Source organism: Phyllobates terribilis, unplaced genomic scaffold, assembly GCF_046119375.1.
Source record: "Phyllobates terribilis strain yellow unplaced genomic scaffold, ASM4611937v1 Scaffold_1__5_contigs__length_1240528914, whole genome shotgun sequence".
In the NCBI taxonomy this organism is placed as follows: Eukaryota; Metazoa; Chordata; class Amphibia; order Anura; family Dendrobatidae; genus Phyllobates; species Phyllobates terribilis.
In genome coordinates this window covers 268,716,412-269,004,769 of record NW_027362761.1, presented here as the reverse complement: position 1 = coordinate 269,004,769, position 288,358 = coordinate 268,716,412, and the positions used below count along the sequence as shown (strand labels likewise).

The window sequence follows — 288,358 nt, the reverse complement described above, 5'->3', positions numbered from 1 at the left end:
AAAAAAAAAACATGCGGTATAGGCCAATTTACATCATTGAGGAAAAATTCACTTCCCGACTCCAATCTGGCAGTCAGATTAAATTCCTGGATTAATTAACTATCACTAAGCATAAAATGTAATTTTATTGTTCTCAAGAAAGGCGTCCAGGCCTCTCTTGAACTCATTAAGTGAGTTGGACATCACTAGTGTTGAGCGAGCACTAAAATGCTCGGGTGCTCGAAGCTCGGGCCGAGCTCGCCGTGATACTCGGGTGCTCGACTCGAGCAACGAGCCCAATATTAGTCTATGGGAGACTCGAGCATTTTTGCGGTGGCACCCCCGGCAGTCTTTTAAAAGCCTAACAAGTGTCCAAAACGATAGTGACAGTGCTCAAATGACATGGGGACAGCATGGGGATCGCCCCAGGAAGCATTTCTGACCCCCAGGTCACTGCTGTCAACAACGTGGTCAGAAGTATTAAGCCACTTTTACAGGCTCACAATAAAAAGTTCAAAAACGAAAGTGAAACTTTTTTCCTGTGAAATATGTTAAGGAACATCCTTTCCAGGGTAAAGACTTGTGTATAAGTTAAAATAAATGACCAAAAACAAAAATACTCCTCCACACCTTCGGCTATGTTCACAAGTAGCATTTTTTATGCGTTTTTGCACTTTTGTATTGCTTTCAACTATGACAAATGCATTCACCGTGAAATGTCATTTTAACATTTTACAACCTTATCTGGCCATGTGCTGTGTGACACATGCATAAAGTGCTGAAAAGACAAGGGAACAGCATGGGGAAGAACCCTGGAAGCATCTCTGACTCCCAGGTCACTGTCTAAAAGTGTGCCCATCATAAGTGATCCTTACTGCATCAGAAGATGCAGACTTGCAACTATTGTACCTCCCCCATTCCTTGCAATACAAGCTCAAGTATGCAGCCTGCCACCCACCCACCCCCAGGCTGCAATACCATACTGCTTGCTTGCTTGCACTTTAAATTGGGCCTTTTAGGCATGTGGAGGCGGAATCTGGCCACCACGCCATGGCTGTGTCGGCGGCCTGGTATCCATACTCAATCCCCAGCCGCCTGGTGGCCGGGTGTCCCCGCTTGCTCACCAGCCTCCAGGGGGTGGCCGGGTGTCCATACTCGGTCCCCAGCGACCCCTATTTGTCCCGGTAACCTTTCCCACACTTTTCTTAGCCTGGCCTGCTTTAGGGCAGCATTGGCCGAGCCCACCGGACTATCAGACTCCTCCGGTGGGCCCTGGCTTCTCCATCAGGGGAGTTGAGAGTGCCAAGGTGAGGAGCATGATGAGGATGATAGAAGTTAGCATCTGCTTTGTTTTGTTGTAATGCAAGCGCATGTATGTAGTAGCGGCTAGGCCTGAGGTGGTCAGCGTTTTGGCGCATATCCTACCTCCTCCGAGGATTGCTGGATGTTTTCCTGCTACTATCCAAGTTCTATGACTCCAGTTAAAACAAAGCTTCAGGTGATAAATGATGGATGAGGTAGTGGCAAAGGAGAAAGAGCAGGAGGAACAGGGACCATTCACATCAATATCAGGCCAGTCAACCAGATATGTCTTGTAGGATATGTTTCTGTAACAAAAGGAGCGGTTCGGCTACACAGTTATAGGGCATACAGTGAGTGCAATGCCTACCAAAAATTTCGAGCCACTCCAATGCCCCTTGGAAATGACATGGAGGTCAGAGGGCGTTAACTAAACCTTTTTTTCCATTTATAGCAACTGGGTCTCCCGTGCACTGTTGGCCTAAGCAGTGAATGGAAGGCTTTCCAAAAATTATGAGGAACTGCAATGCCCCTTACAAGAGCCATGTGTGGCACCCCAGGGGTCTGGTCACCACAGTAATAGAGATATTACGTCGGAGAGCAAGTGGGAGGTTTCCTGGTCAGGGTCCCTTAAACATGCAACATCCTCCTGCCCCAATCCTGGGAGGGGAGAATTCTGCCCTTATAAACTGGATCTGGGGCAGGGTTGAGTGAGTCAGAGAACAGTCAGAGTCAGAGTGAGAGCAAGGAGCTCTGTAGGAGCTAGGAGCTAAAGACCAGGGGCTGGAAGCTGAGCAGAGCTCGCCCTGGCAGAAGACAATAGGAACCGGACACAGGAGTCCGAAGCTGTGAGGACTTATATATCCAGCAGCAGAAACCAGCCGGCAGGGGATTTCAGGTCCTCTGGCCATAGAAGCCCGGAGGCTCAGTCACAAGCAAGGGACCAGCACCGCCGTCGTGGAGCGGAGGCTAACAGAAGGCCCCTAGTCACCAGCCATAAGGGTGAGCAGTACACGGTACACTCAGGGACGTGGGCTACTTATACCCGCTTACAGCAAGGTAGCCAGGAAGAGTGCAGACAGACGGGGAGGCCTACAACTCCACCTGGCCAGGGGAATGTCTGCTTGCTCACAGACTGACCAGGCCTCTTATGCTAGCCAGTACTCCCGGGAGGGTCTACCTTATAATCATCAGTAAAGACCCTGAACTGCACTGCAAAGACTCTGAGTCATTCCTGCTGCGCTCGTGCACCATCACCCCCATCATCCACACTCACTGCCCTGAGGCTATACTCCTCCCGAGGGGAGTTATCCCATTCTATGCTGCGCACACAACACCAGCCTCAGCGGTCTGCCTCGCAGCGGTGGTACTCCCTGACCGCAATCCATGGGTGGCGCAGTCGGACAATTAACCTCAAAACCTAAGAAAGACTGCCACTGGTTTGACCAGCCTGAGCCACGGGACCGGATCACCGCCACGGAGACTACAGACCCCAGAGACCCGGCACCGGGTATCCCACACACGTGTACACACGGCCCAGGGGGCGCGTCACATGCAGTACAGCATATTACAAACATAAGTCCCATTATTGGGGAGCGGGTGTCCCATGGTATTTGCTTATGCTTTCCAAGCAAATGCTGCCAAAAATTAGGACGGAGCAACTTGCAATGCCCCTTACAAGAGCCATGCAGTACAGCATATTACAAACATAAGTCCCATTAATGGGGAGTGGGTGTCCCATGGTATTTTCTTATGCTTTCCCAGCAAAAGCTGCCAAAAATTAGGACGGAGCAACTTGCAATGCCCCTTACAAGAGCCATGCAGTACAGCATATTACAAACATAAGTCCCATTATTGGGGAGTGGGTGTCCCATAGTATTTGCTTATGCTTTCCCAGCAAAAGCTGCAAAAAATTGGGACGGAGCAACTTGCAATGCCCCTTACAAGAGCCATGCAGTACAGCATATTACAAACATAAGTCCCATTATTGGGGAGTGGGTGTCCTATAGTATTTGCTTATGCTTTCCCAGCAAAAGCTGCCAAAAATTAGGACGGAGCAACTTGCAATGCCCCTTACAAGAGCCATGCAGTACAGCATAGTACAAACATAAGTCCCATTATTGGGGAGAGGGTGTCCCATAGTATTTGCTTATGCTTTCCAAGCAAAAGCAGCCAAAAATTATGACGGAGCAACTTGCAATGCCCCTTACAAGAGCCATGCAGTACAGCATATTACAAACATAAGTCCCATTATTGGGGAGTGGGTGTCCCATAGTATTTGCTTATGCTTTCCCAGCAAAAGCTGCCAAAAATTAGGACGGAGCAACTTGCAATGCCCCTTACAAGAGCCATGCAGTACAGCATATTACAAACATAAGTCCCATTATTGGGGAGTGGGTGTCCCATAGTATTTGCTTATGCTTTCCCAGCAAAAACTGCCAAAAATTAGGACGGAGCAAATTGCAATGCCCCTTACAAGAGCCATGCAGTACAGCATATTACAAACATAAGTCCCATTATTGGGGAGTGGGTGTCCTATAGTATTTGCTTATGCTTTCCCAGCAAAAGCTGCCAAAAATTAGGACGGAGCAACTTACAATGCCCCTTACAAGAGCCATGCAGTACAGCATATTACAAACATAAGTCCCATTATTGGGGAGTGGGTGTCCCATAGTATTTGCTTATGTTTTCCAAGCAAAAGCTGCCAAAAATTAGGACGGAGCAACTTGCAATGCCCCTTACAAGAGCCATGCAGTACAGCATATTACAAACATAAGTCCCATTATTGGGGAGTGGGTGTCCCATAGTTTTTGCTTATGCTTTCCCAGCAAAAGCTGCCAAAAATTAGGACGGAGCAACTTGCAATGCCCCTTACAAGAGCCATGCAGTACAGCATATTACAAACATAAGTCCCATTATTGGGGCGTGGGTGTCCCATGGTATTTGCTTATGCTTTCCCAGCAAAAGCTGCCAAAAATTAGGACGGAGCAACTTGCAATGCCCCTTACAAGAGCCATGCAGTACAGCATATTACAAACATAAGTCCCATTATTGGGGAGTGGGTGTCCCATAGTATTTGGTTATGCTTTCCCAGCAAAAGCTGCCAAAAATTAGGATGGTGCAACTTGCAATGACCCCTTACAAGAGCCATGCAGTACAGCATATTACAAACATAAGTCCCATTATTGGGGAGTGGGTGTCCCATAGTATTTGCTTATGCTTTCCCAGCAAAAGCTGCCAAAAATTAGGACGGAGCAACTTGCAATGCCCCTTACAAGAGCCATGCAGTACAGCATATTACAAACATAAGTCCCATTATTGGGGAGTGGGTGTCCCATAGTATTTGCTTATGCTTTCCCAGCAAAAGCTGCCAAAAATTAGGACGGAGCAACTTGCAATGCCCCTTACAAGAGCCATGCAGTACAGCATATTACAAACATAAGTCCCATTATTGGGGAGTGGGTGTCCTATAGTATTTGCTTATGCTTTCCCAGCAAAAGCTGCCAAAAATTAGGACGGAGCAACTTGCAATGCCCCTTACAAAAGCCATGTAGTACAGCATATTACAAACATAAGTCCCATTATTGGGGAGTGGGTGTCCCATAGTAATTGCTTATGCTTTCCCAGCAAAAGCTGCCAAAAATTAGGACGGAGCAACTTGCAATGCCCCTTACAAGAGCCATGCAGTACAGCATATTACAAACATAAGTCCCATTATTGGGGAGTTGGTGTCCCATAGTATTTGCTTATGCTTTCCCAGCAAAAGCTGCCAAAAATTAGGACGGAGCAACTTGCAATGCCCCTTACAAGAGCCATGCAGTACAGCATATTACAAACATAAGTCCCATTATTGGGGAGTGGGTGTCCCATAGTATTTGCTTATGCCTTGCAAGCAAAATCTGCCAAAAATAAGGACGGAGGAACTTGCAATGCCGGCACCCTGGTTGTATAGTGGTGGTGGAGGCTGAGGATAAGGAGAAGAAGATTAAACAGCTGAAACGAGGAAGCGTATACCCTTGTGTGGGTGTGAAGCGGTGCATGTGAATACACCTCCCGAAATAACACAGTGGATTTGACTTTATGTTACTCTGCTGTCATTTGGTGGTTATGAGAAGTCTGGCCCAATCCAGCCCTTGTTCATTTTGATAAGGGTCAGCTTGTCAGCATTGTCAGTTGACAGGCGAGTGCGCTTATCAGTTATATTTCCCCCAGCGGCACTAAAAACACGCTCCGATAACACGCTAGCGGCAGGGCAGGCCATGACCTCCAAGGCGTACAGAGCGAGTTCATTCCAAGTGTCCAGCTTGGATACCCAATAATTAAAAGGCACAGAGGAATCACGGAGGACGCTGGTACGATCGGCAAGGTACTCTTTTGAAACTTTCCACTCCTTGTGAGAGTACCCCACGCCTCAGGGCCTGTAAGCTGGGCGGGTGTCAGAAAACTGTACCACAATGTTGACAGTGTTCCCCTGCCTCTGCTGGATTGGAGTTGCATCTCTCTCGCCAGTACGCCTTGGTTGGGCAACGAACTGTGACCTCTGCCGCTAGCGTGTTCAGATGGGAATTTTTTTAAGAGTTCTGCAGCAAGGGCCTTCTGGTATTGCCCCATTTTTGTAGACCTCTCCACCTCAGGAATAAGAGAGTGAAAGTTCTCCTTGTAGCGGGGGTCTACAAGTGTCACCAATCAGTAATGACTGTCACCCAACATTTTGACAACGCGAGGGTCACGGTTAAGGCAGCGTAACATAAAGTCAGCCATGCGTGCCAGACTGGTAACGGGCAAGATTTCCGTGTCCTCACCAAGATGACGACTGACCATGCTCTCCTCCTCCTCCTCCTCTTCCTCCTCCCCCCTGTCCTCAGGCCACCCACGCTGAACCGACGGTATGACACTTGTACAGGTACTACCGTCTACAACGCATGATAGCAGCTCCTGTTCTTCCTTCTCCTCCTCCTCCTCCTCCTCTCCCTCATTGTCCCCCAATGCACGTTGGGATGAGATGAGGCTGGGCTGTGTGTAATCGCCCGCTACGGCTTCTTGATCCATCTCATCAAACTCTGTCTGCAATGCCTCCTCTTTAATTCTCTGCAGAGAGCGTTGCAAAAGATAGATAAGTGGGATGCTGACACTAATGATGGAGTCATCGCCACTCACCATCTTGGTGGCCTCCTCAAAGTTTGTCAGGATGGTACATATGTCAGACATCCAGGTCCACTCGTGAGGTCTTATGTGTGGAGTCTGACCTGAATATCGACGGCCTTGTTGCAGCTGGTACTCCACAACTGCTCTCTTCTGCTCACAAATCCTTTGCAACATGTGGAGGGTAGAGTTCCAACGTGTGGGGACATCACACACCAGTCGGTGTGCCGGAAGCTGCAAATGCTGCTGCAACACAGCAAGGGCGGCGGAAGCTGTAGCCGACTTGCGAAAATGAGCTGACAGGCGGCGTACTTTCACGAGCAGATCTGGCAACTCGGGGTATGATTTAAGAAACCGCTGAACCACGAGGTTAAGCACATGAGCCAGGCATGGTACGTGTGTGATCTCACCTCGCCTCAGAGCCGCCACCAGGTTACGGCCATTGTCACACACGACCATGCCGGGATGTAGGTTCAGCGGTCTCAGCCACAGATCTGCCTGCTCTTTCACAGCTGTCCACAACTCACAAGCAGTGTGAGGTTTATCACCTAAGCTTATGAGTTTCAGCACAGCCTGTTGCCGCTTGGCGGAGGCAGTACTGCAATGCTTCCAGCTTGTAACTGATGTGGTGATATCTGAGATGGAGGCTGAACATGAGGAGGAGGAGGAGGAGGAGGAGGATGCGCAGGAGCTGTACTCTGTGGGGGCAACTCTGACTGACATAGGGCCCGCAATCCTCGGTGTGGGGAGGATGTGTTCCGTCCCAAGGTCCGACTGGGTCCCGGCTTCCACTATGTTTACCCAGTGTGCCGTCAGAGAGATGTACCGTCCCTGGCCACAAGCACTTGTCCACGTGTCCGTTGTCAGGTGGACTCTCCCAGTAACTGCGTTGTTGAGGGCATGGCAGATGCTTTGGGACACGTGCTTGTGTAGTGCGGGGATGGCACACCGAGCAAAATAGTGTCGGCTGGGGACCGAGTACCGAGGGATGGCCACCGCCATAAGATTGCGGAAGGATTCCGTCTCCACCAGCCTAAAAGGCAGCATTTCCAATGCAAGCAGTCGTGAAATGTGCGAATTTAGGACTGTGGCCTGTGGGGCGTTAGCTGCGAATTTCCGCTTTCGTTCAAAGGTCTGGGATATGGACAATTGAACGCTGCGGTGGGACGTGGACGTGGATGCTGTTTCTTGAGAAACTGCCATAACAAGTGAAGACTGAGAGAAGGGGGCATCTTTACATGCAGTATGGACAGGGGATTGCCTTGCACACACAACAGGGGGTTCTATTGCACGCACAACAGTGGAAGAAGCAGTGGTGACACCCGCTGACACTGGTCGTGGACCCTGCGTTTCGCCCCACAATGCCGGGTGCTTTGCTGCCATGTGCCTGATCATGCTGGTGGTGGTCAGGCTGGTAGTTTTGTCACCCCTGCTGATGCTGGCATGGTAGGTGGAATATATGGCCTTTTTGGGGTTATCAGCAGAGTCTTTAAAAAAATTCCAGACTCTGGAAGACCTACCGCTTGTACTGGCAACGTCCCTCGTGTTGGTGTTACGGGGAACGGTTGCCTGCCTTCTGTCTGCGGCCACCACACTGCTTCTTCCTGCCTGTTTGGGGTACTCTGCCTCCCTCCCCCTGTGTGCTGCTGGCTAGAGATGAGCGTTGTTCTACTTGAACTGTTCGCCAATCTCAAATTCGAGCTGTTTTGGGCGGTGTTCGAGCCGTTCGGCGAACACGAACAATTTGAGAAAAATTCGGCTGTTCAAGGTTATGTTCGATAACTGTTCGTGTACCAAAATCATAACTGGATTTTTTCTCAGTAATGATGAAAATTAATGTTAATACGCAGTTTGAGTGTACAGCGGGGTGGGGGGAGGGGCAGGGGATGGATCTCTGCAGGAACAATGAAGATCTCCATTTTTCTTTCTCTTTCCCGCATTTGCAGTGGGGAGGTGCAATCTGTCAGCCTATCAGCAGCGCACACACGGAGCGAAGTGCTTTTTTTCACACAAGCAAGGGCATGTGTCATTGGCAGTGTATGTCACATGTCCTTGCCCTATAAGACCAAGCCATTTTCCCCGTCGCCACCATTTTCTCACTGCTCCAGCTGCGTGTTAGACGGCACCGCTGTTGCTGTGTGCGCTATACCTTGTTAATTTCAAGCCAATTTTCGCACAAATCTACAGATAGCTTGGGAGTAGGGAATAGTTGTGATTGCAGTCCTTTTAAGGACTAGGTTACAGCATTTCCTACGACTTTTATCAGGCAGGTCTGTGCTCTTAAATAGATAGATTGTGGGAGTAAAGACTAATTGTAATTGGAGTCCTTTTCAGGACTAGGTTACATCAGTTCCTATCAGTTTTTGCCAGGCAGGTCTGTGCCAGTGCTGTGCAAGTTTTTTTCACAGCATTTGGCTGAATCTAGCAAAGCTAATCCTTTTTGGCCTATTGCAGAGTGTGTTAGTCAGTGGAGTAGCCTATCTGTGTTGCAAGATATACCACCTGTGTATAGAATACCAATTTTTTTTACTGCACCTAGTGAAGTAAAATCTTTTGGGCATAGCATCATTCTATTAGTCCATCTATACTGACCTCCATCAGGTTGCAAATTGAATATAATTTTTTTCTGCATCTAGCTCTGAAAAAATATTGGGCTTCTAGCTGTGTGTGGGACTTGTTGTATTAGTCCATCTATACTGACCTCCATCAGGTTGCAAACTGAATATATTTTTTTCTGCATCTACCTCTGAAAAAATATTGGGCTTCTAGCTGTGTGTGGGACTTGTTCTATTAGTCCATCTATACTGACCTCCATAAGGTTGCAAACTGAATATATTTTTTTTCTGCATCTACCTCTGAAAAAATATTTGGGCTTCTAGCTGTGTGTGGGACTTGTTCTATTAGTCCATCTATACTGACCTCCATAAGGTTGCAAACTGAATATAATTTTTTTCTGCATCTACCTCTGAAAAAATATTTGGGCTTCTAGCTGTGTGTGGGACTTGTTCTATTAGTCCATCTATACTGACCTACATAAGGTTGCAAACTGAATATAATATTTTTCTGCATCTACCTCTGAAAAAATATTTGGCCTTCTAGCTGTGTGTGGGACTTGTTCTATTAGTCATCTATACTGACCTCCATCAGGTTGCAAATTCAAAATAATTTTGTGTCTGCATCTACCTCTGAAAAAATATTTGGCCTTCTAGCTGTGTGTGGGACTTGTTCTATTAGTCCATCTATACTGACCTTCATAAGGTTGCAAACTGAATATAATTTTTTTCTGCATCTACCTCTGAAAAAATATTTGGGCTTCTAGCTGTGTGTGGGACTTGTTCTATTAGTCCATCTATACTGACCTCCATAAGGTTGCAAACTGAATATAATTTTTTTCTGCATCTACCTCTGAAAAAATATTTGGCCTTCTAGCTGTGTGTGGGACTTGTTCTATTAGTCCATCTATACTGACCTCCATAAGGTTGCAAACTGAATATAATTTTTTTCTGCATCTACCTCTGAAAAAATATTTGGCCTTCTAGCAGTGTGTGGGTCTCATTGTATTAGGCCATCTATACCAAGCTCCACCAGCTTTTCAATTAATAATAATTTTTCGCTGCATCTAGCCCTGAAAATAATTTTTCTTCCCAATAGTGGTAGCAATAGAAATATGGGGCGCGCTCCTGGCTTACAAAAATATACGCTTCATAACAAAAAACACCAGCTTAGCGCACTGCATTAATAAGATGGCATCATCGTCTCTCCCAGTGCTAGGCCTACTACCCAGGCTAGCATTCCTGTGCCTAAAACACAATGTATGGGTCCGCGATAGACACTATGCTGAGGGGTCTAAAGCTGCTGCTAACGCTTTATAACAATTCAATTGGCAGATTTCACAGAGCTCTTCCACAATGCCCACCCATCGGGACAACAGTTGCCCACCTTCCCTATGGGATCTAGTGGCGAATAGTTGATGCCATTAATCAGAGCGTCAGTTGCCCCGTCGACGTGGCAAGCATACGGTAAGGCATGGGAAGAGTGGACACGACTAGTAGCAGGCAGACGGGTTGACCAATGTGAACAAGCCAGATCACAAGTCACCATAGAATTTCTCCACCAGCTAATGATGAGGGGCATATCAGGGGCGTCAGCGCAGCGGTGTCTGACCGGAGTAGCATTTCACTTCCAACTACTGAATTGGGGAGATGTGACAAAGATTCATCATCAGACAATCCATAAAAGGGTGGAAAAGGGGTCAGCCAAGTCAGGAGTGTAGACGTCCCGTCCCGTGTCACTAAAACTGATTTCTCACATCATATCCCTAACACCATTAACATGACACTCACAATTTGAAGCAACACTACTGTCTACTGCATTTGTGATCGCCTTCTTCGGGGCGCTATGCATAAGCGAATTAGTCCCTCAATCCAAAATTAGCACCAGTGGAGGCTTATTACACCAGGACGTAGTCATAGCCAATAATGCAATACGTGTACGCATACACAAATCGAAAATGGTTCCAGCGGGCAGGGGCACTTGGGTACTTCTACAACCCACAAACGGTACACTGAGTCGGGTAACAATAGTAAAACCATATCTAACCATCAGATCACAAAGTAATTTGTTCCTATCACACATTGATGGGACGCCATTAGCAAGATACCAGTTCCAAGCTATATTTAATAAATGCATAACATCGGCAGGGAACCACCCCAAAGATTACGGGACACACTCATTCCGCATAGGCGCGGCCACAGAAGCAGCAAGAGCAGGACTGTCAGAAACGGAAGTTCAGAGGATAGAGAGATGGTGATCCACGTGTTTGGCAAGATACATAAGACCGGACTTGTTATCCTAACGTGGTTTGTTTCTTTTACAGGTGACGCTAAGCCAACAGTGTGGGTGATAGGCCACTCGTATATATATTGGGCAGATTAAAGGGCGAAAGTCCGCCCAGGCGGGAGGAAATTAGAGTTTCATAACACATATTTCAACTGGAGAGGTATTAGAGGCCTGCTATGGCCACAGGTACTAATGGAGGTAATCAAGGTAGGGAGAGAGGCAAGAAGTCTGGTCATCTTAGTTATACAGGCCGGGGGAAACAACCTAGGTCATCACAAGAGCGCATAACTAATGGCAATAATGAAACTAGACACTGAGCGCTTCAGAGAATTTTTCACAAAACTAGCTATAGTATGGTCAGAGATTGTGCCGATAGCGGTATGGCAAGGTGCGCGAGACATCACGGCCATCGAACGGACAAGGCGGGTAATAAATATTCGGATGGTAAAATTTAGAAGAGACAGAGGCGGTGTAGTGGTACGACACCGACAACTGGAAGGAGATAAAGCAGGCCTCATACGGCCCGACGGTGTTCACTTAATGGATATTGGACTGGACATATTCCTGTCAGGACTCCAGGACGGAGTGGAACAAGCGTTAAGAGTGATGGGTGGGGGTCAGAGTCCTGCATACGAGTATGCAGGATCCTCCGTGGCCTGGAAATAGAAAGGACATGTTGGAGAGTTACACTTGTTGGCCAAGTTGCCGGAGTGGAGACCCAGGGCATGCTGCAACAAGCTGAATTATTTTAGAAATAAAATGTCTTTCTAATGGAATGAGTATAAAGAGTTAATAAAGCTGTGACCGATCCTCACCCATCCAGTTGTAAGAGTTACATTATTGTATTGTCAAGGAAAGGGGGGCGGTAGGGGGGCTGAGCGTCTGGGTTTGGTTGGGGGTCCCCACAGTCTGCCTAGGCTAGATGCATTTAAAAATTCTTATTAGATACACAGGCGGTGCAGCTTGCTTCGCAGCTGGGCTACTACGCCCAAAGTATTGCCTAGGCTAGATGCAGTTAAAAATTCTACGCTGACTAGCAGACACTGAAGATTTGGAGCAGACCTCTGAGTAAACAGCTCTTCAGACTCAATCATCTGTGTTACCCCAAGCCATAGTGTATGTAGTTTCTTACAGTTAAAAGGGGGGGGGGAGCGACCCAACCCACCTGGAATTGACGATGCCAACGTCACGTAAGACACAGCAAGGGGACTCCAAAAAGAGTTTCCATTTTTTCCCAAAATTGTGGCACAGACACCACTTAACCCTAGAACGCATACCTGGGGCCTTGCAGTCCCGCCCTGTTAATTGTTTTCTATTTTCTGCAAGATTACTTTAGTTAGAATTTAGAAACTCTAGGTATTCTTCATGTATATAGTTGTTTGTCATTTGAGTTTGAGTTATTCAATGTTATTTGCACACGGGCCTAAAAGGCCCCAGGTATATGAAAGTGTAGATTTTTATGGTCATGCGTTCTAGGGTTAAGTGGCATCAATTGCCCCACAGTTGCTTAAAACGGTTGGTGAGGTGATATTACCAAATCCTCAAGCTTTTAGCCTCCCAAGGATAACACAGGATTAGAAAAGTCCTTGCGAATCCATGATTTGTTCATCTTTATGAACGTGAGTCTGTCTACATTCTCAGTGGACAGCCGCGTGCGCTTATCTGTCAGCACACCATCAGCAGCGCTGAACACACGTTCAGAGAGAACACTGGCTGCAGGGCATGACAAGATCTCCAAGGCGTGAGTGGCGAGCTCCGGCCATTTTTCCAGATTGGAATAAAAAAATGAGCAAGGGTCCAGTGACACAGTCATGGCTTCGATGTTCACTTGGAGATACTCCTGCACCATCCTCTCTAGGCATTGACTATGTGTCAGACTTCTTGTCTCCTGTGGCCTTGCAAAGGATGGTCTAAAAAAGTGGTGAAACGATTTCACAAAATTGCTGTTACCAGCAGATACTGTGTTACTGTTACGGTTTGAGTGATGAAGACTCGACAGTCCCGCGGTTGGCAAGTTAGAACTGTGAGATTCACTTCGTGCACCACTGGTGTTTTGTGGAAAAGCACATGTAAGATTCTGCAACAGCGTCTGCAGATACTCCTGCATGCGTCAATCCCTTTTTATGGCAGGAATTATTTCGGCAAATTTACTTTTGTACCGGGGATCTAAGAGTGTGGCAACCCAGTAGTCGAGATTACTTCGAATTCTGCAATCTGAGGGTCATGTTGCAGGTAGTGCAGCAAGAAGGCACTCATGTGTCTTGCGCATCCAGGAGGACCAAGTCCTTGTTGTGTTGGTAGCGAGGTAAGAATCATGCTTCTTTCCTCTGCCCTCTCCCCCCAACCTCGCACAACAGAAATGTGATCAAGGTCTCCCTCATCTGATGAGTCTTCCATGCCCATCGCCAGTTCATCCTCCACTTCTTCCTCGGCTCCTGCACCTTCCTCAACAGTTTGGCTGCTACCATGCGCCCTGTTTAATCCCTCTCCCCCACCCTCCCATGCCTGCCTCCTTGGTGCTGCCAACCGTCTGGACCTTGGAGATGTTATCCCTTCCGCATACGACTCCTCCTCTACTTCCTCCACCTCCTCTTGTCCGACCACCTGACTCTGAATTCTGTTTAATGTGTGCTCCAGCATGTAAATCACCGGAATAGTTATGCTGATAATGGCATCATCGCAGGCACTAAACATCTTCGTCGCCATTTCAAAACTGTGCAGAAAGGTGTGTGGCGCCCCTGAGGGTGCAGTCACCACAGAGTTACTGCATCTCACCCAGAGGTGTGGTATCTCACCCTCAGGTAAGGAAGGCGTATGGCTCGGGACCCTAACACCTGCATCCAACACATACCCGCAGTGGGGTTAGGGCGAGATTGCTCCTAAGGGAGAGCACAGTCCCAGGTCCCTAGCTGGTGGGAGGATCCTATGTAGTGGGTGCTTAGGGGAGCAGCTTAGGGGAGCACATGACAGGGAGAGTATAAATAGGAAGCCATCTTAGAAAGAGCAAGCCAGTCAGAGGAGGAAAAGTGACAGGAGCAGAGGCTCGGCATGAGCTCTGCTCCGGAGGCGGGCCTAGCCTGGGAGGCCCAGGACTGAAGGAGAGAAGAGAGGAGTGGGAGCAGGAAGGCTCCAGGAACCGAAGGGACCCTAGGGCTACGGGCCATGCAGAAGGCCACCTGTACTCCCGCTGCTACCAGGAGGTAGAGGGGTCAGGCCAGATAAGGGGAACCGGTCCCTCAACTAGAGGAGAAACAGCAAGGCTCAACTAGAAACCGGAGGCTGCAGCATTTCATGTACTGCAGGCAAAAGTCCACACCAGTCTCACTAAGAAGGTAGCCACATAGGACCCAGGGGACGGAACACAAGTCGCCCGCCAAGGCCCGAGGATACCGGATAGAAGTGATATGAGATAGGGAAAGGGGAGAGTTGGAAAAGTGTGGATATAAGAAAATTAAATTAAAATACATAAACTTTATTGATTAGTTAAAATCCTATAAATGTGAAATTACTCATGCATCTATAGATGCATATAAGGTAACCACTTACTAGTTGAAAAAGTGGTACCCACTAATAGATCTGGCTGGATGTAGTGTAGGGCAAATTATGGGACACCTCAGTCAAGTCCCTCTAATGTAGGACCGAGGTTATATATATATGTTAACCCCATATATTGGAATAGCCTAAATATGAATGTCAGGTGGAACAACTAAAGACACATATAGTTGCTATAATAGCAAAATGTACATGTATCAATCTGCCTAGGGCATTACTATTCACCACCTGACAGACATATATATGTATATATGTATAGGCTCGCTTAAATCCAGTTGTTTTAAATATTAAGAATGGGAGATGTCAGAAATCAGCACTCGCCTTCTGTTCAATCACACAATTGCACAGTACGTGTATTTAGGCTGCTATTAATGAGCCGGCACTGTTCAAAATCATTAGCAGGAGTGAATAGTAATGCCCTAGGCAGATTGATACATGTACATTTTGCTATTATAGCAACTATATGTGTCTTTAGTTGTTCCACCTGACATTCATATTTAGGCTATTCCAATATATGGGGTTAACATATATATATAACCTCGGTCCTACATTAGAGGGACTTGACTGAGGTGTCCCATAATTTGCCCTACACTACATCCAGCCAGATCTATTAGTGGGTACCACTTTTTCAACTAGTAAGTGGTTACCTTATATGCATCTATAGATGCATGAGTAATTTCACATTTATAGGATTTTAACTAATCAATAAAGTTTATGTATTTTAATTTAATTTTCTTATATCCACACTTTTCCAACTCTCCCCTTTCCCTATCTCATATGACTACTTTGGTGGTGTACACCTGTGGATATAGATCTGATGAGAATAGACTATTCTTTTGATTACCGGATAGAAGTGTCACTGGGTGTGAGGTGCAGGGAGAAGGCCAGAGAAAGGACACACAGAAGGGGGTCCTGCTAAGTACTCCGGAGCTATCTGGGGGTGGACTGAGCCCCTCACTGAGTACGCACAGCACGACGGGTGAGATAGCTCTGGTACCTGTAATCTGGACTGCAACAACTGTGAGTAAAGATCTTGGGACTGCATCACACGGACTCTGTGTTCATTACTGACTCCCTGCACTACAACCACCATCATCCACCCACACTGCCCTGAAGCTACACTCTTCCTGTAGTGAGTAATAATACCATTGCAGCAAAACCACCAGCTTCAGAGGACTGTTCCGCAGCGGCGGCCCCTTTGGCCGCACTCCACAGGTGGCGTAGTCGGACATTACAAAATCCATATATACAAATTACCGTTGGATTGACCGCCCTGGGTCACGGACCGGGTCACCGCCACAGTGACTACAACCCCCAGTGTCTACCGGCCCGGCTCCGGGTACCCCACGGCCCAGGGGGCGCGTCAACTTCATAGGTCCCTGATCTGAGACCACTCCTGCTGTGTGATTTGCCCCACCTCTGGATCTCGTTGGCCCAGGCTATACGTCAGAAACTATTGCACCAGGGCTTGTCGGTGCTGCCACAGTCGCTGCAACATGTGCAGAGTTGAATTCCACCGTGTCGGCACATCGCATTTCAGCCGGTGAACTGGCAGGCCCAACGACTTCTGTAGAGATGTAAGTCGTTGAGCTGCGGGATGCGAACGGCGGAAGTGAGCACACAGCGACCGTGCCCTCTGCAGAAGGCCATCTAGTCCGGGATAGTGGGCTAAAAATTTATGGACAACCAGGTTCAACACGTGAGCCATACAAGGCACGTGTGTAACATTGCCCCGGCGAAGGGCCGCACCCAGGTTTGCAGCATTGTCGCACACGGCCTTCCCTGGTTGCAGGTCCAGTGGAGACAACCATTCATGAAACTGGGTCTCCAGAGCTGACCACAAGTCCTCAGCTGTGTGACTCACATTTCCCAGACATTTCAAAGTAAACACTGATGCCGTTGAGCCCTGCTGCCAGCATAGTAAGGAGGTGCGCAGTTAGAAAGCAGGTGGCATTACCAGACAGGCTTTGGGTGCAGGTGGAGGACCGAGAGGAGGTTGAGGAGGCAGAAGCAGTGGAGGAACTTCTAGATAAAGAGGATTGACGTACAACTCGCGGGGACGGCAAGACTTGGACAGCAGCCCCTTGTCCTGCTGTCACCATAGTTACCCAGTGCCCTGTCAGCGACATGTAACGCCCCTGTCCATGCCTACTCGTCCAAGTGTCTGTGGTGAAATGCACCCTGTCACACACAGAGTTTCTCAAAGAAGCGGTGATGTTGTGTGCGACATGCTGGTGGAGCGCAGGCACACCTTTCTTTGAGAAGTAGTGCCGACTGGGCATCTGGTACTGGGGCACTGCGACGGACATAAGGTCTCAAAAATCCACTGTGTCCTCCAGGCGGAAAGGCAGCATTTCTGTAGCCAACAGCTTGCAGATGGTGAAATTCAACCTCTTAGCTTTCTCATGGCTAGGAGGAAATGGTCTTTTACTTGTCCACATCTGAGGGACCGAGGGCTGGCTGTTGTGGTTTGACGGGGTTGAGTAGGGTGTCCCTGGCAAACTGCCGGTCTGTGAGGAAGATGCAGGCGGACATGTTAGGTTGCCTTGATCCAAAGGTGGTGCTCTCGATGTCAGAGAGCTCTCAACACCAGCAGGTGTTTCCACTTCCCAATGAACTGACGACCTGCCAATCACACTGGCTGTTGCAGGTAAAGAGGTGGCAGGTCTGCGTCCAAAAACATGTGTGACTGCTGTCCCCCCAGTCACAGAGGATGAAGAGGCCGCGGATGCACAAGATGGGGCAGACGGTGGTTGGCCCAGCCTGCTAGGCCGCATTGTAGCACAGTGAGCTTCCCACTGCAACTTATGCTTCATATCCATGTGACGGTACATGCATGAAGTACTCAAACTATGGATTTTTTGGACTCTACTTAGCTTTTGGTGACAAATATTACAGATAACACGAGTTGGGTCATCCTTATCGATATGAATAAATGCCCAGGCTATGCAAGGCTTAGAGCCCATGCGACCTGAAGAGCCACTACGACTTGTGGTCAGAGGCGGAGTTGTGGTTGAGGATGCAGTTGTTGACGTGCTTCCAGTACTCCGTCTCTGTCCAGGAAGGCGCAACCTAACCTCGTCGTCAATAGCATCTGTGACGCCCCGCTGCGCTTGGTATCACAGATCCTAGAAGAGTGTATTGATGGAATCCTCCACAAGAGGCCCCCAAAAACATTCACACATCTCCACCTTCCACCTCAGACCAGCAGAGGGAGCCCGTTAGGGATATAAATAGGGAAGATGGAGCTAGGCAGTTCAGTTCCTCTGAAGAGTTCATGCAGTAGAGAAGCCTAAGAGAGGTCAGTCTGTGTAACATACCTGGCGGCGTCCTTGCATGGTGGTCCATCTCCCACTGTGCAAGAGCGCGCACTTGATCTCCAGTCCAGAATGTCTCTCTGGCTTCCCTCCATGCTGTCTGTTTGTGTCTGTTTCTGCTGCTTAAGGGCGGCGCCCGATCACTTCCTGCTTTTTGTACCTGCTGTGGGTCACACCCCTTGTGCGTCCTCAGCCTATTGCTGTCTGTCACCTGGTATATAGCTCAGCTGCTCCCATCTATCCCTGCCTGAGCATAGTGTTTCATTCAGTGTGTGCGTGCACTCTGAAGGTGCCAGGTCCTGTTCTTTGTCTCCTGTCTTGCGGTATCTGTTCCCGTGTCTGAACTGAGTCCTGTCTATGTCTCCTGCCTTGCGGTATCAGTTCCCGTGTCTGAACTGAGTCCTGTCTATGTCTCCTGCCTTGCGGTATCAGTTCCCGTGTCTGAGCTGAGTCCTGTCTTTGTCTCCTGCCTTGCGGTATCAGTTCCCGTGTCTGAACTGAGTCCTGTCTGTGTACTCTTGCCTGCTGCCTTTCCTGGAGGCTGTATTTCCAGGCCTGTCTGAACACGCTCCTAGCCTGTTCCTCCCGCCTTCTAGGGGTCGATTACCTAGATCCGTTCCTGTATCTTGTCTGTCCTGTCTGAACACGCTCCTTGCCTGTTTGTCCTGCCTCTCTGGGGGCCGATTACCCAGACCTGCTCCTGTATCTTGTCTGTCCTGTCTGAACACGCTCCTTGCCTGTTCGTCCCGCCTCTCTGGGGGCCGTATTCCCAGACCCGCTCCTGTGTCGGTCTCCTCCGTACACTCAGTTCCAGTCCGTACTCTCTCCTATCTTTCATCTGTCTTTTCTCTATGTCCGTTCCTTTCCTTTTTCTGCAGAGTCTGAACTCGTACCTAACTCCTGCCTGTTGTCTCTGTACTCCCGTTTGTGAGTTTGTGGTCCACTCGCTACTTCACTGCAAGTACCCTGTGGGTGTCTGGCTCTGCCTTTCCCTTCCTGTCTGTTTCGTGTGAACAGAGCCCTGTCCCCCCTACTCAGCCTTGCCTGCTCTGACTCCTTTGCTCACTGCTCCGGCGGTTCTAGCCTGCTCTGACTCCTTTGCTCACCGCTCCGGCGGTTCTAGCCTGCTCTGACTCCTTTGCTCACCGCTCCGGTGGTTCTAGTCTGCTCTGACTCCTTTGCTTACCGCTCCGGCGGTTCTAACCTGCTCTGACTCCTTTGCTTGCTGCTCCGGCAGCCTTGCTCCGCTCTGACCCTTTTGCTCGCTGCTCTGGCAGTCTCGCTCCACTCTTGCTCACCGCTCCAGGCGGCCTCGTCCTGCTTTACTCTTGCTCACTGCTCCAGCAGTCTCGCTCAGCTCTGATCCTTTGTTCACCGCTCCTGGCGGCCTTGTCCTGCTCTACTCTTGCTCACCGCTCCAGGTGGCCTTGTCCTGCCCTGTTCTCGCTCACCTCTCTGGGCGGCCTCACTCTGCTGTGTTTGTCCGCCACATCTGTGGTTCTGTTCCTGAGTCCCAGTGTGTACTGGTTCCTATCCCGCCAGTGTCCCTACCTGCTAGTGCCTCCCTGTCTGCACTCTAGCTGTGCTTGCCTGTACCCCTCTGCCTGTATTGTTCCTGAGTCCCAGTGTGTACTGGGTCCTATCCCGCCTGTGTTCCTACCTGCTAGTGCCTCCCTGTCTGCACTCTAGCTGTGCTTGCCTGTACCCCCCTGCCTGCATACCCACCTGCCTGCATACCAGTCGTGCCTGCCTATACCCACCAGTCTGTGTGCCAGCCTACCAGTCTGTTCCTGTATTCCCCTGTGTGGGTCAACAGCCGTGTCCGGGGTCTGTCCTGGAGTAGCACCTGGTCCCTCTGCTCGGTTCCTCCTTGGTGCACTGGCGTCGTATGCCGTCGTGCGACCCTGGTCGGATCGGGTGAATACCTAGTTAAGCCCCTCCAGGCATTCACTCTCCGGCACGGTCCAGTGGAATCACTACAATCACACGCCGCTCAGCCCGGGCGTGTGCATAACAGTCTGCAGTGGAGCTCAGTCTAGTCTAGAGAACTCAGTTAATAGTTCAGCAGTGGAGCACGAGGCTCCTGCTAGCTAGATTCAGGGAGCCCAGATAGAGCTTAAGGTGTGCAAGCGTCATAAGATCGGTGAAGCGCGGCAAGCTGCCGTTAGTGTGTATAGCCTATTGAGGGCCCGAGTAGGCCGAAGGCGAGTGGCGAGTTAGTACATAAGGGGCAGAGGAGCTTAACCAGCTCACCCCGAAGCATTTACCGGACACCGGATCCGAGCTTACCGGGATCTCTATGACCCAGTAAGGCATAACCGGAATCCCTGGAGAACTACAAGTCCCAGGATCGCTAAGGTGCTGATACGTAACAGAGCCAGGAGACGCTTAGGCCCCGCATACTGGGAGCGTGAACTTCAAGAGAAGGCCCTACCACAAGGTCAGCCAGCGCAGGACAGAGACAAAGTTAGGCCTAGCTCCAGGCAGGTCAGAAACTTACTGCGCAGAGGCAAGAAACAGGAGGCCCTACACCCGCTCATTGGGGAGGATCCTGATATGCACCCTTCACCCTACAGTGCTCCAGGATGTGCCTGAATTTCCTCCAGTAAAAGGTACTGAAGTGACTACCGTGTCCGTTTCCGTTCTTGCTCTGACCCAGCTGGGTCTCGCCTGTCCTGCATTCCCCCTGCATACGCTGCCCTGAGACCTAGCTCCACCTGTGGGGAGCTATACCATCGAGCTGCCTTATCACGGGCCTCAGTGGACTGCTGCAGCGCTGGTGCTTCTCACCAGATACCACAGGTGGTATCACAAACTCTTATAAAATTAACAATTATCCACCCTTTTAAACAGGGAGCCGACCACCGCGACATCCCAAAGGCCAGGCAAAGGCCCGGGTGACCTCATCGACTGGCTGACTGTGGGTTGACAGTAAGTGGGATCTCCAACCTTGTCATCATCACCCTGTGTGTTATCACACCCGTCGTCCTCAAAGCCAACCTCTTCCTGCCCTGACCGAAAAGTCAAGTTGTCGCTCCAATCAGGTATTTCAGTCTCATCATCGTCTTCATCATTGTCTCCACCAACAGGAGTTACAGTTTGGGAACGAGGGTCTACATTATGCTCAGAACCTTCTTCATCTGGTCCTGGATCCGACTTATAAAGATTCTGGGCATCAGTGCAGATCATTTCCTCGTCTGGATTAACAGAAGCTCTGGAGCAGACCTCCGTTTCCCAGGCTATAGTATGAGTAAACAGCTGTGCAGACTCAACCATCTGTGTTACCCCATACTCAGACGGGCAGCTGGAGACTTGGGAGCTGTGAGGAAGCAAGTGCGATTGGGGTGACACCTCTGAGGACTGGAGTATTTGTGATGTTGAAGTTGAGGTGGAGGAGAGCCCACTTGAAGGAGCACTTGATATCCGCTGAAGCACCTGCTGTTTTTGTGCCTCATCTGGAATTTGTAGTGATGGGCGTGTCCGTAACAAAGGGATCGTATCACATTGTCCACGAAAAGAAGTCGACATGTTAGTTTGGCTGGAAGATGGTCTTTCTTCTGCAGATGTTACCCCCCCCCCACCGCGGGGGGCTCGACCCACCAGCGGACAGGCACCAGTATTAGGAGAGGGGGGCTGGCCGTCAGGGTCCACCGCGGCTCTGGCACAAACCCGGCGACACGGAGGTGGCACGGGCAGGAACGGACTGGCCGTGTTGGCTTCTCACTTTTTGGATTTTAGAAGGGCATGACATGCCTATATCTGTGTCTCCCCCTCCTTTTACTCCTCCACCTCTTTTCTTTTCGCATGACTATATGTACTTGTCACTTTTCCATGTGTTAGTTATGTCTTCTGAGCAGTTTGTCAGCTTTTGGACACCTTTGAAGGTGTTTTCTATGTGTTTCTATGTGTTTTTGTTTGCCTGCCATTGGTTTTAACGGTGTTCGAAGGTGTTCGACGAACAGTTCGACGAACAGTTCGGCGAACACACGGGTGTTCGACGAACCGAACCGAACTCGAACACTACGGGGGTGGCTCAACACTACTGCTGGCCTCACTCTGCATGTCCTCCTTCCACGTTGGGTCAGTTACTAGATCATCCACCACCTCCTCCTCTTCCACTTGCGCACCACGATCCTCCTCCTCACTTCCTGGCAATTGTGTCTTGTCATCGTCCACCTCTTGTGACAGATTGCCAGCGTCGACTTCCTGTGGCCGTGGCTGTTCAAATATTTGGGCATCGCAACATGGGATCTCCTCTTCCACCACTTCAAGCGTATCAGGCGAGGGGCCCAAATATGGAAATGGACCAGTGAACAGCTCTTCAGAGTGTTCAAGTGTGGGATCACTTGCTGTCTGACGACACTCGGCATGGTGGGAGGAAGGAGCATCAGGGTGAGGAGGAGTATGCGGTCGAGACTCACGGCTACTAAGAGTTGACTGTGTGGAAGACAGACCGGAGGCGGTGGTGCCCAGGTAACTGGAAGTATTATCTGCTATCCAATTAATAACCTGTTCACACTGATCAGTTCTCAATACTGGTGTTGTTTGTGTGCTTCCCTAGTAATTCGGTCAAGAAGTGGGAGCAAGAAGATGTGGCTGTTGGTTGTGGCACATTTTCACCTTGGCCACGGCCCCGTCCTTTGCACGAACCATCACCAGAACGTCCACTTCCACGTCCCTTGCCACCCGCCTTGCTCATTGTAAATGAAGTAAAATAGCTTACACTTGCACTATCAATGGAAAAAGGGTAATAAAGAGTAGATTAGAACCGTGGAAGAGGAAAACCACAGTTATTGTTTACTGGGGTATACCACACTTTTTTAAATAGAGATATTTGCGGCTGAACAGTGAGCGACACACTCAAACTGCTTTTTTTTTAGATACCAAAGAACCAAAACTGGATAGTACAGCGATTTGACCCGTGGAACTGCGAAACCACACTGGGATGTCGGGCCTACACAAGACTATTTTCTACAGATATATTTTTGTGTCACAACAGTCAGGAGACACTACTGTTTTTCTTTACGGAAAAAACTACCAAAAGCTGAATAATAGAGATTTTTTACCGTGGGATGGCAAAACCACAGTTATTGTTTACTGGGGTATACCACACTTTTTTAAATAGAGATATTTGCAGCTGAACAGTGAGCGACACACTCAAACTGCTTTTTTTTTAGATACCAAAGGCCCAAAACTGGATAGTACAGCGATTTGACCCGTGGAACTGCGAAACCACACTGGGATGTCGGGCCTACACAAGACTATTTTCAACAGATATATTTTTGTGTCACAACAGTCAGGAGACACTACTGTTTTTCTTTACGGAAAAAACTACCAAAAGCTGAATAATAGAGATTTTTTACCGTGGGATGGCAAAACCACAGTTATTGTTTACTGGGGTATACCACACTTTTTTAAATAGAGATATTTGCGGCTGAACAGTGAGCGACACACTCAAACTGCTTTTTTGTTAGATACCAAAGGCCCAAAACTGGATAGTACAGCGATTTGACCCGTGGAACTGCGAAACCACACTGGGATGTCGGGCCTACACAAGACTATTTTCAACAGATATATTTTTGTGTCACAACAGTCAGGAGACACTACTGTTTTTCTTTACGGAAAAACCTACCAAAAGCTGAATAATAGAGATTTTTTACCGTGGGATGGCAAAACCACAGTTATTGTTTACTGGGGTATACCACACTTTTTTAAATAGAGATATTTGCGGCTGAACAGTGAGCGACACACTCAAACTGCTTTTTTTTTAGATACCAAAGGCCCAAAACTGGATAGTACAGCGATTTGACCCGTGGAACTGCGAAACCACACTGGGTTGTCGGGCCTACACAAGACTATTTTCAACAGATATATTTTTGTGTCACAACAGTCAGGAGACACTACTGTTTTTCTTTACGGAAAAAACTACCAAAAGCTGAATAATAGAGATTTTTTACCGTGGGATGGCAAAACCACAGTTATTGTTTACTGGGGTATACCACACTTTTTTAAATAGAGATATTTGCGGCTGAACAGTGAGCGACACACTCAAACTGCTTTTTTTTTAGAAACCAAAGGCCCAAAACTGGATAGTACAGCGATTTGACCCGTGGAACTGCGAAACCACACTGGGATGTCGGGCCTACACAAGACTATTTTCAACAGATATATTTTTGTGTCACAACAGTCAGGAGACACTACTGTTTTTCTTTACGGAAAAAACTACCAAAAGCTGAATAATAGAGATTTTTTACCGTGGGATGGCAAAACCACAGTTATTGTTTACTGGGGTATACCACACTTTTTTAAATAGAGATATTTGCGGCTGAACAGTGAGCGACACACTTAAACTGCTTTTTTTTTAGATACCAAAGGCCCAAAACTGGATAGTACAGCGATTTGACCCGTGGAACTGCGAAACCACACTGGGATGTCGGGCCTACACAAGACTATTTTCAACAGATATATTTTTGTGTCACAACAGTCAGGAGACACTACTGTTTTTCTTTACGGAAAAAACTACCAAAAGCTGAATAATAGAGATTTTTTACCGTGGGATGGCAAAACCACAGTTATTGTTTACTGGGGTATACCACACTTTTTTAAATAGAGATATTTGCGGCTGAACAGTGAGCGACACACTCAAACTGCTTTTTTTTTAGATACCAAAGGCCCAAAACTGGATAGTACAGCGATTTGACCCGTGGAACTCCAAAACCACACTGGGATGTCGGGCCTACACAAGACTATTTTCAACAGATATATTTTTGTGTTACAACAGTCAGGAGACGCTACTGTTTTTCTTTACGGAAAAAACTACCAAAAGCTGAATAATAGAGATTTTTTACCGTGGGATGGCAAAGCCACAGTTACTGTTTACTGGGGTATACCACACTTTTTTAAATAGAGATATTTGCGGCTGAACAGTGAGCGACACACTCAAGCTGCTTTTTTTTTAGATACCAAAGGCCCAAAACTGGATAGTACAGCGATTTGACCCGTGGAACTGCGAAACCACACTGGGATGTCGGGCCTACACAAGACTATTTTCAACAGTATATTTTTGTGTCACAACAGTCAGGAGACACTACTGTTTTTCTTTACGGAAAAAACTACCAAAACCTGAATAATAGAGATTTTTTACCGTGGGATGGCAAAACCACAGTTATTGTTTACTGGGGTATACCACACTTTTTTAAATAGAGATATTTGCGGCTGAACAGTGAGCGACACACTCAAACTGCTTTTTTTTTAGATACCAAAGGCCCAAAACTGGATAGTACAGCGATTTGACCCGTGGAACTGCGAAACCACACTGGGTTGTCGGGCCTACACAAGACTATTTTCAACAGATATATTTTTGTGTCACAACAGTCAGGAGACACTACTGTTTTTCTTTACGGAAAAAACTACCAAAAGCTGAATAATAGAGATTTTTTACCGTGGGATGGCAAAACCACAGTTATTGTTTACTGGGGTATACCACACTTTTTTAAATAGAGATATTTGCGGCTGAACAGTGAGCGACACACTCAAACTGCTTTTTTTTAGATACCAAAGGCCCAAAACTGGATAGTACAGCGATTTGACCCGTGGAACTGCGAAACCACACTGGGATGTCGGGCCTACACAAGACTATTTTCAACAGATATATTTTTGTGTCACAACAGTCAGGAGACACTACTGTTTTTCTTTACGGAAAAAACTACCAAAAGCTGAATAATAGAGATTTTTTACCGTGGGATGGCAAAACCACAGTTATTGTTTACTGGGGTATACCACACTTTTTTAAATAGAGATATTTGCGGCTGAACAGTGAGCGACACACTCAAACTGCTTTTTTTTTAGATACCAAAGGCCCAAAACTGGATAGTACAGCGATTTGACCCGTGGAACTGCGAAACCACACTGGGATGTCGGGCCTACACAAGACTATTTTCAACAGATATATTTTTGTGTCACAACAGTCAGGAGACACTACTGTTTTTCTTTACGGAAAAAACTACCAAAACCTGAATAATAGAGATTTTTTACCGTGGGATGGCAAAACCACAGTTATTGTTTACTGGGGTATACCACACTTTTTTAAATAGAGATATTTGCGGCTGAACAGTGAGCGACACACTCAAACTGTTTTTTTTTTAGGTACTAAAGGCCCAAAATGGATAATACAGAGGTTTGAACCGTGGAAGTGCAAAACAACACTTCTGTTTCTCCAGCCTACACCAGACTATTTTCAACAGTTATATTTGTGTCTGAAAAATCAGAGACATGCTTTTTTTTGGGGGGGGGGGACACACCAAAAGGTTAATAAGATGGGTATTTGTACAGTGTGAAGGAGGAAAAGAAAAGGAGGATTTAGATGAAAAAAAAAGGATTTTTCCTGGCCCCCGACACCTGGTGCTAAGTCCAGCAATTTCGGCAACAGGAGCACACAGGACTGTAATGCAGCGTTTGCTGGTATAACCACTGTGTCTCCTATACAGCCTGCCTGCCTGGTATCGGGGATGGATATTAGTCCTGAAAAGGACTGTTTGTTTGTTCTGGCAGCCTTTATCTCTCCCTAAATCAGCAGCGCTGTCCCTACACTGTCTAATCCGGAGCGACTGTGTCCAAGATGGCGGCGCCCCGTTTTAAATACTCGAGGTGACGCTGTGCGGCCTGCCAATCACTGTAATGCCCACAACCAACATGGCTGCAGCATTACAGTGACTGGCTGGCAATCCCTGCATGTTCATTGGCTCTGTAAAGAGCGCCAAACATGCAGGGTGGAGACCCGAGCTCCCGCCCGAGTAACCCGGAAATGCTCAGTGCTCGCCGAACATCCCGAGTAGCGTGATGCTCGGGCGAGTACCGAGCAGTGTCGAGCATGTTCGCTCAACACTAGACATCACCACTTCCTCTCCCAGAGAGTTCCAGAGTCTCACGGCTCTGACCGTAAAGAATCCCCTTCTATGCTGGTGCAGGAACCTCCTTTCCTCCAGACGCATAGTGTGCCCCCTCGTCTTTGTCACCATCCTTGGTATAAACAGGTCATGGGAGAGATCTCTATACTGCCCTCTGATGTATTTATACATGTTTATGAGGTCTCCCCTAAGCCTTCTCTTTTCCAACGTAAATAGGCCTAATTTTGACAACCTCTCTGGGTATTCTAGTTCCTCCATTCCCTTTATTACCTTAATCGCCCTCCTTTGTACCCTCTCTAGCTCCAATATGTCTTTCCTGAGCACTGGAGCCCAGAACTGTGCACAATATTCTAAGTGCGGCCTTACCAGCACTTTATACAGAGGAAGAACAATGTTCTCATCATATGCCCCTATTCCTCTTCTGATGCATGCCATCTTCTGATGTCCACTGACTAGTCATGTCTATGTACTGTAGTAATGCCCTTCTAACATCTAGATTGTGGAATCTAACCTCCCCGGGGTTTTTTGTGTTACTGCAGAATGAGGAAAACACAATCTCTTGATTATAGTGGAATCTGGAAACTACGTTCGGAAGGTATGCCGGATCTGTACGTAGGACGACCCGGTCATCATGAATTTGGGTGTATGGTCACTCACCCTACGGGCCGACGTTAGGGCCACTAGAAGAATGGTTTTGAGGGTGAGGAACTTTGGAGAGATAACCTGCAGGGGTTCAAATGGGTCGCCAGAGAGTGCGTTTAAAAGCAAATTCAGGTCCCAGGGAGGAACTCTGAGAGCCTGAACTGGTTTAGCTCTGGAACAGGATTTAATGAATCTAGAGACCCACCTATTCCCCGCCAGGTTGCAATTATAGAGCGCCCCTAGGGCGGACACCTGAACTTTAAGTGTTCCCGTAGCTAACCCCAGGTCACGTCCCTTCTGTAAAAATTCTAGGACATCTTTAATTGGAGGTTTATCCGACAATCGAGAGTCTATAAAATCCAGGAATTTTCCCCAGATTCTGGAATAAATCTTAGTTATTATGGGCTTCCTACTACCCAATAGGATGGAAACTAGGCCTGGTGAAAACCCCCTATTGCTCAGTAACAATCTCTCAAATTCCAAGCCGCCAGATGGAAACCTTTGGCTTGTGCATGGAACATCGGCCGCTGGATGAGAAGGTCCGGCCTGTCCGGCAGGACCCAGGGATCCGAGATCGACATTATGCGAAGCAGGGAGAACCAGGGTCTTTTTGGCCAAAAGGGGGCTATCAGAATTATCCTCGCCCCCTCCTCCCGAATTTTCCTCACAACTTCCGGGATCATTACTATTGGTGGAAACGCGTAGGCCTTCCTGAACTTCCAGGGTATCTGGAGAGCGTCCACAGCATAGGGATTGTCTGTTGGATTTAGTGAACAGAATCTCTCCACCTTCCTGTTCGCCCTGGTGGCGAACAAATCTATGTCTGGTGACCCCAATAGCTGGATAATCTGTTGGAAGACTATCGGGTTTAGAGCCCACTCTCCTTGTCAGTGTGGCGACTGAGGAAATCTGCCCTTGAATTTTCAACTCCCCGGATGTAAAGAGCACTGAGGGATGGGAGATGCTGTTCTGCTAGTTGCAGCATTCTGTTTGCCACTACCATAAGGGAGCGTGATCTTGCTCCTCCCTGGTGATTTATATAAGCTACTGTCGTCCGACTGTCGGACCTGATCTGGACATGGTGACCCTGTATGTGGGGAAGGAAGCCTATCAGGGATTTCTCCACTGCCAAAAGCGCTTTTAGGTTCGATGATGTCTCTATTTCGTGACGTAGCCAGAGCCCCTGAACCGAGAGATCTGCTAGATGACCCCCCCAGCCGGAGCCACTTTCATCTGTTGTAATTGTATGGTCGACTGGTCTGGACCACTGCAAGGCTGAGGTCAGATTCTCCCTGTTTGTCCACCAGGAGAGGGAGTTTACTGTCTCCAAAGAAAGAGATAGTCTTTTTTCTAAATGTCCGTTGAAGGATTTTTTCGCTGACAGGACCTCCCACTGAAGAAGCCTCATATGACTTTGGGCCCATTTGACTGCCGAGAGACAGGAAGTCATGGAGCCTAGTAGGGACATTGCTCCTCTCAGGGACATCACTGGAGACTTTATGGCCCTTGAGACCAGGCTGATTATTTTGCAAACCTTGTCTTCCGGGAGGAAGCAGGATTGGAGTTGGGAATTTAGGGTCAAGCCCAGAAAGAAGTCCTTGAGGGAGATAGTTTTGATTTTTGAATATTTATCAACCATCCTAGCTGATGTAAGGCTGTCCTGATCTCTAACAGTTGAGAGAAACAGTGGTACTCCGATTTCCCTATTATTAGAAAGTCATCCAAGTAGGGAACAATCACCACGTTTTTGATTTGGAGAAAAGGTGTCACCTCCGCTATAACCTTTGTAAACACTCTCGGTGCTATCGAGAGTCCAAAAGGTAGGGCAGTAAATTGGAAATGTCTCAATTCCCCTTGGATGAATAGGGCTACCCTTAGGTACTTCTGGTAGTCTGGATGGATTGGGACAGGATAGTAGGCATCTTTTAGGTCGATAACTGCTATGAAACAATTGTGGTGTAGGAGTTTTATTGCCGAGTTCACTGATTCCATCTTGAAAGTCTGGTTCTCTATCAGCTGATTTAGACTTTTGAGGTTGATAATGGTCCTTAAGGACCCATTTGTTTTTTTTATCATGAATAGGGGGGAATAAAATCCCCGTCCCCATTGTGAATTTGGAACTTCTTGAAGGACCTGCTTGTTGACTAAGTCTAGCACTTCCGACTCTAGGGCTATCTGCTCCTCCCTGGCCTTCCTCCTGGAGATGATCATGAAGGTTCGGTGAGGGACTTGACTGAAGCGTACCTTTAGACCATTCTTTATGATACTCAACACCCAGGGATTTGAAGTAATGGCTTCCCAAGCTGGGATAAAATGGGAAAGCCTTCCCCCGACCTCTAGCCTCGCGTCATTGGGGAGATTTTTTGGTACTGGAGGATGGCCCCCCAAACATGTAACCAGAGTCCTTTTTAGATCTGGGCTCCCATCTTTTCCTTTCTCCCGGATGGCGACCCCAGTTAAATCTTTTCCTCCGAAAGTAGGACCTTTTTGTGTCCCCTGTGAACCCTCTCATCCTGTCGCCAGCCTTCTCCAAAAGCTCGTCCAGTTTTTGGCCAAACAAGAGTTTACCATCACAAGGAAGGGAACATAGTTTATGTTTAGATTGTAGGTCTCCTGGGCAACCCTTGAGCCACAGGGCTCGTCTGGCAGCATTAGATAAGTTAGCAGACCTGGCAGCGAGTTTAACCGAATCCGCTGAGGAGTCGGCAAGGAAAGCGGACGCTGCTTGTAGCAAAAGTAGATTGGAGAGGATTTTATCTCTGGATATCTTTTTATCCTTGAGCTGGTCTCCTAATTGTTGAAGCCACACCATGAGTGACCTAGCGACACAAGTGCCTGCTACCGCTGGCTTCAGGCCCCCTGCCGCCGCTTCCCAGGTGTGACGCAGGAAGGAATCTGCCTTCTTATCAAGAGAATCCTTTAGACTTCCTTAATCTTCCAGGGGTAGGGACGATTTTTTGGATGATCAGGCGACAGACCCGTCAACTTTAGGAATTTTATCCCAGGACCCAGAGACACTATCCTCGAAGGGGTACCTTCTTTTAGAAGATGAGGGCAACACTCCCGATTTCTCAGGCTTCCTCCATTCCCAGTCTATAAGGGTCTGAATTTTAGGATTCACTGGAAAGGAGCGTCTCTTTTTCCTCCAGGTCTGCGAATATAATGTCTTCCAGGGACCTGGCTGCCTTTTCCTCCCTCAACCCCATGGTAGATCTGACCGCTCTGACCAACTTGTCAGCACCCTCAATAGGGAAACAGGGCCTACCACTGTCTGATGAAGAGGAGGATGCTGAATCACTGAGGCATAGATCCTCTGACTGGGAGGATGAATAATAGTCGGAGGAGATATCCTTATGGGATCTCTTTTTCCCCTTAAGTAAGCCTTTCAGGGAATCCTGCACCTCTGTACAGATTACGGACCTCAAATTAGAAGCAAAATCCCGGGTGCTCTCCGCTATGGTTTGGTTAATACAGCTAGCACAAAGCTGTTTCTGCCAATCTATGGAAAGGGGGACTTGGCATAAGGCGCAAACCTTGTGCTTCTGATTGGCGCTACTCTTCTTATGTTCTGTAGCATCGGCGTCTCTGCCCCCTGCCAGGCAGAGACGCAGCCCCTCTCACCTCCCCGCGCGTTGTCCTCCTGCGCTCCTCTTCCTGCTGCTGCCGGCGCGCGCAGCTTCCCGGGCACTGTGCTTAGGGCGTGCGCACACGCGCTCCCTCTCTCTTAAAGGGGTCGCGCACGCCGTCCTAAGGAGTCCCCGGCCAATAGCCGGAGGACCTCCCATATATAAGGCACCTCCTCCAAAATAGAGGTGCCCGAGCAAAAGTTGTTGCACAGTATACTTACCTCTGCTTCAGCCCTCAGGTCCAGTTACCAGCCTGACTACTGTTCCAGTCCGCCAGTCTGACTACTCTCCAGCCCGACAGTCTGTCTTCCGTTCAACCCGCCAGTCTGTCTGTGGGCAAGTCCGCCTGCTTACCAGGAAGCACCTGCCAGTTACCTGCCTGCTACCTGCCGTGCCTGCTAGCTCGCTCACCTGGGAGCACTCGCCTGTTACCTGCCTGTTACCTGCTAGCCTACCTGGAGGCTCTGCTGTCACTTGCCGTGACCACCCGCCTGCTAACCTAGAGACTTCAGCCTGCTTGGCCGTCACTTGCCGTGACCACCTGATAGCCTACCTGGAGGCTACTGCTGTCACTTGCCGTGACCACCCGCCTGCTAACCTAGAGACTTCAGCCTGCTTGGCCGTCACTTGCCGTGACCACCTGATAGCCTACCTGGAGGCCCCTGCTGTCACTTGCCGTGACCACCCGTCTGCTAACCTAGAGACTTCAGCCTGCTCTGCCGTCACGTGCCGTGACCACCCGTCTACTAACCCAGAGACTTCTGCCTGCTTGTTGTGCCCGTCCGCTATACCGGTCAGTCCCAGTCTGCTGACCCGTGGGAGCCACCTGCTCTCTTACAAGGTCGTCCCCAGAGTAGCACCTGGTCCCTCTGCTCGGTCCCTCCCTGGTCACGGAGTCGTTAGCCGCCGTACGATCAGGGTCGGTCTGAGTTGATACTTAGTCACGCCCCTCTGGGTCCCTCCTTGCACCGCGGCACAGAGGTTCCACCACCCTGACCCGTAACATGTTCCTAAGGAATGAAGCACATAATAACTTTCCATTACTATTAGGCTGTGTGCCCACTATGCGTTTTCCAAGCGTTTATGCTGCGGAATTTCCGCAGCATAAACGCTTGGGAAACGCTTGGTAATCCGCTCCCCATGGTCCCCAATGACAAGCCACAATGTCAATGCCCATGCAGCATGTCCATTAATTTTGCGGACACGCAGCGTAATCGCCGCCATTGACTTGCATTGAAACGCATAATATCCGTGTCAGCACATTTGTACACACAGATATTATGCATTTCTATGTGCGGATGGTACCCAAGTCTGGAGGAGAGGAGACTCTGATCCAGACCTGGGTACCATAGAAACTGTAAAAAAAAAGAATTTAAAATAAAAAATAAAGTTTATACTCACCTTCCGATGTCCTCCCGGTGTTTTGTCTGCTCAGTCCGGTGTCTTGCACTGCTCGCGCTGTTGTGAAGGACCTGCCATGACGTCACTGAGTCATGTGACCCATCACATGGCTCAATGACGTCACCGCAGGTCCTTCACAACAGCGTGAACAGTGCAAGACACCAGACGGAGCAGACAAAACACCGGGAGGACATCGGAAGGTGAGTATAAACTTTATTTTTATATTTTTTACCATTCTTATTCTTTTTTTTTAACTAACTTGGTCACACTACTATAAATCCATGCCGGTTGCATGGATTTATATAGTGTGAACAAGTTGTCAAGCACTTTTCCATGTGATGCTAAAGTTGCTTGGAAAAGCGCTTGATAACCCGCATGCAGAAATGCATGCAAAGACGCTCGACAAACGCTTCCTGCGTTTTTCCTGCCAGGGAGAAGCGTAAAAAATATGCAGCATTTCTGCATCGTGAGCACATAGCCTTAAGTGAGATTCACGAAGATCACTCACCCCTGAAGTCACAAAAGGGTACCGGATTTGGAGGCTGTGGCAGGACATAAGATGAATCCCTTCTGGATGGCCCTGAAGCGTCCGACACCTTACTTCTCCTGCTGCCGCTACGGTTGCTGGAGCGGCCGTCCATGTGAGAGGCGTCCGACTGCTTCTTCCGCTGGCGTTGTTGAGATGGAGGGGTCAGCTGCTGCTGCTCCTGGTCTGCCATAGCTGCTATACCACAAGCATGAGTATAGGCAGCGTTTGACCAGGACAACCCCTCCAACTTAAATAGGGCACATCCAGAACCCCTTCCGGTTCTTGTGTCCTCCCCCCTCCTGACACCCGCCGGCCGAGGTTTGAAAAGCCGACCGGCAAGCGCTTACAGGGCGCCGCCATGTTGGATCCGGGTGCCGCCCTCCAACGTCATCGGGCACGCCTCTCCCAGCGTCAGGCACGTCACACGCAGAAGACGCTGCTCCCGGCGTGCGGCAGGGAGAGGACAGCGCAGCGGTCTGCGGGGAGCCGGAGCCCTCCTCACCGCCTGCGCACGCTCAGACACGGCTCCAGGGAACCACGGACGGCGCACCTGGAACCCGGTGCACAGGCTTGTGCCCGCTCTTCCACACCGGAACAGGCCCAGGTAAGTATGGACATCATCTTCACACAGGTTCCCATCAAGGACAGGAAACCAACTGAAGCGAGGGAGAGGTACCGCCCTTTTATTTCAGGTGGTTTCCTGTCCTTGGTGGGGCGGATCCCTCTCTCAAGGTGTGCGGTCATGGGTGAGGGGAAAAACAGGCTTGGGGGAGGTGGGGGGGGTGTGTGTGAAGGGGTTAATATTGAGCAGAATTAAAAGGAATCTGACAGCAGGTTTTTGCTATGCAATCTGAGAGCTGCATAATGTAGTTGCAGAGAACCTGATTCCAGCAATGTATCAATTACTGGGCTGCTTGGTGCTGTTTGGATAGAATTCCTATTTTCTCTGCTATAGATATAGCAGTGGTCAGAATGCAGAGCTGTGTATTACCCAACCCACACCCCCGATTGGCAGCTTCCTGTGTACACTGTACACTGTACATGGTCAGCAAGCTGATCAGTGGAAGGTGCGAGGTTGCACAGATTAGCCTGACTGGCCTGTTCATAACACCTAGTCCAGCAATGATAATATCCTGATTGTACTGAAATTACAGCAAGCTGCTGAGTAAGTGACATCCCTCCCTGCCCCTACATTATGCCGCTCTCTGATTAAATAGCAGACACCTGCTGACAGGTTCTCATTAAAGAATGACTGTTCAAACCAAGTACAGGCGCTCGGTGCATCATGGCGGGGCCAATCATTTAACTACACCTCTTCTACTTGTTTTCCATTATCGCTGCCATTCTCTGCCTCTAGGCAGCCAGAGCTGTCAATCAAATAAGGAGGAGAGAGCGGGGGGGGGGGGGGTGAGGATGGTGATCACGGGACAACAAGCTGGTGGGAAGGTGTATATACATTACTGGCCTCGCCGTGAAGCATCGAGACTTAGTTTGAACAGTCATTCCGTGCCGAGTCCCTTTAAGCATGTTGACTAGCTGCTACTTCTGCTAATATGTTACAATAAGAATAAATGTTCTAAATCCTGTAGCTGCTAATCAAAACTATATAATTTATGCTTTATTATAAAATAGTGTATATCATACTACTCCTGTTATTCATCCTTGGTACCTAGATCAGCTGCTTCCTGGTGCCTACAATGTTATATTGAAAGAACAGATATTCATACAGAATCCCTCTTAAAAAAAAAAAACTAAATTAAAAAAGTAAAAAATTGTGGCATCTTGTTCCTCTAGACGCCAAATACGTATGATCCCTGACTATACGTCTCCTACTCATCATACTAGAAGTTGTACAGGTGGCTTTATCGTGTTGATGAGCATTAACCTGAACTTGCAAAAACTACTTTGATGACAATAGCAGTGAGGGTAAGGCCAGACAGGGAAGCCAAGTCTGAGCTCAAAACTGGCAGCAACAAACAACTGCTGCTGGTTTTGTGATTGCTTGTTAAAAGGACGCCATCATCAGAAAATTACCTATTGTCGAAATCATTTTTGAGTCTTTAATTGTCAGATTTAAAAAAAAAAAAATAATTATATATATACAGGGTGGTCCAAAAGTAGGTGGACAGAAAGTGTAATAAGTTTATGAAGGGGGAGATTTAACAAACATGGTGTAAAGTGAAACTGGCTCATTTGCCCTTAGCAACCAGTCAGATTCCACTTTTCATTCCTCACAGACTTTTTGCTAAAGGCAACTGAGCCAGTTTCACAGATCTAGTTTTCAAAGATAGATCTCCCCCAAATCTGTTTTATTTTCAGATAACACATAATGGCAAATAATTTAAATACAGATCAAAGAAAATGGATTTTAACAGAGTATTGGAAATCTCAAAATGCTGAAACCGTTAGAGCAAATTGGGTTGAAACATTTGATACTCAAGCCCCAAAGAGACAAACCTTTTACCGCATTCGTGACAAATTCAATGCCACTGGCTCAATCCTTAATGCTCCAAAAACTGTTCGACCCAAAACAGTCTGTACAGAAGATAACAAACAACTTGTTGCTGAAACATTTGTTCAGAGTCCAAAAGAGTCCACCAGAAGAGTCTCTTTGGAATTGGGAATTTCACGAGCTTCTATCATGCGAATCCTGAAATCTATTGGGTGGAAAGCTTATCGTCCACGTCTAATTCATGGTTTATTGGAGGATGATCCAGACAGGCGGCTGCAATTTAGTGTTTGATAAATCTCCCCCTTCATAACCTTATTACACTTTCTGTCCACCTACTTTTGGACCACCCTGTATATTATATATATATATAGTACAGACCAAAAGTTTGGACACACCTTCTCATTTAAAGATTTTTCTGTATTTTCATGACTTTGAAAATTGTACATTCACACTGAAGGCATCAAAACTATGAATTAACACATGTCGAATTATATACTTAACAAAAAAGTGTGAAACAACGGAAAATATGTCTTATATTCTAGGTTCTTCAAAGTAGCCACCTTTTTTTCCTTTGATGATTGCTTTGCACACTCTTGGCATTTTCTTGATGAGCTTCAAGAGGTAGTCACCAGAAATGGTCTTCCAACAATCTTGAAGGAGTTCCCAGAGATGCTTAGCACTTGTTGGCCCTTTTGCCGTCACTCTGCGGTCCAGCTCACCCCAAACCATCTCGATTGGGTTCAGGTCTGGTGACTGTGGAGGCCAGGTCATCTGGCGTAGCACCCCATCACTCTCCTTCTTTGTCAAATAGCCCTTACACAGCCTGGAGGTGTGTTTGGGGTCATTCTCCTGTTGAAAAATAAATGATGGTCCAGCTAAACGAAACCGGATGGAATAACAATGGAACAATGGAAAGGACACCATTGTAGGCATTTACTACAGGCCACCTGGGCAAGCTGAAGATATGGATGAACTCTTTATGTATCAAATAACCAAGTTCTCCAAAAAATATGACGTAGTGGTCATGGGAGATTTCAACTATCCAGACATTTGTTGGGAATCTCTCTCAAGTAAAACTAACAGGTCAAGCAAATTCTTATCCTCTCTTGCTGACAACTTTATCTTCCAAAAGGTAGGGGAGAAAACAAGGGGATCTGCTACTTTGGATCTAATCCTTATAAACAGGGAGGAAATGGTTGAGGAGGTAAAGGTGGCTGGGACCCTAGGAGGCAGCGATCATGCTATTATAGAATTTTGGATAACTAGAGGAGGAAGACATGTGAAGGCTCAGACTTCAAGGTTAGATTTTAGAAAGGCAGATTTTAAGAGACTCAGAAAGAGAATAGGAGGGATCCAATGGCTGGATGTCCTTAAGGACAAAAATGTCCAGGAAGGATGGGAAATTTTTAAAAATGAGATTCTCAAAGCACAATCGTTAACAATCCCGAAAAGTAGGAAGAATGGGAAGCATTTAAGGAAACCAGGATGGATGAACACAGAACTTAAACACATGCTAAAAAGAAAGAAAGAAATGTTTATTAAATGGAAAGAGGGAGGCATATCTAAAGAAGATTATAATGCAGTCTGCAGATCCTGCAGGGCACGTATCAGATTAGCTAAATCTGACAATGAATTAAGGCTTGCAAGAGATGTCAAAAGCAATAAAAAAGGATTTTGGGGGTATGTCAAAAGTAAAAGAAAAGTCAAAGATGCTATAGGATTTTTACAGGATGAAAATGGAGAAATGGTAAGAGAGGATGTTGAGAAGGCCGAACTTTTTAATTCCTATTTTGCATCTGTTTTCTCTCAGAAAGAAAATGTAACATCAACTGATCTTCACTGTCCTTTTAAAGGAATAGAGGAATCCAAGTTATCTGTAAACAGAAAGATTGTGAGGGAATATTTAGCTAACATAAATGAGTTCAAGTCTCCAGGTCCAGATGAATTACACCCCAGAGTACTGAAGGAGATCGTAGAAGAAATTTTAGAACCACTCTCCATAATCTTTGAAAATTCTTGGAGAACAGGAGAAGTCCCAGAAGACTGGAGAAGAGCAAATGTTGTTCCTATCTTCAAAAAGGGGAAGAAGGTGGACCCAGGGAACTATAGGCCGGTGAGTCTGACTTCTATACCAGGAAAGATCTTTGAACAAATTATTAAACAACATGTATGTAAGTACATGAATAAGAATGAAGTGATTAACCAGAGTCAGCATGGGTTTGTAACTAACAAGTCATGTCAGACTAACTTAATTTCCTTCTATGACAGAATCACTGACTGGGTGGATCAGGGAAATGCTGTAGATATAGTATATCTTGACTTCAGCAAAGCATTTGACAAAGTATCTCACACCATCCTTATTGAAAAAATGACCAAGTATGCAATGGACCAGGCAACTGTTAGGTGGATTCATAACTGGCTTAGTGATCGGACTCAAAGGGTGGTTGTAAATGGCTTCACATCCAGCTGGATGAATGTCTCAAGTGGGGTAGCACAGGGCTCCGTCCTGGGACCTGTATTGTTCAACATCTTTATCAATGATTTAGATGAAGGAATTGAGGGTAAACTGATTAAATTTGCTGATGACACAAAGCTAGGAGGGATAGCTAATACTAGAGAAGAGAGAGAGAGGATTCAAAAAGACCTAAATAAACTGGAGCAGTGGGCAGCAACCAACAGAATGGTTTTTAACAGGGAAAAATGCAAAGTACTACATCTGGGCAATAAAAATGAAAAAAGCATATACAGAATGGGAGGAATAGAGCTAAGCAACAGTACATGTGAAAAAGACTTAGGTATACTAATAGATCATAGACTGAACATGAGTCAACAGTGTGATGCAGCAGCAAAAAAGGCAAATACAATTCTGGGATGTATTAACAGAAGCATACAGTCTAGATCACGTGAAGTCATTATCGGTCTTTACTCCTCTTTGGTCAGACCTCATCTGGAATACTGTGTACAGTTTTGGGCACCACATTTTAAAAAAGACATAGACAAACTGGAGCAAGTTCAGAGAAGAGCGACCAGAATGGTGACTGGTCTGCAAACCATGTCCTATGAGGAACGGTTGCAGGATTTGGGAATGTTTAGCTTGCAAAAAAGAAGACTGAGAGGAGACTTAATAGCTGTCTACAAATATGTCAAGGGCTGTCACATTGTAGAAGGATCATCTTTATTCTCATTTGCACAAAGAAAGACTAGAAGCAATGGGATGAAACTAAATGGGAGGAGACACAGATTAGATATTAGAAAAAACTTTTTGACAGTTAGGGTGATTAATGAGTGGAACAGGCTGCCACGAGAGGTGGTGAGTTCCCCTTCAATGGACGTCTTCAAACAGAGGCTGGACAGACATCTGTCTGAGATGATCTAGTGAATCCTGCTTTGAGCAGGGGGTTGGACCAGATGACCCAGGAGGTCCCTTCCAACTCTACCATTCTATGATTCTATGATTCTATGAACATGCCGCTTCAAGATGCTGTGGTAGCCATGCTGGTTCAAAATGCCTTCAATTTTGAATAAATCCCCAACAGTTTGACCAGCAAAGCACCCCCACACCATCACACCTTCTCCTCCATGCTTCACGGTGGGAACCAGGCATGTAGAGTCCATCCGTTCACCTTTTCTGCGTCGCGCAAAGACACGGTGGTTGGAACCAAAGATCTCAAATTTGGACTCATCAGACCAAAGCACAGATTTCCCCTGGTCTAATGTCCATTCCTTATGTTCTTTAGCCCAAACAAGCCTCTTCTGCTTGTTGCCTGTCCTTAGCAGTGGTTTACTAGCAGCTATTTTACCATGAAGGCCTGCTGCACAAAGTATCCTCTTAACAGTTGTTGAAGAGATGTGTTTGCTTCTAGAACTCTGTGTGGCATTGACCTGGTCTCTAATCTGAGCTGCTGTTAACATGGGATTTCTGAGGCTGGTGACTCGGATAAACTTATCCTCAGAAGCAAAGGTGACTCTTGGTCTTCCTTTCCTGGGGCGGTCCTCATGTGAGCCAGTTTCTTTGTAGCGCTTGGTGGTTTTTGCAACTGCACTTGGGGACACTTTCAAAGTTTTCCCAATTTTTCGGACTGACTGACCTTCATTTCTTAAAGCAATGATGGCCACTCGTTTTTCTTTACTTAGCTGCTTTTTTCTTGCAATAATACAAATTCTAACACTCTATTCAGTAGGACTATCAGCTGTGTATCCACCTGACTTCTGCACAACACAACTGATGGTCCCAACCCCATTTATAAGGCAAGAAATCCCACTTATTAAACCTGACAGGGCACACCTGTGAAGTGAAAACCATTTCCGGTGACTACCTCTTGAAGCTCATCAAGAGAATGCCAAGAGTGTGCAAAGCAGTCATCAAAGCAAAAGGTGGCTACTTTGAAGAACCTAGAATATAAGACATATTTTCAGTTGTTTCACACTTTTTTGTTAAGTATATAATTCCACATGTGTTAATTCATAGTTTTGATGCCTTCAGTGTGAACGTACTCATGAAAATACAGAAAAATCTTTAAATGAGAAGGTGTGTCCAAACTTTTGGTCTGTACTGTATATATATATATATATATATATATATATATATATATATATACATATACACATTATGCATCACCATATGAATTGGAGATGGAACTTTAGCAATTTCCACACTTTTTTTTTTTTAGACTTCCTATTGTTTCAGGGAACACCATGTGTACATTAGCCCACTGGCAGAGACAGAAGAGTGCAAGAACAATATATGGGCCCTTTGCAGCCTAATAGCTCCACAACTGTACCTGTTTTGAAAATTGGCCCCTTACTTCTTGGGCAGAAATTATATGTCCACCCCTGCTTAGCCACAATGGTCCAATCCCAAACCTATCCTTTGGTTTGCAGTGTCTAATGAACATATTCAAACCTAATTATGAAGGGAGGAGGAGCAGGTCAGCTGTGACATCACCTGTTATGATTAGTTGATCCTGTGTTATCAGCTGTGTATAAAGGTGTTATCTGGCATTGTAATCCTGCCTCTGATGATAAAGAGTCTTGCTGTAAACTCATCCTGCAAGAACAGGAATTATGAGTCTAGAAAGGCCCCAGTGTGAAAATTGAAAGATTTGTAATTAACCCCCCCCAACCACCATATTGGCACTCTTCATACATACAACAAAAAAAACAGATTTAAACAATAGGCAATTCTCTGATGATTATGGAAGCAGTCCGCTAATTTATGTATGTCTGTGCATTGAATCACCCATCAAGAAGCAGCAGAAAAGGTTCCCAGAATTCCAAGGGACCAGATCCAAATCCAGCATGTTAAAAATAGGAATTATTCCTACCGTTAATTACGTTTCCATTAGTCCATCATAACGGCACGACAGGAGTTAAGTTCTCTGTTCCTCCAGGGACAGGAAACACATGAGAGGTTAAAAGCCCCCCCCCCCCCCATCACACCCCCATCACACCCTCAGTGTTAGTACTAATCACCAAACCAGGATGGATGCAACTCTATTTTATTATATACATATAGCAATGTTACATTCACATTTGTGTCAAGAGCAGGGGCGGGAAATATGGTGCCGTTATGATGGACTTCTGGAAACGTAATTAACGGTAGGAATAATCCCTATTTTACCAGTATGTCCATCATAACGGCACGACAGGAGACATACCAAAATCAAAATTGGAACGTTTAGGGCAGGACTACTGCCTGAAGGACTTTACGGCCATAGGCTAATTGTTGACTGAACAATATATCTAACTTATAATGTTTACTAAATGTGGATATATTAGACCAGGTTGCTGCCTGGCAGATTTGGCCTACTGATGCTCCCGCTTTCTCTGCCCAAGAAGCGGAGATTGCTCGAGTGGAATGAGCTTTAAGGGAAATTGGTGGATCCTTCCCCTCTGATTCATATGCGAGGGCGATAGTCCTTGTTAACCACCTTGCTAGAGTCGGCTTAGAAGCTTTCTTGCCTTTATTCACACCCGAGAATTGCAGAAATAGGCTTGAGTCTCTCCTCCAGGGGGCTGTGACTTCTATATACCGAATAACTGCCTTCCTGACATCCAAGGTATGGAAGGATTTTTCCTTTTCATTTTTGGGAGACTGGCAGAAAGATGGCAGTATTATTTCTTGATTCAGGTTAGTACTGGACACCACCTTAGGATGAAAGGAGGGATCCAGTTTAAGAACCAATCTGTCCTCCAGGATCTTAAGGTATGGGTCTAGAACTGAGAGAGCCTGGATCTCACCTACCCCCTTCGCTGTAGTAACTACCACAAGAAAGGCTGATTTCATAGAGAGTAGGTCTACTGATGTTTCTTCCAGGGGTTCAAAGGGAGACTTACATAAAGCTCTCAACACAAGGTTCAGATCCCACGGCGGTACCAGACTCCTTATCGTAGGTCTTAAAAGAGAAGTTGCTTTTATGAACCTTGATATCCATGGGTGGTCTATCAAGGAGTAGTCCAAGAAAGTACTTAGGGCCGAGATATGAACCTTTAACGTATTTGGTCTCAAAACCCTGTTGGAGGAAATCCAGTATCTTTGGAATATTGGGGCAAGAAGAATTTCCCACAGACTCACCTGCAAAGCTACAGAACTGTCTCCAGATTCTAGAATAGATGGCTGACGTTACTGGTTTCCTACAGGATTGGAGAGTTGTAATCACTCGATGAGAAAGGCCCTTAGAGGCTAGGATCCGCCTCTCAGGTTCCATGCTGTCAGCTGGAGGAATTGGATGTTCGGATGTAATAAGGGACCCTGCGATAGAAGATCTTTCCTGGCTGGGAGTCTGAATGGGAGATCCACCGACATCCGGTGTAGCAGAGGAAACCAGCTCTTTTTGGGCCAGTAAGGCGCTATCAGGATAAGAGCTCCCCTCACCTGTTGGATTTTCCTTAGTACTCTTGAGATGAGAGGGACTGGAGGAAAGGCGTACACCAGTTTGGTTCCCCATGATTGAGAAAGGGCATCTATTCCTTCTGGGCTGTCAGCTGGGTCCAAAGAGAAAAAGCGCTGCAGCTTCCTGCTTTTTTCTGGTCGCAAACAGGTCTATGGACGGTGTGCCCCATCGTTGAATGATTTGATGAAAAACATCTGGATTTAGTTCCCAATCTGAGGGACCAACTCTTGCTCTGCTGAGAAAATCTGCTACCACGTTTTCGGACCCCCTTAGATGAATAGCCGATATTGAAAGAATATTTCTCTCCGCCCAGTGGAAAATTCTTGCCGCCAAGGATTGTAACCATTTTCCTCTTGGACCTCCTTGTCGACGAATAAAAGAGATGGTGGTGCCGTTGTCTGAGAAAATTTTTACGTGATTTCCTCTGAGCAAATGTTGACATCTTTGAAGAGTTTCCCAGACTGCCATTAGCTCCCTGAAATTTGACGACCTGTGTCGTATCTCTTTGGGCCATATCCCTTGTAGATATCTGTTTCTTATGCTTGCTCCCCAGCCCTTTTGGCTGGCATCCATATGGATTTGGATTGAAGGAAGAAGGATCCAGTCTACTGAATTTTCTAAGTTCGAAGGGTCTGTCCACCAAAAAAAGGAGATTTTTGTGTACTCACCGTAAAATCTCTTTCTCTTAGCCTCTAATTGGGGGACACAGGACCTTGGGTTATGCTGCTGTCCACTAGGAGGCGACACTATGCTTATCTGAAAAAAAAGATAAAGCGTGGCTCCTCCCCTGCAGTATACACCCCCGGGCGGCATTAGCCTGCTCCAGTTTTGTGCAAAAGCAGTAGGAGAAATGTAACAAATATAACATAACCATGCCTATAAAAAAAGGCAACTATGTTGGAACTCATAGGAAAACCAATATGGGAATTCAACTTAAACGGCCCTGAAGGGCAACAGGGTGAGTGCTGTGTCCCCCAATTAGAGGCTAAGAGAAAGAGATTTTACGGTGAGTACACAAAAATCTCCTTTACTCTGTCACCTCATTGGGGGACACAGGACCTTGGGACGTCCTAAAGCAGTCCCTGGGTGGGAAGCAATGGACGAATCTTATGTAGACGGTTCCCTAGGATTGGGATACCGCCGCCTGTAAGACACATCTGCCCAGGCTCGCATCTGCTGAGGACTGGGTATGAATGCTGTAGTGCTTAGTAAACGTGTGTAGGTTGGTCCAGGTGGCTGCCTTACATACTTGTTGTGCCGAGGCCTGGTGGCGAATGGCCCAGGAGGCCCCCACCGCACGTGTAGAATGTGCCTTAATACCTGCTGGTAGAGGAGAATTTTTGAGGCGGTAAGCCTCTTATATGGTGGATTTAATCCACCTGGCAAGGGTGGCCTTAGAGGCTGGCAGACCCTTGCGACCACCTTCCGGAAGGAGGAAAAGAGAATCAGATTTTCTGAAGGGCGCAGTCCTAGACACATAGATACGCAGTGCCCTGACAAGGTCAAGCATATGCAAAGCCTTTTCCACTCTATGAACCGGAGTCGGACAGAGGGACGGTAAGGAAATCTCTTCATTGAGATGGAAGTTTGACACTACCTTCGGGAGAAAGGATGGAATCGTATGGAGAACTACCTTATCTTGGAAAAAATTCAGGAATGGCTGTCTACAGGAGAGTGCCGTGAGTTCAGACACTCTACGTAGTGAGGTGATTGCCACGAGGAAAACTACCTTCTGGGATAGAAGACGGAGTGGAACCTCCTTAAGGGGTTCAAAGGGTGCTTCCTGTAGTACTGTGAGCACCAGGTTAAGGTCCCACGTTTCTAGTGGTCGTTTATAGGGGGGAACCAATCATGAAACCCCCTGGAGAAAAGTTCTGACTTGCGGTCTGTGAGCAATGGTTTTTTGGAAAAGTATAGACAGAGCTGATACCTGGCTTTTAAGGGAGGCCAGAGATAGTCTGGCTTCCAGGCCCGATTGAAGAAAACCGAGTACCCTAGGTAAGGAGTAGGGTAGTGGGGCTTGTTTACAAGAATCACACCAGGTAAAGAAGGCTTTCCAGGTACGGTAGTAGATCTTGGCAGAAGTTGGTTTTCGTGTTCTGATCATGGTTGCAATGACATCTGGCGGAAGACCTGCCTGTGTTAGCACCCAGGTTTCAATGGCCACGCCGTCAAACTGAGGGCCTCTAAGTTCTGGTGGTAGAACGGGCCTTGTGACAGAAGATCCGGGCGGTCGGGAAGACGCCAGGGAACGTTTGCAATGAGTCGTACGATATCGGCGTACCATGTACGCCTGGGCCAGTCCGGAGCGACCAGGATGGTTGGGACTCCCTCCTGTTTGATCTTTCTCACCACTCTGGGAATCAGGGGGAGAGGCGGAAAAATATATAGGAGCTGGAACTGGGTCCAATCCTGAACCAGGGCATCTGCCGCCAGCGCTCGCGGATCGCGTGACTTGGCTATGAAGTTGGAGACTTTGGCATTGAGGTGAGACGCCATTAGGTTCATGTCTGGAGTGCCCCAACGATGGCAGATCTGTTGAAAGACTTCGGGATGGAGAGCCCATTCTCCCGAGTCTATTCCTTGCCGGCTGAGGAAGTCTGCTTCCCAGTTGTCTACACCCGGAATGTGGACTGCGGAGATAATAGAGTCCACTTTCTCTGCCCAGTGGAGAATGTGTGTCACTTCTCGCATCGCTCGGGCACTGCGAGTCCCCCCTTGGTGATTGACATATGCTACGGCCGTGGCATTGTCCGACTGGACTCTGATGTGGTAGGCTGCCAGTAAGTGCTGGAATGCTCTCAATGCCAGGAGAATGTCACGAATTTCCAGGATGTTGATGGGCAAGGTTGCTTCCGCTGGAGACCACTTGCCTTGTGCCCTGTGGTGGAGATGTACTGCACCCCAACCCGTCAGGCTTGCGTCGGTGGTCAGGATCTTCCATTGACCTGGGAGAAAGGACTTTCCTTTTGTCAGAGAGGACCGGTTGAGCCACCAGTGAAGGGACTTCCTGGCTGACAACGTCAGTTGGAATTTCCTGTCGAAGGAAGAAGGGTTCCTGTCCCATGACCTGAGAATGTCTAGTTGGAGAGGTCTGAGGTGAAGCTGAGCAAATGGAATCGCTTCTCTTGCCGCCACCATCCTGCCAAGAACTCTCATTGCAAATCGGAGAGATAGGGAGGATCTGTTGAGAAGGGTGCGGACTCCTGAGCGCAGAGGTCGTGCCTTGTCTCTGGGAAGAAGTATCAGACCCTTGGAGGTATTGAATAGCATTCCCAGAAATGTCAAGGCCTGGGTTGGGGTTGGTGACGACTTTTGTAAGTTGACTAACCAACCTAGGCGACTCAGGGTGTCGATCGTGATTGAGACACTGATCTCGCAGTCCTTGAAGGTGGGAGCCTTGACGAGGAGATCGTCTAGGTATGGAATTACCACTATGCCTCTGGAGTGTAGGACGTGCATGGTGGTTGCCATGACTTTGCTAAACACTCTGGGAGCTGTGGCGAGTCCGAATGGGAGAGCCACGAACTGGTAGTGGTCCTGATTGATTGTGAACCTGAGAAATCTCTGATGAGCAGGCGCAATCGGTATGTGCAAGTATGCATCTTGTATATCTATGGAGGCGAGGTATTCTCCTTCTTCCATGAATGCTATGATGGAGTGGAGAGATTCCATTCGAAAGTGAAGTACTCTTACATACTTGTTGAGATGTTTGAGATCTAGTACGGGCCTTGCTCCGCCTCCTTTCTTGGGGACTACAAATAGATTGGAGTAGAACCCCTGAAAGCGCTCGGCTGTTGGGACAGGAATTATGACTCGTGCTTGAAGGAGCGAGGAGACAGCCAGGTGAAAAGCTCGCGCCTTTTCTGGCGGCTTTGGGGGAACAGATACAAGGAATCTGTTTGGTGGGATGGAGGTGAACTCTATTTTGTATCCTGAAGATATTAGCTCCCTGACCCACCTGTCTTTTGTAATAGGAAGCCAGGCTTGGTGAAAGAATGAAGGTCGGCTGCCTACGGGTGGAGTTGGTGAGTCAAGATGAGGAGAAATTCTTTGATTTTCCTCTGTGAGACTTTGATTGGCCTGTCTTTGGTTGCCAGGGCTTGTCCGACTTTTGGGTCGATCTTGAGTCTTCCTTGCGTGAGAAGCGCCTGTTAGTTTGTGCTGGCCGAGAGACGGACCAGCCTGAAGAGTTCCGAAAGGACCGGAATCTCGTTTGGTTACGTTTATTAAAGTTGAATTTGGGCTTTAGTTGGGGGAGAGAGGTACTCTTGCCCCCGGTGGCGTTGGATATCATTGTGTCCAACTTTTCGCCAAACAGTCGACCTTTGAAATATGGAAGCTGTGTGAGAGACTTCTTTGAGGTTGCGTCTGCCTTCCATTCACGTAACCAGAGAATACGTCGAATAGTGACAGCATGTGATAATGCTACCGCTGGGCATCTTGCGGAATCAAGTGCCGCATGAATTAAGTAATCCGCCACAACTGCTATTTGAACTGCTTGTTGAGACAGTTCAGGGGCAGAGGGTTGAAGACTAGTTTGTAAATTTCTAGCCCAAGCTATTATGGCTTTAAATGCCCAAACAGAAGCAAACTTGGGAGCTAGGGAGGCTCCTATGATTTCGTAAGTTGAACGTGTCAAACTTTCTACCTGCTGGTCTGCTGCATCTCTGAGGGTTGAGCTATCTGGCAGTGAAAGAAGTGTCTGTGCTGCCAGCCTGGATTCTGGTGGGTCCACTGCTGGAGGATCTGTCCACTCTTTGAAGGTTTCCTGAGAAAAAGGGTATCTGGTTTCCACAAGCTTGCGAGTGGCAAGTTTTTTGTTAGGCTGTAAAAATTGCTTTGCAAGAATAGATTTGAATTCTGAGTGATCTAAGAAGAACTTAGCCGGTTTTGGTGGTCCTTCAAATGAAATTTTATCTTGAGGTACATCTGGGGTCGGATCAGAAATGTTCAGTACCCGATGTATGGAGGAGATTATGTCCTCAACTAGTGCTGCATTGCGGAGAGCACCGGACCCCCCCGATTGTGAAGCCAGGATGGCGGTGGGGAACTGATGAAAAGGGGGGCTCTGAAGAGGGTCCCCTTTGGGCGCTGTAGGATAAGGCTGCCGCAGGTGCAGAGCCTGTGAGGGCCTGCACCTCCTATGCCATGGCTTTCTGCACCTTCCCCGGCTTGTACAGGAGTCCTCAGTGGAAACTGTGGCTCCTGTATGTGCTGCTGGTCGTCGGCTGCTGTGTGCTGTCGGAAGAGGTTGCAGCTGCTGCCATCCGATCTCTACCTGACGGTGTCTCAACCTAATACCCTCCAGGGGGGGATTAGGGAGGGTGCCGCTGTCACCTTCAGGGGGCTTTATCCTCTCCTCAACTTCGGACCAAGACGTAAAAAATTGGGGAAGGAGGGGGGTTCTCAACTTCGGACCTGACCCAAGGGCCGGCGAAGGAGCAGCATGGTGGCAGCGCCATCTCGACTTCAACCGTGCACCGCAGACGGGGGCAAAGGAAGGAGCCATGCCAGGGGTCTCTTAAGACAGGCCCTCTTTTCTTCATCTGTAATCCCGTGGTGGAGCGAGGGACGAGTGAAGGTCTAAAGGTGTGCCTCCTGCTGACACTAAGCAAAAACTGGAGCAGGCTAATGCAGCCCGGGGGTGTATACTGCAGAGGAGGAGGAGCCACGCTTTATCTTTTTTTCAGATAAGCATAGTGTCGCCTCCTAGTGGACAGCAACATAACCCAAGGTCCTGTGTCCCCCAATGAGGCGACAGAGTAAGGGAGTTTTTTAGCTCCCTTGACAGTCTAATTTTTTTGTCTAATCCCGACGGTCGTCTGTTCCAAACTGACAGGATCGATTTCTGCAACGGTCTTAAATGGGCCTGTGCCCATTTCACGCTGAGAATGCATGAAGTCATTAATCCTAAGATCTGCATGGCGTATCTGATTGAGGTGGTCTTTCGCTTCTCGAAGTTGTAAATCTCCGGTTTTATTTTTTTCCCGTTTCTCCTGAGGCAAGGAGGACTTCTGAAGACTGGAATCTAAAAGTACCCCTAAAAATACCTTTGTGGTATTTGGTTGGAGGCTTGACTTTTCCCAATTGATGTTCCAACCCAAATATTCCAGGGTTTTGATCGTGTGATCTTGTTGACTGAGAAGAAGACTCTGACTCGGCCACCAACAGTATATAGTCCAAATAAGGGATGATTACAATCCCCTGTGTTCTTAAGAAGGCCGATACTTCTGTCATAACCTTTGTAAATACTCGGGGGGCCGAGGACAGACCGAAGGGTAGGCAAGTGAATTGAAAGTGGTGTACTGTGTCCTCTTGCTCTAGAGCGAACCTTAGGTATTGCTGGTGACTTATCAATGGAATGCTGGTTTTAATAGTCTCCATTTTGAACCTTTTGTATTCCACCTACTGGTTTAGGGGCTTGAGGTTTATAACCGTATGGTGTTTGCCTGGGGGTTTTAACACTGAGAAGAGGGAGGAATAATGGCCTAAACCCTGCTCTGAAGGGGGAACCTGTTTTACCACGTGTAGGGATTGAAGGACTAATATATCCTGCCATAAACTTCTGAGATCTACGGGGGAGCGAGGATGAGTGATTTGGAAACGACAAGGGGGAGTATGGGAAAAGTCTATTTTGTAACCTTCCCCTAAGGAACGCAGGATCCATTTCTTTTTTGTAATGGACGCCCACTTGTCCCGAAAGAAACGAAGCCTGCCCCCCACTCCAATGGCGTCATGGTCTAGCTGGGGCCCCAGAGGAGACCTGATCTGCTCTGTCCTTTCCTCCCTTCCTCGAAGACCATCTCCCTGTCTTACCTTTACCACAGTAATCACGTTTAGGGAAGCGCCGGGTTCCTCGCAAGGGCCGGTATCTCTTAACCCTATCCTCGGGAAATCCTTTTTTCTTGTCGGACGCTCTCTCTAGGATCTCGTCCAACACTGGACCAAACACCCGGGTACCCGAAAAAGGAATTGAGCACAGCTTATTTTTTGAGTGGCTATCACCCGACCATGTTTTTAGCCATATTGCCAGTCTAGCGGTATTAGATAGTACACTACATCTAGCCGTGAATCTGACCGATTCGGCCGAGGCATCAGCCATGAATTGCGTCGCCAGCTTTAACATAGGAAGAGAGTCTGATAGCATTTCTACAGGGGAGTCAGACCTAATTTGATCTGACAGCTCGTCCAACCAAAGGCACATGGATCTTGCCACTGACGTGGCAGCGATATTAGATTTAATTATGGCTGCTGAGGCTTCCCAACTCCTCTTGAGCATGCTCTCCGCCTTCCTATCCATTGCGTCTTTGAGGCAAGACGAATCTTCAAAGGGGATGGACGTTCTCTTAGCCACTTTCTCTATTGGGACATCTACCTTAGGGATTTCCTCCCAAAGTTTGATGTCCTCCGGATTGAAAGGAAGACGGGATTTAAAGTCTCTTGGCACAATGAGTCTTTTCTCCACTTCTTTCCATTCCTCCATAATCATTGCTTTCAAATGCTCATTTACTGGGAACACTATTTCTCTGAGTCCTCAGACCTGCAAACATTTCATCTTGTCTGGAGTGGGAGACTTGAATGTCCTCCAAGTTCATAGTATGCCTAACGGATTTCAATAGCTCATGCGTATGTTCTGCAGAGAATATATATTTTTATCTCTCTTGTGAGGGTAACAGAGAAGCGATCCTCATCCTCTTCCAGACTGTGCTCTGATGCAGTCTAAATATTCCTCAGACAACTATTCCATCTCCCACCTGGGTCTTTTCTGGCAAGGAGAGGGTTGAACTATTTGGGGTGACGGCTGTGTATGGGAAGGTATAAGGCTCGAGACTGTGTTCTGGACCTCCTCACAGATCAGAGAGCTCATATCCATCAAAAAGGAAGCTTTTTCTTCCTTTAAAACCTCAGCTATACATTCTTTACACAGCAGCTTTTTAGATGAGTCCTGAAGCTTAGTGTTACAGGATATACATCATCTTGATTTTTTTGGAGGACGATCTGGACCTCTGGGCTCCCCTATCCTAATCCAGAAAAAAGGACACAGGAGATTTGCTAATAAAAGACCTGTCCTGGATTATAGGGTTCAATTATCCAGGCAAGGGCCTAAGACTGTACTCACACTGCCCAGGGACTCTGAAGGGGCTTCTGACCGTGTAGGATTGGATTCCATAGTGTCAGTGTGTGTGCACCTGAGGTGTACCCTTTCATAGGGTCTTACCTGATCCAGGTGAGTAGGCCACGCCCCCAACAACAACCGCTGCTTCTGCAGTGATGCGTCCTAAAATCCTGTCGTCATTCAGAACGTGCCCTGAAGGCTCACCACCGCCTCCAGGCACCTGTGCGGCCTTGCCGCCAGAAGTCTTGCCTCCCGGCGTCATCGCTCCGGAAGGACAGGCCCACGGGGCGTGCGTTCCACCCTGGAACGCACACCGACCCAAAGCGGATGTCCGCTTACCTTACTCCGCCCCAAGTATACAGCGCTCCTCCCTGGAGCGCACGCAGCTTCCGGTCCTCCAAGACAACGCCGGTGGGCAGCGCAACGCTCAGAGTCCCCTGTCCGGGGTATACAGCGGCATGATGGCGGTTTCTGGCTGAGGGACCCCCGATCAGTGGGGTATCAGCATGAAGCCTCTGGACCGGAGGAAGGGGAGAGTTCAGACCCTCCCGATCCTCCAGGCTCTCAGGTATCATTAAACTTCAGAGAGCACCTCCCCTAGTGTCCTGTCCTGCTAGAGACAGGATAAACACGGAGGGTGTGATTTGGGGGGGCCTTTAACTTCTCATGTGTTTCCTGTCCCTAGAGGAACAGAGGACTTAACTCCTGTCGTGTCGTTATGATGGACGTACTGGTAAACTTATGTTTTTAGATGGACTACAATAAAGACATCAAGTCAAGCCATTCAATGTATGTATCTGACAGGTACAACAAGTCCCAGGAAGGCATCAGATAAGGATGACACATTTTGAACCTATGCGGTTCTTACTCATAACCCAAGTATGAATCAAATCGCTCAAGCTTTAAAGCCCCTGAATAAAACCCTACCACCATCACATGACAGCCATTAATGTGAGCGTAATCATAATGGGAGATAATATGTATGTATACCATCAATAGTACAATATTGGATCTGTTCCATGATTTAGACCTTGTGTTAAAGAAGCATTCAGATCACAAAAACTCATGCACCAATAGCGCCCTATACAAGACGTATTTGTGTGCAATCCTAATACTAAGCAACCCCCCCCACCCCCATGAACTGGCAGGTTGTGAGTGGCTGTCTCCACCTCTATTTGGGGGTGGGGGCTTGCTGCACCCTATTGGTGCATGAAGTTTTGAGATCTGTACTCTTCTTTTGCACAAGGTCTAAACTAGTGTTTCCCAAACCCCATCCTCACAGCCCCCCACAGGTCATGTTTTCAGGATTTCCATAGTATTGCACAGGTGAGAGAATTCCTGATGCCTTGATACTTCAATCACCTGTGTAATACTAAGGAGATCCTGAAAACATGACCTGTGGGGGGCCGTGAGGCTAGGGTTTGGGAAACACTGGTCTAAACCATAGAACAGATCCAATATTGTACTATTGATGGTACAGAATACATATGTATTATCTCGCATATTAGGATTACGCTCACATTACTCCATTTGTCATGTGATGGGGGTAGGGTTTCATTCAGGGGCTTTACAGTTTGTGCCATTTGATCCAAACCTAAGTTATGGCTAAGAAGCAAATATGTTCAAAATGCGACAATGTTATCTGATGCCTTCCTGGGACTTGTTGTACCTGTCAGATTTATGCATTGAATGGCTTGACTTGTATATGTTTTAATATGGACCACAATAAAGAAAAGTTTTAAAAGTGCTGGATTTTGGATCTGGTCCCTTGAAATTCTGTGAATCTGTTCTGCTGCTATTTTCTGATTGTTTAAAGGGAAGCCATTACATGATTTTCCAGGGGGAAAAATGGTGAGGAACAGTCTCAACAGCAAAACGGCTTGGTCATTACAATTGGATACACGGCTTTACAGGTGAAACAGCCATTCACTCATAAAACTCAAGTGCCTGTTTAATGAGCAGTTTGAAGACTGCAGCAGCCATTGGCTGCTTTCGTTTCTTGCTGTGACCAGGTCAAATGATCTGGCCTTTCCCTAGGAGACTGGATGGACAAGATCTGCTCTCAATGTATTAAAATTATTGGCACTATTAACCTGCCTGGAGCCTGCACTTACCCAAATGTTGCAGGGTGAAAAGTAACTTGATTCCCCATGTCGGGTTTCAGTCTCGGGGGTGGCGCCAGCGTGAGATCAGTCACTGCTATGAGTATAGAGAGTGGCGGCTATAACCATGCCTCCGACACTGACAGCTGGCCCCAATGCAAAGCCAGTGTCAATCAAGGCTGGGGAAGCAGTTACAGACGCCACTCTATACTCAGAGCAGTGACTGAACTCGCACTGGCGCCACCCAGTGACAGAAACCCACACGCTGCCGGGGGAAATAAAGTTAATTTTTTTCTCCTCAGCATTCGGGTAAGTGCAGCTGCTGGGCAGGATAGTAACGCTATTAACTGCAGATTAACGGTTTTTTTCTGGTGACAGGTTCCCTTTACAGGGAGACTGTCAGCACAGAATGACTTCACATGTACAGGCACTCGGTGCACCCTTGGAATGGCCAAAAATTGAAGTGCACCTTCCCATCTACCTCCACCCTTCTCTGGCTCTATAAAAGGTAGAGCTGACAGAGTAAGGGGGGGAGGTAGTTAGATAGGAAGGTGCACTTAAAAGATTGGCCATGCCATGATGCACTTGAGTGCCTGTATTTTGTACAGTCAATCTGTGCTGACAGTTCCTTTAAAAGGACTGACAGCACAGAATGACCGTTCAAACCAAGTCCTGCCGCTCAGTGCTTCATAGTGTGGTCAATTATTTAAATACCCTTCCCCTCTATTTAATTGACAGCTCTTACTTCATAGAGCCAGCGAAATGTGGAGATATAGGGAAGACAAGCAGATGGGAAGTTGTATATAAATGATTGGGCCCTCAGTGATGCACCCAGCGCCTATACTTTGTTTGAACAGTCACTCTATGCTGACAGAGTCACTTTAAAAAGTTTTCCAAAAGTGTTCACTTGTCCACGTTATAGGTGATAATTGTTAGATCAATGTGGCTCCAAATCCTTGATGCCCCATCAAAACTTTTCCCCATCCTGGTCACAGCCAGGAGTTAAGGAGCTCAATCCTAGCAGAAGTCTTGTGATCGGTAGAGGTCCCAGCAGTGGGAACCACATCGATCTGACTGGTATCACCTACTCTCAACTATAGCCTGTATGGCTCATTATGTAAAAATTCATACAGGCTCTGTGCCATTGTGCATGAGGCATTGCACTCATTTCTACCTCAAAATACCATGGTGTAAGGGTTAAGCCTTCTATAATTTTATACTTCCATGACAAGCAATAAATCCATGAGCAGTTTGAGTTTGCCATCACTGCTAGTAAAGACACAGCTCTTGCTGTTCTTGTCTTATGAAAGCCCTTAAACCCACATTAGTGGTATGCTGAGGCAGTTCATAGCTTTGCAGGATAACATTTTTATGCATCATACATGTAGAGCAAAACAAAAAATATATTTTTCATGGCTATATTATAAAACATTTTAGCATTTATTCCGGTTTTTGTTTTTATACATGGTTGTGCATGTTGCATATATGGATAAATCATCAGCCGTATCACATTTTGAACCATGTAAAGAAAGAAAATGACAGTAGAAGTCACATACATTGCATTCTGTTCTTCAATCTGTGAGGTAGCAACAATGGTATCCATCATTATAAATCGCCATGTTCTTCTATAATTCTGGATAACATGTATACAAGGACCCGCTTTATTTAAAATAAAAATACAATATAAAATATATTTAGTGCTTCACATAGTAGCTAAACAATGGTGAAGCAGTTAAATACTGTCACAATAGAACTAAAAATACCACTCTGTCATAAAGATTGCGTCTTTCTAAAAAAAAAAAAAAAAAAAAGAAGGTCATGCTTTTCCCTTTTAAGTAACAATAAAAACCCCTAAAAAAATATCCTGAGACAATAAATCAGCCATAAAGGGTTAAGGTGTCCATCTAGTTTGTAACTTATTCCATGAATCTGTCAGGAGTTCTGTAGTTTGATGATGCCAAATTCCGTTAAGAGTGCGATAACCAGAAAGAACACGTAGAGGAAGATTAGTGCGATCCCATAGCCTCGCTGTAGGTGAAAGCACTGTATAGGCACGGCTATTAGGGAGAAAACCAGACTCACTCCAAGACCTCCGGCCAGGATCCACACCAACAGCCCTTGTGCTTCAAGCTACAGAAGAAACAAAATATTAGGCAGAAGAATAACAAACTCCTTCCTGCGTCCAATCACAACATTCATCAGCACAGTATAGAGGGTAGAACATTACCCATTAACTACTGTATACGCCACCCAATAAAAGCAATGTAAACCACAGGTTAACAACGTGACACGGAGATACTACTTCTCAGATACTTGTAACTACACCAGAATCTGGTCTGACCTGTAACACTGTCGTGGATGGACCCATCTGTATAAGACAACCAAGACCAACTCCGATCAGCACATCTAACATTAGGTCAGGATAAATTACTGGGTTTGAAGGAAATGACTGCCAGACTAAAGTCTTTAAGCCCTTCCACTGATGGCAAGTAAAAATTAAAACGACAGTTAAACTTAATTTCATAAATCAATAGTACACATGAAAATTAGCAACTTTGTAATAAATCTTATCAGAGAAATCTGTTGCTTTGCCCTTCAGGAATGCTCATTGATTCTCAAGTCATGGTTAAAACCTGTATGACAAAGGAGGAGGAGGAGCTCGACCTCTAGAATCACTCAGGTCAACACCAGTTCAGTGATTTAAAGATCTGTCTTTACTAAATACAGATTTTACCCAGGAATGAGAATGAATGATCAATCCAGGATGAGAAAGAAGCAGATTTCTCTGATAAGATATGACAAAATTTTCTTATTTTCATGCATATTATTGATTTATGAAGAGAAAATGTACACAATGGTTACTCTTTAAAAAACACTGCCATATTACTTCAATATAGTGGCTTCAGCCACCTTTTCTACTTCTGCATGCCTTCAAACTTATATTTATTTCTGAGTAGTCTCGAAAGCTTGCAATTTGTTACCTTTTAATGGCTAACTGAAAAGATGGTATCAACTACTGAGGACTCTCAAATCTAAAAACTTATATTTAGGTATTCATACAGAATCCAAAAGAAAATCTAAAAATATAAAATATATGCGGCACATTCAGACAGAGTAGGAGCCATACACATGGCTCTGCCATGTACAGTGGGGAAAAAAAGTATTTAGTCAGCCACCAATTGTGCAAGTTCTCCCACTTAAAAAAAGATGAGAGAGGCCTGTAATTGACATCATAGGTAGACCTCAACTATGAGAGACAAAATGAGAAAACAAATCCTGAAAATCACATTGTCTGATTTGGAAAGAAAGTTTTTTTCAAATTTTGGTGGAAAATAAGTATTTTGTCAATTACAAAAGTTCATCTCAATACTTTGTTATATATCCTTTGTTGGCAATGATAGAGGTCAAACGTTTTCTGTAATTCTTCACAAGGTTGGCACACACTGTTTGCTGGTATGTTGGTCCATTCCTCCATGCAGTTCTCCTCTAGAGCAGTGATGTTTTGGGGCTGTCGCTGGGCAACACGGACTTTCAACTCCCTCCAAAGGTTTTCTATAGGGTTTAGATCTGGAGACTGGCTAGGCCACTAAAGGACCTTGAAATGCTTTTTATGAAGCCACCCCTTCGTTGCCCTGGCAGTGTGCTTGGGATCATTGTCATGCTGAAAGACCCAGCCACGTTTCATCTTCAATGCCCTTGCTGATGGAAGGAGGTTTGCACTCAAAATCTCACAATACATGGCCCCATTCATTCTTTCATGTACATGGATCATAGAGATATTTTATATATCTCAGGAGAAATCAACTCCTTAGTCTTCAAAAATATTAAAATTTGCGAGTCCTCAGGGGTTGATACCTTTTTCTCACTGGATCCATTAAAAATTGATAATGGAAGCAGCATTAACGGATCCATTGCCATTGTCTCCAATGTTTAAAAAAATATGGATCCGGCAGAGATCAGTTAGTGAATAACAAACTAAAAAGTTGTGTCAGCACAACTTATTTCCTATTGGATCTGTTCCAACAGATCATTACTGGACATGTGAACACAGCCTTACCTGTGAATTGAGAATTTTGAAAATGATCAGTCCTGTCAGAGAAAGAAGATTTCTCTGAAGATAAATTACAACTTTTTTTTTTTTTTATTTCCATGTTTTATTGATTTCTGATGTTAATAAGGTCTGTTAAAGCAAACCTGTCCTCAAGAAAATGCAATGCGATCTGCGGGTACCATATTATATAGAGAAGGAGGTGAGCAGAATGATGTGATTTTGGGAGAAAAGATTCAGCATAACCTGTGATTTATTCATTTATACTCCTTCAGGGATTTCTGGTCCAGTGGGCGGTCCCATCAGTGACTGACAGTTATTTCTGTATGCACACTTCTATAAAGATAGCTGTCAGTTATTGATAGCGCCGCCCCCTGGACATTTTTTTGTCAGAAAGAGCAGAGTATTAAATGATGAAAATATAGGGTATACATAGTCTTTTCTCACAAGACTATACATCAATCTCCTCAGCTCCCCCTGATTTATAACATGCTGCCTGCAGATTATACTGCATTTAACTCCAAGTTGTTTGGCCAGAAAGTCAAAAAAGGATACTGAAGATGATTCCTCCGAAACAGGCAGAAAATGCCATGCGTGGATAGCCTTGACGAGCCAGTGTGAGGTCAGATACAAAGTCTGTAGGAACATTTTTGGTAATTAGATATTAGAGGGGAAAAAAAAGGGTTAGACACAAAACATACATGTAAGAGATTAGGCAATGTCCATACGTCTGTTCCATTATGAGGAATAAATGCAGTTAAATGTCCAAACCCAATTGGCTGTATAAATGATACAAACATAACGAAGCCCAGAAGGTGCCATAATAGCAATTGTGGTCCCTCCGCTTCTGGGTCTGTTAGAACTGAAGAAAAAAGAAACATGCAGAATGAATCCTGCACATCGTGTAAGAAGATTTGTAAGTGACTAATTAGAGAAATAAAATGTGTTGATATTGTCCTGGAGGAGATGACAAGCTGTTCTGTCAGTGAAGCTTTAATAGGTCTTTTTTTTTTTTCATGGGATGAGTTTTTTTTTTATGTTACCATTTGAGGGTATAAAACTTAAAGGGAACCTGTCACTAGTTTTGGCATATACAAACTATAAGCTGTAAATGTATGAGCATTTATGGAGTGCAGCACAGGGGCTGAATAAGGTCATAGTTCATATATGACAATACTGGCATGTTTTTTTCCTCATCGTGCAGTGAATTTTTCAAACTATTAACCAAATCTGGACCAATAGAGATTTCAACTCTAAACGCTGAGCGAGTAAAGCTCTAAAGAATAACAGGCTGCAAAACTTTTTTTTTTTACGGATGCCAAGTCATAAAGTATTAATGTATTTACCTCATGTAAAATTTTACACACTCACCCCCAATACTATTCCCCCAGGCAAGTAAAGTTAGACCTAACACAGTGTTACTCAAGCGAAAGATTACTCCAAAGGTGCGCAAAAGGTTAACGACTTCAGTTGCAGCAGCACTTATCCAAAGTGCACTCGTAATAAATCCCACAAAGGAGAAGACCTGTGAAAAAGAGGGTTACATAATCTGTATTCCTAAAGAATAAACATTGCAGGTTTTTTTTTGCATACAAGTCGTATATAAAATTCTTACCCAGTGATATTTTGGGGGTTCTTCATTTTTGGTGCAAAAGAAAATAATAACTGACAAAGGGAATCCAATCAGCAACAATATGGCCCACACTGGAAGGGCTCCCTGAACATAGAAAGCATCTAAGTGAACAGGAAAAAAACAAATCTACCATTAAATCTGGTATTGTATGTAGTCCGACACTTTCAGACATTAAGAAAAAAGGAGGCATCTTCTGTCACCAGTTAGGATGAACTGCAAAGAGAATAATATTCCGGTACTCACAAATTCCTGAATTCAGACAGAATAAACAGAGAAGTGGACTGGTGATCACATGAAGACAGTTCAGAGGTCTCTGCCAGTTGCGATCTTCTTTATCTGGGTCCACAACTGGTACACAGAGTAACAGCAGAACCTCCACAGGAATCTAAAGGAAAATATATGCCTCATGAGACTGCATTCATTGATCAGAAATGACTTATTCTTTCCCAAAGTCAATGATAAGGTGTACTTGGTATGTATCTGCCATGTGCTAGATTTATTTCTTTTTCTAAAGAAAGAAAAATATATATATGTTTCACAAAATGTTTTGTTGTATATTTAGGGTGGTCTTCCCATTATTGTTTTCCACTTTGTAGCCATCAGGCTATAGTTGCCCGATAGCCAGGTTGTTCCATTTCCAGACACATCATGGACTTCAGCGTGGAGATTGTGAGGTTACCTTTTTCCTTACTGCAATCTGTAGAAGTCCTCAAGATCAGATCCTGAACAATCATCCAGACTATTGCACGACTGATTATGTACTGAAAAGTTGTAGTCAAACTAAGCAATAAGCTGCCACTGACACTAGTCCAAGTACTTTCCATCAGGAGCTTCATGACATGGTTTTTTATGGTCAAGAGGCTGCACATATGAGACTTCAGACTTAAAAGAGAACAGGTCACTAAATTTTTCATGTTGAGCCGATACAGTTAAAAGCAAAAGTGGAACAGGGAGCAGTCCGCTCCCTCCTCAATCATTCGCCCTTTGTGTATGAGCTCAGATATAGAAACCAGAGAAATTGTATCAATTAGTAAATTGTGGGGGCCATTATACTATATGGAAGGCCATCTACAGCCCATTATACTATATTTGAAGGGCCATTATACTGTTAAGAGGACTATGTGTGGGCCATTTTACTGTTTGCAGAGCTATGTGGTGGGCCATAATATTTTATGTGAGCAATTATAGTGTGGAGGGTTGTGTTGGAGCAATTACACTGTATGTAGGGCTATGTGGGGGCCGTCATATGGAGGGAGACAGTTGGGGCATCATACGGTGCATATGTAGGAACTCACTGAGTATCATATGGTGTTTGGGGGCATTTGTTGGCATCATACTTTAGATATGCAATGAAGGGGAATCTAGGGCTTCAATAGGAGGAAAATTACTGTGTAAGGGCTGCAAAGCAAAGCTGTGAGTTATGCTCGTGAACCCGCAAAAATGCATTTTTAATGTGGAGTCCCCCTATTAGAACTTCTGCTATGGGGCCCCATAATTTCTAAGTATGCCCCTGAAATAAAGTAAAAAAAAACTAAAAAAATAAAATAATTTGCGAATATCTCTAACAGAGAGGCAAAGTATTTGGCACCCAATGAGTTAAGTGGTGTCATTATACACCTTTAACTGGAGGAGTGTACCTCTCCCTGTACAAACTATCTGATAACACCCACTTGGACTTCAAGCACCACTCCAGCATGTTTTTTTCATTGCGTGGCTGGAGTGGTGTTACTAATCAAAGTTCCCTGCCCCCAGTATTAGACTTACCAGCTGCTGTTTTCATGAGATATTGACGCTGCCCCAGTTGGTCTCCTGCAGGTTGTGACCTCCTGGATCACTCCAGGGTTTCCTGGGCTACTTGGAAGTCACAACTTAATGCAAGTCTATAGGAACCATAACAAGACTCAGACCTCCTTTGAGAGCTTGTGACAGACATTGCGGTCACAAGATGGTAGCGCAGGACCGGAGTGGCTCCGGGAAAAGCTCAAGATGGCAGCTGGTGAGTATAATATTAGGGCCAGGAAACTTGCATCAGTAGCACCACTCCAGTTTTTTTATTTTCATTCAACGCTGGAGTGGTGCTTTAACAAAAGTTAACCTATGAAGTGCCAAATACTTTGATTGCCAATATCTCCGCAATGGAGGGGTGATAAAAAAAACAAAAAAAAAACAAACCAAACCTACATTTTATTATTTTACACTCTGCAGCCAGTATTACATTGTGTGTCCAGTTCAACTGTGAAAAACTTTGTTATAAAAGGTCCTCATTAAAGGATAAAGGGTCTTGTTTTGATATCCATTAGTATTAACTAAAATGTGTGTAATTACGGATAGTGTAGGTTTATTGTACACAAGACTACCATGGCCAGCTCTTTAGGTGCACGCCTGCTTGAACAAATTTTACACTAGGTAAACTTACCTTAAAAACCTTTAAAATTTTCCAATGCCAACGTTTCTGTCTCCACTTCCTTGAGTCCACTGGATTGAGCCCATCCCACATTATCTCCCATGTAGTGCTTTGCAGCGGCAATAATGGCTGATACTCATCTCCTAGGTAAGCAGGGCAAAAGAAACATACGACTGACTCATCATGTACACAGTTTTATTATGTGCCTCAGGTTGTTTATTTCTCTTATTTAGGAATATTATATAACATACATTAATGGGAAAATATAATGTGTAACTAGTATGAGTGGAGCTAGAAATACAGAAAGTGACCTAGACTCACTAAAGTCAGACATTATGGGTCCATAAACTTTTTTTCACTTCATATGATTTTTTTTTGTTCAATATTAAAAAATAAAAATAAATCTCCTTTAGGCCATGTGTCATGTCATCTTTTGCACATCGGCGCAGCCACAGTTTTCCCAGGCAAAGCCACGAGGAGGTTGCCAGCACTAGTGTTGCTGAAGTGGCTTGGATGGCAGCATCACTGTCGTCCTTGCAGCGGCTCCACCATTGGCATCTTTTACTCTATAATGTGGAGACTAAAGAGTGGGCAGCTTCACAGAAGCCACTTAAAAAAAAAATAAATAAAGTCCTGTGCAGAAAGCAGCAGAGTTTTCCTGCCACAAAGTCTTGCCTCTGGCACTAGCTATATTCTTCCTAAAGTGGGTAGCCCAATGTACAGAGGAAGCAGTTATATAGAGTCTACTCTACAGACCTATTACAGCTCAGAACCAGTCTCCTGACGAGAATTTACACTACATTTATTCTAAACTGTCTAAAATTACTGCAAACTACACATCCATCTTCACAGAAGATCCTCAGGCAACATGTTACCTCAGATAGGGCATCAGGATTATTCGGCTTTGCATGAGTAACTGAAGTAAACCAAGGTCCCACAGACGTGGAAACTGTCCTCCCTCATCTTGTGGGTTAATAATCCATTTTTGCTGGGCAAAAAAATGCAGCTAAAAGATTTATGAAATGCCTCAAAATTCCATCTTTAAAATTGCTACCTACAAACGAATAAAAGGCCCATAAAATGTACACAAATATGGAAACTGGTTAATGTCTGACTTTACAGGCCCAAAGCCTAAGGCTGCATTCACACATCTGTGACAAATGTTTAAGTGTTCCAATTGTTTTTCTGCTTTTTAAACCACATCGTATTTGGACCCAAAGTAGAACTGATGTATTCACACATCCTTTAAAATCAAAGATCTCAAAGCGTGATCCGTGTGACTCAGAGCAGGTCCTAATCGCAGTCCTGTGGAATGTCACACACACACACACACACACACACACACACACGAGTGTGAATGCAGTCTAAAGGCCCCGTCACACTAAGCGATGCAGCAGCGATCCCGACAACGATACGACCTGTCAGGGATCGTTGCTGCATCGCTAATACATCGCTGGTGAGCTGTCAAACAGGCAGGCTCACCAGCGATCAGGGGAGCAGCGTTATCGTGGAACGAATCGTTCCACGATGTCCTGCTCCCGTTACCAGCCTGCTGCTTAAGCAGGAGCAGGCTGGTAACTATGGTAAACATCGGGTTACTAAGTGCGCGCGTGCCCCTAGTAACCCGCTGTTTACCATGGATACCACTCTGCTACGGTGCACGGAGGCTACCGTTCACCTTAGCAGAGTCGTATCCATGGTAAACAGCGGGTTACTAAGTGCGCGCGTGCCCCTAGTAACCCGAAGTTTACCATGGATACCAGCCTGATCGCTGCTCTCGCTGGTCACACACAGCGATGTGTGCTGGCCAGCGGGAGGCCAACGACCAAAAAATGGTCCAGGACACTTTGCAGCGATCTCACAGCAGGGGCCTGATCGTTGCAAAGTGTCACACATAGCGACATTGCTGGTGAGTCACCAAAACCGTGACACAGCAGCGATCTCGCTAGCGAGATCGCTATGTGAGACGGGGGCTTTAGGCTGAACTAACTCCAGGTTCTTATGACGACTCTTTCTGATCTTCTAGTTGGATGTAGGTTTGTTACGAAGACCCTGTTTGGATCCTAACTACTAAATACAACAATTTCTACAGTATACTCCAATTCCCAAAGTGACGAATATTTTCATTTCATCCGGGTCGGTTTGGCAGTGTGTGTATTAAAAAAACAAACAAAAAAACAAAAAAAACACACCACAGACCCTCAATTGTGGTTACGACAGCCAAAGGCTGCTCAAATGATGCTGCCTACTCCTTCATGTATGTAAGACTTTACTCAGGGGAGGCAAGTTTGAGAGTGTAGATTCCAATCAAGAATATACCCCTTATGGCTGGTGATCTCACAATGGCCAGTTTGTGAACCAAGTATAGTTTACATAGCAGTAATGCAGATCAGTCTAAAACTAGCAAACATTTTTTTTTTAAGATCATACCATACTCTGAGCCATGAGGTGTGGGGAATGCATCATCTTCTGCATCTACCAACAGCTCTGAAAAAAACAAAGTTTTACAACTTTGTGAGAAAATTATTAACTAAACCCATATTAAAATTGTTTTCCTGATCATGGCACATCATTTTAAATGCTAGAGCAGTTTAGGCACAATAAATAATATCAATAAGTTGTCACATCTGTACATGAACACCATCATTTCTGGGGGAGGCTCGCAGCTATGATGTCTCCCATTCACTGTAAACATGGGATCTTGCATCTTCATTTGTAGCATGGTGGATATTATGCCCTAGTGGCAAGCAGTGCATCTGAATGCAGATAATGCTTTGTAGTAGCGTTATCACCATCTCTATTGTCTCTCCTCACCTAGCCCCTTCTCCATAGACTGCTACAGGCACCAGCTGTAATCTGACCCCTCAGGGTATTAAAGTCCTGTCGTTACTGAAGACTAATTAGAACAGGGAAATCGAGTAAATTATTAGATTAAGGGCAGGTGCAGACAAGAGTATACTCCATTATCTGAAAGAATCACGTCGATTATGGTGATCAGAGTCTCTCGGATAATAAATAATTTCTCCATTCTGTCACTGTGAACTCCGACGTTTTCCACAGACTCCGACTTGAATAGTCAAGTGCGATCCGAATATAAGATCAAACTGACATGCAGCGATTTTTTTTCGGACAATTGGACAGGTGCACAGCCCCATAGACCAACATTGGTCCAAGTGCAATCTGATGTTTTATTGCATCACACTCAGGCCGAAAATACAGTCATTTGCACGAGCCCCAAGAGGCAATGAGGTGGAGGCTAGGGGGTCTGAGAAGCAGGTAAATAAGACATCTTTCTTGAATAGTACATGTTACTAAGTTTTTTTTTTTTTTTTATAATGCAAATGAAGGAACCAAAAAAAATTAAAAATAAAAATTAAAAAACGACAGTTACTTTAAGTAAAAACAAAAGAGTCAGGATATACATAGACCATCAAGAAAGACCACCAGGAAGTTAACTTGCATAACAAAGCCCATCATAGACTGGTTAGATTTTACTGATGTCATTGCAGCTTTGTTGGATTTTAAATACACCCTGTACTTCGCTCTCGCTGCCGATAGCGTAGATATGCCATGTAAGGGAGGCTCTGGGAACAATGTAGTTGGCAGAAACAGCCATGTGTGCTTTTGGCTTAACAATCTTTCATCCATTTCTGCTTTGTTTATAAAGGGCACCAGCTCTAGGCGGCTTCTGTATTCACTTTCATACTCCAAACCAAATACGCTGGATAGAAGATACAGCGTTCTAGGATTTAAACATGGCTAATCCTATGTTTGTGGGTTTAAGATGCTTTTATTACCAATATAAATTTTCTAGGGGTTACTGGTTCTCATCAAGACGATCCAGCTATTATGGAGTCCCAACATTGCTCCATGACAAGAGTACGGAAATTTATTTTCCTTCTGCCTTAAAGGCATCTCATCTAGCCAATGACTACTCAACTCTGCACTGATGGGTAAAAGTACAAACGTCAAAAAACTGATTTCTGCTTTGGCTAATATATCGTAAGGCTCATTAAAAGAGTTGGACATGGACTAGGGCAGCTACACCCAATAGGTGGCAATAATGAGACAGTTTTCCTCCCGTTGGAGGAGAGAATTTGCATTCACCCCACTCAAAACACATGCGTATTTGACCAAGCCAAGCATGTGAATAGAAGCACTGAACAAGAGCTATTGGCCAGAGAACCTTTCAAATGTCAACTATTGCATTTGTAAAGGGCAGTCTTACAAGACAGATCATTGCTCAAGTAATGAAGTTAATGCAGAAAACAATACATAATCCAGAAGTTCCAAGCACAAATTGAGACAAAATTCAGAGTGAAGTACCTGAGTAGGCCCATACCTGGTTGCTCTAAGCTGGGGGCTGCCGATAGCTGACGACGCATTCTCTGATAGACCCAAGTGGAGAGGACAACCACAAGGACATAAGCCAAGTAGAGCAATAAGTACACTAAAGAATGATTGAAATTATTAATAATGCATAAGAAATATAGTGTAATAAAATGAAAGACGAAAGACTTTGATATTTCTAAAAACTGAATAACACTAGTACAATGGCTTAAGTAGTGATAAATAGACAAAATAAAATGTCTTCAGTTACTAAACGATGCAGCAACATGCACACTAGACTTGTCGGCCGCACCTGCCAAAAACGGCAGGGTCAACCAACACTAAAGTGTATGGGAGAGCCAGCAAACTGATAGTCAAGGTGGTGAGTGGGGGGAGAAGAGGAGAAGATGTCAATCTAGCATGGCTGATTTAGCAAGATAACTCTCCCTAAACACACGCTAAAGTTTATATAAGAGGCAGAAGAAACAAAACAAACAAAGGGAAACCACATACCGAAGACTTCTGGCAAGCTCACGTAACCTCGATAGAGCACATAAAATGTGAGGAAAATGGCAGACATATAAAACACAATGTCTCTCAGAAAGGGACGAGAAGCAGCTGTAAATGGTTTCACCAACGCAATGCTTCCAGCCACCACCGTGGTGACAAACACACCGGCACCTGGAACAGATAGGGCATCTCAATGATTACTGATTAGACTATACATAGCAATTATACTATGCTGAAAAAAAAAAAAAAAAAAAAAAAAAAAAAAAAAAAAACCCCTTTACATATAATTTGGAGTCAAGCGAAATTCCAGTTCTACAAAAATGTGTCCACAACATTTACTCTAAAGGATTTTGTAGTTCTATAAAAACCATACCAAAAAGTGCACCTATGGCTAGCCCAGCGGTTCTGGAGTCGGAGAAAGCAGCAACAGCACTGAAAACATCAGGAGCACCGTTCCCAAAGGCCAGAAATGTGACACCATGGAGATCAACCGTTAAGGAAAAGAAGTTTTCCAATTGTGAGATCTGGGTTTATCTAATTGAAATATAGGTATAGAGATCAAGATGGAGCTGCTGTAGAGGAAAACCTAGTGGAAAATTAAAAATAAATCTATTTGTCAGTATAGAAGAGCCACTCTCACCATGTATAGAACCATTTCGTTCTCCATGCCAACACCAAGATATGCTGTTAGATCTGTACATCCTTAAGCCTGCAGATTGACCTATTCTGCCAAATTTTAACTTTGACAATATCCAAGTAGGGGTTATATTAATCCCTGGCAGAACTAGGTGGCTTCCAAATCATTTTTGAAGACCTAGTATGTCAATTTTGCTGTGAATCTGACAAAATCCGCAATGAATCTAAAGCAAACATCTGTATGCAGATTTGCCAAGTTTTCTTGAAGATTTTGTCCTATATATTGCAATGTGAGATTTGCTGCCAATATCAATTTCTCCACTTATTTTTTGTAATCTTAAAACACACACCTCAACACTGAAATTGCAACACCAAGAAAGGAAAGTCATGGAGTCATGAAAGTCACAGGACGGATAGACATGTAAAAGATTTAAAAATGGTTTCCATTTTCTTAATTTGCATAACCTGCAGTAACCCTCGCTCCACCAACTGTACCCCCACCTACTGTATCCTCACCCATCCATCCATTGTAGACTGAGCCCTCGCGGGCAGGGTCCTCGCTCCTCCTGTACCAGTCGCTGACTTGTATTGTTCAAGATTATTGCAATTGTTTTTGCTATGTATATCCCTTTTCACATGTAAAGCGCCATGGAATAAATGGTGCTATAATAAAATATATACAGTGGGGGAAATTATTTGATCCCTTGCTGTTTTTGTAAGTTTGCCCACTGAAAAAGACATGAACAGTCTATAATTTTAAAGGGTAGGTTAATTTTAACATTGAGAGAGAATATCCAACAAAAAAAAAAAAAAAAACCCAAGAAAATCACATTGTATAAATTAGATACTTATTTCTCACTGCAAAAAAATATTATTTTATCCCCTACAAACCATTATGAGTTCTGGCTCCTACAGACCAGTTAGATGCTCCTAATCAACTCGTTACCTGCATTAAAGACAGCTGTCTTACATAGTCACCTGTATGAAAGACTCCTGTCCACAGACTCAATTAATCAGACTCTAACCTCTACAACATGGGCAAGACCAAAGAGCTTTCTAAGGATGTCAGGGACAAGATCATAGACCTGCACAAAGCTACAATGGGCTACAAACCATAAGTATGATGCTGGATGAGAAGGAGACAACCGTTGGTGCATTAGTAAGAAAATGGAAGAAATACTAAACTACTGTCAATCGACATTGATCTGGGGCACCATGCAAAATCTCACCTCGTGGGGTATCCTTGATCATGAGGAAGGTGAGAGATCAGCCTAAAACTACATGACGACTTGTTAATGATCTCCAGGTAGCTGGGACCACAGTCACCAAGAAAACCTTTGGTAACACATTACGCCTTAAAGGTTTAAAATCCTGCAGTGCCCGTAAGGTCCCCCCTGCTCAAAAAGGCACATGTGCAGGCCCATCTGAAGTTTGCCAATGAACATCTGGATGATTCTGTGAGTTATAAGGAGAAGGTGCTGTGGTCAGATGAGACAAAAATTTGAGCTCTTTGGCATTAACTCCACTCGCCGTGTTTGGAGTTAGAAGAAGGATGAGTACAACTCTAAGAACATCGTCCCAACCGTGAAGCATGGTGGGGGAAACATATTTTGGGGTGCTTTTCTGCAAAGGGGACATAAGGACTGCACCGTACTGAAGGGAAGATGGATGGGGTCATGTATCGCAAGATTTTGGCCAACAACCTCCTTCCCTCAGTAAGAGCATTGAAGATAGGTTGCGGCTGGGTCTTCCAGCAAGACAATGACCCAAAACATACAGCAAAAGCAACAAAGGTGTGGCTCAAAAAGAAGCACAGTAAGGTCATGGAGAGGCCTAGCCAGTCTCCAGACCTTAATCCCATAGAAAACTTATGGAGGGAGTTGAAGCTCCGAGTTGCCAGCCTCAAAATCTGAACGATTTAGAGATGATCTGCAAAGAGAAGTGAACCAAAATTCCTCCTGACATGTGCGTAACCCTCATCAACTACAAAAAACGTCTGACTGCTGTGCTTGCCAACAAGGATTTTGCCACCAAGTATTAAGTGTTTGCCAGAGGGATCAAATACTTAGTTCTCCCTGCAAAATGAAAAAAAAATTATCTAATTTATACAATGTGATTTTCTTGAATTTTTTTGGGATATTCTGTCTCTCAATGTTAAAATTAACCTACCCTTAAAATTATAGATTGTTCATGTCTTAGTCAGTGGGCAAACTTTCAAAAACAGCAAGGGATCAAATAATTATTTCCCCCCACTATATATATTTTTTTTTAACCTTTAAAAAGGCACCAGTCCGGCATCAAAACACATTGCTGTAATAAAAACATTTCATACCATAGACAATTTTTCGTTCTGGCATGCGCAGCCAAGGTACCGTGATCTGTCCACAAAAGTGAATTGCTATCTGGAAGAATATTTCTTCCAGCCACGGGGCTACAGCTGTGGATTCTAAGGCTCTTATAGGTGGTGTCCATACAAAACCACCCCTGGTGAGCACAACAATCACCCTCACCCACCATTTCTCTTGCAGTATTGCCTTATTGTGTGCTACTGTCTCAACCAGACCTCAAGGATTTGAAAACGGTTTCCAATTTCTTAATTTGCATAACATCGATTTAGTCAGTATTCACACACAGAATTACATGCACTTGCATACCTTGACTGCCATCACTGATGTTATTAATGGTGGTCTGAGAAATGTTCTGCCACGCCGATTGCACTTGTGCACAAAAATGGCCATTCACTAATGGTTGAATAAGTGTCCTGGGATCAACCTTTTCGAACATGACAACACCAGGTGGCATGTTGCTTGTGCATTTGTGATCCATGGGAGACATCACTAATCAGCAATTCCTGAGTGAGCTGCCAGCAGCGGATTTTGATGATTTGCATGCCCAAGTGCATTCAGAGTGGCAGAACATTCCTGACAGTCTAAGCTCATGACGTCTGACTTTCATATTGACAAAACTTTACCTTCGTTGTGTTACAATTTCAATGTCGAAAGAGTGTGTATGATAAAAATGTATATAAAACACACAAACCTACACTTTTTATTTTCCTGTACTTTAATATCTAGGAGATTATGTAGTGTTGGGATATATTATACTTGCATACACATTATCTGCCACACTTGCTTAATCCTCAGGGATGGCAGGAAGAGGCAGCAGCAGCTGTGTGGTTGTGCCCAAACTGCTGATTTCTAGAGTGTGAGGCTATACCCCCACGATCAGGAATCAGCAGCTCTTTGGCGTGTTTTCGCTACATCCAAAGTGCTGCGTTCTAATGCCGCATTTGTTTTGTTAGTACATATGGATCCACTGCATGTACTGACATTCAATTGGTCAAAATCTGAAGCGGAGACTCAGGAATTGACATGTTACGTCTCGTAGACCCGCACTGCGGGTGAGTTTATGCAGTGTTAGAAAAACAAGCACAGTGGGCATGGGATTTTTATAAATCCCATCCACTGTGCTTGTACTGTAGAATGCAGCATTTTGGACGCAGCTCACCAGCAACGCTAGTTTATGAGCCGCGGAACGTCAATTTCTGAAGTGGAGATGCAGAGTGGATCTGCATGTACTGACAAAACAAGTGCGGCATTAGAACGCAGAGAAAATACGCTGTGTACAAAGTGCTGCTGGTTCCTGATTGTGGAGACATAGCCTGAAAGGTACATTCAAACCAAAAGAATGCATTTTGATTTTTACACAAAAGGATACAGCTACATTATGCGACAGCCTAAGTGTTTGAGAGATTGCAGACAAATTCGGACAGAAGCTGGAAAAAAAAAAAAAAAAATTAATGATTGCATAATATATATATATATATATATATATAACAACTAAGTATCATTTTAACCAGTACATATTTATAATGCAATACAGGTCATTAAAAAAATAATATAATCGAATAGAATAGTAACATGGCAACAGCCGACTAGGACTAAATATCAAATACCAATTACCCACTGGGCAAATAGAGGAATTGGGGTATATCAGCAAAAAAAAACAAAAAACCACACCCCTTAACCCCTTACTGACATGGGGAGTATTACTACGTATCTGTGCCCTGGGCCTTTTGGGACAGATACGTAATACGCCCTGGCGATTGCGCCCGCACACAGGCTGTGAGGGCGCGACCGCCGCCGGGTGTCAGCTGATAGTCACAGCTGACACCCAGTGCTATGTGCCAGGAGCGGTCTCGCACCGCTCCCAGAACATTAACCCCCGAAATGATGCGATCGAAGCATTCCGGGAGCAAGGGGAGGTAAGCACTGTTACTTACCTCCTCTTCGGCGTCCCGCGCTGTCATGGTGACTCGATGCTGTCACCAAACAGCAGGAAGTCACTTTGATCATGCGCAATGCGCGATCAAAGTAACTTCTGCCTGTGCAGCGCTGTCAGGCTGTATAGCACAGGGATGCTGCTGCATCTCTATGCTATATAAGTGATCAGCCTGCAAAAAGTGAAAGTCCCATAGTGGGACAGTGTAAAAATTAAAGTGTCAGAAAGTTAAAAAAAAAAAAAAAAAAAAAAAAAAAAAAAAATCAGAACATTAGGGCACATTAGGGTTAGCCTGCATCTGGTTCACACTCCTAGTACCTGCCATTCCAATGCATATTTTAATGGGTTGTGTCCATTTGGTATACTAACTAGAAATTTTTTGGTTTTTGACTAGGACTAAATATCATGAACCTGGAGCTTTTGCCAAAATAAATAATCCAGAATTTATTCAGATTTAAAGAAAACCAGTCACCAGGTTTGTCCGATATGAGGTAAGGCAAATACCTTTCAGCCCTGAAATACAGCATTCTAATATGCTGTATATATGCCCTCAATTCAGCCTCCAAGACAAGAAAAAGATTTTAGAATTCTCACCTACAGGGCGGTCTGGTCCGATACCTCCTCTCTTGTTGCGATTGCCATTCCCCTTTCCTGATTCGTGTGGATGACATCCTACGTCATCCACACAGTGTCCCCAGCATCGCGCTCCTGCGCAGGCGTACTTCTCTACCCTGACCAGGGGAAGAGTAAAGTACTGCAATGCGCATGCGCCGGGGCTCTTTGACCTTTCTCGATCTCTCTGGTGACAACATAGAATCCTGACAGAGTTCGGTGTGCACGCTGTAAGGATTGCCAAGTCTGCAGTCAAACTGGACAACCTCTAACCTTCTCAGAAGTGAATCTTTAGTTTCAAAAGTCATTTGTCCTACATCCATCTCATTACAGCATTTTACAGTCAGATTCACACAGTACCATTTTTGCCAGCCAAACCAGGAATACCTAAGGAAAGCATATAATTCTCTCCTTGCGAGACTCTCCTGCTCTCAGCACAATGACAGCTAATACACCGTAGCACAATCATGTATGAAGACATTGTCTTGAAGCAAGTGTAGTATGTAATTTTCTGCAGTTGCTGTCACAACCGTGGGGGGACACTAAAGCAGGTGAATAAGAAAATGGGGGAAAAAAAAACAACAAAAACCTAGTGGGGTTCTCAAAATATGCCAATCCCAATATTCAAAAGGCAAATTTGGCTGGTTTAGATTCTAAGTTCTTATGGGCAGAATCAGCTTCCCTTTTGTTTCATCGTGAAATATTAACCTCAAAGATGACAAAGAAAGAATGTGTTCTGCTTTTACATATTGTAAAGTGCTGTGAAATCTGTTAGCAATATCAGTAAAAGTTATTGTATACTTACAATTTCTCTGCAGTCACTGCAAGAATTATGAAGAGGTAGAGGAGCCAGAGGGCCTGTTGATTAATACATGGAACAATATTTATTTTTTTAAGACGTCTAATACACAAGAAAAACTTTAGTCCAATCATGAAAAATGACTAAACCGCACTTTTTCTTGTCTTACCTGCAACAAATCTGGCGTGTGCAAAGCTACCATGAGGTTATTATATTATAGATACATACCACTACATAGAGTGTGCATTCATTATTATATCCTGCAGTAATATGATACAGTACTTTTAGGTTAAGTTCCCACAATGCGTTTGATGCAGTATATTTTTTATTGCACAAAACATGCAGCATCTTTCAGTCCCAGCAAAGGAAATGGGATTCATAGAAATCGCTAGCCCACTTTCTAAAACCTACTGCGTAAACTGACCAGCAGTGCGCATTTTTTCAAATCTGAAAAAGTGTAATGTCTCTTGTGAATACACTGAATTTTAAGTGAAAATTTTCCCCATAAAAAAATTAAAATAATTATCTCTGTGCGTTTGATGTGGAAACGCTCTAAAGACGCTTGCGATCCAAATATGACCATCATTTGCCAAAGCCAAAAACCAGGAAGTCTCAAAAAACCAAAAACAGCTATATTTAAAACATGGCAAACCAAAAAGAAAAAAAACGCAGCATCAAAAACACAAGAAAAATGCATATGAAAGAAAACTTAGGCAACTTATCAGATAGGTGCAAAAATACCAAGACGACTCAAATACTCATCTTGGGAATGTAGCCTTAGGCCACGGCCCCACTATCAGTATTTGGTCAGTATTTTTTCTCAGGAGCGGGAGTCAAAACCAGGTGAGGAACAATCAGAGAAAAGGTATAATAGAAACAAGTCACCAATTCTGCATTTATCACCCACTCCTGGGTTTATCTACCACTCCTGAGGAAAAAAAAAAGAAGAAAAGACTGACCGAAACTGATAGTGGGGCCATGGCCGTAGAGGAAAAAAACTCAAACTGTGAATCTGAACCAAGAATATGGTTTTATTTTCCAGTGTTACAAGCACCCCCCCGGTGGCCTTAGACTTAATCTGTATGTAATCTTGGGCAGCCTATCACATTTAGAGCTAAAGCAGAATTTACATTTTTTTTTTTTTTACTTTTTGAGCACGTTTGAGTAAGAAAACCATCTCCAAGCAAGTGTTGTAATGTTACGTTATCAGATAGTACGCTAAAACTTTATGTAACATTTTTCACAATGCTCTAGGGAACTACTGCAAAAAAGGCACCGTGAGACGTTCAGGTTGCACAGAGTTAACGTGTCGCTTGACAAAATAGACAGGATTTTTTTTTTTTTTTTTTGCCTCTGATGCTTATAGTAGATAGAGGCAGTATATAACTGCTGTTCTCCGGCCCATTTTTCTCTAAGGGTCTCCGAGAGTCAGGGGTCCTATATGAAACTACTATGGAGAAGCAGGGACAGAAGAATAAGCCAGTGCCACAACAACCCTTCAGCTACTTGAACCATGTAAACATTTGCCATGCCCACATACTCACATATAGGAAGATGGCCAAGGGAAACAGCTGAGGAGGAAAGCTGCAGAACGCCACATCCAAGTAGCTAATGTAGCCATCATTGTCACCGCAATCTGAGGTGTTCCTGATAAATTCACAGCGAAGGGAAGCATTTAGTGTCCCCACCGCCTGGCACTGCATAGAAGAGATCATATAGTCATATTTCTCATTTGACATTTTAAATACGGAAAAAGCGCAACAAAATGTTGTCAAATCATAATTTACAGCACTCAAAAAAAAGAAGAAAGAAAAAAGGATCATGTGGTCATGGACAGGGTAAAGGGTTTATGTATATTTGATCTACAACAGGGAACAAAGATGTGATTGTTTTATGACACGAGTTACATGTACAAGAGGGTTTACATCAGGAAGCACCCCCTGGCCCACATACAAATGGCGGCAGGTCGATCCCACTTTAATTGCCATTCATCTTTGGAAATCTTGAGCAAAGAGGAATAAGGTAAGGAAGCACTACTGCTTTATACAAAATATGAACTCTCTGGACCAAAAACTGTAGGCATACAGAAAATCCATATAATTGTAAATATGGTTTAACAATTTATTTCTGGTGCTAAAGTAACATTAGAAAAAAATAAAATAAAGAACCTTTAATTGGTCTTGAAAAACCATCAGTGCATTAGAATATTTATCAGATATTAAAGGTTCAGTTCTGTCATCAGAAGGAACTAGAAAACCAGTGTTCTTCTAGAGGTGAGATTTGTACTCACATCGGCTTCCTCTGCGGTGTAGTTCCCACGTCGGTCAGGAGTTGGAAGGTTCCAGTGCAGCGGGAAGTTGACGACTTCTCGACTCGATGTCATGAGCCATTGTGAGATAGTCAGGGGCATGCTAGGCGATCAGAAGAACAAAACGTAACAAAGAAGTAGGAAAGTTTTAGATCAAAAGAAATCCTTTTACATTCTGGCTGCACATTGCAGTCCTCCGCTGTCACAGAACACCACTCTTCCTGTACTCGGCAGAACATAAATATATCGCTTTCCTGAAGCAGAGTCATGTGATGCAGAGGAGGAAGTAAAAGTCACATTATGAAGGAATTCACATCTCATTCAGTGTGTCACTGCCAAATACTGTCAAGAAACCACAAGACCGTGCCCCATCATGTGCCCGTTATTTATGTCTCCTAACTGCCAAGGCAACAAATACAGAAACCACTATAGATGGAGCCACTTCTTGTGACAATTGTTACATTAATTGGGCTGAGGAAACTAATATAGTGGCTATGTAAATGGAAGTGTCGTCTTTAGTTAAGGCACCTTGACCGACAATTTAACGTTAAAAAAAGTACTGCTCGTGGCACAAATCACCCCCAAATTTACCAATATATTTTCTTTGCATCATTCTACCCCTATCAAAGCTTGGTTTCTGCAGAGTAAATATGCAAATTGTCTCTTCAATGAGGAAGAGGACTAGAATTCTAGCACCATCTACTGGAAGCAGCGATCCTAAATGTCATTATAAACTCTTTAACGAGTCGTGCAATATGACTTGGGATAAAAGCCAAACCAGAATCTCAATTTTCAGACACTGTTTCGGGGTGTTTCCCCTCATCAGTGCAAAGTATGAGATCTGATTTGGTTAGGCGAGAGGCTCTGGGCTGCGGCCTAAGGGGTAACGTTCCTCCTTGTGGAGAGTGACAAGGCAAGCCTGGCATGTCAAAATGAGCAGACGTATAAGCCATGCATGCTCCTTTGGGAAATTAAATATGCAAATTGCCTCTTCAGAGAGGAAGAGGACTAGAACTGGAGTGCCACCTATTGGAAACAGCAATCTCATTCTTTGCACTGATTAGGAGTAACACCCCAAAACAGTGTCTCCAAATTGGGATAAAAAACAAACTAGAATCTCAAGTCATATTGCAGGGCTCGTTAAAGAGTCGATAATGACTTTCAGGATAGCCGATTCCAATAGGTAGCGTTAGAGTTCTAGTTCTCTTCCTCTCTAAAGGGACAATTTGCATATTTCATTTCCAAGAGGAGCATGCAAGGCTTCCAAGTCTCCTCACTCTGATATGCCAGGCTTGGCTTGTCACTCTCCACAAGGAGAAACTTTACCCCTTAGACCCCTTTCTGCAGAGAGGTGATTCTCCAGCCTAATGATCGTGTTAATGTGCCTGAAGTCAACCCACTTTATCAGAAGGTTGTTCTTATTCTATACATTAGTGACATATCTACTGGATAATACCAAAAAGACCTAATGGGAGAGGACCGGGCCCATATGTTCATGGAATGCTAACCAAAGACATGGAATTTTAGAAGGAAACTCCTGTAAACAAGGTTCGTTGCTCTTCCTAAGTTTATTATATAGCAAACAAAAGCCTAGACAAAAAAAAATATATATAGTTAAAAAAATAAATGAAACAAGCGTCAATAAAATACCATGTGCATAATCATCCCGGTGAATGGCCAAAAAAATAAAACCACACCCAAACATGTCCTTTAACAAATAGGGTTCTCATTCCTACATGATGCAACAATGCACCTGGGTGACTATGTATACGGCACTTTATAAAAAAATGAGTAAGCTGTGACACCAATATTTTATTCCATACTGCATCATCTATATGGAGCATTTCACCTTTTCGTGTTATTTAATACCATTTGACATTACTTTGGAAGCAGTCTGTTTATATCAATTTCTTGGTTACAATGATGCACATATGATTGTATCCCAGGACAGAGATTGGCCTGGGGAACCAGGTTCCGGCGCAATGTGTGCATTTTCTAGGCTGGCTATATATTAAAGATGTACATTGTTAAAAAGTAGAAGTGCAACAGATTTTTTTGTACCTGTCTTTTATTATTTTCAGTTACATATCCACTGGATAAGCCATAAATGTCTCAAAAGGTTCAGGTCCCCCAATCTTTATCCTGCTGCCACATCCAGGTATGGGGATGAATGGAGACTGGGCCAGACATGTGCACACTGACACTGCTGTAACACCGCTCCCATAGAAATGTTTAACGGGAGCCTTCTACATTCAGCCCCTGCCTGGGTGCAGCAACCATTGGCCACCTCAACAGTAAGGATCAAGATTAGACCGCCACAGCTCTAGTGTCATGACTAAACCTTTAAATAAACTGGGATAATTGAACAGAGTAATTATAGCAATAATGGCGTAAAGCAGCTATTACATTGTCAAACAATCTGTTACTGTGATAACATATACTATGCAAAAATGTAAGAACTAAATCTAAAAATTCAAGCTAGCGGGAGTTGTCCTGTCCCACCCCAACTTGTTGCTCTGTTGGGGAGTCAGCCATCTAGTGTGAACCACATCATCACAAGTATTTCTTATCAATATGGTTTCACCATCACATTTACTAGTGAGTAAGAAATGTGAATAAAACTCCACAAAAAAAAACAAAACAGTATTTTGGGGGAAAACTTTATACAGTGCACTTTCAATTGGGAGACAGGAGTCTGGGTCTTTTTTGTATACACCTCCTTTTTAAACTACAGCTTTAGGACAGTAAATATATATGCTGGAGCTACACAGTGACGTTGGCACCTGCCGTGTGGCTGCTAAATCACAGTGCAATTCAAGTGAATGTTGGGATAGGTCTCATTACAACACGACGGTACTGCAAACAGCAAGTCTCAAGTAGAGTGACCATATTAGGTTTTTGTGACTTGGTGTGGCAGTCCTGTGGTGGAGGGCTTGTATTTCACTGCGATGTAGCAGCAGCACCTAGCAAATTTGTCTGACCACAGGTGTTGTGGCCATTGTCGCTGTGCAGCCTTAGTTATATAAAAGCAGAAAGAATAGAAAAAAAAAAAAAAAAACGGGTTAGTTGCCAATTGCCGTTTGAGCCCAACCACCCCGAGGGATAATTTTATGCTTCCTACACAGATTTTTATGGCAATTTGGAGCTAAATCCTAAAGACAAATGGTGCATTGAATGTAGTGGATGCTCTACACTAATAACCATAGCAAAGGCGATTCAGAATAGCAAGAAATACAAGTCTCAAAGTAAACATAATGAAAGCAACAAGTATTTATCAATTAGGCTGGTACACAGCAATTAAGTATCATTTTACTGTCTGCGTTCCTTCTCATTTTGAGATTTTAGATGCACCATTACCAACTTGTTCCCTGTTGTATTATTTAGGCTATGTGCCCACGATGCAGAAATGCTGCACATTTTTTCCGCTTCTCCCTGGCAGGAAAAACACATGCGGTTTTTACATGCGTTTTTCCTGCCAGGTAGAAGAGTTTGTCAAGCGTTTTTGCATGCATTTCTGCATGCGGGTTATCAAGAGCTTTTCCAAGCGATTTTAGCATCACTTGGAAAAGTGCTCGACAACCTGGTCACACTATATAAATCCATGCAACCGGCATAGATTTATATAGTGTGACCAAGTTAGTTAAAGAAAAAAAAAAGAATCGTAAAAAATAAAAAAATAAAAGATTATACTTACCTTCCGATGTCCTCCTGGTGTTTTCTCTGCGGTGTCGTGTCTTGCACTGCTCGCGGTGGTGTGAAGGACCTGCGGTGACGTCATGGCAGGTCCTTCACAACACCGCGACCCATGCAGCAGACCAGACGAAGGGGAGAAAACACTGGGAGGACATCAGAAAGTAAGTATAATTTTTTTTGATTTTAAATTCTTTTTTTTACAGGTTCTATGGTACCCAGGTCTGGATGAGAGTCTCCTCTCCTCCAGACCTGGGTACCATCCGCACATTGAACCGTGTGATATCCGCTTGTGCACATGTAGTGATGCGGATGTCACGCGGTCCAATGCAAGTCAATGGCGGCGATTACGCTGCGTGTCCGCAAAATTAATGGACATGCTGCGGATTTTTGACTGCAGCATAAATGCTGCGGAAAAATCCGTAGCATGGGCATTGACATTGCGGCTTGTCAATGGGGACGGATTACCAAGCGTTTCCCAAGAGTTTACGCTGCGTAAATTCCGCAGCATAAACGCTTGGAAAATGCTTCGTGGGCACACAGCCTTACAAATCGCACATCCCTAGGGCTTTAATATACTACCAGAGCTGTGACTGAGTTACTAACCATACAGCATGCCGATATAGCCAGCTATTCTTCACACTACTGTAAAACCTTTATGCAGGAAAATAATTAAATTCAGTGTTCTGAGCAAGCATAAGGCTTTAGAGGTCAAGGTTGTAATTAGTGATGACCAAGCATGCTCGTTACTCAAGATTTACGAGCATGTTCAGGTGTTTCCCCGAGTATCTTTAGCGTGCTCGGGTGTTGTTTTAGTCACTCTGTGCGCATGATTTGCGACCATTTGACAGCTTTAATACATGTGAGGAATGCATGTTTCTTAGGCATTCCTCACATGTATAAAAGCTGTCAAACAGTCGGAAATCATGCGCACGGAGTGACTAAAACATAACACCCGAGTACGCTGAAGATCCTCGGCGAGAACCCGAGCATGCTCACTGAAAGGGTTAACAGAACATAATCGATCATCACTAGTTGTAAAATCAGATTCGCTTACTAACTGATGCACTATATCACACACTGATGCTCTTGGACAATAAAAAAAGTCCTCAGTGTCAGCATTATTGGTGGACAATATTTAAAAGGAGTTGACCAGGATTTGTTAAAATTGACTGATAGCAGGTAAATATAATTACTTATGTGGTTAATGACCGCTGCCACCACTCATGGTCTTGCAGGAAATCCGCACTGGCGACCCGTGTGGGAGTCCTCATAAGACATTATATGGACAGGGATTGGTATGGGCTGCTGGTCAGTGAGCTCAGAGGTCTGATCGTGAAGGACACAAGTGTTTAGTTAGGGTCAGACAGACCAAATGTTATTTTGAGCTGTGATGTACTTTGTTGATAATGGCAGTTCCCACATAACGTACTTAGACCTCCCGCATTTACACTGAATATCACTGCTAAAAAAAAGGTGTGTGTAAAAAGCACATTTCACCCTTTGCACGGCAGATAGTGTTTAACTTGCACCTACATCCGCAGCATAAATGGATATGGGTGGGGGGAATCCCAGACCTGCAGCTCCTGCCAATTTATGCTGCAGATATATTTCACAACATGTTCATGAGATTTCTTAAAACCTCATGCACATTGCTGGCACTGTAAAAGTCAGCAGATTTTCTACAGGTGAACTTTTGCACCATGGAAACTTAATTTAAGACTGGTTGCAACCAACTTTAGGCTAAATCACTGTTGGAGTGGAAGGGCTTTTTTTTTTTATCGTATGCCAATTCAGAGAATGAATTGCTCTTTAAGTGGTCTATGCAAATTGCCTCTTCAGAGAGGAAGAGGACTAGAACCCTATTGCGCCATCTGTTGGAAGCAGCAATCCTACAAGTCACAATCAACCCTTTAACAAGCCGTGCAATATGACTTCTGATTTGGCTTTTATCCAAAGTCATATTGCAAGGTTCATTAAAAGGGTCGATTGTGACTTGTAGGATTGCTGCTTCCAACAGGTGGCGCAATAGGGTTCTAGTCCTCTTCCTCTCTGAAGAGGCAATTTGCATATTTAATTTCCCAGAGAAGCATTGCATGGCAAATAAGCCCCCTTACATTGGCATGCCAAGGCTGGTATGTCACTCTCCACGAGGAGAAACGTTACCCCTTGGACCTTCAAGTTGTCACAACACAGAATTTGTTTCTATACTCTACCTGTAGGAAATGGATGTCTGTGCACATGGCTCGTTATTTGGTGCAGCTCTCAATAATCAGGTCAGTAACGAGTGCTGGTTGGAATGGCTGCTTCTTGAAGAGCTACCTCACAAGTATAAGTGTATAATGGACATTCCAGGCATAGCAAGATCCATAGACCAATGCTTAACAGGTCTAACTTACGTCATTGCCTGTTAAGTCCTGGAAAGGACACACTGCCACGTTTGTGGTTTCAATAACAATGCTTAACATGGGGTTAATGAAAAAAAAATCCCAATACACATTGGTGTCTTGAGTAAATTGGGTGTAAAGAGAGTACAGCAGGCTAAGCCATAGAAAGCACAGCCAAGTCACCCGTCCTCCAGCATTTCCAGACGCTGCACTAAGGTATGTAATACAGGTTACATTATGCATCTTTGGTCGGAGACATTGCATTTCTTAAAGCAAAAAGCTGCCATTAAATTAGAAATGCAATTTCTGGGTTTGGGGGTTTCAGAACAAGCTAAGGAGGTTTATTATTATACAAAGCCAGTGTCTGACTGTGGAGTCTATGTATTGTTTTGCAAGGATGACAGCCATGCAGGGAATTTTTTTTTTTTCATTAGACAAAGTAATTAACAGCCATGACAAGTCAGTAGACATGTCACAACACCGCACGGGTTCAGGCGCTGAGGTGCCCACTTATGCACTTAGAATTTCTACAGAGAGGTAAATAGCTTCTGTGTAAACATACAAACACTCTAAAATGTATAAACTTTAATCCAATATTTTAAAAAACAGCAAAGTCCCATATGTTCAGACTAGAAGAATTGTCACCCAATAGTGACCTACTTAGAAACCAGTGCCCCTATGGGACTATTTTAGCACATATATAAAGGTAGTAAGGATGCAATTAATATAATACGTAAAATAAAAGCCTTATCTCACCCTATTTGTAGCCTATACTGATACTACCTGCCATGGCGGTTGGCACCCTAGATAACTGTGAGGAGCTGCCCACTTACTTTTCCCAGCAACGGACCACCATTTTTGCCAATATTATTGTGATTTATTAGTGATTTACTTGTTATGTTTTATATAGTGCTGCTAACGTGTCAGTGTGTGCACTAGATTCACTTGTAAAATGTCCAGCATTCTACTAATCTATATCTCAGGAGTATCTAACCATTGTTCCAACAGCCAATAATCTCATTATGTGTGCGTAGATTGTAGACACAGTGGAGCCATCACCACAGGGGGTCTTACATGCAGTCTCAGATGAAGGCTTCTAGAATATTCTTCATTGTTTTTAGCCAACAGTAAATGCTTAAGGGGGAGGGTGATCACTTCTGACCTGGGAAGGGACTGATCCCAGTGAAAGAGAGGAGAGTCATGTTTTAGGAAGAGTTGTGTGGAAGGATTGAAGGAAGAGGATGGAAGCCATGGACTTGGAAGGATGGGTGGATAAACATGTTACCATAATGGATTATGTCGTTTGAATTTAAACTTTCTTAAAAGGGCTGCTACTACTGGATACCTGTGCTTTCTTTGTTTTATCTGCCATCTAGAGCAGGGTTCCCCAACTCCAGTCCTCAAGGCCCACCAACAGGTCATGTTTTCAGGATTTCCTTAGTATTACACAGGTGATAATTGCATCACCTGCACAGGCAATAATTCCATCACCTGTGCAATACTAAGGAAATCCTGAAAACATGACCTGTTGGTGGGCCTTGAGGACTGGAGTTGGGGAACCCTGATCTAGAGGATCATGGACTGTGGCTACAGATTATACTGGCTGGAGATACGAAATCTGTGGGCCAACCAAAAGTTGGGAGACAGCGAGTATGGCCTTATACAAAGCCAGTGGAACTACTGAACCCAGATTGGGAATTTGAGGACTGAGAGAACTGTATTTTGGCCATTTACCTGGAATTGCTTTATTACCATGGCTGTGATCAATAAAATATTGTTGCATCATTAACCTGCCTAGGTGATTACTTACAACGAATTTGGCCTTGAGGCAATACGAGATAAGTTACAATATCAGGTTTTGCTTATATTTATCTATATGTATCTTAGTTTAGTGCTGTTCCATGTATTAGAGGAAGCAGTCACCTCTTTTGCTGTGTATAGCTCACCCAATAGGGCAGAACAGGGAAAGAGGGACAGCCGCCGAGGAACAGGGGCACCAAATTCTCTATCTAGGGTGCCAACCCCCATGGCAGGTAGTATCAGTATAGGCTACAAACAGGGTGAGATAAGGCTTTTATTATACGTATTATATAAAGGTAGTAAGGATGCAATTAATAATATATGTGCTAAAATAGTCCCATAGTGGCACTGGTTTCTAAGTAGGTCACTATTGGGTCACAATTCTTCTAGTCCAAACATATGGGACTTCGGTGTTTTCTAAAATATTGGATTAAAGTTTATACATTTTAGAGGTTTTTTTGTATGTTTGCACTTAGAAACATTGCGTCCTGCCACACCTAGCACCCCCATAAGGATTTTGCTGCCGAAAGGTTTTCAAGCCATATGTCTCCTATCAGTGTCTCACTATTAGACACGGAAGAAGTACTCAGAAAATAAATGTTAGCAGTTTCTACAGGTCAACAGCAAATATGCCAAAAAGTTTTGAGTAGTCAGTAGAGCGTTCAATGGCGTTTACCCGACTGAAGGGCCCTTAAATCAAAGAGAAAGATCTGGGACGTTTCAACGAGAAGATATTTTATGCTGATCGATTATACAGAATATATATTCACCCGAGTCACCGCATTACAACTCGATCAGGTTTGATCTCAGCGCAGAGACTTACGACTGTAAGGTGCTTGGGTCTTCTGAGTGATGAATGGAGAACACTAGGAAGGGAATGAAAACATGATTATTAGTGCAAATGTCTGGAAATGGGCATCCTGTAAGCAGCTTCCTCCGGTGCATAATAATATTTGGCTCTACATAGGAACACATACCTGGTGCTGTGTTGGTCAAGTGGTGCCAGTCTCAGAATACCCTTTAAACAATGTGCTTATGTGGTGGCCATTTCACAGACAGGGAATCAGGGCTCCAAAAAGCAGCATTAGCACTGACTCCCAACATACCAGTCTAGGATATATAGTACAGAAGCATAGGTAATAGGGCCGCCGCAACCGCATAATAAAAATGGGCACAACATAGTGGCGAAATAAATCCTCCCACACTCTGTACTGTGTTCCCCGCCCATCCCTTTTAATGGATATTATACAGCACTTTACAAATCCCGCTCCCATTGGGGCTCACTATCTGAACTATCCATCAGCATATCTGGATGTAAGCTGCAGTCCCACAGTCTACAAGGTATACTCACATCCTGGTGTATAGATCCCATCACACAAGAGTGCAGTCAGTATTACAAAACCTGGCGATATTAACGCCACAGTATTTCCCAACTGGGCTAAATGGTTCCAGCAGAATCAGTTGTTTGTATATCTATTACCTGCTTCCAATAAGTGCTTAGCTCAGTCTATCAGGAAACGTAGAGGAATTTAGAGGAAATGGGTCACAACACTGGTAACACCAGATCTATACAGGAAATCTCCACAGACATGTACAGCAGTGTTCACACAGCCCTGCAGCCGTTAGCGGTGCACCACTCACACATCGCTAGAACAGAGCAGGGTTTGGGTAAGTGATTGTTCTGGCAAGTGGCGCTTTTTGGCCCAATGACAAAAGGGGCAAATTGCAAGTGAGTGGGGTAGTCCAGATTAATTTCACCCCCCGTGATATGGACACGACACTATTCGGATGAGCCTCGCCACACAATGGGTGTACAAGAGAAAAGAATCATCATACAGATGACTATTTTCTATCTGCTTGTCTGAACCCAACCAGTTGGACAGGAAGATCAGCTGCTGCTGGGCTTAGGAGCAGAGGACAAGGCTCTTAGAGGGATTCACAATGTATTTTAGTTACATACCCAGCATGCTGCAAGAGGAACATTTTATTATAGAGCACACCGGCATATGCTTCTTCTGCTGCTCCTCTTCCTTGGTCATTCATCAGCCTCATTCTTCGGTTTAGCCTCAGGCACGTGACTGCTGCAGCCAATCACTGACTGTTACTACCAGTGATTGGCCGCAGTGGTCACATGTCCACACACCAGCTGGTACTTGCTGTACAGAGCCAGGCTCTCTCTATCAGCAAGTGAGCGACCATTGTCCATGAGGGAAACCAAGACAGGAGGGACGTTCCCGACCTTTATTATTAGCGGTGTGTACGTGTCCAAAGCGCCCTGCACAACTACGGGGGAATGGCGGCTATGTCACTATGCACACTGCCTGTCAGGGCTCTGGGAAAGCTGGGTGACCAGACCTTACCAAGCAGTGAACCAGGAGCCGACCCCCGGCTGTGCTGCACCCTCAGGCGGGCACATTACCTGCACTATGGCGCCTCAGACCCCTGCGCACATGTCTCAGCGGCAGCAGTAGATGGTCCCCGCGCACAGCAAGCAGCTCTGCCTGATCAGCTGACCCACAGACTCTTGAGCCAACACGCCCCGCCCACAGCACGTGTCTCGTGGAAGGGGCGTGGTCTATTTAAAGCCCCGGTACGGTAATAGAAGAAGCCAGCACTCTCAGGACCCGCAGCTATGTACATGTAAGAGGTTAACCCGAGGCTCCTCCCCGCAGGTGTCAGCTGACTGCCTACTTCACGTGACTTTGGACCCCAGAGCACAGAGATGGCCGCTTGGGTTTCGCTGCTGCTGCTTGTAGTCCTGTCCCCCTCTGTGGGGCGGGCGCAGAGCTCGGAGGTGTCCGTCATCCTGGACGCGGCCACCGGGAAGCTCAGCACTGTGCCCGAGAGGAGGACGGACGCGGTGGCATGGGCTGTGCTCAAAGACACCATCGGGGAGAACGGGTGAGTGAGTGAGTGAGGGGGATGGGCAGAGTTCTCACCCTAGTGCCATCAGGCTCAGGAAAGGGGGCACTAGGCTTGTGCCCTGACCTACAGGCAGGTGGGCACAGGACACTAACCGGAGATCTGGAAAATAACTATTAGTGCCAGGCAAATGTGCACTCGCCTGTGCTACCTGTAACTCCCTACAGGCCGCCCTCGCGTGTGGGGTGGGGCCGCCCTCGCGTGTGGGGTGGGGCCGTCATTCACTGCTTTGTTTTGCTGTTTCAATACAATCAGTGTTTTATCAGCAGGAGATTATCGCTACAGGACAAGTTGGCACGTGCAGGGTAGTCCAGCCACCCCCAGCATCTCTGTCACTATACACTACAGGAAGCTGTGATGTAGGTGGAGTTACACAGGGCTGAACATTCTGAGCTCCGCTAGATTTGCAGCAGAGAAAACTGTTATTCTTTCACAACTTCTGCACCCAATAAACTGATACATTGCAAGAATCAGGGTCTGTCTCCCTACAATAGCAAAAACCTGCTGACCGATTCCCTTTAAAGGGCTTGTCCAATATTTAGAACATCAGTACAAAGGGGAATGAGACAATTAAAAAACCCGCTAGATGCAATATCTTATCTATTAGAATCCCATCTACATGTATCTCCATGCATTAGGGGTTTTCTCGCCAGCAACTTACTGAAAAATGGATGATCATTGAGGTGGGACATCGTGAGGATGAGGGTCCCATGTTCCCTGTGTGACTGGAGCAGTAGTGAGCATGTGTCCACTGCTCTATTGACTTTTTATGGAAGCAGTGGTCAGATGTGAATGGGGCGATGGTCAGTCATGTGCACGACCGCTCTGTGAATGGGACTCATTCCTGGGATCAGTGGGGTCCCAGCAGTCAGACCCCCTCCGATCTTACTGTGGACTGGTGATAATGTTATTTAAAGGATAATCCCATTAATAACTGATACAATTATACATAATCATTTCCTCCCCCTCCCCGTGTATGTGTAGTGGTTAACTCCCTGGATAAAGATGCCATGAGTTGGGCACTTGAAGTGGAGCTGTGCTCCCATCACATGACTGGAATTTGGTCTCTGCCGTCTTTTCAGATCGTCTTTCCCAGTACTGTGTACCCCTGACTTGTGTCTCCTGAAGGAAGAGCGGGCACGTTGCCCCCACACACAAAAACAGATTTATTTCCATCAGATGTCTCGCCTTGCAGCTGCTTTTTACAGAAATTACTTCTGCCTCAATGAAATTACTAAAATGAGACTTATTTGGTGCAGTTCCCGATCCACTAACTGCCCTGTGCCCCCTCTATAAGCTGTGCAGTGCAGGGGGCTCCCGAGCGGTCACTGTGCCCACCCGCATCTGATGCTCAGTGCTTCGCCTTGTGACGTTACTCTATCATTATATAATGTTTATTAATAAAATAGGAATTGGAGCGTGGGAGGGCAGGGGAGGGGGGCTGTAAAAGCATTTTAAGGAAGCCACAGCAGCAGAAGTAGATCACATTTGCCTCAAACATGGATATTTAAGGAAGTGAGAATTTATTTTTGTTCTTAAACGGAAGTATAACTTGGGAACTAAACAGGACCCGGATGTACGGCCTCCATGTGGTTATGCTGTTCTTTTCTCTCCCCAGGTGGGCAATTCTCGAGTTACAGAGCAATGACAAGTATAATGATAGCATCCAGGCCTATGCGGCGGGGGTGGCGGAAGCAGCGGTTACACAGCGGGTAGGTGTCATGGATGTGCTCTTCTGGAGTATAACCAGATCTGCTATTATACTTCTATCATTATATGCTATCATTCAGCCGGCAGCTATCTCTGCCGCCTCCCACTCGGCTCCGCCGAACCTTCCTGTGTCCTCCGAGAAAGCCGCTCATGTCCGACTCCTCTGACTGTGGGTTATCTCTTCGCTGAACAGAAGAATCAGCCATTGACGTTCCAAAGGCCAGACCCTTCTCTCCCCTGACACCATCTGGTGGGGGGAGTCGGGAGGCCCCCTTATGCATTAGCTGGTCGGCCTTTCATCTGTGGGGACCTTAAAGGTAACCTATCAGCATGATTTAGCAATGTAAAGATGGCGGCGCAGGCACAGAAAGAGATCTCGGCTCAATGACATCCTGTAGAAATGTAATTGAGCAGAGATCTAAATCTGTGCATGCTCCACCACCAGTGCCATTTGTTTGATCTCTCGGTGGTCTTCAATCTGTGCATGCGCCTCCCACAGCAAGGATGGTGTCATTGCAAAGTTTTAAGCAGTTAAGTCATTGACAAAGCAGTGACCTGTCATACAGACACCAGAGGGGCCATGACAGGAGCCGAAGACCCTTCCCACCATCCCGTCCCTAAGCACCTAAAAGTGAATTACCCAAAAAGTTCAAATGTGGATAAAAGAACAACCACAAAGCAGATTTCTTCACTAAAGGTATAAAGTTAATCTGTATAACAGCACCATTATGGTCATGCTTTCATTTATATTGCTAAATCATGCTGATGGGTTTCTTTAAAGCTCCAAGTCAGACCAGCTGTTCAGACGTTGATAATGCTTTGATAATTGTAAAATATGTATTTCCACTTTTTGCACATGACAATGTCAATGGGTTTTTATTTTGAAGCCTTAGGGCTCCCATCCACATTAGATCAAAGTCAGCTGAACCCTGGTATCAGCATGATTGGCCACCAGTCAAATGTGTGTGGTCCTCTCGACTGATGGGGTCAGAGGGGTCAAGGATCCAGGATGGCTGATTTCAGATTGCTGATCCTTGTGTTCTCCCAAAGATAAACCGACGTCAGAGGAATATGGCAGAAGGTCTGTCAGAGAACACCGAATTGTTCAGCAAAGCCGAGCTCTTGTTAGTGAGGGATTTGGGAGAGAGAACTTCCGTATAGCCATCATTCTTCTCCCAGCTACCTTGTGTGTGGGGGGATTTAGACACTGTCTTGCTATGTTGTGCTCTATGCAGCACCTTATTCCATGGAAGCAATGGCATAAGGAAGGTTACCTCAGTAACGATGGTATGCAGTTGAATCTTCCACAGAAAATGTGTTATGTGAATTCTGACATGTAAGGGTATCCTCCCCTGCAGGGCAGTCACCGAGGGAACTGCCTGACCATCAGGTACCGTACGTGCATCCCATTCTAGATGATAGGACCAAAGCTTGATAAAGGCTGTCAGATGGACGGTTGCCATGGTGACTGTCCTACCAGTGTCTCTCCGCACCCCATGTCAGGTCAGTGAAAGTCAGAGGCGCATATGTAGGGGCATATATGTGACTCCATGTAGCACCGGCTAGTACTGGTAGTGCAGATGCTCCACAGAAGTGATTGGAGCTGAGCTCCTGTACCACCCACAACCTGTGGATGGATGTGGCACGGTCTGTCTGCCAGAGAACGTCCGATTTTCTAATTCTAGACAAACTTTACCTTTTTTTCTCTGAACAATGTCCTATCAAAAACATAACAATAGAAATGAATAGAAAGCTGCTCCATCATATCACATGATAGATGGCCGATATGTTTGTTACATGTACTTGACTACGGTCTATAAATATTCAGCACTCGTGCTCCATACGGAGGAGCATACACCCTCCTACCTCTAATGGGGAGGAACGGGGAACTTACTGTGAGGAAACATGACATTTGTGACATAATGTGTCTGCAGTATTGGTCCACAGATTACGCCCCACTGACCTTTCCAGGATAGCTCCAGCTGCCTCATATGTTGCACAATACGAGTAGTATTAAAGGGATTTTTAAGTTTCAACCCAAATCCATGTACCTTGTTAGGGCACATGGACACCATAGTAGCTGGCACATATAGTTGAAACCAGAAGTTTACATACACTATATAAAAAGACACACATGCATGTTTTTCTCAATATTTGACATGAAATCAGAATAAACCTTTCCCGTTTTAGGTCAGTTAGGATTACCATAATTTTTAATATTTGCCAAATAGCAGAATAATGAGAGAGAATGTTTTAAGGCATTTTTATTACTTACAGCAAAGTCAAAGGTTTACGTACACTAAGATTACTATGCTTTAAACAATTCTGGACTGCCCATATGATGTCATGTGTTTGGAAGCTTCTGGCAATATCTGAGTTCATTAGAAACACACATATGGATTTATTTTAATGCACACCTGAAACACACTGCTTCTTTGTGTAGCATCATGGGAAAGTCTAAAGAAATCAGCCAATATATCAGGAAGAGAATTGTGGACTTGCACAAGTCTGGCTCATCCTTGGGTACAATTTGGGTACAATTTCAAGATACCTGAAGGTGCCTCGTTCATCTGTACAAACAATTATATGCAAGTACAAACAAGATGGGAATATCCAGCCATCATACTGATTAGGAAGGAGACTGGTTCTGTGTCCCAGAGATGAACATGCTTTGGTCCAACATTTGCTTTTGTCCTTGGGTTGATATGCACAAGGCCTTGTGAAGATGATGGCGGAAGCTGGTAAGATTGTGTCAATATCCACAGTGAAACGAGTACTGTATCAACATGGGCTGAAAGGCCACCCTGCCAGGAAGAAGCCATTACTCCAAAAGAAACATAAAAAAGCCAGATTAATGTTTGCAAATGCACACAGGAACAAAGACCTTAATTTTTGGAGACATGTCCTGTGGTCTGATGAAACAAAAATTGAACTTTTGGGCATAATGACCGTCGTTACTTTTTTAGGAAAAAGGGAGAAGCTTGGAAGCCTAAGAACCCCATCCCAACTGTGAAACACGGGGGTAGCAGCATCATGTTGTGGGGTTGTTTTGCTGCAGGAGGGACTGGTGCACTTCACAAAATAGATGGCGTCATGAAAAAAGAAGAATATGTGGCAATACTGATGCAACATCTCAAGACATCAGCCAGGAAGTTAAAGCTTGGGCGGAAATGGGTCTCCAAATGGACAATGACCCGAAGCATACTGCCAAAATGGTAACAAAGTGGCTTAAGGATAGTAAAGTCAATGTTTTGGAGTGGCCATCACAAAGCCCAGATCTCAATCCTATTGAAAATTTATGGGCAAAGCTGAAAAGGCAGGTGCGAGCAAGGTGACCTACAAACCTGGATCAGTTACACTAGTTTTGTCAGGAGGAATGGGCCCAAATTCTGACCAACTATTGTGAGAAGCATGTGGAAGGATATCCCAAATGTTTGACCCAAGTCATTCAGTTTAAGGGCAATGGTACCAAATACTAACGAAATGTATGTAAACTTTTGACTTTGCAGTAAGTAATAAAAATGCCTTAAAACATATATTCTGTCTGTCGGTCTGTCTGTCTCTCTCATTATTCTGGCATTTGGCAAATATTAAAAATTATAGTAATCTTAATTGACCTAAAACGGGAAAGGTTTATTCAGATTTCATATCAGATATTGAGAAAAACATGCATATGTCTTTTTTTTTTAAATTTTTTTTATATAGTGTACATAAACTTCTGTCACGGGTGTGTCAGAGCTGACAGTTGCCCTGCAGTTGCTTGCAGGAGGTCTCTACATTTGGCATTACAGACATCATCTTAGAGGCTGGCTGTCTCTAGGACCCAGCGGCTATCTCCCTATGGCTAATTAGCTCCCTGGCCTGGGTGTATAAATACCTGGTGTGTCTGAGAGGGCGGTGCCGGCGATATTCATTACTACTTGTGAGGCTTTAGCAAGAGCAGTACTTCATCCTCTCTGGAGCTTGAGGCTGTGTGCGCATTTGGCTGGCGTCATCTAAAGCTAAGCAATCCCCACCCCTGTTTGTCTACCCTTGTTGTCTATAGAGTTTAGTGGAGATAAACTAGTGCTCATCTCCTCCCTTCCCCTTCCCTAGCCTTAGCCTTACGCCAGGGAAAGTCAGGGCGACGCACGCGTGCAGCGATTAGTGAAGAGCCAATATAGGGACGGTAGTTGAGACAGGTTGACACTAGACCAGACCCCTTTCCCTAGTGTCTGGGCTCCCTTTCCCTCTTCCCTTTGTGTTGCACTAGTCTTTCCCACACCCTGCAATATCAAGACTAATGGTGTAGGTCTGTTGCATTACAGAAGGGCGAGCAGAGAAATTCGAGAGGCAAGTATCAAAGACCAGGAGCCTGAAGAAAGACATTTGCTTATTTGTTGTAAATGTCTGCATATCTGTTTGCAGCTTATCTACATGCATTGGATGAACACAATGGTTGGTTACTGTGGTCCATATAAGTACCAAACTCCATACTGTGAAAGGCTGAGGAACTACCTAGAGGCCAATTTAGCCTGGATGCAGGAACAGATGGAGAAGGAGCAAGATCAGGAGTACTGGCACCAGGTAAGATAAAGATGGCAACATCAGGCTATAAACCATAAGGGAGAAGTGTAAACTATACAGCACTATGGAATATGTTGCTGCTATGTAATCAGTGAGAAATAAATAACTAAATATATCAGGGGTCTCAAACTTGGCTGGGCATATGGGCCACACATAGAAAAAATGTGAAGGCCACATTCTCTGCAGGGCGAGATTACATTTTTAGTAATGCTATATTTTTTTTTGTATACACCTTTTTGATCTTTTTATTTTTTTTTTTAAAAACATTTTGGCTTTATTTTATGCTTTTGAAAGGCAGTTTAATAGCTTTGGTCATTATGGGTGCGGTGATAATAAATGTGCACTTTTTTGTTTTACTTCAGTTTATACATAAAACCTCATTTTTAGTGTAAAAAAAAATCATACTTTATTTTGATTATTTTTTTACAATTTATTTCCTTTTTGGGTCCCCTAATTTGCCACATACAGTAATATTGTCTTACAATTAGCACCATATGGCAATTCTGACCAACATCTTGTAGTAATGTGCCCATCCTGGTCCTCCTCTTGTAGTAATGTCCCCATCTTGTAGTAGTGTCCCCCATCCTGGTCCCCATCTTGTAGTAGTGTCCCCCTTCCTGGTCCTCCTCTTGTAGTAATGTCCCCATTCTGGTCAGCATCTTTCCCCAATTCTGCCACACTTCTCATACACGTTAAGAAAAAAAAAAAAAAATCCTTCTCGCCTGACCTCCGCTCCCTTGTCTTCTCCTCCGCAGCCTCGGCGGTGCATGGCAGTGACATCACACGCTGCCTACGCCGGCCTGCCGACATAAACTGCTGGGCTCTGATTGGCTGGTGGGTCATATTGGTATTGTGACGCAGAGATATTTTGTCTGCGCCGCGATACATTTAATTTGAATGCATCCAAGGATTGCTGATGTCGGCGGGCCCCAGGACCGGGCCGCAATTATCACGGGAGCACCAGTGCCTGCGAGCCACATGAAGCAGTCTCGGGGGCTACATGTGGCCCGCAGGCAGCGTGTTTGAGACTCCTGATATAGTTGGTCTTTACTCTAAAGATGCTGGAGAGAAGTAGCCAGGCAATCCCTGACGTGCCAGTAACTGTTTAGCTTTATTACAAAGTAGCCTTATAGCCCACCCAGAATGACAAAGGTAATACAGTAGGAAATGTGTGAATTTTAAAGTGGTCTTCCCCTTTCAGAAAACTTTCCTGCTGGCTCAGTTCATTGTAATAACACAAGCCACACTTTGCTTCCCCTCCCCCAGTTCAGTGCTTCCTCTCTGGCAATTATATATCTGCTGCAGCGGTGATGTCACTTCAGAGGCTTGGCTGATATCAGTGGCTCATGCCATCATCCTCAGTGATTGTCTGCAGCTCTGTTGATGTGATGTCAACACTGCAACCAAACAGAGGCCAGGGCAGTGTCAGAGACACAGTGCTGGACCTGGGGAAGGTGAGTAAAGTCCAGCTTCCCCGCCCCCAGTGAACTGAACTAGCAGAAAAAAGTTCTGAAAGGGACACTCCCTTAGTGCTGTGTTTCTCCTGCAATCGGCCTAGTATTCAAGCCATGGGGGGTTCTAAATCCAATTAGCTATAGTGTATGACTTGGTTACTCTGGTAAATTACACCAAACTGAACATGTCCTGAAAGTGTCCCTGTCCCAGTGGCAATGAGTTCACACTGATAGAACAGGTAGAACAGGCTTTTACCGTAATCTTGTCATAATATAATTGTTCATAAAAGGACGCAGGACAGTCGCCCGTCTGCAGTTCTCCTCAGTTCTGCCTCTTTGACAGCATGCAGCGCAGTGAGCAGGGCCTAATATCTTTTAATACAAACTGTTTTTGTTTAATAAAAAGTGAATTTGCATTTGCAGGTCCGTCTGGCGCTGCTGCAACTGAAAGGTCTGGAGGACAGCTATGGCGGCCTCATCTCCTTTCCCCAGAAAGAGTTCACCCTTAGTCCCTTCGGGTTCCTGTAAGTTTTCAAGCTTAAGAATATATAATGGTTGGACTTTGCACCTTTGCACTGTACAACAGTCCGCCAGAGCATACTAGACACAGCCAGTGCCCTGATAAAAAGCATTCATGTAATGAAGTCATATGTTGCTCCTCAAGATGTACCTGTCATTTCACAAAAAATTATCAAAGATCGTGTGTGTATATAACACACACACACACACACACACACACACACACACTGTTCAAAAAAATAAAGGGTACACTCAAATAGCACATCCTAGATTTGAATGAATGCAAAGCAGTCATCAAAGCAAAAGGTGGCTACTTTGAAGAACCTAGAATATAAGACCTATTTTCAGTTGTTTCACACTTTTTTGTTAAGTATATAATTCCACTTGTGTTAATTCATAGTTTTGATGCCTTCAGTGTAAATGTACAATTTTCATAGTCATGAAAATACAGAAAAATCTTTAAATGAGAAGGTGTGTCCAAACTTTTGGTCTGTACTAATAGATTCACACAAAAACAGGATTTTGGACGAGACAGTAAATACAGAATTTAATAAACTAGAGGAATGTTTAAACAATGTTAATATTTTGACACCTACTGTTCTCTCGTCCTGACCAGGGACTGCAATTTTGTCCCTAACCAGGACTTCAACCTTTTTCAAACAATACTTTACATACAGTGCCTACAAGTAGTATTCAACCCCCTGCAGATTTAGCTGGTTGACACATGCGGAATTAACTTGGCATTGTGACATTTGTACCGTAGATCAGCTTGGAAGTGGGAAATGCACTGCAGCAAATTTTTTTTTTTTTTTTTTTTTAAAACGTAAAAAGTTAATTCAGAGTGTCATTTATTATTCAACCCCTCAAACCACAAGAATTCTGTTTGGTCCCCCTAAAGTATTAAGAAGTAGTTCAGGCACCAAGAATAATGAGCTTCACATGTGTGGATTAAAGATCTCTTTTGCCAGCCTTTTCTGACTATTTAAGACCATCCCCAAACTTGTGAACAGCACTCAGACATGGTCAACATGGGAAAGACAAAGGAGCATTCCAAGGCCATCAGAGACAAGATCGTGAAGGGTCACAAGGCTGGCAAGGGTTACAAAACCCTTTCCACGGAGTTGGGCCTACCTGTCTCCACTGTTGGGAGCATCATCCGTAAGTGGAAGGCTTATGGAACTACTGTTAGCCTTCCACGGCCTGGACAGCCTTTGAAAGTGTCCTCCCGTGCCGAGGCCAGGCTTGTCCGAAGAGTCAAGGCTAACCCAAGGACAACAAGGAAGGAGCTCCGGGAAGATCTCATGGCAGTGGGGACATTGGTTTCAGTCAATACCATAAGTAACGTACTCCACCGCAATGGTCTCCGTTCCAGACGAGCCTGTATGGTACCTTTACTTTCAAAGCATCATGTCAAGGCTCGTCTACAGTTTGCTCATGATCACTTGGAGGACTCTGAGACAGACTGGTTCAAGGTTCTATGGTCTGATGAGACCAAGATCGAGATCTTTGGTGCCAACCACACACGTGACTTTTGGAGACTGGATGGCACTGCATACGACCCCAAGAATACCATCCCTACAGTTAAGCATGGTGGTGGCAGCATCATGCTGTGGGGCTGTTTCTCAGCCAAGGGGCCTGGCCATCTGGTCCGCATCCATGGGAAGATGGATAGCACGGCCTACCTGGAGATTTTGGCCAAGAACCTCCGCTCCTCCATCAAGGATCTTAAGATGGGTCGTAATTTCATCTTCCAACAAGACAACGACCCAAAGCACACAGCCAAGAAAACCAAGGCCTGGTTCAAGAGGGAAAAAGTCAAGGTGTTGGAGTGGCCTAGTCAGTCTCCTGACCTTAACCCAATTGAAAACTTGTGGAAGGAGCTCAAGAATAAAGTCCACATGAGACACCCAAAGAACCTAGATAACTTGGAGAAGATCTGCATGGAGGAGTGGGCCAAGATAACTCCACAGACCTGTGCCGGCCTGATCAGGTCTTATAAAAGACGATTATTAGCTGTAATTGCAAACAAGGGTTATTCCACAAAATATTAAACATAGGGGTTGTATAATAATTGACCCACACTTTTATGTTTAAAATTTAATAAAATTCAACTGAGCAACATAACTTTTTGGTTTGTAAGATTTATGCTTCTGTTCATAAAACCTACTCTCGTTTGCAGTTTGAAGGCTCTAACTTATTTGCATCTTATCAAACCAGCTAAATCTGCAGGGGGTTGAATACTACTTGTAGGCACTGTAGATCATTTTGTATGAGCTCTGACTGTGAAAAAACATTTATTTTCCAGTGATACTGATGTTTTGATTAATGATTGTGAATTTAACAATTTATTGTTTCAGCAACAAAATGCTTTAGTTGCGCCTAATAATTTAGAAAAGGAAAGCTATAACAATATTATGGTAGATATTGAATCGATACAGTTTAAAACTGCAAATCCTACATATTGCCCATTAAAATCTCAGGATCTTGCATTAGACACTTCTCAAACTGCGGTTGAGAGAGCTCATGCATGAAAAATCTAGAAATAAATGGCAAAGAAGTCTATCCCGTTCATATATCACTGCCATTCAGTCACTTAAAAACAATAAAAATGTTATTAAAAAATCTGACAAAACCACGTGAACAGGGGTCACGGATAGTAATATTTACTGTGCACAGGTTTATAACATCTTGGATAATAATACAACTTATAAACATGTTAATAATCCCATGCTTGATTGCACTATAGTGTTAAATTACTTGAGATGGGAGAAAACTTGGGGGTTTTAACACCCAAAAATTGAAGAATTATTACTACAACATCCAATTGTGCCAATCTTTCATGTACTTCCCAAGAGCCAAAAAGAGATTTCACCCCCATCCCCCCCCCCCCCCCACACACACACACACACACACACACACACACACACACACACACACACACACACACACACACACACACACACACACACTTACGGCCATTGGAATAGGGTCCCTCAATGAACATCTGAGTTGCTGGGTGGATGATACCAGGTTTTTTAAAAGAAACACTAAAGCCGTTGTAAATGATAGGGTACCATTTCATGTCAGCTATAACTATAGTTTTCTTGCGATGTGGTAAATCTTTATCAAATATGCCGCATACTTTAGCCCTAAATGGATTAGAACATCATCTCCACAAATATGGCAAATACGGAAATGATATTAAAAATTCATCATATCTGCTACAAAGTATTTATTATCACACACTTTTATTCTCATTTAGTGGAGTTTTTTGTACAGTTGGAAGGAGCGCCAATGGGATCATGTTTTTCACCTTCTTTGGCTATCTTGCATGTGGCATGGTGGGAGGAATTTTTTACTTATTCTAATGATCCTTTTTTTTTTTTTTTATCGGCCGTTGTTTGGTATGGCCACTATGTCGATGACCTCCTCATTATATGGAATGGCGACTGTCAGGATGACGCCGGCGAGATCATACAATATCCCACTGCTGACACCAATTTGTCAGGGATTATGCACACGCATGATCCCGATTACTCACTACGTAGCTATCGGCAATCGAGCAGTGAGCATATGGCGTACACACCTCCGAATTCCAGCGCATGGAATATGTTTATATGCCCCCGTACGATCACTGGAAGCTTCACGATAACCCAGTTATGATTTGCTGCCACCACCAATCAGTTTTATTATTTTAAAAGATATAAAATCCACTACAGGCCTGATTGGACACCTGCTTTCTGGTATCGTATATGGCTTCGGGGGAGGAACGATTACAGAACAGAAGAAACAGGACTGTTAAATTTTGTATTTAATCCAAAGGGAGGCAGTGTTTATGAAAAATATGTAAAAGATTTTACAAAGGGGGACAAAACAATACAGCATATACAGTTACACGAAATAAAAAGGGATTAACAGAAGAAACTTACTAGACTGATCGCAGAGACGATGTAGTTTAGGTGGAGGGAAGCGCTCCGATGAACCGTTATGGAATGGGACCCCTGCTTACACAAATATGTATCTCCCGGTATGAGTATAGATCCATATTCAGTTGAATATTTTATGCTGAAGGGGGGCACTTCCCACACACTACCCTGTGATGACCTTACGTGGGCTGGTTTCCGCCCTTTATGGTTTTATTGAATCTCTAATTTCTGCGATAATTTCTCGCTGGTTGATCGCAGAAGTTAGCAAGTGATGCTGTATTTTTTATTGCGATTTCACAGTTCTTTAGAGACCACACATGACATAACTGCTGTTGGTTATGTTTGCCCTCTTGCGTTACAGCTCACCGGCGGGGCGTACAGATACAGAAAAATATGCATACCGTTCCTTAGCTAGCCCCGCTGCTAAAAATGTGTCCCATTACAATTGGAATTAAAGAACTTCCGATATTGCGTATTTCATGTCGGTGCCTGATTATTGGTGTGCAAATGAGAATGACCCGGCTATTGTACGGAGTGTGATAGCTTCCCTTTGAAGTCTTGGCAAGATGTTTCCTGTTCCTTTCAATCTCTGGCCCATATGTTCAAAGGTGTCTGTTCATCACCCATGTCTCCATTTGGTATGGTAACTAGCCTGGATAATGGAGTTTGCCACTTCTTGTGTGTACTGCCATTTGCATAGACAGCTCCTTAGATTGCTAGCTGTTGTCCATTGCAAATGGTATAGGGGAGGGGGAAGAGTGAGAGGGATTTCAGTGGGAGAGAGAGATTTGTAATATTTTCCATGACATATCCACCTATTTGAGGTAGTATAGGGGCCGATTTACAGATTGCCCCTTAAGCCTACCTTGTGGGCCACTCTTCCTGGATTCCATAACGCCCTCTCTTTCAGGGGTTCGGAGATGGACTCCTCTGGGAGTCTACTCGGCGTCACCAGACAGGGTTTGTACTCCTGGCTAGAGGTAGCCAGAATCGATGCTAAGGCCCAAACATCACAGAAACTCTCCGGGCCCGGTCTTGGGCTAGTCACTGGCCCTGTTATCCTGCTGCATGATGAGGGTCCAGAAGGCAGGGCGCGACCTGCGTTCTCGGCTCCCGGGCCACAGGTGACAACGGCTAGATAGGCTGTCTTCCCGGGGGATAACCACCTTTTCCTAGTAGTCCGCCGAGCTGTGGACCCAACTCGCCCACGACCCTGACCGACTGGCGATCCAGCTTTCCGATCACCCTGAACGGTTCGGGGTACATTTCTCCCACTTCCCTGACTGGCTATGTGCACCTTCTTCCCATACTCCTGACAGACCGTGGGACACACATGTCCCATACCTTGCCCAGTTGTGGGATCTACCTTTCCTGCCCTCATTGTTACCGTGGGAGCCGTGCCCATTATGGGGCAGCTACTACCGGCCATGTCACCACCTGGCGTGACACTGGTCAGCCTCACGGGACGACGTTCCTTATTATCCCCGTGTTTCTCCCCATCCTTTCCTGTTACCTCTGGAGCCATGCTAGTCATGGGACCGCTACCAGCGACTATGTCACCGTCCATCATGACACTGGTCAGCTGCACGGGACGACCTGCTTCCTGGTCTCCGTGCCTGCTCCCATCATCTGTAGCACTTATACTGGCTCGTTTTTAGGGGATCTTCAGCAGCATTACCCTGCGGTGTGAGGTGGATGAGTTCCCCTTTACCACAACACACATTCTTATTATGCATCACATTGATGTTATTGGCAGTTGCATCATATGACATATCGGGCAACCAACCGTCCCAGATCAGTTCCCAATAGCACATTAGTGGGTAGATTTTCCAACACCCCCAAACCTGGTGATAGTCAGGGCCTTCCCAGGAGTGAGTTCTTCTGGTAACAGGAACTCGGGGTGGATGAGGGTCCGTTCTGCTACCCGACAGTAATGGTGTTGCCCACCTTAACCTGTTGTAAGTTCTCCCGGGCCCTGCCAACCGCCCCACCCACAAAAAAGAATGGCTGCAGTAGGCCCTGGGGCCTCAGAAGATGAACCCCCACACCTGCCTCTCCGGGCAGACAAGGCTGATGTGACCCGGTCACACCTACGGGAGTCTCATGCAGGCCGGCTGCTGGAAGATGGGGCAGGACCCTCTGAGGGTGGGCTGGCTGGAACACTGGGGGTGGTTGTCGGCTTATCCCCTTTCCATCTGGCAACGGCTGACTTCCGCCCCTCCGGTGTGTGGTTGGCCTCATAGGCATCTGCGAGCTGGGCTACTTTGGCGGCTTCCTTTTGGCTCCCGGTCCAGCACAAACTGTCGCACTTCCACAGGGCAATGATGAAGAAACTGGTCCTTCACCATCAGATCCTTCAGGTCCTCGAAGGTGGTGTCTGACAGTCTCTGGACCCACTGCTCAATGGTGGTCCTGAGGCCATCCACCACATCACTGTAGCTGTCATGTGATCCACGCTGGAGGGCTCTGAAATTTTTTCGGTAAATCTCTGGAGTCAGCTGGTACTTTTTTTTTAATCAGGGCCTGCTTGATGGCCTCGTAGTCTCCATCTTGGGCTCAAGGGAGAGAAGCGAACACCTCCTGAGCGGAAAGTGGTCAGGATGGGGTTTAAAGCTGTTGGCACTGTTGGACTCATGGGTCTGTGTGGGAGATGGCTCCTTCTGAATCCGGGCTAGCTCCAGCTGGTACAGACTCTTGGGGCCTGTTGCTCAGCAGCCTCTCAGAATTTCAGCTTCACTATCGTGCTCCAAGGCCATCTGCAGGAGGGGTTCCATACTACTTAGCTGCGGCTATGGTTGGCAATCACAGGTGGGACCTCTGCAGCATCGCCATCCGGGCCTTGGCTGGCTGCCCCATCATCAGGGCTCTGCTGTCGGACTGTTTCTGCAGCACCTTGCAACAGTTCAGCAATCATTTGGGGCCTGGTTTTGCCTGCGGCGTCAATCTGTCTCCGCTCACAGAGGGCAGTAAGAGCGTCCTTGGACTGCTGGCTATTTCGGGACTCTCCACGCGTAGCCATTATTGCCAAACAAAAGATAGGACGGAAAAACAGGAGAAGGGGGAGGGGATGCAACTGCTACACGCACAGTAATGTCCCAGATAAAAATATATATATATTAAAACACGGAGTGTGATTCCTTAAAACTTTGCACAAAATTCTCACAAGAACCGTGCAAGTTTTCAGTGACCGGAATGATTTCTCAATCCAGCCACTGATGGTCTGTAATATCCTACAGCTGCCACCAATTTGTTGGGGATTATGCACACGCATGATCCAGATTACTCACTACGTAGCTATCTGCAAACCACCAGTGAGCGTATTACGTACACACATCTGAATTCCAGTGCATGGAATATGTTTATATGCCCCCGTACGATCACTGGAAGCTTCACGATAACCCAGTTATGATTTGCTGCCACCACCAATCAGTTTTATTATTTTAAAAGATATAAAATCCACTACAGGCCTGATTGGACACCTGCTTTCTGGTATCGTATATGGCTTCGGGGGAGGAACGATTACAGAACAGAAGAAACAGGACTGTTAAATTTTGTATTTAATCCAAAGGGAGGCAGTGTTTATGAAAAATATGTAAAAGATTTTACAAAGGGGGGCCAAATAAAAAGGGATTAACAGAAGAAACTTACTAGACCGATCGCAGAGACTATTCAGTTTAGCTGGAGGGAAGCACTACGCTGAACCATTATGGAACGGGACCCCTGCTTACACAAATATGTATCTCCCGGCATGAGTATAGATCCGTATTCAGCTGGATCTTTTATGCCAAAGGGGGGCCTGCCTACACACTCCCCGGTGTTTGCCCTCTTGCGATACAGCTCACCGGCAGGGCGTACAGGTACGGAAAAATATTCATATTGTTCCTTAGCTAGCCCCGCCGCTAAAAATGTGTCCCATCACAATTGGAATTATAGAACTTCCGATATTGTGTATTTCATGTCTGTGCCTGCAAGTCTGCCTGATGTTTGGTGATTAAAGTAGTGTGCAAATGAGAATGACCCGGCTATTGTACGGAGTGTGATAGCTTCCTTTTGAAGTCTTGGCAAGATGTTTCCAGTCCCTTTCAATCTCTGGCCCATATGTTCAAAGGTGTCTATTCGTCACCCATGTCTCTTCATTTGGTATAGTAACTATGATGGACTTCTTCCCTCTGTCTTCATGGGGGCGGAGCATTGGTGTTACGTGCACCGATGGGCAATCAGAGAGGTCCAGTGCATATATAAGGTGTCACTCTTTTACTATAGCTACGCCTCCTGACAAAGCCATTTCCGGCGAAACGTGCGTCGGGGCTTTCCAGTTCATCCCCTGTACCTCGGTGTGTCCTCCTCAACTTCACCATGTCTCAAGGTAATGGACATTTATTAGTGATGTAAACCGTCATTCCTTTTTTTGATGTCCGTATGTGATCAGGTCTTATATTGAGTGACTGATTACCGGATATACTGCTACCAATGCTTGGTTCAACTATGCAAGTAAGATGCTTTTTGATGGAGCGTTCCTCACAATCACTCAATTTATACACTGAGTGATGGAAGTAGTTGGACCGAACCTTTGATACACTATGTAATAGGTCCTTTCTGATTAAGTATCCCTTATAGATGTGATAGAGGGTAAACCATCAGTACCTTATGTACATATTTGCACATTCTTCCCAGGAGTGTGGTATTTTGCTTGGGGCTATGATTAGTCTCTATGCATGATGTCCTGATAGGGATGGCCGTGGATAGACATCCTCTCTTGTCCATTACATGTTGCCATCTACGATATTTCTTGTGAAGTTGTGATTGCAATTACTTTGCCCTTTATTATTCTAATATGATTAATTATCTGTAGATCTATTTACTATTTAGTGAATCTATTGTGAATCTCACTGTGGGCCTGATATAGGGGATACCTCTTTACAGGTATTTAACCACTGTATCCTGTGCTGTTTTAGCTGTATTTCTACCTTCACTCATCAACCCATTATGATATTGCGCTTTGACTTTTGTTGTATATATTTTCTCAATAAAGTGTTACTATCCCTCTTTCTGGCATTTTGAAGTTAGTCTGTGATTATTATCTAATCCTATTTAGGATGCACAGGAAGCTTAGACAATTGCTAGTTTCATCATCTTTTTCTTTGGTGTATGGTATGGTAACTACCCTGGATAATTGAGTTTGCCACTTCTTGTGTGTACTGCCATTTGCATAGAGACAGCTTCTTAGATTGCTAGCTCTTGTCCATTGCAAATGGTATAAGGAAGGGGAAAGAGTGAGAGGGATTTCAGAGGGAGAGAGAGATTTATAATATTTTCCATGACAGCGACCATACTGAATTTCTAAATAATAATGATTTAAATCTGAAATTTACATTTTCCTCAGTCAAACAAGAAAATGTGATTTTTAGATATTCAATTGGAAGGCAATATCCTTTAGAATGCTGTTCACACAATAAGTTATCGGAAACCCATTAGTGGGAATACCACTTTATTATCCAACAGCTGTCTCCCGGAACATACAATTGGGCCACGTGCACACGTTGAGTATTTGAATTTTTTACCTCAGTTATTTGGTGAGCTTTCTTGCGTCGTGCATGTATAAATTTATTGTAAGGAATCGCTCTAAGGCCACGTTCACACGTTCAGTATTTGCTCAGTATTTGTAAGCAAAGACCACAAGTGGAACAATCAGAGGAAAAGTATAATAGAAACACGTCAGCACTTCTGCATTTTTCACCTATTCCTGGTTTTGGCTTATAAATACTGATGTAAAATACTGACCAAATACTGAACGTGTGAATATGGCCTAAGGGCGTTTGTTATGCCAGAAACGCGTCAGAGGTGCAATTTGGAACCATGCCTGAAACTTTTTAACGAATAAACAAATAAAGGAAACTGAATTTTTAATGTTCTTGGAAGTGCCAGCTTTTTTTTTTTTTTCTTTTTTTCCTTCATCCTTTCCTACAGTAGCATGATATATTGTATAATTTGAGCTCAAGTCATGAAATTATTGAATTCTCAGTTTAATTGTAATAAATTTACGTGGGAATTAAAGCAGGAATTCAGGCTTCTTACAGAATTTATCTAGCCATATTCGAAATGTTGAAAGCTTGAATTTCATGGCGCTAGGTCTTTTTTTTACAACCTATAACTAAGGGTTCTGACGTAATTATTGCAGTTGTATTGGAAATGACCTCTGTGTATGTGTGTGTGTGTGTGTGTTTGTGTGTGTGTGTGTATATATATATATATATATATGTATGTATGTATGTATGTATGTATGTATGTATGTGTGTGTGTGTGTGTGTGTGTGTGTGTGTGTGTGTGTGTGTATATATATAACTTAATTATTACACAGTTGTGCTCAAAAGTTTACGTACCCTGGCAAAATTTTGCCTTGTTTCAAAGAATATGAATGATATAAAAAAAAAAACAAACTTTTTCTCCACTCATGGTTATTGGTTGGGTGAAGCCATTTATCGTCAAACTACTGTCTTTTCTTTTTTTAAATCTTAATGACATCCAAATGACCCTGATCAATGTCACAGACTCTTTCAGCTCGGTGGTGACTTAGAAGATCTAGAAGCGGCGCTGAATAAGACCGATGCGTCCAAAGAGTTGGGCTCGGGGTCCTGCTCTGCTCTCATCAAGCTTCTTCCTGGCCATAAAGATCTCCTGGTGTCTCATGTAACCTGGAACACGTACCAATCCATGTTACGCATCACCAAGAAGTACACCCTTCCCTTTCGCGCTAACCCCAATGGTGAGCAACATCCATTCTCTAATGACCATGAAGAAATCTGATTTTATGTAAAATAAAGAGGTTCCAAGGGAAACTTATTGTATGAGGAATAGATTTTAGTTTGCCGGTAAGTGGGTTGAACTGTAATTTTGTTTTTAAAAGGGTTTTCCAGGAATGATTTTTTTTACTTCATAGGCTCCCACTATATGAATATAACAAACAGCACTTTACTTGCGCACCCCTGCCCCAGCTCTCCACCGCTACCCTTAGTCCTTAGTTGACCAGCTGCAGTGGTGACCTTACATCAACAGCCCTACGGTCAAGCTACCTGTAAATAACACAAAATTCCTGGAAAACCTCTTAAGTCCATTAACAGTTTTATGTAAGAAAAAATTTATAACTGTAGAATTTAAGCAGCTTTTTAATATCCTTATTATACTTAATTTTTCTTTTGAACTATTTTCAATATTTCTGTTTGATTGTTTTGTAAAGCCATGGATTTGACAGCAGTTGATCAGTTTCCATTTCTTTGTCAGCAACAGATCTTAAAGGGAATCTGTCACCAGGTTTTTGCTATGTAATCTGAAAGCAGCATAATGTAGGGGCAGAGACCCCCATTCCAGCGATGTGTCACTGAGCTGCTTGGTGCAGTTTTGATAAAATCACTGTTTTATCTACAGCAGATCTACAACTTTTTACTGCTGAGCTCTGTATAACCCCATTCCCACCACTGATTGACTGTGTTTTTGTGTGCACTGTGCATAGGCGGAAAGCTTCCGTGGTGGGGGTGGGATTGGACAACCTGGCAGCATGTTTAATAGTCTTCGGGAAGTCAGACGGCCATATAAATCGGATTGCAATGCATATACTTAAACCCGAGCATGCAAGCTTCATAGAAATTTATACGGTCTTAACAGTGATTTTATTAAAACTACACCAAGAAAACCAGTAAGACACATGGCTAGAATCAGGGTCTCTGCTCCTACATCATGCTGTTTTCTGATTTAGTGTAGGGGTGCAAAGCAATTTTTGGGTAGAATTGTCATACTTCACCAAACCCAAGGGCCACAAACCTTTTTAAAGGAGTAGCTGCAATTGAATAGATCACCAAAACCAATAGAAGTACATTAATACATTGCATGAAACAAATGTTCAGTATTTGAGAAGGATTTAGAAAGTTTCTGCTCCAAGAAAAAATCTGTGTGAACAGACGCTAACTTTAAACTAAGTTTTTGGAGCTGAAACTCCCCAAATCCTCCTCCTAGTCTCAAATCTTTAAAGGGGTTTTCCCACAAACAAAAGTTAATTTTAACAAGTGTCTGTGTCTGACCGTGTACGGAGCATACCACATCTCCTGGGCAGGGGGGAAGCAAAAGAGTATACAGACAGGACAGTAGGGGATCACAGGATTCATTTCGTGAGGTAAAATATTGTTTAAAAACAGGCAGTGAAATGTTTTACCTCAGAAAATGAATACTCCGCAATGCTCTGCTGTAATGTCTGTATTGTCTTTTGCTTCCTCCCCTGCCCAGGAGATGTGGTATGTTCCGTACACGGTCAGACACAGACAATTTATAAAATGAACTTTTATTCGTGGGAAAACACCTTTTAAGTTGTGAGGATTTGTAAGTTTTAACATAGCTATTAGGCTACAGTGGTGGCCAAAAGTATTGGCACCCCTGCAATTCTGTCAGATAATACTCAGTTTCTTCCTGAAAATGATAATCCGCAGCGGAAATTTCTGCAGCATGTACACGGCACATGCGGATTATCATTGGGAAACATGGCAGACAACTTAACATGCGTTTTCGTGGCGGAAATGGCGCCACGGAAACGCATTAAATTCGCATCGTGGGCACACAGCCTCGAGCACGTTATAGATTGCTACATGTGTACAAGATCGGAACCACTGTCGGCACATGAGTGCGGCACCAGAATCACCATCAGTACACAAATGCAGCGCTAGAACCAGCATCAGTACATGAATGTAGCACCAGAACCACAATCAGTATATGTATACAACACCAAGCTTAGTACAGCGATCAATTGTAATGTCAGGTCAGCCGCATGTGTAATTGTATTGCTTGAACCTACAATTCGCAGTATATCCATCACAATAGTAAGAAGATACTGGAAATTGTTGTTAGCAGCCATCATCAGACTGTGGACCTCACAGGAACCACTGTACCTATGAGACAGTCAGTATCCCAACGTCAGAGTGTCAGCCTCCAGTAGGCGTATACGCCCGAAAATTATGCATGGCAGAGCGCACGTTTGTTCTGTCAGCACCATTATAGTCTATAGCCCAGTTGGCGCATGTTTCCGGATCCTGCTTTGCAGGGGGAACGGGGGGGGGTTCAGACACAAGCCCGAGGGGTGAAGATAACAGAAATGTGAAAACTCCCTTAATGAATCCACCCTAACTAGCATTGAATCACGCAAGGATGTCCCTTGCTGTCAATTAATTGTCACTTTGAAAACCAGCATCCAATTAATGTCAAATAGGTAGTGTTTTTTTTTTATCTTCTAAGGGAAAAAATGGGGGACATTGACAATCCCATTAAAGATGTAATAGAGGATTATAAAAACATTTTCTTCCATAACAAACGCCTCCTCTGATTACAGGCTGTGTGTGGTACTGCAACTCGGCTACATTGAATTGAATGAGGCTACACTGAAGCCATGCACAACCTTTAGACATATGTGGGTTTGGGGTGATTGCAAAAAATGGTGGCAAACTGGAAGTGGCCAGAATTATAGATTGCAAATGCGATCTTCCTATTATATGGTACTGTACCTTTTATATTTACCTCTGACATAAGAAGTTGCCTGGAGGTCTATATTGTACTTGAGGAACTATTTACCTGATTTCTGTCTCTGCAGGACGATCTGTAGTACCAGGCTCCGTGCAGACCTTTTCTTCTTATCCGGGAGCAATCTTCTCTGGTGATGACTTCTATATTCTGAGCAGTGGGCTAGTGAGTACCCATTCCTTATTTGCATTATTTAAATGTATGTAAGGTGTCCTATACTCTTCTGAACTTTGCTGGAAGCTTCACCTCTGCTCTCCACCATAACCCTCCTGGAACTCATTGATGTTATTTTTAGATTGTAATACTGGAGGGCAAATATATTATATGATGGGTGGAGGGGTGTGGGCAGGTGGCAGATCTACGCTCTTGAACAACATGAAAGTAATGGTCTCACAATTACCATATGACTTTCTATAAGTCAATGTCCAACCATAAATGCCAAGCCAGGACCTCCTCAACAGACAGCCTGTTTCGGGGTGTTTGCTCTTCATCAGTGTAGTGCAAAGTCCAGCTGGCTGAGTTCAACACCCTTGAGGAAATGTTGTGGAAGTATTGATTCTCCTTTGAAAAGACTAGCTGAGTGTTGAGGCTTACAGGAAATACTTTATATTGTGCAAATTACCGTATTTTTCGGACTAGAAGACGCACTTTTTTCCTCAAATTATGGAGGAAAGTGGGGGGCGTGTCTTATAGTCTGAATACATATATACTGTGGCTGTGGGGGGAGCGGCGGAGGAGCGGGGCACAGGTGGCAGTAGCCGGCTGCTGCATCCTACACTGTGCCCGCTGCTAAAGAAAATGAATATTCGCTGCCCATGGGCGCAGGGAGCAGTGAATATTCATTTCCTTAATAGCGCGCACATTGTGCCAGCAGCGCGGCTCCTGCAGCGGCTCGGCGGTCTGTGTGCCCGCTATTAAAGAGCATGAATATTCACTGCTCCCCACACCCATGGGAGTGGGGAGTAGTGAATATTCATGCTCTTTAATAGCGGGCACACAGACCGCTGAGCTGCTGCAGAAGCCGCGCTGCGGGTACAGTGTGCGCGCTATTAATGTGAGTGAATGGTCACTGCTACCCACATCCATAGTCCTGGCGTGGGGAGCAGTGATTATTCCTAAATAGCATCTCAGTGTGAGGGCGCATGACAGTGACGCCATGTGCTGCTCACACAGTGAGATCAGTGTCGGCAGCAGAGCAGGATGCAGCGCTGGTGCAGAGAGGAGGTGAGTATAATTGTTTTATTTTTTTTGTGTGCAGCGTGATGGGGATCAGGGGGTGCCATGCATACCAGGATGAGGGGGGTGGGGGGCATGCATACCAAGAAGAGGGATGAGGGGGGGGGTTGCCATACATGCCAGGAAGAGGGATGAGGGGTGCCATGCATACCAGGTAGAGGGGGGCATTCATACCAGGAAGAGGAATGAGGGGTGCCATGCATACCAGGAAGAGGGATGAAGGGTGCTGTGAGGACCAACTACTTTTCCAGCACTGAGCACTCATTTTTGCCGATCTTAGGCTGCGTTCACACATTGCGTATTTCCCTGCGTTTTTTTACGCTGCGTATCTTCCTGCTTTTTTTTACCTGCGTTTTTTTAAGCAGGTAAAAAAAGCACCTCCATTCACACACTGCGTAAAAAAGCGCAGCAAAAAACGCAGTGTGAAAATGAAGGGTGACATGTGTAATGTCACACTTCATTTCAGTGTGACATGTGTACTGTCTGTGTGTCGTGTGTCGTGTGTGTGTGTGTGTCCCTAGCAGTGTATGTACAGACTATGGATACTCACCTACCCGATGGATGAGAGACGCGTCTGCTCCGTCCCGCGCTTGCAGCATCTGCCGTGAAGCGATCAGCAGACTGTCAGCTGACCGGCTTGTAATCAGCTGACCGGAAGCCGGTAACATCTGATCGGCTCACCGGCAGATGCTGGAAGCGCGGGATTGGAGCGGACCGGACCGGACGCCTCTCCCCTGACATCGGGTAGATGAGGATCCATCCTGCGCCTCCGTAAAAAAGCGATGGAATTACGCAGTGTGTGAACACCGCTGCGTAATTCCATTGCTTATAATGGTCAGAGAGAAAGCGTAGGACGCAGCTGCGTAAAGAATTGACATGCCAATTCTTTACGCAGCTGCGCTTTCCCGCTGCGTAAAATTACACAGTGTCTGAACGGCAAAGTGAATTTCCCATTCACTTTGCTGGCAGACACAAAGCACATTGCGTATTTTCGCGCGCGCTTTTTGAAAATACGCAATGTGTGAACTCAGCCTTATTTTTGTGTTTTGTTAGTGATTTGTTTGCTCGTCAGCTCAACCTCAGGTATCCATTCCATTCAGTGACCTTATCTCAGGGGCCTTGAGCCATTGTTCTCTCATCCAATGGATCCCTTATGTAGATGGGAAGCGTGGATGCAGAGGAGCCGTCACCACAGGGAGTCTCGCATGCAAACCCAGGTGATGGTTTCAACCTGAGAAAATATTTCCACTAAGGCACAATTAGCTGTGGGAGGGAGGGGTGAACTCTTCTGCCCATTCAGGGGGCTGATCCCAGTGAAGGAGAAGAGACATGATTTTAGTCAGAGTTGTGTGGAAGGACATTAAAGGAATAGGAGGGAGACTGTGGCTCTGGACCATGAATAGATCGATGGGATATGGAGATCAGTTATCTGGGCTGGATAAGCGTGATACAGTGTTTGTCAACTGGATTTGATGAACTTTAAGGACTGTTGCTACTTGATACCTGTACTTTCATCGTTTTATCTGTTGTCTGGAGGATTGTGGACTGTGGCTACAGACTGTACTGGCTAGAGATACGAAATCTGGGGGCCAACCAAAAGTTGGGAGACTGAGTATGACCGGCTACAAAGCCAGTGGAACTACTGATCCCAGGTTGGGAACTTAAGAACCGAGAGAACTGTATTTTGGCCATTTACCCAGAATTGCTGTATTAACATGGATGTGATTAATAAAATATTCTTTCATCGTTGACCTACCTAGGTGATTACTTACAGCCCACAACCTCAGATCTTTACAGGTGCCATTCATACCAGGAAGAGGGATGAGGGGTGCCTTGCATACCTGAATGGAGATCAGGGGTACCATGCATACCAGGATATGGGAATGAGGGAAGCCATGCATATCAGGATGGGGAATATTAACAGAATTGGGGGACATTACCCCTATAACAGTGTCAGCAGCAGACCCCTTCCCACTTAACAGTGCATCATGACTACACTTTTTGCTAAGAAAAAAATATTTTTTTTTCTATTTTCCTCCTCTAAAACCTAGATGCGTCTTGTACAACCCCTGGCAAAAATTATGGAATCACCGGGCTCAGAGGATGTTCATTCAGTTGTTTAATGTTGTTGAAAAAAAGCAGATCACAGACATGGCACAAAACTGAAGTCATTTCAAATGGCAACTTTATGGCTCTAAGAAACACTAAAAGAAATCAAGAAAAAAAAAATGTGGTACTCAGTAAGAGTAATTTTTTTTCAGACCAAGCAGAGGGAAAAAATTATGGAATCACTCAATTCTGAGGAAAAAATTATGGAATCATGAAAAACGAGCACAAAAGAACACTCCAATAAATCACTAGTATTTTGTTGCACCACCTCTGGCTTTAATAACAGCTTGCAGTCTCTGAGGCATGGACTTAATGAGTGACAACCAGTACTCTTCATCAATCTGGCTCCAACTTTCTCTGATTGCTGTTGCCAGATCAGCTTTGCAGGTTGGAGCCTTGTCATGGACCATTTTCTTCAACTTCCACCAAAGATGTACCAAATTGGATTGAGATCCGGACTATTTGCAGGCCATGACATTGATCACTCCTTTTTAGATGCAGGCTAACGAACAGATCTAATTTGATGCAGGTGTTAGTCTTGGAAATGAAAATTTACAGGGTGATTCCATAATTTTTTCTCTCTGCTTGGTTTGAAAAAAAATGACCCTTACTGAGTACCACATTTTTTATCTTAATTTCTTTTAGCGTTTCTTAAAGCCATAAAGTTGCCATTTGAAATTACTTTAGTTTTGTGCCATGTCTGTGATCTGCTTTTTTTCAACAACATTAAACAACTGAATGAACCTCCTCCAAGCCCGGTGATTCCATCATTTTTGCCAGGGGTTGTAGTCTGAAAAATACGGTACTTTCAATTAATTTCTATATTTTAAAAAAAAATCTGACTTTTGTGGATGCAGTGATACCAAATATGTACATTTTAAAAAAAAAAAAAAAAAAGTTTCCAGCTGGTATCTACCACGTGTAGGGAGAGTGCCGCTCCTGAGTTCCCTCCACACATGCAAACCCCTTGCCAAGACATTGATGATTCATCTCCTAATGCAGGAAGAGGTTAAGAAGAACCAGCACTTCCCTCACATTTCCATGTAAATTGTTACTATGTATTAAAACCAAATTGTATTGATTTTTATAAAAAATATACAGTATATTTTCTAAGAGCGTGTGTTTGTGTTTTTGTGCTTTTTTTTTTTGTTTTTTTTTCCAAATACTTTGGAGAAAATGAAATCTAAATAGACATTTTGCAGGTCACCTTGGAAACCACAATTGGGAACAGCAATCCTGATCTCTGGAAATACATCCAACCACAGAACTCTGTCCTGGAATGGCTGAGGAATATTGTAGCAAACAGACTGGCCACTGGAGGGAAAGAATGGGCCGATATATTTACAAAGTTTAATAGCGGAACGTGAGTAGAGACAATCTCTTATTGTGATGGATTGTGTACCGCTAGTCAACATGCCTGAAGAATCGGGCTGCTATGGAACCCGAGAGGTGGATGATATGTCTCTGATTTTGAGCAACCATCGTTTACTTTTAAGCAGTGTTCCTGTAGTTTATTTTTATTTTTTTCCCATTTGTGCAAGTCCAATTTTGTTTGTATCCCTTAGGTACAATAATCAGTGGATGGTGGTGGACTACAAAAAATTCAATATTGGAAGCACCGAGGTACCCAGCGGCCTTCTCACCATTCTAGAACAACTTCCGTAAGTGACATACTTTTTCTGCCTTGGCCTGAAAAAGCTAAATTTTCTAAGAGGCGTCAATATCATTTTTCCTTGTTGGGTATTTTGCATTTAAAGGGAGTCTGTCAACAGATTTTTGCTACCTCATCTGAGAGCAGGAAAAGAGACCCTGAATTCAACAATGTATCACCTAGATAACTGGATGCAGCTGTTATGACATAATCAGAGTTCTTAGATTTAGCATGAAGCAAAGCTGAGAAAGCTAACCCCGCTCACACCAGGCTCTATATGTCCAATGTCCATAGACAGTGAGCTGCTTATCACAGGAGGGGGCGGAGTCTGAAAGTGTCCTAGTGACACAGTGAAGGTTTTAAGTAAACAGCACGCAGCTTGATGAGTGACGCATCGTTGAAACCTGTGTTTTAACCCTCACCTCATGCTGTCCTCAGATTACATAGCAAAAACTTGCTGATAGATTCACTTTAAAAAATAAGTTTGAGGAATGGAAGAGTGTGACTGATTTGATTTGTCCTTTTTTCTCTAGGTGCAGTAGAATCCATGTTTATTAAAGACGTGCAAACATTTCTCCTTTTATTATTTATGGTCCATATTTATCCATTTTTCTTATTTTCCAACACTTCTAGCGGTATGGTTGTTTCGGCAGATAAATCCGATCTTCTTTACCAAACTGGATATTGGGCAAGCTACAATGTCCCGTAAGTGCATAAAAATACCGCTAAAGTTCCTATAGCGACCAAAAGGGGGTCTGATGTGTCGGCTTACTTATTCATCTGTCCTTCTTTCTTATAGGTACTTTGAAGAGATTTTTAACGCTAGTGGACAAGTAGACCTGCTGAAAAAATATGGCGACTGGTTCAGTTATTCAAAAACTCCTCGTGCTCAAATATTTCGCAGGAATCAGACCCTTGTGCAGGATTTGCACTCTATGGTGAAACTTATGAGGTGAGAGGGTGACCATGACCTGTCTGGCATTTTACCGACTTCATACAGTGTCCTGCTGTAGACCTTCTAAGAAGACATGTTTCGCTCTTAATATTTCAGGTACAATGATTTTCTTCATGATCCTCTGTCACGTTGCGAAGGTTGTGATCCAAAGCAAAATGGAGAGAATGCAATCTCTGCTCGATCTGATCTTAACCCTGCCAATGGCACATACCCTTTTGGAGCCATGCGTCAGAGACAACATGGTGGTACTGATGTGAAGGTGGGTAATGTCTTTAAAGTATGTTCACATGATGATTGAAGAGACAAAAATCTTCACACTGGCAGATGACACATGACAAAAAACCCTGTCTATGTCCCTATAATTAAAGTTTGTAATTATTCGTGTTATCAGCACATTAGTCTGTAGCTTCTATTCAGTGACAATTCTAAAACCTCATTTTATTGAAGGTTGTACAAAATAATAAAGTTACATCATAGAACAGAAGAACAAACCGCAATGCTCATTAATACTGTCTGGCAAATTTAACCTTGCCCTTAAGATAGGTCTAATATCTTAAACAAAACCATAAGACACCCATGTCAGACAACAAATATCACATACTTTAATCCTGAGAATACTCAATCACCTGGGGACTAATGTGAGTCAAAGGGCAATCAAACCAAGGCTTCCATACCTTATCAGATTTTTGAGGACAATATCTATTTTCATATACCACCCTCTCTTAGGAAGCTGCAGTGTTTACCATATTGACTCGGTGTGAAACTTGTGGGGGTCTTCTATACATCCATCTCATGGCGAGAGGGAAACATTGTTTTTGGCTACTAATGTTAAGAAGAGTGCGAGGGTAGTGAGGCCAGTCTCCTCATCAAGGATTCCTAATGCCCACACCTTAGGGCAGAGTGGTACAGGGGATTGTATCATCTTGATGAGGATAGCTATGACCTCCTTCCCAAAAGGTGGGCAATACCACAACTGGTGTATAAAATCTGACGCCTCTTCCCCACACTTATGGCAATTTGCAGTGGTAGATCTCCCCACTTTATAACCTGCTAGGAGTCAGGTAGCTTTGATGGACTATATACATTTGGACTAGAATGTTAATTGCATATTGTGGGGAGGTCAAGGCCTGATAGGGAGGGTATTACTGTCCTCAACCACCAGTGGTGAGGAGGAGCATCTTCAGTGACCATTCTTCATTTTCCTTTAACAGGTCACAAGTTATGAATTTGCCAAACATCACAAAATGGTGGTCATTAATGGTCCTACGTGGGACCAGGTCCCTGCCTTCCAATGGAGCACTTCTCCCTTCAGCAACCTCATGCACATGGGCCATCCTGACCTCTGGAAATTTTCTCCCATTGTCATCAGTTGGGATTGAGGCATTTTCTGTCTTTGAGGAAAATATTACAATCAATGCACTTTTGATCAGCATTTGTAACTTTTGTGCCCGGACATGCATTGCAGCTGGCATGGTACTAATATTGGTAAGGGTACTGTTTAAAGCAGGGAATTGAATCAATGATTAAAAGTCAGAAGGGATAAATGTAGTGTGTTTATTTTGCATAACTATACATCAAAGTAATGATAGTCATGGTTTCTCCAGACCACCCTGTCCTAGAAACAGCTGGTCCGTGAGCTAAATTTGAGCTATTAGCCTATTATACCAAAGGAAATCTATTCTGATACACTTTGATGCTGACTACCTGTTAATTATATAAGATGTGATTGGATTTTCTTTGAAGACTTACAACTTGTGTACTATAGGTCTATTCATTTGACATCACATATTTGAGGACAAGTGCCTGCTTGATTTTACTTGAACCTGAATTGGTGGATTATCGAGGAGATTTGAGAGATGGACCTGCACTAAAGATAGAAGGGGGTCATGTAGGACCACCTGGTTTGGCCTCCCTGCTGTGTGACTTCCTTATGAATATTTGGTATTTCTATAAGCTTTGATTGATTTCACCTAGTAAACTGCAGAGACCACTGTGTAGATGAGATGTACATGCTGTGAATGATTTAAATGGCGTCTGCCGCCTTGAGTAAAGGAGTTTAGTACAGGCTTCTTAGATTAGAAACTATCCGTGCAGTAGGATTCAGATCCGTTTTTCTTAACTTTGGCAGTAGGATCAGCCACATGGCCATATACTGTACTAAGGCTGCTGTCATAAAGAGCATTTTCAGGACATTTATCAAATTGATTCATAATTTTGGCCTTAAGTTTAAATTCTATTTTTTTTTTTTTTGTAGATTTTTCTATAAGTTAGGAAACATGACCCATATGGGGGAATATAATAGATACTGTGATCATCTACTGTCGCTCAACCACCCTTTTGACATATCTATGCAAGTCTTTGTTTCCAGTAAGCTGCCAGTGGGCAGCCGTATTTGTGCGAGATTAGTTAGTGTGCTAGGCTTTTTTTTTGTATAAATAAAATACTGTGTTCATTTTTTTTTTTCTTTCAATGCGCTTATTAAAATAGTAATGTTACAAAGGCTTGTCTGAATCTTCTTTTGCCTTCTGCACCGTACCAAAGTTATTACTAGTATTGTGATGTGCTTTAAAACGCTCACTTACCTACACTGTCACTTCTGTGGTTTTATTTCACTTCTTTAGATATTTGGCAATTTAAAAAAAAAAAAATCCACAATAGGTTAATATATATCAAGTGGTTTAATGATGCAGAGTAGTAAATCATAAAAATTACCATAAAAAAGTGGCTTAGACAATACAGAAAAGCAACACAGAGAACATAGCGGTAGTGGTTACATTGAAGAGTCGTTAAACAATCCTTTGTTAGTATAAAAGTGCTAACTCCCTACAATCTATGCTATAGGCTAACAAAGCTTGATGCGATGATACGATCTGACAACGCAATCAGTGTCTCTGGATGCCAGAGGATGAGGAGTACTGACATGTCTTGTGTGAGCACCATGCGATTATCTTATGTCACCATCATAACCATCTGAGGAGAACTAGTGGAGGAATGTCAATTTATGCCGGATTCATATCCAGATGCACGGACTGTCCTCAGAGTATCCCGATCTGAACTTGACAGCTGTATATTTTATGCATCTGATGCTGTCGAGTTCACATTGGAGACTCTTGGCTGGTCTGTGACACAGATTTGTGAATTCGACCTACGAGGGGTGTTGATTAAAGATTTCCCCTGACCCACTTCTATTTATCAGAGGACGCTGAAACTTCACATGTTCATGATATAAGTCTCTATAGGTTACGTGTCAATTTCCCACTCAGAACTGATAATGGTCTTGATTTTACAGGTGCTGAAGTGGTGTGAGGTTTGATAATGGACCCAGTGGACTACAGAGCAGTCATCAAGTTCCTTTACTTGAAAGGCCGCACACCAAAGGAGACATTTGCTGAGATGAAAGAGGTTTATGGTGATGATTCCCCATCATATGATTTAGTCAAGAACTTGCATAGTCAATTGAAATGTGGTCGGACTTTGGTGCACATAGCTCCAATTCCAGGGAGACCCCACTCTGCTATTGATGAACACACCATCCAGCAAGTGGAGGTCGCCATTCTGGAAAAATCGCCGCGTAACCATTCGCCACCTCTCCCAAAATGTCAAGATTAGTGTGGGGTCCGTGGGAAAAAATCATCCAAGACAATCTTCACATGCATGAGGTATCCGCTCGCTGGTTTTCCCGGCTACTCCCACCTTTCCCCTAAGCAGGAACGAGTCAAATGCTCTCAGGCTCTATTGATGATGTGCCGTGGAAACCAGGAGGACTTTTTCAACAGACTGATCACACAGGATGAAAGCTGGGTCCATCACTATGATCCTGAGACTAAAGTCCAGTCGATGCAATGGAAGCATCATGACTCACCGCCTCCAAAGAAGGCACATGGACAACTCTCGGCAGACAAGGTCATGCTCACAGTATTTTCGGACCAGCACGGAGAAGTATTGATGGATTTCCTAGCAAAGGGTACCAGATCACAGGGGCATACTATGCTTCACTGCTACGGAAATTGCAGGAGGCCATCAAAACCGAGAGACATGGCATGCTCACCAAAGGTGTCCGCTTTCTGCAAGACAATGCACCAGTTCACAACTCACATGTTGCCCAATTGGAAGCATGCTCCTGTGGCTTTGAAATTCTACCGCATCCCCCTTATTCACCTGACCTTGCACCATCGGACTACCACCTCTTTCCAAAAATGAAGCTATTTTTGAAGGGCAAGCATTTTCCAGATGATGAGACTCTGATTTTTGAAGTCACAACGTGGCTTTAGGAGCAACCTGTCTACTTCTACAAGTAAGGTGTTTACAGTTGCTTAAAGATATAGGAGAAGTGTGTGTCCCTAGGTGACACCTATGTAGAGAAGGACTAATAACTGTGCCAAGTTTCATTGCTCTCAGTCCACAGGAAGTGGGTCAGGGGCAATCTTTAATGAACACCCCTCGTAAATTGTACACAATGCTGAACTCCTATATTGGGCACACTGATGGTGAACCTGAATTGTTTGGAAAGAACATGTCTGCTTGGTAACATTTGAGCTGATGGAATTCCCAGGAAACTGGTACCATGACTTAGTCCGGATGTCTGGATGGTAAGGTCTTCCTATGAAGCACTGACCAACTTTATGCCTAACTGCTCCTGGAGTTGGAAGAGCTGTGAGAGGGTGATGTTATTCCCACCACAAACAATGATGACTACAGATGACATATCGTGGCTCAACTTTCCCTCCTTCTGCAGCTTCCCAATCACATCACTGTAAACCGCAGCAAGAGCTGCACCACACGCCGGCTCAACAAGCATCTTCTCATCATCTAGAGGGAAACATAACAAGCAAGTCAGCAAGATGCATGTACTCATGAGCGCGACAAATTATTAGAGCCCCCGCCCTCGATGAGCAATTGTAATCCCACTACACAAGTGAGTAACAAACTGCTATAGTGTAGTAATAAGACCCCTGAAGAGTAGCATTCACTTACTTTGGGTATTAATAGTTGACAATTTACAATATCATTTGATCCTATTTGTAGTGTAAGTTAGTTATACGTTTCCTAATACTATAATGTGTTTGCATGAGATCCAGCATCGCTCACCTAGGAACCTCTCGATGGCAATCACGGCATCTTGGTCATTGATGACCTCGGAGAATACAGGATGTTCCTGAGCCACTTTCAGGGTTTGTGCTCCCACAGTTTTTGCTCCCAATGTCTTAGCCACGCTGTTGGGGGGGGAAAAAAAGAATGTGTACATTTTTCTAATTTGAGATATCTGCTAAGGGATATGGTATGTTTCCTGTAAAGTGACAAGTTGACACTTAGAGTCTAGAGATAAAGAGAGCTGCAGGCTTATATCTGTAATTTAGTAAAGTGAAAGCCCCCTTTACTACTGTCTGAGTCCCAACAACATTCGTTTCGATGCTCTTGAGTATGTGGGTGGGGGTTGTTGGTGGTTTAAATGGCATTAAAAAAAACCACAACAACTAAATCAATGCTATACGTGAAAATAAGAAACTTTCTAATTATCAGAAATACGCTTCTTTTTCCTTCTGAACTGATTAATCATTCTCAGAATGCAGAGTTCCTGGGTAAAATATGCCTTCAGTGACTAGAGTTTCCCATTACTGAGATAAGAGATGGCAGTTAGCTCTCCATAGAACTTCATGAGCACCAACTGTTTCAGGAGAACTTGCAGCAGAATGCGCCTTTTAGCTCCTCCCCTTTCCATAGACTGGACCAACTGCCTTTCCCTTTTCAATAGTTAGAAATTTGTCTTCACTGAACACTGATTTTGCCCAGGATTTGAGAGTGAAAGAAGCCAATTGCAAAGTTGCTTAACGTCTTTTCATGTCTACTATTGAGTTATGAAATTATACAATAGCGTTTGGTTAATTAGAACTTAAAGCTATAGTTTTAAAATTGAAAAGTCTATCACCAGAACAGTCTTAAAGGGGTTGTCCAGTCATAAGATATTGTGGGCCCATCCTGAGAATTAGTCCTCAATATTAGACCGAGGAAGGGGTGGGGGAGGGGAAATCCAACACCTTGATCAGCTTTTACTGGAGCCTGATGGAAACATGAGCTGCAATGTAAAGCAAAGTTTGATGTGTAGTGACGGACGCCAGTTACTGCAAAACAGCTCCTGCTCTCTTGAATGGAGTTGTTCTGTTGTACCTATAACACAAAACCATTGTAGCTCATTCAAAGCGATTACATCAGATTTCTGGCATAAGTTGCTTTGAAAAAAGTCACATAGTGGAGTAGTACAAAAATTGTCTGACTGTTGGCGGTTTCACACCAGTTTTGCCAAAATAGGCGGCAAACGGGCATGACTCCACAACTCATCTAATCCATAATGAATTGTTTGTTTATTCCTCATGCCAGAAATCAGAGACTGGAGTAAGATTTGGGGAGCTTCAAATGCCCCGGATTCATTAAGAGAAGTGTGCCTCCTAATGACTCAGGAGTTTGATTCCAGCACTCCCCTTCATCAAGACCAACGTGAACAGCGCCAGTTCTGATGAATCCGTGCTAATGAGTTTAAATCTGGCTAGGGCTTATAACAGATAATCGGGTTGCTGGGTGTTGGACATCCACCAATCTAATATTGTGATCAGATACCCCCTTTAAGAAATTAAATGTGCTGATACTCATGGAGTACTGTGACGACACAACATTTAATTTTAATTATCCAGATGTAAAGTCAGGAGACCTACAATATTATCTTTATGTTGACTTTTGAATTTGTGTTTTTCTTTGGTTGGTCAAGAAAAACATTATTGTTTGAATAAGAATGGATGATGACAAGTTGATATTTACTGCAACTTATTGTCTGCTAACTTTGCAAGACAGGGACATTGAACAATGGATGTTTGCCAAATATGGTAATTGACCATTGTGTGGGCCCTGTGGCTTGTTGACCTTCAAAACAGAAGGACTAACTATGCAGATTGAGCATTTAATCAAACATTGAGAGAAACTCATCCCATCTCCGCCTTGACCAGTGGATGACGACATGAACCACAGATGTGGATATAAAAAAGGACCCCTATGCTTCTGAGAGGAACTTTTACAAAATCACAGCCAAAAGAGACGCTTCAGAACAGCAACCAAGACATGTGGCTCCATCAAGAGGTACTCAGGTTTGACTCTACAGAATGTCAGCTTAGGGGACCACGGCCCTAGCAGGAAGAACACAGATCTGTTCCACTGAATATCACTGAACCCATGGATACATTTGGGGAAGCTAGGATTGTGACCCCACCCCCCTTCCCAGTCACCTGACCCCAGGGATACCCTTTGGGGAAGCCAGGTTGGGACCATCCGGTCGCCCGGACACATGCCTCAATGGACTTCCTAAGCTTGTCGTTACCTTCTCTCTGTGGGTGCCATTGGAAGCCCAGGAGGCACAGCTGCTCTAATCTCGGCAAGTCAGCAAAAGGGTGAGACTAATTTTGTACCATCTTGGTTATTTTGCTGAGACTGTTCTATAGGTTATTGTCGGTTTGGTGGCCCTCACCCTGTGTTGTCTGAGTAGTATGCCCACGGGAGACACCAACCCATCCCCCCCCCCCCTCCCGCTTCCCCGTGTCTCCACAATTACGATTCATCCTTTGCTTTTTTTTTTTTTTTTTGTCATGCAGTAGTATTTGCAGTTTTTCACGCCAAATTCTTCAAAATGGAGCACATGCTATAATGAATCTGGCCCATTGCAGGTTTTTTTTTTGCCAAAGCCAGAAGTGACTAAAAAGGAGTAATCCATGTAGATAAAGGACTTTTTCCCTGTATCCACTTCTGAATTTGGTTCAAAAACTGTAATGAGGTTTTCCAATAAACTGTGAAAAACCCTGAGTGTTTTTGCTGTGATTTCCACCGCCCCTTGAGTTTTTGCAAGGGAAAAAAAATACTTCACTTTAAATTACCAGCAAAATTAATGAGATTTTTTTTAAATCTCATGCACTTGTTAGTTAATTTTTCCTTGTTGATCTGAACCTAAATGTTTTTTCAAATCTGCAACCTGTGCACATACCCCTAGGTTAATTCACAGATCTGGGCAAAACAGATGTCAATCTATTATGTATGTGGTCTTGGCAAGTGGCTGTGGAAATGGGGATGGGGGAGAGGAGAAATTGTACTGCGTATGCAATCTAAAAAGCAGCCATGTTTTTCCAGTACTGCACAAACCCTTTAAATCCACACCGAATGTTGGATATGACAGAGAAGGTTGTATCGGGGAACCCTAGGAAGATCAGGTAAGTTGGCATTTTCTAAGCTTGACCCATGGAGACCAAGTTGCTTTCAAGAGTGTGCGGGTCTCAAATTCTCAGCTGGCAAGTTCATCTAACTGGAAGAAAATTATCTACTGGTTTAGTGGTGGCAGGATTTGGGATTTCTCAGGAAGCGGGCATAAGCAATCTAGCTCTTTAGACATTGACTTACCTGGTAATTTCAGGAAGGGTCACCAGCTTTCCTTCCTCTACTGCAGCATTAAGACTGTGAGCGCCCCTCGTTTCCATTGCAACAATGGGAACATCACTCCATCCCACTTCTCGGAGGCCTTGGACTGCCCCACAGAGCATACCACCACCACCAACTGAAAGGACAAATGCTCCTGGTTTTGAAGGAAGACTTTCCTTCAGTTCTTTTACCAGTGATGTGTGACCTTCCCTATAAAAATAAATAAAGGTTTTGCAAACAAATATTGGATAATAAACTTAAAGAAGTAATCCCATGAAGTTTTTTGTGTGTATGTAATGTAGTGTGTTAGTGTTGAGATACTCCTCTACTGCTGCCTTCTCTGGGATCCAGCGCAGTTCTGCTCCTCTTCTTGTTGACATCACTGCACACTTCATACTCTCCGGCTCACTCTATGCCGGAGCCGGAAGCCTCTTTTACAGTGTAAGCCTATGGCACCTTGTTCTGATGCCCCATCAGCTTACATTGCAATAGTCACTTCTGGGTTACGCAGAGCACAGCATGACCAGGACAGTCTGCTGAGCGGTGACATCACTCAGAAGAACGATGTTGGACACTGGAGAGCGCAGTGGTAGGGGAGTATATTAATACATATTCACGGGAGGGCTTTAACCCAGCTACTTGTAACAATTATGCCATTTCCTGTCAGTATGACATGTTTCGTGAAAATGATGACAAATTTTAGATAGATAAAACTTTGTTAATATATCATACCATATTAAAGGATCATCAAATGGAGGGATGTATACCCATCCAGGGTTATTCTTCACCAACTCTTTGGCATGCTCAATAGTATCATCAAGAATCTGTAAGGAAGAACAGGCATTGTAACAAAGAAGTAGAAAGAAAATTAAAGGATACCCATCATTTTAAACAAACTTCTCATGTCAGTGTGACATATCAGAACTTTTGATTGGTGGGGATCCAGATACTAAGACCCCCACTGATCACTAAAACTAATGGGTTTAAGTGCTCAGCTAAGCACTGTGCCCCTCTGTCTGTTTCCAGCTCTCCTCAGAGAGTGGATCTCGCGGAGTACAGATTCATACAAAATGGTGAATGTATGTGTAACAAGGGAATTATTAAACATGATATTCCATAGCGCCAAATATTGAATTTTAAAGTAGTAGAAAATGTAGGTATTCTGCACTGCTGGTTTCGTATATACAATTAGAGTCCAATATGCATTATAAAAATGTCAGTGCGGTTTTATTCTTGACGTGTTTCGAAGTTAAACTTCTTCAGGAGCACTGCAAAAATTGTGGTGCGCCTGAAAAAGACGTTTGGACTTTTAGACCATGTGCATATGTTGAGTATTTGGTGACTTTTGACTCAGTATTTGTAAGCCAAAACCAAGAGTGGTGGTGGGGGGGCCCCCTCACCAAAAAGTCAACGAGTGCACGTGGCCTTATTGTGTATGCAAAACCAGCAGCGCAGAATACTCACATTTTCCACTGCTTCAATACCATGTTGGATCTACCAACCTGTGGAGCTGCATCAATTAGAACATCGCTTTTCTAAAGCCTAATCAGTGTTTTGTCTTACACAACCATACAAGGGGAGCAGTTACCGCTTTTCATTATACACATTGCACTTAATTTGTCCACGCTGCCCATTCAGAAATATTGCATTTTGAAGTCTCAATACTGATTTACTTTTCCATGTTGGATTACAGTCTTAATCAAATATCTTGCCGCTTGCTGGTGTAATCTGGCTCCGTAGATTTATATGGTCCAAGCAGAATAGTTTGATGTCAGTTCCCCATACACTATTTTGTACTTTTATAGTTCCAAATATTTATGTTTTTTTCATGGACATATTTAATAAATGTTCTTTCAAGGTTTTTCTAAACTATGAAAAAGTATAATGTCCTCAGATGAGGAATATTAAACCTACCTCTCCCACTACACAGACTGTAGCTCCTTCATCTTTGACTCTCTGGATGGTGAAGGTTGGGGTGGTAACTGGGACGAGAATAGTTGCAGGGATGGACAGCATGCGGGCACTATAGGCGGCTGCCAGGCCAGCGTTACCTCCTAAAAAAAAACAAACAAAATGACATGAGACTACATGACTATCCATGAACCTTGTGTTATAGCAATTAATCATGTCAAGGACTTCCAATTGTATATTCATGGTGTAGCAAACAGATTCTATTCATGATAACCAAATTGTAGTTGGTATTTTTGTGCAATATATGCCTTTTCCCATCAATAGATTTTTCTAAATCACTAAGCTAAAGTCCTGACTATCTAGAGCAGAACTGGGCAAACTGCGGACCCTGGACCACATCTGACCCTCTGGTGGTTCCAGTCCAGCAGACAGATAAGACAGCCGAAGGGCTGAAACACTTGCCGACCGCTGTCACCGCTATCCGCAACCTTGGGCTGTAGATAGCAGTGAATACACTGGTGGAGTAAGGGACGCTGGCTCTTTCCACCAATCAGCGAGTGAGACTGAGCCAGCTGACTCGATGATGTCACTTCATTGCGTCATCTGTGCACCGGAAACAGGAGCAGAGCACCGGGGGAATGGGAGAGCGTCGTCCCCCACCCCCCTCCATGGCATACACACATAGAGATATAGCTATGTGGTGGCTCATGCTGCATATAGAGGACTGTGTGGTGGCTCGCACTGTATATTGGCATACTTAATTCTGCTCAATATTAAGTGATACAACTCTTATATTATGTTAATATTAATTTTGAGCAGAATTAATTTCAGCCTATTGGTTCGGCCCTTCACAACAGTCATGGTCTCTCATGAGGCCCCTTGAGAAAACTAATTGCAAACCCCTGACCTAGAGACATATTATATGGTAGAGTTGATGGAAGTCCAAGACATGAAACCCCACTAATTGTTAGAATGAAGGGGGCTCAGTATACAGTTTGTTATGTTGGCAGCACTTGAATTAAAAATAAATACACTGTTGTCCAATTCTATATATATTTTGAAAAGAAAAACCCCACACACACCCCGTTGTTCACTTTTAAACAGTCTGACATAATGGAGGAACTCCCCCATGGCACCTTCTCTCCACCTCCGAGAAAAACGGATCAGTATAATCAGACCGATGTTCTAGGATGGAGAGAAAACGGTTGTGTGCCACGAGCCTTAAAATGATAGGAAAATGCTCTGTCTGAAGACTAGCAGGTGATACAGTCATCCCATTGTAGTAAAAGAATTAGATACTTGCCTGAAGAACACACAAAGTGTTTACAGCCTCGTTCTGCCCACTGTAATGCAAGAACATATGTCAAAAATGTACTTCATTGATAACAATCATGATTCGTCATCACAATTTACAGCGTAATTATTTGCATTCTGTCTGATGCACTGTCCTATGGTCTTTTCTACTGGACATAAAAAAACATTGTTTGCTTACCGTTTTGCAAAGATGTCCAATCCCACGGATTTTGAAGGACCCCGTTGGTTGTGCATTGTCAAGTTTTAGATACACTTTGGTACCACATAGCTTGGACATAGGCACACTGTCCCTTAGTGGAGTGTTTAGATGAAGGCTGCTAATTTTTTCTGCCATGTTGATCTGTGGGGTGATAAGAATATATAACATTACGTCTATTATAGTCATCATAACACCAGATTTTCTTTACATTTGCCATAAAAACAAATCCCATCAATTTCACCTATTTTATGATGACAAAGGCATAAAAGCTTCCACTGTTTAAGAACCTTATACATTAACCAAAACATAGGCCAGTTGTCTTATAAATGGATGGATACTCCTAAATAAACATAAATCAAATCACGGAAAGTATTCTTAAAGATTATTGACTTTTACAATATTTATCATAAACGTGATTAAAAAGCAAAAAACACAAATAGTACAAGAAGGGAAAAAAGGTCCTGTTGTATATCAAGTAGGTTTGTAATAGAACCACTATAATCTGCAATTATAACGGTTCGCTCACACTGCCGTGTAACACGGCCGAGTGCTATTCATTGTTTTATCGGATAGTACTCGGCCCGATGTTATACTATGGGGCAGTGCAGATCTGCAATTATTTTCTCATGCCGGTTATCGCTCCATGCTGGGAGTGGCTCCGATATTTGGATCATGCGCACCCATACAAGTCTTTGGATGCATGTGAAACATCGGACTGCACTCGGATGTCATCCGACTGCAGTGCAATGAGAGAAAATGGGGTAATTAAGTTCTCCATCTTCATCATCTTCTCCACACCTGTGCTGCAATTCTCTCATGTGAGAATGGGATCACACTCAGATCAAACTGTGCCTAGTGTCATTAGCATAATCAGTCCGATTCTCTTGCATGAGAGAATATACGCTAGTGTGAGTGAACCCTATCAAAGAAAAATTTTCAAAGTGGTTAGAACTAGTATAGTTCAGGATAATGCCTCTAATTCAAATAAATCCAATGATAACAGCTCACAGTGCTGATGACATACAAAAAGATTGCCATAGTTGTAATAAATCCAAGAGGAAATTTATAGACAAATAAATTAGTTACAACCTCATTATTACATAAATGAGAAAACAGGCTAGATAGATTTACCAGACTAAATGTAATACACCAAGGACCATCCCTAATGTGTGTTTCGCGTAAGCTTCTTCAAGGGGTTTGGTATAAACTAATGTGAAATGCGTGTAAAAAAAAAATACCGTAAGTAGTTTATCCCTCTACATTGTATGGTATTTTCTCAGTAATTCTGGGCAGTGCTCTTCTGCCTATCTCTAGAGATATATAGATACTAATATAAGTGAGGAATAAATATAGTGTCAATATTTGGTGTAATGTCCTGGTTTGATGCACAGCACCATAGAGCAAGGTATTATAATGCAAATAAACTATACAGCTGTGGTTTGTGCTTCCTAGCACAAGTAAAGCTAATCTTGCCATGCCATATAGGCTATAGCACTATGCCATACAGAAATCCCAGAGAGATTTACATCTCATTAGTGTACACTGCCCTGAGATGCCACCCTGGTAATGAATCCCAGTGGAAACATTTTACACACGGGACCAGAAAATTCTACTGACTCCCTGTTCTTCATTGTATTTCAAGTTTCCTAGGAACAAGGGGCCTTGATAGAAAAGAGTTCCCATGATGCACTTGTGCTAACAGCAAGAAGCATCATCAGTATTCAGAGATCTTCATCCTCAAAACTTCTTACAGGCAGTAAAGTAAGTGCAAGTTATAGTGTTTTTTTTTTTAGTTCATTAATTATGTACTAATATAGGAAGTAGAATCATTCAGAGAGATTTGATCAGTACGTATTCCAGAACTTTGTTAAGAATGTGCTAAGAATTTTGCTCCCAAATGTATTTGTTAAAGACATTGGATGTAAGGAGGTGTGTCCTACATACATAGGGGGTTGTGTCACATTTAAGAATGTTATGTGTGCCCATTGCATGGCTACTTAAAAAAGGGTGGGCCACTTTTGGGGACAATATAAATATAAATATATATATATATATATATATATATATATATATATATATATAATTTTTTTTTTTCCTTTTAATTTTTATTTAAATCTGTCTTTTTCTTTATTGCCACAGACCATATTAAAAGGTAAATGTGCAGGGAAACAAAGAGCCTGTAAAGGTCATATGGTGCAAAATTTGTTACCACACTAATTTTAAAAAATATTTTTAGCACAAAATGCATGCATTTAAAATAAAAAAAATTATATAATTGTGGCTACAAAGAAGCTCAGAAAGAGAGAGATTTTTTTTTAAAGAAAAAAAAAAGTCTGTTAGACTGTCAGAATGAGGTTGATTATTTTCTGCAGTGTATTAGTTTAGTGGCTTGGTGTTGGTAAATAACCTCAGGTCACCTACCTTCTACTTTTTTTTTCCCTGGTGTTTTTGGGAAAACCTGTATTTTTATTTGTTAGGTTTTTTTTATATAGCTCCATCATGTTCTGCAGCAGCGTACATACATCATCACTGTCCCATTGGGGCTCACAATATAAATTCCCTATCAGTATGTCTTTGGAGTGTGGGAGGACACCAGAGAAATCGCACGCAAATTTGGGGAGAACATACAAACTCCTTGCAGATGTTGTCCTTGATGGGATTTGAACCCAGAACCCCAGCGCTGCAAAGCATCAGTGCTAACCACTGAGCCACCGATAGATAGATAGATAATTAATTAAATATGTATGAGGTGTTAGAATTTTTTGCCAAAATACACAAGCTTGCAAACCACATCAAGAGTCCTCTTGTCGTGAAAGTCCCTACACTAACGTTAGAAGCAAAGTCGTGCACTGCATGTAGCTGTGTACAAGCCTTATCCTTGTGTATTTTTAATACTAGACAGCCACCCCCTCCATAAATGATAAGACATGTGTGGTTGTTTCACCAGTATTTTGCCCCTGTGTGGTCTCTGCCTTTATAATGGGATTGCTGCATCCTGTAGGGCATAAGTTTTGGGGACCTGGTGTTGGTAAGTGTGGCTGCCTTTGCTCTGCTGGTGTTTTCCCACGCTGACCAGCACTACTGTCCATACAATGGGACCATGTGACCAGGCCATCAGCCTCCTCCAATTCTAAGACACCTCACATGGGAAAGCAGCTTTTCATATTGGAGGAGACAGATGGATCGGTCTGGTCACGGGTTCCCCCACCAGCTGCCATTGTATGGACAGAAGTGCCGAGGTCTACAGCGGAGAATCCCTCAGCGAGCTCCTTCTGACAGTCGAACAGGAAAGTTTGTAACTATCTTTCTCAGCTGATTTATGGCCACAGAACACATTGAACTTGAATGTGTAGGGAAAGAAAGCCTTTAAAAGCTAAATTTGTAATGAAACCCAAAATACAACCAATTAAGAAGTAAAAAAGTCCCAAAAATGCCGCTAACGTTGTATCCCATCAAAACCTATCCACAAACTAGGAGATAAATGTCTCATCCCAGTGGGCCACACTATAGGGACCCCCACTGATAACTAGAACAGTGTCTGAAGCCCCCCTTTCATCCTTGCTGAATGACTGCAATGAGTAGGAGCTTAAATAGGAGTAGCGGTCACACATTTATCCTGCCGGTCTTTCAGTGACTATAGGGCTGATGATTAAAACAGCCACGGCACTGCCCCATCACATGCACACATGAATGAATAAATCCCCCTTAATATTTATCTACAGATCTATAGCTGTTATATGCACGTAAAAAAAAAATGTAAAAATAAAAACAGTATTCTACATTTGACTATTTGAAGGGTCTCCTCACGTCAAAAATTAAATTATCCATCTAAGGTGAGTGTAAGAATTGTAAAAAAATAATTAGACATCGGTTTTCCCTTTTAACTATTTCAAATCAGTAATTCAGCTTACAAGGGAGCATTTCAATTGGACAAACTGGGAAGGAGAAAAGGCGAAAAAAAAAAAAGCAATGATTTTGCTATAGGTGCAGTACACTCACCTACTGCTGGATGATGGGCGCTGTAGTTTGAGAAGGATTTGCTTGTAGCTCAATGAAGGATGCTTCACACTGATAAACTTATAGGACCAGGACCATTCCCTGGCACCAATCAGAAGCCAGTAACAAACACACCCCCCACCCACCCACTCTCCTATCTTAATGCACAGCTGTCAGATTTTACAGCTAAAGGAGATGTTAGTCTCAGACAATACCAAAAGGGCCCAGTAGTGGGAGGTAACAAGCAGCTAAAGGAAATGCAGGCTATTTTAAGGCTCATCCACCAAAAGGAGTTCAAGGACCCATTTGCAGGTCTACAGAGACCCCCCTCTCCCTTGGTTGCACTTCTGTTTCATCATGGGCCAGTTCAAGCTGGTCAGACTGGTTCCTAAAGATCACAGTAAACATAAAGAGGGGGGAGAAAAAAAAAGTGCTGGAGACTATGTAAGAGGTTTAAGGTCCATGTAAAAAGCACTCCTGTACCTCTACATAGAATAGATCCAGCAGATAAACACTTAGGAATGCTGTGCCTGGAGAGATACGGAAAAATAAGATAAAATACCATGTTCTAAAAACAACTTCCCAGAATGAGCTCATGCGGTAAAAACATGTTTGTGTTCTTACTGTACGCTGCTATTATTACACCACTGACGGGGAAGAAAGCGCAAAGGACTGTTCCTAGAAAAATGGAATACTCTGGTGCATACTTGCCACTTTATTTTTAATTAAATGTAATTATTTTTTTTAAAAAATGCATTAGTATTCATTACTTAGTTAAGATTCCCTCGTTCAAAAATTGTGATAAATACTTAATCTTCAGGATTAGGCTGAGTTCACATCAGTGTTAGAAATTGTGTTATTGTATTAAGAACAGAATAATGGAATTCAAGGCTGGGACAGATTGGTTATATTATGGACCCCATCAGCGCTGGCTACAATGGGTGTAAGAAACTTAAAAACAAAACAATGTTCCTTACTGAATCAGATTCGAAGTTAGGTGCTATAAAATCAAGCACAGGAGTGAGTGTAGAAAAATGTATATATATGAAACAAAGTGTAAAATTCCCTTACCGTTATGAGATTTCTATGGAGATATCCATGAAGTTAGGTGTTAGAAATAAAGGGGTTTTCTCCTTTCAACTTTAACTAAGTCGTCATGGCCATGTTCAAAATAAAGTAATCTGTTACTCACCCTGCCCAGGTCCAATGCTTTGTCTCCCCCGCTGCTCTGTTGATTGTCTCCATTGGCAAAACGAATGAACCGAGTGATTGGTTGCAGTGCTGTAGTCTGCACACAATCACTGGAGCAACAATAATTACAATAGTTCATATAAAGATCACAAATCCTGAAATTTCTAGATAATTCAATGATGGTATAGTTACCAGATACTCAGATCCCTGTGTCCAGCCAATGTATGTTTCCTCCTTCTACAAGAGTGTAAGCTCCCTGGTATATCCCCTTGGTAACTCTCCAGGTTATACTCTTTTCTTCACAATGCTGGGATCCTTTATACCTCTGGTGAATGCAGATTTCTTTTGTCCTCCTGCTTGGAGACTTCCAGTCTCATCTTCCTTACAAAGAAACTTTTGATGGCCAGGTGGGGTTCTCATCCACCCTCCCCCTCATGTACCAGGAAAAGGAAGAAAGATAATGCCATTTCATTATCAACTAGTTGTTAGCACTCTGACACTTTGAGACCCCCCTCAGTTAAGTTGATTACACTGCTATTTAGCATTTTTGTGTCCAAAGACCTTTTGAAGTGAGAATAAGGCTGTGTGCACACATCGCCATCTTGCCACACAGATTTATCAAAAAACCTGAAGGGATTCCTGATGACAGCAAAGTGAATGAGAACCCTGAAGTCTCATGCACACGTTACTTATTTGTGACTTGTAGATTTGGTGCAGATGCAAATCTGCAGCATGTCAATTCTATAAGCGTTTTTGCAGCGTTTTTTCACCCATTGACTTCAATGAAGTCAGTTAAAAATGCTATAAAACACAAGTCTAAATATGATTGCGGATTTGCTTTTTTTTTGTAGCTTTATTTGCATGCATTTTTAGACAGCAATGAATGCTATAGAGATAGATAATAGATACAGATAGATAACAGATATAGATAGACAGACAGACATATAATTGCACAACCCACGACATAGTATTGTTTATTATTATAGCGCTATTTATTCCATGGTGCTTTACATGTGAAAGGGGTATACAAAGCACAAGCAATTACAATAATTTTGAACAATACAAGTTAGCGACTGGTACAGATGGAGAGAGGACCCTGCCCGCGAGGGCTCACAATCTACAAGGGATTCGTGAGGATACAGTAGGTGAGGGTAGAGCTTTTCGTGGAGCGGTGGTTACTGCAGGTTGTAGGCTTGTCGGAAGAGGTGGGACTTTAGGTTCCTTTTGAAGATATCTACGGTAGCCGAGAGTCTGATGTGTTGGGGTAGAGAGTTCCAGAGTAGAGAGGACACACAGGAAAAATATTGTATGTGATTGTGGGAAGAGAAGATAAGACAGGAGTAAAGAAGGAAATCTTGTGAGGATCGGAGGTTGCATACAGGTATGTACCGGGAGACTAGGTCACAGATGTATGGAGGAGACAGGTTGTGGATGACTTTGTATGCCATGGTTAGGGTTTTGAACTGGAGTCTCTCGGTAATGGGGAGCCAGTGAAGGGATTGACAGAGAGGAGAGGCCGGGGAATAGTGGGGGGACAGGTGGATTAGTCGGGCAGCAGAGTTTAGAATAGATTGGAGGGCTGCAAGAGTGTTAGAGGGGAGGCCACAAAGCAGGAGGTTGCAGTAGTCGAGGCGGGAGATGATGAGGGCGTGCACTAGTGTTTTTGCAGATTCGTGGTTGAGGAATGTGCGTATCCGGGAGATATTTTTGAGTTGGAGTCGGCAGGAAGAGGAAAGGGCTTGGATATGTGGTTTAAAGGAGAGATTAGAGTCCATGGCTACCCCGAGGCAGCGAGCTTGCAGGACTGGAGAGAGTGAGCAAACATTGACTATGATAGATAGGTCAGATGGGGGGTTGAGTGAGGCGGTGGAAAGATGATGAATTTTGTTTTATCCATGTTAAGTTTTAGGAATCTAGCAGAGAAGAAAGATGAAATAGCGGACAGACATTGTGGGATTCTGGTTAGTAAGGAGAAGATATCGGTTCCAGAGAGGTAGAGCTGTGTGCCATCAGCATAGAGGTGATACTGAAATCCATGGGACTCTATGAGCTGTAGATGGAGAAGAGCAGGGGTCCTAGGACTGAACCCTGGGGGACACTGACAAATAGGGGGCAAGATGAGGAGGTGATGTATGAGTGTGAGACACTGAATGTCCGGTCTGTTAGGTATGAAGAGATCCAAGATAGGGCTAAGTCTGTGATGCCGAGAGATGAGAGAGTCTGTAGTAAGAGGGAATGGTCCACTGTGTCAAAGGCAGATGATAGGTCTAGGAGGAGGACAGAGTAGTGTCATTTGAACTTGGCAGTTAGTAGGTCGCTGGTGAGTTTAGTCAGGGCAGTTTCAGTGGAGTGATGCGGTCGGAAGCCATATTGTAAGTGGTCAAAAAGGGAGCAGGAGGAGAGGTGGGAGGACAGTTCAAGGTGGATGTGTTCTTCCAGTAGTTTGGAGGCATAGGGGAGAAGTGATATGGGGCGATAGCTAGTCAGAGAGGATGGGTCAAGGGAGGGCTTGTTGAGGATGGGTTGGGTGTGATCAAGGTATGTTTGAAGCATGAGGGGAAGACACCAGTTGTTAGTGACAGGTTGAAAAGGTGGGATAGGGTTGGGATGAGGATAGTGGTAAGGTTAGGGATGAGATGGGACGGGATTGGGTCAAGTTCGCAGGTGGTGAGGTATGATTTGGAGAGTAAAGAGGAAACTTGATCTTCCGTAATGATGGAGAAGCTGATTTTGGAGGAGGAGGGTTGAGTAGAGGGGCTGTGGGGACTTTAGGCGAAAGCTTTGTCTGATGGTGTCAATCTTCTGCTTGAAGAATGAAGCAAAGTCTTTGGCTGAGATGAGAGGCAAGGGAGGAGGCGCTGGGGACTGAGGAGAGAATTGAAGGTGTTGAATAGCTGTTTAGGGTTGTGAGACAGGGAGCATATGAGAGATGAGAAGTATGTTTGCTTTGCTGCAGTGAGTGTGGACTTGAAGGTAGTGAGTGACTGTTTGAATGCGATCAAATGCTCGTTGGAGTGGGGCCTTTTCCATCTCCGCTCAGCAGACCTGGAGGCCCTTTGCAGTTCTTCAGTCAGGTTGGTGTGCCAGGGTTGCCTGTTAAGTGTGTGAGCTGTGGTATGTGTGAGGGGGGCGACCGAATTGAGAGCTGCAGCTGTTGTGGCAGAAGCATCTGCATCGTGTAAGGAACTTATGTTTGTAAGAAGGAGGAGGGATTCAGAGAGTGAGTGTAGGTCAAGGTGTTTGAGATTTCTGCGAGGGTGTGCAAGATTGTGGCTTGGGGATTGTGGCCCTGGAGAGGAGAGGGTAGAGAATGTAAGTAGGTTATGGTCAGAAAGAGGGAGAGGTGAGTTAGAGAGGTTAGATAGGGAAAAGAGGTGGGTGAAGATGAGGTCCAGTGTGTGGCCATCTTTGTGATTGGGGGAAGAAGACCATTGAGCAAAGCTGAAGGAGGAAGTGAGGGATAGTAGCTTAGAGACAGATGAGTGGGAAGGGTCAATGGGGATGTTGAAGTCACCCATGATTATAGTGGGGATGTCAGCAGAAAGGAAATGAAGCAGCCAGGTGGTGAAGTGGTCGAAGAAAGAAGTGGCTGGTCCTGGGGGGCGGTAAATGATGGCCATTTGGAGGTTGGAGGGGGAATAGATGCGCACAGAATGCACCTCAAAAGAGGGGAGAGTAATGGAGGGTGGCAGTGGGATTTGGGTGAAGGAGCAGTTATCTGACAAGAGAAAACCTACTCCTCCACCATGCTTGCCGTTGGAGCGGGGTTTGTGAGAAAGATGGAGCCCACCGTATGAAAGTGCAGCTGGTGAGGCTGTGTCAGAGGGGGTGAACCAGGTTTCAGTGATGGCAAGGTAGGAAAGTTTGTTAGTAATGAAAAGATCATGGATGTCGGAAAGTTTGTTGCAGATGAAGCGAGATTCCATAGAACTCCTGTTAGTGGGACTGGGGAAGCGGGGACTGGGCGGATGGGTATAAGGTTTGAAAGGTTGCGAGAGTTTGTGACAGATCGTGGATAGAAGGCGGAAGTGACTGTGGGGATGTGCTGAGGAGGGCCAGGATTTGGAGAGATATCGCCGGCAGTCAGAAGGAGCAGGGAATTATATTATAAAATTGTACCTTGTGGAGCTTATTGGACAGCTTATATTTAAATAAATAAATGAAAAAAAATCACATTAGATGCGTCAATTGTGGCACTTTGCCTTGGCTCTTCCCAATTGTCCTGGTGCTGGGGCAATCGGTGTAATGGGGTTAGGGGTTGATGTCAGCTGTGAATTGTCAAAAAACACAGCTGACATCAAGCCCTGGTGTTAGTAATGTAGAGGTGTCTATCAGACACCCCCATTAGTAACCAATTAAGAAAAAAGAAAAACACCCACAAAAAAAGTTATTCAGATAAACACCCCACGACACTTTGCCTTGTTCACCAACTTATTAAAAAAAAAGTTGCCACGAAGTCCACCAAATATGACGTAGTCCATAAATGGAAACCTGAAAAACATAAACAGAGAGAAATAAACACAAGACACTGTCCTTGGTTGATCAGTTTATTAGAAAGAAAAGTTCTCACACAGGGCCTCTGTAGTCCACCAAATCCGACATAATCCAGAGCGCAGTGTGACCAGGAACGTCTGAAGAGCAGTGATGTTACTGATGTCACCACTCTTCAGAAGTCAGTAACGTCACTGCTCTTCAGACGTTCCTGGCCACTCTGCGCTCTGGACTATGGGCTCCGTATTCGGTGGACTATGGCAGACCTGCGTGGAAACTTTTTGTTTAATAAATAGGTGAACGAGGGATCAGAAATGGACATGAACTGAATCTAACAGATCTCATTCTCCGACCCTAGATTTTCACGGATATATAAATGGATCTATGAATCTCTAAGTCAGCGTGCTGTCCCATAAAAAAAATCTGGCAGCACATGGACATATCCCACAAATGTAAGAATGTGGCCTAATGGAGGACATTTTACAAATAACAGAATTACTCCAAGTCATACAGTAAAAAGTATAAATATTTACATTCAGTGTCCGCTGACGTCTTCTGCTGTTTTGTCTCCATCTTCTTAGACCTTCATGTCGACATCTCTCAGCCACAATTCATCTTATCCCACTGATCACCGCGGCCCTGAAAATAACAATGTCACATATATTGTATGAATACATTTGTCTCTTGAATAAATAATCTTTTTCACAAGGGAAATTGGGTAAAAAAGGCCCTATAATTTGTTACACAATTTCTCCTGAATGTGGAATACCCCATAAGTGTCTGTACAGTACTGTTTGGCCACATGGAGAGACTCTGGAGGGAAGGAGTGCTTTTTGACTATTGCGGTGCATATTTTTCTAGAATAGTTTGTTGACTCCATATACATAGTCTCTGATATGGCTAAGCAGTGACCCTTTATTGATATTTAAACCTCTCTGGGAATTCATCTACAGGTGTAGTAACGATTTTGACTTTATGGGCTTTTTCCAAAAACAAACACGCAGTGGAAGTTGAAGAGTGAAAATTGCAAATATGCCAGCTTAGTGCCCAATACCTTGTAGTGCCCAGTACATTGTAATGCCCAAAACATTGTAGTGCCAAATACATTGTGCCCAGCTTGTGTTACTGGAGCCACGCACCCATAAATTAAGTGGGCTCTTCTCACTACGTTAATGTCAAATATGTGGTTGCTAACTGCAGTTTAGGCACATTGTGGGGCTCAGAAAAGAGGGGGGAATTTGGATTTGGGAGTCCAGATTTTGCTGGATTTCTTTTAGTGGGAGCCATGTCGCTTTTCCAGAGCCGTTGTGCTACCAGTAATTTTGACACCTCTAATATTTCTGTTAACAGGAGATGGACCCATTTGGGGACTTGTTTTTTTGTGGGTTGAGTTGAAGCTTTTATTGGTGGCATTTTGGGGTACAGAATATTTTGGATAAGTTCACATTTATCCTGTGGTCTACGCTAAGTGCTTACATCAGGGTTTCCATCTAAATCTCCGAAACACAGGATTCAGATAAAACCCCCAATGGATCCATTCACCAATGAGGCAGGCGGAGTTACTCCAGACTCCGTTTGGCCTTTAGCTTATTATCCGGCTTTTCAGAGGAACATAAAACTGTGGCTGACTGCGCTTTTGTACACGCCTAAAAAGATGCCTAAAAAGACGGACACCACAGGATTATAGGCCAGACAACGTCCAAAGTGTCTCCATCTGCCTCATTACATGGAATCTTCCATCAGGGATTCTGTCTGAATTATGAATTTTAAAGATTTACATGGAAACCTCAGTGTAAACGCTCAGCGTAGAGCGCAGGATAAATGTGCATCGAGCCTTACTGCGATCTTTGAAAGGCAAAATAAACAAATCAACAGCAGGTTAAGAATTGGTTTTATTTATTTTGTACGCTGCTCCTCGTGTGGTATAAGTGATTAGATGACTTTATTCTTCGGGTCGGTGCGATTACAGCGATACCAGATTTATATCGTTTTTTTATGTTTGGCTGCTATCAAACACAAAAAAAGAATCGCCATATTTTTAAAGCTATAATTTTTCTGTATTTTTGCTGACAGTCATGTAAGGGCGTGTTTTTTGCAGGACAAGATGATGTTTTAATTGGTGCCATTTTCAAGCACATGACATTTTTTGATCTCCCTCTAGTCCGATTTTTTTGGAGGCACAATGAACAAAAACCACCAATTCATTTTTTTTCCTTGTTTTTTTAATGCCGTTCACCGTGTTGTAATATTGATAAGACGGCTTTATTCTTCAGGTCAGTATGATTACAGCGATAGCAAATTTAAATAATTTTTTATGTTTTGCTGCTTTACACAATAAAAACAGTTTTATAAAAAAAAAAATGTGTTTACATTATATTCTAAGAGCTATAGCTTTTTTATCTTTCCGCTGACAGAGCTGTGTGGTGGCTTGTTTTTTGCAGGACAAGATGACGTTTTCAGCTATACCATTTTTATTTACATTTGTCTTTTGATTGCATTTTATTCCACTTTTATTTGGCAGTATAATGAAAAAACATAGTTTTTTTGCCATTTTTTTTTTACTTATTTCTTTTACGATTTTCACTGAAGGGGTGTAACTAGTGTGACAGTTTTATAGATCAGGTCGTTCCGAACATGGCAATACCAAATATGTGTAATTTTTTTGTTAGTTTTTGTTTTTACATAAATATACATATTTATTAGAATAATGTTTTTTTCATTTTTTTGCTCTTTATTTTGTGATTTTTTTTAAATATTTTTACAATTTTTTTTTAAACTTCTGGTTTTGGCTTAGAAATACTGATGTAAAATGCTGACCAAATATTGAACGTGTGAACGTGGTCTTACACTGACAGAATGCCTTGTAGACCATGCTCCTGACATGGTCTAATAGGCCACCATATGTGACAGATCAGGAGGTCATTATTTGACCTTCTGCTCTCATGGCAACTATTGGGCACTCACAATGTTGTCACGGGGGTGCCGATCGGGTGGGAGAGCGAGCCCCCTCCCTCTCCTAGCCTTCTAAATGCTGTGATCGCTATTGATCGTAGCATTTAGAGGGTTAAACAGGTGGGTGCAGTGTGGGCACCACCTCTGGCTCTGGCAGCCGGAACTTGACTAACACTTAAACCAAGCTCCCGGCAACTCCTCTAATAGCACGATCACTATGACTTACCGGTACGTGCATTTTGCGGGAAGCCGTTGCAAAATATGACATACCGGTACATTATATGTTGGGAATGGGTTAAAGAGGATCTTTAAAGGGAATGTGTTGCAAAATTTATTGTTGTATTAACAATTAATGATTATATAATCAATTATTTTTTAATACAAAATGAAATGTATTGTATAAACGTGTTTATTAATTCATTTTTTTCTGCATCCACTGGGGGTTGCCATTTTTATTTGCTGCTGCGTAATTGTCTCAGGACAACACTTACATACCACAAATATGGCAGCAGCTGGCCATAGGAGACTGTGGTTGGTGTCTGACCTCATCTCCTACACTGTGGCTGCCTCCAGCTGTGACCTGGGCATGCCCCCTGGGCTGTCCGGTTCACAGCTGTGGGGGCAGTTGAGCACTATTTTACTGCAGTCTAGAGCAGTGCTCTGAACTACAATTTTCCCCTGACACCGCGTTCTGCTCGAGCGGTGACAGGAGCGGTGACGAGGTAGAGTACAGGGCAGTGGCAGGAGCTCCAGGGCAGTGGTGGTGAGCACAATTTTGGGCACCATGGTATTGTAGCACTAATCCCAGACTAGTGAGCTGTTTTCACTGCTGGAAGAAGTTACTGCCGCAGGGCTGCTCTGATCAGTGTGAGCAGTGCTGCAACAGTAACTTCTTCCAGCAGTGAGAACAGCAGAGCCAATCATTTAATCTCATCATGTGTTATATAGTTTGTTGAGCCAGTCATCTAATCCCATCATGTGGGATACGGTCCACTGAGCCCTGTATATAATCCCATTTTGTATGATATGGCCCGCTGAGCTCTGTACCTAATCCCATCATGTGATACACTCTGCTGAGGCCTATATCTAATGCCATCATGTGTTATACACTACGCTGAGCTCTGTATATAATCTCAATTTGCGAGATACACTCTGTGTATCTAACCCCATCCTGTGTGGTACACTTCATGTATCTAATCCCATACAGTGATACACTTCATGTAACTAACCCCATCCTGTCTGATGCAATCTGTGTATCTAATCCCAACCCGTGTGATATACTCCATGTATTGTAAGGCGGCGGTGTTCACACCGTGCAGTAACTGAGGCAATGACCCAAGCAAGTCCAACATAAACAGCTTTATTCAGCAACTCACAGGTAAACAGAAAGTCCTCCGGGTTCACAGCCGGGTTAACAGAAAGTCCATACACAATGGTTGCCGTGGGCAATGGCCGCAGCGGGCCGTTCAGAGCCTGCCAGGTGCACAGCCTTCCCAGGCGTGGGTTCAGCTATACACAGTCCTGCTGAGCTTTCCTGCTATCCTCCTAGCAGGACCCAACACTGAACAACACTAATCCTTAGTGCGGAGTTTTTAAAGGACCTGTGGCAAGAGCCACTGGAAAACCCGGGTTGGAGGAAGGAGGCCGCCCCACTGCCTCCTGTGACCTCCTCCAAGAAATGAAGGCCCTGCCGGGTTTTCACTAATCTGCCTTAGCCAGATAGCCTGACTAGGTCCATGCTCACCTTCATTCCTGCATTGCAGCCGCAGGTGAGTCTGTGACTGCAATGCACTCCAATGGTTTTAATAGGTCTCTGTTCACATTCTAGGGGATATATAACGTCCCTCGTATACGATCCCAGTCACTGCCTCACAGTGTCTAATCCCATCCTGTGTCATACAGTCCATGTATCTAACTTCATCCGGTGTGATACACTCCGTGTATCTAACCCCATCCTGTGTGCTACACTCCGCTGAGTCTTTTATCTAATCTTAACCTGTGTGATATATTCAGTGTATTTAATCCCTGCACAGGATACAGTCCGCGGATGTAATCCCTGTGCATGATACAATTCGCATATCCCTGTGTATGATAAAGTCCACATAACTAATCATAGTGCGTGATACAGTCCGAGGATCTAATCCCTGAATGAGATACAGTTGGCGTATGTAGTCCTAGAGCATGATACTGTCTGCATATCTAATCTTGGAGTGTGATACAGTCCTTGTATCTGGTCCCAGAGTGTGATACAGTCTGCATATCTAATCCCAGAGTGATACAGTCTGCGTATCTAATCCCTGCACATAATACAGTCTGCAGATCTAATTCCAGTCTGAGTATCTAATCCCAGAGTATGATACAGTGAGCAGCACCAACTAACAGAATCGGCGCTGCCAGCCATCCTCCGTGACACATTCCACATCTCAGTATCACATTGCAGTTACCAATACAATGTCTCTGTACTGTAATTCTAAACCTCATTCTCCATTATCCTTTTGCAAACGCCCAGAAGAGGAGGGGAGGAGTGATGTCACACACGTGAGCAGATGTCACATTTACTGCAGTTGTAATACAAGCTAGCAGTGCACTAGATTTTCATGGCAAATTTCGGCTGCTCCACCTAGTGTTTTAAAGTGGAAAATATCTAGTTTACATTACTTTTCATATTTTATACTTTTGAAACAATTAAACATTAATACTTTACTTTTTTTTGAATTGTTGAACAATTTTTTTTTTGATGACACATTCTCTTTAACCCTTTCACCCCTGTCAGGGAAATATTGAAAATATTCTTTCTCCCCCTGTCATAGATATTAAGAAGTCTTTCTCCTAAGCCCCTTTTCACCCCTCCCTTATCCCCCATTTGTCATAGGAGATCTGACAGTCCAGCATCTGTCTCTCTGCAAATTATCACCCACAGCCGAAAAAGCTTAAACAAATACTGGGACACCAGTGGTGCCACCAACCTACTTAAAATGCAAGTGTGTTTTCCCCTGACAGAGGTAGGGGATGATTAGACGCAGGCTTGCGATAATTTACGTGCAGCTGTGGAAGCTTGCTTCCCAGGATGAAAAAGGGAATCTAATAGAGGGTCCCAGGATCTTTGGAGTCGAAGCAAAATATGAAATATTGGAAGTCCCATAACTCTGCTAATAATGGGACCCATATTTTTAGTGACAGGGTCAGCCAAGGAACAAAATGCTTATTTTTTCGTAGCCGTAATCCCCTTCAGGGGGCTGTGGTGCAAAAGTAACCAAATAGCAGATCACAGCTATGCCATGTGTGGTCTCCACGGAAAGGTAAATTCATAATGGAAAAAATGGCGTCGCTTGCAAGCTTCTGCGAGCAACCAGGGATAAGTTATCGCGGAAGTTAGTTATTTTAATAAAACATGAAGGGTGGAGCCCGAGCCCAAATGATGTCACCACAGGGGTGTGTGGGCAGATCTCCCCTTAGGCATAAAAGAGCCAAGTGAAGATTGATCCACATTCTTTGCCAGGTGGGTATAGATACTATAAGCAATGGATCGTGTTTGATAACACTCAAATCAAATCGGGGAGCCCCTCCTCCACCTATGCTGAGTTGTCCCTGCGAACCGTATAGAGTAAGTTTCTTCTTTAATCCTTATTATTTTGTGTAACTGCTTATGTATTGTAATGTCTCCTTTGTAAAATCCTTGTATATATTTTTCCTAAACACTGCTTCCCTTTTGGATTAAATATAAAATTTAATAGTTCTGTTTCTTTTGTCCTGTAATCGTTCCCTCCCCCGAAGCCATATACGCTACCAGAACGCAGATGTCCGCCCAGGCCTGTATTATATTTCAAATCTGGACGGTGGTGGTAGAAAATAATAGTAATTGGGCTATCGTGAAGCTGACAGTGACGTACGGGGAGTGTATACACATATTCCATGCGTTGGGATCTGGAGGTGTGATGCCATATGCTCACTGGTCGCTTGCTGATACCTACATAGTGAGTAGTGGGGACCGCGTGCTCACGGATCCCTGACGAAATCCTGACAGTGTGACGGCAACGGTGAGATATTGCGTGATCTCCCCGGTGTCATCTCTGTGGAATCCCTGACAAATTGGTGGCAGCGGTGGGATATTACAGAACATCAGTGGCTGGATTGAGCAATCATTCCTGTCACTGAAACTTGCACGGTTCTTGCAAGAATTTTGTGCAGTGTTTTAAGAAATCAGACTCAGTGTTTTAATATTTTTTATCTGGGACATTACGGTACGTGTAGGAGTTGCATCCCCTCCCTTCTCTTGTTTTTCTGTCTTATCTTTTATTTGGCAACGATTGCTACACGTGGAGAGTACTGGTATCACCAGCAGTCAGAGGACACTATCACTGCTCTCTGTAAGCGGAGGCAGATTGACCCCACAGGCAAAAACAAGGCCCAAATGATTGCTGAATTGTTGCAGCAGAGCCCTGATGATGGGGCGGCCAGCCAAGGCCCGGATGGCACTGCTGCAGGGGTCCCACCTGTGATTGCCAGCTATACCCGCAGCCAGGGTAGTGTGGACCCCCATCTGCAGATGGCCTTGGAGCAGCTCGCCGCAGATGATTGTGACGTCATACGCTCACCGTTCGCTTGCCAATACCTACGTAGTGAGTAGTGGGGACCGTGTGCTCGTGGATCCCTGACATAATCCTGACAGCATGATGGCAACGGTGAGATATTGCATGATCTGTGTTGTCTCTGTGAAATCCCTGACAACCACGAAGCCTGTTTTCACCTTCATTGCCAAGCCAATTTTTTTTAATTCTGACCACTGTCACTTTATGAGGTAATAACTCTGGAACTCTTCAATAGATCCCACTGATTGAGATTATTTTTTTCATGACATATTGTACTTCATGATAGTGGTAAAATTTATTTAATATGACTTACGTTTATTGTGAAAAAATCTGAAATTTGGCAAAAATTGTGAAAATTTCGCAATTTTCAAACTTTTAATTATTATGCCCTTAAATCAGAGAGCCATGTCACACAAAATATTTAATAAATAACATTTCCCACATGTCTACTTTACATCAGCACAATTTTGGAAACATTATTTTTTTTTTTATTAAGAAGTTATAAGGGTTAAATGTTGACCAGCGATTTCTCATTTTCACAGCAAAATTTACAAAACCATTATTTTAGGGACAACATCACATTTGAAGTGACTTTGAGGGGTCTATATGACAGAAAATACCCAAAAGTAACACCATTCTAAAAACTGCACTTCTCAAGGTGCTCAAAACCACATTCAAGAACTTTATTAACCCTTGAGGTGCTTCACGGGAATTTTTAGAATGTGGAAGAAAAAAATATACATTTAACTTTTTTTCACCAAAATTTTACTTTAGGTCCAATTTTTTTTTTTGCTTTCACAAGGGTAACAGAAGAAAATGGACCCCAAAATTTGTTGTACAATTTCTCCACCGACACCCAATATGTGGGGGGGAAACCACTGTTTGGGTGCCCAGCAGGGCTCCTGTTATGCACACGCCCGGACTGACTGGCGTGTGCGGGTGTTGTGGTTCCACTGGACCATGAACCGGAGAGTGCCTGGAGGGGCGTGACTAAGTATCTGGCCGATCCGACCAAGATGGCACGACGGCATACGACGCCAGTGCACCAGGGAGAAACCGGGCAGAGGGACCAGGTGCTACTCCAGGTCAAACTCCGGACACGGGGGTTGACCCACACAGGGATTACTGGAACAGGCTGGTTAGGCTGGCGCACAGACTGGAGGGTATAGGCAGGCACGACTGGTATGCAGGCAGGCGGGTAAAGGCAAGCGCAGCTAGAGTGCAGACAGGGAGGCACTAGCAGGTAGGAACACAGGCGGGATAGGACCCAGTACACACTGGGACTCAGGAACAATACAGGCAGAGGGGTACAGGCAAGCACAGCTAGAGTGCAGACAGGGAGGCACTAGCAGGTAGGAACACAGGCGGGATAGGACCCAGTACACACTGGGACTCAGGAACAGGCAGGTTAGGCTGGCACAGACTGGTGGATGTAAGGAAACACGGCAGGTATGCAGATGGGTGGATACAGGCGAGTATGCAGGCAGGGAGGTACTGGCCGAAAGGACGGGCTGGAGCACAGAAAGGTTAAGACCCAGTACAGACTGGGTCACAGAACCGCAGATGCGGTAGACAACCACAGCAGAGAGGGAACGCCCGAAGCGGTGGGCAAGAACAGAGCAGGACGGGGCTGCAGGAGCAGCGGGCACAAGCAGGGCAGGACAGGACTGCCGGAGCAGCGGGCACAAGCAGGGCAGGACAGGACTGCCGGAGCAGCGGGCACAAGCAGGGCAGGCCAGGACTGCCGGAGCAGCGGGCACAAGCAGGGCAGGACTGCCGGAGCAGCGGGCAGAAGCAGGGCAGGACAGGACAGGACAGGACTGCTGGAGCAGCGGGCAGAAGCAGGGCAGGACAGGACTGCCGGAGCAGCGGGCAGAAGCAGGGCAGGGCAGGACAGGACAGGACAGGACAGGACTGCCGGAGCAGCGGGCAGAAGCAGGGCAGGACAGGACTGCCGGAGCAGCGGGCAGAAGCAGGGCAGGACAGGACTGCCGGAGCAGCGGGCAGAAGCAGGGCAGGACAGGACAGGACAGGACTGCCGGAGCAGCGGGCAGAAGCAGGGCAGGACAGGACAGGACAGGACTGCCGGAGCAGCGGGCAGAAGCAGGGCAGGACAGGACAGGACAGGACTGCCGGAGCAGCGGGCAGAAGCAGGGCAGGACAGGACAGGACAGGACTGCCGGAGCAGCGGGCGGAAGCAGGGCAGGGCAGGACAGGACAGGACTGCCGGAGCAGCGGGCGGAAGCAGGGCAGGACAGGACAGGACAGGACTGCCGGAGCAGCGGGCGGAAGCAGGGCAGGACAGGACAGGACAGGACTGCCGGAGCAGCGGGCAGAAGCAGGGCAGGACAGGACAGGACAGGACTGCCGGAGCAGCGGGCAGAAGCAGGGCAGGACAGGACAGGACAGGACAGGACAGGACAGGACAGGACAGGACAGGACTGCCGGAGCAGCGGGCAGAAGCAGGGCAGGACAGGACAGGACTGCCGGAGCAGCGGGCAGAAGCAGGACAGGACAGGACAGGACTGCCGGAGCAGCGGGCAGAAGCAGGACAGGACAGGACAGGACTGCCGGAGCAGCGGGCAGAAGCAGGACAGGACAGGACAGGACTGCCGGAGCAGCGGGCAGAAGCAGGACAGGACAGGACAGGACTGCCGGAGCAGCGGGCAGAAGCAGGGCAGGACAGGACAGGACTGCCGGAGCAGCGGGCAGAAGCAGGGCAGGACAGGACAGGACTGCCGGAGCAGCGGGCAGAAGCAGGGCAGGACAGGACAGGACTGCCGGAGCAGCGGGCAGAAGCAGGGCAGGACAGGACAGGACTGCCGGAGCAGCGGGCAGAAGCAGGGCAGGACAGGACAGGACTGCCGGAGCAGCGGGCAGAAGCAGGGCAGGACAGGACAGGACTGCCGGAGCAGCGGGCAGAAGCAGGGCAGGACAGGACAGGACTGCCGGAGCAGCGGGCAGAAGCAGGGCAGGACAGGACAGGACTGCCGGAGCAGCGGGCAGAAGCAGGGCAGGACAGGACAGGACAGGACTGCCGGAGCAGCGGGCAGAAGCAGGGCAGGACAGGACAGGACAGGACTGCCGGAGCAGCGGGCAGAAGCAGGGCAGGACAGGACAGGACAGGACTGCCGGAGCAGCGGGCAGAAGCAGGGCAGGACAGGACAGGACAGGACTGCCGGAGCAGCGGGCAGAAGCAGGGCAGGACAGGACAGGACAGGACTGCCGGAGCAGCGGGCAGAAGCAGGACAGGACAGGACTGCCGGAGCAGCGGGCAGAAGCAGGGCAGGACAGGACTGCCGGAGCAGCGGGCAGAAGCAGGGCAGGACAGGACTGCCGGAGCAGCGGGCAGAAGCAGGACAGGACTGCCGGAGCAGCGGGCAGAAGCAGGGCAGGACAGGACTGCCGGAGCAGCGGGCAAAAGGGTCAGAGCGGAGCAAGGCTGCGGAGCAGTGAGCAAGGAGTCAGAGCAGGCTAGAACCGCCGGAGCGGTAAGCAAAGGAGTCAGAGCAGGCTAGAACCGCCGGAGCAGTGAGCAAAGGAGTCAGAGCAGGCTAGAACTGCCGGAGCGGTGAGCAAAGGAGTCAGAGCAGGCTAGAACCGCCGGAGCGGTGAGCAAAGGAGTCAGAGCAGGCTAGGCTGAGTAGGGGGGACAGGGCTCTGTTCACACGGAACAGACAGGAAGGGAAAGGCAGAGCCAGACACCCACAGGGTACTAGCAGAGAAGTAGCGAGTGGACCACAAACTCACAAACGGGAGTACAGAGACAACAAGCAGGAGTTAGGTACAAGTTCAGACTCTGCAGAAAAAGGAACGGAACGGACATAGAGGCAAAACAGGTAAAGGATAGGAGAGAGTTCAGACTGGAACTGAGTGTACGGAGGAGACCGACACTGCAGCGGAATACAGGAGTGGGTCTGGGAATACAGCCCCCCAGAGAGGCAGGACGAACAGGCAAGGAGCGTGTTCAGACAGGACAGACAAGATACAGGAGCGGGTCTAGGTAATCAGCCCCTAGAAGGCGGGAGGAGCAGGCTAGGAGCGTGTTCAGACAGGTCAGACAAGATACAGGAACGGGTCTAGGTAATCGGCCCCTAGAAGGCAGGAGGAACAGGCTAGGAGCATGTTCAGACAGGCCTGGAAATACAGCCTCCAGGATAGGCAGACAAGAGAACACAGAACGGGACCTGGCACCTTCAGAGTGCAAGCACACACTGAATGAAACACTATGCTCAGGCAGGAATAGATGGGAGCAGCTGAGCTATATACCAGGTGACAGACAGCAATAGGCTGAGGACGCACAAGGGGTGTGACCCACAGCAGGTACAAAAAGCAGGAAGTGATCGGGCGCCGCCCTTAAGCAGCAGAAACAGACACAAACAGACAGCATGGAGGGAAGCCAGAGAGACATTCTGGACTGGAGATCAAGTGCGCGCTCTTGCACAGTGGGAGATGGACCACCATGCAAGGACGCCGCCAGGTATGTTACAGCTCCAAAGGGAAGGGTCTCCATTTCACTTTTTGAATGTAAAATTTGCTGGCATAATTAGCGGATATGAATAAAGAGAAAATTTCAGCTCACCCCTTAGATGTAATCCCTGTCTGGCATGGAGCACGGCGTCCTCGCTGCTGCACAGCGCCTGGGTCAATGAGGAAGTGAAGATGGATCCAACTCAACACACCAGGCAATGAATTAAAATTCAACAATCTTTATTGACAAATCCTTTTAAAAACTTGTAGAAAAGACAAAAAATGGACATCTCAGACGACAAAGCATATATTATGGGGTGGTGTGTATAAAATATACCATATGCGTTTCAAATGAAAAACCCATTTTCTCCTGTTATCCTTGTGAAAATGCAAAATTTGGGCTAAAAAACATTCTTGAAGGAAAAATGTGATTTATTTTCACGGCTCAACGTTATAAACTTCTGTGAAGTGCTCACCATACACCTAGATAAGTTCCCTGAGGGGTCTAGTTTTCAAAATGGTGTCACCTGTGGGTATATATATATTGGTATATTTTCTGCCCTTATATGTACAAGTTTTCTCTAGGACTTCCTCATATGTATACATGTATACGCACATAGTTGTTCATATGTATTTTATTACATATTTCTTATTGAGTTTTTCCAGGGTACATTTTTTGTTTTGTTTTCACCTTTTTCTTTTCATACAGTTATATGAAAAAGTTTGGGCACCCTATTAATCTTAAGCTTAATGTTTTATAAAATTTGCTGTTTTTGCAACAGCTATTTCAGTTTGGTATATGTAATAACTGTTGGACACAGTAATGTTTCTGCCTTGAAATGAGGTTTATTGTACTAACAGAAAATGTGCAATCTGCATTCAAACAAAATTTGACAGGTGCATAAGTATGGGCACCCTTATCATTTTCTTGTTTTAAATACTCCTACCTACTTTTTACTGACTTACTAAAGCACTTTTTTTGCTTTTGTAACCTCATTGAGCTTTGAACTTCATAGCCAGGTGTATGCAATCATGAGAAAAGCTACTTAAAGTGGCCACTTGCAAGTTGTTCTCCTGTTTGAATCTCCTCTGAAGAGTGGCATCATGGGCTCCTCAAAACAACTGTCAAATGATCTGAAAACAAAGATTATTCAACATAGTTGTTCAGGGGAATGAATCAAAAAGCTGTCTCAGAGATTTAACCTGTCAGTTTCCACTGTGAGGAACATAGTAAGGAAATGGAAGAACACAGGGACAGTTCTTGTTAAGGCCAGAAGTGGCAGGCCAAGAAAAACATCAGAAAGGCAGAGAAGAAGAATGGTGAGATCAATCAAGGACAATCCTCAGACCACCTCCAGAGAGCTGCAGCATCAACTTGCTGCAGATGGTGTCACTGTGCATTGGTCAACTATACAACGCACTTTGCACAAGGAGAAGCTGTATGGGAGAGTGATGCGAAAGAAGCCGTTTCTGCAAGCACGCCACAAACAGAGTCGGCTGAGGTATGCAAAAGCACATTTGGAGAAGCCACTTTCTTTATGGAAGAAGGTCCTATGGACTGATGAAACCAAGATTGAGTTGTTTGGTCATACAAAAAGTCGTTATGCATGGCGGAAAAAAAACACAGCATTCCAAGAAAAACACTTGCTACCCACAGTAAAATTTGGTGGACGTTCCATCATGCTTTGGGGCTGTGTGGCCAATGCCGGCACCGGGAATCTTGTTAAAGTTGAGGGACGCATGGATTCCACTCAGTATCAACAGATTCTTGACAATAATGTTCAAGAATCAGTGACAAAGTTGAAGTTACGCAGGGGATGGATCTTTCAGCAGGACAATGATCCAAAACACCGCTCCAAATCTACTCAGGCATTCATGCAGAGGAACAATTACAATGTTCTGGAATGGCCATCCCAGTCCCCAGACCTGAATATCATTGAACATCTGTGGGATCATTTGAAGAGGGCTGTCCATGCTCGGCGACCATCAAACTTAACTGAACTGGAATTGTTTTGTAAAGAGGAATGGTCAAAAATACCTTCATCCAGGATCCAGGAAATCATTAAAAGCTACAGGAAGCGACTAGAGGCTGTTATTTTTGCAAAAGGAGGATCTACTAAATATTAATGTCACTTTTCTGGTGAGGTGCCCATACTTATGCACCTGTCAAATTTTGTTTGAATGCAGATTGCACATTTTCTGTTAGTACAATAAACCTCATTTCAAGGCAGAAACATTACTGTGTCCAACAGTTATTACATATATCAAACTGAAATAGCTGTTGCAAAAGCACCAATTTTTTATAAAACATTAAGCTTAAGATTAATAGGGGTGCCCAAACTTTTTCATATAACTGTATATTCAGTCTAGTCTTCTCTGTGATTGGTATTTTCTTGATTGTTTTCATGGTTTTTTTGTATCCATGATTATTAGTTAGTATACTTAAGTCCAGTTCAGAATATTTTTTTTCACAGCCAGTGTTCAAGAGTTTTTCACTCAAAACACATATGGTATATTTTATACACACCACCCCATAATACATGCTTTGTCATCTGAGATGTCCATTTTTTGTCTTTTCTACAAGTTTTTAAAAGGATTTGCCAATAAAGATTGTTGAATTTTAATTAATTGCCCGGTGTGTTGAGCTTCCTCATAATTAGCGGATGCCATGTCACGTTTGGAGAGCGCTGATGTGCCTAAACAGTGGAAACCCCCCACAGGTGACACCATTTTGAAAACTAGACCCCTCAGAGAACTTATCTAGGTGTATGGTGAGCACTTCACAGAAGTTTATAACGTTGAGCTGTGAAAATAAATCACATTTTTCCTTCAAGAATGTTTTTTAGCCCCAAATTTTGCATTTTCACAAGGATAAGAGGAGAAAATGGACCCCAAAATTTGTTGTGCAATTTCTCTAGAGTACGCAGATACCCATAAGTGGTCGAAAACTACTTTTGAGGCATAGTGCAAAGCTCAGAAGGGAAGAAATGCCATATTGGAGTTCAGATTTTGCTGGACTGGTTTGAGGGTGCCATGTCACATTGGTAGAGCCCCTGAGGTGCCAGATCAGCCGAACCCCACCATATGGGACTCCATTTTACAAACTACACCTCTCAATGAGTTCATCTAGGGGATCATATTGACACCACAGGTTTGTCATAGCATTTTATACCATTGGGCAGTGAAAAAAAAATAATTGCATTTTTACCACCAAAATTTTGTTATAGCCCCAGATTTTACAATTTCACACTGTGAGATTGGTAAAATTTGTCCCACAATTTCTGCTGAATGTAGAAATACCCCATATGTGGCTGTGCAGTACTGCTTAGCCATATAGTGACACTCGGGAGTGATGGAGCGCTTTTTGCCTCCTGGAGCACAGATTTTCCTAGAATAGTTTGCAGACTCCATTTACTGAGACCCTAAGTGCTAGAAGAGCAGAATCCCCCTCAAGTTACTCCATTTTGGAAATTATACCCCTTTGTGAATGTATCTACAGATGTAGTGACAATTTTGACACTTGGGTGTTTTCCAGAAACAAGCTGCAGTGGATGTTGCTAAGTGAAGATTGAAAACTGCCATTGTAGTGAACAAAATGTTGTAGTGACCAGTACGTTGTAGTGACCAGTACGTTACGCCCAGCTCGTGCTTCTGGAACTCCTAACATGTGGACGCTTACTGCAGTTTAGGCACACTGTGGAGCTCAGAAGGGAAGGGGACATTTGGATTTGGGAGCGCAGAATCCGCCGGATTTCTTTTGGAGGGCGATTAGCCATTTAGTTTTTCCAGAGTCTTTGTGCTACCAGCAACATGGAAGCGTTCTATATTTCTGTTAACGGATGATGGACCTGAGTGGAGACTTGCTTTTTTGTGAATGGAGTTCAAGCTTTTATTGGGAACATTTTACATAACATTTGGGACCACATATATCATGCACTCTACGCTGAGCACTTATATTAGGTTTCCATCTAAATCTCAGAGTGACGTGATTCAGATGAAACCCCAGAGGGATCCATTCACTATAATGAGGCAGCAGAGTTACTCTGACCTCTGTTCAGCGTCGTCCTTCTTTTCTGAATGCATGCCTAATAAAAAGATGGACACCGCTGGATTATAGGCCAGATGGCATCTGCAGTGCCTCCATCTGCCTCATTATAGGGAATCTTCCACCGGGGTTTCTGTCTGAATCATGTATTTCAGAGATTTACATGGAAACCCCGGTGTATGCGCTCAGCACAGAGCGCAGGATAAATTTAAGCTGAGCCTTACTGCGATCTTTGAGAGGCAAAATGAACAAATCAACAGAAGGTGAAGAATTAGTTTTATTTATTTTTTGCACCGTTCTTCGTGCGGTATAAGTGATTAGGCGATTTTATTCTTCTGGTCGGTGCGATTACAGCGATACCAGATTTATATCGGGTTTTTATGATTGGCAGCTGTCACACACTAAAACACGCTTTTTATTGTAAAAACAAGTTTTTGCATCGCCATATTTTGATAGCTGTAATTTTTCCATATTTCTACCGACAGAGTCATGTAAGGGCTTTTCTTTTGCAGGACGGGTTGACGTTTTTATTGGTACCATTTTTGGACAAATGACTTCTTTTGATTGCTTTCTATTCCGTTTTTTGGGAGGTAGAATGAACAAAAAACAGCAATTCAGGAATTGTTTTTTGGGGATTTTTTTACACAATAAAAATTATTTTATAGAAAAAAAATTATTATTTTTACATCGCTTTATTCTGAGAGCTGTAACTTTTTTATTTTTCTGCTGACGCAGCTGTATGGTAGCTTGTTTTTTTGCGGGACAAGATGACGTTTTCAGCAATACCATTTTTTTTTTCTTTACATTCGTCTTTTTGATCGTGTTTTATTCCACTTTTTGTTCGGCAGTATGATGATAAGGCATAGATTTTTGCCTCGTTTTTAATTTTTTTTTCTTGTGGTGTTCCATGAAGGGGTTAACTAGTGGGACAGTTTTATAGGTCAGGTCATTCTGGATACGGCTACACCAAATATGTGTACTTTTTTTGCTTTTTTTTTTTTTTACACTGATAAATGTATTTATTGGATTAATATTGTTTACTTTTTTTGTTCTTTATTTTGCGATTTTTGTTTATTATTTTTATTAACTTTTTTTTACTGTTTCACATTGTCCCAGGATGGGACATCAACTTTCCGTGCCCAGATCACTGATGTATTACTCTGCAATGCTTCTGCACTGCAGAGCATCAGATCAGCGTCTGACCGGAAGGAAGGAGGCATCTCAGCTCCTGTTCTCTGAGCAGGCGCTGAGTGGCCACCTTCCTGCAGGACCCTGAATGACCTCGCGGCCATCTTGGGACCAGGGGTCACCATGCAGACCATCAGCACAACGCGATCGCATCGCATTGCATTGTGCTGATGGAAGTAGACAGGGAGCTCACTTCCTCTGTGATGCCCTGCGATTTTGCTGTCACTATTGACAGCGGCACCACAGGAGTTTAAACGCCTGGTGTTGTTGCGGGGTGTCAGCTCTTACATAGAGCGTGAGCCCGTGCGATCGCAAAGCTGTATATATACTGCTCTTTGCGGGAATGCAGCTCCCGGAGAGCAGTATATATACGGCGCATTCCGGGAAGGGGTTAAAGGAGTTGTTTAATCACAGACGACACCTTTGAAATTAGAGCTGCAGATCAAATTTGATCCAGCATCTGCGGCAGGGCCCACTCCAGATTTTTGTTGGCCCTGGGCGAAAGAGTCTCAGTCAGCCCCTTTAACACATACCTCGATTCATGATGCACAGATACGGCAGAGAAATATAGATATAGTACAATGCCGAAGATTTCACTTCTTACATTACATGAGTGATATCTATTGTACATTCTACAATAGCTCAGAAACCGGCAAATCCTCGCAGCGCACAGTGCAGACCGGATAGTATAGTCCTCCATACAGTAGTATGGGTACAGCTAAGTCCTCCATACAGTATAGTGGGCTCCATATAATGCTCCATGCAGAATACTGGTCCCCATATAACGCTCCATATAGGATACTGGTCCCAATATAACGCTCCGTACAGGATACTGGTCCCCATATAACGCTCCATACAGGATACTGGCCCCCATATAATGCTCCATAGAGGATACTGGCCCCCATATAATGCTCCATACAGAATACTGGCCCCCACATAATGCCCTATGCAGGCTGTGCCTCCATATAATGCCCCATGCAGGATGTCACTTCCCACGCATATAATGCCCCATGCAGGATGTCACTTCCCCCCATATAATGCCCCATGCAGGATGTCACCCCCCCCATATAATACCCCATGCAGGATGTCACTTCCCCCTCCATATAATGTCCCATGCAGGATGTCACTCCCCCCCATATAATGCCCCATGCAGGATGTCACTTCCCCCCATATAATGCCCCATGCAGGATGTCACTTCCCCCCCATATAATGTCCCATGCAGGATGTCACCTCTCTCTCCCATATAATGCCCCATGCAGGATGTCACCTCCCCCCCCATATAATGCCCCATGCAGGATGTCACCTCTCCCCCCCATATAATGCCCCATGCAGGATGTCACTCCCCCCCCCCCCCCGTATAATGTCCCATGCAGGGTGTCACTTCCCCCCCATATAATGCCCCATGCAGGATGTCACTTCTCCACCCATATAATGCCCCATGCAGGATGTCACCTTCCCCCCCCATATCATGCCCCATGCCTCCATACTTATAAAAAAAAGAAATCAAATACTCACCTCACTTCTCACCTGCTGCCGCTGCGCTGGACTCCTCAGCATCGCCGGCATCTTCCCGCTCTGTGCTGTGACGGCTCAGGAGAGAGCGCGGTGTAAAGACGGCACCGCACCGCTCACGGGTCCCATAGGCGGGGGGGCCCGACGGTGAGTGGGCCCCCTGCCTGCTCAGGGCCCCGGCACTGCACTTTGTGCAGATGAATGGTGGTCGATGTAATAAATAGACACATTAAGTTTGTAACAGCAGATGCTGCTTTTTATAGAGCAGCTGTCCACTCTAGCTTACATAAGAAAGTCTAGAGTTCTGGACTTCACTCTACGATATCTATAGTACTATGCAAACGTTTTAGGCAAGTGTGGTAAAAATGCTGCAATGTTAGACTGCTTTCAAAACTAGAAGTGTTTATAGTAAGCTTTTATCAATTAACAAAATGCAAAGTAAAGAAATAAAAAAGAAATTTAAATCAAATCAATCTTTGGTGTGGCCGCCCTTTGCCTTTTAAAAATCATCAATTCTTCTTGGTACACTTGCACAAAACCAATTATACCAAACACGTGATAATGATCATTATTTTTATAATGTAAGTTGAAACATGGTCATTAATTAAAACAGAAACAGCTGAGTAGGAGGCTTAAAACTGGATGAGGAACAGCTAAACTCTGCCACAAATGGGAAGTTGTGGAAGGTCGGTTCATATCTCAGGTGAGCACAGCAGCAAGACACAGGGTAGTTATACTCCATCAGCAAGGTCTCTCCCAGGCAAAGATTTAAAAGCAGACTGGGGTTTCAAGATGTTGTTCAAGGTCTTTTGAAGAAACCTGAAGAAATAGGCAAAATTGAGGACTGTAGATGCATTGGCTAGTCAATTGCAGCAGAGCAAGGCACATCATGCTTATTTCCCTTCACAATTGGAAGATGTCCAGCACCATCAGTTCAGATCTAGTAGCAACCATTGGGACCCAGCTACACCCATCTACTGTTCAGAGAAATCTGGACAGAAGCAGTTCTCATGGAAGAATTGAAGCCACAAAAGCCATACCTTTGACAGAGAAACAAGGCCAAGCAACTCAACTATGCCTGTAAACATAGGAACTGGGGTACAGAAAAATGGCAGCAGGTGCTCTAACAGAAGGCAGCTTTTTTTTGCCAAAGGGCTGTAGAGTGGTACAATAATGAGTGTCTGACAACAGTGAAGCACAAGGGAGGTTCCTTGAAAGTTTGCTATTCAGGAATCACAGTTGAGGATTTGGTCAATATTGATTCTGTCCTCAGAGCTGAGAAACACCTTATAAGACATCAGATTTGCTCCAAATGTATTCTGCAGCCAAACAACGATCCCAAAAATATGGCCAGTGTCATTAAGAACAGTCATCAGCATAAAGAACAAGGAGTCCTAGAAGTGATGATTTCGCCCCCAAAGAGTCCTGATTGCAACATCATAGAGTTTGTCTGAGAGAAGAGACAGAAGGATTTGCGCAAACATACATCCACAGAAGAATTGTGGTTAGTTCTCCATTATGTTTGGAAGAACCTCCCTGCTGAGTTTCCTCAAAAACTGTGTACCTAGGAGAATTGATGTTTTAAAGGCAAAGGGTCATCACACTAAATATTGATGTGATTAAGATTTCTCTCTTGTTCATTCACTCTGCATTTTTTTAATTGAGAATAAACTGTTATCTCTTCTATTTTTTTAAAGCATTCCTACTTTGTAGCATTCTTTCTACACTTGCCTAACATGTTTCCATAGTACTGTGTATTTCCTAATAAAGAATATACAAAGGGGTTGTCCTTATAGTACAACCCTCTATGAATTATACTGTCACCCTAGGTACAACCATTCCCTCTTATATATTTGCTGCTCAAATTGAATACTTTATGGCAGACCTGGGCAAACTGCTGCCCTTTCACTGTTCTTGTCCAACAAGCAGGACAGGATAACCATAGAGCTGGAAACAGTGGCCTTCAGGCTGCACCACTAGGTCACCATCCACCCACAAAGCATTTCAGTTTCACCGGTTTCTGCATCTTCAGGGGGAAATTTAGAGAGGTGAATAATATATATTTTTTTAAATTATCATTCAATGGAGGAAGGTGGGGGGAATGGGAGAACACCTATATTTATGTGGGCCATCATAGTATTTGGGGGTCTGTGGGGACATCATACTGTTTGGGGAGGTTGTGGGGAAATCATAGTGTGTGGGAGCCATCCTACTGTATGTGTTTAAGGGGGCTGTTAGGACCATCAATCATATTGGGTAAGGGACAGCGGAGGCATCATAGTGTGCGTGTGGTACACTTTGATGACCAACATACTCTGTAGGAGGCTGCAAAAGTAATCATATAGTTATGGAATGGGGGGGGGGGGGGGTTGGGGACCACTATACTGTGTGGTAGGTTGTGGGGCCACCATACCGTTTGAGGAGTTGTGGGGACCATCATACTATGTGTGAGGTTGTGAGAGGGTTGTTGTGACATCATACTCTTTGGGGGCTGTGTGAGAGACTGTGGGGCCATCAAACTGTTTGAGGAGTTGTGGGGACCATCATACTGTGTGTGAGGCTGTGGGGGGATCATATTGTGTGGGAAGCTTTGGGGGATCATGATATGTTTAGGGGATATAGGGAATCATAATGTGTGGGGGGCTGTTGGGGCATGGTACAGTGTGTGAGGTCATCATGTGTGTGGTGGGCTGTAGGTCAATCATACTGTGTGGAAGCTGTGGAACAATTTTAGTGTGTTGGAGACTGTGTGGTCATTATACTGTGTTGGTAATCTGTGGAAACATCATACTGTTTGGGGGGCTGTGGGGACATCATACTGTGTGTGGGGAGCTGTTGATCAAAGCACAAAGGCTGAATAATAGGAGCAGTGTGATTTACTGTTTTGTATAAACTTTATAAAAAGTAGTCAATTATATGCTTTTAATTAGCTACTGCTAAGAGAACGTGTTACAATAAGCCCTATCATAACATGTATTAGAAGTAGTAGCCAATCAACAGACTTACTTCTGCTCAGAATTAATTTTATTGGTTACCTTCACCACAGTCATGGCATCTCATGCGGCAACTCGGGAACATTAATTGCTCACCCCTGCTTTCTAAAATGAAGCAATTCAATAATAGGTTTGACCTGTAGCCATGAGCAGGCAGAGACTGTATTATGACAGCGTGTATACACTGACATAGGCAGAATATAGACAACAGCATTTGCTAGGATGTTGAAATTCGGAAATTGATGCTCAAGCTGTTTTCTAAAGGTGCATTCACATTGGCACATAATAAAGACTGAGAATTCCTACAAACACTCGTGTTTTGATTAGTGACTTGTCTATACAGACAGCCAAATAACAAATAAAGCAGCACACTGTAACGCTAAGTATGCGAACATGAAATATATGAAATTTGAATAGCATTACTGCTCTAGAAAATAGAAATAACTGAGAAATCTTAGCGCCTAAATTGGACAATTCTTGTGTATCTGGTAGCCACATTAAGGCGTCTCTCAAAATACCGGGACCCTACCAATGTGAATACCTCTCTAAGGGACGTCCGTCTGCTTATGTGTGGGAAAGTAAGATCCTATTGCAATTAAAACCGCCTGTGGCCTAGAGGCAGAGTGCTCAGTCAAAGCTTAAAGGGGTATTCCCATCTCGAAGATCCTATCCCAATATGTTGTAGGTGTAATAATAATAATATTAGCAAATACCTCCAATTAGAAATATAGTATAGTATTTTTGATTCGCTATGTCTTTTTCCTCATGTCATGTGCAGGCAATACAGGACCTTAGGTATCCACGGTTACGACCACTAGCAGCTAGCTAACTGTCACTTTATCAGTGGACGTAACCATGGATACCTAAGGTCCTGCAATGCCTGCACATGAGGAAAGAGACATAGCAAATCAGAAAAACCATACTACATTTTTAGGTATTTGCTAATATGATTATTATTACACCTACTACGTATTGGGAGAGGATATTGGAGATGGGAATACCCCTTTAAACATAGAAACAGAAAAAAATGACCGGCACTTCCAAAACAAGAAATAGGTGTGTACAGGTGCTTACTAGGAGCAGCTACCTCCATATACAAATAAACAAAGCAGCACACTGCAACGCTAAGTATGTGAACATGATTCTGTATTTTATACAGACGGCCAGTCACCCGACTAACAAGCAAAATGGTCATTCGTCTGGTGTAATGAGTTCTAAGCTTGCCTCCTGTGTGACCCGTATGTGCTGCTGAGATTAATATTCTATGCGCACAGAACGAAAATATTATTGATTGTTCTATGTGCATGAAAGTGCAGTTGGCCTCTCTAAACAGGCTATTAAATAACTGCCTATTGCAGGGGTCCCCAACCTGTGACTTGGGAGCCACATGTGGCACACAGACCTATGATGTGTGGCTCGTGGCTGTCTGCCAGATTGGTGCGCTACCACCAGGTCTAGCAAACAGCAATGAAGAGCAAGTATCCAGATCTGGATACACATATACTGGCCCCTGGGGTTCGGAGGTAATTTGAGTTTGGTAAGCTGGAGATAAGATGATATTGCCAGTCAGGACGTTCTTGAAGCTGGATGAGACAGTGTGGGGGGAGTGTTTGTTGAAGCTTGGTAAGGTGGGAACCCCTGGATTTTTGTATACTGCCTTGTGATTTCTGTGGAAAAGCTTTGGCTGTCATTATACCGGTAATGGGGGCTCTAGGTGTCACCACTGTGAGGAGGGAAGGAGATGGATGAGGCTCGCGAGCCTCGCTCAGAGCTTATTGTGGCTCAAACTCAGAAAGGCTGGGGATTACTGGCCTATTGGCTTACATGTAGAAGATCACCGGATGTGGCTAGCTATTGTAAAAGCAACCTTTAAATATAAGAGTAGGTTCACTTTAAAGTCCTTTGCCAACTTGTTGAGTCAACATTAAACTTATTACACAGACTTTGCTTCTACCTGTGCCAAGGAGTTACCGATTAACCCAGTCAACAAGCCTAGAGAAATCACTGTCCAGTCCAGAAGATCAGTGGATTATCTCCTGCTCCTTTTCTTTTTTGATTGTCAAGATCTACTCAGCGTTTGTTTTCTCTCTGCTCAACGAATTAATGAACTAATCATTATCTAGTGTACCGGAGATAATTATGGTAAGAGCTTACAAATATTTAACATAGAAGTTGCACACAGCCGTGTTAAGGTTCATTTACACTGTGAGATTATCATAAACGACTGTTCCTGAGATCAGGACCGGACTCGCGCTGCTGAGACCAATGGCAGCATAGGCACATCAAAGGATCTATTACAGAACTTTCAGTGCCCATCTGAAGAGCGGTCTACCTGTGTAAACAGGCTATTAATCCACTGTGATTGTTAAATACTTACCAATCAGCGGTCATTTAATGCCGCAAAATCAGCTGGTGCAAATGCACCCTTACAGGGTTTTGCTGCAGACTATATTGGGGGTTTGAAACTTATTTCACCTTCAATAATTGCAAAGGGGGAAATCAATGCCTCACAAAGAATTGACAAATTCCAGATTTTCAAACCTGCTCAGCATGTAAATTTCTGCACTGATATTTTCCATGTTTAGATAAGATTTGCTAAAATCTCACCTATTTAGCTGGTACCGTATTAAGCAGCAAATTTTCCGCTCTTAAATCCAAACTGAAAATTGATCCCAAATACGCAATCTGTACTCAGAAGCAGAACTTCGAGTGGTAGAATTGATCAGATTAAGGAAGAACATTAAAGCACTACTCCAGTGGTTTTTTTTTTCAGTGTTGGGGGGCTGTTTCTAATCTAAGGTCCCTACACCTAGTCTTATACTTGCTCACTGCCGTCTTCACCCTTTATCGGTGCTGCTCCAATTCTGCGGCGCCATCTTGTGACCGCAACTTCTGATTGGCTGGAAGTCAAAAGTAACGGTTACAAGCACTTATTTTAAGTCCATGAGAGCAAGAACGAAGCTTATATAGACTTGCATTGAAAGTGACCTCCGTCTCGCTCCAGCAGACACTGGAGAGATCCGGCAGGTCACAAACTGCCGCAGACCGACCGGAGCGACGGCAATAGAAGGTGAAGACAGTGGCAGGAAAGTATGAGACTAGGGTCAGAGACCTTAGGTTAGAAGCATCACTCCAGCACTGCAATAAAAAACACTGGAGTAGTACTTTAAGGACGCAACAGCTAAAAAAACACTGGATGAACCAGATTATTCAGAATAGTCATATCCTGAGTCATATTCTGTAATTTCGCCTCTGACCTTTACATAGCTCCAGGGAAAACAACCACATTTATCTGCTTTAAACAACGTACATTATACTAACACTATTCTTAGCTGACTAGATCTTAATTGTTACCATGTATGTCCATTCCTATACGAAAATCAAAAAAATTCCTGAAAAGTGTCCAGTTTTGTTAGGTTATGTTAGGCATTTTGTGCGAATTCCTTCTATTTCTTTTCTTGTAATCACACTATTTAGGAGCCTGCATTAAGCCACAGGTTGAGGGGGTCCGCTGATACGGCTGCCAAATGCGTCGAAAACAACATTCAACTGCAAGGGAGAATGAGTGGGTATGTTTGCAAACATCACATGTGTTACCGGAAAACATGTGTGCTCATTCGCCTATGCAAGTGAACGTAGCTTTTGCCCACACGTGGCAGACACAGCCTAAAGAGAGTGAGCACAATGTGTTAGTCAATCAATGGGTGGCATTGTAGAATTCACCTTTTACTAAGTATCTGATATTGTTTTAAAGGGAATCTGTCACAAGGTTTTTGCTACTCCATCTGAGAGCAGCATGATGTAGGAGCAGAGACCCTGATTCCAGTGATCTGTCACTTACTGAGCAGCTTGGTGTCGTTTTGATTAAATCACTCTTTTATCTGCTGCAGATCTACCAGTTCTCTGGACCTGAGCTGTATATAACCCCATCCACATCACTAATTAAGAGCTTTCTGTGTTGAAAACTGTGCATAGGCAGAAAGCTGCCAATAGGTGATTATAGCATCCCACTGGGTTATACTGATCTCATGAATATGGAGGATTACATGGAAGCAGGTTTACTTAGTCCTCTAGTGATTCAAGCAGCCCAGTAAGTGACACATTGCTGGAATCAGGGTCTCTGGCCCTACATTTTTAGAGACTAGTTATTGAGCCCGTTTTACACCCGAGTGGCAAGCATTTTTATTGGTATATTGTTTCCCATGCTGGTATGTGCTGCCCCCCATCCTGGTATTTGTGCTCCCCAATCCTGTTTCTCCATCCTGTTATGTGCTGCCCTCATCCCTATCCTGGTATCCATGGAACCCCTCACCCCCAATCCTGCATGCATGGCACCCCTCACCCCCAATCCTCGTATTCATGGCACTCCTCATCCCCAATCCTGATATTCATGGCACCCCTCAACCCCAATCCTGGTATGCATGGCTCCCTCATCCCCCATCCTCGCATGCATGGCGCCCCTCATCCTGGTATGCATAGCTCCCTCATATCCACTCCTGGCATGCATGGTACCCCATCCCTCATCCCTATCCTGGTATGTATGGTACCCCTCATCCTGGTATGCATGATACCCCTCATCCCTATCCTGGTATGCATGGCACCCCATCCCTCATCCTGATATACATGGTACCCCTAATCCCTATCCTGGTTTACATGGCCCCTCATCCGAATCCTGGTATGCATGCTCCCCCCAGATCCCTATCCTGGTATGCATTGTACCCCTCATCCCTATCCTGGTATGCAAGGCACCCCTCATCCCAATCCTGGTATGCATGGCACCCCTCACCCCCAATCCTGGTATGCATGGCACCCCTCACACCCAATCCTGGTATGCATGGCACCCCTCATCCCCAATCCTGGTATGCATGGCACCCCTCACCCCCAATCCTGGTATGCATGGCACCCCTCACACCCAATCCTGGTATGCATGGCACCCCTCATCCCCAATCCTGGTATGCATGGCACCCCTTATCACCAATCCTGGCATGCATGGTGCCCCTCATCCTGGTATGCATGGCTCCCTCATACCCAATCCTGGTATGCATGGTACCCCATCCCTCATCTCTATCCTGGTTTGCATGGCACCCCTCATCCACAATCCTGGTATGCATGGCACCCCTCATCCCTATCCGGGTATGCACGGCACCCCTCACCACTAATCCTGGTATGCATGGCACCCCTCACCCCCAATCCTGGTTTGCATGGCACCCCTCATCCCCAATCCTGGTTTGCATGGCACCCCTCATCCCCAATCCTGGTATGCATGGCACCCCTCATCCCCAATCATGGTATGCATGGCACCCCTTATCCCCAATCCTGGTATGCATGGCACCCCTCATCCCCAATCCTGGCATGCATGGCGCCCCTCATCCTGGTATGCATGGCTCCCTCATACCCAATCCTGGTATGCATGGTACCCCATCCCTCATTCCTATCCTGGTTTGCATGGCACCCCTCATCCCCAATCCTGGTTTGCATGGCGCCCCTCATCCCCAATCCTGGTATGCATGGCACCCCTCATCCCTATCCTGGTATGCATGGCACCGCTCACCACTAATCCTGGTATGCATGACACCCCTCACCCCCAATTCTGGTATGCATGACACCTCTCACCCCCAATCCTGGTATGCATGGCACCCCTTACCCCCAATCCTGGTATTTGTGCTCCCATATCCTGTTCCTCCATCCTGTTATGTGCTGCCCTCATCCCTATCCTGGTATGCATTGCACGCCTCATCCCTATCCTGGTATGCATGGCACCCCTCACCTCCAATCCTGGTATGCATGGCACCCCTCACCCTCAATCCTGGTATGCATGGCACCCCTCACCCCCAATCCTGTATGCATGGCACCCCTCATCCCCAATCCTGTATGCATGGCACCCTTCAACCCCAATCCTGGTATGCATGGCACCCCTCACCCCCAATCCTGGTTTGCATGGCACCCCTCATACCCAATCCTGGTATCCATGGTACCCCATCCCTCATCCCTATCCTGGTATGTAATGTACCCCTCATCATGGTATGCATGTTACCCCTCATCTCTATCCTGGTATGCATGGCACCCCGTCCCTCATCCTGATATACATGGTACCCCTCATCCCTATCCTGGTATACATGGCCCCTCATCCGAATCCTGGTATGCATGCTCCCCCCAGATCCCTATCCTGGTATGCCTGGTACCCCTCATCACTATCCTGGTATGCAAGGCACCCCTCATCCCCAATCCTGGTATGCATGGCACCCCTCAGCCCCAATCCTGGTATGCATGGCATCCCTCACCCCCAATCCTGGTATGCATGGCACCTCTCATCCCCAATCCTGGTATGCATGGCACTCATCATCCCCAATCCTGATATGCATGGCACCCCTCATCCCCCCCAATCCTGGCATGCATGGCACCCCTTATCCTGGTATGCATGGCTCCCTCATACCCAATCCTGGTATGCATGGTACCCCATCCCTCATCTCTATCCTGGTTTGCATGGCACCCCTCATCCCCAATCCTGATATGCATGGCACCCCTCATTCCCAATCCTGGTATGCATGGCACTCCTCATCCCCAATCCTGGTATGCATGGCACCCCTCATCCCTATCCTGGTATGTATGGCACCCCTCACCACTAATCCAGGTATGCATGGCACCCCTCATCCCCAATCCTGGTATGCATGGCACCCCTCACCCCCAATCCTGGTATGCATGGCACCCCTCACCCCCAATCCTGGTATGCATGGCACCCCTCATCCCCAATCCTGGTGTGCATGGCACCCCTCACCCCCAATCCTGGCATGCATGGCGCCCCTCATCCTGATATGCATGGCTCCCTCATCCCCAATCCTGGTATGCATGGTACCCCATCCCTCATCCCTATATTGGTATGTAATGTACCCCTCATCATGGTATGCATGGTACCCCTCATCCATATCCTGGTATGCATGGCACCCCATCCCTCATCCTGATATACATGGTACCCCTCATCCCTATCCTGGTATACATGGCCCCTCATCCGAATCCTGGTATGCATGCTCCCCCCAGATCCCTATCCCGGTATGCATGGTACGCCTCATCACTATCCTGGTATGCAAGGCACCCCTCATCCCCAATCCTGGTATGCATGGCACCCCTCACCCCCAATCCTGGTATGCATGACACCCCTCATCCCCAATCCTGGTATGCATGGCACCCCTCACCCCCAATCCTGGTATGCATGGCACCCATCATCCCCAATCCTGATATGCATGGCACCCCCCATCCCCCCCAATCCTGGCATGCATGGCACCCCTTATCCTGGTATGCATGGCTCCCTCATACCCAATCCTGGTATGGATGGTACCCCATCCTTCATCCCTATCCTGGTTTGCATGGCACCCCTCATCCCCAATCCTGGTATGCATGGCACCCCTCATCCCCAATCCTGGTATGCATGGCACTCCTCATCCCCAATCCTGGTATGCATGCCACCCCTCATCCCTATCCTGGTATGTATGGCACCCCTCACCACTAATCCAGGTATGCATGGCACCCCTCATCTCCAATCCTGGAATGCATGGCACCCCTCACCCCCAATCCTGGTATGCATGGCACCCCTCATCCCCTATCCTGGTGTGCATGGCACCCCTCACCCCCAATCCTGGCATGCATGGCGCCCCTCATCCTGGTATGCATGGCTCCCTCATCCCCAATTCTGGTATGCATGGTACCCCATCCCTCATCCCTATCTTGGTTTGCATGACACCCCTCATCCCCAATCCTGGTTTGCATGACACCCCTCATCCCCAATCCTGGTTTGCATGACACCTCTCATCCCCAGTCCTGGTATGCATGACGCACCCCTCATCCCCAATCCTGGTATGCATGGCACCCCTCATCCCCAATCCTGGTATGCATGGCACTCCTCATCCCCAATCCTGGTATGCATGCCACCCCTCATCCCTATCCTGGTATGTATGGCACCCCTCATCTCCAATCCTGGAATGCATGGCACCCCTCACCCCCAATCCTCGTATGCATGGCACCCCTCATCCCCTATCCTGGTGTGCATGGCACCCCTCACCCCCCAATCCTGGCATGCATGGCGCCCCTCATCCTGGTATGCATGGCTCCCTCATCCCCAATTCTGGTATGCATGGTACTCCATCCCTCATCCCCAATCCTGGTTTGCATGACACCCCTCATCCCCAATCCTGGTTTGCATGACACCCCTCATCCCCAATCCTGGTTTGCATGACACCTCTCATCCCCAATCCTGGTATGCATGACGCACCCCTCATCCCCAATCCTGGTATGCATGGCACCCCTCACCACTAATCCTGGTATGCATGGCACGCCTCATCCCCTATCCTGGTATGCATGGCACCCTTCACCCCCAATCCTGGTATGCATGGCACCCTTCACCCCCCAATCCTGGTATGCATGGCACCCCTCACCCCCAATCCTGGTATGCATGGCACCCCTCACCCCCAATCCTGGTATGCATGGCACCCCTCACCCCCAATCCTGTATGCATGACACCCCTCATCCCCAATCCTTGTATGGATGGCACCCCTCACCCCCAATCCTGGTATGCATGGCACCCCTCATCCCCAATCCTGGTATGCATGGCACCCCTCATCCCCAATCCTGGTATGCATGGCACCACTCACCCCCAATCCTGTATGCATGTCACTCCTCATCCCAAATCCCGGTATTCATGGCTCCCTTATACCCAATCCTGGTATGCATGGTACCCCATCCCTCATCCCTATCCTGGTATGTATGATACCCCTCATCCTGGTATGCATGGTACCCCTCATCCCTATCCTGGTATGCATGGAACCCCATCCCTCATACTGATATACATGGGGCCCCTCATCCCTATCCTGGTATACATAGCCCCTCATCTGAACCCTGGTATGCATAGCCCCACCAGATCCCTATCCTGGTAAGCATGGCCCCCCAGATCCCTATCCTGTTATGCATGGCACCCCTCATCCCAAATCATGTTATGCATGGCACCCCTCATCCCAAATCCTGGTATGCATGGCACCCCTCATCCCCAATCCTGGTATGCATGGCACCCCTCATCCCCAATCCTGGTATGCATGGCGCCCCTCATCACCAATCCTGGTATGCATGGCATCCCTCATCCCCAATCCTGGTATGCCTGGCACCCCTCATCCCCAATCCTGGCATGCATGGCGCCCCTCATCCCCAATCCTGGTATGCATGGCACCTCTCATACCCAATCTTGGTGTGCATGGCACCCTTCATCCCCATCCTGGTTTGCATGGCACCCCATCTCTCATCTTGGTATGCATGGCCCCCTCATCCCAAATTTGATATACATGGCACCCCTCATCCCTATCCTGGTATGCATGGCACCCCTCATCCCCAATCCTATATGCATAGCACCCCTCATCTCCAATCCTGGCATGCATGGTACCCCTCATCCCCAATCTTGGTATGCATGGCACCCCTCATCCCCAATCCTGGTATGCATGGCACTCCTCATCCCCAATTCTGGTTTGCATGGCACCCCATTTCTCATCCTGGTATGGATGGCCCCCTCATCCCAAATTTGATATACATGGCACCCCTCATCCCCAATCCTGGTATGCATGGCACCCCTCATCCCCAATCCTGGTATGCATGGCACCACTCACCCCCAATCCTGTATGCATGTCACTCCTCATCCCAAATCCCGGTATTCATGGCTCCCTTATACCCAATCCTGGTATGCATGGTACCCCATCCCTCATCCCTATCCTGGTATGTATGATACCCCTCATCCTGGTATGCATGGTACCCCTCATCCCTATCCTGGTATGCATGGAACCCCATCCCTCATACTGATATACATGGGGCCCCTCATCCCTATCCTGGTATACATAGCCCCTCATCTGAACCCTGGTATGCATAGCCCCCCCAGATCCCTATCCTGGTAAGCATGGCCCCCCAGATCCCTATCCTGTTATGCATGGCACCCCTCATCCCAAATCATGTTATGCATGGCACCCCTCATCCCAAATCCTGGTATGCATGGCACCCCTCATCCCCAATCCTGGTATGCATGGCACCCCTCATCCCCAATCCTGGTATGCATGGCGCCCCTCATCACCAATCCTGGTATGCATGGCATCCCTCATCCCCAATCCTGGTATGCCTGGCACCCCTCATCCCCAATCCTGGCATGCATGGCGCCCCTCATCCCCAATCCTGGTATGCATGGCACCTCTCATCCCCAATCTTGGTGTGCATGGCACCCTTCATCCCCATCCTGGTTTGCATGGCACCCCATCTCTCATCCTGGTATGCATGGCCCCCTCATCCCAAATTTGATATACATGGCACCCCTCATCCCTATCCTGGTATGCATGGCACCCCTCATCCCCAATCCTATATGCATAGCACCCCTCATCTCCAATCCTGGCATGCATGGTACCCCTCATCCCCAATCTTGGTATGCATGGCACCCCTCATCCCCAATCCTGGTATGCATGGCACTCCTCATCCCCAATTCTGGTTTGCATGGCACCCCATTTCTCATCCTGGTATGGATGGCCCCCTCATCCCAAATTTGATATACATGGCACCCCTCATCCCAATCCTGGTATGTATGGCACCCCTCATTCCCCAGTCCTGGTATGTATGGTACCCCTCATCCCCAATCCTGGTATGCATGGCACCCCTCATCCCCAATCCTGGTATGCATGGCACCCCTCATCCCCAATCCTGGCATGCATAGCGCCCCCAGATCCCTATCCTGGTATGTATGGCACCCCTAGATCCCTATCCTGGTATGCATGGTACCCCTCATCCCTATCCTGGTATGCATGGCATTTCTCATCCCAAATCCTGGTATGCATGGCACCCCTCATCCCCAATCCTGGTATGCATGGCACCCCTCATCCCCAATCCTGGCATGCATGGCGCCCCTCATCCTGATATGAATGGCTCCCTCATACCCAAACCTGGTATGCATGGTACCCCATCCCTCATCCCCAATCCTGGTTTGCATGGCACCCCTCATCCCCAATCCTGTTATGCATGTCACCCCTCATCCCCAATCCTGGTATGCATGTCACCACTCATCCTTATCCTGGTATGCATGGCACCCCTCACCACTATTCCTGGTATACATGGCACCCCTCACCCCCAATCCTGGAATGCATGGCACCCCTCTCCCCCAATCCTGTATGCATGGCACCCTCACCCCCAATCCTGGTATGCATGGCACCCCTCATCCCCAATCCTGGTATGCATGGTACCCCTCACCCCCAATCCTGGTATGCATGGCACCACTCACCCCCAATCCTGGTATGAATGGCATCCCTCATCCCCAATCCTGGTATGCATGGCAATCCTCATCCCCAATCTTGGTGTGTATGGCACCCCTCATCCCCAATCCTGGTTTGCATGGCACCCCATCTCTCATCCTGGTATGCATGGCCCCCTCATCCCAAATTTGATATACATGGCACCCCTCATCCCCAATCCTGTATGCATGGCATCCCTCATCTCCAATCCTGGCATGCATGGCACCCCTCATCCCCAATCTTGGCATGCATGGCACCCCTCATCCCCAATCCTGGTATGCATGGCACTCCTTATCCCCAATCCTGGTTTGCATGGCACCCCATTTCTCATCCTGGTATGCATGGCCCCCTCATCCCAAATTTGATATACTTGGCACCCCTCATCCCAATCCTGGTATGTATGGCATCCCTCATTCCCCAATCCTGGTATGTATGGTACCCAATCCCCCAATCCTGGTATGCATGGCCCCCCCCGATCCCTATCCTCGTAAGCATGGCCCACCAGCACTATCCTGGTATGCATGGCACCCCTCATCCCCAATCCTGATATTCATGGCACCCCTCATCCCCAATCCTGGTATTCATGGCACCCCTCATCCCCAATCCTGGTATGTATGGCACCCCTCACCCCAATCCTGGCATGTATGGCACCCCTCACCCCAATCCTGGCATGCATGGCGCCCCTCATCCTGGTATGCATGGCTCCCTCATCCCCAATCCTGGTATGCATGGTACCCCATCCCTCATCCCTATCCTGGTTTGCACGACACCCCTCATCCCTATCCTGGTTTGCATGACTCCCCTCATCCCCAATCCTGGTATGCATGGCACCCTTCACCACTAATCCTGGTATGCATGGCATTCTTCATCCCCAATCCTGGTATGCATGGCACCCCTCATCCCCAATCCTGGTATGCATGGCACCCCTCACCACTAATCCTGGTATGCATGGCTCGCTTCATCCCCAATCCTAGTATGCATGGCACCCCTCACCCCCAATCTTGGTATGCATGGCATCCCTCACCCCCAATCCTGGTATGCATGGCACCCCTCATCCCCAATCCTGGTATGCATGGCACTCCTTATCCCCAATCCTGGTATGCATGGCACTCCTCATCTCCAATCCTGGTATGCATGGCACCCCTCCTCCCCATTCCTGGTATGCATGGCACTCCTCACCCCCAATCCTGTATGCATGGCACCCCTCACTCCCAATTCTGGTATGCATAGCACCCCTCATCCCCAATCCTGGTATGCATGGCACCCCTCATCCCCAGTCCTGGTATGCATGGCACCCCTCACCCCCAATCCTGTATGCATGGCTCCCCTCACCCCCAATCCTGGTATTCATGGCTCCCTCATACCCAGTCCTGGTATGCATAGTATCCCATCCCTCATCCCTATCCTGGTATGCATGGCACCCCATCCTTCATCCTGATATACATGGTGCTCCTCATCCCTATCCTGGTGTACATGGCCCCTCATCCAAATCCTGGTATGCATGGCCCCCCAGATCCCTATCCTCGTAAGCATGGCCCCCCCAGATCCCTATCCTGTTATGCATGGCACCCCTCATCCCAAATCCTGGTATGCATGGTACCCCTCATCCCCAATCCTGGTATACACGGCACCCCTCATCCCTATCCTGGTATGCATGGCACCCCTCACCCCCAATCCTGGTATGCATGGCACCCCTCATCTCCAATCCTGGTATGCATGGCACCCCTCATCCGCAATCCTGTTATGCATGGCACCCCTCATCCCTATCCTGGTATGCATGGCACCCCTCACCCCCAATCCTGGTATGCATGGCACCCCTCACCCCCAATCCTGTATGCATGGCACCCTTCACCCCCAATCCTGGTATGCATGGCACCCCTCACCCCCAATCCTGGTATGCATGGCACCCCTCATCCCCAATCCTGGTATGCATGGCACCCCTCATCCCCAATTCTGGCATGCATGGCATCCCCAGATCCCTATCCTGGTATGCATGGCGCCCCTAGATCCCTATCCTGGTATGCATGGTACCCCTCATCCCTATCCTGGTATGCATGGCATCCCTCATCCCAAATCCTGGTATGCATGGCACCCCTCATCCCCAATCTTGGTATGCATGGCACCCCCATCTCCAATCCTGATATGCATGGCTTCCTCATACCCAATCCTGGTATGCATGGTACCCCATCCCTCATCCTTATCCTGATTTGCATGGCACCCCTCATCCCCAATCCTGGTTTACATGGCACCCCTCATCCCCAATCCTGGTATGCATGTCACCCCTCATCCCTATCCTGGTATGCATGGCACCCCTCACCACTAATCCTGGTATGCATGGCACCCCTCATCCCTATCCTGGTATGCATGGCACCCCTCACCACTAATCCTGGTGTGCATGGCACCCCTCACCCCCAATCCTCGTATGTTTGGCACCCCTCACCCCCAATCCTGGTATGCATGGTACCCCATCCCTCCTCCTTATCCTGATTTGCATGGCACCCTTCATCCCCAATCCTGGTATGCGTGGCACCCCTCACCCCCAATCCTGGTATGCATGGTACCCCTCATCCCCAATCCTGGTATGCATGGCACCCCTCACCCCCAATTCTGGTATGCATGGCACCCCTCACCCCCAATCCTGGTATGCATGGCACCCCTCACCCCCAATCCTGGTATGCATGGTACCCCTCATCCCCAATCCTGGTATGCATGGCACCCCTCATCCCCAATCCTGGTATGCATGGCATCCCTCACCCCCAATCCTGGTATGCATGGCAATCCTCATCCCCAATCTTGGTATGCATGGCACCCCTCATCCTTAATCCTGGTTTGCATGGCACCCCATCTCTCATCCTGGTATGCATGGCCCCGTCATCCCAATTTTGATATACATGGCACCCCTCATCCCTATCCTGGTATGCATGGCACCCCTCATCCCCAATCCTCTATGCATGGTACCCCTCATCTCCAATCCTGGCATGCAGGGCACCCCTCATCCCCAATCTTGGTATGCATGGCACCCCTCATCCCCAATCTTGGTTTGCATGGCACCCCATTTCTCATCCTTGTATGCATGGCCCCCTCATCCCAAATTTGATATACATGGCACCCCTCATCCCAATCCTGGTATGTATGGCACCCCTCATTCCCCAATCCTGGTATGTATGGTACCCAATCACCCAATCCTGGTATGCATGGCATCCTCATCCCCAATTCTGGTATGCATGGTACCCCTCATCCCTAATCCTGGTATGCATGGCTTCCTCATCCCCAATCCTGGTATGCATGGTACCCCTCATTCTGGCATGCATGGCACCCCATCCCTCATCCTGGTATGCATGGCCCCCTCATCCCAAATTTGATATACATGGCACCCCTTATCCCAATCCTGGTATGTATGGCACCCCTCATTCCCCAATCCTGGTATGTATGGTACCCAATCCCCCAATCCAGGTATGCATGGCTTCCTCATCCCCAATTCTGTTATGCATGGTGCCCCTCATCCCCAATCCTGGTATGCATGGCTTCCTCATCCCCAATCCTGGTATGCACGGTACCCCTCATTCTGGTATGCATGGCACCCCATCCCTCAACCTGGTATGCATGGTACTCCGCATCCCTATGCTGGTATGTATGGTACCTCTCATTCTGGTATACATGGCATCCCTCATCCCAATTCTGGTATGTATGGCCTCCTCATCCCCCAATCCTGATATGCATGGCACCAACCCCTCATCCTGGTATGCATGGCTCCCTCATCCCCAATCCTGATATGAATGGCCCCCTCATCCCCATTCTGGTATGCATGGTACCCCTCATCCTGGTATGCATGGCACCCCATCCCTCATCCTGGTATGCATGGCCCCCCATCCTGTTGAGGGAGGGCAATAACCCTTCACGGGTGACCAAGTGAGTGTCAAATTATTATGTTGATTGCTCAATCCACAGAAAACCAAACGAAGGCAATGCGTGCTCTGTATGGGAGGATTCAAAGAATCTCTGATCCCGTTTATTTTACTTAGCATTTTATATTGTTTTGAGTATTTTAATAGCCAATCAACTCTGCAGCCATACTACAGTACTACAGGCTAACCAATGTTAGTACAATTATTACGGAAACACATATATGGTCATATTATGATTGTTAGTTCGAAGCACTATGGAAATTTTACAAGATCAATCCTGGCCTAAACTAGTTAGATAACAGGAGCGGCGTGTCTGACAAAATACAAAATGTTCTTGTGAGAAAAAGTTTGTGGGAAAGATCCTTGGGAAGAGAAAGAAAGAAGTATGTTATGCAAGGAGTGATAATAACATGATTTTAAAGCAAGCAGACAAAATGGAGTTGCTCTAGCATGAGTATCAATATGTCCTTTACACTTGGATAGCATGAATATTAATATGTCCTTTACATTCCCCCCTAAAAATTATGTTATTATCAACAATAGAGGTGCTTTTCCAGGGTCATGCTTTGAGCCTGAGGGACATTGGTCTTCACCCAATTAGTGCCCTTGTTACCAATCGAGGCTGTCGCAGCATGTCCATCCCCCCTTGTTTGTTGATAGAATCATAAAGCTCAGATCTTCAGACGTGAGGTTGGTTGGGGCATGCGGGTAAAGGTCATCATTCCCTTGTCGTCCAGGTCATCAATGCTGGTTACATCTGGGAGGTCTGTGTATAGTAGCACTGGATGTTGGTTGACAGCGTCCTCCTTGCTCTCTGATGACTGGCAGGCTTTCCTCATGCAAAATGGGATACAATAAAAGACATACATTAACAAGATGCAAGCAGCAATATGCAACACTCCTTGTAATATTCCAGCAATTCATCCACCAATCCCTTTAAACCAATTAGCAGGATTTAAAAAGGAGAACGTATCAGACCACCAACTGTCTTTGGTCAATTCGTTAAGCTTGTTATACTCTTCCCTGAGTTTCCTAATGTCTTCCATTTTAGTCTTTAACCGTATGGTAGAGTCGGGGTCAATATAGTGACAACAGGCTGGGCCTATAACCTGACACATCCCTCCTTGAGCTGCTGTTAAATAGTCCAGCACTAAAGTATGTTGATTAGCCACTATAAAAAGTTGATTCAGCACTGCAACAGTAGTATTAATTACTTCCAATACACTCCAAATCTGGTCATCTAAGTAATCAGTGACTTCCACTAATTTGTCCCACATTTGTGTTACCATAGGGTAGAGGAAGACAGTACTGGTTATCTTATTGGGTATACTCATTTGTACTAAATGAGGTCTTCCTGATGGGCGTGGGGTGTTGTCTTTGGCACGTTTATAAATGGTATGAAGAGGGATGGTTCTCATATCTACTTTACTATGGGGAATAAAATAAGTGGCTGGAGTTAGCCGGGCCAACATACAAGTCCTCCCTACTCCGACTGGGAGCCATTTATACGCATTATTCCCACAGACCCAATATGTGGCTGATGGCAGGTCCCATAAAGCAGAGTGCTGTAATACTAACTTATGTACCAAATCTGGTGGTGAGTAATGAACTTGTTATTAAAAGGGTCAGTACTCTGTTGTAGGCTATTCCAGGTATTGACTAGTTTAACCATACATATTATCATAAAACAGCTCAGCTGTTGGGATTGTCAGGAGCACTTGGTATGGTCCGTCATACAATGGGTCTAGTCCGTGTTTCCGAACATGCTTCTTCACATACACATAATCTCCAGGCCTGAGGGTATGACAACCTTCTGCATCAGCTGGATCTGGAATAGAAGATGATACTAACGCATGGGTGTTAGTTAGTGCTTTGGCAAGCTGAATCACATATTGTACAAAATGATCCGTTTCTTCTGATAATTGTTGTGGGGTAAATCGAGCTATAGCTGGTTGTGACCTAAATAGTATCTCATAGGGTGACAGTTTGTGTTTCCCTATGGGGGTGGTGCGTATGTGATATAGTGCAATGGGAAGGAGCTCAGGCCACTGGGCCGTAGTCTCCTGCATCAGTTTGGTTAACTGCCTTTTCAGTGTGCCATTCAATCTCTCCACCTTGCCACTTGACTGTGGATGGTAAGGAGTATGTAACGTCACTGTTGATCCGATCATGGTAAGTATTTCTTGATATACGCATGAGGAAAAGGCTGGTCCTTGATCAGGTTCGATAACTTCTGGGACTCCATACTGGCCAACAACTTCAGAGACCAGCTTCTTGGCAGGTGTCTTGGCAGTCATGTTTGGAACGACGAATGCTTCTGGCCAACTGGAAAACATATCCACTACCACTAAGCAGTATTCATATCGTCCTGCTTTAGGGAGAGTGATGTGATCAACTTGCAATCGTTGGAAAGGATACTCTAGTTTGGCAAGGTGTTTTGTCAGTACATTCTGTAATCTACCTGGGTTGCGGGTTTGGCATATTGTGCAACCTTTGTTCTGTGCACTCAACACGTGGAAATTCCTGGAGCCCAATAGAGTTTCTGTACCAGTAGCAAAGCTTGATTCTTCCCTCGATGTACCGGTCCATGGGCCCAGGCCGCAACGGCTGGATATAGAAGTCGAGGCAAACAATACAGTTGTTCCTTTTTCCATAGCCCATCTATCAACTTAGCACCCGCCTCCTTCCACGACTGGCGTTCTTCTTTAGAGACTTTTTGCTGTGTGGAGCGTAGCTTTGTGATTGGAGGGACCGGTTGATGCTCTTCTGCAGGTTGATCCTGGGTTGGCACGGAATTTAGCTGTTTGTCCTGTTGCCGCGTAACAGCCATGGACATGGATGTCGGAAGAAGAGCTGCTCGCTTAGCATGGAGATCAGCAAGTGCATTACCTCTTACTTCAGGGGCATCTGGTCGGGTATGAGCTTTTACCTTTACGACAGCCAACTGTCTTGGTAGTTGCACCGCTTCCATCAATTGTCTGACGCTTTCAGCATTTTTCACAGGAGAACCTGCAGTCAGAGCTTTGAGCTCTGCTTCCTGTGCTGACATACTGGGAGGTAAGACTGCAGCCTCTACCAATGTATCTTCAGTTGTGACAGCATATCCAGTATGAAACCTGCCAGCGGTGTCAGCATATCTGGATCCATCCGTATATAACGTAAGTTCTGGGTCATCCCAGGGTACTTCCCCCACTAGAACAAGTGGAGTTGACTCCGCAGTAATTTGTTCCAGACAATCATGCGGTGTAGCCTCTTTCCCCTCTCCTTCAGGTGCTGGTAGCAGGGTGGCTGGGTTGATGGTGGTGCACCGGTGTAATTTCACATTTTCTGGCAAAATCAACGAACACTGCAGCCGCAGGTGTCTCTGTGTAGACAGATGTTTAGGTTGCTGTGTGGCGTGAACCGCTCGTAGACAGCTGGGGGAGGCCCTGGCTACCGGGTCCAGATGCGCTGAGTAATACCCGACTGGACGCTGCTTTGTACAGTGTCTCTGCGTGAGTGCTCCGGCTGCATGCCCTCTTGTTTCAGAGACATACAAATGGAAAGGTTGAGCATAGTCCGGATTTCCAAGGGCAGGGGCTGTCATTATCCTTGACTTTAGTTGGTCAAAGGGTTGTTGCAGCTGTTCTTGGTGGTCCTTGTTGTTTACATCAGCCATGGTGTCTTCTTTTAATGCATCATATAAGGGCTGCATCAGACGTGAGGAGTCTGGGATCCATTGTCTGCAATATGTACATAGTCCGAGGAACCGTTGCAGCTCTATGGGATCTTTTGGGAATGGTAGTGCGTAGATGGCTGTCTTCCTTTCTTCTGTGAGATGTCTGGCACCCTGAGTAAGGCAGTGGCCTAAGAAGACCACTTGACCAAGGCAAAACTGAAGTTTCGAGGCTGAGACTCGACAATTCAGTTTTGCAAGATGCTTGAGGAGGCTAACACTGGCCCTGATGGACACTTGCTCCGTGGGGGCACACAAAAGAAGATCATCCACATATTGTAAAAGTACTACCTCAGAGTTGTCCAGCTGCCACGGCAGCAGACAGCTAGACATGTTCTTTGCAAACTGATTAGGGCTATTCTGCGCACCCTGCGGCATCACCATCCAAGTCAATTGCTTGCCCTGATATGTAAATGCGAACAGAAACTGACAGTCTTTGTGTAGTGGAATGGTAAAAAAAACAACAACAAAAAAAACCAAAAACGTTTGCTAAATCAATTACTGTAAACCAGACAACGTGTATGTGCATCTATTAGAAACTTAAGAATATATGACCATCTAGAGAATTAGTTTACATCACCATATTTTAGCCCTAATGTCAAAGTGGACATAAATATGTGCTGTTGAGGGTAGTGGATTGATCAGCCAACTTATCTTGAGCCCATATTTTAAGGGCTTGACAGAAGTTAACCCCACTCTCATACGTATTGTCGTTTAATGCTCAGTCACACACTGATCATGATGATCTTCCTCATACACATTCTGAGTGTAGTGTGTATTGCTGCCTGTATTCCGGGTGTGCCAAGATGGCCGCCACCAGAAGGAAGCATACTACAGGAAGGGTGCACCAAGATGGCCACCACCAAAGGGACATCTGGTCAGAGGCCGGAGGTGATGCAATGGGTGTAGCAATATGGCCGCTGCAGGAAGGGTTGGAACTTTGGGCGGACATAGGTATAACAGATGAGGATGGGGCACTAGGAGTGGCTTGGGTAGTAGCTAGTGGTGGGGCTCCTGGACGGGGCACGTGACATGCAACACAATAATCTGCTGACAATGGATTCTGCTGGCCACAATTAGAACATTCCCAACAATTCATTACTCCGCCATTATTGGAGAGCAGTATCTTTGTAATACACATAACATAGCGTCTTTCCCTTATTGTCTGTATTTTCTTCCTCCATTCACCCTTTTTTTTTTTTTTGACAAATTCTCTGCTGTTCCATATCAAGCCAAGGCCGTTTTGCTATGCTAGCAGCTGTAACTTGGCGCTTACCTGGCAGCGCGCATATTTCAGTTAACCATTTAAGTTCCTCCACATATCCACATACTTTTTCCTTCTGTCAACAAACTCAGCGCAACCTTTTCTCACATGGATTCACTTTTCAACATTCCATTATCTTCCTTGCTGCATTTAACATCTTGTACTGTAATCTTACACAATGACATTACTCTTTTGGTTTTCTCTACATGTATAACAAACTGACATGATAGCTGTCCGGCTCTTGTAGCCATCACCTCTCCTTCTCTTAACGGACCATGGTCACGGATGTAATCATTAGATGCAGCTTGTATTGTAGGTCCCCCAATACGACATATCTCTGCAGCTAGCCCCCACCCATGCTGCAGTTTCGCATTTGCTGCATTTACAATGATCCCAACCTGCTGTTGTGGTATACTCCCCATGCCTATTCTCAGTATAGTGGAGAATTCCGAAGGACCATTCAGTAAAACAGACGCTACCTCCTGGTACTCACGTCCATGTTCTATTTCCCCAGTTTGGGAGAGGGTGAATAGGGAAGAGTTCAGAGGACCCTGGGTCTCTCTGAATGGAGTATGGACCATGGAAGGGGCAGGTGGGGGCAGTGGTTTATAATACCCGCCGTCAGCTTTAAGTAATGGGCAGGTTGGTGCTACAACATCGGGTTTGCGTGCTCCACAATTATAGCACGTCTTGCGCCATCCTGAATTAGTGACCCAACACACATTACAGAGCCAACCGTCTGGGTTATATGATGGTGGCTGGCTCTCAGTGGGAAGTGCAGGGTATTTAATCTCATAAGGTATAAATTGCTCAGTTTCCGGATTCAGGGGCTGGGGTACTGCTACATTTGTGGGGGTAGGGGATGCTTCTTTAGGGGCTTTAGATTCGGGTTGTGGACACATAATTTGGGAAGAGGGACCTACTTCCTCCTGTACTTTTTCCCCATCAGCTTCATTTTGTAGCACAAAACAACCAGTTTTTGTCACAGTGCTAGATAATTTTCCTTTCTTGACATAAAAGTAATTGAAATAACCAGGCTTCATCTCCTCCTCTATTTCAACATATCCTTCATCACAAATCTCATGTGCGACTTTCCTGAACTTCTCAGCGTGTTCCAACAATCCACAGTCAACTAATCTACCCCTTTGCTGCTGGATGCCTTCATCCCACAACACAGGCTGAAGCCTCCCCTCCACAGGAAAATTTAACACCTTAAACACTTTTGGTGCATTCTTAAAAGATCTTTTCCCTTCTCGACCGATCATGATATTCATCACATCCTCTCCCTCCTGTCTCTCTCTCTCTTCCCTCCAGTCTCTCTCTTTCTCCCTCTCTCCCTCTCCTCTCTCTCTCTCTCTCTCTCTCTCTCTCTCTCTCTCTCTCTCTCTCTCTCTCTCTCTCTCTCTCTCTCTCTCTCTCTCTCTCTCTCTCTCTCTCTCTCTCTCTCTCTTTCTCTCTCACCTCCTCCAGGGGAGACAAATTCTTTCTGCTCCACGGAAACATTGATTAATCACTACAACTGACAAAAAGATCCTTAATTTGTGCACAGCACGAGTCCGGACCTCAGCTGCTGTTCCACTGACTTTATTTCACCCCTTCCCGTCGGGGAGTCTCGAACGGCCAGATGAAAGGAGGAGAACTCTCGTCCACAGTTCTCCGGACACTAGATATATGTATATCTGTGTTTGTGTCCTACCCAATCTTCGATCACCCGCCCCGAACAGGTTTACCCCGAAACGGTTTCGGTGAAAGGAGGAGAGCTCTTGCCTGCAGCTCTCCAGACACTAGATATAGTTATATCTGGGTGCGTGTCCTACCCAATCTTCGATCACCTGCCGTGACTGAAGCTAACAATGTTCAGTCTCCTAAGGACTTTTGTCAGAAGTTGACAAAGATTCACACAATATTCACTTGTCAATCCGAGGTGATACTGCTTTGAAGTTAAATAATATCAGACCCCCTAATGGGACTACACCCCTTATAGTCTCACCTTTGACTATATCCAACCAGGACGTCCGGAGACACTGCAAACAACCACACACCACGTGGAAACCACACCAAACAGTCAGTATCATCACTAAGGAACTGGTGCACTTACCATGGCTTTTTGTGATCAGTCCCAATTCCAGTGGGGGAGGCTGAAAGCAAGTCTCTCTTTGTGGATGTCCAGAGGTGGAGGGGCGTCCCTGGTTAGGGATCCGAGTCACGGCACAGGCTGTTGAGGGAGGGCAATAACCCTTCACGGTTGACCAAGTGAGTGTCAAATTATTATGTTGATTGCGCAATCCACAGAAAACCAAACGAAGGCAATGCGTGCTCTGTATGGGAGGATTCAAAGAATCTCTGATCCCGTTTATTTTGCTTAGCATTTTATATTGTTTTGAGTATTTTAATAGCAGCCATACTACAGTACTACAGGCTAACCAATGTTAGTACAATTATTACGGAAACACATATATGGTCATATTATCATTGTTAGTTCGAAGCACTATGGAAATTTTACAAGGTCAATCCTGGCCTAAACTAGTTAGATAACAGGAGCGGAGTGTCTGACAAAATACAAAATGTGAGAAAAAGTTTGTGGGAAAGATCCATGGGAAGAGAAAGAAAGAAGTATGTTATGCAAGGAGTGATAATAACATGATTTTAAAGCAAGCAGACAAAATGGAGTTGCTCTAGCATGAGTATCAATATGTCCTTTACACTTGGATAGCATGAATATTAATATGTCCTTTATTAATATATTTTATATGTCATCCTGGTATGCATGGCACCCCATCCCTCATCCTGGTATACATGGCACCCTCATCCCAATTCTGATATGTATGGCAACCCTCATTCCCCAATCCTGGTATGTATGGCCTCCTCATCCCCCAATGCTGATATGCATGGCACCCAACCCCTCATCCTGGTATGCATGGCTCCCTCATACCCAATCCTGGTATGTATGACCCCCTCATCCCTATACTGGTATGCATGGTCCCCTCACTCCCCAATCCTGGTATGCATGGTCCCCTCACCCCCCAATCCTGGTATGTATGGCCCCCTCATCCCCCAATCCTGGTATGCGTGGTCCCCTCACTCCTCAATCCTGGTATGCGTGGTCCCCTCACCCCTCAATCCTGGTATGCGTGGTCCCCTCACCCCTCAATCCTCGTATGCGTGGTCCCCTCACCCCTTAATCCTCGTATGTGTGCCCCCCTCATTCCCCAATCCTGGTATGTGTGGCCCCCTCATCCCCCAATCCTGGTATGTGTGGCCCCCTCATCCCCCAATCCTGGTATGTGTGGCTCCCTCATCCCCCAATCCTGGTATGTGTGGCTCCCTCATCCCCCAATCCTGGTATGTGTGGCCCCCTCATCCCCAAATCCTGGTATGTGTGGCCCCCTCATCCCTTTCATGCTGCACACACATACAAAAAAAACCACACTTATACTAACCTTTCTTCCCTGTGCTCCAGCGCTGTGGTGTCCTGTTCTGCCAGAGGCCAGGGGAGGAGTGTGGCGCTGGAGTACGTGCGTTCCCATACCACGCTGTCCGGCGCAATTTTGCTGAAGACACACTGCAAATGTATCTTCAGTAAAATGGTGCCGGATAGCGCTATGTGCATGCGCCGACTCCGATGCCTTCACTCCTGCCCTGGTCTCCGGCGAGAAGAGAGGCACCACGGCAACGCTCCTCCCGGTGAGGTAAGTATGTATGTATGGTGCCGGAGATCGTGGTAGGCGTTCAGTGTCTACGCATACCGCGATCTCTGGCTCCATACACTCCTCTTACCTGTAATGGCTCCATGCGTTCTTCTGTCTGGAGCCAGACTGTGCAGGTGTGTCGCGCTTGCGCAGTCTATAGAGGCTTCAGACAGAGGGACGCTTGTAGCGTTATATTATAGATATTATTATTAATAATTGTTCCTGTATAATTTATTGTTATGTTGAATTAGAACTCCATTCTTAGCTCACCCGATAAGTCTCACTTGCTGACCTCCGTCATATGTTTTCCACAACTCTTTTTATGGTGCCAGCCACTGCTATAGTGATAGTTGTAACGGGTCCGGGAGGCGGAACCTCTGAGCTACTATACAAGGGGGCGGCCCTTGTAAGGGAGCGGGTGGCAGTCTCCGGGTGAACGGACAGGGAGTTACGGCAAGTGATCAGGGCAGTCTCTGGGTAAGGGGTAGGTACGACCTGTGATGGCAGAACCTCCGGGTAGGCTAGCAGGCAGATGGTAGACGTGTGCTCCCAGGTGAGCAAGCGAGAGTCTCTGGAATAGCAGGTGGTCACGGCACGTGACGGCGGAACCTCCGGGCTGGCAGGCAGGTAGGTAACGGAGAAGCGCTCCCAGGTGAGCGGGCAAGAGTCTCTTGAGATAGCTGGTGGTCACAGCACGTGACAACGGAGCCTCCAGGCTGGCAAGCAGGCAGGAAGCGGAGAAGCGCTCCCAGGTGAGCGGGCAAGCTGGTCCATAGACAGACTGACCGGAGTTGTAAGGCAGACCGTCGGACCTCAGGCAAGCAGGCAGGTAGCTGATGTGCGCTCCCAGGTGAGCGGACAAGTTGGTCCTTAGACAGACTGACCGGAGTTGTAAGGCAGACCGTCGGACCTCAGGCAGGCAGGCAGGTAACAAGTATTCAGGCAGGAATCAGGCAGGTAACTAGCAGGAAACTGGCAGGAAACTGGCAGGTAACTGGCAACGGGACCTGAGGGCTGAAGCACAGGTGAGACACAGGTGCAAACAACATTGCTCGGGCACCTCCATTTTGGAGGAGGTGCCTTATATATGATGAAGTCCTCCGGCCATTGGCCGGGGACTCTTTAGGGCGGCGCGCGCGGCCCCTTTAAGAGGAGGGGAGCGCGCGCGCGCCCTAAGCACAGGGGCCGGGAAGGAGCGCGCGCTGAGAGCAGAGCAGGAGGAGGACGCCGGGACGGAGCGCGCGCTGACAGCAGAGCGGGGAGAGGACGCCGGGCACGGAACAGAGCGGTGAGAGGAGCAGCGTCCCTGCCTAGCAGAGGGCAGGGACGCCAGCGCTACAGTACCCCCCCCTTTAGGCCCCCCCTTTTTTAGGCCAGACAGAAATTTAGCTAGGATGAGAGGGGCATGGATGTTCTCCCGGGGCTCCCACGTTCTCTCCTCAGGACCAAACCCCTTCCAATCTACTAGAAAAAAGGTCTTTCCTCTTACCCTTTTGGTGGCAAGAATGTTCTCTACCTCAAACTCGTCCTCAGCAGAAACCGGAGCAGGAGGCGTACCTGTAGACTTGGAAAAAGAGTTAAGCACCACAGGTTTGAGGAGAGACACATGGAAGGAGTTAGGGATCCGTAAGTTGGCCGGGAGTTTCAATTTATAGGCCACCGGGTTGATCTGACTGATGACCTCCAGTGGGCCGATGAACCGAGGCCCTAACTTATAGGAAGGGATCTTGAGCCGGACATATTTGGACGAGAGCCAGACTTTATCCCCAGGGCGGAATTGAGGAGGGTCCAGACGTTTTTTGTCAGCGTGTCTTTTCATACGCTCGGAAGACAGAAGGAGTGCGGACCGGGTACTCTCCCATATGGAGGAAAATTTGTTAACAAGAGATTCCGCAGCCGGATTGTCCGCCGAGGTGGAGACGGGAAACGGGATCCGAGGATGCTGACCGTAGACTACAAAAAACGGGGATTTGGAGGAAGACTCGCTCTCGTGATTGTTGTACGAGAATTCGGCCCATGGCAGGAGATCCACCCAGTCAGAATGGTGGGCATTAACGAAGTGCCGAAGGTAACTGGTCAGGTTCTGATTGATCCGCTCCACTTGACCATTAGACTGTGGGTGGTAAGCGGAGGAGAAGTCCAGGGTGACGTCCAGCAATTTACAAGTGGCTCTCCAGAAACGGGAAGTGAACTGTACCCCACGATCCGACACGATGTGACGGGGCAGGCCATGAAGACGGAAGATGTGGCGGATAAAGTCTTTAGCCAGCTCGGGTGCAGACGGAAGACCTGGCAGTGGAATGAAGTGAGCCATCTTGGAGAAGCGGTCAGCGACCACCCAAATGACCGTACAACCAGCAGAGACGGGTAGATCAGTAATGAAGTCCATCGCTATATGCTGCCAGGGGGCAGCAGGTACTGGCAGAGGTAGGAGGCGGCCGGCCGGCAGGTGTCTCGGAACTTTGTTGCGGGCGCAGGACACACAGGCAGAAACAAAGTCTATTACATCCTTGTGCAGGTTAGGCCACCAGTAGTGCCGGGTAATAAGCTGGAGGGTCTTTTTCTGACCGGCGTGGCCAGCTAGTTTAGACGAATGACCCCAGTGTAGGATCTTCTCCCGATCAGGTACAGGTACGAACGTCTTACCAGGAGGAAGACGATTTAGACTCACGGGAGCCACCTGCATTACTCTGGCGGGATCGATGATATGTTTCGGATCCTCCTCGAGATCAGACACCAGAAAGGACCGAGACAAGGCGTCCGCCTTGACGTTTTTGTCAGCCGGGCGAAAATGAAGGACAAAATCAAAACGAGCAAAAAACAAGGACCACCGGGCTTGGCGCGGGTTAAGTCTCTGGGCATGCTGGAGGTAAGCCAAGTTCTTGTGGCCAGTGTAAATTATTACCGGGTGAAGAGCCCCCTCGAGCAGGTAACGCCACTCCTCCAATGCCAGTTTGATGGCCAATAACTCTCGGTCTCCTATGGAATAGTTGCGCTCAGAGGAGGAGAAGAGTTTAGAGAAGAAGCCACAAGTTACCATCCTCCCGGAAGATGATTTTTGAGTAAGTACCGCTCCGGCTCCAGAGGAGGAGGCGTCAACCTCCAGGAAGAACTGTTTGTTGCCATCTGGGCGATGCAGCACCGAGGCAGAAGAGAAGGCCTGTTTAAGGGAAAGAAAGGCCTCCTCTGCTTCGGGTGGCCACTCTTTGGGATTAGTACCTTTACGGGTGAGCGCAGAAATTGGAGCCGTCCGGGAAGAGAAGTGTGGTATGAAGAGGCGGTAGTAGTTGGCGAAGCCCAGGAATCGCTGAATGGCCTTCAACCCCTCCGGTCGGGGCCATTTCTCGATGGCAGACAGTTTCTCAGGATCCATTTGTAGGCCGGTCTGAGAGATAATGTAGCCCAGAAACGGAAGCGAGGTCTGCTCAAAGAGGCACTTCTCAAATTTAGCGTAGAGATGGTTCTGCCTTAGCCTGAGCAGGACCTGACGAACGTCCCTCCGGTGAGTCTGGAGATCCGGAGAGAAGACCAAGATGTCGTCCAGGTACACTACTACGCAGGAGTAGAGAAGGTCCCGGAAGATGTCATTGACCAACTCTTGAAAGACGGCAGGAGCGTTACAGAGACCAAAGGGCATTACCAGGTATTCATAGTGGCCGTCCCGGGTGTTGAATGCCGTCTTCCATTCATCCCCCTGACGAATACGAACCAGGTTGTACGCCCCACGAAGGTCCAGTTTGGTGAAGATCCTAGCCCCCCTCAGGCGATCAAATAATTCTGGAATGAGCGGAAGGGGGTACTTATTCTTCACCGTGATCAGGTTTAGGCCTCTATAGTCTATACAGGGACGGAGAGAGCCGTCCTTCTTTTTAACGAAGAAGAAGCCTGCTCCCGCCGGGGAGGTAGATTTCCGGATGAATCCTCTGGCCAGATTCTCCTCAATATATTCGGACATTGACCGGGTCTCAGCAGCGGATAAAGGATAGATACGCCCACGGGGAGGAGTAGTACCGGGTAGCAGATCGATGGGACAGTCGTATGGTCTATGTGGTGGTAATGTCTCTGCCTCCTTTTTATTAAAGACATCTGCATAAGACCAATAAGGAATCGGAAGTCCAGGTAGATTAGCTGGGGTAGGAGAGGGACGGACGGGATGGACGGGAACCAGGCAGGTTTTATGACAGTCTTGTCCCCAGCGAAGGACCTCTCCGGTTTGCCAGTCTAGCACGGGTGCATGTCTCTGGAGCCAGGGCAGACCTAGCAAGAGGGCGTGAGAGAGTCCAGGCAGAACATGAAAGGAGATACTTTCAGAATGCAGCATTCCCACCTGCAGGGTAATGGGTTCGGTGATGAGTTGAATGGGGCGAGGTAAGAGGCCCCCACCCACGGCAGCGACAGACAAGGGTACAGCCAGAGGTTTGGTGGGGATGCGGTATTTCTCAACCAGGGACTGTGAAATAAGGTTCCCGGCTGCTCCAGAGTCAAGTTGGGCTAGTTCGAAATAACGGTTCTCCCCGTAGATGATCGAAACTGACAACAGCAGGGATGGAGAGGATTTATTCTTGTCTAGGTGGACCTCTCTGAGCGAACCTAGACACAGGCGTTTCCCGACCTCTCCGGGCAGGCACGGATCCGGTGCTCCTTACTGCCACAGTAGAAGCAGCTCCCCTCGGCACGGCGTGAGTCCTGACGGGTTTTGACCATCTTGGTCTGGTCGACCTGCATAGGCTCAGGAGAGTGTACCTGGGGAGAGATGGAGGGAATGACGGGTTTCTGGAGAGTAGGAGCTAAACGTGGAATCCTTCTCTCACGGGTGACCTCTTTGGCACGCTCCTGGAACCGTAGGTCAATCCGGGTGGCAAGGGTTATTAGATCATCGAGAGAGGTAGGAATGTCCCGACCAGCAAGTTCATCTTTAATACGACCGGACAGACCCTCCCAGAAGACGGATACCAGAGCGTCGTTATCCCAGGCCAGCTCCGAGGCAAGGGTGCGGAACCGTATGGCATATTGGCCCACGGTGAGACCCTCCTGACGGAGGCGTAGCAGAGAGGATGCGGATGAGGTCTTCCGTCCGGGTTCGTCGAAGACTTTCCGGAAAGCCGAGAGAAAAGCAGGCAAGTTGGACACCAGGGGGTCTCCTCTCTCCCATAGAGGATTTAGCCAGGCCAGGGCCTCCCCGGTGAGATGGGACATGATAAAGGCAATTTTGGCCCGGTCGGAATTAAACTGATGGGACAAAAGTTCAAAGTGCAGGGTGCACTGATTTATGAAGCCCCGAGCCTGGACGGGGTCGCCTCCGAAGCGAGGAGGTGCAGAGAGCCGGGGTCCGGGGTAGGATACCATAGTATTAGTGGGCAGCGGAGCTGCCGGTTTGCAAGATATGGCACTGGCGGAGGTTGTTGGTGGATCAGACAGAGTGTTCAGGCGAGTATTAACATTCCGCAGGTGACCCAGGATGGCCTCCTGTTGGGACCTCTGACGGGACAGTTCAAGACAGAGGTCCGAGAGCGAGGGAGCTTGGGTGCCACCGGGTTCCATGGCCCGAGCAAACTGTAACGGGTCCGGGAGGCGGAACCTCTGAGCTACTATACAAGGGGGCGGCCCTTGTAAGGGAGCGGGTGGCAGTCTCCGGGTGAACGGACAGGGAGTTACGGCAAGTGATCAGGGCAGTCTCTGGGTAAGGGGTAGGTACGACCTGTGATGGCAGAACCTCCGGGTAGGCTAGCAGGCAGATGGTAGACGTGTGCTCCCAGGTGAGCAAGCGAGAGTCTCTGGAATAGCAGGTGGTCACGGCACGTGACGGCGGAACCTCCGGGCTGGCAGGCAGGTAGGTAACGGAGAAGCGCTCCCAGGTGAGCGGGCAAGAGTCTCTGAGATAGCTGGTGGTCACAGCACGTGACAACGGAGCCTCCAGGCTGGCAAGCAGGCAGGAAGCGGAGAAGCGCTCCCAGGTGAGCGGGCAAGCTGGTCCATAGACAGACTGACCGGAGTTGTAAGGCAGACCATCGGACCTCAGGCAAGCAGGCAGGTAGCTGATGTGCGCTCCCAGGTGAGCGGACAAGTTGGTCCTTAGACAGACTGACCGGAGTTGTAAGGCAGACCGTCGGACCTCAGGCAGGCAGGCAGGTAACAAGTATTCAGGCAGGAATCAGGCAGGTAACTAGCAGGAAACTGGCAGGTAACTGGCAACGGGACCTGAGGGCTGAAGCACAGGTGAGACACAGGTGCAAACAACATTGCTCGGGCACCTCCATTTTGGAGGAGGTGCCTTATATATGATGAAGTCCTCCGGCCATTGGCCGGGGACTCTTTAGGGCGGCGCGCGCGGCCCCTTTAAGAGGAGGGGAGCGCGCGCGCGCGCGCCCTAAGCACAGGGGCCGGGAAGGAGCGCGCGCTGAGAGCAGAGCAGGAGGAGGACGCCGGGACGGAGCGCGCGCTGACAGCAGAGCGGGGAGAGGACGCCGGGCACGGAACAGAGCGGTGAGAGGAGCAGCGTCCCTGCCTAGCAGAGGGCAGGGACGCCAGCGCTACAATAGTGCCAGGACCCATAATTTCCCTGCCTCGTGGTATTCACTTGGCCTCCTAAAGTACTTGCACCATTCTCGTAAAGGACCAATGATGACATCATTGTGTGGGTACTGCAGTACAGTTCATAGGAACGTAGAAGACTGATGGCAAAAAACGTATTTACAAATTCAACATACTTAAAGAAGCACTACTATTACAAATGTTATCCTCTTAACCCCTTTGCTCTGAAGCCTGTTTTTACCTTCTTGACCAGACAAAATTTTACAATTCTGACCACTGTCACTTTATACAATAATAAATCTGGAATTGTTCAACAAATTCCAGTGATTCTGAGAATGTTTTTTTGTGACACATTGTACTTTATGTTGGTGGTAAAGTTATGTAGAATTGTTTGGCATTTATTTGTGAAAATATCGGAATTTTGGCAGTTAGTCATGCTGTACAAAATAATTTATAAATAGAGATGAGCGTTGTTCTACTCGAACTGTTCGCCAATCTCAAATTCGAGCTGTTTTGGGCGGTGTTCGAGCCGTTCGGCGAACACGAACAATTTGAGAAAAATTCGGCTGTTCGAGGTTATGTTCGATAACTGTTCGTGCACCAAAATCATAACTGGATTTTTTCTCAGTAATGATGAAAATGAATGTTAATACGCAGTTTGAGTGTACAGCGGGGTGGGGGGAGGGGCAGGGGATGGATCTCTGCAGGAACAATGAATATCTCCATTTTTTTTTTTCTCTTTCCCGCATTTACAGTGGGGAGGTGCAATCTGTCAGCCTATCAGCAGCGCACACACGGAGCGAAGTGCTTTTTTTCACACAAGCAAGGGCATGTGTCATTGGCAGTGTATGTCACATGTCCTTGCCCTATAAGACCAAGCCATTTTCCCCGTCGCCACCATTTTCTCACTGCTGCAGCTGCGTGTTAGACGGCACCGCTGTTGCTGTGTGCGCTATACCTTGTTAATTTCAAGCCAATTTTCGCACAAATCTACAGATAGCTTGGGAGTAGGGAATAGTTGTGATTGCAGTCCTTTTAAGGACTAGGTTACAGCATTTCCTACGACTTTTATCAGGCAGGTCTGTGCTCTTAAATAGATAGATTGTGGGAGTAAAGACTAATTGTAATTGGAGTCCTTTTCAGGACTAGGTTACATCAGTTCCTATCAGTTTTTGCCAGGCAGGTCTGTGCCAGTGCTGTGCAAGTTTTTTTCACAGCATTTGGCTGAATCTAGCAAAGCTAATCCTTTTTGGCCTATTGCAGAGTGTGTTAGTCAGTGGAGTAGCCTATCTGTGTTGCAAGATATACCACCTGTGTATAGAATACCAATTTTTTTACTGCACCTAGTGAAGTAAAATCTTTTGGGCATAGCATCATTCTATTAGTCCATCTATACTGACCTCCATCAGGTTGCAAATTGAATATAATTTTTTTCTGCATCTAGCTCTGAAAAAATATTGGGCTTCTAGCTGTGTGTGGGACTTGTTGTATTAGTCCATCTATACTGACCTCCATCAGGTTGCAAACTGAATATATTTTTTTCTGCATCTACCTCTGAAAAAATATTGGGCTTCTAGCTGTGTGTGGGACTTGTTGTATTAGTCCATCTATACTGACCTCCATCAGGTTGCAAACTGAATATATTTTTTTCTGCATCTACCTCTGAAAAAATATTGGGCTTCTAGCTGTGTGTGGGACTTGTTCTATTAATCCATCTATACAGACCTCCATCAGGTTGCAAACTGAATATATTTTTTTCTGCATCTACCTCTGAAAAAATATTGGGCTTCTAGCTGTGTGTGGGACTTGTTGTATTAGTCCATCTATACTGACCTCCATCAGGTTGCAAACTGAATATATTTTTTTCTGCATCTACCTCTGAAAAAATATTGGGCTTCTAGCTGTGTGTGGGACTTGTTCTATTAATCCATCTATACAGACCTCCATCAGGTTGCAAACTGAATATATTTTTTTCTGCATCTACCTCTGAAAAAATATTGGGCTTCTAGCTGTGTGTGGGACTTGTTGTATTAGTCCATCTATACTGACCTCCATCAGGTTGCAAACTGAATATATTTTTTTCTGCATCTACCTCTGAAAAAATATTGGGCTTCTAGCTGTGTGTGGGACTTGTTCTATTAATCCATCTATACAGACCTCCATCAGGTTGCAAACTGAATATATTTTTTTCTGCATCTACCTCTGAAAAAATATTGGGCTTCTAGCTGTGTGTGGGACTTGTTGTATTAGTCCATCTATACTGACCTCCATCAGGTTGCAAACTGAATATATTTTTTTCTGCATCTACCTCTGAAAAAATATTGGGCTTCTAGCTGTGTGTGGGACTTGTTCTATTAATCCATCTATACAGACCTCCATCAGGTTGCAAACTGAATATATTTTTTTCTGCATCTACCTCTGAAAAAATATTTGGCCTTCTAGCAGTGTGTGGGACTTTCTCTATTAGTCCATCTCTACTGACCTCCATCAGGTTGCAAATTAAAAATAATTTTTATCTGCATCTAGCTCTGAAAAAATATTTGGCCTTCTAGCAGTGTGTGGGACTTTCTCTATTAGTCCATCTATACTGACCTCCATCAGGTTGCAAATTGAATATAATTTTTTTCTGCATCTAACCCAGCCAATAGTTTTGGCCTAATACCACAGTTTGGCCACTCAGCTCTGCTCGGTTCCCATCCATTGTTTTTTTGTGCAAACAACTCCAGAGTTGTTAATTAGTTAACCACCAAAATGAGTGGAAAAGGGCCTGCTGCTGGTGGAAAGGGGAATAGGCGTGTTGGGAAGGGGAAAAAAGGTTGTGTCCGTGGGGTAGGTGTTAAAGCAACAGTAACATCTGCAGAAGAAAGACCATCTTCCAGCCAAACTAAAATGTCTACTTCTTTTAGCGGACAATGTGATAAGATCCCTTTCTTACGGCCACGCCAATCGCTACAAATTCCAGATGAGGCACAAAAACAGCAGGTGCTTCAACGGATATCAAGTGCTCCTTTAAGTGGGCTCTCCTCCACATCAACTTCAACATCACAAATACTCCAGTCCTCAAAGGTGTCACCCCAATCGCACTTGCTTCCTCACAGCTCCCAAATCTCCAGCTGCCCGTCTGAGTATGAGGTAGAACAGATGGTTGAGTCTGCAGAGATGTTTACTCATACTATAGCCTGGGAATCAGAGGTCGACTCCAGCGCTTCTGTGAATCCAGACGAGGAAATGATCTGCACTGATGCCCAGAATCTTTATGAGTCGGATCCAGGACCAGACGCAGAAGGTTCTGACCATAATGTAGACCCTCATTCCCAAACTGTAACTCCTGTTGGTGGAGACAATGAGGAAGACGATGATAAGACTCAAATACCTGATTGGAGCGACAACTTTAGTTTTTTGTCAGGGCAGGAACAGGTTGGCTCTGAGGACGACGGGTGTGATAACGCACAGGGTGATGATGATGAGGTTGGAGATCCCACTTACTGTCAACCCACAGTCAGCCAAGAGATGAGGTCAGCAGAGGAGGTGGAGGAAGATGCTAGTGACGACGAGGTCAGGTTGTGCCTTCCTGGACAGAGATGTAGTACTGGAAGCACGTCAACAACTGCATCCTCAAACACAACTCTGCCTCTCACCACAAGTCGTGGTGGCTCTTCAGGTCGCATGGGTGCTAAGCCTTGCATAGCCTGGGCATTTTTTCAGATCGATAAAGATGACCCAACTCGTGTTATCTGTAACATTTGTCAGCAAAAGCTAAGTAGAGGCCAAAAAATACATAGTTTGAGTACTTCATGCATGAACCGGCACATGGACATGAAGCATAAGTTGCAGTGGGAAGCTCAGTGTGCTACAATGCGGCCTAGCCGGCCGGGCCAACCACCGTCTGCCATATCTTGTGCATCCACGGCCTCTTCATCCTCTATGACTGGGGGGACAGCAGTCACACCTGTTTTGGGGCGCAGACCTGCCACCTCTTTACCCACAACAGCCAGCGTGATTGGCAGGTCATCATTTTCTTTGGAGGTGGTAACACCAGCTGGTGTTGAGCGCTGTCCGACATCGATAGCACCACCTTTGGATCAAGGCAACCTAACATGTCCGCCTGCATCTTCCTCACAGACCGGCAGTTTGCCGGGGACACCCTTATCAACCCCGTCTAAGCACAATAGCCAGCCCTCGGTCCCTCAGATGTGGACAAGTAAAAGACCATTTCCTCCTAGCCATGAGAAAGCTAAGAGGTTGAATTTCACCATCTGCAAGTTCTTGGCTACAGAAATGCTGCCTTTCCGCCTGGTGGACACAGAGGATTTTCGAGACCTTATGTCGCAGTGCCCCAGTACCAGATGCCCAGTCGGCAATACTTCTCAAAGAAAGGTGTGCCTGCGCTCCACCAGCATGTCGCACACAACATCACCACTTCTTTGAGAAACTCTGTGTGTGACAGGGTGCATTTCACCACAGACACTTGGACGAGTAGGCATGGACAGGGGTGTTACATGTCGCTGACTGGGCACTGGGTAACTATGGTGACAGCAGGACAAGGGGCTGCTGTCCAAGTCTTGCCGTCCCCACGAGTTGTGCGTCAATCCTCTTTATGTCAAAGTTCCTCCACTGCTTCTGCCTCCTCAACTTCCTCTCAGTCTTCCACCTGCACCCAAAGTCTGTCTGGTCATGCCACAAGCTTTCTAACTGCGCAGAAGGGATCCTGCACACCTCCTTACTATGCTGGCAGTAGGGCTTAACGTCATCAGGCGGTTTTTACATTGAAATGTCTGGGAAATGTGAGTCACACAGCTGAGGAGTTGTGGTCAGCTCTGGAGAACCAATTTCATGAATGGTTGTCTCCACTGGACCTGAAACCAGGGAAGGCCGTGTGCGACAATGCTGCAAACCTGGGTGCGGCCCTTCGCCGGGCCAATGTCACACACGTGCCTTGTATGGCTCACGTGTTGAACCTGGTTGTCCAGCAATTTTTAGCCCACTATCCCAGACTAGATGGCCTTCTGCAGAGGGCACGGTCGCTGTGTGCTCACTTTCGCTGTTCGCATCCCGCAGCTCAGCGACTTACATCTCTACAGAAGTCGTTGGGCCTGCAACTTCACCGGCTAAAATGCGATGTGCCTACCCGGTGGAATTCAACTCTGCACATGTTGCAGCGACTGTGGCAGCACCGACAAGCCCTGGTGCAATACGTTCTGACGTATAGCCTGGGCCAACGAGATCCAGAGGTGGGGCAAATCACGCTGGAGGAGTGGTCTCAGATCAGGGACCTATGCACCCTTCTGCACAGTTTTGAAATGGCGACGAAGATGTTTAGTGCTGACGATGCCATTATCAGCATGACTATTCCGGTGATTTACATGCTGGAGCACATGTTTAACAGAATTCGGAGTCAGGTGGTGGCACAAGAGGAGGTGAAGGAAGTAGAGGAGGAGGAGTTGTATGCGGAAGGGCTAACATCTGCAAGGTCCAGACGGTCGGCAGCACCAAGGCGGCAGGCATGTGAGGGTGGGGGAGATGATTTTACCAGGGCGCATGGTAGCAGCCAAACTAGTGAGGAAGGTGCAGGAGCCCAGGAAGAAGTGGAGGACGAACTGATGGAAGACTGAGATGAGGGAGACCTTGATCACATTTCTGTTGTGCGAGGTTGGGGGGAGAGGACAGAGGAAGGAAGCATGATTGTTACCTCGCCACCAACACAACAGGGACTTGGTGCTCCTGGATGCGCAACACACATGAGTGCCTTCTTGCTGCACTACCTGCAACATGACCCTCGAATTGTGAGAATTAGAAATAATCCTGACTACTGGGTTGCCACACTGTTAGATCCCCGGTACAAAAGTAAATTTGCAGAAATTATTCCTGCCATAGAAAGGGATGCACGCATGCAGGAGTATCAGCAGAGACTGTTGCAGAATCTTACATGTGCTTTTCCACAAAATACCAGTGGTGCACGTAGTGAATCTCACAGTTCCAGCTTGCCAACCGTGGGACCGTCAAGTGTTCAGCACTCAAACCGTAACAGAACCACAGTATCTGCTGGTAACATCAATTTTGCGGAATCATTTCACCACTTTTTTAGCCCATTCTTTGCAAGGCCACAGGAGACAAGAAGTCTGACACATAGTCAACGCCTAGAGACGATGGTACAGGAGTATCTCCAAGTAAACATTGAAGCCACGACTGTGTCACTGGACCCTTGCTCTTTTTGGGCTTCCAATCTGGATAAATGGCCGGAGCTAGCCACTTACGTCTTGGAGATCTTGTCATGCCCCGCAGCCAGCGTTCTGTCTGAACGTGTGTTCAGCGCTGCTGGTGGTGTGCTGACAGATAAGCGCACGCGGCTCTCCACTGATAATGTAGACAGACTCACGTTCATAAAGATGAACAAATCATGGATCCGAAACGACTTTTCTACCCCTGTGTCATCCTGGGGAGAGTAAAAGCTTGATGATTGGTTAAAATCACCCTACCAACCGTTTTAAGCTTTCAAATTACTAATCATGTTTATCAGTATCTTGGCTGGAAAATAATTTGGGCTTTGTAGCAGTGTGCAGCACTGATTCTATTAGGCCATCTATAATAAGCTCCACCAGATTTAAAATTACTAATCATGTTTATCTGTATCTTGACTGGAAAATAATTTGGGCTTTGTAGCAGTGTGCAGCACTGATCCTATTAGGCCATCTATACTAAAGCTTCACCAGATTTAAAATTAATAATAATTTTTAGCTGCATCTAGCCCGGAAAATAATTTTGGGGCTCAGAGATGCGCAAGACACATAAGTGCCTTCTTGCTGCACTACCTGCAGCATGACCCTCATATTGTCAGAATTCGAAGTAATCATGACTACTGGGTTGCCACACTCTTAGATCCCCCAAACTTTTCGATCAACCTTTTCATTTTAATAAAGACCAAAAAAATGGTCATTTTTGAAATTATAAGCATTAGCAGGTTGTTAGAAACTGAAATCAAACAGTTTTCAACTCAAAACTTTATTCTAGGTGATGTTACATTTTCACATAGGACCCCTTGTTCGAAAGGAGCTTCTGAACTCTCTCGTCCATTGAATTTGTCAGGTTTTGGATGGTTTCTGCTTCAATTGTTTTGCATGAGGACAGAATACCCTCCCAGAGCTGTTGCTTAGATGTGAACTGCCTCCCGCCATCTTAGACACTCCTTTTAATGATGCTCCAAAGGTTCTGAATGGGGTAGAGGTCAGGGGAGCATGGGGGTCACACCATAAGTTTGTCCCCTTTTATGCCCATATCAGCCAGAGATGCAGATGTTTTATGTGCAGCATGAGATGGTGCATTATCATGCAGAAAAATGATCTTGCGGTGAAATACACGGTTCTTCTTCTTGAACCATGGCAGGAAGTGCTGTTTGAGAAAATCCACATACATTATGGAGTTCATCTTTAGCGCCTTCAGGGATCCTAAAGGGGCCGACAATCTCTCTCCCCATGATTCCAGCCCAAAACATTACTCCACCTCCTCCTTGTTGGCGCTGTAGCCGTGTTTGCGTGGGGTGTCCATCAACCAGCCATCCTCCACTCCATCCATCTGGACCATCGAGCGCTGCACGGCACTCATCCGTGAACAAAACAGTTTTGAAATCAGTCTTCATGTAATGTTTGGCCCACTGGAGCCGTTTCTGCTTGTGTGAAGTAGATAGAGGAGGTCGACAGGATGGCGTATGCACAGCTGCAAACCTCTGAAGGACCCTGCATCTTGTTGTTCGGGGGACGTTGGAGGCACAAGCAGCTTCAAAAACTTGTCTGCTGCTATGACAAGGCTTTTTTGCCGCTGCTCTTTCAACCTGACGTAATTGCCTGTAGGAAAGAGTCCTCAATTTGCCCTTTTCAGCACGCACACGTGTGTACTGTGAATCAGCTACATACTTCTTGATTGCCAAGACACTTCATCCTGATCATCGCACAATGTTGATTGTAGTCATGCCTTGACCTAAACACTCCACAATTTGTTGCTTCTCAGCAGCCGACACATCCTTTTTCTTTCCCATTTTGGCAGAAAATGTAGGCTGCTTAATAATGTGAGACAGCCTTCTTAAGTAGTCTTGCCTTTCATTGGACACACCTGCCAAACTAATTAGCACAGGTGTCTGCAATTGCTTACAGTGATATAAAGAGCCCTGACACACATCACCATCAATGAGTTTAACTGACAAACAAATTCTTCCCTTATCACTCCTAAACACTTTTTGCATAATAATTTGGAACACAGTGTACATGTGCTTTTCCACAAAACACCAGTGGTTCACGTAGTGAATCTTACAGTTCTAACTTGCCAACCGTGGTCTGTATGGAGTTGTTCAATAAAGGGCCCAAAATTAAGATAACATAGATGGGAGATGTCTCTATGAATAGGAATTCCTAAGTATTTGATACCCTGTGAGGGCCAGGCAAAGGGAAAGTTGGACTGGATGGAATCCTATATGGATTTGGGGAGGGAGACATCGAGGGCCTCAGACTTCGCTGCATTGATTTTAAAATTTGACCATGTAACAAAGTGATCTATTTCAGCCATAACAGCATGGATGGATATATGTGATTGAGTGATATATACTAGGACATCATCAGCAAATAGAGAGCACTTGTACTCGGTGCCTCCCACCTCAATCCACCTAATATTGGGGTTATGGCGAATTGATGAGAGCAGGTGCTCCGTCACTAGGATGTATAAGAGAGGGGACAGAGAACATCCCTGCCTTGTCCCATTGGTGATTGTGAAAGGTGATGAAAATGTTCTGATGCGCCCCCTGGGCCTTGGGACACCCGGAGCCGGACCCCTTTTGGTGGATGCTGGTGGTTGTAGTCTCCGTGGCGGCAACCCGGTTCCGTGGCTCAGGGCGGTCAAACCAGTGGCGGAACTATTTATGTGGTTTTGATGTTTAAATGTCCGACTACGCCACCCGTGGATTGCGGTCAGAGTGAACCGCCGCTCCAGGGCAGACCGCTGAGGCTGGTGTTGTGGGTGCAGCAGAGCGTAGCATAACTCCCCACGGGAGGAGTATAGCCTCAGGGCAGTGTATGCGGAGGATGGGGGTGATGGTGCAGGGCAGCAGCAGTAATGACACGGAGTCAGTGATGCAGTCCAGGGCCTTTACTCACAGTTCTTATTATCCAGACCACGTCTGCAGGTAACGGCTGCCCACGTCGTACTGTGCTCACCAGGTGAGGGGCTCAGACAACTCCCAGATAACTTTGGAGTGCTTCACAGGACCCCCTTTGTGTGTCCTTTGTCTGGCCTTTCTTACCAACCCTTCTGTCCGGCTGCCTCGGGCCTCCTCATGGTAAACTTGGCGCCAGTTTCCCTGACCCTATGTGGTGCCTTCCTAGCGGGTGTAGCGAGGGGCTGCGCCACATAAAATGTCACAGCCTCCTGTTTCTAGCTGAGGGTCGTTTCCTGCCTCCACTAGTTTCGGGGACCGGTCTCCCCCTTTGGCCTGACCCCTCCACGCAGGTGGATTCGGGCGTGCGGTGGCGACTCGCCCGTCCGCACCCCTGAGATCCCTTCGTTCCTCGTTCCTGGAGCCTTCTCCGCTCCTCTTCCTTCTCCCTCTTCCAGGCCTGGGCCTCTGTTACTAGGCCCGCCTCCGGAGCAGAGCTCATGCAGAGCCCCTGCTCCCTGCCACTTCTGCTCAGACTTCTCTGCACTGAACTAAGATGGTGCCCACCTTTTATACTCCCTTCTCAATGCACCCAGGAACTGCTTCCTCCCTGCTCCTGCACTACAGGGTTCCCCTTCCTCAGTGTTCCCTCCCCCTACTCCAGCCAGGGACAGGGACTGTCGTGCCCATCTCAGGGGCATATTGGTCGCCCTGCCCCACGGCAATGTGGTGTAATGCATGCAGGTGTCGGGTCCTGATCCACACTACATCCTTACCTGAGAGTGAGATATCACACCTCTGGGTGAGGTGCAATACCTCTGTAGCAACCGAGCCCTCAGGGTGCTACAGTTCCATTTATCTTCAGCCTAGGTGACGTATTGCGATACAGGGCCGTGATTTTGGCTATAAAAGGGTCCCCTAGACCCCTACCCCAAGCTTTTTAAGAGAATCATATATGGCGTGCCAGGAGACTCTATGGAATGCTTTCTCAGCATCCAACGAGAGTATCTAATTACAAATTTTTAACTGCATCTAGCCCAGGAAATACTTTGTGCCTAGTAGCAGGGTCTGCTAGTCAGCGGATTATCCCGGCTGTTAAGCAAGCTACACCACCTGTAGTTTGGACACTTCATTTTTTCAAAGGAAATGCTTCGGGACCACGGGATACTCAGTGAAGAGCATCAGGAGGCACCCCAAGGCATAGGGGCTCGGACTGGCAGTAGGATGCCTTGCGGTGGACAGCCGAGCTCGATCCTTATAAAAGCTTTTTAACTGCAGCAGCTTTAGTGGACGCTACTGGAGCTGGAATTACGCGGCTGCTGGCATGAGACTTGCCCTCCAATAGATCCTTGTAAATGGATTTAAAGTGTATTTATTCAAATTAGAGAGACAATTTAAATTAAAAAGCTTAGAGCTGCCTCCACCACAGGGGGGCTCGCTCGACCCACCAGCGGACAGGCACCAGTATTGGGAGAGGGGGGCTGGCCGTCAGGGTTCACCGTGGCTCTGGCACAAACCCGGCGACACGGAGGTGGCACGGGCAGGAGCGGACTGAGCGTGTCGGCTTCTCACTTTTTGGATTTTAGAAGGGCATGACATGCCTATATCTGTGTCTCCCCCTCCTTTTACTCCTCCACCTCTTTTCTTTTCGCATGACTATATGTACTTGTCACTTTTCCATGTGTTAGTTGTGTCTTCTGAGCAGTTTGTCAGCTTTTGGACACCTTTGAAGGTGTTTTCTATGTGTTTCTATGTGTTCTTGTTTGCCTGCCATTGGTTTTAACGGTGTTCGAAGGTGTTCGACGAACAGTTCGGCGAACACACGGGTGTTCGACGAACCGAACCGAACTCGAACACTACGGGGGTGGCTCAACACTATTTATAAATAACAACATGTACCACATGTCTACATTTTCATCTGCATCATTTTTGAAACATATTTTTTTTTGTTAGGAAGTTAGAAGGGTTAAAAGCTGACCAGCAATTTCTAATTTTTCCAACTAAATTTACAAATAATTTTTTTAGGGACTACTTCACATTTGAAGTGACTTTGAGGGGCCTATGTGACCGAAAATACCCCAAAAACGACACCATTTTAAAAACTGCAACCATCGAAGTGCTCAAAACCACATTCAAGAAGTTTATTAACCCTTTAGGTGCTTCATAGGAATTAAAAAAATGAGGAAGGAAAAAATTAACTTTTTCATTTTTTCCCACAAAAATGTTAATTTAGCCCCAAATTTTGTATTTTTCAAAGGGTTACAGGAGAAAATGGATCATAAACTTTATTGTGCAAATTCTCCTGAGTAAGTTTATATCCCATATGTGGTGGAAAACTACTGTTTGGGTCCACGGCAGGGCTCAGAAGGGAAGGAGCACTATTTGACTTTTGAAGCGCAAAAATGTCTGGAATAGATAGCAGACACCATGTCTAGTTTGCAGAGCCCCTGATGTGCCTAAGCAGTGGAAACTCCCCACAAGTGACCCCATTCTGGAAACTACACCCCTCATTGAATTAAACTAGAGGTGTGATGAGTAGTTTGAACCTACAGGTGCTTCACAGAATTTTATAATGTGGAGCTGTGAAAATGAAAAAAAAATACATTTTCCCCACAAAAATGTTGCATTAGCCCAAAATATTTAATTTTCACAAGGGTAACAGGAGAAACTTGACCATACAAATTGTTGTGCAATTTCTCCTGAGTCCACCGATACCTCATATGTGGTGGAAAACTACTATTTGGGCACATGGCAGGGCTTGGAAGGGAAGAAGCGCCATTTTACATTTTACTTACCTCTTACTAAACTCTCCCCTCTCCAATCCGTCCTTAACGCAGCAGCCAGGATCATATTCCTCGCCAACTGCTACACCAATGCCTCTTCCCTGTGCCAGTCATTGCATTGGTTACCCATCCAATATAGAGTTCAATTTAAACTTATCACGCTTACCCACAAAGCGCTCCATGCTTCAGTACACCCCTACATCTCCTCCCTTGTCTCAGTCTACCACCCTACACGTGCCCTTCGTTCTACCAGTGACTTAAAACTTAAATCCTCCATAATCCGAACTTCCCACTCCCGTCTCCAAGATTTCTCGCGTGCTGCGCCAATTCTTTGGAATGCATTACCCAGGACAGTTTGATTAATTCCCAATACCCACAGTTTCAAACGGACCCTAAAAACCCATTTCTTTAGACTGGCGTATCGCCTCCACACACTATCTGTCCATCCCAGTTGTCCGTCCCAGTTTTCCCCCATATTAAAATCTTCTTCAATTTCCGGTTCACACCAACCATGCACATAATAGCCTCGGTCAGGACTGCACACATACTGGCAGGCGACCAGTCCATGTATTATTATTTATCCTATTTAGTATATCAAGGCTGCATTATACAATATATGTACATTCTACCTTTTGTGTCTCCCCCATTTCCTCATAGACTGTAAGCTTGCGAGCAGGGCCCTCACTCCTTTTGATATGAGATATGTTTATTCTGTATTGTTTGTATAAGTCCCCCCTAAAATTTGTAAAGTGCTGCGGAATATGTTGGCGCTATAAAAATAAAAATTATTATTATTATTATTATGGAGCGCAAAATTGATTTTGGGACCCGTTCTATTTGTCTACCCTTTTATATGCATTACTTCAACTTTGATATATAGTAAGGTTTTTAATATAGACAGTGTAGGACTGTCCCAAATAGGGTCACCTTGTCGCTGGTAGGACGGCTGGTATACTTTTTTTGATCACAAATAGTTCACTAAGTACCCTATATTTCATATGCAACTTTGCTTTACATTTATATATAATGATGGTAGGGTATGTGATATATTTTTTGTCTTTTGTAGGTTTTGTATCTTTTTGCTAGTGTGAACATGCTCCTATTTCTTGCATGTGTACCATCTTAGACATCAGTTCACATTGCTTGTTTTTTTGTCTTGTTTGCATTCTGTGCAAATTAGGGGTGTGGCATCCCCCTTGTTGATCTGGTCAGTATATATGTAGCTTACCACGGGCTTAGGTGGTCTGATTTTGGGACCCAGTTCTATTTGTCTACCCTTTTATATGCATTACTTCAACTTTGATATATAGTAAGGTTTTTAATATAGACAGTGTAGGACCGTCCCAAATAGGTTCACCTTGTCGCTGGTGGGACGGCTTGTATACTTTTTTTTGATCAAAAATAGTTCACTAAGTACCCTATATTTCATATGCAACTTTGCTTTACATTTATATATAATGATGGTAGGGTATGTGATATATTTTTTGTCTTTTGTAGGTTTTGTATCTTTTTGCTAGTGTGAACATGCACCTATTTCTTGCATGTGTACCATCTTAGACATCAGTTAACATTGCTTGTTTTTTTGTCTTGTTTGCATTCTGTGCAAATTAGGGGTGTGGCATCCCCCTTGTTGAGCGGGTCAGTATATATGTAGCTTACCACGGGCTTAGGTGGTCTGATTTTGGGACCCAGTTCTATTTGTCTACCCTTTTATATGCATTACTTCAACTTTGATATATAGTAAGGTTTTTAATATAGACAGTGTAGGACCGTCCCAAATAGGTTCACCTTGTCGCTGGTGGGACGGCTTGTATACTTTTTTTTGATCAAAAATAGTTCACTAAGTACCCTATATTTCATATGCAACTTTGCTTTACATTTATATATAATGATGGTAGGGTATGTGATATATTTTTTGTCTTTTGTAGGTTTTGTATCTTTTTGCTAGTGTGAACATGCACCTATTTCTTGCATGTGTACCATCTTAGACATCAGTTAACATTGCTTGTTTTTTTGTCTTGTTTGCATTCTGTGCAAATTAGGGGTGTGGCATCCCCCTTGTTGAGCGGGTCAGTATATATGTAGCTTACCACGGGCTTAGGTGGTCTGATTTTGGGACCCGGTTCTATTTGTCTACCCTTTTATATGCATTACTTCAACTTTGATATATAGTAAGGTTTTTAATATAGACAGTGTAGGACCATCCCAAAGAGGGTCACCTTGTCGCTGGTGGAACGGCTTGTATACTTTTTTTGATCAAAAATAGTTCACTAAGTACCCTATATTTCATATGCAACTTTGCTTTACATTTATATATAATGATGGTAGGGTATGTGATATATTTTTTGTCTTTTGTAGGTTTTATTATACAATATATGTACATTCTACCTTTTGTGTCTCCCCCATTTCCTCATAGACTGTAAGCTTGCGAGCAGGGCCCTCACTCCTTTCGATATGAGATATGTTTATTCTGCATTGTTTGTATAAGTCCCCCCTAAAATTTGTAAAGTGCTGCGGAATATGTTGGCGCTATAAAAATAAAAATTATTATTATTATGAAGCGCAAAATTGTCTGGAATAGATAGCGGACACCATGTTGCATTTGCAGAGCTGCTGTTGTGCCTAAACAGTGGAAACCCCCCACAAGTGACTGCATTTTGGAAATGATACTCCTCGAGGAATTTATCTAGAGGTGTGGAGAGCAAGTTGTAACCAGAGGTGTTTCACAAAATTTTATCAAGTTAAGCCGTGAAAATGAAAAAATACATTTTTTCCACAAACATGTTGCTTTAGCCCCACATTTTTCATTTTCACAAGGGTAACAGGAGAAAATGAACTGTGCAATTTGTTGTGCAATTTCTTTTGAATACAGCGATACCCCATATGTGGTGGAAAAATACTGTTTGGGCGCACGGCAGGGCTCGAAAGGGAAGGATCGCCAATTGAATTCTTGGAGCGCAATTTTGTCTGGAATAGATTGTGGTTTTCATGTCATATTTGAAGAGCCCTGACATGCCAAAACAGCAGAAACTCCCACAAGTGACCCCATTTTGGAAACTACACCTATTGAAGAATTAATCTAGAGGCATAGTGAGCATTTTTAACCATCAGGCGATTCACCGAATTGTATGACATTGGGCTGAGTCAATGGCAAATTACCATTTTTTTTTCCATTAAAATATTGCTTTGGCCCCCAGTTTTCAATTTTCAAAACAAGTAATAGGAGAAAATGAATAGTACCATTTATTACACAATTTCTCCTGAGTGCGCCAAAACTCCATATGTGGTCAAAAACTACTTTTAAGGCACAGTGCAAAGCTCAGAAGGGAAGGAGTGGCATATTGTAATGCAGATTTTGCTGGAGCCCCTGAAGTGTCATGATAGCAGAAAGTACCCATAAGTGACCTCATTTTACAAACTGCACCTCTCAATGAATTCATCTAGGGGTGTAGTGATCATATTAAGGGTCTGGGTGGTGGAACCTCTGTTCTTCGGTGCAAGGAGGGACCAGGGGGGCGTGATTAAGTACCTACTTGGCCTGTTCAAGGTCGCACAGCGGCTCAATCGACTCCGTGAACCAGTGAGGGACCGAGCAGGGGGACCAGGTGCCACTCTGGGACCGACCTTGTGTGGGAGCAGGTGACTCCCATGGGTCAGATGGCTGGAACTGACCGGTACAGCGGATGAGCACGGCTGGAAGGCTGACGGGTGGTCCGGGTAGACAACCTAGTGGGTACGACAGGTAACAGGCAGGTGCTCCAGGAAGGCAGGCAGGCAGGCACAACAGGTAACAGACAGGTGCTTCCAGTTAAGCAGGCTTGCGGGCACAACAGGTAACAGGCAGGTGCTTCCAGGTAAGCAGGCTGGCGGGCACAACAGGTAACAGGCAGGTGCTTCCAGGTAAGCAGGCTGGTGAGCATGGCAGGTAACTGGCAGGCAGACTGGCGAGCAGAACTGACAGGCGGGCAGGACTGATGGGCAGACAGGCGGGCAGGACTGACAGGCAGACTGGCGGGCAGGACTGACAGGCAGCGGGACCTGAGGGCTGAAGCAAGTGTTAGCACACGGAACAACAACCATTGCACAGGCACCTCCATATTGGAGCAGGTGCTTTAAATAGGGGAAGTCCTCCGGCCATTGACCGGGGACTTTTTAGGACGGCGCACCCGGCCCCTTTAAGAGGGAGGGAGCACGTGCGCCCTAAGCACGGTGCCCGGGAAGCTGCGCGCAGTGCACGCCACAGTAGCTGCAGGACGGGAGCCGAAAGACGCCGGACCAGGGCCGTGGCGGTGAGGGAAACGAAGTCTCTGCTCGGCAGGAAGCAGGGACGCCGATGCTACAGTACCCCCCCCCTTTACGCCCCCCTCTTCTTTAAGCCCGAGAGAATTTTTTTAAGAAGATGAGGGGCATGAATGTTCTCCCTGGGTTCCCAAGACCTCTCCTCCTGGCCAAACCCTTCCAACCCACAAGAAAGAAAGTCTTTCCTCTTACCCTCTTGGTGGCCAAAATGTTTTCTACCTCAAAGACGTCCTCAGTGGAGACTGGAGCTGGAGAGGTACCTGGATCGTCAGAGAAGGAATGAGAAAAGAGGGATGAAGAGGCGTTAATAATTTGCGAATCCCAGGAATCGCTGAATCGCCTTCAACCCCTCCAGTTGGGGCCACTTTAAGACGGCAGAAACCTTCTCGGGATCCTTCCGCAGACCAGTCTCGGAGATAATATAGCCCAGGAACAGAAGGGAGGTCTGCTCGAAGAGGCATTTCTCAAATTTTGCGTATAGGCGATTCTGTGGGAGCCTTAGCAGAACCTGACGAACATCCCTCCGGTGTGTGGGCAGGTCCGGAGAGAAGACCAAGATATCGTCCAGGTACACCACCACGCAAGAATACAGGAGATCACGGAAGATATCGTTAACCAGTTCCTGGAAGACGGCTGGGGCATTACAGAGACCGAAGGGCATCACGCGATATTTATAGTGACCGTCCCGGGTGTTGAATGCTGTCTTCCACTCGTCTCCATGGCGGATCCGGACCAAATTGTACGCCCCACGAAGATCGAGCTTGGTGAAGATCTTCGCGCCTTTAAGGCTGTCGAACAGCTCCGAGATGAAAGGCAGGGGGTACTTATTCTTGATGGTAATCTGGTTAAGACCCCTGTAATCAATACAGGGACGTAGTGAGCCGTCTTTCTTCTTAACGAAGAAGAATCTTGCTCCAGCTGGGGAGGTAGATTTCTGGATGAATCCCCTAGCAAGATTCTCTTCTATGTACTCAGACATGGCCCGGGTCTCAGCCAGCGACAAGGGGTAGATACGCCAGTGGGGAGGAGAAGCACCAGGTACCAGGTCGATTGGGCAATCATACGGCCTATGAGGTGGAAGTGTGTCTGCCTCCTTTTTGTCGAAGACGTCCGCATAGGACCAGTAGGGTGCCGGCAGACCAGGTAGATTAGCCGGAGTAGACTGAGGTCGAGCTGGACGAACTGGAACCAGGCAGGACTCTTGGCATTCCTGCCCCGAATGGAGCACTTCACCAGACCTCCAATTCAGGACAGGTTCATGTCTCTGTAACCAGGGTAGACCAAGCAAGAGGGAGTGAGAGAGACCGGACAGCACATGAAAGGAGATCATCTCCGAGTGCAGCATTCCCACCTGAAGTGTTACAGGCTCTGTAACGAGGAAGATGGTTTCTGGAAGAAGTCTTCCATCAATGGAAGCGACCGTCAACGGTTCAGGCAGACGTATGGTAGGAATCTGATACCGCTCCACAAGAGCCTGAGAAATGAGATTCCCATTGGCTCCAGAATCCAGGTGGGCGGTCTCAATGAAGGGAATCTCACCACTGGAAATGGAAACAGATAGATTCAAGGACGGAGAGGATTTACTCTTGCCTAGGACGACTTCTCCAAGCGTTCCTAGACACTGGAGTTTCCCGGCTTCACCTGGCAGGAACGGATCTGATGCTCTTTACTGCCACAGCGGCTCGGCTCGGCACGTCTCCTGGCGAGATTTGACCATCTTGGTTTGGTCAATTTGCATGGGTTCAGGCAAGCATGCCCGGGGAAATGATGATTGGGAGGCAGGCTTTTGGAATACAGGAGCGAGACGCGGAAGTCTTCTCTCCCGGGTAGTCTTCTTAGCTTGTTCCAAAAATCGGATGTCAATCCGGGTAGCTAATGACACCAGGTTGTCCAGGGTGGAAGGGATGTCACGATCGGCTAGCTCATCCTTAATCCGTCCGGAAAGGCCCTCCCTAAAGGTGGACACCAGGGCCTCCTTGTTCCAGGCAAGCTCTGATGCGAGGATACAGAAATGTATGGCACATTGGCGGAGACGGAGATGTGAGGAGGCAGTAGAAGTTTTTCGTCCGGGCTCATCGAAGACCTTCCGGAAGGCAGTGAGGAAAGCCGGAAGATCGGACACCAGAGGATCCCCTCTCTCCCACAAAAGGGTTTAGCCATGCCAATGCCTCCCCTGTGAGGTGAGACATGATGAACGCCACTTTGGCGCGGTTGGAGGGGAACTGATGTGCCAGCAGTTCAAAGTGCAGCGTGCACTGATTTAGGAAGCCTCGACATAAGACTGGGTCACCACCAAAACATGGAGGCGCAGAGAGCCGGGGTCCAGAGCCGGGTGCCATAGTGCCAGTAGGTTGAGGTGCCGCCGGAGCGGGTGCCGCTCGGCTAGAGACGGACACAGACGGGGTGGACAGCGTGTCCAGGCGAGAGTTGACTGACCGCAGATAGGACAGGATAGTCTCCTGTTGGGATCTCTGATGTGAGACCTCCTGGTACAGGTCAGAGAGCGAAGGAGCCTGGGGGCCACCGGGTTCCATGGCCTGTGCAAACTGTTACAAGTCCGGGTGGTGGAACCTCTGTGCTTCGGTGCAAGGAGGGACCAGAAGGGGCGTGATTAAGTACCTACTCGGCCTGACTAAGGTCGCACGGCAGCTCAATCGACTCTGTGAACCAGGGAGGGACCGAGCAGGGGGACCAGGTGCCACTCTGGGACCGACCTTGTGTGAGAGCAGGTGACTCCCATGGGTCAGATGGCAGGAACTGACCGGTACAGCTGATGAGCACGGCTGGAAGGCCGACGGGTGGTCCGGGTAGACAACCTAGCATGTACGACAGGTAACAGTCAGGTGCTCCAGGTAGGCAGTGAGGAGGGCACAACAGGTAACAGACAGATGCTTCCAGGTAAGCAGGCTGGCGGGCACAACAGGTAACAGGCAGGTGCTTCCAGGTAAGCAGGCTGGTGAGCACGGCAGGTAACTGGCAGGCTGACTGGTGAGCAGAACTGACAGGCGGGCAGGACTGACGGGCAGACAGGCGGGCAGGACTGACGGGCTGACTGGCGGGCAGGACTGACAGGCAGCGGGACCTGAGGGCTGAAGCAAGTGTTAAGGCCCCGTCACACTTAGCGACGCTGCAGCGATCCCGACAACGATACGACCTGTCAGGGATCGTTGCTGCGTCGCTATGTGGTCGCTGGTGAGCTGTCAAACAGGCAGGCTCACCAACGATCAGGGGAGCTGCGACATCGTGGAAAGAATCTTTCCACGATGTCCTGCTCCTGCTGTTTATCATGGTTAGGAGCCTGCTAAAGTGAGCGGTAACCTCCCGCTCACCGTAGCAGAGTGGTAACCATGATAAACAGCGGGTTACTAGGAGCGCGTGTGCCCCTAGTAACCCGATGTTTACCATGGTTACCAGCCTGCTCCTGCTTCAGCTACGGTGAGTGGGAGGTTACCGCTCACTTTAGCAGGCTCCTAACCATGATAAACAGCAGGTTGCTAGGTGCACGTGTGCCCCTAGTAACCCGATGTTTATCATGGTTACCAGCCTGATCGCTGCTCCCGCTGGTCACACACAGCGATGTATGCTGACCAGCTGCAGGGCAACGACCAAAAAAAGGTCCAGGACATTCTGCAGCGATCAGCGACCTCACAGCAGGGGCCTGATCGCTGCAAAGTGTCACACATAGCGACATCGCTGGTGAGGTCGCTGTTGCGTCACCAAAACCGTGACTCAGCAGCGATCTCGCTAGCGATCCCACTATGTGAGATGGGGGCTTTAGCACAGGGAACAACAACCATTGCACAGGCACCTCCATATTGGAGGAGGTGCTTTAAATAGGAGAAGTCCTCCGGCCATTGGCCGGGGACTTTTTAGGACGGCATGCGCGGCCCCTTTAAGAGGGAGGGCGCGCGTGTGCCCTAAGCACAGTGCCCGGGAAGCTGCACGCAGTGCACGCCACAGTAGCTGCAGTACGGGAGCCGGAAGACGCCGGACCAGGGCCGTGGCAGTGAGGAGAACGGCGTCTCTGCCCAGTAGGAGGCAGAGACGCCGATGCTACATTGACACCACAGGTGTGTCACAGAATTTTATACCATTGGACAGTGAAGAAAAAATAATTACATTTTTTCACACAAAAAGTTTGTTTTAGCCCAATGTGACGCTGAGTCACTTTTCATGGCCAGGGTACGTCATAAACAGAGGGAAGAGTCAAAGGCGTAGTCAGGTACCGTTCCGTAGATCAGAGCAGAAAGGGTTAAACAGACAGATGGTCAGAACACTGTCCAAGGTCAGACAACAGAAGATCAATAAACAGAACTCAAGGCACAGGGAACAAACCTTAAGCCCCCGTCTTACATAGCGAGATCGCTAGCGAGATCGCTGCTGAGTCACGGTTGTGGTGACGCAACAGCGACCTCACCAGCGATGTCGCTATGAGTGACACTTTGCAGCGATCAGGCCCCTGCTGCAACCTCCCGCTCACCGTAGCAGAGTGGTAACCATGATAAACAGCGGGTTACTAGGTGCGCGTGTGCCCCTAGTAACCCGATGTTTATCATGGTTACCAGCCTGCTCCTGCTTCAGCACGCTGGTAACCAGGAGCAGGACATCGTGGAAAGATTCTTTCCACGATGTCGCTGCTCCCCTGATCGCTGGTGATCCTGCCTGTTTGACAGCTCACCAGCAATCACATAGCGATGCAGCAACGATCCCTGACAGGTCGTGTCGTTGTCTGGATCGCTGTAGCGTTGCTAAGTGTGACGGGGCCTTTACACTAGCTGAATTTACGTCTGGCAGACATCTGGGACAAACAGCTCAGTTAAGTATTAGGCATTCAACTGGGATAATGAACACTTGAAGATAGCCAGTGCCTCCCAGTCTCCGATTGGATAACCGAGCTGTCAATCACCACACTGACAGCTTTTGCATGCCCCTGTACCAGATTGGATGGTCGAGCTGTAAATCACAGTACTGACAGCTCCAGAATGTCCCTGTATAAGATTGCATGGCTGAGCTGTCAGTAACTGCATCCCAAACACAGTGAGGGGTGGAACCGTGACAGTACCGCCTCTTTTAAGGGGGGGCCACTGGACCCCCAGGCTTCCCAGGAAACTTTAGATGGAAAGCCCTGACTAACCGATCGGCCTTCACATCTCGAGCAGGGACCCATGATCTCTCCTCTGCTCCATATCCCCTCCAGTGGATGAGGTATTGGAGGGAATTACGGACCCTACGAGAATCCATCACTCACTGAACCTCATACTCTAAGCCACCGCCGACTGAAACTGGAGGAGGCGGGGATGAGGGAGACAATACCGAGGGAACAAACTCCTTTAATAAGGATTTATGGAAGATGTTAGGGATGTGAAGTGATGGAGGAAGCTTTAATCTGAATGCCACTGGATTGACCACCTCAAGGATCTCATGAGGACCAATAAACTTTGAACCCAACTTTGCCGATGGCACTTTAAGTTTAATATTCGTGGATGACAACTGAACCTTATCCCCATCTTCTATCGGCCTTCAGTTTTTGGCGAGTCTGAGCAGTACCAATATTGTTTTGAACCTCCTTCAAACATTCCCAAGTCTTTATACGGTGACCTCCACCCCAGGACATTCAGAACTAATCCTAGAAAATTCACCAAAATGGGGATGAAACCCATAATTACAGAAAAACGGAGAGGTTCCAGTAGACAGATTAACTCGACTGCTAACCCCTTAACAACATTTGACGTACTAATACGCGTCTGTGCCCTGGGACTTAAGAGCCAGACCCGTATTAGTACGTCATGGCAATCGCGCGCGCACACAGGCTGTGCGGGCGCAATCGCCGCCGGGTGTCAGCTGATTGTCACAGCTGACACCCGGTACTATGTGCAGGGAGCGGTCACGAAGTCGATCGCAGCATTGCGGTGGCAAGGGGAGGTGATCGCAGATACTCACCTTCTCTTCCGGCTTCCAGCGCTGTCTGCCGCGGCTTCCTGGGTGTTGCCATGACGACCCGATGTCGTCATGACAACATCCGGGTCACCGGACAGCAGGAAGATTTTTTGGACATGCGCAGTGCATCTCCAAACAATCTTCTTCCTCTCCAGCGCTGACAGCCTGCATGGCACAGGGATGGTGCTACATTCCTGTGCCATGCAGGCGATCAGAGAAAAAAAAGTGAAAGTCCCATAGTGGGACAAAGTAATGAAGTATAAAAACTATCAGAAAGTGAAAAAAAAAAAAATTGCAAAAATATAAAAAAATAAATAAAAAAAATAATCCACCAAAAATAAAAATATAATGTACCCATCAATAAATATTATTATAAAAAAAAAACAAAAAAAACAATAAAAGTACACATATTTGGTATTGCCGCGTCCGGAACAACCTGACCTATAAAACTGTCCCACTAGTTAACCCCTTCAGTGAACACGGTAAAAAAAAAAAAAAAAAAACACGAAGCAAAAAACAATGCTTTATCACCATACCGCCAAGCAAAAAATGGAATAACACGCGATCAAAAAGACAAATATAAATAAAAATGGTACCACTGAAAACGTCATCTCGTCCCGCAAAAAACAAGCTGCAATACAGCTCCATCAGCCGAAAAATAAAAAAGTTATAGCTCTCAGAATAAAGCTATGCTAAAAAATAATTTTTTCTATAAAATTGCTTTTATTATGTAAAAGTGCAAAACATAGAAAAACGATATAAATGTGGTACCGCTGTAAACGTACTGACCCGAAGAATAAAGCTCAAGTAATGAGAAAGCAAGCAAAGATGTCTCCAGCAGGACCAGGGTTGTATATATCTTGTTAAAACTTCACTTTTAATTTCAAATTGTAAAAGCCAAGGATGAGTTACAAAATGAGCAATATAGCGGCTCTTAGGTACAGCACATTCCAGAATAAAGCTGCCTTATCAATTTTACCACACGCGGAACAGAATAAAAAAAAACAAAAAAAACAATTCCTGAATTGTTGGTTTTTGTTTATTCTGCCTCCCAAAAATCGGAATAGAAAGCGATCAAAAAATGTCACGTGCCTGAAAATGGCACCAATAACAACGTCAACTCATCCCGCAAAAAACAAGCCGTCACATGACTGTCTGCCAAAATCTGGAAAAATTATAGCTCTCAAAATATGGCGATGCAAAAACTAGATTTTACAAAAAATGCATCTTTTAGTGTGTGACAGCTGTCAGTCATAAAAGCCCCATATGATTCTGGTATTGCTGTAATCACACCGACCCGAAGAATAAAGTCGTCTAATCACTTATACCGCACGAGGAACGGCGTAAAAAATAAACTCTCGGGTTAGGGTTGGGCTAGGGTTAGGGCTGGGTTTGGGGTTAGGGTTGTGATGCGGTTGGGATTTTTTTCAAAAGTAAGAAAAAAAGATGACGATATGGCGACTAGTGTTGAGCGCAAGTGCTCGCTACTTGAGTTTGCATCGGGTGCTCTGGTATGCATTGAGTATCGTGGATATTTGAGTGACATGCTCGAGTCTCCATCCCATATGCTTCGCGGCCAAAAAAACTTTGCGGGGATTGCCTGCCATGCACGAGCGATCCCCGCATGTTTTTTTTGGGGTGTCTAATAACCGTGAAACATGCGGAGCAGGGACTCGAGCATGTCACTCGAGCACACGCAGTACATGGTGCATACCTGAGTACCCGATGCAAACTCAAGTAGCGAGCACTTGCGCTCAAGACTAATGACAACTTATTCAATATGATGACCTAATGTTATCAAATTCTGTGTCGTACCTCTGGGTTCAAAATGTTCACTATACACCTTAATAAAATCCTTGAGGGGTATAGTTTCCAAAATGGGGTCACTTGTGGGGGAGCTCCACTGTTTAGGCACATCAGGGGCTCTCCAAACGCGACATGGTGTCCGCTAACAAATTGAATGGAAAATCGGCTCAAATTGTTAGCGGACGCCATGTTGCGTTTGGAGAGCCCCTGCGTGCCTAAACATTGGAGCTCCCCCACAAGTGACCCCATTTTGGAAACTAGACCCCCCAAGGCACCGATCTAGATGCATAGTGAGCACTTGGAACCCCCAGGTGCTTCACAAATTGATTCGTAAAAATGAAAAAGTTAAAAAAAAAACACTTTTTCATTTTTATGAATCAATTTGTGAAGCACCTGGGGGTTCCAAGTTCTCACTATGCATCTAGATAGGTGCCTTGGGGGGTCTAGTTTCCAAAATGGGGTCACTTGTGGGGGAGCTCCAATGTTTGGGCACACAGGGGCTCTCCAAACGCAACATGGCGTCCGCTAATTATTCAAGCAAATTTTTCAATCAAAAAGTCAAATGGCGCTCCTTCCCTTTCGAGCCCTGCCGTGCGCCCAAACAGTGTTTTTTCCCCACATATGGGGCATCTGCGTGCCCAGGGGAAATTGCACAACAAATTTTGGGGTCCATTTTTTCTTGTTACCCCTGTGAAAATAAAAAAAATTGGGTCTAAAGTAACATTTTTGTGAAAAAAGATAAATGTTAATTTTTTTCTTCCACATTCCAAAAATTCCTGTGAAGCACCTGAAGGGTTAATAAAGTTCTTGAATGTGGTTTTGAGCACCTTGAGGGGTGGAGTTTTTAGAATGGTGTCACTTTTGGGTATTTTCTGTCATAAAGACCTCTCAAAGTGACTTCAAATGTGATGTGGTCCCTAAAAAAACGGTTTTGTAAATTTTGTTGGAAAAATGAGAAATCGCTGGTCAACTTTTAACCCTTATAGCTCCCTAACAAAAAAAAAATTTTGCTTCCAAAATTGTGCTGATGTAAAGTAGACATGTGGGAAATGTTATTTATTAACTCTTTTGTGTGACATATCTCTCTGATTTAAGGGCATAAAAATTTAAATTTTGAAAATTGCTAAATTTTCTAAATTTTCGCCAAATTTCCGTTTTTTTCACAAATAAACGCAAGTGATATCGAAGAAATTTTACCACAATCATGAAGTACAATATGTCATGAAAAAACAGTCTCAGAATCAGGGGGATCCGTTGAAGCGTTCCAGAGTAATTACCTCATAAAGTGACAGTGGTAAGAATTGTAAAAATTGGCCTGGTCATTAATGTGCAAACCACCCTCGGGGGTTAAGGGGTTAAAGGCAAACTCAGCGAGAGGTAAAAACAAAGACCAGTCCTCCTGCTGAGCCGCCACAAAGCACCTTAAAATTTGTTTCATAGATTGATTTGTCCTCTTAGTCTGACCGTTGGTCTCAGGGTGGTAGGCAAATGAAAATGACAAGTCAATCCCGAGTTTACTACAAAAAGCTCTCCAGAATTTAGAGAAAAATTGTACTCCCCTATCGGACACAATGTTAAGAGGGATACCATGTAACCTTACAATATGGGAAATAAACAACCTGGAGTGTGTCTCTGCATTAGGTAATCCAGACAAGGGAACAAAATGAGCTTGTTTGCTGAATCGGTCCACTACCACCCAGATAGCAGTTTAACCATCAGACAGAGGCAAATCCATGATGAAATCCATGCACAAATGAGTCCATGGTCTTTCTGGAATTGGCAATAGAGCCAATTCCCCGGCCGGCCGGCTATGACTGACTTTAGCACGTGTGCAGACTTCACAAGCAGAAACAAAATCTTTGATATCATTAAGCATGGATAGCCACCAAAAAATTCTGGCAATGGCTTTCCGTGTAGCAGTAACCCCAGGATGACCACTCAAAACAGAATTATGAAATTCCTGTAACACACGCAACCTTAGGTACACAGGCACAAATAATTTAGACACTGGAGTAGCGGGAGGAGCCAATGACTGGACATTACGGATCTCCTCCTTCAATTTTGAGGTTACCATAGAAACCACAGTACCCTTTGGAATAATGGAGGATGGAGGTTCTGGAGGAGAAACTGTATCGAGACTACGAGACAATGTGTCAGCTTTCACATTCTTAGACCCTGGTCTGAATGTAATCGAAAAATTAAACCTTGAGAAAAACAAGGACCAGCTGGCTTGTCTAGGAGTTAACCTTTTAGCTGACTCAATATACAGTACAGACCAAAAGTTTGGACACACCTTCTCATTTAAAGATTTTTCTGTATTTTCATGACTATGAAAATTGTACATTCACACTGAAGGCATCAAAACTATGAATTAACACATGTGGAATTATATACTTAACAAAAAAGTGTAAAACAACTGAAAATATGTCTTATATTCTAGGTTCTTCAAAGTAGCCACCTTTTGCTTTGATGATTGCTTTGCACACTCTTGGCATTCTCTTGATGAGCTTCAAGAGGTAGTCACCGGAAATGGTCTTCCAACAATCTTGAAGGAGTTCCCAGAGATGCTTAGCACTTGTTGGCCCTTTTGCCTTCACTCTGCGGTCCAGCTCACCCCAAACCATCTCGATTGGGTTCAGGTCTGGTGACTGTGGAGGCCAGGTCATCTGGCGTAGCACCCCATCACTCTCCTTCTTGGTCAAATAGCCCTTACACAGCCTGGAGGTGTGTTTGGGGTCATTGTCCTGTTGAAAAATAAATGATGATCCAACTAAACGCAAACTGGATGGAATAGCATGCCGCTGCAAGATGCTGTGGTAGCCATGCTGGTTCAGTATGCCTTCAATTTTGAATAAATCCCCAACAGTGTCACCAGCAAAGCACCCCCACACCATCACACCTCCTCCTCCATGCTTCACGGTGGGAACCAGGCATGTAGAGTCCATCCGTTCACCTTTTCTGCGTCGCACAATAACACGGTGGTTGGAACCAAAGATCTCAGATTTGGACTCATCAGACCAAAGCACAGATTTCCACTGGTCTAATGTCCATTCCTTGTGTTCTTTAGCCCAAACAAGTCTCTTCTGCTTGTTGATTGTCCTTAGCAGTGGTTTCCCATCAGCTATTTTACCATGAAGGCCTGCTGCACAAATTCTCCTCTTAACAGTTGTTGTAGAGATGTGTCTGCTGCTAGAACTCTGTGTGGCATTGACATGGTCTCTAAACTGAGCTGCTGTTAACCTGCGACTTCTGAGGCTGGTGACTCGGATAAACTTATCCTCAGAAGCAGAGGTGACTCTTGGTCTTCCTTTCCTGGGGCGGTCCTCATGTGAGCCAGTTTTTTTGTAGCGCTTGATGGTTTTTGCAACTGCACTTGGGGACACTTTCAAAGTTTTCCCAATTTTTCGGACTGACTGACCTTCATTTCTTAAAATAATGATGGCCACTCGTTTTTCTTTACTTAGAATTTGTATTATGGCAAGAAAAAAGCAGCAAACAGTCTATTCAGTAGGACTATCAGCTGTGTATCCACCTGACTTCTGCACAACACAACTGATGGTCCCAACCTCATTTATAAGGCAAGAAATCCCACTTATTAAACCAGACAGGGCACACCTGTGAAGTGAAAACCATTTCCGGTGACTACCTCTTGAAGCTCATCAAGAGAATGCCAAGAGTGTGCAAAGCAGTCATCAAAGCAAAAGGTGGCTACTTTGAAGAACCTAGAATATAAGACATATTTTCAGTTGTTTCACACTTTTTTGTTAAGTATATAATTCCACATGTGTTAATTCATAGTTTTGATGCCTTCAGTGTGAATGTACAATTTTCAAAGTCATGAAAATACATAAAAATCCTTAAATGAGAAGGTGTGTCCAAACTTTTGGTCTGTACTGTAGGCTAGAGTCTTGTGATCACTGACCACAGTAACTGGATGAACCGCACCCTCCAAAAAATGCCTCCATTCCTCAAAGGCTAGCTTTACAGCAAGTAACTCACGATTCCCAACATCATAATTTCTTTCCGCCGGCGAAAATTTCTTAGACAAAAAAGCATATGGACGTAAATTAGTCAGAGTTTTGGGCCCCTGTGACAAAATCACCCATCTTCTATCGGCCTTCAGTTTTTGGCGAGTCTTAGCAGTACCAATATTCTTTTGAACCTCCTTCCAAACATTCCCAAGTCTTTGTACGGTGACCTCCACCCCAGGACATTCAGAACTAATCCTACAAAATTCACCAAAATGGGGATGAAACCCATAATTACAGAAAAATGGAGAGGTTCCAGTAGACAGATTAACTTGACTGTTAAAGGCAAACTTAGGGAGAGGTAAAAACAAAGACCAGTCCTCCTGCTGAGCCGCCACAAAGCACCTTAAAATTTGTTCCATAGATTGATTTGTCCTCTTAGTCTGACCGTTGGTCTCAGGGTGGTAGGCAAATGAAAATGACAAGTCAATCCCGAGTTTACTACAAAAAGCTCTCCAGAATTTAGAGAAAAATGTACTCCGCCAATCGGACACAATGTTAAGAGGGATACCATGTAACCTTACAATATGGGAAATAAACAACCTGGAGTGTGTCTCTGCATTAGGTAATCCAGACAAGGGAACAAAATTAGCTTGTTTGCTGAATCGGTCCACTACCACCCATATAGCAGTTTAACCATCAGACAGAGGCAAATCCGTGATGAAATCCATGGACAAATGAGTCCATGGTCTTTCTGGAATTGGCAATAGAGCCAATTCCCCGGCCTGCCGGCTATGACTGACTTTAGCACGTGTGCAGACTTCACAAGCAGAAACAAAATCTTTGATATCATTAAGCATGGATGGCCACCAAAGAATTCTGGCAATGGCTTTCCGTGTAGCAGTAACCCCAGGATGACCACTCAAAACAGAATTATGAAATTCCTGTAACACACGCAACCTTAGGTACACAGGCACAAATAATTTAGACCCTGGAGTAGCGGGAGGAGCCAATGACTGGACATTACGGATCTCCTCCTTCAATTTTGAGGTTACCATAGAAACCACAGTACCCTTTGGAATAATGGAGGATGGAGGTTCTGGAGGAGAAACTGTATCGAGACTACGAGACAATGTGTCAGCTTTCACATTCTTAGACCCTGGTCTGAATGTAATCGAAAAATTAAACCTTGAGAAAAACAAGGACCAGCTGGCTTGTCTAGGAGTTAACCTTTTAGCTGACTCAATATACAGTACAGACCAAAAGTTTGGACACACCTTCTCATTTAAAGATTTTTCTGTATTTTCATGACTATGAAAATTGTACATTCACACTGAAGGCATCAAAACTATGAATTAACACATGTGGAATTATATACTTAACAAAAAAGTGTGAAACAACTGAAAATATGTCTTATATTCTAGGTTCTTCAAAGTAGCCACCTTTTGCTTTGATGATTGCTTTGCACATTCTTGGCTTTCTCTTGATGAGCTTCAAGTGGTAGTCACCGGAATTGGTCTTCCAACAATCTTGAAGGAGTTCCCAGAGATGCTTAGCACTTGTTGGCCCTTTTGCCTTCACTCTGCGGTCCAGCTCACCCCAAACCATCTCGATTGGGTTCAGGTCTGGTGACTGTGGAGGCCAGGTCATCTGGCGTAGCACCCCATCACTCTCCTCCTTGGTCAAATAGCCCTTACACAGCCTGGAGGTGTGTTTGGGGTCATTGTCCTGTTGAAAAATAAATGGTGGTCCAACTAAACGGAAACCGGATGGAATAGCATGCCGCTGCAAGATGCTGTGGTAGCCATGCTGGTTCAGTATGCCTTCAATTTTGAATAAATCCCCAACAGTGTCACCAGCAAAGCACCCCCACACCATCATACCTTCTCCTCCATGCTTCACGGTGGGAACCAGGCATGTAGAGTCCATCCGTTCACCTTTTCTGCGTCGCACAATGACACGGTGGTTGGAACCAAAGATCTCAGATTTGGACTCATCAGACCAAAGCACAGATTTCCACTGGTCTAATGTCCATTCCTTGTGTTATTTAGCCCAAACAAGTCTCTTCTGCTTGTTGATTGTCCTTAGCAGTGGTTTCCCATCAGCTATTTTACCATGAAGGCCTGCTGCACAAATTCTCCTCTTAACAGTTGTTGTAGAGATGTGTCTGCTGCTAGAACTCTGTGTGGCATTGACATGGTCTCTAATCTGAGCTGCTGTTAACCTGCGATTTTTGAGGCTGGTGACTTGGATAAACTTATCCTCAGAAGCAGAGGTGACTCTTGGTCTTCCTTTCCTGGGGCGGTCCTCATGTGAGCCAGTTTTTTTGTAGCGCTTGATGGTTTTTGCAACTGCACTTGGGGACACTTTCAAAGTTTTCCCAATTTTTCGGACTGACTGACCTTCATTTCTTAAAATAATGATGGCCACTCGTTTTTATTTACTTAGAATTTGTATTATGGCAAGAAAAAAGCAGCTAACAGTCTATTCAGTAGGACTATCAGCTGTGTATCCACCTGACTTCTGCACAACACAACTGATGGTCCCAACCTCATTTATAAGGCAAGAAATCCCACTTATTAAACCAGACAGGGCACACCTGTGAAGTGAAAACCATTTCCGGTGACTACCTCTTGAAGCTCATCAAGAGAATGCCAAGAGTGTGCAAAGCAGTCATCAAAGCAAAAGGTGGCTACTTTGAAGAACCTAGAATATAAGACATATTTTCAGTTGTTTCACACTTTTTTGTTAAGTATATAATTCCACATGTGTTAATTCATAGTTTTGATGCCTTCAGTGTGAATGTACAATTTTCAAAGTCATGAAAATACATAAAAATCCTTAAATGAGAAGGTGTGTCCAAACTTTTGGTCTGTACTGTAGGCTAGAGTCTTGTGATCAGTGACCACAGTAACTGGATGAACCGCACCTTCCAAAAAATGCCTCCATTCCTCAAAGGCTAACTTTACAGCAAGTAACTCACGATTCCCAACATCATAATTTCTTTCCGCCGGCGAAAATTTCTTAGACAAAAAAGTAGTGCCTCCCAGTCTCAGATTGGACAGCCGAGCTGTCAATCATCACAGTGACAGCGATTGCATGCCCCTGTGCCAGATTGAATGGTCGAGCAGTCAATCACAGTACTGACAGCTCCAGCACGCCCCTGTACAAGATTGGATGGCTGAGCTGTCAGTAACTGCATCCCAGACACAGTGAGGGGTGGAACCGTGACACCCAAGATTTTACATTTTCGCATGGGGAAATGGGTAAAAATGTCACCAAGATTTGTCACACAATTTCTTTTGAACATGGCAATACCCCATTTGTGGCTGTACAGTACTGCTTAGCCACACGACGAGATTCGGAACGAAAGGAGCGTTATTTGTCTCTTGGAGAACAAATTTTCATAATAGTTTGCGGACTCCATAAACAGAGCCCCTAAATGCCAGAGGAGCAGAATCCCCCCTCAAGTGACCCCATTTTGTAATTTACGCCCTGCTGGGAATTCATCTACTTTTGATTCCATGAGTGTTTGCCATAAACAAGCAGAAGTGAATGTTGCTGAGTGATAATTGCAAATCTGCAACTGGAGTGCTCGTACATTGTGCCCAGCTTGTGCTTTTGGAGACATGGACCTCATAAATTAAGAGGGCTCTCATCACTACAGAGATGCCAAACATGTGGATGCTAAATGTGGTTTATGTTATGATCTGCAACAAGGACTAAGGAAAGAAGGGGAAAGCTTTCCCTACAGTAAGACTAAGCTGAATCCCTACGATGTAGCGGGCTGCCTGTTCCTAGCGAACAGACCCGCCTTAGTCCTAGGCTAGTCTGAACAAAGAATAAAGGGAAGGGGTCCCTAAAATAACTAAGGACTGGAACAAAAAGGGACACCTCCTATACAGAGAAAGTTATTGCAGAACACAAAATAAAAACTGACAAAAAGTACTAGAGGTCCCAAAGGACCAAGCGAACTGAGAGATAGGCACCGAAGCACCTGGCTAGCAAAACAGTCAAACAACACTGAAGTCCAGCAAAGCCAAAAACGAGAAGCTGGAATATAAAGGCAGATGGTCACGTGACCGCAAAACACAAGATGGAATAAAAACAAACAGGAGGATTCTAACAGTTTAGGCACACTGTGTGGCTCAGAAAGGAGGAAGGAATTTGGATTTTGGAGTGCAGAATTCGCTGGTTTTCTTTTGGGGGGTGGGGGTGGGGGGCGAGGAGCCATAGCACTTTTCCAGAGCCTCTGTGCTACCAGTAACATGGAAACCCCCTATATTTCCATTGAGAGATGACGGACCTGAGTGGGGACGTGATTTTTTTGTGGATTGAGTTGCAGCTTTTATTGGGAACGTTTTACATAAGATTTTGGATCACATTAATCCTGTTCTCTACACTGAGCACTTACATCGGGATTTCCATCTAAATCTCCGAATGACGTGATTCAGATTAAAGCCCCGAGGGATCTATTCACTATAATGAGGCTACAGAGTTACTCTAGACTCCATCTGGCCTCTATTCAGTGTTGTCCTTCTTTTCAGAAGTGCACAAAACTGTGGTTGACCACGCTTTTGTGCATGCCTAAAAAGACCGACACAGACGGATCATAGGCCAGAAGGTGTTCACAGTGCCTCCATGTGCCTCATTACAGGGAATCTTCCACTGGGGGTTTCATCTGAATCACGTATTTCAGAGATTTGCTCGGAAACCCTAGTGTAATCGCTCAGTGCAGAGCGAAGGATAACTGTGAGCCGAGCCTTACTGCAGTCTTTCTGAGGCAGAATGATCAAATCAACAGCAGGTCAAGAATTGGTTTTATTTATTTTTTTACGCCGTTCCTTGTACGGTATAAATGATTAGACAACTTTATTCTTCGAGCCAGCGCGATTACAGCGATACCAGATTTATACCAAAGTTTAAGCATCGTCATATTTTGAGAACTATAATTTTTCTATATTTCTGCCGAATAGTCATGAGCAGGTTTGTTTTTTACAGGACAAGTTGACATTTTTATTGGTACCATTTTCGGGCACATAACATTTTTTGATCACTTTCTATTCCGAATTTTGGGAGGCAGAATGAACAAAAACCAGCAATTCATGAATTGTTTTTTTTTGTTATGCCATTCACCATGTGGTAAAAGTGATAAGACAACTTGATTATTTAGGTTTGTACAATTACAGCGATACTACATTTATATAATTTTTTTATGTTTTTCCGGCGTTTTGATCTTAATTTATTGTATGTTTTGTTCGGCGGTATGATGAAAAAGCATAGTTTTTTTGCCATTTTTTTTTATATATTTTTTTTTTGTGTTCACTGAAGGTGTTAACTAGTGTGACAGTTTTATTGGTCTGGTCATTCAATATGAAACAATATCAAATATGTGTACTTCATCCATTTATTTTTGTTTTTACATGAATATACAGTGGGGAAAATAAGTATTTGATACTCTGCCGATTTTGCAAGTTTCCCACCTACAAAGAATAGAGAGGTCTGTAATTTTGTATCGCAGGTACACTTCAACTATGAGAAACAGAATCTAAAAATAAAAAAAACGAAAATCACATTGTATGATTTTTAAATAATTAAATTGCATTTTATTGCATGAAATAAGTATTTGATCACCTACCAACCAGCAAGAATTCTGGCTCTCACAGACATGTTAGTTTTTCTTTAAGATGCCCTCCTCCTCTGCACTTCTTACCTGTATTAATTGCACCTGTTTGAACTTATTACCTGTATAAAAGACACCTGTCCACACACTCGATCATATTCCAACCTCTTCACCATGGCCAAGGCCAAAGAGCTGTCTAAGGACACCAGGGACAAAATTGTAGACCTGCACAAGGCTGGGATAGGATAGGCAAGCAGCTGGTTGAGAAGGCAACAGCTGTTGGTGCAATTATTAGGAAATAGAAGAAACACAAGATGACTGTCAATATTCCGCTGTCTGGGGCTCCATGCAAGATCTCGTGGGGTAAGGATGATTCTGAGAAAGGCCAGGAATCAGCCCAGAACTACACGGGAGGACCTGGTCAATGACCTGAAGAGAGCTGGGACCACAGTCTCAAACATTACCATTTGTAACACACTACGCCGTTATGAATAAAAATCCTGTAGGGCAAGCAAGGTTACCCTACTCACGCCAGCACATGTCCAGGCCCTTTTGTAGTTTGCCAATGACCATCTAGATGATCCAAAGGAGGCATGGGAGAAGGTTATGTGGTCAGATGACACCAAAATAGAACTTTTGGTATCAACTCCACTCGCCGTGTTTGGAGGAAGAAGAAGAATGAGTACAACCGCAAGAACACCGTCCAAACCGTGAAGCATGGTGAAGGAAACATCATACTTTGGGGGTGCTTTTCTGCAAAAGGTGACAAGACGACTGCACCGCATAGATGGGAGGATGGATGGGATCAGGTATCACAAGATTTTGGCCAGCAACCTCCTTCCCTCAGTAAGAGCATTGAAGATGGGTCATGGCTGGGTCTTCCAGCATGACAATGACCCGAAACACACAGCCAGGGCAACTAAGGAGTGACTCCGTAAGAAGCATTTCAAGGTCCTGGAGTGGCCCAGCCAGTCTCCAGACCGGATCCCAATAGAAAATCTTTGGCGGGAGCTGAAACTTAATGTTGCCCAGCGACAGCCCTGAAACCTGAAAGATCTGGAGAAGATCTGTTTGGAGGAATGGGCCAAAATCCCTGCTGCAGTATGTGCAAACTTGGTCAAGAACTACAGGAAATGTCTGACCTCTGTAATTGCAAACAAAGGATTCTGTACCAAATTTTAAGTAGTTCTGTTTTTCTATCATATCAAATACTTATTTCATGCAATAAAATGCAAATTTAATAATGTAAAAATCATATAATCGATAAATAATAAATAATCAATAAATGATTTTCTGGATTTTTTTTTAAGATTCTGTCTCTCACAGGTGAAGTGTACCTACGATAAAAATTACAGACCTCTCCATTCTTTGTAGGTGGGAAAACTTGCAAAATTGGCAGTGTATCAAATACTTATTTTCCCCACTGTATGTATTTTGGGGTTAATATTTTTTCCTTTTTTTTCCTTTTTTCTTTTGTGATTTTTAAAAAATGTTTTAAATTATCATTTTTTTTTAATTTTTTTACCTTGTCCCAATATGGGACATCTACTTTCCCTGCCTTGATCTCTGAACTAATACTCCTCAATGCTTTTACATTGCAGGGCATTAGATAAGGCAATCGCACACAGAGAGGAGGCGTGTCAGCACCAGGTCTGAGCAGGAACTTACAGGCACCTGAATGACCCCACAGCCATTTTCGGCCCTGGCCCATCATGGAGACCATAGGCACAACACGATCGCAATCCCGTTGTGCCGATTGGAGTAGAGAGAGGAGCTGCCTCCCTCAGCAACCTGATCGATGTTGCTGTCACTATTGACAGTGGCATCAGAGAGGTTAAAAGCTCACGATCAACACTAACACAATTGTGGGCATTGCTGCAGGGTGTTAGCTCTCATATAGTGCTGACACCCTCTTTTGATCGTACAGGCAATTGGAGTGAGCCCTCGCAATCGTCATGCCATACATGTATGGCGGTTTGCGGGAACTCAGCTCCTGCTGCACTGTACATGTATGGCAGATGTCGTGAAGGGATTAATATATTGTAATCATATTATATAGCACTGTGTACTTACAATTGCTCATTTATACCCAGTTAATTCTTCTCTTTTTTATTAGGTCTATGACATCACGTGATTAAAAACAGACTAGCTAAATCCTTCTAAGCTCTTTGTAGAAACAGGAAGTCTCTTTTCCTTGCATGAGTCATCACTATAAAAGTCCCTGGCAGCGGGGAGGAGCAGATCAGTTGGGTCAGGAGTTGAAGAGGAAGATGACTCATGCAGGGAAAAGAGACTTCCTATTTCTACATAGAGCAGAGAAAAGGGAAGAATTAACTGGGTAGAAAAGAAAAATGAGCAATTGTAAGCACACAGTACTATATAACAAGATGATTGCAATATATTAAGAGGATAAAAACTTTGATGAGAGTGCTTCTTTAAGGTATCGATCAAAATCCACCTTTCCCATTTTTCCTCCAGACTACAAGTTTCTCTTTGTATCAGCTAAGTTGAAATAAGCCAAGCCGTTCATTTCAACAGAGATGGTCTGACACTAGCCTAAATTTTTGGCCCCACAAGTAGTACCTGAATACCTCCAGTGCCCACTTGATAGCCAAGCCCTTTTTCTCTACAAAAAAGTAATTCTTCTCACAGGGGGGCAACTTTCTACTTAGATTACATGGTGCTCCATCCTGTTAACCTCCTGTGATAAGACAGCACCCAGTCCGACATCTGACTCATCCATCTAGACCAGGGGTGCACAATTAATTTTCCTGAGGGGCCACATGAGAGACCGTGACTGTTCTGGAGGGCTGAACCAATAGGCTGAAATTAATTCTGCTCAATATTAATATCAATATATTAATGATAATATTAATATAATTAATAATTAATTGCATCACTTGATATTAAGCAGAATTAAGTATGCTGACATCTCCCTATATATTGCTTGAACCTGAATATAGCCCCTTCTATATATCATATGAGCCCCCATACAGCCTCCGCATATACAGCGTGAGCCCCCATATAGCCTCCCCGTATGCAGTGTGCCCCACACAGCCTCCCCATATGCAGCATGAGCCCCACACAGCCTCCCCATATGCAGCATGAGCCCCACACAGCCTTCCCATTTGCAGCATGAGCCCCACATAGCCTCCACATGTGCAGAATTTTGTGGGGGGGGGCTATGTTCCAGTACATGGCTCTCTGGAAGATGCCCACATTCTCCACCAATTGTAGAGGTTCACTCTCTCTGGCAGCGGTTGAGGTAGGCACAGGCATGATGTTGCTTGGTGCAAAAAAAAATCTCCAACACAAAAGCAAACAGCCTTTCTCCAGCTTACAATTCAGGCTCTGTTCAGCTCTCTCTCAACTCCTGTCAAGGAGAGGTCTTTCACCTCTCACTTACAGCCCCACTGAAGCAGCTCAGCTGCCTTGAATAAGCCATTCAAACCCTGAAAGTGGAGAATGGGAAAGTCCAGTCCCATCAAGCTCTTCTGGATGTTGCTAAAATCCAGACTCAAAATCTGGGCCCTTTAAAAAAAAAAACCTCTCAGCACTAATGGTGCTGGAGCCTGCTTTTCCAGGCTTCCCATCACTGAGTCTAAGACCTTCCACTTTTCTTGAACCCAATCTACATTGTTAATGTCTTTTGGCTGAGATTTCCAGAATTGAACACAGAATTCCTGATGTAGTCTCAGTAAAACTGTAGTGGAAACTATATTTACACTGAGAATTCCTTCTCTACCAAGTGCATTATCTTACATTTGGAAACATTAAGCGTCACTTTTGACAATTTTTTCCAATAAAGATAAATCATTTTCAGTTTTACAGACTTCTCCAGGGATATCAACCCTATTACACAAAAAGATAAACCTTACTTGCCAAACCTTTTCCGATGCTACTTACAGTACATTCCTATTAAAAAGAATAGGACCAAGAAAATTGTTGTCACCTCACCACTAGTTCCAAGTCTCTGTTCTACATGCACACCTTTTACCCCTTTACCCCCGAAGGTGGTTTGTGACTCGCCCCCTGGGCAGTGGGGCACGCGGATCCGGGCGATAGGGGAACGATGGGGGTAGTAGTAGTGGCGGCCCGGTTCCGCGGCTCAGGGTGGTCAGGCCAATGGTAGTCTGCTATGCGCTCCAAATAATGTCCGACTACGCCACCCGTGGATTGCGGTTATTAGGAACCGCCGCTGCAAGGCAGTCCGCTGGGGCTGATGATGGGTGCAGCTGAGGTGATGTGACTCCCCACGGGAAGAGTGCAGCCCCAGGGCAGTGTAGTGGATGTTGGGAGTGATGGTAGTGCGGGTCCCGGTGCTGATAGTGCTGGAGGCGCGAAGGAGCACACAGACAACAAGTTACAGTCCAGGGTCTTTACTCACAGTTCGTTTGTTCCAGGTCACTTCGGCCAGCAGTGACCGCCCGAGCCGTGCTGCGTCCACCAGGTGAGGGGCTTGGTCAACTCCCAGGCAGTTCAGGAGCATGGCACAGGACCCCCTTTTATCCTTTCTCTGGCCTGCCTCACCAGTGACCCACTTTTGTCCAGCTGCCGCGGACCTGTGCGGTTAAACGTGGGCCCCGTCCTCCGCTGTCCTATATGGTGCCTTCCTAGCAGGTTTGATGAGGTGTCGCACCAATATATGATCACGACGACCGGTCTTTGGCTGAGGGTTATTTCTCCTCCACCAACTTGGGATCCGGTACCCTTAATCTGCCTGACCCTGCACCCTGGATTCTCGTGGGTTCTTAGGGTCCCTTCCACCTTCTTGTTCCTGAGCCCTTCTGTTTCTCTGTCTCTCCTTCTTTGCAGTTCCTTTCTGTTTCTGTTCCTTTCTCTTGGAGCTGAGATGAGCCAGAATCTCAGCTCCCCTTCACCTCCTCCTCGGCCTCTTCTCCAGGCCCACTTCTCCTTCTCCTCTCAGGCCCCGGCCTCTTCCCTAGGCCTGCCTCTGGAGCAGCACTCAGCCTGAGCTGCTGCTCCCTGTCTTCTCCTCTCCACAGAACTGAACCTAGATCTAAGATGGTGCCCACCTTTTATACCTCCCTCTAGCCATGAGCCCAGGTGACCAGCAACCAATGGGCTCCTTCCTACGCTCAGGAACCGCCCCCTATCTGCCCCTACAGCACTGGGTGTTCCACCCCTCCCTCCCCACTCCAGCAGGGACATGGTCGGTCGTGCCTGCACTTATGTCTAGTGGGAGCACCGTTGAGCTGTCCCTCGGAAATGGGGTGTGTGTGCTGCATGCAGCTAACTGTGCCCTGGTCCACACTCCATCCTTACCTGGGAGTGGAATATCACACCTCCGGTCTGAGGTGCAATACCCCTGTAGCGGCCGAACCCTCGGGGCGCTACATTCCCCCCTGGTAAAGCACAGCACGTCCTCGGGCTGGAAAAGAGCAAAAACAGTTGATTACAGGACATGCAAAAACTTTTTCAATAACTTTTTACATTAGAAACAGACATTACGGTTCAACTCCCTTTATGGGACACACTTTTCTTTTCACTAGACATTATAGAAAACTTTTTCAATACTTCCGGAACTCTTTTGTATAACACATTATAGAAAACTTTCACATGACTATTTAGCAGCATATAAAACCTTTTCACATAAAACATTTTTTTAAGTAAAGCACATTCTTGGATCCTGGTGGCGGTGCAACTTGCGACCAGGCGTTCTTTCTTTTTAAAGGTGCAACAGTCCATTTTAACTTTGAGGTAGACGTTGCGGTTCTTGTATAAAACCAGTAGGGGGCGCTTTAAGAAGCGCAACTATATACATGGGATTGGCCATTCCCAGTCCTCGGCCGGTGGGGATAGGGGAATGGCTGCTCACAGTCCTCAGCCTGTTAGGGGAAGAGGGATGGCTGCTCTCAGTCCTCAGCCAGGTTACTTAGGGGATAGGGCATAACGTTCACACAGTCCTATATCAGTCCCAACGGGGACCACACGCAATTTGAAACAGTCCCACACAGTTCCTTTGCACCCTTACGGGTAACTATTTACAATGCCACTTGACCGTTCACTGGTAACGGTGTCTTCGTGACGCTCCTTCTTCCTCCTCATACGGATCTTCAGGCCCGTCCGGGCCCTCCTGGTACTCAGCGTCTGAGTAGTGCTGTTCCTCCTCCTCTACTACTCGGCGGACGTGTAGGGCGTACCACCCCTTCACGCCTTGGTGTCGGGTGTAAGACACCACGTCGCCTGGGAATAGATCCCGCCCACGATGGCCTTCTGGTAGGTGACTCTCCACATCTCTCCTTGTCACAAACACGTCACTGATGGTCTCGGGGTCTCGGATGAAGCCCCAGCCGCGCTCCATCTGGAACTTCACCACAGTCCCGGTGACTCGGGGTCTGCGGGCAGTTCGGGGATCTCGTCGCGCCTTCATTTTCTGCTCCGCGCTCTGGACCTGCAGCTTCTCTTGCTTCACCCGCCGCTCTCGCTGCTCCTTCTCAAACATCTCCAGCTGTTGGCGGCAGGCCTCCCGCCGCTCAGCTGCGCCCGCTCGCGTTTCTTTCGTGAACCCCATCAGGTCTTCTCCTGTGGGGTCCCATTCAAACTGGGCATCTTCCAATGGCAGCTGGGGGATTTCCTGAGGCGCCGGAGCAGGCATGAGGGGCTTAGAGGGTACTTCGACCTCCGCGGACGGGCTCTTCCGGAAGCGGGGGTTGACAAACTCGGGGGGCCAGATGAAAGGCAGCCCATCTGGAGTGGTGTATTGGGCGAAGAGATCCGCGCCCAGTGGTGGTACTGCAGCAGCAGGGGGCGCAGGTGGGTTGGCGGCGCCCGGGGGCACGTGACCTTGCGACCAGGCCCGTGCTGGTCGTTTCCTGGTTGCTCCCAAGGGCGGTACAGCAGGTGCAGGGGGTTCCGTCGGGGCAGCGGCGTCCGGAGGCGCAGGGCCTTGCGGCCGGGCCTGCGATGGTGGTTGGCTGAGCACGCCCGGGGTCAGAGGGCACGGCGTGGGGCGGGGCTCACCGGCAGCGTCGACGGCCTGGGGGCCGGTTGATGGCGGCGGGGGCACGGTGTCGACGGCGGGTCCCGGTGCATTGGGCTCTGTGACGGGGTGCAGGGGCAGGTCGGCGGCCTCAGGATTCAGTGCAGGGGCTTCTCCGTTACCTGCCTCTGCTGTCGCGGCCTCCTCCGCGGCATCGTCCTCGGCCTCCGCTTGGCCTTCACTGCCCTCGGTGGCTGGTGCACTGCTCGTCGATGGCGCCTTCGGCTGCAGGATCACAGCCCGCCGGGCCACTTCCTTCTTCCATCCGGCGATCACGTCCTGCTGCGCCCGGACCATCCTCCGGTCCAGCTCTTCCAACGCCGCCCGTGTATATTCGGGGTCCTCCTTGGGGAGATGGGCTAACAGCTCGGTGAGGCTGCATGGTGGTGTAGCTTGCAGCAGGCCCTTTGCCAGGGTACCGGGAACTGGTTTCTCCCTCCATCTCCGGGTGCGGCCTGGCCAGACTGATCCAGACTGTGCCCTGCCCCACAGTTTTCTTCTCTCTCCGCCCCCAGAGGGGGTGGTCCTGGGGCATTCTGCTGACAATCACTTTCAGGGGCAGCTCCCCCATGTTGATGGACATCTCCACTTCTGCATTCATGGCTGGTGGGGGCGGGCTCCTTCTTTGGCGCCATTCTGGGACCTGGCCCACGATGGGAGGTGGCTTCCTGCTGTCTTTTGGTGCGCACATAATGGCGTCCGCTCTGCCAGGGCGGGAAAGACGGATGAAGATGGCGGGAAACGGTCCAAGATGGCGTCTGATGGCGGGAATCGGCTCCAGATGGCGGGAAACTTCTTTTTAAGGTACATGTGCAATTTTCTTCAGGCACGCAATACCCGCTTGTGGCGGGTTGGTAATGATCCTGCCGACTACGCCAAAGCTGACTCGCCCCCTGGGCCGTGGGGCACGCGGATCCGGGCGATAGGGGAACGATGGGGGTAGTAGTAGTGGCGGCCCGGTCCCGCGGCTCAGGGTGGTCAGGCCAATGGTAGTCTGCTATGCGCTCCAAATAATGTCCGACTACGCCACCCGTGGATTGCGGTTATTAGGAACCGCCGCTGCAAGGCAGTCCGCTGGGGCTGATGATGGGTGCAGCTGAGGTGATGTGACTCCCCACGGGAAGAGTGCAGCCCCAGGGCAGTGTAGTGGATGTTGGGAGTGATGGTAGTGCGGGTCCCGGTGCTGATAGTGCTGGAGGCGCGAAGGAGCACACAGACAACAAGTTACAGTCCAGGGTCTTTACTCACAGTTCGTTTGTTCCAGGTCACTTCGGCCAGCAGTGACCGCCCGAGCCGTGCTGCGTCCACCAGGTGAGGGGCTCGGTCAACACCCAGGCAGTTCAGGAGCATGGCACAGGACCCCCTTTTATCCTTTCTCTGGCCTGCCTCACCAGTGACCCACTTTTGTCCAGCTGCCGCGGACCTGTGCGGTTAAACGTGGGCCCCGTCCTCCGCTGTCCTATATGGTGCCTTCCTAGCAGGTTTGATGAGGTGTCGCACCAATATATGATCATGACGACCGGTCTTTGGCTGAGGGTTGTTTCTCCTCCACCAACTTGGGATCCGGTACCCTTAATCTGCCTGACCCTGCACCCTGGATTCTCGTGGGTTCTTAGGGTCCCTTCCACCTTCTTGTTCCTGAGCCCTTCTGTTTCTCTGTCTCTCCTTCTTTCCAGTTCCTTTCTGTTTCTGTTCCTTTCTCTTGGAGCTGAGATGAGCCAGAATCTCAGCTCCCCTTCACCTCCTCCTCGGCCTCTTCTCCAGGCCCACTTCTCCTTCTCCTCTCAGGCCCCGGCCTCTTCCCTAGGCCTGCCTCTGGAGCAGCACTCAGCCTGAGCTGCTGCTCCCTGTCTTCTCCTCTCCACAGAACTGAACCTAGATCTAAGATGGTGCCCACCTTTTATACCTCCCTCTAGCCATGAGCCCAGGTGACCAGCAACCAATGGGCTCCTTCCTACGCTCAGGAACCGCCCCCTATCTGCCCCTACAGCACTGGGTGTTCCACCCCTCCCTCCCCACTCCAGCAGGGACATGGTCGGTCGTGCCTGCACTTATGTCTAGTGGGAGCACCGTTGAGCTGTCCCTCGGAAATGGGGTGTGTGTGCTGCATGCACTCCTTACCTGGGAGTGGAATATCACACCTCCGGTCTGAGGTGCAATACCCCTGTAGCGGCCGAACCCTCGGGGCGCTACATTTGCACGTTAATGACCACGGCAATTTTTACAATTCTGACCACTGTCACTTTATGAGGTAATAACTCTGGAACACTTCAATGGATCCCACTGATTCTGAGACTATTTTTTCATGGCATATTGTACTTCATGACTGTGGTAAAATTTCTTCAATATGACTTGCGTTTACTTGTGAAAAAAATGGAAATTTGGTGAAAATTTAGAAAATTTAGCAATTTTCAAAATTTGAATTTTCATGCCCTTAAATCAGAGAGATATGTCACACAAAATAGTTAATAAATAACATTTATTTGTTAGGAAGTTATAAAGGTTAAAAGTTGACCAGCGATTTCTCATTTTTCCAACAAGTGACTTTGAGGGGCCTTTATGACAGAAAATACCCAAAAGTGACACCATTCTAAAAACTGAACCCCTCAAGGTTCTCAAAACCACATTCAAGAAGTTTATTAACCCTTCAAGTGCTTCACAGGAATTTTTGGAATGTGGAAAAAAAAAATGAACCTTTATTTTTTTCACAAAAATGTTACTTTAGACCCAAATTTTTTTATTTTTTCAAATGTAACAGGAAAAAATGGACCCCAAAATTTGTTGTGAAATTTCTCCTGAGCGCGCTGATACCCCATATGTGGGGAAAAAGCACTGTTTGGGCACATGGCAGGGCTCGGAAGGGAAGGACCACCATTTGACTTTTTGAATGCAAAATTTGTTTGAATAATTAGCGGACACCATGTCGTGTTTGGGGAGCCCCTGATACCTACTGTATCCTCACTCATCCCTTGTAGACTGTGAACCCTCACGGGCAGGATCCTCGCTCCTCCTGTACCAGTCGCCGTCACATTGTGTTCAAGATTATTGTAATTGTTCTTGTATGTATACCCCCTTTTTCACATGTAAAGTGCCATGGAATAAATGGCGCTATAATAATAAATAATAATAATAATAATGTACCTAAACAGTGGAAAGCCCTCACAAGTGACACCATTTTGGAAATTAGACTCCTCGGAGAACTGATCTAGATGTGTGGTGAACACCTTGAACCCCCAGGTGCTTCACAAAAGTTTATAACATTGAGCCATAAAAATAAAATTTTCACATTTTTCCCACAAAAATGTTTTTCAGCCCCCAATTTTGCATTTTCATAACAGGAGAAATTGCACCATGCAATTTGTTGTGCGATTTCTCTTGAGTAAGCCATTACCCCATATGTGGGAGAAAACCACTGCTTGGACGCACTGAAGGGTCAGAAGGGAAGGAGCGCCATTTGACTTTTTGAATATAAAATTAGCTTGAATAATTAGCGGACTCCATGTCATGGTTGAAGAGCCCCTGATGTGCCTAAACAGTGGAAACCCCCCCACAAGTGACATTTTGGAAACTAGACCCCTCAAGGAACTTCTCTAGATGTGTGGTGAGCACCCTGAACCCCCAGGTGCTTCACAGAAGTTTATAACATAGAGCCGTGAAAATAAAAAACTCTAACTTTTTCCACAAAAATGATCTTTTAGCCCCAATTTTTTATTTTCACAAGGGTAAGAAGAGAAAATGGACCCCAAAAACTGTTGTGTACCCCGATACCTCATATTTGGGGAAAATGCACTGTTTGGGCACTCGGCAGGGTTCAGAAGGGAAGGAGCACTGTGTGACTTTTTGAACGCAAAATTAGCTGGAATCGAGAGTGGACGCAATGTCGTGTTTGGAAAGCCCTTGGTGTGCCTAAACAGTGGAAATCCTCCACAAGTGACCCCATTTTGGAAAATAGAACCCTGAAGGATTTTTATCAAGGGGTATAGTGAACATTTTGAACCCAGAGGTACAACACAGAATTTGATAACATTAGGTCATCATATTGAATAAGTTGTCATTAGTCTTGAGTGCAAGTTCTCGCTACTTGAGTTTTCATCGAGTACTAGGGTATGCACCATGTAACGTGGATGCTCGAGTCCCCACCCAGCATGTTTCACTGTTATTAGACACTGTGACAAAGTCACTGGTATTGTGTCAGAAGGGAGGTATGTGTCGCTGATACCCTTAGGTACTACTTATTAGGCCGCAAATTCAAACTGGTCTCAGACCATGCCCCCCTGAGATGAATGAGGGAATGGATGGGAAAAAATGCCCGGGTGACCAGGTGGTTCCTGTCCCTCCAGAACTTTAGTTTTTTGGTAGAGGATAGGCCCGGGAAACTGCATTCTAATGCAGCTTTGGGCAGAGGGGGGGGATATGTGACAAAGTCACTGGTATTGTGTCAGAAGGGAGGTATGTGTCACTGAGACTCTTAACCTCAGTGATGTGAAAACATGCAAGTTCTCCTGCACAAGTAGGTGCAGAGAGAGTTAATAGAACCATATTTACAAGGGAATGTTTTCAGTGGATAACAAAGTGCAGGAGGGATGTTATCCACCATCCCTCCAATCAGGTGAGTGTCTGGGCTTTAAATAGCCAGCCCTGAAACTCAGGTGATGTTTAGTACATGGGGAAATTTTGCTCCAGGAAGGAGCTAGCACTTGCCATGCTGAACCTGTGTGTGGCTAATTTGTGAGTGGCCAGACCTTGGACGAGGTACGGACTGGGCTGCAAGTTTTGTATTTTTTTTTGTCCTGTTAGCCAAACGGGCTGTGTTTTCTTTATGGACTCCAGAGTGTTTTATGACTGCTAAATAAACTAACCCGAAAATTTAAAGAGACATTATCCTGTATTTTACCTCTGCATACAGCCAAGCTTGTCACTATACCACAAGTGGTGTTAGAATTGCGGGCAACACTCCCAGCGAACACGTGTGACTGTCACAGGAAGACCTGCATGTCCTGGGAGAAGTCGGCCAGCAAGTGACGCTGGACAAGATGGAGGACCTCCTTAAGCATTTGTTGCAGGCGCAGCAAGTGCAGCACCAACAGCAGCAAACGCAGCACCAGCAGATGCTACAGCAACAGCAGATGGTTCAATAGGAGATCAGCTTATGCAGCAGCTCCAGCTCCAGCAGCAGGCCTACCGGTACCAGTGCCGACAACAGCAGCAGATTGCTTTGCTCGCAGAGGCAATTCGTGGCTCGGCAACAGCTCCAACAATAAGGTCACTGGACGACTTTTCTGTCCGAAAGGCAGTAACGGGAGCACTGCAGAAAATGACTCCGGGTGATGGCGTATAAGCTTTTCTGACGGTGTTCGAGAGGGTCGCTGAGAGGGAGAGGCTGCCGCCAGAGCAATGGGCAGAGGTGTTGGTGCCATACCTGACGGGGAAACCCCAGAAAGCATATTATGAGTTAGCCTTGCAGGACGCCAGAGAATATGCAAAATTAAAGACTGAAATTTTGGCACGCTTAGGGGTAACAATGACTGTCAAGGCACAGCACGTTCACCGCTGGGCGTATCACCACGAGAAACCACCGCGCTCCCAAATGTTTGACCTGTTGCAAAAATGGCTGCAACCAGAATCTTCTACTCCGGCACAGATCATAGAGCGAGTAGTAATGGATCGGTTCTTGCACTCCTTACCGAGGCCGGTGCAGACTTTGGTTGCCAAGGGTGATCCCCGGAACGTAGATGGGTGTGCGGGTAAATACACGGGGATGCAAAGGATTACCCTTTTGCCAGAGTAACAATACAAACTGACTGTGGAGGTGAGTCCCATGAGGTGGGTGTGGTTAGGGATTTGCTCTACCTGGTGATAATAGGGCGAGACTTCAGTCTGTTCTGGGACTTGTGGCGGAAAGCAGGGGGTGCCAAGTGTCTCAACCGGGAGCCGGTCACCCCATGATGCATCACCATCGCAGTCAGAGACCGATCACTTCCCCGTGTGTCCTTGCGGGGGACGAAGACGAGATGGTGAGCCCGGAAGACAAGGTATCTGGGGGGGACTTTGGGACTGCGCAGATGCAGAATCTCACCTTGAAATTTGCATTTGACAATGGGTCTGTGATCAATGGGGTTGCTCAGGAGCCGGGGCTGACACCAGGTTCCCATATTTTGCACTTAATGGGGAGCTTCTTTATAGGGTCACTAACCCAAAAGGGGAGGTAATAGAGCAGTTGGTAGTGTCGGGACCCTATAGGCGTAGAGTGTTAGGCCTGCCCCATTCTCACATCTTGGGTGGGCATCTAGGGGTAGATAAGACTCGGGAGCGGGTCCTACAAAGGTTCTACTGGCCTGAAGTTCACCGGGAGATTGTGAACTTCTGCCGGTCATGTCCCACCTGTCAGCTAACGGCTTCCATGTCCCATTTCCGGAGCCCCTCGTGCCCTTACCTCTCATAGAGTTCCCATTTGACCGGGTCGCCATGGACCTTGTCAGGCCCCTGGTGAAGTCCGCCCAGGGCCACCAATACATTCTGGTCATATTGGACTATGCTACGCGATATCCGTAAGCGGTACCGTTAAGAAATTCCTCCGCTAGAAGTATCTCCAGGGAGCTGGTACATATTTTCTCCTGGACAGGTCTGCTAAAGGAGATCCTGACGGATCAGGGAACTCCGTCTGTGTCGAAGATGATGAGAGAATTGTGTAAGGCCCTCCAAATAACACAACTCCGAACATCTGTATATCACCCGCAGATGAACGGACTGGTAGAACGGTTCAACAAGACTTTAAAGTTGATGTTAAGGAAAGTTGTGGAGAAGGATGGGCGAGACTGGGATTGCATGCTGCCGTATCTGTTGTTTCCCAGAGCTCTACAAGGTTCTCGCCGTTTGAACTGCCATCCTCTCGGTCTTCTGGATATAGCAAAGGAGACCTGGGAAGCAGAGGTTACACCCCATCGGAGTGTCATCGAGTATGTGGCCTAAATGCAGGACCGGATTGAAAGGGTAATGCCAGTGGTGAAGGAGAGCCTTCTACAGGCACAAGAAGCCCAGGCGAGGGTCTACAATCGGGTCGCAAGGCTGAGACAATTCAGCCCGGGAGATCGGGTGTTGGTACCCATGGTCGAGAGTAAGTTCCTGGCTAACTGGCAAGGACCATACGAAGTAGTTGAGAAGCTGAGTGAAGTCAACTACAAGGTCCACTAGCCGGGTAGAAGGAAGCCATACCAGATCTACCACATCAACTTACTGAAGCCGTGGCGAGACAGGGAGCCGGTGGAAGCTCCATCCCTTGGGGCAAATCCTGAAGCCAGGGTCGAGGACGTTACAGTGGCAGAGACACTATCACCAGCCCAGAAACAACAGTGCCGAGAACTCTTGCAGAGAAACCGAGACCTGGATGTACGCAAGTTGTGGAGCATGAGATCCTGATGGAACTGCATGTATGGGTGAACCAAAGGCCATATTGAATTCCCGAAGTCCGCCGTGAGGTGATCTCCAAGTAGGTGAGGAGAAGTTTGAGCCTGGGCGTTATCGAGGAATCTAAGAGCAGCTGGTCCAGCCCGATTGTTCTTGTGCCTAAGCCGGACGGAGAATGGCGGTTCTGCAACGATTACAGGAAGCTAAACGACGTGTCCAAGTTTGACGGCTACCCGATGCCCCGGGTCGATGAGCTTATTGAGAGGCTGAGGCCTGCCAGGTACATCACTACCCTGGACCTAACAAAAGGTTACTGGCTGATTCGCATGGCCCCAGGGGCCAAGGAGAAAATGGCCTTTTCTTTCCCCATGTACTGAACACCACCTACACTAGGATGCCGTTCAGGCTGCAGGGAGCCCCAGCTACCTTCCAGAGGGCCATGGACCGGATTCTAGGCTCACATATAAAATATGCTGCCACTTATTTGGACTACATCGTGATTTTCAGCCCAGATTGGGGAACCCACCTGCAGACGGTCCAGGCAGTACTGGATGCATTGAGAAACGCCGGGTTTACCATAAACCCAAGAAAAGGCTCCATATGAAAGGAAGAGGTGAAATACTTGGGCTACATGGTTGGACGGGGCGAAATAAAATCGCAAATGAACAAGGTGGAGGCAATCCAGAATTGCCCACAACCAGCCTCCAAGAATTGCCCACAACCAGCCTCCAAGAAACAGGTGCGGGCCTTTCTGGGTATCATGGGGTATTATCGGCGGTTTATCCCGAATTTCTCCACAATAGCGGCATCCCTAACCGACTTACTTAGAGGTACGAAGACAGCGATGGCTAACTGGTCTTCTGAGGCAGAGATAGTGTTCCAGGAGCTGAAACGCGCCCTTTGTAACCAGCCGGTCTTGATAGCACCTGACTTCCGTAAAGAGTTTGTACTCCAGACGAACGCCTCAGGTGTCGGCATAGGAGGGGTCTTATCGCAGGAGGTAAATGGGGAAGAACACCCCATTCTGTATCTGAGCAGAAAACTCTCGGCCTGCGAAAAGAATTATGCAATCGTGGAAAAGGAGTGCCTAGCCGTCAAGTGGGCGGTGGATACCCTTAGGTACTACTTATTAGGCCGCAAATTCAAACTGGTCTCAGACCATGCCCCCCTGAGATGAATGAGGGAATGGATGGGAAAAAATGCCCGGGTGACCAGGTGGTTCCTGTCCCTCCAGAACTTTAGTTTTTTGGTAGAGGATAGGCCCGGGAAACTGCATTCTAATGCAGCTTTGGGCAGAGGGGGGGGGATATGTGACAAAGTCACTGGTATTGTGTCAGAAGGGAGGTATGTGTCACTGAGACTCTTAGCCTCAGTGATGTGAAAACATGCAAGTTCTCCTGCACAAGTAGGTGCAGAGAGACTTAATGGAACCACATTTACAAGGGAATGTTTTCAGTGGATAACAAAGTGCGGGAAGGATGTTATCCACCATCCCTCCAATCAGGTGAGGTGAGTGTCTGGGCTTTAAATAGCCAGCCCTGACACTCAGGTGGTGTTCAGTGCCTGGGGAAATTTTGCTCCAGGAAGGAGCTAGCACGTGCTGTGCTGAACCTGTGTGTGGCTAATTGTGAGTGGCCAGACCTTGGCCGAGATATGAACTGGGCTGCAAGTTTTGTATTTTGTTTTGTCTCTTTAGCCCAACAGGCTGTGTTTTCTTTCTGGACTCCAGGGTGGTTTATGACTGCTAAATAAACTAACCCAAAAATTTAAAGAGACAGTATCCCGTGTTTTACCTCCGCATAAAGCCGAGCTTGTCGCTATACCAATACACCCAAAAAAAACATGTGGGGATCGCTCGTGCATGGCAGGCAATCCCCATGAGTTTTTTTGGCTGTATAACAGCCGCGAAACATATGGGGCGGAGACTCGAGCATGTCACTCGAGCACCTGCGATACTCGGTGCATACCTGAGTATCCGATGCAAACTCAAGTAGCGGGCACTTGCGCTCAACACTAGTCGCCATATCATCATCTCTTTTTTTTCTTTACTTTTGAAAAAATCCCAAACCCAGCACAACCCTAAACCTAGCACAATCCTAACCCTGGCACAACCCTAACCCTAGAGTTTATTTTTTACCCCTTTCATTGTGCGGTATAAGTGATTAGACGTCTCTATTCTTCTGGTTGGTGCAATTACAGCGATACCAGATTCATATCGGGTTTTTATGATTGACAGCTGTCACACACTAAAAAAAACTTTATTTTGCAAAGACTAATTTTTGCATTGCCATATTTTGAGACCTATAATTTTTCCATATTTCGGCCGACAGAGTCATGTGATGGCTTGATTTTTGCGGGACAAGTTGATGTTTTTATTGTACCATTTTCGGGCACGTGACATTTTTTGATCGCTTTCTATTCTGATTTTTGGGAGGCAGAATAAACAAAAACCAACAATTAAGGAATTTTTTTTTTATTCCATTCTGCGTGTGGTGAAATTGATAAGGTAGCTTTATTCTTCGGGTCAGTACGTTTACAGCGGTACCACATTTTATATACCGTAGTTTTTTTATGTTTTCGCTCTTTTTTACACAAAAACTATTTTATAGAAATAATAATTTTTTTGTATCGCTTTATTCTGAGAGCTATAACTTTTTTATTTTTCAGCTGATGGAGCTGTATGGCGGCTTGTTTTTTGCGGGATGACGTTTTAAGTAGTACCATTTTTATTTACATTCATCTTTTCGGTCGCGTTTCATTCCATTTTTTGTTTGGCAGTATGATAATAAAGCATTGTTTTTTGCTTCATTTTTTATTTTTATTTTTTTTACCGTGTTCACTAAAGGGGTTAACTAGTGGGACAGTTTTATAGGTCATGCGGTGATACCAAATATGTGTACTTTTATTTATTTATTTATTTTCGGAATATTTATTTATGGGTACAGTATATTTTTATTTTTTGGTATTATTTTTAAAAAAATATTTTTACAATTTTTTCCAATTTCTGACACTTTTTTTTTACTTTTACACTTTGTCCCACTATGGGACTTTCACTTTTTGCAGGCTGATCGCTTGTATAGCACAGAGATGCGGCAGCAGCAGCATCTTTATGCTATACAGGCTCTCAGCCTGCATGCAGAAGTTACTTTGATCGTGCACTGCGCATGATCAAAGTAAGTTCCTGATGCCTGGTGACCCGGATGTCGTCATGACGACATTGGGTCAGGTTACCATGGCAACTACCAGGACCCGGCACAGACAGCGCGGGACGCCGGAAACAAGGTAAGTAAGCCGCACTTACCTCCCCTTGCTCCCGGAATGCTGCGATCGACTTTGATCGCAGCATTTTGGGGGTTAATGTGCCAGGAGTGGTGCGGCACCACTCCTGGCACATAGCACCGGGTGTCAGCTGTGAGAATTTGCTGACACTCCCGGCGGCAATCACCCCGCACAGGTTGTGTGTGGGCCCGATGGCGTGATGCATAATAGTACGTACCTGGTCCAATAGGCCCAGGGCGGTGAGACGTGCTATTACTGATCACATCAGAAAGGGGTTAACAATACTTTTATATCTTTCCTTTAGCAGAGACGTTTCAGGGGATACAACTGGGGCATGTGCCCTGCTTTAAGGGTGTCAGAAAAAGTACATGTGAGCCAAGGTAATTAGGTACACAATTAGGAATATTAACTAAACTTTTTACCTGAGTTAGGGAAAGCCAATATATGGTTCTGTTTTTAGCTACCTGCAAAAACTATCCAGGATTAAGTCCAATATTCAATAACTTATCTATCAGATCTTTATGTGGAGCAATATCAAAGTCTTTGCTGAAATCCAGACAGGTGAAAGGTTTAACAGCCCATTAACTGCTGGTAGTAAACGTGGCCCACTGTGCAGATCAAGTTGTACTTGGAATATGTGGTCTCCCAAATGCTGTGGTGCCTTTAGCAAAAAGGTCAACAGCCCTGTATTGTAATAATCTAATTGAAATTATATGATCAGAATCCACTTAGTGTGAAAATTATGGGGGCAATATAGATGGAAGAAAATATTTTTTAATAATATTATATAGACCTGCATTCAATAATTCTTCCCTGCATTAGTCAGTAATCATGGTTGAAGATTTAGCATAGATTATATTACATAATTATACATATGCTGAGCTGTCAACAAACAAATGGTCCTCATATGGGCTTAGTTTAACTATTATTGTAGTGAGTTTATATAAAATACATTACATATGATTTATAAAGAATATGATTAACCATTAGACAAATAACTTGACAGTTCTATAGTTTGAATATCTGATGACTTATTCTTCTAATATGTGTAATCCATGTGAGTATGGACTCCAATAACAAGAACAAAGGAGTTTAGAGTTTTACCAGTTACAGGACCATGGGCTGTGCTTGTCATTGTGGCTTATATGCATGTTATCATATTTTATGTGAATGGGAATAAATTGCAATGACAGATACAGTGCATGGTGTGAGGGGTCAGCTCTGTGGTAGGCGCTGGTTCACACTGGGATGCAGTCCAATGGTTCAAAACAAACTGATGGTTAATTACATGTCCATAAACCAGGCGGGAAACAAAAATAACAGCCCCTTTCAGGTTCCAAAAAGGTATAACAGAACAAAACAGAAAATAACAAGTTCATATGACGCGCCCCTGGGCCTACTTGGTGTAGCGTTGCGCACGCGGGGACTACCCGGAGCCGGGCCTGTTGGGGGTAGTAGTCTCGTGGCGGTGACCCGGTCCGTGCCCAGGGAGTCAAACTGTGTGGCTGAGTATTAGCAGTAGATGTTGGACGACTACGCCACCCGTTGAATGCAGCTATGGAGCTGCCGCTGCAGGGCAGACCGCTGAGGCCGATGGAAGGATTGTGCAGCGTGGATGGTATAACCCCCAACGGGAGGGGTATGGCCTCAGGGCAGCCGACGTGGATGATGGGGGTAGCAGGAACCACTCAGAGACGATGCGGTGTAGTTCAGGGTCTTTACTGGTGATAAAGATAGACCCTCCCGGAGTACTGGCTAGCGATCGGGGCCTGGTCAGTCTTTGAGCAGATGGGATTTCCCCTGGCCAGGCGGAGTTGTAGGCCTCCCCAACTAACTGCACTCTTCTGGCTACCTTGCTAGAGGCGGGTAAAAGTAGCCCACGTCCCTGAGTGTACCGTGTGGTGCTCACCCGTATGGCCGGTGACTCGGGGCCTTCTAGTGGCTTCCGCTCCACGACGGCGGTGCTGGTCCCACGCGTGTGACCGTGCCTTCAGGTTTCTTGGCCAGAGGACCTGAAATCCCCTGCCGGTCGGTTTCTGCTGCTGGGTAAGGATTAGTCCCCACAGCCTCGGACTCCGGGTCCGGTGGTAACTCTTCAATCAGGGCGAGCTCTACAGCTGCCAGCCCCTGATTCCTTTTTAGCACGACTTCCCCAGAGCTCCTGATCTCTCTTTCCTATAGCTGCTTCTCCTCTTCTTAACTCATTAACCCTGCCTCAGCCCCAGTTTTATATAGGGGAAGTTCTTCCCCTCCCAGGACTGGGCAGGAGGTGTGGCATGCATAGGATTCCTGACCAAGAGACCTCCCACCTGCTCTCAGACATAATATTGCTATTACTGTGGAAACCAGACCCCTGGGGTGCCACACATACAGCACGGCCTCAGCCGTTTAAATGCAGATGCCTTTCTCTGCCTTCATCAAGGTCTGAGCCCATGCAAGCCTGCTCAGCTTGCACAACACATAGACAGCCTGAGACACGTGCAGCTGTCTTAAATCAAGCCTTACAAGACCTAGACTGGTGATAAGTGAGCGGCTGATCCCCCCAGCTTTTTCAGCTGCTCGTAAAACCCGGTCCTATAATCCGATCCCATTAAACTCTTCTCAGCACTATGTGTGCTGGAGCCTGCTTTCCGAGTCCTACATCACCAAGGCTTGGCACCTTGGGGACACATACCTCCCGTCCATGACCTGTCCGGCTGCAACAGTACAATGGATAACAATGGCACTGTATTCAGTAAAACTTCAAACTCCGTTGAAAAGAGCTACTTTACATTTGTGCTCATGGCAACACTGCCAGTTCTGGCAACTCACTGCTATAAATGAACTTTGGACCCTTATCACTGATTTTATGAATGCACTGAGATAAAAGATCTCCCCAAAACCACAACTGTTAGAATACACTAAAGAGTCTGTACTGTACTTTTATTTTTGTCAAAAGGTATCTTTTCCATCTGGTTATTGATGGGCTACACCTTCAAGCACCTATGGAGAATGGTCAATTAAGGTATAAATACTGTGTTTAAAATTAATTTGTAAAATTTTTGTAGTTGCCATATTCCTTAAAAAGTCTAAAGCAATAATTCCAAAAACATTGCGATGCTGTGTAAAATGGAAAGAAAACGAGAATGCAATGATTTGGAAATCTCTTATAGCCATACGTTATTCACTCGAAATGAGCGGATCTTTTGAAATTCGAATTCACGGGCTTTGCCTAATTTTCTCCAAAAATTAGTTTTATGACAAATAAATTTGTACCAATCACATAAACAAAACATGTCTAATTGCCTGAAAATATGTATAGATCACTGTGTTCCCCTTGAAGTTAATTGAACACGTTTTGAGCTCTGTAATGCAAACAAATCCTTTTCAATGTCCAAATGACTTTAAGCTACAGTGGGTACGGAAAGTATTCAGACCCCTTTAAATTTTTCACTCTTTGTTTCATTGCAGCCATTTGGTAAATTCTAAAAAGTTCATGTTTTTTCCTCATTAAAGTACACTCTGCACCCCATCTTGACTGAAAAAAACAGAAATGAAGAAATTTTTGCAAATTTATTAAAAAAGAAAAACTGAAATTTCACATGGTCATAAGTATTCAGACCCTTTGCTCAGTATTGAGTAGAAGCACCCTTTTGAGCTGGTACAGCCATGAGTCTTCTTGGGAATGATGCAACAAGTTTTTCACACCGGGATTTGGGGATCCTCTGCCTTTCTTCCTTGTAGATCCTCTCCAGTTCCGTCAGGTTGGATGGTGAACGTTGGTGGACAGCCATTTTCAGGTCTCTCCAGAGATGCTCAATTGGGTTTAGGTCAGGGCTCTGGCTGGGCCAGTCAAGAATGCTCACAGAGTTGTTCTGAAGCCACTCCTTTGTTATTTTAGCTGTGCGCTTAGGGTCATTGTCTTGTTGGAAGGTGAACCTTCGGCCAAGTCTCAGGTCCAGAGCACTCTGGAAGAGGTTTTCATCCAGGATATCTCTGTACTTGGCTGCATTCATGTTTCCTTCAATTGCAACCAGTCGTCCTGTCCTTGCAGCTGAAAAACACCCCCATAGCATGATGCTGCCACCACCATGTTTCACCGTTCGGATTGTATTGGGCAGGTGATGAGCAGTGCCTGGTTTTCTCTACACATACCGCTTAGAATTATCACCAAAAAGTTCTATCTTCGTCTCATCAGACCAGGGAGTCTTATTTCTCATAGTCTGTGAGTCCTTCATGTGTTTTTGAGCAAACTCTATGCGGGCTTGCACTGAGGAGAGGCTCCGTCGGGCCACTCTGCCATAAAGGCCCGACTGGTGGAGGGCTGCAGTGATAGTTGACTTTGTGGAACTTTCTCCCATCTTCCTACTGCATCTCTGGAGCTCAGTCACAGTTATCTTGGGGTTCTTCTTTACCTCTCTCACCAAGGCTGGACGGCCAGATATAGGAAGACTTTTGGTGGTCCCAAACTTCTTCCATTTAAGGATTATGGAGGCCACTGTGCTCTTAGGAACCTTGAGTAATGCAGAAATTCTTTTGTAACCTTGGCCAGATCTGTGCCTTGCCACAATTCTGTCTCTGAGCTCCTTCGGCAGTTCCTTTGAGCTCATGATTCTTATTTGGTCTGACATGCACTGTGAGCTGTGAGGTCTTATATAGACAGGTGTGTGCCTTTCCAAATCAAGTCATATCAGTTTAATTAAACACAGCTGAACTCTAATGAAGGAGTAGAACCATCTCAAGGAGGATCACAAGGAAATGGACAGCATGTGGCTTAAATATGAGTGTCTGAGCAAAGTGTCTGAATACTTATGCCCATGTGATATTTCAGTTTTTCTTTTTTTAAAAAATTGCAAAAATGTCTACATTTCTGTTATTTTTCAGTCAAGATGGGGTGCAGAGTGTACGTTAATGAGAAAAAAAATGAACTTTTTAGAATTTACCAAATGGCTGCAATGAAACAAAGAGTGAAAAATTTAAAGGGGTCTGAATACTTTCCGTACCCACTGTATGTGGATAAGGAAAAATGAATGAATGGATGATAACCAAAGGTAACCAACAGTATATTTAACACACTGCAGTATCAGACTTTTTAGACTACTTAAATTGTATAATCGGTCTTAAAATTCTCCCTTTTTGGGGGGTGCAGATTCATGCATTGCTGTTGTTTATAGACAGGTGGAGCAAATGGAAGATGGAAGAAGCTGTGGCATTTTCACCTGGTTGGGTGCAACAATTATCTCTGTTTGGGGAGTATAAAAAGCTTTCCATTATGCTAAATGAAGAAATAGCTTTTACTGGACATAGGCTATCCAAAATTATCCCTTTAATTAGGGAGATAAAATAGGTGTAATGTACTGTTTTGAATGTGATAAACTAATGGCCTCTCAACTGGAAGTGAGAAAAAGATCCTTTTTGGGGGGTTCACAACTTGTTTGCTAATTAACAAATGATTAGGTAATTACAAAGGTGTTTTTTCAACCTTAACAAAAATTACCCCCTTTTTTTTTAAGAGAAAAGAGGAGTACTTTTTTGAACGTGAAGAAGTTATGGCTAGTTGTTACCAAGCCTTTTCAAAAATTAGCCCTATTTTGAGAGCAGTTTCTTGAGGGTACAGAACATGAGAAGACGTTTCCTAGCATTAGTAGCATTGCTTAGCACCATAAAACAAATGGTCAGCCAGGAGATGTACAGTTATATGAAAAAGTTTGGGCACCCCTATTAATCTTAAGCTTAATGTTTTATACAGATTGGTGTTTTTGCAACAGCTGTTTCAGTTTGATATATGTAATAACTGTTGGACACAGTAATGTTTCTGCCTTGAAATGAGGTTTATTGTACTAACCGAAAATGTGCAATCTGCATTCAAACAAAATTTGTCAGGTGCATAAGTATGGGCACCCTTATCATTTTCTTGTTTTAAATACTCCTACCTACTTTTTACTGACATACTAAAGCACTTTTTTGGTTTTGTAACCTCATTGAGCTTTGAACTTCATAGCCAGGTGTATGCAATCATGAGAAAAGCTACTTAAAGTGGCCACTTGCAAGTTGTTCTCCTGTTTGAATCTCCTCTGAAGAGTGGCATCATGGGCTCCTCAAAACAACTGTAAAATGATCTGAAAACAAAGATTATTCAACATAGTTGTTCAGGGGAAGGATACAAAAAGCTATCTCAGAGATTTAACCTGTCAGTTTCCACTGTGAGGAACATAGTAAGGAAATGGAAGAACACAGGGACAGTTCTTGTTAAGGCCAAAAGTAGCAGGCCAAGAAAAGCATCAGAAAGGCAGAGAAGAAGAATGGTGAGATCAGTCAAGGACAATCCTCAGACCACCTCCAGAGAGCTGCAGCATCAACTTGCTGCAGATGGTGTCACTGTTTATCGGTCAACTATACAACGCACTTTGCACAAGGAGAAGCTGTATGGGAGAGTGATGCGAAAGAAGCCGTTTCTGCAAGCACGCCACAAACAGAGTCGGCTGAGGTATGCAAAAGCACATTTGGAGAAGCCAATTTCTTTTTGGAAGAAGGTCCTGTGGACTGATGAAACCAAGATTGAGTTGTTTGGTCATACAAAAAGGCGTTATGCATGGCGGCAAAAAAAACACAGCATTCCAAGAAAAACACTTGCTACCCACAGTAAAATTTGGTGGAGGTTCCATCATGCTTTGGGGCTGTGTGGCCAATCCCGGCACCCGGAATCTTGTTAAAGTTGAGGGACACATGGATTCCACTCAGTATCAGCAGATTCTTGACAATAATGTTCAAGAATCAGTGATAAAGTTGAAGTTACGCAGGGGATGGATCTTTCAGCAAGACAATGATCCAAAACACCGCTCCAAATCTACTCAGGCATTCATGCAGAGGAACAATTACAATGTTCTGGAATGGCCATCCCAGTCCCCAGACCTGAATATCATTGAACATCTGTGGGATCATTTGAAGAGGGCTGTCCATGATCGGCGACCATCAAACTTAACTGAACTGGAATTGTTTTGTAAAGAGGAATGGTCAAAAATACCTTCATCCAGGATCCAGGAACTCATTAAAAGCTACAAGAAGCGACTAGAGGCTGTTATTTTTGCAAAAGGAGGATCTACTAAATATTAATGTCACTTTTCTGGTGAGGTGCCCATACTTATGCACCTGTCAAATTTTGTTTGAATGCAGATTGCAAATTTTCTGTTAGTACAATAAACCTCATTTCAAGGCAGAAACATTACTGTGTCCAACAGTTATTACATATATCAAACTGAAATAGCTGTTGCAAAAAAAACAATTTTTATAAAACATTAAGCTTAAGATTAATAGGGGTGCCCAAACTTTTTCATATAACTGTATGACTGGCGTGGCTGAGGTAGAGGGTTAAGACATGGCAGACAAGTAGATGCTTGGTAGTTTAAGTACAGTGAGGTGTATGACTTTGTTTGTTGAAGTGCGCCAAGTTGTCGCAATGACAGAAAAAACATCTTGTTCATTATGTCAAATTTAATGTAGATGTTGCTGCTGCCTCGGCTACTTGTTGTAGCCGTAATGCTGGCATAGGCTGGGGAATGTTGTGTCTGAATGCATTGCAGAGAGGTCTGCTAGTCAGTCGTGCAGGGAACAGGCGTTTGCTAGATGAAATCTTTCAGGTAACAGAGCCAATTTGCACTTTCTTTTGGAAGCTAGAAAAAATTCCCCCATTTAGCTTTATCAGCAAGGGTCTAAAAGAATGGTGATCCAATAGTCATTACTTTGCTTCATGTTAATAATAACCATGTCCTCCCACAAGCATTGCAAGCTATAGTTTGTCATGCCTGCCAGCCCGATTGAGAACCCCATTGGATCATTGTTGTAACCCTACTGTAACGGTTGCTTGTTATGGCCAGAGTTGAACTTATCGTTATTTTCTGACTGTCTGCCTCGTTCCCTGCCTGCACCAAGTCTAGGTCCTTCTACACATCAGCATGCTGTTGCTTCTCCTCGAAATCCTGCAGCATGCAACATGGACCTTGAGGGTCTCCAACAAACACAGGGCTGGAAATGTGTAAATTAGTGTTCTTCCTCACTCCCCACTTGCATGCTAGTGAATGTTTTTTTCAGGACAAATATTAGTAGGGTTACGTCTTATTGCACAAGTCTCTGCTGACATGTTCTGTCACCTCTTCAAAGGGCGTTAGTTTAGTAATTCACAGTCCCACACTGAGTGGTGGTGATGATGAGACAGCTACAAGAGTTAACTGTATATTACTTGAAGCTTTAATTTCTATTCACAGGCTGAAACTGCGACTCCCATTTTAAATTTGGTACATTAGCACTGAATTACTATACCACAATCACAATAAGCCCTATTCCATCCATATGCTGGGTGCTCTGAGCTTCTATCCTTACACATTACAGACATAAAATGACGTTCTTTTGCCAGCCCCTATGTTTTTTACTGCCTGTGATAGCCCCCCTGAATTGGCTGTGCTACATTATGTGATCGGATTGCTGCAGGGCATCAATAGGGAAGCTTGTGCTGCCGCACTTGACGCCACTAGTTCGCTCACTTGGATTTCTGAATAATTTCATTCTTATTTTCTTTATATTTCACAGCGTCCCAATTTTTTGGGAATTGGGATTGTACAAGGATGCACAACACATCCCCTGTAATATCACCACCAAAATATACCCAAGATGATGTATTACTTTCATCCAGTACCTGTGTAATTTGAGACAATGCCAGAACAGATTCACAGGGTCTGCATCACATCAAACGTATTTAAGGCTTTTAGAGTCATTTAAAATTTTGATAAATTTAAAAATTTTTGGTACAGTACTTTGGTACAGTACGTAATGTAATCTTTGATTTATTTGTAATCCAGATCTATTTGACATTTAGTTTGAATCTTATATTTTCTTGCTATAAGTAAACTTTTTAACATAAGCATGTATAGTCCAGAGATATTTGGACAGTGACTGAATCTTCGTGATTTGGGCTCTGCATGCCACTATTTTTTATTTAAAATGAAACAACTGAGATGCAATTGAAATGTAAACTTCCAGGTTTAATCAAAGCGGTTGACCAAAAATATGATGTGAAACGTTTAGTAATTGCAACCATTTTTATACAAAGCCTCCTCATCTCAGGGTCTCAAAAGTAATTGGACAAATTAACTTTTATATAAATAAAATGCCACACCTGGAATCAGACCTTTTACCTGCTTGACAGATGATGTATTAACGAGGGAATAGCCAATGCTGTCTATTAAAAAGTCCTACTATAGCTACAACTGATCCTGGACTTCCTTTTCATGTCCAGTTTGTCCGAAGGTGGGGACAATGATGCCAGCGCTGATTGGACACCGGGCATTAAGTATCATTCCACTGCATCACAGCCCGGAGACTGCGAGTGCTGACACCGCTCCAACAGAGCCGGCACAGGAGGTGAGTATAGACTTCATTATTTTATCGGGGCCGAACATTTAGTTTAAGAAGTGGTTGTCCTAGTAGTGGGCAACCCCTTTAACACCAACATAAAAGTAGATATGCATTAGAACTGTATAATCAATCACTATGTGCACGCTGGCTGGGGACTAGTTATCTTTCTGCTTCAAATTATTGCTGAAATGTTATATAACTCTGGGATTGCTTGTTACAGTACCCCCTAGTGGAAGTCTACATGTATGCACGTGGTTAAATGTAAAATGAGGTCAATAAAACATATACCCGTATGAAGTTAAAAATAGCATTTATAGCACTCTGTTTGCCACTGTACATTGAAACTGTGTTATAGCTATAGTCTGCCATAGGAGCAATGTTTCTAAGGGAGAATAGCTCTGTAGTATGAAAGCCAATAAAATATGTATTTTTGTCACTTTCCATATGAATTTTTCAGAAAAATGTGTATGCCTCTACATGAATCAGGACATATAGTATGGGCTCATAAACGCCTATAGGTTCTGCATAACAGATCTCTGTCTCATGGTTTCTGCATTCAGACATTCTGCATTCAGATGTTCATGATTTTATTCGTACATGAAAAGACGGACCATTATTTATCAGTGATTTGCTTCCGAGGTTCATCAGTTTTTGGACAGTGTGTCCATTTTTAGCCTCAGTGTTTCATCAGTAATTTTCACTGATAAAAATATTAACAAATAAATAAGGAACATTGGTCAAAAAACAAACAGAATTTAATCTCTATGCAGATTTAAGAGAAAAATTTTATCTTTCTAAATCAGAAACCTACTTCTATAGATTGGGAAATAAGCCAGGACGGATGCTGGCTAATTTAGCTAAAGGAATGAGGACAAGGAATATTCCAGCTAAGAAACTCAAAAGGAGATATTCACACCAACCCTAAAACAATAAATGACATCTTAGGCTCTTTTTATAAAGACCTATACAAAAACCCAAAACAAACCCCCTCCTCCACAGTTACATTCCTGGACATGGTTAAGCTGCCCACCTTCTCAGAGGAACAAAAGTGCATGTTGAATAAACCTATATCCGCAGAGGAGGTCACCAATACAATTAAAAACTTGAGTCTAAACAAAGCCCCCAGCCCTAATGTCTATACTAACGAATTCTTTACATCGCTTGTGGTGGAAGTCTCCCCAATGTTGGTGCCGATCTCTAATAAAATATCTCAAGGTGATCCCATTTTTCCTTCCGCAAACATGGCATATATTAAACTATTATTAAAGCCAGATAAAGACCCTTTGTCCTCCAGTTCATATAGGCCAATTTCTCTCATAAATTCGGATATCAAAATCATGTCCAAAATAATGACCGATAGACTGGCCTCCATATTGCCCAACCAGATATCTCCTGCTCAAGTGGGTTTTATTAAGGGCCGCTCGGCTACTTTGAATATAAGAAAAGTACTCTTGGTTCTAGATAGAATCCACACCTCATCTAACTTAAAAAAATCCCCAGCAATCATCTCATTAGACGCGGAAAAGGCCTTTGACAACATAAATTGGGAATGGCTATATAAGGTACTAACAAAAATGCCATTAACAGACCCCTTCTTTAACCACTTCGCACCAGAGCCTGTTTTTGCCTTCGTGACCGGGCCAATTTTTTCAATTCTGACCACTGTCACTTTATGAAGTAATTACTCTGGAACGCTTCAACGGATCCCCCTGATTCTGAGATTGTTTTTTCGTGACATATTGTACTTCATATTGTGGTAAAATTTCTTCGATATCACTTGCATTTATTTGTGAAAAAATCAGAAATTTGGCGAAAATGTTGAAAATTTTGCAATTTTGAAACTTTGAATTTTCATGCCCTTAAATCAGAGAGATATGTCACACAAAATAGTTAATAAATAACATTTCCCACATGTCTACTTTACATCAGCACAATTTTGGAACCAAAATTTTTTTTTGTTAGGGAGCTATAAGGGTTAAAAGTTGACCAGCGATTTCTCATTTTTCCAACAAAATTTACAAAAACATTTTTTTAGGGACCACATCATATTTGAAGTCACTTTGAAGGGTCTTTATCACAGAAAATACCCAAAAATGACACCATTCAAAAAACTGAACCCCTCAAGGTGCTCAAAACCACATTCAAGAACTTTATTAACCCTTCAGGTGCTTCACAGGAATTTTTGAAATGTGGATGAAAAAAATTAACATTTAACTTTTTTCACCAAAAATGTTACTTTAGACCCAATTTTTTTTATTTTCGCAGGGGTAGCAGGAAAAAATGGACCCCAAAATTTTTTTGTGCAATTTCTCTTGAGTGCGCTGATACCCCATATGTGGGAGAAAACCACTGTTTGGGCGCACGGCAGGGTTTGGAAGGGAAGGAGCGCCATTTGACTTTTTGAATGTAAAATTTGCTGGAATAATTAGCGGACGCCATGTTGCATTTGGAAACCCCCCACAAGTGACACCATTTTGGAAACTAGACCCCTTAGGGAACTTATCTAGATGTGTGGTGAGCACCTTGCACCCCCAGGTGCTTCATAGAAGTTTATAATATTGAGCCATAAAAATAAAATTTTCACATTTTTCCCACAAAAAATGTTTTTCATCCCCTAATTTTGCATTATCATAAGGATAACAGGAGAAATTGCACCATTAAGTTTGCTGTGCAATTTCTCCTGAGTATGCCGATACCCCATATGTGGGGGAAAACCACTCTTTGGGTACACTGCAGGGTTCGGAAGGGAAGGAGCGCCATTTGACTTTTGAATGTAAAATTTGTTTGAATAATTAGCGGACGCCATGTCGCATTTGGGGAGCCCCTAATGTGCCTAAACAGTGGAAACCCCCCACAAGTGACACTATTTTGTAAACTAGACCCCTTAGGGAACTTATCTAGATGTGTGGTGAGCACATTGTGAGACATAATAAACAAATCAGTAGCAGGTGAAGAATTGGTTTTATTTATTTTTTACGCCGTTTCTCGTGCGGTATAAGTGATGAGATTACTTTATTCTTCGGGTCGGTGCGATTACAGAGATACCAGATTTATATCGGGTTTTTATGACTGACAGCTGTCACACACTAAAAGACGCTTTTTGTTGCAAAATCTAGTTTTTGCATCGCCATATTTTGAGAGCTATAATTTTTCCATATTTCGGCCGACAGAGTGATGTGATGGCTTGTTTTTTGCGGGACGAGTTGACATTTTTATTGGTACCATTTGTGGGTACGTGACATTTTTTGATCGATTTCTATTCCGTTTTTTGGGAGGTAAAATTAACAAAAAACAACAATTCAGGAATTGTTTTTTGAGGTTTTTTTATGCCGTTCTGCATGTGGTAAAAGTGATAAGGCAGCATTATTCTTCGGGTCAGTACGTTTACAGCGATACTACACTTACTGTATATTTTTTTATGTTTTGGCGCTTTTACACAATGAAACAATTTTATAGAAAAAATATTTTTTTGCATTGCTTTATTCTGAGAGGTATAACTTTTTTATTTTTCGGCTGATGGAGCTGTATGGCGGCTTTTTTTTTGCGGAACAAGATGACGTTTTCAGCAGTACCATTTTTATTTCTATTTTGTTTTTTGATCGCATTTTTTTCCACTTTTTGTTTGGCGATATGAGGAAAAAGTTTTTTGCTCCGTTTTTTATTTATTTTTATTACGGTGTGCACAGAAGGAGTTAATTAGTGTGACAGTTTTATAGCTCGGGTTGTTTCGGACGCAGCGATACCAAATATGTGCACTTTTTTTGTTTTTGCATAAATATACGGATTTATCGGTTTGATATTTTATTTATTTTTATTTATTTTGTGAATTTTTTTTAGTAGTTTGAAAACATTTTTTTGACTTTTTTTTACATTTTTACTTAGTTCCTGTATGGGACATTAATTTTTATTTTTCTGATCACTGATCTCATGTAATGTAATAGACATGTATTACATTACATGAGATCTTTGCTGACTGTTTCACAGTCAGTGTGTCCTGCCAGGCTTCAGCTGCAGGCTGAGCCCAGCAGGACACCATATATGGCAGATCTGGAGGCGGTCATGTGACCTCCAGCTGCCATAGCAACGCCAGGTCCTGGAAGGTATCAGGGGTTGTCGGAGAGGTAAGTATACGACCCCCTCTCCTCTTACTGTCTTCTATATGCCGCGATCACTATAGATCGTGGCATATAGAAGACAGCAAAGGGTTAACATCACTGGGACCTGATACAATCAGGTCCCGATGATGTTCCCTGTCAGAGCTATCGCTCTGCACCGCACCCGCAGCGCTCAGGACCCCCCAGTTTTTAAACGTCGGCGCTGCACAGAGCCCAGCAAGCGCCGACGTTTATCTACAGTGGGCGGTCGGGAAGCGGTTAACTACATACGTAATCTATATGCATCTCCAAAGTTTCAGGTTTACACTCCAGACTTTCTGTCCACTCCCTTTCCCCTCGAAAAAGGAACGAGACAAGGCTGTCCATTGTCCCCCCTCCTGTTCAATTTAACTCTGGAACCCTTAGTTCGCATATTATCCGATCTATACACCTTTTCGGGCGTACAGTTCACAAGGAGATCAATACAGACAGCCTTTTTTGCTGACGACGTCATCTTATTTATGTCTGATCCCATTCAGCATTTGCCTAAAGTTCTCGAACTACTTAAAAACTTTGGCACTTACTCCGGGTTTAAAATAAATGTCATAAAATGAGAAATACTCTCCCTAACCGAGAGAGAAATAAATGATTCCCGAGTGGATCTTTCGGTGGCATAACGTTAGCCCCCTCACATATTACATACTTGGGTATCAAGATAGGTCGCTCGCCCTCTTCTTTATACACTCTAAACTATCCCCCCCTTATTAAGAAAATTATTAATTAGCTAAAGGCCTGGCAAGATCTACCTTTATCCTTTATGGTTAGGGCACACTTGGTGAAGATGATAAGTACGGCAAAGCTCATGTATCATCTACAAACCTTACCATTACTTTTAAAACACTCAGACGTTATTATACTTATTAGAGTTTTAGTCAGTTCATCTGGAAGGGAAAATGTCCTAGAATTAGTATGAATAAACTCATAGCCTTCAAGGAAGGGGGAAGTATCAACTTTCCATGCATTAGAAATTACAACCTAGCTTGCCTTTTTCGATATATAATAGATTGGCTTCATAAAAGACATACATATTCAGACTACTTGCTAGATTTGGACTATGCATCCCCCTATAACTTAACAGCGCTCCTCCACTCACAATTTACCTAGCTACTCTTAGTAATCAAGAAATCAGTGATCTTTAGAGATACTATCTCTATATGGAAAGTAGTCAGGAAAAAATATCGCCTTTCATTCAGAATCTCAAAACACCTGCCAGTATGGCACAACCCAGAATTCCCCCAAGGTAGTGAGAATAATTTCTTTATAAAATGGCAACAAGCTGGTGTTGTGAACATATCTCACCTTCTTCACCCAATTGAACAGAGATGGCTAACATGTGCAGAAACTTTGGGAAAATATGAACTACCCCCACAGCACTCTTTCCAATATGAACAGATCAAAGTCTCCGTCATGGCTAACTTAAGAGATGTTACCTTTGAAACTTCCCGAAATGAGCTGGATAATATCTTGTCATCTCCAATGGGTACCCCCTCAATATCTACACTATATTCATCAATGAAACCTAACCTTGTGGAAACACACCCAGATACCTTTTTTAAGTACTGGAAACAACAATTTGATGTAGATATCCCCGAGAAGATTAGAATGGGTTGGAGGATATTCAAGAAACATATTATAAATGAAAAAACAAGGGGAAAGGGAAAGGGAAAACGTATGTCAGCTCACCATGTAATAGCCAGACTCATCCAGTCCCAACGAAGTCTTGCAGCGGAGACGCCCAGGTCATGGGCTACCAAGGTTCAAGTAACGAGAAAGCAAGCAAAGATGTCTCCAGCAGGACCAGGGTTGTATATATCTTGTTAAATTGATTATTCCATGAATAAGGTTTAGCCGAAACGCGTTGGAATGTGCTGTACCTAAGAGCCGCTATATTGCTCATTTTGTAACTCATCCTTGGCTTTTACAATTTGAAATTAAAAGTGAAGTTTTAACAAGATATATACAACCCTGGTCCTGCTGGAGACATCTTTGCTTGCTTTCTCATATTATAAATGAGTCGTGGAGGGAAACTCAGTTCAAAATCATGCATGGTGCGATATACACTTTTAATCTACCAAAAAAAGACCCACTTTCGAATAGACTAATTGCGTGTCCCAAGTGCCAATATCCACACTCTGACCTCCTATACTGCCTTTGGTCCTGTCCTGCATCGGTTTCCTATAGGGACCAGGTAGCTGACATGATTAACACCACATGGGGACCAGGATATGTCCTTTCTCCTTGTCTAGCCCTGTTGCATGTTTGGACTAACATAAACAACCCTAACAAATTAATAGGGAGTCCCCCCAAGCTACTACATACCTGGCTTATATTGGCGAAAAAACAGCTCCTAAAACATTGGCTAGATCCCAATATCCCCCCATTACGGAACTAATAGCACAAATGAAGCATTATATGGAGGTAGAACAACAAGACGCCCTATGTAATAAAGAGAAGCAGGCAGGAAAATTCCTTCTAAAATGGAAACCGTTTATTATAAATTGCTGTTCAATAGAGGACAAAAGGAAAATGGTAGAACCCTTTACATCTACAGCATGGTATATACTAGAAGATCTCAAAAATAACTTGGGTCCACTTCGTTTAATTTAAAATGGAGAAGAGAATGGTGAGGAGAACAATCAATAGGCCAGGACTTCTGGCATAGATATAAATGCATTAATTATCCATGATGGCTTCAATGAGATATAAGACATACTGTCAACTAATTCATTTTGTTGGTTTTATTTTTTATATGTACTTAATTATTCAATTATTAGTTAAATTTTGAAGAATTATAGCTTTGATTTTGATCTGTGAATAAAGATATATCTGTTATACCAATTACACTGTGTTCCAAATTATTATGCAAATAATATTTTCTCAGATTTTCCCAAATTACCTATATGAATTGCAGTCATTGTAATTTTCCAGTCAAATAACTATTAGAGCACAATTGGAAGGTTTTTGTACAAACTGCCTATGATAATAGTATATTTTTAAAAAAATAAAAATACTCAAACTGCACTCAAAATGCATGTTCCAAATTATTATGCACAGCAGAGTTTTCAACCTTTTCATTTTAATAAAGAACAAAAAAATGGTCATTTTTGAAATTATAAGCATTAGCAGGTTATTACAAACTGAAATCAAACAGTTTTCAACTCAAAACTTTATTCTAGGTGATGTTACATTTGCACATAGGACCCCTTGTTCGAAAGGAGCTTCTGAACTCTCTTATCCATTGAATTTGTCAGGTTTTGGATGGTTTCTGCTTCAATTGTTTTGCTGCACATAACACATCTGCATCTCTGGCTGCTATGGGCATAAAAGGGAACAAACTTATGGTGCGGCACCCATGCTCCCCTGACCTCAACCCCATTGAGAACCTCTGGAGCATCATCAAAAGGAGTGTCTATGATGGCGGGAGGCAGTTCACATCTAAGCAACAGCTCTGGGAGGGTATTCTGTCCTCATGCAAAACAATTAAAGCAGAAACCATCCAAAACCTGACAAATTCAATGGACGAGAGAGTTCAGAAGCTCCTTTCAAACAAGCGGTCCTATGTGCAAATGTAACATCACCTAGAATAAAGTTTTGAGTTGAAAACTGTTTGATTTCAGTTTGTAATAACCTGCTAATGCTTATAATTTCAAAAATGACCATTTTTTTGTTCTTTATTAAAATGAAAAGGTTGAAAACTCTGCTGTGCATAATAATTTGGAACATGCATTTTGAGTGCAGTTTGAGTTTTTTATTTTTTTAAAAAAAATACTGTTATCATAGGCAGTTTGTACAAAAACCTTTCAATTGTACTCTAATAGTTATTTGACTGGAAAATTACAATGACTGCAATTCATATAGGTAATTTGGGAAAATCTGAGAAAATATTATTTGCATCCTATTTGTTAAGGGGGAATAATTGTTTTTAAAAAATACAAAAGAAAATTCCCCAAAATCCAGACATTTAACTGTGACTGTGTAGCTTTTTTCTCACAATGTTTGTGTGCCACACACAAGCAGGATGATGTTACCTCCGGCAGTGACACCATCAATTTGAGTCAGCGTTCAACAGTGATTGGTTTGTCTGATCACAAATAACTAAGCGGGATGATTTTAGGACAATTTTTATTTAAAAAACATGAAAAGTCTGTCAGTGCATTGTGTCATTAAATGGGCTTGTTAATTGACTTTCCCAGGTACCCCGGGTTCTATTTTCTTCACCTCGGTCCACTGATCTCTATTGTACTCCACGTCGGGTTTTGCCGATTGCCTGGTGTGGCTCAGTGACGTTATCACCCAAATCCTACTTAAGACCCACTAGGACATACACCTGTGTTTTAGGATTGAGCCTCAAGACTTTTGTTTGGTGTATTCCAACTTCTGTTCACACCGTGCTTTAACTTGTTTCAATCCTTGCTGGGATCCACTTCATCCAACCTGTTGCTCCCAAGATTCCTGAGTGCGGCAAGGCCTCGCTTCCCACATGCCTTCCTGCTTACTGCACTAATGCCTGAGGTCCGTGTGCCCACCCTTCAAGCTTAGATGATCCACCTCACTAGGTGAGCCTAAAGAGGCCTGTTGGTTACTAACAGACTACTATCTGTTTCTGTTGTGATGTCACTTTGACATTACTAAGACTATATTTGTGTTAAAGAGCTTGAAAAGGGTTGGATACAATCCAGTGAGACCTCAAATCATTACATTTCCATGGAAATTGGAGTCTTTGCCGTATTGAGATTCTTAGCTAATTGAATTTTTTGGAAAAATCAGAGATTCACAGCTGATTAATTTTTTTTAAATATGCCTAATATGGCAAATTTGAATTTCAAAAGATTAGATCATCAATAGAACTTACATAACAGCAAAGATGTATCTCTTAAAATATAACCTTTAATAATTTTTATATGTAAAATTTCTATCCTAGCTATCTGATACTAGCTTTCTCATTAACCCTATTAACCTCAGGACACAAGTATGACCAATCCAGTATGTCCGTAAAATCGCAGTCATTAATTTATACAAATACAGTCCTGATTGTTAACAAACTTGAATCATAATCTAAAGTGCTTTCGTGCTTAATAGAAAGATAATGTGTGGATCTCACCCATTTTTCGCATGTGGACACAGTTCAGGGTTCTCCTTTCATCCTAGTAGATCTTTTCATAAGGACTAAAAAAGCTGCCCTGTCTTGCCCCTGGTGTTGGCTCCCGCCCTAACAAGGGCAGTACCCAAGTGTACCTTCCAACATATCCCACAAAAAATCCCTCCCAACGCGTTTCTTTCTCCTCAAGGAGAATTCATCAGGGGAGTATGTTTTAGCATTTTGGGTAGGCACTACTCATGCAAAAGAGTGAAAGTGACTCTGTGCTAGTAAAGTGCCAAGTGATTAAAAAAAAATGAAATTTAATGAATCTCACAGTGGTGAATGTTCATCCCAGTGGTACAGAGTGCTGTTACCACTTTCAAAAAAATGTATAGGGAGATTTTTTTGAAAGTGGTAACAGCACTCTGATTTTTTGTGGGATATGTTGGAAGGTACACTTGGGTACTGCCTTTGTTAGGGCGGGAGCCAACACCAGGGGTACGAAAGGGCAGCTACGAATGAAGAACCCTGAACAATGTCCACATGCGAAAAAAAAAAACACTTTAAATTATAATTTAAGTTTGTTAACAATCAGGACTGTATGTGTATAAATTAATGACTGTAATTTTACATACTGGATTGGTCATACTTGTGTCCTGAGGTTAATAGGGGTAATGAGAAAGCTAGTATCGGATATCTAGGGTAGAAATTTTACATATAAAAATTATTAAAGGTTATATTTTAAGAGATACCTCTTTGCTGTTATGTATTGTGGATACTGAGGTAATTCCTGATGCAAGTTAAGCAGGTGGTAGCTAATTACTCTATAGAACTTGCCCAATATTGATCCATCCAGCCAGGCTGATTTCTAGTGACTTTGGCTTGCTGTTTAACTGTTAATGTGATTTTCCAGCTATAGAAGATAAATGCACTGCTCTACAGTTGCCAGACTTTGTTCTCAAACCTTTTTGAATGTAGGGTTAACATTAGAATTTTGCCAGTCAAAACTTTTGAAATGTCGCTCCCTCATTTTTTTTTTATTTAGTTGTTCCATCCATTCCCCGACATACAAAGCTCCATGTCAAAGAGATATAATTGAGGAGCAACAGCTTGTTCAAATGAATTAGAGAAAGGGCAGAACACCAAAAGTGCCCAGGCTGTGAAATGTCTACATGATTCCTGGATGCACCGTATTACTTGCTCATATCTACATTATATTCTAAGCGTTGCACTTCGGCATTGTACATGTTTTTGTGCCAGACATAGTACTAATAATGCCTCTAAGTGCTTTGTAAGTGCTTATCTTTTTTCTCTGGCTTCCTTTTGGCTCATTTGATCACACAATTAGTTCATGGACACATTCTTTTTCCACTGTTCAGATTGTAGTCTCTTATTTGATGGTAAATTGCAGCATGACATTAATACAGTGGTGCAGACTTAACCCCTTCTGAAAGTAATCATACTGTTGTGCAGTTTAAAAGATTCAATGGCATTTGCCTAAAGGAAAGCAGTTTTTATTGTGTTCCAAAGTGTGTTCATGAAGGTATATCCTGCATTGCTGTGAATATAGTTCCAGTAAACTGTGACTGTATCAAATAGTGTACATCTATACATAGCTATGGATATCTATATCTATGTATGGATATAGATATCTATATATAGATAACAGATATACATATATACATATGTACATATATACATATGTACATATATGTACATACATATGTACATATATACATATGTACATATATGTACATACATATGTACATATATACATATGTACATACATATATACTGCTCAAAAAAATAAAGGGAACACTCAAATAACACATCCTAGATCTGAATGAATGAAATATTCTCATTGAATACTTTGTTCTGTACAAAGTTCAATGTGCTGACAACAAAATCACACAAAAATCATCATTGGAAATCAAATTTATTAATCAATGGAGGCCTGGATTTGGAGTCACCCCCAAAATTAAAGTGGAAAAACACACTACAGGCTGATCCAACTTTGATGTAATGTCCTTAAAACAAGTCAAAATGAGGATCAGTATTATGTGTGGCCTCCACGTGCCTGTATGACCTCCCTACAACGCCTGGTCATGCTCCTGATGAGGTTGTGGATGGTCTCCTGTGGGATCTCCTCCCAGACCTGGACTAAAGCATCCGCCAACGCCTGGACAGCCTGTGGTGCAACGTGACGTTGGTGGATGGAGCGAGACATGATGTCCTAGATGTGCTCAATCGGATTCAGGTCTGGGGAACGGGCGAGCCAGTCCATAGCTTCAATGCCTTCATCTTGTAGGAACTGCTGACACACTCCAGCCACATGAGGTCTGACATTGTCCTGCATTAGGAGGAACCCAGGGCCAACCGCACCAGCATATGGTCTTACAAGGGGTCTGAGGATCTCATCTTGGTACCTAATGGCAGTCAGGCTACCTCTGGCGAGCACATGGAGGGCTGTGCGGCCCTCCAAAGAAATGCCACCCCACACCATTGCTGACCCCCTGCCAAACCGGTCATGCTTAAGGATGTTGGAGGCAGCAGATCACTCTCCACGGCGTCTCCAGACTCTGTCACGTCTGTCACATGTGCTCAGTGTGACCCTGCTTTCATCTGTGAAGAGCACAGGGCACCAGTGGCGACTTTGTCAATCCTGGTGTTCTGTGGCAAATGCCAAGCGTCCTGCACGGTGTTGGGCTGTGAGCACAACCCCCATCTGTGGACGTCGGGCCCTCATACCACCCTCATGGAGTTGGTTTCTAACCTTTTGTGCAGACATATGCACATTTGTGGCCTGCTGGAGGTCATTTTGCAGGGATCTGGCAGTGCTCCTCCTGTTCCTCCTTGCACAAAGGCGGAGGTAGCAGTCCTGCTTCTGGGTTGTTGCCCTCCTACGGCCCCCTCCACGTCTCCTGGTGTACTGGCCTGTCTCCTGGTAGCGCCTCCAGCCTCTGGACACTACGCTGACAGACACAGCAAACCTTCTTGCCACAGCTCGCATTGATGTGCCATCCTGGATGAGCTGCACTACCTGAGCAACTTCTGTGGGTTGTAGAGTCCATCTCATGCTACCACGAGTGTCAAAGCACAACCAACATTCAAAAGTGACCAAAGCATCAGCCAGAAAGCATTGGTACTGAGATGTGGTCTGTGGTCCGCACCTGCAGAACCACTCCTTTATTGAGGGTGTCTTGATAATTGCCAATAATTTCCATCTATTGTCTATTCCATTTGCACAACAGCATGTGAAATTGGACAGTTTGATTTCACAGAAGTTTGATTTACTTGGAGTTAGATTCTGTTGTTTAAGTGTTCCCCTTTATTTTTTTGAGCAGTGTATATATATATATATATATATATATATATATATATATATATATATATATATATATATATGTAGCTCTAGATATATAGAATGTACAAAAACAGCTTTACTAGAATGTACATGTGGAATGATAACTTTCAGGTCAGTACTGTATGTTACACAATCTTCTGTTAGTCATAAGATCCTGACTCTGCAGAACAGAGATAAGTATTCAGCTTCTGGATGAAATGCGCACAAAAGTCCATGCGAGGACTGAATGACACAGCGATAATGACACACTTGCTGCATCAACAGCTTCTATAGGAGAGATGCCGATGCAGCTCTTTTAGATCAGAGGACACAACAATTTCCTCGACCTGTGAAAACTAAAATATCCACAAGTATTGCCCAATACATTATGTTATAACAGAATCAATGCTCTATAATACAGGAATAAAATATGGGTTTGATATAATTATTTATTCTTTAAATAAATGGAATAGATCCATCATATGGACATGTATCTAAAGGTTATGATACGTGTTCTCTAGTGCAGATTTGAAACAATTCCTGTTTTCTTTTTTAAGTGACAAAGACATTCCTGTGACGTAGAACGTCACTCCCTGCTCAAACCGACACACCCTTCAGGACCTTGACCAGCGTAAGAAGCAAGAAGCGTGTCCTACAGGCGCCAGTGAATAGCTAAGGTATGGTTAATGAGAGCTGGGGTCTAGCGACTGGCTGGGTATAGAGGTTGTATACTTTCTCATAATAACTCAATCATTCTAGGAAATCTTTTTCACAAAGCAGAGAAAATAGTAATAACCATGCAAGTATTCTGCCATGTCTGTTGTGAAGCTGAAATACTCACATATTTGGCATTACAGCATGGCTTACAATACATGCAAGTCTAGTTCTGCTTAGTTTTACTGACTAGTGAGGAAGTGATACATAGGACAATGCTATAGAGTAGACTGATGTAGCCGTATGAGAGTTGGAGGCATACTTGTAGTTGTATGACAACATTTTGATTGGCTAGTTGAATAGCTTACTGACACATACATCTGAGATATCTTGGCCTCTGTGTTATGTCTTCTGATTAGAGCAGAAGCCACAACTTTGTGACAGATCAGTCACGTTACGCCCAACATTTTCCTTTTGACTTATGATAGGATCATGAACACAACGTCTCCAAAAGACATCTAATATCTTGCAATCTTGCATTTGTGACATACAACTGCAATTCTTGTAATAGATGAAGCGGAGCAGGCCATATTTTGGTGCGATTGTAGGATGTGCCCCTGGTCCATCCATGAAAATAAATTGAACTTTTGCTGTATATATATTCACTATGCACGTGCTAAATACAATGTATGATATTTAAAAGAACACCTACACTTTTTTGCTTTTTTAATGTGTAACAGGGTCTGATATGCAGACTTTCTATGAGCCCATGCACCACTCTGTGTGCGCGCTCTTGCATGGGCTAAGCGCTCTGGCTTCCTAAGTAGAAGACATGAGATCAGTGTTTTGACCAATCGGTGGGGATCTCATTTTACTATATAAATTACATTTGAAGACTATTACCATATGATCAGTGGTTTTTGCATGTCTTGTTGGTATGATGACTAATATCCTTCTTGATACACTTCACAACACTGAAATTGCAACACCAAGAAGGAAAAGTCATGGAGTTATCAAAATCACAGGATTGATAAACATATTAATGATGAAAAAATGGAAACAACATTTTCAGAACATTTATTCATTATTAAGTATGAGCGCTCAGATTTACTTGCACTTACACACCTTGGCTGCTATCATTGTAGTTATTAATGCTCGTCTGAGGAATGTTCTACCATGCTGAATGCACTTGGGTACGGAACTCATCAAGATCCACTGCTGGCCGCTCCATTAGCAATTGCTGACTAATGATGCCCAAGATGTGCTCAATGGGAGACAAGTCTGGAGACACTGCAGGCCATGGTAGTACATTTAGTCCACACAGGCTGCTCACAGTAGCACGAACAAAATGTGGCCTGACATTGTTGTATTTAAAAATGGCTTCTGGGACACCTTGGAAAAATGGCCATTCTACTGGTGTCATGACCAAATCAATGTAACGCTGAGCGTTTTGTACATGATATTCAGTTTCACTTGCAGTGTAGAATGGATCACTATGCGCCATTTTTCTAATCTGATGATCTTTCCATGCAGAGGCTTGCTTCTGTGCACCTCTTGCTATCATTCTAGGTTGTCGTTGTTTTCCCAACCACTGGGACACGTAACGTTGAACAATGCTGACATCTCGGCCTTCATACATACCAGAGAGATAAACCAATTTCTTTCAGTTCAAGGATTCTGCCCTTTTAGTTTGCAATACGTGGTGATAATAGGTAGGTCAACAAATAGGAGGCATAGCACAATTATCCCACAAGACTTCATCTGATTTTTGAGGTTTCACTTGGTTAAAATATTGTTTTCAATCTGGCTTTTATGCCCCTCTCACATGCCACAAAATGGTGCTAGGTGTTTGAATATGTGATAATTTTCAGATCTTAGCAACTCATGCTACTTCCTAAATTTGTATAACCTTATGACTTGTCCTTCTTGGTGTTGAATTTTTAATATTCAGGAGTGTATATATCTTTTATGTATGTTTTAATGAATTTTGGATTGATAAAGTTTAGCCACTTGTGAATTATGTTTGTGTGAGGCCCCTAATTTTGTTATTGGTATTATATATTGATTAATTTGTTGTGTTCCATTGGCACATATGGGCTTTGGCTCTCATAGGTGTTGTATGCCATCACAGTATACATGGCAATTAGACTATAACTAAGCCTTTGCATGATGAGAGCCAATGATACACCATAATATTGTTACACAGTGTTCTGCATCTTTTCTAATAACAGATATTTTTCCCAGAAATGATGGATCCGGAAGATGAAATCCCTTTTCACATTGTTAGTCCCTTGAAGGAAAGTTTAGCTCTCTCCAAACTAGCTGGTACCCAGGTCCTAATGAAACTGGAAAACATTCAACCAGTGGGGTCCTTCAAGATTCGTGGTATAGGACACTATTGTCAGAAGGTGAGTTGATTCAAAACTGCAAGATGCTGATTCTGGTGTGGTTTTTTGATAAGTCTCAACTTAAAGGGAACCTGTCAGGCGATTTAAACTGCTCCGGCGTTTCAGGGAAAATATACTTTAAAAAGCAAGCCATGTACCATAGCCGGAGATGAAACTAGTCAGGCTTTGCCCCAGCTAGATCTTTCCAGCACCACTTCAGATGATTGACAGGTCTCTTCCTCGCTTGTACCTAGGAAGAGACATGTCAATCACCTGGAGCAGCGCTGGGAAGAGCCGGCCAGAGACTATAGCTGGAGACAAGACTAGTCCAGCTTCAGAGGCAAGAAAGAGGAGGCCGGAGCGACTCAGAAAAAAAATATATACAGTATACCTGGTTGGAATCATGCTGCCAGGCTGTTATTCAAGCTGCCCACAGTTTGGGCAGCACGAATCGCCTGACAGGTTCCCTTTAAACAGAGAACTAACACAAAACCTTGGCAGCTGTCAAAGGATATCCATTAATACCGAATATTAAACAATTAAAAAGGCTTTAAGTTATACATCTGTTTTATTTAAATAAAGGTATTCATGAAATATTCACACATAGCACTCACACTTTGTTTGGCATGACTACTACAATATTGCGGCAAAATTCTGATATCTTGCAAAAAACACAATGTTTTGCCGCAACCCATTTTGCAATAGTATAGCACAATTATTAGAGTTTTGTACTGTATGTAATGAGCTATACTTCCGTATGTTCATCAAATGACCATAGGCAGATTTTTTTGTACTAGAGGTAAACAATGAAAGTGCTTATTAAAGGGAATATTATTCTATTATTTAAATCAGGTTTTTCTGTTAAATGTATTTATAAATGTTTAAAAAAAATGTTGGCAATGTTTTTTTTATTTTTTCCATATTACATTCTGTATTAAAAATAAAAATGTGAAATCTTGCAATTGGCAAACTGGCCACTTCGTTTTTTTAGACTCTAACTACATGTTTCAAGAAAAAACAAATGTACATTAGCAGCATTGAACTGACGCAGACCCAGAGGCATACATAGAAATTGTGGGGCTTCATAGCAGAAGTCCTAATTGCCCACCTCCCCCACACAAAAATAAATAATATTTGTCGGGGTTACAGAACAGCATATCTCACAACCTTGCAGCCCTCACAAAGTAATTTTGCTCCTATTGAAGCTCTTTAGTGTTCTCATGCACTTTTCATGGCCTCTATAAAGTATGATGCCCATAGAAGTGCCCCTATAGTATAACCCCACAGTGAATTCCTCCACAGTATCCTCCACACACACAGTTTGCTGACAATACAGTGCCCTATCCCCTCAAAATATGATACCCTGAGTGACCCTAATTTAGAATGATGCCCCCACAGTGACTCCAACACAGTATGATAGCCATGGCACAGGCTCCCACACAATATGATGACCCCCACACAGCCCTCTATACAGTATAATAGCCCTCCATACAGTATAATGACCTTCCATACAGTAAAAGGGCTCTCCAAACAGTATAATGGCCCTCATACCACACATTCTGATGGCATGATGGACCCCACACAACTCTCCACACTGTATAATGACCTTCCATACAGTATAATGACCCCCACACTCTTCCACACAGTATGATGACCCCAACACAAACCTCCACACTGCTTAATGGCCCACACACAGTATAATGGCTCCCACTCGCCCTCCAAACAGTATAATGTCCCCCCACATATCCCTGCAAACATTATAACGACCTCCACATAGCCCTCCAAATAAAAAAATATCCCCCACAGTGTCCTAAAAATACTTACTTCTCCCTGTTCCCCTACTGCTTCGGTCCCTGAAGCATTTGGTCTGAAGCCATGTACTACACGTGAGCATAATGTAGTGACGTCATCGCAATTAATGCACTGAGATATCAGAGCTCAGATGCAGAGGGCGAATGATGGAGGAGGGAGCTGACGGTATATCTGCATCCAGGATGGGTGGGTGAGTCATGGGCCACATAGTGGCTGCGTGGTCTGTAACTCAGGCCCTATCTTTTTGTATTGAAGCATCTAATGAGCAAGTGCAAAGATCATTGCAAAACAGGGGTGCACAACACTGGTCCTCAAGGCCCACCAACAGTGCATGTTTCCAGGATTTCCTTAGTATTGCACAGGTGATAACTTTCCATCACCTTGTGCAATGCTAAGGAAATCCTGGAAACATGCACTGTTGGTGGGCCTTGAGGATCGGAGTTGTGCTTCCCTGTTGTAAAGGGATGGAGAGCTGGGTCAGCTGTGACATCACCTATTCTGCTTGGTGAATCCGGTGTTATCAGCTGTGTATGGAAGCGTTATTGTAATCCTGCCTCTGATAATCAGAAAAACTGCTGCAGTCCTATAACGACAGGAATCTTGACTCTAAAATAACCCCAGTGGTCAGTGTGAAAATTACAAGATTACTAATTTTGTTTTTTTAATACAAATGGTGATACGAAAAAAAGCATTGCCAAAATTTTGTGTAAAATGACATGTAGCACAGAAACTTTATTTATACAATAGGTCATTTTCTGATGAAACATTCTGTTTACTGACAGCAAGTGGATATCTTAAAACCTTTTTAAATATATTATTATTACTATAAGTACTTGAGATACAAAGAAATCCTGCGCAATATACACCACACATGCTAAAAAAATGAACCAGTGCTTGGTATTATAGTCAGGTACATGTGGTTTATATATCCTGTTCATTTATTGGGAAAGGAAACACTGTTGTCTCTTTTCAAAGTTTTCTTTTCTTCTGCAGTTGGCAAAGAAGGGATGTAAGAAATTTGTCTGCTCTTCAGGTACCCCAATATTAACATGTCTAAATACTTATATAGTAAAATCAGTAATATACCTGTGATATGTTCTACAATATTCTCCTTTTGTAACCAATTTTCTTTCATATTTCATGTTCCTAAACAATCGTACAGTCAATGTTTCTTTATTTCTCTGTCATCCAGGTGGGAATGCTGGATTAGCAGCAGCATATGCCTGCAGTAAACTGGGGCTGCCAGCCACTATTATTGTGCCAGAGTGTACCCCTAAAAAAATCATCCATAAACTGAAAGAGCTGAATGCAGAAGTGGTGGTAACTGGAAAGGTGAGCAAACAATTGGAAATATGGAAATAACTAGTAATGGAATAATGAGCCAAAACAATGAGTGATGGTAACAGGCATGGAAAGAACAAATATGTGGCACTCACCAACTGTAGAATACCTGGATACTTTATTGAAGTCCCAAACAAAAACCCGAGCTTGATTGCGTGCTACATCCTTTTATTGTCAAGTTGGTGACTAACACATTTTTGTTCTTTCTGGATGTACATATGGCTTTTCTCAGATGCATGCACTAAACAACTGTAATAAGAAGCAGTGAATACCCAGAAGAACCCTTGCAGGATGTGCCATCTGCTGGCCAGGAGAAATCAAGTGAAACCAAATTGTGCTGGAGGATTTGCAGGCGGAGTGACTTCGGGTGCTGGACCTGATCTGGTGGCCTACAGGAAGGACTTCCTTGATATAAAAGCCCTGCGCGCCAAACTGCAGGCAGATTTGGCACCAAGCCAGAGAGCAGAGCAGACGTGCTCCAGAGACGCCGCTTAGTCCAGCATGACAGGCCTAAGTAGGAAGTCTGCTTCACCCAGGTGTCGGTCACCGCCTGGCAAGGTCCAGATCCCCCACAGGAAAACTGCAAGTTCCGCCTACGCTGGTCAGGATCAGGATCCGCACCCTGCGCTGGTCAAGTCTCCGAGACCTGGTGTCGCCTGTCAAGATCTGAGGCCTAGTCCTGTCCACCCCAAGCCTAAGAGACTACCGCCGACGGTCAAGCCGAGAAGAGCTGTGAGAAGACTGTGACCGGAAAGGCACGCATGCGATTGTAGAGGAACAGCGCGAGTGAGCAGAGCCGTCACTTCTAGCTTTCACTTACGGTACAGGGGTCGGCTTGGACTAGGATTTCAGGTTGGGAGGGGGCCGGTTGGTGCATGGGAGGCTCAACGGGCTTTGATAGACTACATCAGAGAGAGACTTGCAGCCTAGTGGGAAAACTTTGTGACCCCCGCTATGGCCAGATCGGGATAGAGAACTTACATGGTGACTCCCACGACTGGGCGCACCAGCTTTGTGAAAAGAACATTACCGTTAGTTAGTGAAAGACTTTCTTTGCTATTCCAAGATTGCTATTAGTTCTACTGTTGATTTGCCTTGTTACTGACACTAATGACATTAAAATCATTACTGTATATAAATTGAGTTATATAAATCCCTGACTGTTTCCACCTTGTGATCTCTGTTCATTGCATCCTGACACCTGTATTACACAGCCATCATTGTAGAAGGGGTCTCTGTGCATTTCTAATCATGTAGCGGCATAAGAGCGCTATGACCTACTGATAGTGACAAACGAGTACAAACAAAGATTCAATCTGTCTTTTTGAAAAAACCCGTACCGGATATATCCGTGTCCATGTGCACCTGTGTGGCACACGTGTGACAACTGTGTGCCGCCCGTGTGCCGCATCAGGATGACATGTACCGGGGCTTGGGAATCCAGCTGTACAGTTAGCGCTGTTCTCAAGCTCCGGGTGCTGATTGTTGCCCTCATCATTGTCCCCTGCCGGCACTGTGATCAGCACCAGCAGGGGACAATGTTGAGAGTAGTAGTCTGCTCCCGCTGTCTTCAACTTTAAAAATAAGAATAAAATAAAAAAATCTATATACTCACCTGTCCTAAGTGTCCCCCGCTGTAATCCATGCGACCGCTCAGCAGAGGAGCCAGGGAGAATGACTCGCTGAAGCGATCGAGCCCCAGAGCTGGGTTGAGCTCAGTGAGTGACAGGACACCGCTTGCTGAGCGCAGCTCCGGGGCCCACTCGCTGGAGCGAGTCATTCTCCCCGGCTCCTCTGCATGAGCGATCGCATGGATTACAGTAACATAGTAACATAGTTTTTAAGGTTGAAGGAAGACTAAGTCCATCTAGTTCAACCCATAGACTAACATGTTGATCCAGAGGAAGGCAAAAAAAAAACATGTGGCAAACACTAAGCTCCACATTGGGGAAAAAAATTCCTTCCTGACTCCATATGACAATCAGACTAGTTCCCTGGATCAACGCCCTATCAAGGAATCTAGTATATATAACCTGTAATATTATAATTTTCAAGAAAGGCATCCATGCCCTTCTTAAATTTTAGTAGTAAATCACTCATTACAACTTCATGCGGCAAAGAGTTCCATAGTCTCACTGCTCTTACAGTAAAGAATCCGCGTCTGTGATTATGATTAAACCTTCTTTCCTCCAGACGTAGAATATGCCCCCTTGTCCCCGTCTCAGGCCTCAGAGTAAAAAGATCAGTAGAAAGGTCTTTGTACAGTCCCCTACTTGTACATAGTAATAAGATCACCCCTAAGCCTTCGTTTTTCCAAAGTAAATAACCCCAAGTGTAATAACCTGTCTTGGTATTGCAGACCCCCCTGTCCTCTAATAACCTTGGTCACTCTTCTCTGCACCCGCTCTAGTTCAGCTATGTCTTTCTTATACACCGGAAACCAGAACTATACACAGTATTCTAAGTGTGGTCGCACTAGTGACTTGTATAGAGGTAAAATTATGTTCTCCTCATGAGCATCTATGCCTCTTTTAATGCATCCCATTATTTTATTTGCCTTTGCAGCAGCTGCCTGACACTGGCCACTAAATGTGAGCTTGTCGTCCACCAATACACCCAGGTCTTTTTCAGTTACAGTTTTGCCCAGTGTGTTACAATCAAGCATATAATTATACATTTTATTTCCTCTGCCCAAGTGCATTACCTTACATTTATCCCCATTAAAGCTCATTTGCCATTTATCAGCCCAAGCTTCTAGTTTACATAGATCCTCCTGTAATATAAAATTGTCCTCCTCTGTATTGATTACCCTGCAGAGTTTAGTGTCATCTCCAAATATTGAAATTCTAGTCTGTGTGCCAGGCAGAGACGCCGTTTCCCTTACCGCCACGGTTCTGCTCCGGCGTCTTCCGGCCTCCTTGCAGCTGCTGCTGGTGCACGCAGCTTCCCTGGCTCTGTGCTTAGGGTGCGCGCGCCGTCCTAAAAAGTCCCTGGTCAATGGCCAGAGGACTTTCCCTATAAAAGGCACCTCCTCCAATATGGAGGTGCCCGTGCAAGGTTGTTGCTTTGTGTTACTTACTTTGCTTCAGCCCTCAGGTCCTCTGCATGTTAGTCCTGTCTGCCAGCCTGTTCTACAGTCCAGTCCGCCAGTCTGACTACTATCCAGCCCGACAGTCTGTCTACAGTCCAGTCCGCCAGTCTGTCTATGGGCTCTGCCCACTCGCTTACCTGGAAGCACCTGCCTGTTACCTGCCATGCCCCCCAGCCTGCTTTACCTGGAAGCACCTGCCTGTTACCTGCCGTGCCCGCCAGCCTGCTTACCTGGAAGCACCTGCCTGTTACCTGCCGTGCCCGCCTGCCTGCTTACCTGGAAGCACCTGCCAGCTATCTGTTGTGCCCGCCTGACCGCTACCTGGAAGCACCTGCCAGCTACCTGTTGTGCCCGCCAGCTTGCCTACCCAGAACACTTGCCTGACTATCAGCCTAATCAGCCTGCTTGTCTACCCGGACTACCCGTCAGCCTGCCTGCCGAGCTCATTTGCTGTACCGGTCAGTTCCTGCCTTCTGACCCATGGGAGTCACCTGCTCTCATACAAGGTCGGTCCCAGAGTGGCACCTGGTCCCTCTGCTCGGTTCCTCCCTGGTTCACGGAGTCGACTGAGCCGCCATGCGACCTTGGTCGGGCCGAGTAGATACTTAGTCACGCCCCTCTGGCCCCTCCTTGCACCGCAGCACAGAGGTTCCACCACCCGGATCTGTAACACTCTGTACGCCCCCTACAAGGTCATTAATAAATATGTTAAAAAGAAGCGGGCCCAATACTGACCCCTGTGGTACCCCATTGTTAACTGAGACCCAGTCTGAGTGTGTTCTATTAATAACCACCCTTTGTTTCCTATCACTGAGCCAGTTCTTAACCCACATACATATATTTTCCCCTATCCCCATTGTTCTCATTTTATGTATCAACCTTTTGTGTGAAACCGTATCAAAAGCTTTTGAAAAGTCCATATACACAACATCCACTGCATTTCCTTGGTCCAGTCCGGAACTTGCCTCCTCATAAAAGCTGATCAGATTAGTTTGACAGGAACTGTCCCTCGTAAACCCATGTTGATATTGGGTCATGAGGTTATTCTTCTTCAGATACTCTAGTATAGCATCTCTTAGGAAAGCCTCTAGGATTTTACCCACAGTAGAGGTTAAGCTTACTGGCCTATAATTTCCAAGTTCGGTTTTTGTCCCCTTTTTGAATATTTGCACCACATTTGCTATACGCCAGTCCTGTGGTACAGACCCTGTTATTATGGAATCTTTAAAGATTAAAAATAATGGTCTATCTATGACGTTACTTAATTCCTGCAGTACTCGCGGGTGTATCCCATCCGGGCCCGGGGATTTGTCAACTTTAGTGATTTTTAGACGCCGCCGTACTTCCTGCTGGGTTAAGCAAGTGACATTTAATGAAGAATTTTTGTCATCACTAATCATGTTTTCTGTCATGCGATTTTCTTGTGTAAATACGGTTGAAAAAAAATCATTTAGCATATTGGCTTTTTCTTCATCCTCATCCACCATTTCACCCAGACTATTTTTAAAGGGGCCAACACTATCATTTTTTAGTTTTTTACTATTTATGTAGTTAAAGAATATTTTGGGATTATTTTTACTTTTTCTGGCAATGAGTCTCTCTGTCTCAATCTTTGCTGCCTTCATTTGGTTTTTACAGAATTTATTTCATTTTCTGTATTTATTTAATGCCTCATCACTACCTACTTGCTTTAGTTCTCTAAATTCTTTCTTTTTGTCATTGCGCCCCTTACAGCTCTATTTAGTGTAACGGGTCTGGGAGGCGGAACCTCTGAGCAACTATACAAGGGGGCGGTCCTTGTAAGGAAGCGGGTGGCTCCCAGGGAAGACGGGCAGGTAGTCACGGCAAGTGACAGGGACAGTCTCTGGGTAGAAGGGCAGGTAGTCACGGCAAGTGACAGGGACAGTCTCTGGGTAGAAGGACAGCAGGCAGGTGGCTGGTGAGCGCTCCCAGGTGAGCGGGCAAGAGTCTCTGGACGGGCAGGTGGTCACAGCAAGTGACGGCAGAGCCTCCAGGTAGGCTAGCAGACAGGTAGCAGGTGAGCGCTCCCAGGTGAGCAGGCAAGAGTCTCTGGACAGGCAGGTGGTCACGGCAAGTGACGGCAGAGCCTCCAGGTAGGCTAGCAGACAGGTAGCAGGTGAGCGCTCCCAGGTGAGCAGGCAAGAGTCTCTGGACAGGCAGGTGGTCACGGCAAGTGACGGCGGAGCCTCCAGGTAGGCTAGCAGGCAGGTAGCAGATGAGCGCTCCCAGGTGAGCGGGCAGGCTGGTCCATAGACAGACTGACAGGTGTCGGAAGGCAGACCGTCGGACCGCAGGCTTGCAAGCAGGTAAACGGATATCAGGCAGGAAACAAGCAGGAATCTGGCAGGTGACTGGCAGGTAACAGGCAGGAATCTGGCAGGTGACTGGCAGGTAACTGGTAACGGGACCTGAGGGCTGAAGCAGAGTGAAGGCTTTGCAACAACATTGCTCGGGCACCTCCATTTTGGAGGAGGTGCCTTATATATGGTGAAGTCCTCCGGCCATTGGCCGGGGACTCCTTAGGACGGCGCGCGCGGCCCCTTTAAGAGAGGGGGAGCGCGTGCGCCCTAAGCACCGTGGCCGGGAAGCAGCGCGCGCTGCCAGCAGGGCGGGAGGAAGACGCCGGGCACGGAGCGGAGAGGTGAGGGGAACAGCGTCCCTGCCTAGCAGGAGGCAGGGATGCCGACGCTACATTTAGCCATAGTGGTTTCCTCCTATTTCTAGCATGTTTATTCCCATAGGGTATATATTGTGCACAGGTCCTATTCAGGATGCTAATAAATGTCTCCCATTTGCTTTGTGTAGTTTTATGTCTCAGGATATCGTCCCAGTTTATTGCACTAAGTTCATCTCTCAACGGTTGGAAATTTGCCTTCCTGAAGTTTAGTGTCCTTGTACCCCCTCTACTACTCATCTTATTAAAGGATACATGAAAACTTAGTATTTTGTAATCACTATTACTCAAGTGACCCCCAACTCGTATATTTGATATGCGGTCTGGCCTGTTGGTTAATATTAGGTCTAGCAGTGCCCCCCTTCTTGTTGGGTCCTGAACCAGTTGTGAAAGGTAATTGTCTCTCATAATTGTCAAAAACCTATTACCTTTGCTTGAACTACAGGTTTCTGTTCCCCAATGTATTTCAGGGTAGTTGAAGTCCCCCATAATAATGACTTCTCCTTGAGTCGCTGCTTCATCTATTTGCTTTATGAGGATATTCTCTGCTGCTTCCATTATTTTTGGAGACTTAACAAACCCCTATCAGTAATTTATTATTTTTTCCCCCTCCCCTTATCTCCACCCACAGGGACTCTACGTTTTCATTAGATTCACATATATTCTCATGCAAGATGGGTTTTAAGGATGATTTTACATATAAACACACACCCCCCTTGCTTGTTTGCACGGTCATTTCTGAACAGACTATAGCCCTGTAAATTAACTGCCCAGTCATGGCTCTCGTCCAGCCATGTCTCAGATATCCCCACCATGTCATAATTATTTTCCAACAAAATAAATTCTAATTCCTCCATTTTGTTGGTGAGGCTTCTGGCATTAGTGTACATGCATTTTATGTATCTCTCAGTACCTCTATTCCTTCTTACTATATTGACTGTTCTAACCCCACCCCCAATTTCTTTATTTGTGCCCAGGTCACTATCTGCACTATCTTCCCCACCTATAAAATGAATACCCTACCCCCCCAATCCCTAGTTTAAACACTCCTCCAACCTCCTAGCCATTTTCTCCCCCAGCATAGCTGCAACCTCCCCATGGAGGTGCAGCCTTTCCCTAGCGTAGAATCTGTAGCCAACTGAGAAGTCAGCCCAGTTCTCCATGAACTCAAAACCTTCCTTTCTACACTAGTTCCTGAGCCACTTATTTATCTCCCTAATCTCCCGTATTTCAGAGAATACCACCTTGGAGGTCCTTGCTTTAAGCTTGCAGCCTAATTCCCTGAAATCATCTTTAAGGAACTTTCACCTACCTCTAAGTTTGTCATTTGTGCCAATGTGCACTATGTCCACTGGGTCCTCACCAGCCCCTCCCAGTAATCTGTCAACCCGATCAGCGATGTGCCGGACTCGAGCGCCTGGTAGGCAGCACACTGTTCGACTATCCCTGTCTTTGTGACAGATTGCCCTATCTGTTCCCCTAATAATTGAGTCCCCCACTACCAGTTCCTGCCTGGCCTGCCCTACTCTCCTATTTCTCCCCTTACTGGAGCTGACACTCCTCCGGTTTTCAGAGGACATGCCTTGCTGCAGCAGTGCTACACCTGTACCGACACCCCCCTCATCTGCCAACTTTGCAAACTTATTGGGGTGTGCCAGATCAGGACTAGCCTCCCTGGCACTCTTCCCTCTACCCCCCCTTCTAACTGTCACCCAGCTAGATGCCTCACTGTCCTGCAGCTCCCTACTACCACCCTCCCACACATCTACCCCAGTGAGCAGCAGACTCCTTTCCATATTGTCAATGGATCTCAGTGTTGCCAGCTGCTCATTTAGATCCAGTACCTGGGCTTCCAAACGCACAACGTGCACACATCTCGCACAGCAGTAAGCACCCACGACCAGCTGTTCAAGGATTGCATACAAGTGGCAAGATGTACACTGGATAGCATTGTCAATAATGGGGATTGCACTAGACAGAAATGTTAAGTAAAAAGAAATGTAAAGAATTAATAAAATACAGACAGCAATTCAGTCCAAATTCCTCCCTTCCAAACTCCCTGAATCCAAGTCACTGAAAAACAAGTCACACACTTACTTCCGTTTGCACTTACGCTCCGGTCACACTCAGCTCGTTCAAACTCGAGCTCAATGCACTTCCAAAGTGACACATAGGACAGCTGAGTATATGGATTTATTTTATTTTATTCTTATTTTTACAGTTGGAGACAGCGGGAGCAGACTACTACTCTCAACATCGTCCCCTGCTGTTGCCGATCGTAGTGCTGGCAGGGCACAATGATGAGGGCAGCGTTCAGCACCCGGCGCTAGGGAACAGTGCTAACTGTACCGCTGATTCCCAAGTGCCAGTACGTGTCATCCGTGTGTCATCAGGGTGGGACGTCTTGTGGCCCGTGCAGCGGGTAAAAAACGGACATGTTAACGTGTGTTGCCCACGGACACACGGTCCGTGGAAACACACTGACAAGTGCACAGACCCATTCATTTGAATGGGTCTACGTGTGTCAGTGTCTCCAGTACGTACGTGTGAAACTGTCACCACACGTACTCAAAACACTGACGTGTGAAAGAGGCCTGATAGAGGATGTTTTCTAGATGTCCATGATATTACCAGTGACATTTTTATAATTTTTTTAATTAAACATTTGATCATTTTAATTAGAGTTAACATCATTAAAATGTAATCTGATCCTCTCTGTTTTAGGTGGGTTTGTTTTATGTGGGGCCTGCTGGATTTTGGTAGTACCCTATATTTCTCTGATTCTTTGGTGTGCCATTGCAACCTTACTCTCTATTTACTCCATAGGACTATTGTAATGAGTTTTAAAGAGAACCTGTCATCTGATTTATGCTGCCCGAACCACCATGATTGCAGCCAGGTATATTTTACTCTGAAATGCTCTAGTATCTCAGAGGAAATATACTTTAAAGATCTGCCCTCTATTGTTTTTTCTTCTTCTTCACTGCAGATGGTTAAGAAGGTTTCTTGCTTTAGAAGAGACCTGTCAATCACCTCAAGCAATGCTGGGAAGAGCCGGATAGAGGCGGAGACAAACTACTCTTTATGGTTCCCGGCCGAATCTTTAAAGTATATTTTCTCTGAAACGCCGGAGTATTTCAGAGTAAAATATACCTGACTGCAATCATGCTGCCAGGATCTGATTCATGTTGCCTGTGGATTGGGCAGCAATAGACTCCTAAATACTGCCATTTTAATGTAATATAATGATTACCTCTCTAAAAAACAAACCAATTGTGATTTGCTAATTAAAGGTAGTTAGAAATGTATTTGTAATGACATTTTCTTTCTTTTTATTGCTTATTACTTTCTATTCCAGAGAACTCTTTAAGTGTTTCCCAAAACATGACTGTACTTAGCCATATCACAAATAGGCCCCCATTATGTGTTCCAAAACTGAATTGTGAATTGGACATGCAGGTGTGTATGGGGTGAAAAATAAAAAAATATGGACATATGTGTGATTCTCCAACAGGTTTGGGATGATGCCGATGCATATGCCCATCGCTTGACTGAGGCACCAGGCTCTGTATATATCTCCCCATTCAATCACCCTCTGCTATGGTGAGTGCACTTGAAAAGGAGCAGTCCAATATTCTCAGACTCTCAGCAGTAACTTCATAGACATTATATTGGTATTATATCGTGATATATTAGGAGAAGACATTCTCATGGCTTTTCATATTGCAGATCTGTTGCATTAAAGCCATTGTCTTGCTTTAAGCTGTCTAGAAAGAAAAAAGGCTCCAAAACAAATAATTTAACATTTTTAGTTTTTTATTCTACTTTTTTTTCCAGGGAAGGTCACTCCAGTCTTATTTTGGAACTAAAGGCTTCTCTTGGCAAACAAAAACCGGGAGCTCTTGTGGTTTCAGTTGGAGGTGGAGGCCTTTTGGCTGGGTTGGTTGAAGGAATTGTCAAGGTGGGCTGGTCTGAAGTGCCCATTATTGCCATGGAAACAGTGGGTGCTCATTGCCTAAATGCAGCCCTTCAGGCCGGGAGACCAGTGACATTACCTGACATTACAAGGTGGGATATTATTAAGGATAGAAAGCAGAGATCTGGAAAATTGTGAGGTAATGGAAAATGTTGCACCGTTTACATAAAGGATTATTGATATAACACATCTCCCAAGAAATGACAAACTTACTTTTAATAGGTCAATTAAATATATTTTTTCTGTATGTAATTTCTTTTAGATAGATGGAAAATGCAGCAGCCAATTATTTTATACCTGATGCATTTTACCCAACCATATAATTGTTGGATAATAACTTTAGGTATCCATAGTTACAACCACTGATATAGTGACAGCTAGTTAGCTAGTTGCTTGTGGTCGTAACCATGGATACCTAAGGTCCTGCAATACCTGCACATGAGGTAAGAGACATAGCGAATCAGAAAAACTATACTACATTTCCAATTGGAGGTATTTGCTAATATTATTATTATTACACCTACTGCATATTGAGATAGGATCTTGGAGATGGGAATACCCTTTAAGGATAGATTAGGAAGGAAGGTGACCAGGGCCCCTATGTACTATAGTCCAGAAGGGGTTATGGAAAAGATTTTTTTCACAAAACTTCTGTTACATTGATTGCTATAATTAGAGAAGCGTGTGATCATAATTTTTTCCAGATAAGGTGTAATATATAAGCCGCAAGACAAAAGAATAATAACAGTCAATGGGGCATGGACCAGAAATGGATTCTTACTGATGGGTATACTCTGGTGATACAAGAAAATAATTGTGATTTGTAGTATTTTACTTTAATTCCCATTCCACTGACCAAATGGACACTAAGCATAGAATAGCAAACTCACCTGTCTGTCACTGAGAAGAAAAGTATCTGTAATTACAGCCCCTTTTCAAGCTGCAATTTACTAGGGTTATTAAGACCCAGTTTGTGCCTGACAGCTCTTTGCTAGCAACCAGATTGGGCTGTCCAATTAACTGTGACAATCTGACACTTCTGAAGTGAGAACTGTCCCTTTATCCCAGAAACTCACACATGACTAGGTTGGAGGCAGTCAGCTGCGCTCCCTTTTCCATAGGTTTGTGTAGTGGTCTCTATTATTTTCCTTGTAATAATGTTTAACATGTCTGTCTCTTACAGCATCGCAAAGTGTCTAGGTGCAAAAACAGTATGTGACAGAGCACTGGAGTGTGCAAAAAAATACAAAGTCATCTCAGTGACTGTGGATGATAAAGACGCCTTAGCGGCAGTGGAGATGTTCTTAGGTAGGTGACAACAGTTTTGCTTGTCTCTTCTCTGTTTTAAGGCCCCCATATACTTAGACTAAAAACAGCCGAAGCCACTGATATCAGTGGGATCAGCTAACTATCTAATGTATGGAGGTCTCACAACTCTTCTCCGACATCCAGCCGATCCTATTATTCTTTGGAGATAAGTCACTGCCAGAGGAGTCTTGAACCCTTGAATGCTTGACTAAGTCGCACGTTCCTGTGTATGGATGAGTCAGGAGAGATAGCTGTCGGCCAAACGATCATTCGGCTGTCAGCTATATAATTTACAGTAAGTATTAAACTATATTGTGTTACGCACACGCCCGGACTGACTGGCGTGAGCGTGGTTAGTGATCCCACTGGACCATGAACCGAGGAGTGCCTGGAGGGGCGTGACTAAGTATCAACTCGGTCTGACCAAGGTCGCACGGCGGCTCAGTCGACTCTGTAAACCAGGGAGGAACCGAGCAGAGGGACCAGGTGCTACTCCTGGTCAGACCCCGGTCACAGCTGTTGACCCACGCCGGGGAATGCAGGAACAAGCAGGTTAGGCTGGCATACAGACAGGCAGGTACTGGCAGGCACGGCTGGCATACAGACAGGTGGGTACTGGCAGGCACGGCTGGTATACAGACAGGTGGATACTGGCAGGTAGAAACGCAAGCAGGATAGGGACCAGTACAGACTGGAATACAGGAACGAGAGCCGCAGGTGCGGCAGACAAGTAGAGCAGAGCAAAACCCGCAGGAGCGGTAGACGAGCAGAGCAAAACCCGCAGGTGTGGTAGACAAGCAGAGCAGAGCAAAACCCGCAGGTGCGGTAGACAAGCAGAGCAGAGCAAAACCCGCAGGTGCGGTAGACAAGCAGAGCAGAGCAAAACCCGCAGGTGCGGTAGACAAGCAGAGCAGAGCAAAACCCGCAGGTGCGGTAGACAAGCAGAGCAGAGCAAAACCCACAGGTGCGGTAGACAAGCAGAGCAGAGCAAAACCCGCAGGTGCGGTAGACAAGCAGAGCAAAACCCACAGGTGCGGTAGACAAGCAGAGCAGAGCAAAACCCGCAGGTGCGGTAGACAAGCAGAGCAGAGCAAAACCCGCAGGTGCGGTAGACAAGCAGAGCAGAGCAAAACCCACAGGTGCGGTAGACAAGCAGAGCAGAGCAAAAACCCGCAGGTGCGGTATACAAGCTGAGCAGATACACACAAGGTACTTACAATGAAGTAGCGAGTGGACACCAAACTCACAAACAGAAGTACAGAGACGAGTTGGAGTTAGGTGCAGGTTGAGACACTGCAGGAAAAGGGAAGATACGAACACAGAGACAAACAAGTAACCGGGCTAGGACACTGTTCAGACAGGAACTGAACCAGGAACAAGATACAGGAACGAGCCTGGGTACTCAGCCCCCAGGGTGGCGGAAACAGACTAGAAGTCACAGATACAGGTAACAGGCCTGGGTACTCAGCCCCCAGGGTGGCGGAAACAGACAAGATACAGGACAGGACCTGGCAACTCAGTTGCACAGAACACACTGAAAGAAAGTGTTGCTCAGGCACCTCCTACTGGGTGGAGGGGGTTTAAGTATCCAGTGACTCACAACAATAGGCTAGGGACGCATTAGGAGTGCACACACAGTAACTATAAGAATCAGGCAGTAACCGCGCCACCGCCCTAAGCAATCAGACAAGAGACATGCACACAGCAGGTACTGGAGCAAAGTGTGCAGCCTGGACTGATAGGTAAGATGGCGGTCTTGCATGGTGGGAGGTGGTAAGCCATGCCAGCACGCCGCCAGGGATGTTACATATTGTATAAAGGCGCCATATACAGGTGCTTCTCACAAAATTAGAATATCATCAAAAAATTTATTTATTTCAGTTCTTCAATCCACACTTTTTCCTTCCACTCAACTTTCCATTAATATGCTTGGATACAGCACTCTGTGACCAGCTACCTTCTTTAACAATGACCTTTTGTGGCTTACCCTCCTTGTGGAGTGTGTCAATGACTGCCCTCTGGACATCTGTCAAGTCAGCCTACTGAAACAGACTAAGGGACCTTTCTAAACGCATATGAAGCCTTTGCAGTTGTTTTTTGGTAATTTTTTTGATTTACTGAGATAATGACTTTTATGTTTTCATTGGCTGTAAGCCATAATCATCAACATTAACAGAAATAAACACTTGAAATAGATCACTCTGTTTGTAATGACTCTATATAATATATGAGTTTCACTTTTTGGATTGAAGAACTGAAATAAATTCATTTTTTTATGATATTCTAATTTTGTGAGAAGCACCTGTATATAACCTGTATATAACACATTATATATAATATAGTTTAATACTTACTACTTATTCCATGTATCACCAAACTCAGTACTATACACCCCATTCCGCCCCTAGTGTGTTATTTGAAGGTCTCGGGCTTCTGTGCATCATGTGTGACTTAAAGGACTGGTGTTTTCTCATGTGGCGGAGGTGCCATAGGGTGCCCTTAAGTACCAGAGCCTAGGTTTTTAAGGAGGCACCTGTAGCTATGCATATCCTATGTTCTACCTAAACCCGATTGTAATTGTTTTTTTTTTCTCTTATGCCTCACTAGGTTCACATTGGTAGCCATGTCCAAGACAAGGCCTCTTTTGTTGTATTGCAATGTGTAAATGGTTGACCAGTGGTTTTCTATGGATAATAGAGCGGCGTCCTTAACAAGGAATTATAACAACTGTCAGATGTTATAGTCATGGTATTATTGCTGCCACCATGTCAACAAAGTTCAGGGGCATGGGGGCGGCAGCAAAGCAGCAACGCTGGAGCGGCAGGGGGTAAAGGTCATTTTTGTTATTTTTTAGACACTGCATGCTTGTGAGATAAAAAAAAATGTAAATTCTGGAAAACCCCTTTCATAGGTCATATTGGGTAGTGGTTATCTTCTTGAGACAACACCTGTTATTGCACTTGTTTTTTCACATTTGCTTGTAAGGAAAGATATGACTAAGTCCAAAATATTCTGCTCTCCAGTTATATTAAAATTTCTTTTGGCCTTATTAGCGTAGCTTTCCATATGAGGTCGCTCTGTCTCCCCAGTCGCTGCTGTGCAGGTTTGAACGTGTTATGTCCATTCATTTGTGGCTTTGGTGCGAGAAACAATGGTTGCCCCACTTGTGATTTGCACAAAAGATGAGCAGTGTGCAGTGATTCATGTTTTATGGTCTGGTGCTGATATTATCAAAGACTTTGTGCACAGTCTGGAGAAAGTGTTTTGTCGAGAAGAAGTACAGGTAGATTTACTCAAAGGAGGCCCTGAATATTCTGTTGTAACTGCCTCTAGGATGAATCAATCAGAACCAAAAAAATCTGCTGGCAATGTTTCGATGTGGCACTCCATATTCCTGAATGTATCGGCAAGCATATCAGGGGGGAGGTTGGAGTGGGCATAGCAGCAATTTCACATTGTATGTCTTCCTTCAAATCTTCAACAGGGTGAGGCTTGTTTCGATAGACTTTTCCTTTTAGCATACCCCAAAGGAAGAAGCCTTGTGGTGTCAGATCTGGCGACCTTGGTGGCCAAAGCTCCTTTGAAATTACCATGTTGCCGAAAAATGACTCAATTTCTGCCATGCTCATTGCTGATGTGTGATATGTTGCTCCATCTTGCTGGAAGTAACCTTTTGTCTGGCACCTACTTCATCGCTCCGACACAGGGGTATCCTGGCTTGTTCGAAGCTCCATATACTGATGTTTCCTTCAGATAGCTTGGTTCTAGCCAAAGTTATTACAGAATATCCAGGGCCTCTTTCAAGTGAATCTCCTTGTATGGCCACGGCCCCACTATCAGTATTTGGTTAGTATTTTTTTCTCAGGAGTGGGAGCCAAAACCAGGAGTGGGTGATAAATGCAGAATTGGTGACTTGTTTCTATTATACCTTTTCTCTGATTGTTCCTCACCTGGTTTTGGCTCCCACTCCTGGGAAAAAATACTGACCGAATACTGATCAAATACTGATAATGGGGTCATGGCCTATGTATGAATGGATAAAGAAGTTCAACAAAAGTTGTAAAAGTGTCAGCCTTGAAGAAGGAGCTGGATGCCAGTCCACAACTGATGACCATGTTGAGCGTGCATGTGAACTGATTTTACTGGAAAGATGAGTGACAGTGGATTATATTCCCTGAAAAAAATCCCCACGAGAATGAAAATTCACATATTTTTGAAGGCAAAAAAACTATTTATCTGCATTTCCATCTTATTTCCTCATTAAAAGTACACAAGTCTCAAAACAACAGTCCCTCTTATAACTATGAATGAGGTCGTCCAGGTTGGCATGAAAGTCTTTAGTAACGCTATATGACTGCCGACTTATGAATCCTCACATCGAACGCAGTGTGTGCTCTCAGGATTCTCTGGTGCTGGCAGCGAAACTGTGCGGTCATGTGACTGCCAGTATGCGATATGCATACTTTTGGCCACATTCCAACTAGACTTGCACAACCTCACCAGAGATGCCAACCATCCGGAAATTCCAGAACAATCTGTAAAAATATGGCACTTTTTTGCACTGTCTGTAAAAAATATTTGAGGTGTCTGTGATATTTTTGATGCTGAAGAAACTTATACAGATTATTATGACTGTAATTATAATCATTTTACAGTGAATTCAGCTGATGTCTTCATATCAGAATTATGGGCTGTGATCACTTATAATCATAATGATTTATTATGGTTTTCCAATGTGTGCGTAAAAAATATTGTCTGCCTGTTATTTTTTGATAAGTTGTCCAGAAAAAAAAAAGTCAAGTGGGCACCCTGGGCCTCACTCAACACACTTGCATTGAGCGAGGCCGCACACGACTAGTTGGATTGTGGCCGGGAGTATGCATATCACATACTTGCAGTCACATGACCGCTAGTGTCAGCATTGGAGAATCCTGACAGCGCGCAGTGTGTGGATTCACAAGAGAGACTGCAGACTTTCATGCCAAACCTGGACAATGCCTTGAAGTCATGTGTTGTGTTTTCTCATATATCGTAGGCATCATTCAGATGTCTGTGGGTCACATATGTGTTCTATCTGTGTATTTTACCGATAGAACATTTACCCATCATAGTCTATGGGGCTATTTACCTGTCTGTGATTTTTTTTTTTTTTGCGGGTCGTCCGCAAAAAATCACTGAGACATATTTTTGATCCAAGTCACGGAAAACAATTACCCATACAAGTCTAAGGGTTTATGAAAATCACATACAGCGCACCGATATGATGAATATTTGGTGAAAATTTGTGATGACGACATTACTAGCTTTTCATTGGCTTTTGTTCTCTCGCTTATGTTATCATTCATTGTGGAACATTTTCTCTTTTTGGGGTACCCGTGTGGTGCTTGTTTCCTCACTCCTCTCTCCATCTCCATATCTCTTACAGAGGATGAACTGATGTTGGTGGAAGCTGCATGTGGAGCTGCGCTTGCTGCAGTTTATTCAGGACACATCCAGCGCTTGCAAAAGGAGGGCAAGTTGGAACAGTTGGCGGGGCCACTGATAATGATCGTATGTGGGGGAAGTTCAATAAGTCTATCTGAACTTCAGAACTTCAAGTCCCAACTAGGAATGGTTTAATTGCCTGAATAAAGAAAATCATGTAAATGAATACGACTTGTAGTGCTTCAGCTGAGAATTCATGGTCTTTCCACTGGAGGGAGTCTGGAGACCAACAATTATCTTCTACATTGATGAGAACGGAATGTTTGCAAGATTTCTATTAACCTTTGACTTCAGTACTAGCTATTGATCAATACAACACTCGCATTTTCTCTATACCTTCTGGTCTTTTCATTTTTCTCCTCCCCGACTTGCCAGTTTTCTAGCCCTTTGCTTCTGTCTACTCTCGCCACTGCTGATGAATTTCCTACTAGCATGAGTCCTCTTACAGATTCTCTCTGGGATCCGAGCTCTATAAATCATAACTCTCCAGCCAATATCTTATGTAAAAAGGCTCCTCGGGGCTGGGAAATCCTATTACCAGAAGCACCATTAATTATTGCAAGTCAGCTTTCCCTCCAGCTGTAATATGTTATCTGCAGCCCTTTTAGCCCAGACAGAGGCCTTCCCCATGAAATCTCTGGAGGGGATGCAGAGAATGTTTGGAAGAGAAGATAAATAAATAAACAAATAAAAAATCAATATTTAAGCCATCAATATGCAGTTGGTATCTATCTATCCCATATCTATCTATCTATCTATCTATCTATCTATCTATCTATCTATCATCTATCTATCCATATATCTATCTATCATCTATCTATCCATATATCTATCTATCTATCTATCTATCTATCCATATATCTATCTATCTATCTATCTCATATCTATCTATCTATCATCTATCTATCTATCTATCTATCCATATATCTATCTATCTATCTATCTATCTCATATCTATCTATCTATCTATCTATCATCTATCTATCTATCTATCATCTATCTATCTATCATCTATCTATCAATCTATCTATCTATCCATCTATCTATCTATCTATCTATCCATATATCTATCTATCTATCTATCTCATATCTATCTATCTATCTATCTATCCATATATCTATCTATCTATCTATATATCTATCTATCTATCCATATATCTATCTATCTATCTGTCTATGTCTGTCTGTCTGTCTGTCTGTCTCTCTATCTCTCTATGGGCTCATGCAGAAAACCTTATCGGTCAGAGTGCGATCTGACAAGACATTGGATCGCACTTGGACCAATGTTATTCTATGGGCCGTGCACGTCCGATTTTTTCCCTTGGACAGAGACTGTCTGAGGAAAAATCACTGCATGCCTAAGTTTGATCTGATATTCAGATCGCACTCGGCCATGCAAGTCATTGAGTGCATGGAAACCATCTGACTGCAGTCGGATGACATCGAAGTGCCATCCAATTTCTATAGACTGACACAATGGAGAAGATGGAGAATTTTTTTTTCCATCTTCTCCTCATCCGAGAGGATCAGATCACACTGATCACAGTCTGATCAAACTCTGATGAGAGTGTGATTAGTGTAATTGATCTGATTTTCTCGGATGACAAAAATTATTCTGGTCAGCACCTAGCCTATTATATATCTATCTATCTAATATCTATCTCTATGTATCTAATATCTATCTATCACATATCTATCTATCTATCTATCTATCTATCTATCTATCTATCTATCTATTTTCTTTGTTTTGCAGTATTTCTTCAATAATTGTACCACTCAGGGCTATGCTGGTAGCTGGTGTCATGTTGTTTTTTTTCCAAGCAATTGTATGATAATAAAAAGTAAACTAAAGTGATTATCTAATTATTTCTTGCAAGCAATGCAGTGCAATACATTAGAACTATTTAACTATCACCATCTTTATGCCATTGACACCTTTGATGAAGGTACCACTTTTTAATGTAGCTGTTTAATTTGAGGTATCTGCACTAACTGTTATGTAACATGTTAGCATCTGAGCCTTCTGCACAGTGACCTGTCCTGCAATTACTAAATTGTGTGCTCTTTCTTAAGTGATGGACTTACTAAATTTCATTTAATGCGTAAGGCATTTTTTTTCTTTTTTCAACTACTTGGATTTACATATCTCCTAAAATTTATTTTTCAAAAACGGCCATTCTTTTCTATGGGTTATTGCATCTTTATCTCAGCCATAATGTACTATCTTCAAGGGGTTGTCTTGAGCTGAGCAATAAGATTTTCAGGACCCTAGAATGGCATCCATGTTGGTATGCGGTTGCAGCCAGACCAGGTCAGTGCATTTTGTGCATCTCTTGTGTGATTACCAGCCCCCACAACATCATGGCATGCATCACAGGGGCTTAGTAATCACACGAGACTCCCAGGAGGCTGACCTTTGAGTGTTGGGTGAGGTTGTTTTTTCCCCTGCCTACCAGCGGAGGTTGGCACCCTGAATCTGCGTAATGGCGCCCCCGCTCCTCGGCGGCTGTCCCTTCGGGCCCTATCAGGCTCTATCAGTGGAAAGGAACAAAAAAATAAATAAAATGGAAAGAGTAAGGGTATTATTAGGGAGAATACTATTGCCCTGTAAATCTTTTATTATCACTATTGGTGCTTGCTTTGTTCATGTTTTTACGTTATAAAGGATTTTAAAGATAAAGTATTAAAGGTTCTATTTTATTATTGGCGAAAAGTACATTTAATACGGTGACTTGTTTCAGAACTTATGTATTACAATAATATCACTTCACTGTGATTTTTTTCAAGTAGCAGGGAAGGTTTCAATCTCCATGGATCCAGCGCAGGTCCTTCCAGTGCTCTCCACTGTGACAGAAGGCCTGTGATTGGCTGCAGTGGTTAACCGACTGGAATACAACTGGAGTGGCCTTTACTGGATAAACGGGGGTTAGAAGTGGTGAGTATGCCTCATTTTATTATTTTAAAACCACTTGGAAATTAATTTTAGAAGTCAGACAACCCCTTTAGGGAAGATATTAGTCTAAATGTGCATTGTCAAACTGTGTTTACTTAAATGAAAAAGAGCCCCTCTTCTGGCTTACTTCAGTTATTTTTGCATTAATGGTTGGCCACACTTGTAAATAGCCGCTATGTAATATTACATTTATGTCTGCAAAATTGTCTGCTTTCTGAAAGGGTTTGTCTGTGGTTAGACAAACCTTTTAATTTATTTCTGTGGAGTGGAGGTTATAAGGGAGAGGAGGGTTAACATGTAAATAGTATATAGATGAAGGTGCAGCAATAGGCATTTGATGTCGTCACATTTCAACTTTGTCCATAATCCCCACAAAACCACCACTTATGTATAAATCTGCATGTGTAAGTGCATTAAACCTATAGGGTGAAGCCTTAACATCATTGCATCATTCCTACTGTATGCCTGCACTGTTTGCGTGTTACGTCTACACGGAAGTGACCACATTATGTGCATTAGAAACCCATCACTTATTAATAAATATAATAATCTTGTAGCGCCGTGGTGGGGTACCCAGAGCCGGGCCTTGTTGATGCTAGGGGTTGTAGTCACCGTGGCGGCGACCCGGTCCGTGACCCAGGGCGGTCAAACCAGGGTAGTCTATGTGTATAGGTTATATATAGTCCGACTACGCCACCTGTGGAATGCGGTTATTGGTAACCGCTGCTGCGGAGCAGTCCGCTGAAGCTGGTGGTATATGCAGCAAGGTGATATAACTCCCCACAGGAAGAGTGTAGCTTCAGGGCAGCGTGTAAGGATGATGGTGGTGATGGTGCAAGGTGTCGCGGTGCAAGAATAATCACAGAGTCCAGGTGATGCAGTCACAGATCCTTTACTCACTGTTTAAGCAGTTCCAGTTACAGTCGCCAGTGCAAGGCCCACGGCGTCCTGTGTTCACGCAGTGAGGGGCTCGGACGACCCTCAGATATCTCCAGAGTACTTATCAGGACCCCCTTCTGTGTGTCCTCTCTGGCCTCTTTCCTTGTACCTCACACCTAGCGGCACCTCTGTCCAGTGTCCTTGGGCCTTGGCGGGCAACATGTGTTCTGTCCCCTGGCCCTATGTGGCTACTTTCCTAGTGGCTGGTGCGGGCGGCCTGCTGTACTTGAAGTGCTGCAGCCTCCGGTTTCCAGTTGAGTCCTGTAGTTGTGGCACCCCAGGGGTCTGGTTCCCACAGTAATAGCAATATTACGTCTGTGAGCAGGTGGGAGGTTTCCTGGTCAGACATCCTATGCATGCCACACCTCCTGCCCAGTCCTGGGAGGGGAAGAACTTCCCCTATAAAAAGCTGGGGCTGAGGCAGGGTTAGAGAGTAGAGTAGAGTGAGAGAACACAGACAGAGACACAGTCTGGTCTGTAGTGGAGCAGCTTAGGGAAAGAAAGATCAGGAGCTCTGTGGGAGCTGTGCTAAAAGAGGTCAGGGCTGGAAGCTGTAGAGCTCGCCCTGATTGAAGAGTTCTCACCGGACCCGGAGTCCGAGGCTGTGGGGACTAATCCTTACCCAGCAGCAGAAACCGACCGGCAGAGGATTTCAGGTCCTCTGGCCAAGAAACCCGAAGGCACGGTCACACGCAAGGGACCAGCACCGCCGTCGTGGAGCGGAAGCTACCAGAAGGCCCCGAGTCACCGGCCATACGGGTGAGCACCACACGGTACACTCAGGGACGTGGGCTACTTTTACCCGCCTCTAGCAAGGTAGCCAGAAGAGTACGATTAGTTGGGGAGGCCTACAACTCCGCCTGGCCAGGGGAGATTCCATCTGCTCACGGACTGACCAGGCCCCGATCGCTAGCCAGTACTCCGGGAGGGTCTACCTTTGTCATCAGTAAAGACCCTGAACTACACCGCACCGTCTCTGAGTGGTTCCTGCTACCTGCATGCTATTCTGCTACCCTCTTCAAACACGTCGGCTGCCCTGAGGCCATACCCCTCCCGTTGGGGGTTATACCATCTACGCTGCACAATCGTACCACCGGCCTCAGCGGTCTGCCCTGCAGCGGCGGCCTCATAGCCGCATTCAACGGGTGGCGTAGTCGAACACCGTACCATCTTCTGCTAAACTCTGCCACTCAGCTTGACTCCCTGGGCACGGACCGGGTCACCGCCACGAGACTACTACCCCTATCGGATCCGGCTCCGGGTAGGCTCCCGCGTGCGCAACGCTGCGCGACTCAGGCCCAGGGGCGCGTCAACTTTGGCGTAGTCGGCAGGATTACGTGCCCGCAACCACCGGGTACTGCGTGCCTGAAAAAGGGACTTTTAAACTTACCTGTGGTGAAGATTCCCGCCATCCGGCGCCATCTTCTGCCTTCTTCCCGCCATCCGTGAAGTTTTTCCGCCATCCGGCGCCATCTTCTGCCTTCTTCCCGCCATCCGTGGAGTTTTCCCGCCGTTGGACGCCATCTTGAAGACGCCGCGCGGGAAGAAGAGGGGCGTGGACTCCGAAAAGCCGCGAGAACTGAAGCCCCGCCTCACGTCCGGACGTTGCGTAAGGTCCTGGAAAGAGCCCAGCAGACGCCGACGTCATAGGAGCGCGACGGAAGGTCCTCGACCCTGACGATCCACTGCGGAGCCGCGGCCTACGGAAGAGGATCATCGCAAGGTAGGCCACGGTCCACTAGGGGGGAGGAGGATGTCGGATACGGAGGAGAGCTTCACTGCCACTGCCACCGCCAGCGCCGCCGCTGCTGCGGTCATGCCTTTCACCATGCCCTATATCCTGGGGGCAGCCTGGCTACCCCAGTACTCAGGGGAGTCAGATACCCTGAATGACTTTAGAGAAAAGCTGGATAGCCTCTTCCAGGTGTACCCCCTCACAGAAGAGCAAAAAGTGAGCATCCTGGTGGCCCAACTAACCGGG

At 45.2% G+C, this 288,358-nt stretch overlaps 4 protein-coding genes across 15 annotated transcripts; 2 read left to right on the top strand and 2 right to left on the bottom strand.

Annotated features, from left to right (window-relative positions):
* Nucleotides 1–54,238: 54,238 nt before the first annotated feature.
* On the bottom strand, nt 54,239–84,792 carry SLC8B1 (solute carrier family 8 member B1). 6 transcript variants are annotated; one of them, XM_073672156.1, is made up of 18 exons: nt 84,655–84,776; nt 83,213–83,345; nt 83,006–83,101; nt 74,341–74,461; nt 73,595–73,747; nt 72,057–72,109; nt 70,077–70,133; nt 66,096–66,202; nt 65,726–65,893; nt 65,226–65,333; nt 63,314–63,370; nt 60,896–61,026; nt 58,723–58,864; nt 58,462–58,580; nt 58,218–58,371; nt 57,402–57,482; nt 55,140–55,204; nt 54,239–54,928 (listed from the first exon to the last, which is right to left on the bottom strand). In XM_073672156.1, exons 4-18 carry the CDS (start codon nt 74,458–74,460, stop codon nt 54,731–54,733), a joined length of 1,713 nt encoding a protein of 570 aa, XP_073528257.1. In that variant the 5' UTR covers nt 74,461; nt 83,006–83,101; nt 83,213–83,345; nt 84,655–84,776; the 3' UTR covers nt 54,239–54,730. The 6 variants fall into 6 exon arrangements, with proteins under 6 accessions (XP_073528257.1, XP_073528238.1, XP_073528229.1 ...); XM_073672137.1 differs by having other exon boundaries at nt 83,059–83,101; XM_073672128.1 differs by lacking the exon at nt 83,213–83,345 and having other exon boundaries at nt 84,655–84,792.
* Nucleotides 84,793–84,824: 32 nt separating this feature from the next.
* PLBD2 (phospholipase B domain containing 2) lies at nt 84,825–115,337 on the top strand. The gene is made up of 12 exons (XM_073672176.1): nt 84,825–85,136; nt 86,776–86,869; nt 91,275–91,433; nt 93,311–93,411; nt 103,881–104,095; nt 106,958–107,052; nt 111,435–111,595; nt 111,798–111,893; nt 112,517–112,588; nt 112,683–112,835; nt 112,935–113,097; nt 114,050–115,337. The coding sequence occupies exons 1-12, from the start codon at nt 84,958–84,960 to the stop codon at nt 114,215–114,217; spliced, it is 1,656 nt and encodes a 551-aa protein (XP_073528277.1). The 5' UTR covers nt 84,825–84,957; the 3' UTR covers nt 114,218–115,337.
* On the bottom strand, nt 114,754–130,227 carry SDS (serine dehydratase). 2 transcript variants are annotated; one of them, XM_073672198.1, is made up of 8 exons: nt 130,090–130,227; nt 124,690–124,851; nt 124,501–124,540; nt 123,201–123,340; nt 122,019–122,110; nt 121,269–121,496; nt 117,927–118,051; nt 114,754–117,647 (listed from the first exon to the last, which is right to left on the bottom strand). In XM_073672198.1, the coding sequence occupies exons 2-8, from the start codon at nt 124,843–124,845 to the stop codon at nt 117,439–117,441; spliced, it is 990 nt and encodes a 329-aa protein (XP_073528299.1). In that variant the 5' UTR covers nt 124,846–124,851; nt 130,090–130,227; the 3' UTR covers nt 114,754–117,438. The 2 variants fall into 2 exon arrangements, with proteins under 2 accessions (XP_073528299.1, XP_073528290.1); XM_073672189.1 differs by lacking the exon at nt 130,090–130,227 and adding an exon at nt 128,710–128,839.
* SDSL (serine dehydratase like) lies at nt 126,398–283,264 on the top strand. 6 transcript variants are annotated; one of them, XM_073672218.1, is made up of 10 exons: nt 158,104–158,279; nt 247,042–247,166; nt 260,295–260,414; nt 262,636–262,799; nt 265,584–265,623; nt 265,783–265,922; nt 275,232–275,320; nt 275,555–275,785; nt 276,877–277,001; nt 282,427–283,264. In XM_073672218.1, exons 4-10 carry the CDS (start codon nt 262,638–262,640, stop codon nt 282,618–282,620), a joined length of 981 nt encoding a protein of 326 aa, XP_073528319.1. In that variant the 5' UTR covers nt 158,104–158,279; nt 247,042–247,166; nt 260,295–260,414; nt 262,636–262,637; the 3' UTR covers nt 282,621–283,264. The 6 variants fall into 6 exon arrangements, with proteins under 6 accessions (XP_073528356.1, XP_073528328.1, XP_073528319.1 ...); XM_073672255.1 differs by lacking the exons at nt 158,104–158,279; nt 247,042–247,166 and adding an exon at nt 126,398–126,471 and having other exon boundaries at nt 262,623–262,799; XM_073672227.1 differs by lacking the exons at nt 158,104–158,279; nt 247,042–247,166 and adding an exon at nt 126,401–126,471.
* The last annotated feature ends 5,094 nt before the right edge of the window (nt 283,265–288,358 follow it).

Excerpts from the sequence above, each read along its gene's own strand:
- SLC8B1 (XM_073672128.1), bottom strand. The coding sequence starts at position 74,460 with ATGCCCCTGACTATCTCACAATGGCTCATGACATCGAGTCGAGAAGTC. Across the intron at positions 72,110-73,594 it reads CCTTGGCCATCTTCCTATAT|GCCCTCTGGCTCCTCTACCT; the intron begins GTGAGTATGTGG and ends ATTAATCAACAG. Across the intron at positions 58,865-60,895 it reads AAATTTTAAAGGTTTTTAAG|ATTCCTGTGGAGGTTCTGCT; the intron begins GTAAGTTTACCT and ends ATTTTCCTTTAG.
- PLBD2 (XM_073672176.1), top strand. The coding sequence starts at position 84,958 with ATGGCCGCTTGGGTTTCGCTGCTGCTGCTTGTAGTCCTGTCCCCCTCT. Across the intron at positions 86,870-91,274 it reads AAGCAGCGGTTACACAGCGG|CTTATCTACATGCATTGGAT; the intron begins GTAGGTGTCATG and ends ATCTGTTTGCAG. Across the intron at positions 104,096-106,957 it reads CTTTCGCGCTAACCCCAATG|GACGATCTGTAGTACCAGGC; the intron begins GTGAGCAACATC and ends CTGTCTCTGCAG.
- SDS (XM_073672198.1), bottom strand. The coding sequence starts at position 124,845 with ATGGCAGAAAAAATTAGCAGCCTTCATCTAAACACTCCACTAAGGGAC. Across the intron at positions 124,541-124,689 it reads TTGGACATCTTTGCAAAACG|TGGGCAGAACGAGGCTGTAA; the intron begins GTAAGCAAACAA and ends CTTGCATTACAG. Across the intron at positions 121,497-122,018 it reads TTTGATGATCCTTTAATATG|GGAAGGTCACACATCACTGG; the intron begins GTATGATATATT and ends TTATTTTTATAG.
- SDSL (XM_073672255.1), top strand. The coding sequence starts at position 262,638 with ATGATGGATCCGGAAGATGAAATCCCTTTTCACATTGTTAGTCCCTTG. Across the intron at positions 275,321-275,554 it reads TTCAATCACCCTCTGCTATG|GGAAGGTCACTCCAGTCTTA; the intron begins GTGAGTGCACTT and ends TTTTTTTTCCAG. Across the intron at positions 277,002-282,426 it reads GGCAGTGGAGATGTTCTTAG|AGGATGAACTGATGTTGGTG; the intron begins GTAGGTGACAAC and ends TATCTCTTACAG.